Source organism: Pseudorca crassidens, chromosome 7 (assembly GCF_039906515.1).
Source record: "Pseudorca crassidens isolate mPseCra1 chromosome 7, mPseCra1.hap1, whole genome shotgun sequence".
Classification (NCBI taxonomy): domain Eukaryota; kingdom Metazoa; phylum Chordata; class Mammalia; order Artiodactyla; family Delphinidae; genus Pseudorca; species Pseudorca crassidens.
Window position 1 is genome coordinate 72,026,670 of NC_090302.1, and position 288,358 is coordinate 72,315,027.

General features: G+C 39.4%; 1 protein-coding gene across 10 annotated transcripts; it reads right to left on the bottom strand.

Annotated features, from left to right (window-relative positions):
* Positions 1–91,942: 91,942 nt before the first annotated feature.
* ELAVL2 (ELAV like RNA binding protein 2) lies at positions 91,943–227,656 on the bottom strand. 10 transcript variants are annotated; one of them, XM_067744537.1, is made up of 8 exons: positions 227,118–227,656; positions 166,399–166,489; positions 163,373–163,613; positions 131,775–131,878; positions 106,220–106,373; positions 102,713–102,938; positions 95,328–95,366; positions 91,943–94,722 (listed from the first exon to the last, which is right to left on the bottom strand). In XM_067744537.1, the coding sequence occupies exons 2-8, from the start codon at positions 166,468–166,470 to the stop codon at positions 94,395–94,397; spliced, it is 1,164 nt and encodes a 387-aa protein (XP_067600638.1). In that variant the 5' UTR covers positions 166,471–166,489; positions 227,118–227,656; the 3' UTR covers positions 91,943–94,394. The 10 variants fall into 10 exon arrangements, with proteins under 10 accessions (XP_067600638.1, XP_067600636.1, XP_067600634.1 ...); XM_067744535.1 differs by having other exon boundaries at positions 91,943–94,725; XM_067744533.1 differs by having other exon boundaries at positions 163,373–163,616.
* Between the last annotated feature and the right edge of the window lie 60,702 nt (positions 227,657–288,358).

Here is a 288,358-nt window from a genome sequence, read left to right on the forward strand (position 1 = left end):
GAGGCTCTTGTGGCTCATCTCAAAAGGAAAAGCTACAAGAAAGCACTGAATTTGCAAAGAAGTGAACCTCATAAATTGTGTACAGAAAGGTTTTGAAGATTCAGATAAAAAGCTCACTTCCAGCATGACCATCTGTTATTTCCCCCTAAAAGAAGATAGCTAGTAGTTTATAAAAGCAATAAAACAGTTCCAGAGCTCAAACGCAATAGCAGTGACTTGCAGTTACAAACCAGGGAACATACAGACTGATGGGCAGCCGAGCATGTTTCTCTTACCCCTCACCGCCTAGCCAAACAGAAACAAAGATTTTTCAAGTAACTGACGTCTGATCCACTCTTTTTTTCTTCCTCAAAAAGGTTATAATTGGCCATTAAACCTGCCTTTCCCCTGTTCTTCCATGTCCACTGCTTGTTTAATTTTTTATCTGGCAATCTTTTCTGTACACATGTATCTTCTTTGACCCCTTCTTCATCACTATGCCCCAGTCCCTTTCAATTCTTATCTAGTTCTCTTAGAAGATCCTCTCCTCTCTTAAGTGGTGAGCCAAGAATGGAATCGAACCCTGATTGGTCGGTAGGAAAAACTAATGATATACAGGCTTACCTCGCTTTATTGCACTTCGAAGATATTGTACTTTTTACAAGGAAGGTTTGTAACAACCCTGCGTCGAGCAAGGCTATCGACACCATTTTTCCAACAGCATTTGCTCACGTCCTGTCTCTGTGTCACATTCTGGTAATTCTCAAAATATTCCAAACATTTTCATTATTCTTATGGCTGTTACGGTGATTTGTGATCAGTGATCTTTGATGTTATAACTGCAAAAAAGATTACAACCTATTGAAGGCTCAGATGATGGTTAGCATTTCTTAGCAATAAAGTGTTTTTTAATTAAGGTATGTACATTGTTTTCTTAAGACACAATGTTACACTTAATAGACTATAGGATAGTGTAAACATAACTTTTAGATGGACTGGGAAACCAAAAAACTCTTGTGACTCACTTTATTACGATATTCCCTTTATTGCCACGGTCTGGAACTCAACCAGCAATATCTCCAAGGTCTGCCTATACCTGGATCACAAAGAAGAAGGTTTAAACAGAAACCAGTAACATCAACTCCTGAAGCCGAAATGCAAGTTCCCCTTAGCTTCTCTTCCACAGCCTCCTTTCAGCCCCTTCATGGAGCATTATGCCTAAGAGTTTGAGCAAAGACTCATGCTGCCTGGACTTGTAAACTTGGCTCTACACTTACTGAATGTCTAGCCTTGGATGAGTCATTAGACTTACAGATCCTCAATTTTCCCAGTGGTAAATTGTATATACTAATGTACCTTCTTCAGGGAGTTGTTAGGAGTAAATGAAATAATTCATTTAAAGTGCATAATACAATGCCTGACCCATTTTTAAGTCCCCGATTAATGTTATTCGTCATTATGAGCAGCAGCATCTACATCCTTCTCTAATTAAACTGTTCTTATTGCACCTTACCATCCTTTTGCAGTAATTACTAAGACCACAACTGTATTTTTCCTATTGTTTAATTACAAATCTACACTGCAATTGCTTAGATAACACTGGAGCCTAAGCTTGACCGATGAAAAGTCAAAGGAGATGAAGCGAGGTGAAGACCCAGGCTACCTGGTGAGCCCCCGGTTCAGGGACTGACTGTCAGAATGGACCCAGACCTGAGAGGTATATTTGATTTAACTGAACTTAGGAAACATTTATAGAACTGTCATCCTCATCTTTTACTTTACAATGATAAATATAACTGTGACAGGCCAATAATACTGGTGGCAGCATGGCCAGAGAAATCTCTCCCTGTAGGTAGACCTATTTAGGAAGCCAAATTTTAACCAGAAATTTTTGGGTGGAAATGCAAATAAGACAGTGAGCTGATGTTAACTGCATCGCCTAAAATAACCTGATGCATCTGTCTTGCAAAGAGGCCAGTCCCTTCAGAGGTCATCAGCTAAATAAAGCTCCCTCCACCACGTGTAGTGCTTCCCTGGGTCCTGCCAGTGGATCTCCCAGGAGCCCTTTTCTCAGTTCTCCCAGGGCTGACAAAGAAGTTTCTGACTTATGTCTTCCTTTTCTGGATAACATCTTAGAGGCCCAGATTCTATATTGATTTTTTAAAGATAACTTTGCATATCTCTGTTCTGATCAATTTTATACTAATTTTGCAGCTGGGGAACATTTTCTTTCCCTCACACACAAGTTCTTGGGATAAATCTCGATGGACTGACAACATTTAGTAGTTCCATTATATGAAAAACAGGCATGTGGGAAAGGGGTGCTGGTGAAAATCCAATAATGGATCACATGATTCTAAAGGAAAACTAACTTCAAGTTCCAAGTAAATGACTTTACAAATTTACTTGACACTTGCCCCCATCCCTCACCTCCAATCATAAGTAGCATCCTGCTAATTTCACCTTTAAGCAGAAGGATTTCTATTTCCAATACGCTTCTTTTCAATGATAATAAAGGTCACTGTAATTATTTTGGCATAAATGTGGCCCCAAAAGGGTAACACTTGTGCTATCCATGGTTGTACAGAGAAGTTGTAAAGAACATGAGAAAATCTTTAAAGGGTTAAGTGAAAAAAATCAAGATTAAAAATGTTATATTCAGGGCTTCCCTGGTGGCGCAGTGGTTGAGAGTCCGCCTGCCGATGCAGGGGACACGGGTGCGTGCCCCAGTCCTGGAAGATCCCACATGCCGCAGAGCGGTAGGCCTGTAAGCCATGGCCGCTGAGCCTGCGCGTCCGGAGCCTGTGCTCCGCAACGGGAGAGGCCACAACAGTGAGAGGCTCGCGAACCCAAAAGAAAAAAAAAAGTTATATTCAGAATATAGGCAGTATAGCATAGGATTAAGCTGTGCCCTGAAATTTAGTGCCTGAGACAGATGCGCTGCTCTGCAATGTCCTATACAGATATACAATGTATCATACATGTATATGTACCTTCTTGCCTCAGTTGGTTTATCTGTGTAGTGGGCAAACTGCCTATCTCACAGATTGCAATGAGGATTAACTGACTTAGTATAACAAAAATGTTTAGAACAGGGCCTGGCACATAATAGTCATTCAACAACTCTAAGCTCATTATTATCTCCACCATCATAAAAATATGAATACAAAACTAAGAGGGAATATATCCAATGATTATTAGTATCAACCTCCAGAAAGGAAGACATAGTTACTTGCTTTCTTCCTCTTTATAATGTCCTGTGTTTTCTCTAAATTTTATGTAATGACCATAGACTACTCAGATCACCAGAAAAGAAACATAACTCCGAAAAGGAAAAAACTGTCTCAGTTGGCAGCTTGCAAACTGAAATAATGTTTGTCCGAAAGCTCTTTTAATGATGCCATTCGAGGGTTATAATTAATACTTCTCTATTGCTGCCATAACGAATTATCATGAATTTAGTGGCTTAAAACAATAGAAATGTATTATCTTACAGCTCCACAGGTCTAAAGTCTGACACAGGTCTCAGTGGGCTAAAATCAAGGTGTAGGGAGGGCTGCATCCTTTCGGGACGTAGACCATCCATCTAGAGTTGGACTGTCCGATATGGTAGGCATCAGCCTGACATAGCTATTCAAATTTACACTAATTAAAAGTAATATTACAAACCCACTTCCTCCATAACTCCAGCCACATTTCAAGGGTTCAAAAGCCACATGTGGCTAGTGGCTTCTTTCCTGGACAGCACAGTTATGAGGCATTTCCACCACCGCACAACAGGACAGTGTGGATCCAGAGGCAAGACTCATCCTGGCTTCCTGACTGGTATCCTGGTTGAGTCTTGCTGCCAGCGTTATCTTTTCAAATACTGCCTCACATCAATTCCTTGTCTTAAAATTTTCTTGGGTCTCTTCTGCCTATAACAGATTTTGTTCCAATACATTAAAGCTATACAATCCTTAATCCACACCAAACCTTATATATAAATCATAACATGTAGCTACTCTAGTTACAGCTCTGGTAGGGACATCGAGATGACCTCCCCACCCCCTGATTTGCCCCATCCCAGGCCTGTAATCCTCTGAGGATGGCCAGACATAAGGATGAGACAAAATTCCTTCACACGATATCAAAAACATTCTTCATCTAGTCTCAGCCTATTTTCTATTCCCTAGGACACCCCACCATTCACTTTCACTCTCTCTTAAGTTCATCCATGAAATCCCCTTTACTGCTATGACCTCCCCTCTGTTCAAAATGACTAAAGATGACAATTTAGGTGATAGAAACAAACTCTGACACTTCATGAAGTGGGCAGTCTCCATCTCCGAGGGGCCAGAGAATTGCAAAATGGGACAGGAGGCAGGAAGCTTTCACAGGATAAAGAATAAGGAACAAGGAAGTAAGTATAGAGCCCAGAGCTGGCTTGGTGTTTGGGGGTTGGCTGGCTGGATATACTGCGTTTCTGGTCAAGGAGAGCACTTACAGGGACGTGAAAGTTATCTAAGTTTCAGTTTGCTGAAGTAGCACTCAGGCAAGAGCAGCTCCATCTTGGGCCCAGAACACCTATTTTTTAACTACAAAACTCCTCCTCAACCTTCAACCTCCAATTCCCTCAACACCACTGAGGAAGGTTCCTGAGGGGAAAGAATCATCAGTGTCCCACAGGCCTTTATAATAGCCTGGGAGCAAACACATGAATGGGCTTTACAGGATGTTTCTGTGAACCCCAAAACTGTATGCACAACTGTGTGTGTATGTGCACTGGGAGGGTAGATGCTCCCGGCTGTCCTGCAACTACCAATTGCTCTGTGACTCTAAAAGTACAAGAGCATTGCCAGAGAAGGTCAGGGTTCACAAAGAAGTCCTTTCAGCACTTTATGACCCCTCTTTTAACTTCAGCTTCCACATATACTTTATTTTAAAATTTCCTCCCACAAATATATGACAATACATTTATTCAGTCAGTCCTGCAGTCTCTTCTCCAGGTTAGAAGCACCTGTCCACTCTGCTTCATTCCTTTATTATCTAGACCACCAAGCACTCCAACATATGCTTTCAGAGACAGAAGAAAAGGTGAGGCAGTGCACACCCTCGAACTAGGAAAATGGTTCCGTCTTTGTCAATTCAAACTGTGTACACTTTGGAGGAAATTATTAATAGAATCTACAGAGCTCTTACGTGTGCCAGCTGCAATACTATGTACTTTACACATAGTATCTTAATTAAGCCTCACATCCCTTGAGAAGTAAGTATTATCCCAATTTTTACAGATGAGAAATCAGGTGTAAGTCACAGAGCTAGTAAACGGTACACTGGGATTTGAGCCCAGGCCATCAGGTAAGTGGGTACTGAGATCACCACATTCTTGTAGTGTTCCTAGTTCTACCTGAATAATCCCCGCCAAAGATCTCTCTCTTTTTTTTTTTTTCGGTACGCGGGCCTCTCACTGCCGCCGCCTCTCCCATTGCGGAGCACAGGCTCCGGACGCACAGGCCCAGCGGCCACAGCTCATGGGCCCAGCCGCTCCGCGGCCTGTGGGATCCTCCCGGACCGGGGCACGAACCCGCGTCCCCTGCATCGGCAGGCGGACTCTCAACCACTGCACCACCAGAGAAGCCCCAAAGATCTCTCTTAAAGTTAGGTCTGTGACTGTCTAAACTTGGAGGCCCAACAGAAAACCATGAAGAAGATTTTAGCCTAAATATGAGAATCATTCCCTTCAAAAATGGAGGCAAAGGCTAGCATTAGGTAGTGACTGTAGTTTGGACCAAAACATACCATGAATCCACAGATAACCCTGTCACTCACTGGCTCTGTAAGACTGGGCACGTTCCCTAACTCTCAGGGCACAGTCTCTTGATCTAAGGATCATAAAAATATCTGGTTCTTGGAGAATAAATTAAATAACTCAGGTAAAGTATTTAGTGTGCTTCTAAGCATTTAGTAATGACTAAATACATATTAGTAATTATTGTTATTAATTGCTGGAAAACAGGTCTGAGGTGGAAGAATGTTCTGATTTATTAAATTCGTCTCCCTAAGAGAGCCAAGACAGCTGAGCTGAGGCAGACAGACTACCTACTCCTTTGCTTCTGGGTAAGAAGGAAATAAGGCAGAGAGATAAGACCCCTGACTTGACAAGTAAGTGCTTTATGGGAGAGTGACCGACGAAAAGCTTCTTTTTCTCTGAACATAAGGAGTTGGTGGGCAGCAGGGAGATGGGACCATAAAACATCTGGGTCCCCACACAGATTGGGGCCACTGCAGCTGGCTTTACATCCCTCAGAATGATGTCTTAGACCCAGCCCTGCTCCTCCAGCTCTCCCCAGGAATGGACACCCCAGAACCCAAGTGACTGAACGCTGGTCCATGCGGAAGCACGAAAATTGTGTCTGACATAACCACATCCGTCCCAGGAAATACTTCTTGACTTCTAAGAATCTTCTGTCCTGGGGCTAGGAATGGGAAAGTACAATGGCTGAGTGACAAATGAATTTCTATTCTTTTCTTTGGGAACATAAAACCAATAAATGCTCTTATAGTCTGGTTTTACATGTGTAGTATTAATGAGAATTTAATGCAGATGAACCATACAGGTTAACAGGAATGAAAGTGTGTGTTCATAACTAGTAAAACTAACCCACAAAAGACATTTTATAACGACTTTTGAGTTAAAAGAAGGCTATCCTAAAACTTTAAATGAATTTTCCGTACTTATATTCATGCTTGGCATCCGAAAGCAGTACTCGGCCATGGAACACATCTTCCATGTTGCCACCCTATCTCCCCAGCTTCTCCTTACTGTTCTGAAAACATCCTGAAATCATTCCTGACGCCTAGCTTTAAGCCCGGGGTGTGTTCCATTCCCCACCTGCAATACTTTTGCTCCTCTTTACGTACTCACATCTATCCAACCTTCACATTTTATCCCAAGTCCCATCTTCTGTTTAAATGTTAAGACTTCCCCAACCCCTGTCATCTCCAGTCACCTTGCTCACGCTTGTATATATACTCCACAAACACTGAACGTATTCTCTGTGGTAGGCACAGTGCTGGGTGCTGGAGATGTAACAGTGAACAAAACAGACAAGTAGTAAAGAAGGCACAGCAAAAAGGATATGAAAATGAAAAAGGTATTTCCATAGCAAAAGGCACTACCACAAGATGACTGTCTAGGAAGGACTATATCAGAATGAAAAGTGATCTCATCAAGCTTCCTGGGATCTGTGTGGTTTTCTGAAAAGAACCCAAGTTTGAGACTAGTAGTTACCACTATCTGTACCCTATGAAGTACAGGACAGAAATAAACCAGAAATACACACACACACACACACACACACACGAACTTGTGTGGGTATGCTGAGTTTATGCAAAGCCTATCTTGTCCCCTGTACATGCAAAGCCTGCTGTGCCATTAATGATATAGATATCTGCCTTTCCTTCTTTATAAAATGAACAGGTCTTTTAAGGTTCTGGTGGCTATGGCTCTTTCAATATATCGTACCAATGCTATCTTTCTTCAAGTACCATAAAGTAAATTTTGAAGTGCTTTATTCTGATGTCCCTTGAAAGATGTCCATTTGTTAAGTATCTCTCATGCAATTTTCAATCTAAAGTCCATCATTTGTAGCCAGAAGTGAGGACAGCACAGTTGGAAAGAGGTCTAAAGCTGTTATGTTAAACAAACAGCTAGTTACAAGTGCTGGTAAGGGAGAGCTTCTCCATTTGTCTTTTCATACATACGCTAGTTTGTCACCACAGCATTCGTGTCCTTAATCTGATTAGCTACAGGGGTGTATAGAAATCCCTTAGCTACAAGAGCCACTTGCAAAATCCAAATACATCAAAACAATGATTAATAAAATATATCTATAAGCATGTTTATAGTCACAGGGGGTTAAGAGGGAAATGAAACAGCAGCTACTGCAAAAGCTCTTTTCCCCCAGAATTCATAACAGAATCCATAATTTATTTACCTTGTCTGTCTTGCTCCCGGTGCAATCAATTGTATTCAATGTCAAGTTCTAGTGCAACAGTCTACTGTTCACTTCAAGCTCTACAAGCTAAAAAGTCTACAAATGCTTTTACGGAAACACCAGCATGGACATTTCACTGATCCAAATGAAATCTAATTGTTTCTAGAAAGTGATCTGAGGGCCTAACTCTCTGCCTAAAAGTATTTTTAAGGAGAAGTATATTAGTCAGGATAGGCTGGCTGCTGAAAGAACCCCCAAACTTCCAAGACTTAAGAGAAAAAACATTTATTTCACATTTATGCCCAGTCCAATGGGGATATCCCTGGTCTGGTAGCTCTCCTGGGTGGATCTGCTTTAAGTACAAACTCAGCAATTCAGTTTCCCTTCCAGCATTTGTTGCTTGCACCTGTGACATAACCCTACACAATTTCCATGGAAGGATAAGAGAAGGTGGACACGGCCTATCAGAAACTTGATCACCTCTTCCCAAGGAACACGCATCCCTTAGGCTCACATTCCATTAGCCAGAAACAGCCACATGCCCTCAGCTAGACACAAGAACCTTGGGAAATGCAGTCCCAGCTGAACGGCACTTCACAAGTCTACATCGTGAGGGGAGCACCAGGCTGGTGATCAGCTACCCATCTCTGGCCTGAAGAACCTATGGTAGACATATATTTTAAAAAACCACAAGATCTTCTACCAAATCTCAGCTCCTACGAATCCGACAGCAGATACCAACACATAGCTCCTTAGTGCTCACAGAGGAACAGCAAGAGGTACCAGTTTAAATATATGTGCTTAGGAGGCCTACAAACCTAGATTCGAATCCTGATCCATCATTTAGTAGTCGTTTGATCTTGTGCAGATAACTTACCCCCTCTATGCCTCATCAGAACAATGGAGACAGCAGTAATAGTCTGTTCACAGGGCTGTAGTGAGGATTAAGTAATGAAATGTACATAAATAAAGACCGCCCAAATGAGAACCAACACAGGCTCGGTATAGTAAGGAGTCACACACCATCACCTGCATTAGGCAGAGACTCAGACAGGAAGGCAGTGAGAGCTTTATAATCAAAAAAGGGGGGCTTTCCTGGTGGCGCAGTGGTTAAGAATACACCTGCCAATGCAGGGGACATGGGTTCGAGCCCTGGTCCAGGAAGATCCCACATGCCGCGGAGCAACTAAGCCCATGTGCCACAACTACTGAGCCTGCGCTCTAGAGCCCGCGAGCCACTACTACTGAGCCTGTGAGCCATAACTACTGAGCCCGCATGCCACAGCTACTGAACCCCACAAGCCTGGAGCCCATGCTCCACAACAAGAGAAGCCACCGCAATGAGAAGCCCGCTCACTGCAAGGAAGAGTAGCCCCTGCTCGCTGCAACTAGAGAAAGCCTGCGTGCAGCAGCGAAGACCCAACACAGCCAAAAATAAATGAATAAAATAAATTTATTTTAAAAAAATTAAAAGAAAGGGGTATGCTTTGACTGGAGATTGTTGGCATGGGGAGGCTGGAGGTGGGCTAACCAGAAGCAGAGCATCTTCACTGATTGGTTTGAAAAGTATATTTGATTTTCTCTGGTTGATCCTGACTTGGAAATGGGTAAAAAATAGGGGAACTGGCAGTCACTGACCAAGTCCTGACGTTAATGGGCCAAGTGCTGTGGAGGATGGGGGTCAGAGTTCTCTTATATGATCTGGCCGTCGTCCCTCTGTGTGTTCAGTCTTGCATGACCCGTTATATTCCAAAGTGGGTGGTGGGTGTACTCTCACACTGACAGAGATGCCCAGGTGTACAATCCTCTGGAAAAACTTTAATCAGAATTCTTATGTTCTTAAACCCTGGGCATTAAGGGATGTGGAGTGGGAAAAATACAAGAAAACAGCTTTAAATTCTGTGCTGTTTGGCAAAGCCAGGTCTACCAGGGCACACTGTATAACGCAAACCTCTCTCCAGCCAGGTGAAGCCACTGTTACAGTGCAATAACGTGGTCCACGGTGCTGTGGATGAATGGGCTTTCCGGGATGCTGGAGAATGGAGGGCAGAGAGACACAGCCCAGAAATCTGCACACTGACTGCTTTTTTCCCCAGGTGAGGATGGAACCCTCCGACGACCTGGGTTTGGTTCAGCAACCAGCAAGCTTAAAGTGTGCAAATATCCCCTTAAATGGAAGAATTATACACAGAGATTTTTAGTGAATATGTAAATTCTTTCTAAATGGGGATGAAAGATACGATATAAAGTCTAGCCCAGCACAAAATTAAGCTTCTTGGATCCTGCAGGACCTGACTTTAAGCGGACAATGTTCCTGGTAGCTGCATGCCCCCCGCCCACCAACCCATTAGAGACTCTGGGGACCAAGTGAAGCTGCAGGAAGATATCCTGTGTTTGCTTTTGCTCTAACTTACAGCAGGAGGGTGTGTGTGTGTGTGTGTGTGTGTGTGTGTGTGCGCGCGCGCGAACACACACGCAAGCACACTGGCACTGAAGGGGTTAGGTGGTTTTTATCACTGAAACAGAAATCATCTGAAATTATGCACGTGGCCTGTTCAGACCACAGGTGGTGCCTAGTCTCAGTCTTAAGCACGACATGAAGCACATTCAAAGAAAGTGATCAGGCCGGACAAGAGAGAGGCTTAAATGGATGTCACATGGGAATGAATAGTTGAAGAATGAATGAAGGAAGGAACTGGAGACGCTAAACCTGGAAGAACCGAGTTCATGCTAACACCACATTCCAAAACTTGAAGGGGTCTTCCCTGGATTGGAAGGAGGAAAAGGAGTTGGTTACATTTTTGCCCTGAAGCAGATGTAAAGATGGTATTTTTGAAATGTTAATTGACTTCCTCAGCCCACCACCAAGAGTTTTCCTTTCCTTCTTAACCCTTCCTTCTCTGTACCCTTCTGAGCCAGGTGGCTGGTGCTCACTGCCTCACGGAAGGAAGGAACAGAGAGCGGAGAAAAACGGAGCCCTTTCTTGCATTTGTATTCCAAAAGCCTAAACAACAGCACAACTCACATTAGAAAATAAAACCATGTCCTGGGCAGAAGTTGGAGACAGAGATTCGTGAATGCTGAGTTGGTGCAGTCCAGGATGACAGCCCCTCCCCTGGAGAGACCCTACAGGTAAGAACCAAGTCCACCTTTACAGATGGCACAAGTTCCCCTGGAACCAGGTGCACACACTGCCTATGCCTCAGGGTGCTGCCTGCTGCCCACTTCGGGGACCCCCAGCACCAGCACTGCAAGCACAGAGATGCCCGGTAGAAGAGCCCACCCATGCCCAGAGTCTCTGCTTAGCCTCGAAGACACAGCCCATGAGAAAACTCACTCCCACTACAGCCTTCCAGTGTCCTAGATGCTTTCAGCTCCAGAGATGAAAGGGTAGAGGCTGGAAAGGGAAGGTCAAACCATTAGACTCCGGCAGAGCTGAATGGGACCAACCCCACTTCCCCCTGAGCCAGGAGAGTGGGAAATGCTTTCTGATTACACACAGACTGAATGATCTCTTGGCATGGAGTTATGTAGAGGAAATTGCATTAAGGGTCTTTGTTAACCAGGGTTCTCCAGAGAAACAGAATCAACAGAGTGTGAGTGTGTATAATGTAAAGAGTTATTATCAAGAATTGGCTCACACTATTATGGAGGCTGACAAATCCCAGTATCTGCAGGGTGAGTACAGTTTCACTCCAAAGGCCGGCAGTCTACCTATTGAAATATTAATGTCATCCAGGAGCACCCTCACAGATGCACCCAGAATAATGTTTGACAATGATCTGGGCACTATTCCCTATCACCAAGTCAAGCTGACACATAAAATTAACCAACACAACGGTCTCAATGACATTTAAGGGCATTTTCAAAACTAGCTTCTAAGGGTGTTTCATCAGGAGGGCATATATAGGCATCCAGAACTTGAAAAAGAAGAAAAGGAAGTGGAGCAATTTGTTAAGGCTCACGTCTGTCTCATCTCGCTTTCAGCTGACGTTTCTTTCTGGGAATATTTCAGTGGAGCCAGTCTATTGACCCTCAGTGGAGCATGCAGGTATAGTGTAAGTGCTTAGCACGTTATTTGTCGTTAAAATCTCCTCATTCAGCCAGCAGAAAACAAGCTTTTTAGAGACACGAATGGCAAAAATTTCCAAGGCTATAAAAATGGATCTTCTTCCATATTTTCTGATAAGCCAATAAGTGTTTGCCCCAGTCAAGTCAATATAACGTCGTGATTAAAATGTGTTCTAGAACACAGAGGCCCAGATTCAAACCCAGACTCTGCCAAGACATACACAATGACCTTCAGCCAATTACATTCTTTGAACCACATCCACAAATGGGAGGATAACAACACTGCTTCCCCTCACTAAAACAGAGGATGCCAGTAAATAACTTAGCACAGCATTTGCCACACACCAAATGCTTAATAAGCGTTAGAAGTGATTACTGTAACTTAGATGGAGTTCTTTAAAATGTGCTGCCAGCATAGCCCTGAAGTCTTTCTTTAAAGAAAACCCTTAGGCCACTCATTGTTTCTCTCCCTCCTTCCTTCCACGACTAAGGCAAACACAACTGAACCACCACTAATTCTGGAGGTGAGCAGAAAGACTGCTGGACAGAATACTGGTCGATGATTGCCTTGGAAACCCAGGAACCCCATTCAAAGGCAGGCCTCTGACTTGAATGCCAGAAAGTTGGAAACCCGAAAACAAAGATAAATAATCCGATTTCCTCCTTCAAATTAAAGTTTTGTGCGCGTGCATGTGCACCAGAAAATACTGACTTAATCAGAGGCATCCGATTAAGATTAGAAAAAGTAAAACACAGCGTCAGAACAGAGGCAGGCACAGTAATCAAGTGGTTATTTCTAAAAGTCCAACCTCATGACAATGCTCGATATTGCGGATGTGTGGATATGAGCAACTCCAGAAAGAAAGATAATTGCACCACTTCACAGCAATGTAAATTTCCTCTCCCTTACCATGTCCCTTTATCTCCAGCTGTGAGTCCAGAATTTTCCAGAGAGAAGAGATTCAAGAGAGATTTTGCCTTGACTATTTCTAAAGACAGACCTCCTAATAAATTTCTATATGCAAATGCTGAGTCACAGAAAGAAAAAGGAGGGCCAGCTACAGTCTGCTAAAATTTCATTATTTTAAACTACTCTGATTTCAAGCAATGGTTTCAAGAGTCAAAACTTTGAGAGGATTCTTTGCAACTAATTTCCTTAGAAAAGTTTCATGGATATAAGAAGTCAAGGGAGATGCTGTATGAGTGAAATGTCATCATTTGACACAGAAATAACACCTTTTGTGCCCAGGGAGTTCAAAAGAGCTTAGTCTATATCTACAGAAAAAATTTTACCTAATTAAAAAAAAAAAACACATCATCTCTAGGTAAGAAATAATGTCAGAATGGGATTGTGTCATTAGTCATCAGGAAAATGTAAATTAAAACCTGTGATTCCACTACATACACACATTAGAATGAATAAAGTTAAAAAAACTGACCATACAATGGGCCAAGAAGTGGAGGCACTGGAACTCCCATGCACTGCTAGTGGCAATGTAAAATGTACAACCACTTTGGAAAACAATTTGTCAATTTCTGACAAAGTTAAACAATACCTGCTATTTGACCCAGGGATTCCACTCCTAGGTATTTACTAAAGAGAAGCCAAAACATATGTTCACACACAGACATGGGCATGAATGTTCACTGCAGCTTTATCTGTAACTGCAAAAAACAAGAAAGGACCCAAACATCCATCAACAAGTGAATGGATAAACAAAGTATAGAGTATATCCATACAATTGGAATGCTACTCAGCCACACAAAAGAACACATTATTGATATATGCAACATGGGTGACTCTCAAAATCATGACACTGTGTGAAAAAACATTAAAAAAAGAGTACGTACTATATTCTCCTATTTACATAAAATTCTAGAAAATGCAAATCACTGTCTATAGTGGCAGAAAGCAGATTAGAAAGGTTGCCTGAGGAGGGACGGAAGGGAGAGCGCTGGGCACCGTTACAAATGGGCACTAGAAAACTTTTAGGGGCAATGGAAATGTTTGTTTTCTCGATGTGGTGAAGGTTTCACGGGTGTATACATATGTCAAATCTAAATTGTACACTTTAAATACGTGCAGCTTATTCTTCAATTAAGTATAAAGACCAAAAAAAAACGAGAATGTGAATGTGAACTGTCACAGTGCCTAGCAGACAGTAGGTGCTCCAAAAATGTTGAAGAAATGACCTCTTATGGGCAGTTTCTCTCCCCATACAGGAGCTATTGTTCTGTAAGTGTTATATGTGTTCTACATGTGTCTATATAGTTGTGTTCTGTATGTTCATAGTACGGTTTCTCTCTGATGTCTGTGCTTACTGTGTCATCATCTCCTCTATGACTGTCTATTCCTCTGTCCCCTATTTCTCTTCCTTACATAGGTATTATGGGCTTCAGCTAACAGCATCTTCATTTCCCTCTGAGGAATATCCTTCCCTGACTCTCATCGTGTATTGTGGGGTGAAGGAGGGCATGTGACTCACTCTTGGCCGGAAGAGGGAAGAGAATATCCTCCTGGTCGGAACGGGTGGTTCACCGATGAAGGTACAGCCTAACCAGGGCCAAGGAGAATATGGCCTAAGAGTCCTAGTTTCTTCACACTGTGAAAAAAGAGCTGCTTTCCCTTTTCTGCCTGACTTAGAGTGGTGAGAATGTAAGCATGAACTGAGGGCAGACATCTGGCCTCACCAAGGGAAAGCCTGCCTATGACGGTGCCAAACACAGAGGAGAGATGGAGCAATAATAGTACGTGAATCCCTGAGTCCAGACGTGCCTGACCTTAGACGTATCTCTGTACTTTCAGCTTTGTGGCCAGTAAGTGTCACTTTTTATTAAGTTAATTTCATCTGGGTTTTTGGTCACATGCCATCTCCCCCCACCCCCAAAAAAGACCCAGTGATATCCACGGGGAAGCATTCTTTAGTGCTTTGTCCATCAGGAAAACGTGGATGGGAATGTTTAAGTGCTAAGAGTATTTGCAACCACTAGTTGACGTCTATAATCATGAACGCTGATGTATGAACAGATGATCTGGCAAGCCAGAGGATGCTCACAGGTGTGGCTGCCTCTACTAAAGGTACCTGAAATTCATCTCAGACAAGACGAACATGAGAAGCAAAAGAACTCTTACTAGCTGTGTGACTTCAGCCAAGTTTCTTGACATAAGTCTCAGTTTCCTCATTTTAAAAGGAGGCTAACCAAGACAGCTACGTTAAACTATACACTTTTGTGTGTGGTACGATGCCTGGCACAGAGTAGGCTCTCAAGAAATATTAGCTGTTGTGTTACTAAGATGCTATCCATCTTCATCTATACTGCAAAGGCATAATGTTTCTCCCTTCTCTTCCTTAATCCAAATCCTGTGTGCTCTTCAAGTCTTACCACCTCCTCCAGGAAAATCTTCCTGATTACTTCAACACAAAATGTAGTGACTATTTTCTTATCTGAATTTCCAAGCCCTTTAGTCTGCACATTGTGTCTAATGCCCCATCATACTGTGTCATAAATTGAATTTCCAGTAGTGAGCTGAAGTCAGCTCACATCAGCTTGTGAGAGCTAACTGTTAAATTTTCAGGAATTTTGAGAGGTGGTTATTAAACAGCCATTATTATAATTTACATTACATAAAATTATACTTAAATAAATTATATTAAAAGCAAAGGCAGCAAACACTCAAAATATAACACTTCCTAGCTATTTGTCTTATATTTTACTATGACTGATGCCCTTCAGGTTTTTTTTTGTCTGTTATATGTGTATGGAGAAAATAATATAAAATGGAGGGTTACCGTCCTCTCTTTCCGACGTCACATGCTGTGACATCATGTTGGCAACTTGCGATCAGTCATGACAGGAGAGTTTACACCACAAAAATCAGCAAATGCAAATCCAGGCTCTCTCTCCACTCCCAAACCACAGAGCCGTTGTTAAATGTTCACTGGCATACCACTGCTTTTAACTTCTTCATGTTTGTAAACTGCTCTAATGAGTTCATCAGCTCTTTGACAGTAGTGGTGTTTCACATTTCTCTTTGTCCTCTGTGTTGTTCAACATAGCACTGCATACACAGTAGGTGCTAAACATTCTGCCACGTGCTAGAAGCCTAGAAAGAGGCAATCGTTCCACAAAGAAGAGTTGGCTATGGCTACATCTATGTGACCTGATGCATTTAAAAATACTGCCCACACAAACACCTTGCAGGTCTATCACTGCTTGAGTTGTAAACAATGGAGAAAATGCCAACTGTGAAAGTAGAGTAAAAATATTATAGCCTGACAGTCAGAGTGGATGCATACTGACACCAAGAGCTGAGATCACTCAAATTCATGTCATAGGGAATGGTCAAAAAAAAAAAAAAATCAGTATTTTTTCACTTAGAGAAAGGAAAAATTATAGATGCACAGAGGGCAGTAAAAAATGTCTTCAAATAGTTGAAAGCCTATCACAAAAGGAGAAGATTGGTTATGTTCTGTATTACACTACACAGTCATACCAGAATCAACGTTTAGATGCTAGGATATAACTAAGCAGGACCCTGTGGGGCTTCCCGGAACAGACCCCTTCCCCATATCCTCTGCTGTAGCTCCTCTCTGAAGTACCTAGATAGCAGTATCTGATGCACATTTCCTGAGTTGTTTCACAGGTGCTAAAACACCCACCAAATGAAAGGAATTAACTACTTGATGACCACGAACCCCCCAGACCTACCGGCATCTAATGACTGACAATGTTAACCCCTATGACACCGTCCTGTTACCTCACCATCACCCAATCAGAGAACTGTGCACTAGCAGATCGCATACCCTGGAATGCCCCTCTCTTACCTTGCCTTTAAAGATGCTTTGCTGAAACCCATCGGGAAGTTTGGGCTTTTTGAGTACTACCTGTCACGGACTCCTTGTATGGCGCCTTACAATAAACACTGCACTTTCCTTCACCACAACCCGATGTCAGGAGATTGGCTTGACTGCACGGGCAAGCAGACCCAAGTCTGGTTCTATAATAAGGAGAGGCACATTTTGATATAATGAAGAAGAGTCCTACAGAGATGACTGAAGATGGGCAGAATGAGAAGCAATGAATTCCTGCCTCAGTGTTACTTAAAACACGTACACTGGTCACAGAGCTTGGATGAATAAATAAGTTAATGGGCCAGCAATGGTTCTCAACTGGGGCCACGACTGCCCCCTAGGGGTGTTTGGAAATTCACTGAGGCACTTAGTGAAGGGGGTGGGATGCAAGGCAAGGGATGTCTCCATACAACAAATAACTCTACTACCCAACATGCAAATCATGCTCCCACTGAGAAACAGCAGGCTAGACAAATCCTGGAGGGCATGTTTCAGTTAATGTTCAATAACCAATCATTTGGTTGAGCAAGTAAGTTTCAGGCACTCTAGGGTTAACTGCACAAGATGAAGCTTTCTCTTGCAAGAGGCTTGAGACTAGCAGAGGGAGATAAGGAAATAAGTAACCAGTTTCAAGAGAGTCATACATGGCTAATCTAGAAATGTGAACAGGTGCTGAAAGAACAGAGTGCTCCTCTAACTACTGGAGTGTGGCTGGGTTATACAAAGAGGGGGAAAGGCCTCTCAGAGGTGGTAGTGCCTTCTAGTTGGGTTTTATAGAGTATGCACAGGAGTTCACAAGTTGGATGAAGGAGTTTCAGGTGCAGAAAACAGTATGTGTAAAGGAACAGAAGTGTGAGGGAACCTGGCACTAGCATTCTAGGAAGGCAATTCATTAAAAATTTTTTTTGCAATAGTTACATATTGGGCACCTGCGTATTTTTTTAAGCACCTCCAGTGTTTATAGTGCCGCTACAGAGGGTGCCGTAAGAACCTAAGTACAGCTTGAGTGAAGGCTGAGTATGAGTACTGTGGAGAAGAGAGACTGGGGCGTTTGGGAAATGTCCCTTCCAACCCTGAGAATCTTTAAACTTTCCGGATGCAAGAGGAGAGCTGTGGCCAGGATCCCATATGATAAGCAGAGACCTAGACCGTCATCTAGTGTATTCTCCTCCTTCTGCCCATCCACTCTGCTCCAGCAACATGGCCTTTCTTTCTGCGGCTTGATCTGATGGCTAAGCTGGTTCCCACCTCAGGGTAACTGCACATGCTCTTCCCTTTGCCTGAAACACTCCTTCCTAGATAGTCACACAGTTGGTTCCTTCTCCACTTGAGATCTCCTCCTCAAAGGGGCCCTCCCTGTCCATCCAATATGAAACAGCATTATCTGTCTCCATCACTAGAATGTAGTTCTATGAGCGCAGGGCCTCTTCCATCTCATTACTTGTACATTGCAGAGCTAGTAGTCAGTAGGCTATTCATACATATCTGGACATCCCATCCTATAACAGATGATAGACAAACAGAAAATAGATCAGAGGAGAGCACCTAGGATAATTAGGACACCCTGAGCCACAGGCTATGAAGGAGGAACTGGTGTGTGTGTGTCCTAGTAGCCTGGGATGAGACTAGAACTAACTCGGAAACCAGGTCTTTTGAGAGAAAATTATAGGACGTGGGATATTTAGCCCAGTGCAAAGTACTCTCAAATGGTGCATACTCTTTTCAAATATCAGGAGGGCATCACATGGAAGAAGAACTGGAATTCCTCTGAACTGATCCCCAAGGGGAAAGACCACGGGGTAGAAGCCACATGAGAGAAAGGGATATGTTAGCTCTACACAAGAAAGGGCACTAACAGGCAAAGTGGCAGGCAAAGTTCAGAAGGTTCCGACTTCCATCAGTGGAGCTGTTTAGCAGAAGCTAGCCAGCCAACCAACCCAACAGAGACAAAAAGCTCAAGCCTCAGGCAGGAGAGCAGACCAAAAAGCTAACATGTGTATGTCACTTACTGCATGCCAGCAGCACTACTGGAGGTACACCAAAAATAACTCATTTAACCCTTACAACAATCCGCAGGGACAGGTGCCGTTATCATTTTACAGTAGAACAAACTGAGATGCGGAAGTCTGATAACTTGACCAAGATCACCTTTCTCGTAAGTGGCACTTACAAAACAAACAAACAAACAAACAAAAACAGACCTTTAATGTCTCCAGTAATTCTTTTTATGCCCTCTATTAACTAGAGGTGAGGTGATATCCTATTTTTGTCATCTCCTGGGCAAAACATGACAGAAAGTCTAAGTATGACTGCCAGCCACCACGCGGTAAAGGCTGCAGGTGGTACCTAACACAGCACTTGCCCAGAACACCTGTGCTGAATGAGGGACACGCCCTATGTCACAGCCCATGTGTCTTTATTTTTTATTGTCCATCTCCTCCTATATTCCAGACACATAAGGGAAGGGATTTCTTTTGTTGACTGCTGGATCCTCAGGTGTTAAATAGATATTTGTGGAAAACAGAAAAGAAAGGCAAGAAGGGAAGGAGGAAGAAAAGTATCTTCATGGGTCCTCTACTTCGGGCTCTGCACATTACGCTCTCTGTGGCCCCGTTCACTTGAACCTACCAAGAGGAAGAAAGCCCTGGGAGCCCAGATCTCAGACAAACTCAACATGTAGCCCTTGTGGTTTTGAAAAGAATCTGTCACCAACAGTTTGGTTTCTACATTAAAAGAAAAAACAAGCATCTTTCAAGCAAGGTAACTGAAGCACGGATAAAAGTTGAGAGTACTTCTCTCAGTAACTGTCAAAATCCCACTCTGCTTAAATGTAATAAAACAGAGTCAATACTAAAATGAATAAAATGCTGTTTTTCCCCAGTCACTACCATCTAATAAAGGTGTTTTTATTCTATTTATGATATAAATTATATTACTTAGTACCCAAGGGAGCTATTTTGGCTGTAAGAGGTAATCTTTTTCTTATTTAATGACAGAGGGGGAAAAAATCATGCATGACTAAAATAACTACAACACAGGCTATCCAGAAGACTATATCTTGTGAGGGGCTACAGACGTGCCAGTGCCTGTTCAAGTATTAAAATTAACATGCTTAAATTTTTTCATTTATTGTGTATTCAGTTTACCTTCTCCCAGACCCCGTAAGCCTGCACCATCTTCCTCATGAATATTTAATGTCTTTTCCTGGGAAGTCAACTCCGCAGCCACCCCTCCAGAAAAAGAACTGTAAACAAGGCTGAAGGGAAAAGTGAGACAGGGAGGTGAGGCGAGAGCAAATGCAAAAGGACAGATGGCTAAGAAAAGCAGAGCACACCAGAGTCACCCTCCAAGGAGGAGAGAGAAACAACTGGAACCCAGAAGTGAGCAGATGCATTGTGGAGGCATTTAAAGCTCTCATACCTTACCCAAATGGAGAAATGGGTTCTGTTTTGAGGCAAAGGGGAAGCTTATGAATACTTTACAGTCTGTGCATTAGAGCCTAGTCAGAGTGAATAGACTGCATCCTTTGCGTGAGTAAGCCACTCCCTCGTCAGTGGTTAGAAATTTTAAATGTCTTCCCTGAAGCAAACCTCCCAGGGGCGGTGGAGTCACCAATAAGGTGGTTTAGAGGCAGATCGGAGGAATAATGAACAACTTCGTAAGCATCCATTAGGCCCATGAGTATACTTGGCCCCCAAATAGAGTTGAGCAGAAAACCATTAGTGCAGCCCCATTCTGAAGGTGTGTGAAGACAACTGTGGAAGGGCTTAAAGAGGAAACCCTCTTCTCGCCCAGACCATCATTATTTTCTACCTCAAGTTGGGATGGGATTCCTGGGAATTGATTTTGTCTAGAAAACAGGGGTCGGCACCATTTATTAAAATTCAAATTGTTGAATCAAAATTTCCAGAGAGAAGAACGTCCTTTTCTAATACCCAGGCCCCGTTATTAAGTCCAGGCTACTATCAGAGCACGTTTTTCTTTCTAGTGAGTAAGAGAAGTGCTGGGCCTAAGTGCCAGACTCTGTAAGAGTTCTGTAGGAAAGGCATATGCCTTCCCTTGAGATTGCTCAGGGCTAACGAAATTCCATGCCTACCTTATTTCATTAAAGTGGCATTTGGTTTCAGGTTATTTTATAGTTTAGGTTCCCCCAGAAGTAGATCTAGAGGGGGAGACCAGAATGTAACTGGGAAGTGATTCGGGGAAACATCAGTAAAAACATGAGGCAGGGAAAAGGAAGAAAGTTAATCAAGGGGTCATCATCAATTGGTTACCAGCATGGGCAACTGGAGCTCACCCCCACTGAGGAATTCTGAGAAGCAGCCTCATATTTCCCCCACCTGAGGAAGGAGGGGCTGGTGTTTTCAAACACCAACTGCCGTCACACCCGCTGCTGGGGGCGGAGGGAGGGCCTTACTTGCCAGGCACCTCCAGCCTGCACGGCTGCGGTGGGAGGGCAGAGAAAGCTCGGAGAAGAGAAGCCGGCGCTAACACTGAAAGTCAGGTGCAGTGTGCACGGAAATGGCACAGGCCGAGGGGACGTAGGAAGGGCAGCAGTTACAGCTGCTGCTACAAGAACAAGAGTCAGAAAGGAGACAAGTGCCATCACCTGGAGGTGGACCACAGGGCGAGCTATGAGTGCTCAACATTCAGATACTGATATCTGTTGGTTTCAACCGCGACCAGAATGGTCACTGGACTTCTATCCATTTCAGCAGCAGCAGTAGTACGGCTGAGTGCCCAGGATGCTTAAGTGTGGGACAAAACTGGATTGCTCTGCTTAATAAAAGGAGTGGAATTTGAAGACCCCTAAAAGAATCAGGGAAGGGAACAGAAGCCTAATTTACTGGGTATTGTGTGAAGGTTGAGGAGGAGAAAAAAATCATTCTGCTCCCCACCCCAAGCACAGCAGCTGTGTAGAAAAGACTGGAGGAAAGAAATATGTAATGGGGGATCTGTAATACAGTTTTTCTTGTGTTTTAATGTGACATGAGTGCATGGCCATACATTAAACTCCCTCTCCTCCTATTCTTCAAAATCTTCAGTAGAAACTACATTATTTACCAATGCTTTGATCTGAGCTGATTCTAGGTACGCTCAGAAAGTCACGGAGTTCTAATCTCTCTGGGGCACAGAATGACAAGGGGACAGCTGACATCAGGTTACATCACTGTTCAGAGCACTTTCTTATATACCAAAGTCCTAAAACAAGTGACCTGCAAGCTAATTTAGTCTCAGATGTAGATTTTTGCTCCCACCCTACCCCCAACTTCCAGCTATTTTTAAAAATTGGTACCAACATTTTTCATATAAGAGATTTGACATTAAATTTCCGACTTCTCATGGAACACAAAACAAAAGATGTTAGCATTCACTGGGATAATCACCAAGCAATAATTAGCCAACTAGTATGCATTATTTAGATTGTAACAATCCCTACCACTCTTGTTCCCCAAACATCACATTTGCACTGATTTTTCCTTTCCCAGCAAAAATGGGACTATCAAAAATGGAAAAAGGAAAACTACTGAAAGTACTTCATAATTCTAGGAAAAAAAGGAATGCGTGCTTCTCCATGGAAGTGAAGAACAATCCTTGTTTAAAACAAAAAGTGTGCATTAAACGTGAGGTTTCTAGAGTCCTTGAGGGTGACCTCTGTGCTCAGAAAAGATTAGTCTGATGGTGCTTTGGTTTTAAATATTAATGTTGGATTTATTCAAGTTACAAATTTAAAAGCCTAGTTTTTCCTTAAGCTTCTCATTTCAGCTTACAAATTTAATTCTATTTATAATGTAGCAAATTTTAGCAATTGCTTTTAAGAGGACCTAGAGGAACATTTAGCTTCATTTATAAACAGCTAATTAAAGCTCTTCAAACATTTAAAAATTCATTTATAAATTTAATGTATTTGATTTCCTTTAAGTATTTCAATTGTCTGACTTAAAACTTTCCTGAGTAATTAAATAAACCTCTTAAATCAAATAAACTTATAAACATAGTGAATCAAGTTCTTCTAAATATTCCAACACTGTAGATTAATTTAGTAATATTTCAACCTAAAACCACAAGTCTAAATCAATTACTCAATTATACATTTTAAATTGGAATTATGAAACTGATCTGTTACTCTACCAGATCAAATTCTCTTAAATATTATAAAAACTTTAAATAACAAACACACACAGATTCCTTTTTTTAACACAAAAGCTCCTTGTGTTAAGTTTTGATTCTCTTAAATATTTCTATATTTAATTTAAAACCTTTCTGGCTAAAAAAAGATTACAACTTTTCCAGCTAATAAACACAACTATTGATTTTGACCAGGACACTCATTGGATTCTTGTTGGTAAAACTCATAGGACATCCTGAGTCCTATTTATACTCTACATGAGGGACTTCAAACTAAAGTTGGTGGTCACATACCTGGTTCCTAAGATTTTAGTCACATCATTTCTAAATTTTATATCAGATTAGAGCCTATAACTGCCACTCAGATGGTTATACCACTTTGACTGAATTACATGTTTCTTCGGATACTGATATCTCCTCTTTTAAGTCTGAAGACCTATGTCTTAACAGCAGAATACACATTCTTTTCCTGTATTTCCTACCTTTGCCCCAATACTCTTATGGACATTAAAATGATATCCAAATGGATGTTGGACATTCCAGACCCACTTCTGTCTATTCAGTCACGATGTCGAAGACAGTTGTACTGACAGTGCTATGTGGAAAGACGACGCAAGGCCCCCTACTCATCTGTTACTGGTAGGAATTCACTTTGGCCAACTATGAGCTACACCTACAAGACAGGAAATCCAAAGACTGTAACAATGGACCTCAGGCAAAGCCGTAAAACTGCTCAAGTTAAAATGGTGGGTAAAAGAGAGATGTATGATTTAATTATTCTTAATTTTTTTAGGAGTCCCCAACCCTTTAGAGAATCTGATAAAAGTTTTAGACCCTCTGCACAGAAAAACACCCAAGCCCTTTAACTAATAATGTCCAAGACTTCACATTTCCCTTGACATTCATAAATGGACACCAAGTGAAAACAAAACAAACAAAACAAAAAACCCTTGGACTAGATGGATCTTTAAAGTCCTTTCCCAACATGGTTCTGAAAACATAATCTATCAAAGTGACATATTACAGAGGAGAGGTCAGAAATTTGTTTCAGAGGATTGATTTTCAAAATGACTAATCTAGAGAGCTCACTGAGTCACAACAGAATAGAGTTCAATGGAGACTGGATGGAGTAATTTTCTTATAAAATTTCATAGTCTGTTCTAATTTTCATTAAACATGTATGTCATAGGTAGGGTATAGTGAAAAAATTAACCTATAAGGTCAAAAAATTTTTTTATTATGCTCAGCATTCAGAAGCAGCAGTGAGGAAAATTTTTATGAGGTATCTTCCAAGTAGGTGAAGGGCTTTTATGCAATGGAAGATAGTAAGTTTGGCTGCCGTCTTTCCTAAAATTTTAAGATACAGGAAGTTTTTGGTTGGTTGTGTTTTTGGTTGGTTGGTTTTTTTGAATGAGTTACTGAAGACAAAACAGAAACAACTTCTCTGGAAGTCACAACCTCCAATATTCCTCATCTGTCTGGGATAATTAAGGGTTACTGAATAGCATGAGGAAGAACTACATGTTTTGTGAATGAATGAATGAATGAATGAATGATGCCTTAATAGTCCTTTCAAACCCGTAATTTGACATATATCTTGTAGTTTTCCATGAGCTTCAGCAGCCGTTTCATCTATACACACTATACCATAATAGTTACCAAATAGAAATAATTCTGCACCACATTATTGTACTTTTAGCATCTACATTTTATCTAATAATGTCAATGCTGTTGAGTTAAAATTCCACATTGATAGCACAAGTTTAAAGAAAGATTTACAGCTACCTTAGGCTTTCTGTGTCCCCTTTGTGCTAAAAGCTCAAGGCAAACTTCTAACCTGGTTTTTACCTTCTGCAGTATTTTTAGAGGTGTGGTGTGGTTTTGAAACTATTTTATCTACAGAGCCCCCAGAGCTAGGACTACTGTGTTGAACACATTTAAGTCTTAGGTTTAAGCTGCCTGGCTTTTAGAGTAACACAGAAAACAAAGCTCTGATGCATGAGGCCGTCAACAAAAGCAACATGCTTTCTTTAAAGTTTCAGTTCAAGAAAGGTCTGCCATACAGAAAGGTCTTTGCTTTCTGAGACTTTTTCACTCAAAAGCTCTCATTTTACATCACGTTTTAAAAAAAAATCTTTATTGTCGTTGGTTGAGAGTGGAATCACCAAGGTGCCTACAAAACAATGGGGTTGTAGTGAAATGAAAGGCAGGAGGCTTGAACTCTGCAACCTTGGGCAAGTCCTTAAACCTCTACAACAGAAATAGTGAGAGTAAAACCTAGGACAGAGAGAGAGCAAGAGGAGATGGAGTAAATGTCTTCACCATTTGGACAGCTACCATAAGACTGGCTCTGGAAGGAGGGTTCATACCTCCTCTAAAAGCATTAGAGTTTGATTTTTCTTTTTGTAATGCAATTAAAGAGATGTCCATGAGACGGGCTAAACCCAAGGATTCAGAGTCTGAGGTGCTTTTGTCCCTTCCTGCAGAGACATTCCTCATCAGGGAAGAAGGTGGAAAATCTCCTTCCATCTTCTCCCTGCAGGAAAAGGGGCCTAGAGGTAAAAACAACTTCTATCAGCCTCCTCTGCACTGTTGAAGCCAAACCTGTCAATATTTCAGTAAACGTTTCCTTTTTACCCTCGCTTCCTCTAGGGCCAAGTCCTTTTTTCAGTGCTGCACATTTTTCATAGAACATTCCGATTAACAATTTGAAAAAACAATGCTTCATGTTTATGTTAAACATGTCGTATGTTAGAACCTAAAATCAGGATACGCAAACCCATAAAATGAAAGCAAAATGACAAGTGAAGATACACTGGAAAATGTATTTTAGTCCAATCATATATAAAATCCAGAAACAATGCTAACTCAGCAAAAAATGCATTTATTCATCTATCCACTCATCCAATTAGTATTCATTCACTCATTCATTTATTCAGTCATCATATACTAAGCTCCTATTATGTGATAGGCACTGAGTGTAAAAAGATGAAAGAAAAAGACACTCTTTCGAGGAGACACTGCCTGGAATCCGGCAGAGACAAAACACTGATCATAAGATTGTATGTTAGAAGATTACAGATGATGCTCTGGGAGCAATGGAAAGGCATACCTAGCTCAGATAGGGAGGGGGTGGGAGCTCTAAAGTCTTCTTGGTTAGTTTTAAAGGATAAGCAGGAATTACTTGGGTAAAAGGAAAACAGCATTTTAAAGTTAACAGTTTTTTTCATAGATAACAACAGAACACATTTCTAGTACACAAAACTTTTCCAAGTCTAATATAACCCTGTGAGATTCAGATCTGATCTGAGCACAGCCAATCAAATTCTCTCTCTGAAGATCACGGGAAGTTGCCATGATTTTTCCTAACACAGGCCCCAGTGATTCCTCTGATGGCCCAGCTGACATACAGGGCAAACTCTATGGCATCTCAAAGAAATTTGGCTAGGAAAAGACAGCAATTAAAATCCCATCTCTCTTGTGCAGCGTGCATGCACACAACCACACAGACACTAATAAGAGTCCCAGAATCCTAAAACTCCATCCTTGCAAAGGAACATTCACATCCCCTTCAACCAGTGAAGTAAATTAAAAAACAAGGGAAACTTTCTTTTAGAAATAATTGAAATACGTAACAAGGAAGATTAATTCTTGAGACTCTTTGCATATTGCAAGTAAGCCAGAGGAGCTGTACTTTGTCTTTCCTACTTGAAGTCACTTTTGTTTTCAGCTCACTGTACTTTTATTAATATTAATTAGAACATACTTCCTGCCAGAGTTTAGCATTTCCAGATTATTTCTGTAGGTACTGATTTAATGGCACTGACATTAAGCTTTCTATCCACTGGGTCACATAAAAGTCAACTAAAATGGGCTGCATTAGGAGAAGAGTGTTGAAAATCAAAAGGAGTGGGAGGGCAGAAGAAAGACTGTCAATGTGCTTAGCCCGCTGCACACACTGGGTAGCAGGTGCTGACTCCAGTTATTAGCACAGCTTGTTCAAGGTCTACTGAGAGTTTCCACTGAGCCTCATCCTGATGGGAAAAAGCTCAGGAAGGAGGAGAAGGCTACAGTCTATCTTCTCTAATCCCACAGGCTTTGAATCGGATATTCCTATCTCAGTGGAAGAGAGAAACAAGCCAGTCTCCAAATCAGTTCTTTGAGACTTTCCCAAGGGCTTTGCCATCCTAGCGAAACTTAGGCATTTCTGCAGGAAGCACAGATGCACAGCTCTTTCAGGAGGAGAGCATAAAGGCATGAAGTGATGACCAAGAGTGTAGCCTTTCTAAGGTCACCTTGAATCAGTTAGTGCTTAAATTCTGCAGGAACCAGACAAGTAATTGAGGGAAGCAAGTATGGACGCTACTGTAAGAGGGTGGAGAGGACTGTGGCAAACTGGAGAGTTCGGGCTCTACTGAAAGGGCAGCCACTGTTCAACCTCAGCCCAACATTTTGTCATAACAGCATGGAGGGCCGGGATGGACAAATCTTCTGATATTTCAAGAGAAGTAGAAATATAAATTTTAATGTGAACTTCCCCAACTTTGAAATGTTGGCAACAAACGTAAAACACATCCAGGTCAAACAAAATACACCTGGTGCCAGATGCAGCTGAGAGACCAATGGTTCGTACCATGTGATCAAAGTTTTAAGGTAAGGGTTTGGAGATCATCTCAGCAGCAGAAAGTACGACGAAGTAGAGGGCCCGCTAGAACTTAGGCACCTGAAATGCTACTCTAACCCAGAAGGGCCTGCAGAAGATTACCAGCTAGCCTTGGATATAAATGCCTTTTATGTTTCCTCTTCTTTTCTCAAAGCAAACTTAATATTGGGTTCAATATTTCCAAGGAAGAGAAATAAAAAGGGGCCTCGTTTTGATATTTTTTAAGGATTTCTGGGGCATGTGGCACTATCAAATCGTTTGCACTGAATATCTACACTCAGTCTTCTTTATTGAAATAAATTTGCTGGTTGAGTTTTCTCTGCTTCTCAAGATGACTTACTCTCAGAGATATTAGGGCTGACGGATCTGAGTCTCCTGATTAGTTTTATAGACAGAATAAGGGTTTTTTAACCTGGCTTTCTTCAGCGTTTCAGGGACTGTATGTAAGAATAATTTCCACACACAAGGATACCACAGCTGAACTGTGTGGGGTCAAAAGTTGTTCAGGGCTAAAAATCATATTTAAGGGCTTCACAGCCACTGGGCCTGGCTCTGCGAAATGGGCAGTCAATGGGTGAGGGATGGAAAGTGCTTTATTCTGGACAGGCAGGGGTTGAGCCTTTCATTCTGAGAATCTGCAGCAATGCAGGGCACAGGCTTGAGAAGAGTGAAGTACTGTAGTCAAGTGGATTCATGTGTTCGTCCAGTAAAAATTTATTTAACGCCTACTGCAAAGCCAGGAATTGTTCTACGTGCTGGGGAACAGCAGCAAGTTAAACACAGTTTCTGCCACCACTGAAAAAACCATTCTCAACAAATAAATGTATACTGTAACGTCAGACAGTACCAAGTGCCACATGAGAGAAAGGACAGAAGAATAAATGAGTCATGACTGGATAACAGGCTGCTTCAGAAAGTTTTCTCTAAGATCACGGAGAGCATTTCCTGGTTATGGCAAGGACCAAGAAACGCTGTTGCAACCCAGGCTTCACATCCCCCCTCACCCTGGAGGGACAAAGCACAGTTTGAAATCCAGCTAAACTAGTTGAAACTCATGTTCTTAGGCAGAGTTAGACTCCCTGGGCTTCAGTTTCCTCACCTGTACAACGGGGATAATTGTACACCCATTGTACAATAATAATTGAAATAATCACCCGCCACAAAGGTTAAATGTGGTTTACACGTGACAATGACGTGACATGCTGTAAAGAGAGCTATGGACAGAGTTAGCACCGCATTAACTGAAATCATTTTCATCACTGTCCCTAGCACAGCGTCCGCCGCCTCCAAGCAATCCCTTAATTGAAATCAGCTCCTCTCCCTTTTTCATCTCCCTCAGATTCATGGCATGGAGTGGCTGGGAACATGCACGTCTGTGTTCCCAGCCGGCTCTTCTGTAGGAGGGTGTTATATTGGAGACATGCTGGAGTTGAGGGAGGCTAAAGAATTCTTTTTGAACCAAAGTAAAGAGCAAAGTTAGCTCTTTTCTCTTCTTTGTTTCCACACATAGAGTTAAAATTTACACACTAATGAAGAATTAGAAAGCAACTTTCAAAGGCACTTGTTGGACTGTACTATTTCCTACAGAGGATTTCTTTGTGGGCAAAACAAAAACTTCCTATTTCCGTTAAAGAAAAAATTAACAGAATAGAATTCTATTAAATAGAATCCTGTTAAACAGAATCCTTTGAAATGGTATTGCTCTAATGGGACTTGACTTTGATTTATATGGGTTGATGACTGCCAAAAAGTTGAATGATAAAATTTTCCAATGCAAAAATAATAACTTCAGTGAAATGGATAAAATGCTCCAAATATATGGGATGAATAAATTCTAACACTAGTTGAATACTGACTGCCAGGTTTTTACAAAGGTTGTTGAAAATGGTCCCTTTAGCAATGCAGGTGAAAGAAAAGTAGTGAAACTGATTTCAAATTAAATTTGCAAACTTAATCGAACAGCTGGCTTACTTATATTTGGCCAAATATGAATTTAATAGATTTTTCTCACTTACCATTGAAAAGAATGTGTGTTAGTCTCCTGAAAAACTGCCCCTAGGAAATCTATTTGAGAAATAATAAAAATAAACAACCATTAGTTTATGAAGACCAATTAATTTGTAGATTGCTACACACCATTATATCTAGCATATTTGTAAATTTATTCCAAATCTTTCAAAGTAATTAAATGTATTAAATCAAAAGCTCCATAAAGCACAATATATTATAAGAATTAATGTTTATTTCTATACCTTATGTATCTGTGGAGAAACCATGCCAGTTAATTTTCATGGATTGTCACAGACAGAAAGAAACCAAGACTGCTCTATCTTTGACTGGAAACAATGAATCTGCACTGCCATTATCAGCTTGCACTACTCCACACAGAAATGACAGGTCAAATAACTAGGCCTAGCGCTAAATACATTTTTGCAAACCCTTGCTGAGTTCTTTGCAAACTTTTAGCAATAGCCATTATAAGTTCATGTATATCTAATCCTTTTGCCCACTGTATTTAATGATTCAACACTCCTCAGCTTGACTCCTGATACCCCTTACTTTCTTTTTTATCCACAATTGTCTTATTTCTTCTATGTCCATGTAAATATGTGTATACATTATGCATAATATTTGTGGCCTATTTCCCCTCAAAAGACTATATGATCCACCACAATCCACAAAATTAAGTAGAAATCTTAATTTTGTTCAGTGACATGACCCAAGCACTTAAAATATATGAAGGTGGAAATTTTTTTTTGATAAGATAAATTCTTCCATTTAAAAAATGTATATTCGTTTCTTAACCATGAGCCCATATTTGTGTTTGCCAGGTGCTCTTAAAACAAGGATTAACTGCAGTTTATCTATCAAGAGGAAAAAAAAGAGGTCACAAAACCACCATGTAGGAACAAGAGAACGGAGGCCGTGGCAATGCAGCTCACAGCCTCATAACCAGCGATAGATACTCTTATTTAGCAGCTCCCTAGGCCAACAACATAAAAATGCCAATGTACCAAAATACTTGTCCCCATACAAACATGGCCTAGGGCTCAGAAATCAAAAGCATGCCTTGAGACATTCGTGTAACAAGCAGGCTTCCTGCAGAAGACCACCCTTCATGCCAGAGTAACCACTCAGCCACAATCACAATTTCATCTATATTGATGTTCACCTTGTTTTTCTCTTTCAAGGCAAAATGCGAAACACTTAAGTTGTGAATACTCTAAAGTACAAATACATTCTAAGGTATAACGTTCTCTTTCAAATGGCTAGCCGAGTGCCTTTTCTCTCTCATTTTGAGCCCATCATCAAATCGTCCATAAAGAAATGTATGAAAGTCTCATATATTAAAAATTCAACCCTCGGGCTTCCCTGGGGGCACAGTGGTTGAGAGTCCGCCTGCCGATGCAGGGGACACGGGTTCGTGCCCCGGTCTGGGAAGATCCCACGTGCCGCGGAGCGGCTGGGCCCGTGAGCCATGGCCGCTGGGCCTGCGCGTCCAGAGCCTGTGCTCCGCAACGGGAGAGGACACAACGGTGAGAGGCCCGCGTACCGCAAAAAAACAAACAAAAGAAGTATTCAACCCTCTAATCCAAGCTCTATCATTTAACAGCTGTGTGTCCTCGGGCATATCATTTAAACTCTTGGAGCCTCAGCTTCCTCATTTGTTAAACAGGGTCGATACCATGCAGAATTATCAAGGTTTAGGGGTACTGAACGCAAAGTTTTGAACATGATTTCTGACAAGCAGGACTGTGGCGTAATATCTATTGAGGTGATCGTTTGAATTTTACTCACAACTCTAAGAAGCAAAATCCTAAGTCGTATTTTCCCTGTTATAAAAACATAGCTATACGTCTTTGTGATCTGAGTTCCGGGGCTTTATGTGAGGGCTGAAAGGGGCAGCAGGTGGCAAGGAAAGAGGGACGGGTTAGCTTTCCTTCGAGTGAGACAACAAATAGGGTGCCCAAGTGCATCTTCTAAATAAGACTATGTGGTACCTGGAAAGTGTAAAACAAATCCTGCAGCTTAGTGCCCTGACAAATGATTGCTGTGCCCATCTTGCCTTTAAAATGGATCATGTTGACTTAAAAAATGAGTCAATGTCAACCGATACAGATAAGAACAAGGATACTTTCACAGAACGTCAGAACTGTGTAAGGTCTCAGGAACTCAGGGGAAACCTTAGGAAGATTCCCATCCCAATAACTTGTGTTGGGCATCTCTCCACTTTGGCAAGAAAGGGCTTAGTCTCAGATCTAATTTGAATTTTGAGCAAGGAGGAAATGTAACATTCATGCATTCAATTAGAATAGATCAAATTCATATCCAGCACTTAAATGCAGGAGCCATACTATATTACCTCTACGCAGGGATTTTCTTTTGAGTGTTAAGACAGTTAAGATCGTTTTATTAGAGTGATATCATGGCATCTGCAGCACTGCTGCATCACGCCTTCAAGCCCATAGTACATTCCAACATCCAATCTGCGTGACAAAGCACTGGGACAGGGTCACCAGCTTCCTCAACAGATGAGCGGCAACTCCCCTGCAAAGCAACTAACCATTCTAAATTCAGCTCATCGAACAAAGCTTTCTGCTTAAAATGAGCTTCAAAAGGTGAGTCACTCTTTAGCACAGTTAGCAAGTTATCTGTGGTAAAAAGATAACTTCAATACTGAAAACTTGGGCTATGAAATGCCTCCTTTGATGCCATTCAAAACAAAAGGACATGAGTAACTACAGCCACAGACGTCAAAAGGCATTCCCCAGGGTGACTACACAAGCAGCAGCAGCATGGAAATGGAAAATCCTTAATTCAGAGCTTATTCATGTGCCAGCCATTGCCCTAAACACGTTGTAAGTATTATCTCATTTAGTCCTGACCATAACTCACTGATATTATTATCCCTATTTTTTCAGGTACAGAAATTCATATTTAAAGGAATCAAATAAACTGTTGAAGAAACAACTAGTTAAAAGGCAGAGCTGAGGCTCCAGGGCCCAAGTTCTTCACCCCAATGGCACTAATCCGGCATCCTAGTCAGAGGATCTCTGAGCTGCTGCTTCTCAGTTGAGCCTCTCAAATCCTGGTTATCAACCAGTCATCCTACCTTCTGCTCTTGTACCACTTCTACTGACACTGTAATTACCGTATCTTCCATCCTGGATCCTGGGAGGAAAACAGAAACCATGCCAAGTATCTTACCAGAGAGACTTTGATATAAGGAATTAGTTAAATAGGTATTGTGGAATCGAAAAAGTAAACAGGGAACAGTGAGTTAATGCAGAAATAAAAACCAAAGGAAGTGGTTTCCCTGGTGGCGCAGTGGTTGAGAATCCGCCTGCCAGTGCAGGGCACACGGGTTTGAGCCCTGGTCCGGGAAGATCCCACATGCCAAGGAGCAACTAAGCCTGTACGCCACAACTACTGTGCCTGCGCTCTAGAGCCCACGAGCCACAAGTACTGAGCCTGCGTCCCACAACTACTGAAGCCCACGCACCTAGAGCCCGTGCTCCACAACAAAGAGGCCACCGCAATGAGAAGCCCACGCACCGCAACGAAGAGTAGCCCCCGCTCACCGCAACTAGAGGAAGCCCGCGTGCAGCAACGAAGACTCTACGCAGCCAAAAATAAATAAAAATTAAAATAATTTAAAAACCAAAGGAAGCAACCACCACCCTTAGGGAAGAAAGGGTAGAGCTCTAGAAGCTTAGAGAAGGGGCTCTGTGAGCTGGGTGTGGACTTCTGAGGAGTCGGGGCTGCCCAGCCAGTGCTGGCTGTGTCAAAACAACAAACAAACTGGAGGCTGAACCAAAGGACCACTGCCAGGATGAAAAGCATAACAACAAACATACAGGAAGGAGCAACCCCTCCTCCCCTTTTCCAGCCTCCCAGTCTCCCTCCCTGTGGGCGGGATCAAAGTGGGAGCTGGCTTCAAGGACTGACTCCCAGTCCAAACCCCAAGTCGAGTATAGAGTGCGAGTTGGGAGTCGGTGACAAAGCTTAGGTACTAACCAGCACACATCCCATCGGGGTGCACTGGTAAATGGAATAGACAGAGCAGCCCCCAGGAGCCCACCACCAACGGTCCCGTCCCCTCACCTGATGATGAAGTGTGACCCATATTAATGCTGACTGAAAAGATACTTCCTATTTGATCGAATGGCTTCCTGAATGGAGGGAAATCAGCCTACGCGGATGCCCACAACGTGTAAATATTGTACCAAGAATGTTATCATATGCATCCTAACATTTAATCTTTACAAAATAGTCAGTTCTGCTAGAACTCAACACGGGCATTCTTAAAAATCACTATGCTATGCAAAATCGCACAATAAAAACCACAGGGTTCGCGGGAAAATTGAGGCTAGGGATACAACACTCACAAAATTTTGTCAGTGACACAGAGAAACCTAATAAAAAGAGTAGCATAGCTTGATACATACTGAATGATTAAGAAATACATAAATAGTACAATAAGTATGTATGGAACTTCACCTTGAAAAAGGCCCAGAGTTTGTTTGTGGAAATGGGCAGCTCAGGAGTTACTGTGATGGAGGGAGGGTTACGTGAAACCAGAGGGACAGTTGTAATACCAGATTGGAATGGCTGTGGCTTACAACCCTTGCAGACAACTGAGGCAGCTGGTAGATTTCTGAGGTGTGGACTTGTGATCTGTGTACTCCTATGTGACCTGGTCAGCTGTGTTCACCTAATGTTTCTTGCAGACAAAATCTTGAATAAGCAAATATAAAATCCACGTTATGATCAAATTTTCCCCTTATTGAGCATATTAGAACAAATTAATGGTTTCAAAATAATTATAGCAGAACTGATTATATTCTGCAGGCCAGATAGTAGGAACTCCAATTTTACAGATGAGGAAACTGACTCAGAAAGATTAAACATTTTGCTGAAACTTATCTTAAAAAAAAAAAAAAAGCCGGTGACCCCTCTTGGGCCAACACTGTATTTTCTCATCTAAGGTTAAGCTACTTGACAGTATGAGGTAAAGCAGTAGAACCTGAGGGCAACGACCCTTTCTAGGTGGTATAAGTGCCCCAGGATGGAATGAGCTCAATCTTCTTTAGGTCAAAGTTCAAGGCAGAGCTGCTGAGCAACAGAATTCATGTCTCTCCCACACTTTCTCATAAATGGACTTCTAGACCTGTGTCACAGTGATCTTCAAAAGATGTCTGATAATAGTTAACATCCCAACTTTCAAGGTCCAATTTACTGATGAAATAAAACGTAACATGACTTTCTAAATTTGTTCTTTATAATGTGCCACAGTGATCTTTCTAAAATGCAGAAGTCAATGTCATTCCCAAGCTTGATACCCTTCAATGGTTCCCCAATACCCAAAAGATAAGGTATACAATCCTTACATGGGGTGGGGTCCTCCTGCATAGGGCACCTGCTTCATCTCTAGCTAAGTCCTCACGTAAAACCCATGCTGAACTGTGTGCTTTTCCACACACACCAGGTCATTTCAGAGCTACATAAATTGGCAACGCTGATCCCTCAGTCGAATGCCCATGTCCTCTATGCCCGACTTCCGAACACCAACCCACCGTTGCTCACAAGCTCCTCTGACAGGATCTCCTCCCCTATATCTTTAGGCAGAAAGAACCACTTCTTTTGTTGGGTCCCCATCGTGCCCTACACTAGCTCCTATCACAGTACTTTGCCAGGCATATTTGTGTAAAGGCTGACCTTATTTTTAATTGCAAGCTATCTGAGGGTACTGACCATGTCTGAAAAGTCTCTGCATCCTTAGCACCTAGCTCACTGCCTGGTACATAACTGTGTCATCAATGTTTAAGGACTAAATGAATAAATAAACGGCTACAATGTTATCACGACAAGAAAAAAGTGCCGTCAGGATGATCCATCTGTACCTTTTTCTTTCTTCCATCTGAAATGTGGAAAAGACCCTCAGCTCCACTAAACAAGTTTCTGTGTAGGGTAAAACCTACTGAATTGATAAAGGTAGGTATTGTAGGCTGAATGTCTGCATGTCTCCCAAATTCATTTGTGAAGCCCTAACCCCCAGTGTAATGGTATCTGGAGGTGAGGCCTTTGGGAGGTGACTAGGTTTAGATGAGGTCACGAGGGTGGGGCGTCATGATGGGATGAGTGCTCTTACAAGAGGAAGACAGAGCTCTTTCTCCATGCACATGTACCAAGGAAAGGCCATGTGAGCTGACATTGAGAACGTGGCCATCTACAAGCCAGGGATTGGGTCCTTACTAGGAACCAAATCAGTCAGCACCTCCATCTTGGACTTCTTGCCTCCAGAACTGAGAGGAATTCATTTCTGTTGTTTAAGCCATCCAGTCTGTGCTATTTTGTTACAGCAGTCCAAGCAGACTAAGAGTGATTACTAGATGTATCACATGATTTTGCCAAGATGAAGATGGCCTGGGTATACCATCTTACATCAAGGTGTAAGATTCTTTTTTTTTTTTTTTTTTTTGCAATATGCAGGCCTCTCACTCTTGTGGCCTCTCCAGTTGCGGAGCACAGGCTCCAGACGCACAGGCTCTGCGGCCATGGCTCACGAGCCCAGCCGCTCCACGGCATGTGGGATCTTCCCAGACCGGGGCGCGAACCCATGTCCCCTGCATCGACAGGTGGACTCCCAACCACTGCGCCACCAGGGAAGCCCAAGGTGTAAGATTCTTGAGGACAGGAAACTCACAGATGCTTAACATGAAAGGCATATTCGATTAAATACGGATAGCACCGAGGAAGGTAAACTTAAACCATAGGAAATGTTCACCCAGGTTGAATTATTAAATGAAGTATCTGCATAAGAAGCTATGGAGGAAGAATCTAATTTTGACTACTGCAGATAATAAACACTTCTTTACAGAATCTGCGGATTGTGAGAAAACTCCTCCCCTGTGGTGTGAGGTTAACAAACTGTTTAAGTGCAAGCAGCCAGTCACCCAGTCCTACACTGAGGCCAACTTAAATCAAAATACCATAAAAAGTTTGCAGACACCAGATCGATGATGGTATAATGAACATGGATCACGCAACGGCTTGCCCGGAGTTCTGCTGGATCTGTATTCCTCAAGAGATCTCCTGTACTCAAGGGTGGCTCACTCTCCCTGGGTGGCAGTGGAACAAATATAAATCATGTGATGGTAAATCCAGTCCCAAGGTACGCTAGGCATGGTCTTCTTGAAAATGCATATTCTGAAAAAGATATCCAAAAAAAGCCTAGATTTTTCCCTCTGTTTGGGTTGCACATGAAGGAAAGGTAAGTCCTGAGCTTCGTCTTCTGACAGCTCAGTATCTAAGACGGATACAGGCAAATGTGCCCTCATTTAGGAAAGATGGCCAGGCTGAAGCACTGGGCCTGTTTTTCCAAGCGCCTAAGGAAGATTTCCATGGTACAGCTCACAGTTGCCTCAAACACCCTTCCTTGGTCTTTTTCCCACAAAGGTGCTGACCTGCCCCAAACCCTACTTCCTATAATGTCACGATCACCAGCCTAGTTAGAACCACTACTTCAAACTCTCAAATCCTTCTTCCCTTCTCCTTTAATCTCCTCTGTCACCAAAATCTCATCACTTCTTCCTTTAAAATATTAGGGACAGACAAAACATCTAAACCTTCACTTGACCATGCTTTGGAACCTCAGCATAGATCACAAGTTGGCTAGCTCTTCTCCAGAATTCATGCACCCTCTCTGTGGTGTAGAGCTGGGAAGTGGCTGCCCACCCAGAGGTTCTATTTCTCAGCCCCACTACTTGCAGTACATGTGAAGCCGTGAATTAGTTCTAGAGCATGGAATGTGAGCAGAAGTGATATGCACCACTTCTAGGCCAGAACCACGGAAAACCCTCTCACAACGTCCCTTTATGCTTCTCCCTTCTCTGCTGGCACCAATCAAATTTGAGGTCTTAAGGGCTGGTGGAGCCACAGAATGGAAGAAGCTTGGGATCTCAATCACTACGTGAAGGAAAGTTACCCTCTGCCCAGCAACATCCCATTTAACAGATACATTAAGAAATGAACTTTATGGTACTAAGTCACTGAAATATTGCAGTTTCCTTTATTACAGCACAAAAACCGAGAAGACTAGAACCATGTAAGGTTCTATTTCAAGTCATCTTCCTATGATTATGAGGGCTGTGGTACTGCCCTTGATTATATGACTCAAACCCATCAAGTATGCTATTGCTTTAAGAAAATAATTGTAATTATACTATATATCATATTGAAAAAGAACCAGCATTTACTGACCTCTTTCCATGTGCTAGGCAGGGATCCTACTATGTGTTTTATGCCATTGTACTCTTACAAATATCCGATAAGGGAGATATTGCTACTCTGGCTCATTTCATAAATAAGAATGCTTAGGCCCAGGGAAAGGAACAGGGACGAGCCTAGGTCATATAGCTAGAAAGCGGCACAGCCAGAACTCAAGCCCTACGCTGTCTTTCTCCAAAGCAGTCTTAACTGCTACCCGCCTTCTTTAAGAAAAACAACAAACAAGAGAAGAATGCCATATGATGGCTCTCGCTCCAGTTACCACATGAGACTCTGCATTTTACAACGTGAATGTAAATTTATTTTCTGCCACACAGAATAAGCAAGCTGGTACTTCAGTTAGCACCACCGCAGAGTTGTTTAAGTCTAGCTTCAGGGTTCCCCAGCCCGATCTCGGCAGCTGTGTAACGAAAGGACGTTTTCCTGCTGCTCATCTCCACTTTCCCAAGAACCATGTTCCGCCCTTCACCCCATGAGCGCTTCACCTGCCTCACATGGATGCTTCTGAAGTTACACTAGGACCATCTCTGACCATCTTTTAATTCAACCGCCAGTTTGAGAATCCAGATTTCAAGCTCTCTTTCCAAAACAGGAGACCCTCCCTAGAAGCTGGTCTAAAGTGAAAGGCACTAAATTCATCGTTTAATCATACACTAATTTTCTTCCTGTCTTCAAGAAAATCCAGACGACAGGTAGCTGGCACCATGCCTTAAATTGGTTTTGAGAAATGAATCAGATCCCCAAATAAATCTACCATAACAAATTGGTTTTTTTTTTAATTAATGATCTTTACATAAACTGCCTTGTTTATGACTGACCGCTTTCCAAATTACAGGCTGATAGGACACTCATCAGTCACTGAGTCTCCCTAGACAGAGCAACTTACGTGACTGACGGTGACTGACAAAGCCTTTCCAGCAGATGACAGGGGAGCCAATTTGTCAAACAGGATAACCAGGGATGCTGAGGTCATCGCCAGAAGCACTGACCCCCTAACCCAGGAGAGATTCCGAACAGGTATTTTATGTGTCTTGGCACAAAATCTAACTTTCTGAGCTAAAATGAAGACAAAGACAAATTAGCCCCTTCCAAGAGTACTGATTATTTTTTTCCTATTGCTATGGTAACACTACTCCATTTTAGGAGAGGGAAAAGAGTGGGCCTTAAAAACTAAGCTATAAAACTTGTCAATGACGTATCAAAAAGAGTTTATCAAGAAATTTCTTCAATTATTTCACTGCTAGGAAATTATCCAAGAGAAATAGTCTGATAAATGTGCAAATATACATATAAGAGACTTATAAATAGTACTTTATTATACAGTGAAATTGGAAAAAGATCTGTGTCCAACAATTAAGTAAATTATGGTATATTTGTACAGAGGAATCCCAGAGAGTCATTATGAGTTAGCATACAGATGTGTGTTTACTTGCATGGGTGCATGGCCATTGTGTACCTTGAAGTCAGTACCTAAGTGACAGGATAGTATAGACCATTTGACTCCATTATAAAAATTTCCCAGGGAAAAATATCTGAAGATATTTATATCAAGATTCTAACAACAGCAGTTATTTCTAGTGAGAGAAACTTGGGGTGACTGGAAATGTTTGCCATGTGCTTTTCTGTGTTGTCTATGACGATTTTCATTGTTTGTGTAATTCAAAATAGGGATAAATGTAACCATAGCTGACCATTATTTATTCATATGTATTTGCTGCCCCAATGCAGCTCTTTCCTGATGACTCTTCTTGTGAGAGGAATATAATTCTTGTCCCCATAGACATCTGGCTTAACTATGTGATCTGCTTTGGCTAATACAAGAAAGATAAAACATCAAAGGGACATGTGTGACTCCAAGCAGAAACTCTGAGAGCTATCATGTACTTTAATTTAGTTTCCTTCCACCCTGAGACAGGATTGTTCCAGATAGGGCTGCTGCTTCTGCCTGATCACAAAATAGAGAAGATGTGAGGCAGACTCGAGTTGACTTGCAATAGTCGTAATAGGAGTGAGAAGAAGTAAGTCTTCAGTTGTCATAAGCCACTGAGATTTCGGAGCTATTTGTTGCCAGAGCATAATAAACTCTAAGCTGACTGATGTATGAATTTTTACTACCACTCAAACAAGACCAAACTGAGATTTAAATATAAGAGCCTCTCAGTTACCTATCTCTGATTAGTTCTAGAGTTTCATGTTTAGTACAAACCTCCCTGTTAACAGTATTTTAAAACTGTTATTTGTGGCAGAGTTGACTGCACCCAGCCTTCCATTTTTTCCTTTCTGCCTCCCCACTGCCTCTTGAGTCACGTTGATTATTTCTGTCTTTCATGACCGTTTCTTTTAGTCCCCGCTATTCTGCCTCTGGTCCAAGCCTTGCTCATTTCATGCCCACATATGGTGGCCAAGGTCAGTGACACTACCCTTCAATCCTCTTTATAATAACACTGTTGTGAGGTTCATCTTCCTTAAACACTGCTTTGTGAGTTACCACCACTAGTTCAAGGCTCCCTGAGCCTTTAGTCTTGAATTCAGGCCACCACTTAATTCTTCAAACTCATTACCCTCCTCACTACAAACCCTCATCACCAATCAAATTAGCTCATTCATTATTTCCTGTGTACACCTCACGCATTCCCAGAATCAGGGCCTCTCTGCCCAGGGTTACAGTGATGATGTTAGTAGCCTGAACCCGCTGAAGAAAAATTATCCTGGTGGGTGGAATGAAGGAGTAATTTCATGGGTGACTCTGATATACCAAAATACAGGTAGCACACCCTTGAGGAAACAGGTAACAAAGTGGACAGGGTGACAAGGCATGGTGATAACCTCCAAATATGACCACCGACAACTCCTCCTGTCTCCAAACACACGAGACCTATTTCCTTTCTCTTAGAATCTGGGCTGTTTTTGTGACTTGCTTCGACCAATAAAATGCAGCGGAAGTGAAGTTCTGAGACTTCCAAGACCATAAGAGACCTGGCAGATTCCCCCTTCGCTGAGCCTAGCCACTGAGCTGTCAGGAAGTCCAGGAGAAACTCCTGAAGGATGAGAGCCATGTGGACACAGCCCTGGAGAGTGGGTGCCCATCTCGGATTTACCAGCTCCAGCCGAGTTCCCAGCTGAAAGCAACTACCTGAGCAGACCCAGCGGACAGCACATGGAGCAGAATAACTGCCCAGTTGAGCCCAATCAACCCAAAGACTTGTGGAAAAAAATGAATTGGAATTGTTTGTTTCACAGCAATAGATAACTAAGACAACAGGAATTCTCCTTATTTCTGCCCTGAATACAGTACCACTCCAGCCTCTCAGGGGACGAGGATTTATGGAGCCCAAGTCAGTGTTCGTGGCACAGTAGCAACACTAGGGTGCCCTCAGGTGACTAACAGGGAGTGAGTTTAAACTATGGATAAGGGCTGGGGGTGCACATGAAATGGGAGACAAAAAAGTATTGCTAACAGACTGACCTATTAGACATAACTAGATGAAAACCTAGAGGTGGTAGAAGATCCCTGCTGAAGCTGTGGGCAAGAGCCAGTACAATTTGAGTTATTTTTTCTGTGGTTCTATCTGGTCCCACAGGCCAGTAGTGACTGAGTCTATTCCTACTCCTCACACCCTCCTTGCTCTGGTTATTAGGAAAGAACATAAATCCAACATGAGCAGAAGCACAAACCTACTAACATCAGAGCAATTAGAGCTCAGGTGGCAGAGACTGACAGCTGATCACCAAACTAATTTCTGCTTGTTCCCGGACACACGGTCAGACCCTATTCCCAGCCTCCCTTGTAGTTAAGCACGGCCACATGACTGAGTTCCAGACAACAGAATGGAGATGGAACTGATGACACCACTTCCCAGCCTGCCCAGTCGAAACCTCCATGTTCTCTCCCTTAACATGGCAACCTTGGAAGTCACATGTTGACAATGGTTGAGCCTCAATCTTTTCTCTTTAGGTCTTCAACTGACTGGATGAGGCCCACCCAGGTTATGGAGGGTAACCTGCTTTACTCAAAGTCTACTGATTTAAATACCTTCACAGCAACATCTAGACTGGTGTTTGGTCAAATGACTGGTACCACAGTCCAGCCAAGTTGACACTAAAATTAACCATTATGCCAGGTGATGCTGAAGTCCTGGGGTCCTCTCAGAGCCACTGCTGTACGGGACTGTGGTGAAGATAAGTGAGAAAACATAACATCATCTGGTGGCAAAGGGTATCCAATTACAATTACCTCTTCTCTTCCTTTACAGGCCTTTTAATTTTGAATTGACCAGGGAAATGAGGGTTTCGTTCTCCAAATACTTGAGGAGTGTGTTTGCGTAGAGAGGGTATGCGTAAAAGTATACATCTGTGGTTGCTTCCTAAATTCATATACACAGTTTCCAGATTAGCCACTTGCTTACATTACCTGAGCCCCTTCTTGATCCCATAAGTATAAAAATCAGAAGTTTAATTATGGTTCTGAGATCACCATTTTCATTTGACAGACATGGACACTAAAACAAAGTTAGTGTGGTTTTCCATCCACCATCCCCCCGCAGATTTCTCAAGCCTTCAAAGATCTAAATTTAGTAACCTGAATTTCAAAATTAAAGCTGGTGTTCTGACGGGGCACTTAATAATTACATGTTACATAAACACGATGAATAATTTTATATGTTGAAAAGTTGTAAAATGATGATATAAATGAAATGCTAATTATTCTCTTTTAAGAGAGTTGTTTCCTACCAGGATTAAATTCTTGCTTTTTTGACACATTTTAAAAATCTGCACTTCACAGCAGTTAGAAAATAGCAGAATTTAGTTCTGATTTAATCAGATGAGAACTAATTCAGCTTCAGGCCAAAATGACACTTGGTGGGAGAGGTTGGGAAGCTCTCACACTATATTTTTTTAAAACATACACATTTCTTTCACTCTTCCCTTGAACTTTCACTTTGCTTGGTACTATTCCTAGATTTTAGTTCCTAACTCCCCAAAGGCTAGAGAAAAGCTATCTAATGTATTATAATTTAAGATATCTTTAGTTTAAAAAAAAAAGGTTTTGTAATACTAGAATCAAATAAGCCACTTTTTAAAAACTCTGATTTTGGCAAGGATGACAGCAACACTACTTACATAGAGATACAGATACACACACACACACACACACACATTTTTTTGACCAACCAAAATCATATCACACCAAAACATTTGGCTATCCCTTATCTAAATTCATTAACACTGTGTTTCACAAATAATGCTCCACATAGTTCTTTATAACAGGCTGGAGGGAAACTCTACGTTAAACAGGTTCCTTTATTCTAGAAGGTCTTTGGCTTTTTAAAATGTTAATATGCATCATGACTATTAAAACACACAGGTGCATGCACGGTTTCCCAAACTTACTTGTTCCTGAACAACATTTGTTTCCCCCTCAGAGCATCTCTCAGGATTGGGGTTCTACTAAAACATGCTAGAAAAATGGCTTAAAGATGCATTCAGGAAGAACTTACCCCAACAACTGATGGCCTTCCATTTAAGGATATGCTTGCAAAATCCGGATATCTCTGTACCAACTCAAACTCAGGGTCAGTAAGGCCAACTCTTAAAACTGTGGGAAGAAAGCAGAGTCTAAGCTGAACAACAGCACTGTTTCTTCAGTTCTCCAGCATTACAGAAAATCCTACCAACAATAATCATGGTGTTTCAACCCAGTGTGGACAAATGGTGTAACAACTGCTAAACACTCTAGGGAAAGAACCAATGTAACACGATAAAAGAAGCCGAAATATCAAGAGTCGTCATTTCTAGTTGTTAAATTACAGAGGCTTTTTTTCATCTTCATGCTGTTCTGGGTTTTATAAATTTCCTAAAATGAGCTATCCTTTTCTAATCGCAAAATAAATGTTAGATATCATTTTAAAAGGTAGTCTAATGCAGTTGCTTCTCAGGGGAGCTTTTATAACAGAACTATTTACAATGTCATCATTTTCATCTGCACACCCAATAGACTATAGAAAACCTAGATCAGAAATTAAAACTAAAACATGAAAAATGAGCCGAAAGTGCCAAATTTGCCTTTGTTTTCTCTGGCAAAGTATAGGAGCTGCCCTTCATTAGAAAGGAAAACATTCACTTTCGCAAGAGATTCACAGCACACCACCTAAAGATACGCTCTTGCCTACCTAGAATTCAGATTGTTTTTTTCTAAAAAAAAATTCAGCATTCTAGTCGGTAAGTCAATTCCAGAACGGTCACTTCCAGAACAGCTTACATGCCTATGGTAGGCTGAATAATGTACTTTCTCCCCCAAAAGATATCCACATCCTAATCTCTAGAGCCTGTGAATGTTTCTTATATGGCAAAAAAGGATTTTTCAAATGTGAATAATTTAAGGATCTTGAGATGGAAGATTATCCTGGATTATCTGGGTGGGCCCTAAACGCAGTCTCATGTATCCTCATAAGAGGGAGACAGATATGACAAACAAAGGTGGGAAGTCCTGTGGCCACAGAGGCAGATGTGAGAGTGACGCAGCCACAAGCCAAGGAATGCCGGGAGCCACCAGAAGCTGGAAGAGGCAAGGAATGCTTCTGCCTTAGAGCTTCCAAGGAGGAGTACAGCTCTGCCAATGCCTTGATTTCAGCCCAATGGATCTGATTTAAGACTTCTGGCCTCCAGAATCGTGAGAACAAATTTCAGCTGCTTTAAGCCACCAAGTTTCTGGTCATTTGTTACAGCAGCCCTAGGAAACGAATGCAATGACCCAGTCTAAAGTACACAAGTGGTCTCGATTTATACCAGGACACAGGAGATTCACTCTCTGGCTGACCAGCTGGTGCCTGAAGGCAATCCCCACCATTGAGTGACTGTCCTTTGGCCTTGGTTCAGGAATGACCAGGACACTGGCTTGCAAGCTCTGGACATAGCACCTCTGAGTGGCACACTGTTAAAGTGAGTTAAACCTAGGAGATAGGAGTCCAGTCATGTGAAAGCTACCTGGGGTAATGTGAGTTTATCATTAAATACATTATCCCCTGACATTTTTAGCATCTGTTTAAAATCATCTCTCTGGCCAGGATATTATTAAAACATGCACCTGGCACAGTTATACATATACCTATAATCCCGACGTCAAACAAAAAGCTCCACGAATCTAGAAACCAGAGAATATTTTATACAGGAAACAAATGAGAAAGAGACATTTCACTTACTTTAGTTATTGATTAAATTTTGAAAGAATAAAACATACACTGTGAAAAACATCAGCAACTGAAGAAAGAATTGCTGTTCTTATAAATGAAATTCATTCCACTTAAGAGCTCCATTATCTCCTAGTAGTACCAAAATTGAAAAGAGGTTATTGCTTTTAAGGGTTTAATTTAAATTTAGGCCCTTCAACAGTAAGTTCAATGATTTATCACACTGATTGAATTCTAATTCTCTTACTAGGTTGAATTCCAGAACGCCATTTCCTTCAAACACATACCACACTTACAGGAACTCCTTCATCCTCCAAAAAATAATGTAATTTATATGACACTTAATTGAATGAGACAGAGTTACTGCCACATAGTGATGAAAGTAGTGGTGCTGCGTACAAGGAGTATGATGAGGCATGGTATATTTTTTTCACACAGTCTTCTAGAAAATCTGGCTTTGCAAAATAATAAAGTATCGATAGCTCAATGTATCCTAAATAAGGAAAGAATGATATATAACTACTAGAATGCAGGGATAACTATCTACACAACTCACTTTTCTACAAGAGGGACTTAACTCCCCCTTCCTACTACTCATGCCACACCACACTCTACGTAAAAGTGGCTGAGTATCTCCATGGAAAGTAATGGGAATTCAGATCTGAAGGTAGATCAATTCTAAATAAACATATGGCAAAGACTTGCTAGCTATTCACAAACCATATCCATCTTCCTCATGAAAGTCTAGCTAGACTAGATTTCCCAGCCTCTAGGTAGTTAGGGTTGAATATAGGATTGAGTTCAGGTACAGTGATGTGCATCGCTTCAAGGCCTGGCCCACAGACCCCCAAGGAGATGACTCTCCACACTCCTTATCCTTCTGCACCAGCCTTTGGAGCCATGTGTTAAAGAAGGCTTGCACAGCCACAAAATCAAATGAACCTGGAGGAATAAACTATTGCCTTTATTTCTTGAAGCAGCTAGCATTAGCTTAATACAGTTGCTTTGCTTAATTTGTTAACTTCTATGTTGACTCAGTTAAAAACAATAATACACTGGCTACTCCACACATGCCAGAAAATGAGGAAACACAGGACTTAACCCAGAAAACTTGCCAGTCAAGGAAACCACACAAGTAGACAAAGATCCAAGGATGCATGTTCCTAAGTCCTATGAATGAAAAATACATGTGGAGTTCTGGAAGTTCCTGTGGAAATTGGAGAGTGGTGCTAGGGGAATATGGGCCATGATTCCCAAGTTGATTTCTGAAGCACAGGTATGACAGAAGCTTTTCCAATCACAGGAAAAACCATGTGAAAAAGTGGTAAGGGGCCAGATTGTGGGTCCTGTGGAGAATGGAATGGAGGAAAGTAGTAAAAGATGAGGCTTCACATACTGGCAGGGGAGTGATAACCACAGGCTTGGCACTCTTTGTGATACCCTCAAACACTAGTCCCACTGACTAAATGATGGTAATATCTTTGCTAAGGAGAGTGAACTCCATCCTCAAAGCAATGCAAAGTCACTGAAGGTTTTTATGGTGGGCACAGAGAGTTAAAACCATGATTTGGGGGAAAAACACCCACATATTAGGACAGGTTTGTTTTTTTTTTCCCTTTAGGAGACGGGATAGTTCAGGAAGGAAAAGAACCAACAATAGGGAGATAATGCTTACAAGCTACTGGAATTCTTACATCACAAGTCAAAGGTTCTGCATGTATGACTTTTAATCAACCTTCTAAAACTTACCCAGGATAATATTTCCCAAAATGCATATATTCAGTTGGGTAAATGACTCTTTCCTAAATCTAAAAGTTTTATCACTTTTTACATGCTCCCATTATAAACTTATCACAGAGAATTTCCAAGAGAAGAGACAATAAATATAAAGTATCAATAACAGCTCATCTATCCAGAGCTCTGGCTGTCAAGCAACCAGGCTCATGAGAACCTTCCAAAAGTGAAAAGATCTCTGACAGGTAAAGAGAGCCATCACACTGGCTAGTGGCTAAGGACGTGGCACTATTCCCCACAGGAATGTCTTCTGGAATCTTACTTTGTTAAAAACTGTATGGAAATAACTGTGTGGAAAAGGCAAGCATCTAATTTTTTTAAATTAATAGACTTTATTTTTTAAAGCAGTTTTAGGTTTACAGAAAAATTACACAGAAAGTGCAGAGAGTTCCCATATACCTCTTCTCCTACCCCACACATATCAGTTCCCCCATTATTAACACCTTGCATTAATGTGGTACATTTGCTAAAACTGATGAACCACTATGGATACATCATTAACTAAAGGTCCATAGTTTACATTCGGTTTTCTTTTTGTGTTGTACAGTTCTCTGGGTTTGACAAATGCACCATATCAGGTATCGACAAGTAGAGTATTAAACAGAACAGTTTCATTGCCCTAAAAATCTCCCTGTCCCCACTGATTCTTCCCTCCTTTCCTCTCTCTCCCTGAACCTCTGGCAACCACTGATCTTTTTACTCCAAAACTCCATAGTTTTGCCTTTTCCAGAACATCATAGAGTTGAAATCATAATGTAGCCTTTTCAGATTGGCTTCTTTCACTTACTAATATGCATTCAAGTTTCTTCCAAGTCTTTTCGTGGCTTGATAACTCTTCTGATCACTGAACAAATTTCCACTGTATGGATGTACCAGTTTGCTTACCCACCTGCTAAAGGACATCTTGGTTGCTTTCCAAATTTGGGCAATTATGAATCAAGCTGCTATAAACATTCATGTACAGGTTTTTCTGTGGATATAAATTTTCAGCTCACCCGGTTAAATAACTAGGAGTGTGACTGCTGCACTGTATGGTATGACTACACTGAGCTTTCTGAGAAGCTGCCGAACTGTCTTCCAAAGTGGCTGTACAATTTTGCATTCCCAATGGCAGCCAATGACAGTTTCTGTGGCTCCACATTCTCACCAGCATTTGCTGTTGTGGTTGTTTAGGATTTTAGCCATTCTAACTGGTGTATACCTCATTTTAGTTTGTAATTCCCTAATGACATATGATGTGCAACATCGTTTCCATGCTTATTTTCCTTCTGTATATCTTCTTTGCTGAAGTGTCTGTTCAGATATTTCACCCATTTTTTAATAGGGTTGTTTCCTTATTGTTGAGTTTTGAGAGTTTTTTGGTATCTTTTGGATACACAACCATTGTGATATATGTGATTTTGCAAAGATTTTCTGCCCGTCCGTGGCTTGTCTTTTCATTCTCTCAGTGTCTTTTGTAGAGAAAAGTTTTTAATTTTAATGGAGTTCAACTTGTCAATTATTTCCTTTCATGGCTCATGCTTTTGGTGTTGTATCTAAAAACTCATCACTAAGCCCAAGGTCACCTAGATTTTCCACTAGGTTATCTTCTAGGACTTTTACATTTAGGTCTATGATCCATTTTCAGTGAATTTTTGTGAAAGGTGCAAGGTCTGTGTCTAGATTCATTTTTTTACACGTGGATGCCCAGCTGTTACCATTTGTGGAAAAGACCTCCTTTCTCCATTGTGTGGCCTTTGCTCCTATGGTCAAAGATCAGTTAACTGTATTTGTGTGTGGATCTTCTTCTAGGCTTTCTATTCTGAGCCAATGATCTATTTGTTCTTTCACCAGTACTACACTGTCTTGATTACTGCAGGTTTACAGTAAGTCTTGAAGTCAGGTAATGACTTTTCAACTGTTAATTAAAAAGGAGAAACAAGACCCGCCATCCAAAGGTTCATGGGCAACTCATTACACATATGTAAACTGGAGAGAATAGAGCACCCAGAAGAAGGCCAGAAAGTTCAGTTAGCTTGGACCCCAGGGTGCGGACCATCAGGCAGAGTCCTCAGCTGAGGCACAGAACTCTGAACTGGGAAAACTCTGCACAACTTTAATGAAGGAAATCACCTTTGGGGACTTCCCTGGCTGTCCAGTGGTTAGGACTCTGCACTTCCACCACAGGGGCACAGGTTCAATCCCTGGTCTGGGAACTAAGATCCCGCATGCCTCAAGGCACGGCCGAAGGAAAAAAAAAAAAGGAGGAAATCACCTTTGATTTCTGAATCCTTCATCAAATGAGCGCCAAAAATGCTCCTGTAGGAGTAGTCACGTAACATTAAACACGGCCCTTTCAAGAAGGAAGAAGTGAGCCCCTCGGCTTTGGCAGATACAGGGCTCTTAATAGTAATAATTTAGAGGTTTCAGGCTATCTGTACCCCGTAAACAGAATAGTTTCTAGTTGAACCTCAGTTAGGCAGAAATCTTACCACCCAACAGAGCAGCATGCAACTCCTCCCACTACTGCAGGGAGGCTGGAAGCAGGGGCAGGAAATGAGAGGAGGACATAGGTAGAGCCACCACACCACAACACAGAGACAGCAGTGCCTAGACTACCAGAGATTGGTTGCATGTATTTTGTGGATGAAAGTGGACTCAAACCAACTGAAAAGATTTTGTACCTGAAGGAAGTTTTGATTTCATTATGAGATTGAGACGCCCCTGCAATGAAAGCAACTGATTCCAAAACAGACTCTTGGGGAGGAACAAGTACAGGGCAGGACAATGAGCAGGGCACAAAAAGGGTAACCAGACTGGCCCAAAGGGAGACTATCCTTAGCCATGGGATATGGGTCCCCGTTACCTACGACACCTTTTAATGTGTGCATCCCACCTTGAGCTATTATTGTAAGTAAAGCTTTATTGTCGTACCTCTTTGCTTATGTATTGCCCATGGCTGTTTTAGCACTGCAACAGCACTACAAAGGGCTGAGGAGCTGCAAGAGAGATCATAGGGCTGTAAAGTCTACAAACTATTTACTATTTGGCCCTTTACAGGGAAAAAGTTTACCGACCCCTGATCTAGAGTATAGATTTAGTCAACTGATAAGTCCATTTGTTGTCTTTGGGAAATCTCAGGTTTTAGAGAACAGTTCCACTAACTTTATTTTAAAAGGCATTATCTGACCACTAATGTCGACATTCCTGTACCCTCAAGAAACTGATAATGGCCCTTGCTTTGAGGAGAAGGACTGGAGGGTTGGGAAAGAAAGCTACTCTCTACCATATTCTTCCTGTTCGTTTTGACTGTTTTAGCAAAAGCATGTGTTAAATTCAATTTCTATGTATATATGTATGCATGCACAGTTTTTAATTAGTTCTTTAAAAAACAGTTCTAACAACCTAATTTATGTGGATTAGAAGTTTAATTAGGGTTCATTTTATTTAACTCTGCAATTGTAATGATAAAGAAGTCATCTTAAATCCACTGGGTGTTGAAAGAGTGTTTATCTGATTCACTTTGCTGTACATATGAAACTAACACAACATTGTAAATCAACTATACTCCAATAAAAATTTTTTAAAAAAAGAAGTGCTTATAAGAGTGAAAAGTAGAAGCCTGTTAAATACCCAATTTTCCAAGAAATGAGGGGATGAGTTATATAAATTGTGGTATATCCATTCAGTGTAATTCCACACTGCCATTACAACAGTGATTAGATGTGCATTTCCTCATATGGACACAATGTGGTATTAAGCTAGAAAAGCCAGTCACAGTACAAGATGAATCTCGGGATCCCATTTTAGTTTAAATAATACATCTATGTGCATATGTGGGCATTGAAAAGACTGGAAGGATATACATCAGAAAGTTAAAATTTATGTATAAAAGAGTACAGTGTTTCTCTCCTTTTGCTTCTCTGTACTTTTAAAGTTTTCAACAGTGAACATGGATTCCCTCTCATTATTAAAAAGTAAGAAATATTTTAAAGATTATAGAGTGAGTAGAAGGGAGTACAAGGTGAAGCTTCTGGGATACTGAGCACGTTCTGCTCCTGATCTGGGTATCTGTAACACACAAATGTTTGATAGGTAAAAACTTATCAAACTATACACTTATGTGTACTTTTTGAGGTATATATATTATACTTCAATAAGACACTTTTAAAAATATATTATAGAGCCCAAAAGGGAGAAAAAAGGCACGAATATACCATCCCTTATAGAATTTCACTCATTCAGTTGGCATTTATCAACTACCTCTCAAAGACGGGACTCCATGCTAGGTATTAAAACAAAGATACACAGAATGTACACTTACAGAGCTTGGTGGAATACACAGGCACTATAAATAAAATCACACAAATAAGTACATACTTATGTGTATCTAAGTAGTAGGATTCAATTACACGTTCCAAAATAACTAAACTAGCTTAAGCAAAAAGGAACTTCACTGGCTCATCAGAGAATCTAAAGAAGCACTGAAAAGCAAACTAAGAGCAGAGGCGCATCTAGGCCAGTGGTTCTCATGGGAGATGATTCTGTCCCACCCCCAACCCCAGGGCATCTGACAAAGTCTGAAGACTCTTCCAGTTGTCACACTGGGAGAATGCTAATGGCACCTAGTCGGGAGAGGCCAGGGACGGTGCTAGACATTCCACAAGGCACATGACAGGCCCCCACAACAAAGAATAACTTGGTTCAAAATGTCAATACTGCTAAGGTTGAGAAACACTGACCTTCGTTACTATACATATGGTCTGTTGACCAGTAGCTCTCTCAGTGGCACCTAAAAGCAGGTCAGAAATTCAGAACTGTAATCCCAGCCCAAATTACTTAAATCAGAACCTGCACAAGATCCCAAGTGTCTCTTAAGCACACCAAGACTTGAGAAGCACTACCTACTGCTCTAATAACAACTGGAGTCAGGCAATGCCTTCACCAGGCAAGTCTTTCCTTACATCATCTCCCTCCTCCCGCTGAGGATGAGGTTCTATCTCACGCAGGAATCCTGGCCGCTGTTGGTTCCTGAGGCTCACACCTTCCACAGGAGAGGCAATGGGTCTTTTTCTCAGATGCTGGGCTTACCAAATAATAGGTGGCTCTTGTAGCTACAAAGGAATAAGGACAGCCACCTTTATTTGACAAATAATGGCATTTCTCAAATATCGACTAAGCACCTATTATGTTCGACACTGTTCTGGCCCTGAGAATTTATCAATGAAAAGAACTTTGTCCTGATTTTGCCCTTGAGGAAGGGCTTACATCCTACTGGGCAGAAGCAGATAAACCTGGAAACAGAGACAACACAATTACAGAATGTGATGAATGCTAAGAAGTAGGGGAAAGGAAGGAAAGAATCTGAAGGTAAAGGATGATGTGACAAAATGCCTGGAGCACCAGGATGAGTATCTGAAGTAGGATTCTCCAAATGAGGTAACATTCGAACTGAAACCTGAGGGATAACGAGCCCGACAAGCACCCAGGGGCAGGGCATTCCATAAAGAGAGATCTGTGGTGAAAAGGTCCCAAGGGTGCCAAGAGCTTGGCAGGTTTAAGGATGAGGGCAGGGTTGAGGGGGAGCAAGGGGGTGCGGGTGGCAGAGAAAGGGACAGAGCTGAGGGGACAGCATGAGGGAAATGTGGTCCTGGTGGTTACACTGACTGGAAGGACGGACCTCCAGGCAGGAGAGAGGGTGGTGCAGACGGGGGTGGCCCCTGGCTCTGGCTGCCTCGGTGTGCATCGGGCCTCCACCATTTATTAGAAGTGTGACGACCTCACGGGGTCGCAAAGATAACAATATGGGAAGACACCTTAACAGGCCCACTGCCTGTTTTGATAGGACTGTGACATTTTAAACGGTTATGTAAGTACCTGCATTATATCCTTGATTGTGCCCTTAGTCCTCAAAGCCTAAAATATTTCCCATGTGACCCTTTATAATGAAAATTCATTATAAAGACCTGAGCCAGGTCTGCAAGTAGCGGGCGCTCAGGAGGTGAGAACCACTGCTGCCCTCTGCCACCACATGGACTAGGTGGACACCCAGCCAGCAGTACGTGAGGCTCTTCATGCAACACCTCCCAAAATAACCATGTGTCTAATTTACAGTTAAAATGCAGACAAGTGACTTCCCAAAAACATACAATTAACTCTAATTCTTGAATTCAAATCCATATTTCTATGTCCCTAAAACCCATGGTCTTTCTATCATGTAAACTCCATAAAATTAATCTGTTCTCCGAGCCAGATATTTTGTTCCCTGCATATCTGACACATACAGACAGTTAAGATGGAACTGAATGAATCTGTATCATGTTGCTCATTGTACGGCCAAAAAAAAAAAAAAAAAAAAAGGGTGGGGGGATAAGAAAGAGGGGGTGGTTGTTAAACCAATTCATTGTCCCTCTGTTTACTTTTCTCCTTTTCCCAATTTTCTATAATAGATGTTACTTTTATAATAAGGGAAAAATACTTCTTTTTTTTATAAAGAAAGCAAGCAGATATAATCAGCCTTACCCAGAGTATCTACATTGCACTTTTTAAAGACAGCACTATTTTGACAGCCAAAAAAGACACTTAGGAATACAGCATTACAAATTCAAGATCATGTCTATGAACTTGGCTTGAAAAAAACTCTCCGCAAAAATACAACCTACCATCTGTACAACGTATTCGAAAATGATTAGCATAGTATGAAAAAATAATGCTGGAACAGCAGAATATTTTTCTACTTTTTTAAAGAATGCTTCCTGTTCAGTATTCGTTTCAGATTTCTCCAGGAGGTATAAGCAAAGGTGAGATGGAACAATAGGTCAAGAAGACAGAAACAGGAAGTAAACAAAGATGAGAAAGGAACACTAAATACTCTTTACTGAAGAGTATTTACATGGCACCGCGCTGTAAATTTCACCAAGCCTGAGCATCTTCGCCTGCACGGACCAGCGTCAAGAGCTGTTACAGGGAAGCCCACCTTCTCTGGCTTCAGTGTTAAGCCTGAGTCCTACTTAGACGATCTCAGCCATCGAAAGCTATAGTGCCATTTCTCTGACAGCAGTACTCTCCCTCTCAATGTCACTGAAAGTGAACCAGCAGAGCTTGCAGACATGGAGCCCAGAAAAGTGCCTCTCAGATGACTGTGCAGAGAGCACAAGGGCGGTGTGGATGGAGTCTGCTGATGGCCTCAGGGAGCGGCCTGTGGCCCCGGGCTGGGCTTCCTCACTGACCAGATTGCAGCCTTGCAAACTCCCTCAACCCCCTGGAGCCTTAGTAAAAAGGATTAGGGCAAGACCCCACCTCCAACCAAAGAGCCATTCTATGCTTCTGTGATGGCAAATCATGAGGTCACACTCACATTTATCGAAATACACTCCACTAATGTAAATTCTGAACAACATCAGTTTTAGGAAACTGTGTCCCAATCATAAATGTTCAGATATTATCCCCCCAAATGAAGAAAACTTTAAATGTATCAAATTCATACAAATGAAAGGATATTTACCACGCAGGTGCAGTACCTACCCCCAAAGAACTCAGGAATATGGCCTTTGTATCTGAAAAGCAGGCTGGGTGGGTTTTGCTTTTATCTTGACAGGGGGTACTGGAGGATCCCTGTTGAGAAGCTTCTATTTGTATAAAACTCAGCCCCAGCAAGAGCTGATCAAGAGAACGACCTCTGGCCCTATATGGAGGCGGAAGCTGGACGCCTAACACACAACTTCACATCTCAAGGGGCCAGAACAACTGAATGATGCCAAAAACAATCTCTGCAGAATTTAAATTTAAAAATGAAAAGGGTTAGGTCTGAGCTACTGCCAGGCACCTTTCCTCCTTTACCTCTGGCAGCTGGTCCCTCCATCCTCAAGGCAGCCAATGCCCTTTGGTCTGTTTTCCCTGGGACACTGGCCAGCTGGTCCCTTCCAGGACAGAGGAGGCTGTGTTCCTGATCCTAGATCTTTGTTCACCACCTCTATAATCTCTTCAATTTCAGAAGCTTCCTTAACTGGTTGTTGGAATAGGTCAAGGCATTAAGGCTGGTGAACAAAATGCCTCTTTAATGCTGGCTTTCTTCAGTCCACTGACAGCAAAGACAGAAAAATGCACACTTCTGACAACGCCCCTGCCAAGACGTATCTCAGGGTGAGATAAGATAGACGAATGAACACCAACATGTTTTTCCAGAGACCGCTAGCACAGGATCAGTAAACTTTCTGTAAGAGGCCAGATAATAAATAGTTTAGGTTTTGCAGGCCATGGTCTCTGTTGTAGCTACTCAACTCTGCCGTTCTAGGGCAAAGGCATCCACAGACACCATGCAAACGTTCCCATAAGACCACTTATGGGCACTGAAATTTGAATTTCATGTAATTATTAACAGGTCACAAAATACATAGTTATATGGGGATTTTTGACTGTGTGTAGGGTTAGCGCCCCTCACCTCCGCCTTGCTCAAGGGTCAACTGTATTCTTTGTTTGACCTTTATTTCAACCACATAAAAATGTAAAGAGCACTCTTAACTTGCAGGCCACACAAAAAGAAGTGGGCTGTAGTGTGCTGATACCTGACTGACAATGAGACAACTGTCATATTCAGCATCCTACCCCAGAGAATGCAAAGCACAGAGCCTTGCTTCAGAGGCTTGGTCACACCCGATTTATCCCTTTCCTTCCCCAAACTCAATCCTTCCAAATATTCCTCCAGTGGATCCACGTGTCTCCCCACCTCCCATCACCCTGCCTCATCTTGCACAACTCATGCCGTCAGAGCAGCCTCCACCCAAGCATGAAACGTGAGTGATGGGCTTGGAAAGGAGATGGGGCCGAGTCATTTCCTGTGTAATAAGCACCTTCAATAGCCCCCAAGTACTTTCAGAATAAACTCCAAACTTCTTACCAGGACCTGCATAAGCCCGTGCCATTCTCTCCAACCTCTTTTGTACTCCTCTCCTTGTCTTTGACCCTGTGTGATGTTTAAATTTTATGTGTCAACTTGACTGGGCCACAGGGTACCCAGACAGTTGGCCAAATATTATTCTGGGTATGTCCGTGAGGGTGTTTTTAGATGAGATTAACATTTCAACCAGCAGACTGAGGAAAACAGACTGCCCTCTGTATTAGGCAGGGGTCTCCAAAGAAACAGAACCAATAGGAGATTGGCTAGTGGGATTATGAAGGCTGGGGAATCACAAGATCTAAGTCCAGTCCAAGGGCAGAAGAATGATGTCCCAGCTCGTACCCTTTAATCTTCTCCCCCGCCGATCTGATTCAGCAAAATGCACCAAGTGAATGAGGAAATCAAATAGGTAAGTTGATTCATTCAGCAAACTTTTAAGTACCTGCCATGTGCTGGGAACTGAGGTACCTAGGACCTTCAGCAGTGCATACAGCCCAAGAGTAGGAGAGTCTTTGCCTTGAAAAGTAGAATTTGAGCACCCATTGGCTTAACATCATCTTCTGCTAACAAAAATTGTTTTTTCCTATGACTTACAGCTACCTTTGGCAGGTTCCACCCAGTCAGTGCTTGCTTCCTACTCCCCACACTGGCCTGTGAGGAGATAAACTTCCACAGTGCGCAGAAAGCAAAGTGAAAGTAGGACGGGTATGCACTGATTTGTTTGTGGCTGGTAGGTGATGAAGCTGATGAGCTTCTAACTGCTGTGGTCCAACTCACCCTCTGAGCCCCTCCCCTGCTTCACAAACTGCAATACAAAGAACATCTTTAAGTAGAACAATCTGATCTCAGGGCATGCTACAACTTAACTGAAGATAAAATAACCTGTCAACACTAGTTACGTGAGTTTGTCTCCCTACACCCGAGTTCCCCAATGAGGCCAGATACAGTTATCTGAAACCTGCCAGCAACTCTGGGAACTGGGCCCTGGGAAATCTTCCTTTGCTAGAACTGCTTCTTATCACAGGGAATTCAGACCCTAAAAGATCTTCGGGTCTGTGTGTGCCTGGGATAGCATCCTGCTCACCTAGTTCTTTAATGTAGAACATGGATGGGATTGGACTGTGAAATGTGTTCACTTTCTGTACAATTTTCCTTCCAAGTAAGGAGACCCCTGTACTTGCTCTACTGAAAAAGGCTTAATCCCTTCACTTTTCCAGTGTGAACTTCATGCTGCAAAGGGGTTAAGTTTTGGAAAACGAGGCAGTTATTGTTATACCGGCCCAACTTTCTGTTCATATAGGCAAACAGGAATATCAGTGGCGATGCTTCCCCAAGATCTCTTGAAAAAGATCGTTGATTTAATTGTGACTTACATCTGGGCACTTCCCCTTTGAATTAGATTTTCTTCACAAAGCAGTACCTTGAGGTGCAAACTTCAAAACAGCAACCAGAGCAAAACTGCAGGCATTATTCTTTCCTAGCTCTAGACATTACTATGCAGGCTGTTTTATTTTTCAGCTCTCTGATATAATGTTGGGGTGCTATGTCTGTCATGTGACAGTAAGAAAACCAATTATGTGGGTCACACTCTAAAGTGATTAAGTGCTGGCCGGTGAAGCCGGAGCTCCTTTTGATTCACTAGAAATACATTTTCCAGCCCTGCATTTTTACAAGGCAATGCAGTTCAGTTTGTACTGCAGTTCCCTTTATACAATACTTCTTTATTTGACTCAAAGTACGTATTTGTGAGCTATTGCTGAAAGGCACAAAGGGAAGGAGGGCATTAATTGATCGTACATCTCCTAAAGCTTTATTTCCACAATACACGGGTAACTGCTAGAAATGAGGGAATGTCTCAATTTGCCTGAAAACCTCCAACATGGCTTTCTAATAAGTAAGACTACAGGGTAAAAGCATTCCTCAGCATTTGACTCGTGAAGCCTCCCACAGCTGCTAAGATTAGGTTTCTGGGAGGACGTGTCCCTCTCTCCTCAACTGCATGAGTGAGAAATACAATGGTCTCACAGCTTGATTCCAACTATACTTTATTCCCTGAACTTACACTTTGGTTTTCTTTAGGATAGAGCTGTTTAAAGTCAATTGCAGTGGTAAAATAAGTAAATAAATAATGGCAATGTCATGAATATTCTTGCTGAAAAATTGCTGTGCTTCGCTTAGATTCCTGAACATACTACTGGTCTACTCAAGAATGCAGGGCCACAAAAGCCGATTCACGTGACAAGAAATGTCTATCTAGCCTGACAATCAGAACAGGTTGGCCTTTTCAAAAGTGTAATTTATTAAGTAGGGACTAAGAAGCCTTCTCTGATCAAACAAGTACAGGAATAAGTACAAGAAATTCAGAGTGAGATAAAAGTTAACCTGGATGCTTTTCTGCAGAATTTCTCTGAGCGTTTAATATTCAGACACGTATTCTAAATCTTCTTTAACGTTTTACCACTGAACTCCTTTTCATAAAGCGCCACGTTTTGTAGGGCTAGTGTTCCATGGGACAAACTTCTGGAATCTCTGGAACTGGTCACTTAAAAGTGTTAGGGGGCTTCCCTGGTGGCGCAGTGGTTGAGAGTCCGCCTGTCGATGCAGGGGACATGGGTTCGTGCCCCGGTCCGGGAAGATCCCACATGCTACGGAGCGGCTGGGCCCGTGAGCCATGGCTGCTGGGCCTGCGCATCCGGAGCCTGTGCTCCGCAACGGGAGAGGCCACAACAGTGAGAGGCCCGCGTACCGCAAAAAAAAAAAAAAAAAGTGTTAGGAATCTTCTACTATCTTTTCTATCACACGCACACTCTTCACTATTTCCCACTTTTCTATGACGATATTTTGCATAGTGCAATCTAATATGTAGTATATCACAATATAGAAAAGATAATAGGACGATAAATGTGCTTCAAAATGCTCCCTGGCATTATTACTCATACTTCCTACTTGGCTAAGAGTTCGGGCAATTCTGGTATGGGGTCTTTTCTCCAAAGCACACGGCGGTTTGAAGAAAGCATGAATGAACAAAATGAGGGGCTGCACAGTGTGACTGCCACATCTGTTAGCAGTGCATTTGGTAAGCTTTCTCCTGTCACTATATATATTCAGAAATAATGACAAAGAAATGTAGTTCCTCCGGGCAAATGAAATGGAGGTGCAAATTAGAATCACACCTCCAGTCTCATTTTGGTATCACTTCTTATCTGGATAAACAACACTTACTCTCACTTTCCTACTCATGGCAAGTAGCCACTGTCAACACTTGCATTAGGGATCAGTCACAACACATTACAGTTAAGTTTCACACTGCACTGCAGGAGGCAGCCCGGGCCCCAGGGGAACACCAAGTTAAGCTAGGCCATTACCAATTTTGAGGTAACTAGCATTGGTGCTGAAAAGGCCTCTGTTGTCTCAGCCACATGAAGTGGTTAAAATTCTAATACTCTAAGTGGTATCTCAATATTTCTGTGTATGGTAGTTTATTATTCTCTGTGGAGGGCAGCCGTGGGTAGCTGCTTGCAAAAAGGGTGATTTTAATCACCAATCATTTTCAAGAACACAAGAGATCAGCAGTACTCAACTGTGAAAGAAAGCTATATTATAATGGGAAACTGCCTGTGTGGATTAAAAACAGAAACAGCGTTCACGTCAAGATAACTGTGTTAGGAGCCAAACTTTCAGGATATGGAGAATATCTATAGACCGTGAGCCACCCAAAAAGGTCCACGGGGAGGGATGGGGAAGAGACAACGCGTAGACTCATAACACCCAGGAATCTGCCCTGTCTATTGGATGAATTGAGGAAAACAGGGTTTTGTAACCCGAATCCTAAAACAGCCAGTTTATTAGTTATTCAAGTACAGCAAGATCTACCTGTCCTAACGAAACACACGTGAGACCTGAAAGAAAGTCTATAGAATTCATACAATCAACTCTTCTAAGAAAACATAAAGAAAAATAAAATCTTAAAAAACCTTTAAGAATCGGCAATGCTGTGTATAAATGTGAGAAATAAGCTGCTAGACGTTCTTCAAACTAAACAAATTAGGATGAGCCCATTGATCATCAGACTTACTACATTTTTAAGCATATTACTTATCTAGGGCACCTCTAAGAAGTTCCCTGAGTGGTCTTGACATTCCAAAATGGGAGGAGGAATCAAGGCCCTTCGTGATACAGAATCAGATTTTTCCAGATCTGGGAACAAGATTCGTTCTATAATTTAGTAGACTAAAAGGTGGGGGGGTGGGGGTTGGGGTTGGGTGAGGATATTTTGGATATGCTTTAATCCCAAGCAAAACATGATGGGTTTATGCTGGTTGCAGATTTCTTTTTCACAAGACTCCTGTTAGTTAAGTTTCAGGTATCTGCTAGTTCTTCGAGAAGTACAGGAAAATGATTAGAATCCATCATTTGGACATAGCCTCATCATTACACCTTGGGACATCCATTAGTACAGGTGTCCTCTCTTAGTTACAAGAAATCATTATGCGAAGTGCCCCTCATAAACCAATACCCACATAGCTATTAGTAGCAGCACTCAATAATGCCAGCTGTCACGCACCGAACGCCACGCTACGTTACAGAATATGCGTGACCTAACTTACCCTTCACAACAAATCTGTCTTACACTGGAAGAAGTTGAGGCTCAAAGGATGAAATAAACTGCTCCAGGTAACAGAACCAATAAGTGATATGGTACAGATTCAATCCCAGACTGACCCCAGTAAGCATGCACAGACGTTCACTGAGAAACTACTAGGTACATCAGAACGAACACAGGCCTGAGTAAGTCAAGACATATGCTGTCAATGAGGTTAAAGCTTAGTGGAGCCAGATGTGAGAACCAGTCACTATGAAACCCTACAACAGATTTCAGGCCAAGGCAGGAGGATGAGGGAAGGTGGCTTTTGAAGTGAAGCCTGCGAAGAGGAAAAAGTTCCCTTTTCTTAGTGAAGTCCTACCCTTTCTTTCAGGCTCATCGGTGTTTGGTAAGTGGGACAAGGGCATTTAAGGTAAAGGAAAAATGTAGGGAGAAAAATACAAAAAACAATGAAGCTCACATGTTCATGAAATTGCAAACTATCAAGGTTGGCTAAGATGTAAGGGCAGGAAAGGAAGTATAAGGTAAGACTGGGAAAGTAGGGCTTCCCTGGTGGCGCGGTGGTTGAGAGTCCGCCTGCCGATGCAGGCGACGCGTGCCCCGGTCCGGGAAGATCCCACATGCCACATGCCGCGGAGTGGCTGGGCCCGTGAGCCATGGCCACTGAGCCTGCGCATCCAGAGCCTGTGCTCCGCAACGGGAGAGGCCACAACAGTGAGAGGCCCGCGTACCGCAAAAAAAAAAAAAAAAAAGACTGGGAAAGTAAAACTGGGCCAGCTGTGCAAATGAGATATGCTTCCGAATTATGTTGAACTCTTCTGTATCACTGCTACATTCCAACATCTACCCCTGCCTTTTCTTGCAAGCCTCTTTTTCCATTTCCGTGGACACTTTCCCTTCCCTCACTTGGCCTAAAGCGAAGGCCACTTAGTCTCCTAGTCCTTTTCCATCTCTCTTGAGTTCTCCTTCAAACAGAGCTCAAATCCTGTCACCTCTCCTCATCTGCAAATCTGGCTTGACGTGGAGCATTCATAGACCACCCCCCCACCCCCCCACACCTGGTCCCAAGCCTCATCTTTTGCTCCACCTCTCAACGTTCTTTTACACCTGTTCAGTTTAGGCCTCTTCCCAATCAGCTGTAATGGCTTTGATAATAAACCATTAACTCATCTCCTCCCTTCCCAACCCTGTTTCTCCCCCATTGCTCCCCATCTCAACAAATGAGCAACTGAATACATGGCAAAATCAAGTTAGATACCTCACCATCAACCAAAACTCCTACCTTTCCCTTGCTCTGATTTTGAATATAATTTTTCAGAAGATTCTATAGCCACTAATTCCCTGACTAGTCAGATTTTAGAAATGGATACCATCATCTCTCATTTGCTTTACAGCAATGGTCTAACCAATCTCCTTGCTTCCGGTCTTATCTTCCTCCCAACCCTTCATCCATATTTTCCATAGTGATTGAATTTAATCGAATCACTCCTCTGCTTAAAACTCCTCAAGGCATCCCACTGGCCCTGCAGGGGTTAAAAAAAAATGTTTTTTAAACTCATCTTTTTGACATGGTGTATAAGACCTATCAAGATCTGACCCCTCTTCATATCTGCAAGCCTTGCCTCTCACCCACTCTTCTCTCCCTTGTCCCTATACTCTAGTTAAAATGAACTATTGGAAAGTTCCTGAACTCACATATATTCTTTCTCATCTCTGAGCAGGCCAGGCCCTGCACATGGCATGCATCTCCCTGCTTTCTCCTTGCTCCCTGCTAACTGCCCTCATCTTTCAGTGTTTCAGTTTGCACATTACTTCTACCAGAAAGACAGATCTATCTCTTCAAGTCTCAGTTAGGAGCTATTCTTCTCCTCCACAGCACCCTCACATTCTGCATTGCAATTGCCTTTTTGTCTTTCTCACTCATTATCTTAAGAAGCTGTGGAAGATCTCATCAAATCCCTGCAATCTCACAAATGAAAAAGTGAACTATTTTCCACAGTAAGTCAATACTACTGTATTTACTGATACTTATGTATTATTCACTCATTACTCATCTTTCACAACTCTCCCTCCAATTCTGAGGAAAACACTATAGAAAAAAAACTATATGTTCACATGTACCATTTTTCATGACACTACTATATAAATTCCATTAACATCAATTAATGGTTCCTAGAAGCTTATACTTCACTGGACTAAGATGGGAGAAAATACACCAGTATTCATCCCTCTGTCTCACTACAGTTCCTTACCTTCTTCATTTCTCATTCATTCTTCTCTGTTGTTTGACAGTGAATTTTCCTGGTAAAAATAAGCTCAAGTGCACATAAGGCCTACTACATGCATTTGAGGTTTCCATGTATCTCCAAGAACAAGATATTTAATTTAAGTGAGAAACAAGTCATTGCTCAGTTGCTCAACTTATCCAATCAAAGAAAATTAGGTCTTAAAACCAATGCTTAAATATAAATATTGCTTTTCAGTCACCTAGCAAAGAGGTTAGTACCTCTCCCTACTGCATATTCCTGATCACAAATAAAAAAGTAAACATTGCACGTGTCTAACAAGGCATTGTCTCTTTAAATTGGGCAGGAAAAGCAGAATGTTCAGATGGGCGCAATTACCATCCCTCCCCTTGGAGAATGAAGAGAAAGGAAATGATACAAAATAATGTGGGAATATTTGACTGGTATTCACATTCTAGCTTGTAAACAATTTCTAATTCATTTGCCTAGATAGTTAGCTATCAGTCTGGATGTAAAGAATTTAAGCCCAACCAAGAAACAGGAAGCATCAGTTTTGTCACAAGTGCATTTATTTTGGTGGCTCACATCTGCAGCTTTTTCCCTTCAGTGTATCCTTTCAGAGCCAAAACGGGGAAGGGAACATAGTTACTGGGCCTAAATCCATCACTGTAATTGTGATAAGCTGTACCACCCACAGCATCTTTAGAAGGAAGTTATTAGTTTCCTGATGAAGAACTCCAACCCATATGTAGGCAAAATCTAGAAGTAAAGGAACAGTCTATTCGAGATGACTGACTTTATTCAGTATACACAACAACGTCAGGACTGAGCTGGTCACACTCAGTTTAGAAGCAGCATATTTAAGTGGATGTGTTCAGACTGACATTCAAAAAGCATCTGGTGTTCTTCTGGGAGTCCAACATCAGCACAGAATCTTCTTGGTGTCATCTTGTGTTGATGATGAAATTACTTCCAAATAATCAGAACTGTGACTAAACAGTGAACACCGTGGAAGTGGAGGGCAAAACTGCCTTAAGAAAACTGCAAATCCAGAAGCATAGATTTCACAACATCAGCCTGGACAGCTACACTGATGAATCCAAATCCTTCAATGGAAAAATCCCCCATATATACTGAATTCTTGCAGTCTAGAACAGGGTCATAAACTATGGCCTGCAGGCCAAATCTTGCTGGCCGTTTCTTTTTGTAAATAAAGTTTTATTGGGACACGGCCATGATCACCCTTTTACGAATTATCTATGGCTGCTTTTGTGCTACAAAGGAAAGGGTGAATAGCTGTGACAGAGACTGTATGGCCTGCAAAGCCATATTATCTGGCTCTCTGTGGAAAAAGTTTGCTGACCCCTGGTCTAGAGTGATGGGTCATCCACCAATCCCTGCTCTACAAAACTAGGTTCTGGATCAAAATTATTTTGTCTTCATTCTATAATTCCTCACTGAAGAACCACTACTTAAGGCTTTGGGTTGGCCCAAAGACAGCCCAACCCTCCACTTGGAAGCACTATAGGAACAGGTCCAGGTGGCAACCCTGCAGATCTGAACAGATGCCTATTTTTCTTCTGCCCATGAGACAGATGGTCCTTAGAGAGGGAAGAAGAATTAGTCCATGAGAGAGAATTCTCTGTGCAGCACTAATTTTGGAAATGTATCCCTGGTCCATCTGGCCAAAAAGGATTCCTTAGGAGTACCTTTGCTATTTGAATTTGTTCAGCATTCAGGAGGGAAACCCTAGGTACAAGGCTAGAAGCTCAGGTATTTGCTCTCTGACAAAATGTCAGTAATGCATTCCAACTCTGCCCTTGAGACAAGATATCTCAAAAAATTATAAGGTCAGAAGACGACTGTAAGGTTGAAGATAAGAACAGCTAACACTCATTTAGGGGCCCCATTTCAAAGGATTTGTTCACTCCTCTTACAGTAAATAATCCCCCAGAGGAGGAAGATAACACCCAGATATTTGTGCCATGTGCAGAAAGTAGGAGGAGCAGTATTTACCTTCAGACCTGCTACCAGCTGCTCTCCCCTAGACACAGCAATGCTTCTCCTCTCATTAAATGCCCTAACTCGCTTCTGATACTGACCTTCTTCTAAAGAGTTTTTCTCCCAGGGTAACAAACCATACATTTGCAAAGTTAATTAACCCAGAAAAACTGATGTTTTCCTCCATTTTGCTCCTAATTCTACTCCACGGTGTAGCGTATACGTTTCTGTTTTGTCTTTAAGTGTGGAAGAGACAAAATTAAGAACCGACAAAGAAGAAACAAGAGCATCAAGGACAGTAAGTCCAAACAAATTCTTTCCATCCAGTCTCAGTTGACAGGCTTTTGAAGCCTGATGGACTTGAGTTCAAGTCCCAGTTCTACCATTTACTATTTGGATAATGTCAGGGTCCTCTTCTATAAAACAAAATAATAACCAAGTTACCTGTGGAGTTATCTCTAGAAGAATTAAATGAAAATGCATATAAATCATTAACAGTGTCTGGGTCATAGTAAGTTCCTAATATGTACTTAAGTCCTTAATATATACTTAAGAACCATTACTGAGCAAAGTTCCTGCTAAGAACACAGTGGTTGTTATAAACAGAAACATAGATGGGCTAGGGAAGGAGTCACAAGGGGAAGATATCCTTCTCGACTTTCTTCTAAGCCATTCACTTGGAGACAAAGGCAAATTCTCAGTAGAAAAGATGGTTTTAAATTCTACCTCTGTTATTCTCATCATGAGCAATACTAAAGCAACTCCCACCTTTGAAGTGCTTTGGGGGACTTTCCTGGTGGTCCAGTGGTTAAGAATCCGCCTTCCAATGCAGGGGACGCGGGTTCGATCCCTGGTCAGGGAACTAAGATCCCACATGCTGCCGGGCAACTAAGCCCATGCGCCACAACTACTGAGCCCGCACGCCCTGGAGCGCGTGTGCCGGAACTAGAGAGAAGCCCACTCATCACAACGAAAGATCCCGAGTGCCGCAATTAAGACCCAACACAGCCATAAATAAATAAATAAATAATTTTAAAAATAAAAAAATAAAGTGCTTCTGATCCCAAAGCCCTCTGTGGGGTTACTGACGCAGGCCGTCCGACACTACCTCACCCAGGTGCAACATCAAGGGGAAAGAAGATGTCACCTCAAATAACTGGGGGTCCCTGCAAATGATGCTAGGCCACATAAATTCATCAAGAAATAGTTACCTACCCAGTATGAATTAGGCAGAGTGGGTTGTGAAAGAACGAGCTCCTTTGACAAAGAAAGTGTAAGCAGCTGTAACATTAGCAAAATACGATCACTGACCCTGATGCAGTAAATCACTTAGTCTTACAAGATTTTCTTAACAACATACTATTTATTTGTTTACAAAATTAAACTCAGTGTTTTTCTAAAATTATCACCTTCTACATGAGATCCCCAGACATATGTACAAAACGCAGGAACAGAGACAGTGAACAAATAATCAACCCAGGAGCGACGGTCCATTTTTCAAGAAAACCAGGCTGGGGATGAAAATGACAAAGGGCTTTATAAATGAAAATCAATACTTGAAATGTATCTGGAAGGAAATGGGTAGCCAGGACAGACTCCAGGACACAGCTGCAATGACTTCTGGCTGCCATTAACCCCTCAGAGCTCATCTCTGAGGGAAACTCCCTGAAAGCAAAGGGAGATGATCCTCCTCCTGTCACCACATGCTTCTCTTTTTCCAAGCTCCCCCGGGTTTGGGTTACATCTGAGCTCACTTTCACCCATGTTGGAAGCTAATTACAAAGAATCCAGAAATGTGGGAATGAACTGGGAATACTGTAGGCTGCTTTAACAAACCTCATCACCATCTGCTGAAATATTAAGACGCTTGTTTTAAAAGTTGGCTGCCAGGGAAGGAGGTCATGGCACTGACAGTGGGGGAGTTCTCTTTAATAATTACTTTTTACTTCTCTTTCCTCTATACAAGCAGTAGGGCACTGAGCCAAAGGTGAACAGGCCAGAGATGAAAGACTGTCTCTGCTTACCTTCTTCTCCTGCTCCAGGCACCAGCAAGACAGAACCCAGAGAGCCTTGGTCATTGAAGGAGGAGAGATCCAGTCAAAAGACTGCCATGTTTGTATATTTCACTGACCAACAGCTATTTGGGAAAATATATAGGGATGTTATTAAAATCCATTTCTCTTTTACAACTGGTTGGCAGAGAGACATTTAAAGTGCACATACACTTAAGAAAGACACCATATGATTTTATCCTGGTACGATAATCCTTCAGTAGTCTGCAACTCATGGGATTTGGGGCCCTCTTTGTATGCTACATGTTTCTTTCTCAAACAGAACAGGAGAAAAAAGCCTCAGGTTTGTCGACAAAGATCAGGCCAACAGAGTTCCAAGGGGCTTAGGGAAAGGAAGGGAAAGCCTTGTACAATTTATTCTCACTGTTATAACGCCCCAACACAATCAGTCACATCAGTGGTCAAGAACTGGACAATGATAATCTTGGGATTTTGTATACTCTCAGAAAAGGGAAGTATATTCCTATGATCCCCTGCTCTGAGTGATGATAATAACAGTAATAACAAACAACAATAATAGTAACGGAAGAAGCTAACATCTTTTGAGCACATACCATGTACCAGACACTGTGTTAAGGGGGGGCATCTGCTATATATTAATTCTTCCAACATTCTGAGGCAGGTACTGTTATCTCATTGTACCAGGGAAGAAAACTGATGCTTACAGGGGGTAAGCATCCAAGAACTCATCAGCTAGGAATGGGTGGAGCTGGCACTGAAGCCAAGCTGTCTGACTGCACTCATAACTACTGCACTACGGTGCCCGTGGACAGGCCTCACGTAGCCCAGCTTAAATAAGGAAGTGTCATCATAAGGATATACTGGTAATGAGGAAGACAAATCTTACAAGAATCCAGTGCCATGCTTTGGGAAGCCTAAGTAACTAGAGGGACTGCAGGCAGCACAAGTTCAAGAGTCTTCCCTCTTGAGTGCCATGATTATTGGGATTCAGGTACTCTGCCTGCCTGCTTCTCTGCTTTCAACTAACTTGTTTCCACTCTGTAACTAACCCAAGTCACTCACTGGCTAGCCTACAACCTGGCTGTCCTTGAGTCAGGTGCCAGAGGTCTTACTGGAGGCCAGTTACAGAAGCCTGGGTCGCAGGGGCTGCAGAGGACCATAACTTCAGCACGAGTTACAGGAGAGGGAGACAACCTTGGAAGGGGCCATGAGCACGAACCCCATGCTGCTTCCATCATATACAGAAAGCAATACTGCACCCTCATTTGGATCCTGCCTCATATTTTTGGCATTTACAGAGATTATTTATACCCAAAGGGGCACAAAGGATAAATTCTCAGTCCCAGTAGTCTATGTGTAGTGAATATACAGTTAAAACAGTATGAACATGAAGAGTTTTCTACTAATCAGTGCAAGAAGTACCAACGAAGACAGACTGGTAACTTATGAAAGGTTTTCCTCCCCTTCTTCCCTTTGTGTTTGTTTCAATGTCCTGTTTATCAGAATTAAAAGGTGCATGGGGGGCTTCCCTGGTGGCGCAGTGGTTAAGAATCTGCCTGCCAATGCAAGGGACACGGGTTCGAGCCCTGGCCCGGGAAGATCCCACATGCCGCGGAGCAACTAAGCCCGTGCACCACGACTACTGAGCCTGTGCTCTAGAGCCCGTGAGCTGCAACTACTGAGCCCACGCACCACAACTACTGAGTCTGTGCTCTAGAGCCCGCAAGCCACAACTACTGAGCTCACGTGCCACAACTACTGAAGCCTGCGTGCCTAGAGCCCGTGCTCCGCAACAAGAGAAGCCACCGCAGTGAGAAGCCCACGCACCGCAATGAAGAGTAACCCCTGCTCACCACAACTAGAGAAAGCTGGCGCACAGCAACGACGATCCAACACAGCCAAAAATAAAAACAAACAAATTAAAAAAAAAAAAAAAAAGGTGCATGGGTTCTGACTTCCACTTACCAGGAGGCTGGTCATTTTTCATCATTACGTAGAGGGGTGGCTCTGGGTTTAGCTCGACCATCTGTCGTCCCTCACAAGCCTGAGGGATTCACAGCATGACCAAGAGAGTCTGCCAAGCCTCGCAAGCAGGCTCTCGGGGCAGTCACGTTCTAAGCCTGGGCTGACCAGACAGAAAGAACAGACCCCCACGCATGACTAGATAGAGCCAGACATGCGGGCCTGATTGGTCAGAACAAACACAAAGTAACCCTGCAGGAATTAGAAACCCACCCCTGCCACAATCTCGACCAAAGTCCCAAGTGTTCACACTGGACACTACCTTCAAACTCCAAATGTCTCTTGAGAAGCAAAGAGGCTAAAAATGTTCTCATGGTAAGTAAAACCTCCTTTTATGCAAATAACAAGTAATGATGTCAACATTAAGCTGCAACAGAAGCCTAAAGATGAATAAACTTTTATAGCAGTGTGATCAATCCACTGGATAGAATATTTTTAAAGGGCACCAGCACATTTAAAAACTTTTTTCCTAAGAAAATTAAGCTCTGCAGACATGGGTATTAAATATGATTAGATTAGACCCCCAACTATTAACACATTTCATCCAGCTGGCCGTGGGCAGCACACAGCTTCCTGCTAGAATCAATTTATAAAGGATGCTGTGGTAGGGAAGGCATGGATAGAAAGGTGTTTTTTTAAAAGCCTTTTTTAGGCAATGTTACAATCCTGAGATACTCTTGCTTAACAACTCCTCCAGCCTCTTTGAAATACACTTTTAGCAAAGAGGGAGGGCAGGCATGAGAAAGTGCCTGAGGTTTGAAGAGTCAACATGAGGATCCGATCAGAGCCTCTGCCACTTCCTAGCTTTGTTCAATTCCGCAAGTCCTTCAACCTGAGTCTCAGATCCTTACCTACCCCCACTCCCTCCTACCTGTACATGAGCACATTAGCACCTGTCCTGTCTATTTCACAAGATTTTGAGGATCAAATTAAAATATATATTTAAAACTCTGAAATCCTGAGGTAGGCATTAGATTTTTTTTTTTCCCCATGAATGCACAGACTCAAATCTCTCTTACCCAGCTTTCAACAAAGTAAGGCACATGTTGACAACAGGCTCCAGAGTCCATGTGCAAAACTGAATTTAAATCTCAGCTCTGCATATAAATCTTGGGAATTGATTTAAGCCTCTGTTTCCTTAGCTGTAAGAACATACAACTTGCTTTACAGAATTGTGAGGGGCCTCACAGTGCTAGGCTAACAGCGGCCACTCCATGAAACACTGGTTTTCTTCTTCTAATCTCATGAGCTCTTCCAAATAAAATTTCTGGACTTATCAGCTTTGTGATACCATAATATCTCAGGACATATGATATATATCTCATATATATGACATAATATAGTAAGTACATATACATGCCATGCCCAAAATGAACACTAAACGTTTTTCTAGGACACATTTTCTAGAAAATATGCATCCAACTTTTTCAACTATTACACTGTTTCAAAAGCAAAAAAAAAAAAGCTGAAACAAAAGAAATTTACAGGGTGAGCAGCTTTTAAAATCCCGACATCTGTCATATAGTAATTTCTCCCTCTTAATAGTACTTTATATATGAATAAGTTACTTAGTATAATTAAAGGAGTTCGTTAAAAATTAATGGCAAATGAATAAAACCTCACATACCCAAAGCTTCACCTGCAAACTTAAAAGAAGCAGAGTTTGCTGAATATCCCACCCACCACCAGTAGTAAAGCAACCTTTTTCCTTTAAGACATATCAAATACTTAATGCTAACCACTGAAGATAAACAATGGTTTAAACGTTGCAGAAAAAAAGTCCTCAAGAAAAACGTACTTTTGGGGTGTGTATGAATTTTCCAGTGCCTCTACTGTTTTAAAATTTCATAATACAGGGCTTCCCTGGTGGCGCAGTTGTTGAGAGTCCGCCTGCCGATGCAGGGGACATGGGTTTGTGCCCTGGTCCGGGAAGATCCCACGTGCCACAGAGCAGCTGGGCCTGTGAGCCATGGCCGCTGAGCCTGCGTGTCCGGAGCCTGTGCTCCGCAACAGGAGAGGCCACAACAGTGAGAGGCCCGCGTACTGCAAAAAAAAAAAAAAAATTTCATAATACAAACAAGAGTACACTTGAACACCAAGAGTTTATATTCAATACCTTGTAATAATAATGGAAAAGAATCTGAAAAAGAACATATAAATATATATGTATAACAATCATTTTGCTGTACACCAGAAACTAACACAACATTGTAAACCAATTATACTTCAATTAAAAAAAAAATCCAATATCTACTTCCCTGCAGACTTAGCAGTCGTACAAGGGTGGGGGAGTTCAGTACTTCCTGACTGCTTGGATCACCAGAATTGCTTGCAGTCCTCAAAGGTACCTATGCTCTCAATGGATAAACACATAAAAATATGCCTTAAGTCAAAGTCGTAGGTAGCCTACCCTCACCTGTACAAGAGCTGCCCTAAATCAGTACAAAAGGGGAGGCAGGATGGCCATGTCAGCTACTAAGTTCTGATCTGTGTTTGCTATACTTGGCAAGGGAAGCAATCAGAATTCTTAGAAGGAAGTGGAATCTTAGAAAAGCTGAAAAGTGCAATTTTTCCTTTTTGATGGATAAAGACGGCAATGCTTCTGGTCAACCCATTAAATGGTTTACTGGAACTTGTTCACACATTATTCTCCTGTTCTATTTACCTTTATATATATAGATAGATTTTCCCTTCTCCTAGTGACCACAGAACAGTTTTCCATCGACCTTAGTCCTCTGCAAGGTAACTTTTCAATAAATAAATGTGGAACTCGTGTGGACTCCATCTTCGGCCCTTGGTAAAAGTTCCCAGAATTGGTTGCACAGGATCTAAAGGTCATTGAGTTCAACTACCCAAATTATACTTGGAACATCCCAGCACCAGGGGCCATCCAACCAATGCTGCAACATGTCCAAAGATAGGACAACTCCCAGTGCATAGCCCCCAGACCTACCAAGTTAATCTGTGGGCTCAGGAATCTGTGTTTTAACAAACTCTCCCAGGTCAATCTTAAGCATGCTCAAATTTGAGAAACCGATTTAGAGTACTTCATGTTAAACTTTAATAGTTTAATATACATATGGATGAACCCAGGAATTCTGCTAAAATGCAGATTATAGTGGAATAAGCTGGGGGTTGCAGATACACTGAGTCTGCATTTCTAACCAGTTCCCAGATGCTGTTAATGCTGCTGACCCACGGACCATACTTAGAAGAGCGAGGTCTTACAGAACAGAATCCAATACTCTTATTCTGTGTACTGTAATAATTTATTAGCCATCAAATCTGGGAACCAGGATTGCTAATAAATTGCGTGATGTTGAATGGGGAGAGGTAATAATGGTAGGTAAGAGGACAACTCCCTGAAATGTGCATTTTATTTTAGAAAAGCCCATACCTTCCACTTGTATGCATTTCCATCTAGACAGTGAGTGCTACTGCCAAATGTGTTTCCAGGTACCATTTCACATGATACTGCTCAGTTTCTAAATCAAAGCCTGGTACCTGAGGGGCTGCAGTTCTAATTACACAGAGACTGTACATTAGTCAAGTCACCTGCTTCTCCTTTATCGGACGTTCTCACCTGTCAAATGAAGGCATTTACAACTAACCCACAGACTTATATACTCCTTACAGGGACAATAACGTGCATGACCAACAGGAAACAGTAAAAACAGAAAGAGCCACAACTGCTACTGAGATAAAAAGCAGTAAGATAACTGAGTATCTTACCACCGAAAATAACACATGCTCTCTTGTCTCTGAAGTCAGAAAAATAAAGATTTAATTTCAACTAGGTTCCAATAAAGCTTGCAAGATTTCTTCTGATCTCTCGGAGGTGCATGTACCACAAGACACAAAGGGAGTAATCTGAGTTCCAGTCCCAAAATGTATCCCCCTGACCACACTTTAATTACTAAACACATCATTTATCATTAACTTACCTGGAAATGGAGAACTGCCTTTTCCATTTTACTTAGCAATGATGAAAGAAGCTAAAATGTTTTTATTCCATCAGAGGTCTCTCCAAGCCTCAGGTTTTCCTATCTGTAAAATGGAAATAGTATTACATACTTCGCAGCATCATCAGGAGAAGTAACAATAGCCCATGTGAAATGAACAGTCTTATGACTGAGTCAACAGAAGAAAGCCATTATAACGAGAACAGTTTTATATGCTGAGAGTCTCACACTGAGTCAGAAACATGTCTGCCCAAATATACCTTAGAACTCCACACTATATGTTACGGACTGAATGTCTGTGTCCCCACCAAAATTCATATACTAAAATCTAATCTCTTGGGATTAACAGATGCAAACCATTATATATTGGATGGATAAAGAACAAGATGCTACTGTATAGCACAGGGAACTATAACTATATTCAATATCCTATGACAAACCATAATAGAAAAGAATATGAAAAAGAACATATACATACAAAACTAAGTCACTTTGCTGTTCAGAAGAAATTAACACAACACTGTAAAACAACTATACTTTGGAGGACCTTCAAGATGGCAGAGGAGTAAGACGGGGAGATCACCTTCCTCCCCCAAAGTACATCAAAAATACATCTACATGTGGAACAACTCCTACAGAACACCTACTGAACATTGGCAGAAGACCTCGGACTTCCCAAAAGGCAAGAAACTCCCCACGTACCTGGGCAGGGCAAGAGAAAAAACAGAGACAAAAGAATAGGAATGGGACCTGCACCTCTGGGAGGGAGCTGTGAAGGAGGACAGGTTTCCACATACTAGGAAGCCCCTTCGCAGGCGGAGGTGGGGAGCTTCGGAGCCATGGAGTAGAGTGCAGCAACAGGGGTGCGGAGGGCAAAGTGGAGAGATTCCCGCAAAGAGGATCGGTGCCAACCAGCACTCGCCAGCCCGAGAGGCTTGTCTGCTCACCCGCCGGGACGGGCGGGGCTGGGAGCTGCAGCTCAGGCTTCAGTCAGAGCACAGGGAGAGGACTGGGGTTGGCTGCGTTAACACAGCCTGAAGGGGGTTAGTGCACCACAGCTAGCTGGGAGGGAGTCCAGGAAAAAGTATGGACCTGCCTAAGAGGCAAGAGACCATTGTTTTGGGGTGTGCGAGGCGAGGGGATTCAGAGCACTGCCTAAACGACCTCCAGAGATGGGCGCGAGCCACAGCTATCAGTGCGGCCCCCAGAGACGGGCATGAGATGCTAAGGCTGCTGCTGCCACCACCAAGAAGCCTGTGTGCGAGCACAGGTCACTATCCACACCTCCCCTCCAGGGAGCCTGTGCAGCCCGCCACTGCCAGGGTCCCGTGATCCACGGACAACTTCCCCAGGAGAACACATGGTGCGCCTCAGGCTGGTGCAACGTCACGCCAGACTATGCCACCACAGGCTCGCCCCACATACCGTAACCCTCCCTCCCCCCGCCCTGAGTGAGCCAGAGCCCCGGAATCAGCTGCTCCTTTAACCCCATCCTGTCTGAGCAGGAACAGACACCCTCAGGCGACCTACACATAGAGGTGGGGCCAAATCCAAAGCTGAGCACCGGGAGCTCTGTGAACAAAGAAGAGAAAGGGAAATCTCTCCCAGCAGCCTCAGGAGCAGCGGATTAAATCTCCACAGTCAACCTGATATACTCTGCATCTGTGGAATACATGAATAGACAACGAATCATCCCAAATTCAGGAGGTGGACTTTGAGAGCAAGATTTATGATTTTTTCCCCTTTTCCTCTTTTTGTGAGTGTGTATGTGTATGCTTCTGTGTGAGATTTTGTCTGTATAGCTTTGCTTCCACCATTTGTCCTAGCAGTTTTTAGCACTTCTTATCATTTGTTGATTTGTTTTTTTGTTTCGTTGCTCTCTTCCTTTCTCTCTCTTTTTTTATTACTTTTTAATTTTTTAATTTTTAATAATATTTTTTATTTTACTAACTTTATTTTATTATTATTTTCTTTCTTCCTTCCTTCGTTCCTCCCTCCCTCCCTCATTGCCTTCCTTATTTTTTTCTCTATTCTTTTAAACTGTGTGGCTGACAGGGTCTTGGTGCTCCAGCCAGGTGTCAGGCCTGAGCCGCTGAGGTGGGAGAGCCGAGTTCCGGACATTGGTCCACCAGAGACCTCCCAGCTCCACATAATATCAAACGGAAAAAATCTCCCAGAGATCTCCATCTCAACACCAGTATCCAGCTTCACTCAATGACCAGCAAGCTACAGTGCTGGACATCCTATGCCAAACAACTAGCAAGACAGGAACACAACCCCACCCATTAGCAGAGAAGCTGCCCCAAATCATAATAAGGTCACAGACACTCCAAAACACACCACCAAACGTGGACCTGCCCACCAGAAAGACAAGACCCAGCCTCATCCACCAGAACACAGGCACTAGTCCCCTCCACCAGGAAGCCTACACAACCCACTGAAACAACGTTACCCACTGGGGGCAGACACCAAAAACAAGAGGAACTATGAACCAGCAGACTGCGAAAAGGAGACCCCAAACACAGTAAGTCAAGCAAAATGAGAAGACAGAGAATTACACAGCAGATGAAGGAGCAAGTTAAAAACCCACGAGACCAAACAAATGAAGAGGAAATAGGCAGTCTACCTGAAAAAGAATTCAGAATAACGATAGTAAAGATGATCCAAAATCTTGGAAAGAGAATGGAGAAAATACAAGACACATTTAACAAGGACCTAAAAGAACTAAAGAGCAAACAAACAATGATGAACAACACAATAAATGAAATTAAAAATTCTCTAGAAGGAATCAATAGCAGAATAACTGAGGTAGAAGAATGGATAAGTAACCTGGAAGATAAAATAGTAGAAATAACTACCACAGAGCAGAATAAGGAAAAAAGAATGAAAAGAATTGAGAACAGTCTCAGAGACCTCTGGGCCGACATTAAATGCACCAACAGTCAAATTATACGGGTCCCAGAAGAAGAGAAAAAATAAAGAACTGAGAAAATATTTGAAGACATTATAGTTGAAAACTTCCCTAATATGGGAAAGAAAATAGTCAATCAAGTCCAGGAAGCACAGAAAGTCCCATACAGGATAAAAACCAAGAAGAAGCATGCCACGACACATATTTATCAAACTATCAAAAATTAAACACAAAGAAAAAATATTAAAAGCAGCAAGGGAAAAGCAACAAATAACATACAAGGGAATCCCCATAAGGTTAGCAGCTGATCTTTCAGCAGAAACTATAAAGGCCAGAAGGGAGTGGCACGACATATTTAAAGTGATAAAAGGGAAAAACCTACAACCAAGATTACTCTACCCAGCAAGGACCTCATTCAGATTCGATGGAGAAATTTAAACCTTTACAGACAAGCAAAAGGTAAGAGAATTCAGCACCACCAAACCAGCTTTACAACAAATGCTAAAGGAACTTCTCTAGGCAGGAAACACAAGAGAAGGAAGGAAAAGACCTACAACAACAAACCTAAAACAATTAAGAAAATGATAACAGGAACATACAAATCGGTAACTACCTTAAACGTAAATGAATTAAATGCTCCAACCAAAAGACACAGACTGGCTGAATGGATACAAAAACAAGACCCGCATATATGTTGTCTACAAAAGACCCACTTCAGACCTAGGGACACATACACACTTAAAGTGAGGGGATGGAAAAAGATATTCCATGCAAATGGAAACCAAAAGAAAGCTGGAGTAGTAATTCTCATATCAGACAAAACAGAATTTATTTTAAAATAAAAGACTATTACAACAGACAAAGAAGGACACTACATAATGATCAAGGGATCAATCCAAGAGGAAGATATAACAATTGTAACTATTTATGCACCCAACATAGGTGCACCTCAATACATAAGGCAAATGCTAACAGCCAGAAAAGGGGAAATTGACAGTAACACATTCATAGTAGGGGACTTTAAACAATGGACAGATCATCCAAAAATGAAAGTAAATAAGGACAAACAAGTTTTAAATGATATATTAAACAAGATGGACTTAATTGATATTTACAGGACATGCCATCCAAACACAACAGAATACACTTTCTTCTCAACTGCTCATGGAACATTCTCCAAGATAGATCATATCTTGGGTCACAAATCAAGCCTTGGTAAATTTAAGAAAACTGAAATCGTATCAAGTATCTTTTCCAACCACAATGCTATGAGACTAGATATCAATTACAGGAAAGAAAACTGTAAAACATACAAAAATACAAATACAAATAAAATACATGGAGGCTAAACAATACACTACTAAATAACCAAGAGATCACTGAAGAAATCAAAGAGGAAATCATAAAATACCTAGAAAGAAATGACAATGAAAACACGATGGCCCAAAACATATGGGGTGCAGCAAAAGCAGTTTAAGAGGGAAGTTTAAGGCAATACAATGCTACCTCAAGAAACAAGAAACATTTCAAATAAGCAAGGTTAGGTAACCTTACACCTAAAGCAATTTAGAGAGAGAACAAAAACAACCCAAAGTTAGCAGAAGGAAAGAAATCATAAAGATCAGATCAGAAATAAACGAAAAAGAAATGAAGGAAATGATAGCAAAGATCAATAAAACTAAAAGCTGGTTCTCTGAGAAGATAAACAAAATTGATAAACCATTAGGCAGACACATCAAGAAAAAAAGGGAGAAGACTCAAATCAACAGAATTAGAAATGAAAAAGGAGTAGTAACAACTGACACCACAGAAATACAAAGGATCATGAGAGATTACTACAAGCAACTATATGCCAATAAAATGGACAACCTGTAAGAAATGGACACATTCTTAGAAAAGCACAATCTTCTGAGACTGAACCAGGAAGAAAGAGAAAATATAAACAAACCAATAACAAGCACTGAAATTGAAACCGTGATCAAAAATATTCCAGGGCTTCCCTGGTGGTGCAGTGGTTGAGAGTCCGCCTGCTGATGCAGGGGACAGGGGTTCGTGCCCTGGACCGGGAAGATCCCACATGCCGCGGAGCAGCTAGGCCTGTGAGCCATGGCCGCTGAGCCTGCGCATCCAGAGCCTGTGTCCCGCAACAGGAGAGGCCACACAGTGAAAGGCCCACGTACCGCAGAAAATATATATATATATATATATATATATTCCAGCAAACAAAAGCCCAGGACCAGATGGTTTCACAAAATTCTATCATTTAGACAAGAGCTAACACCTATCATTCTCAAACTCTTCCAAAATATAGCAGAGGGAGGAATACTCCCAAACTCATTGTATTAGGCCACCATCAATCACCCAGATACCAAAACCAGACAAAGATGTCACACAAAAAGAAAACTACAAGCCAATAACACTGATGAACATAGATGCAAAAATCCTCAACAAAATACTAGCAAACAGAATCCAACAGCACATTAAAAAGATCATACACCATGAACAAGTGGGGTTTATCCCAGGCATGCAAGGATTCTTCAATAAACGCAAATCAATCAATGTGATAAACCATATTAACAAATTGAAGGAGAAAAACCATATGATCATCTCAAGAGATGCAGAAAAAGCTTTTGATAAAATTCAACACCCATTTATGATTAAAAACTCTCCAGAAAGTAGGCATAAAGGGAACTTACCTTAACAAAATAAAGGTCATATATGACCAACATAGAGCCAACATCGTTATCAATGGTGAAAAACTGAAACCATTTCTACTAAGATCAGGAACAAGACAAGGTTGCCCACTCTCAGCACTACTGTTCAACTTAGTTTTGGAAGTTTTAGCCACAGAAATCAGAGATGAAAAAGAAATAAAAGGAATCCAAAGTGGAAAAGAAGAAGTAAAACTGTCACTGTTTGCAGATGACATGATACTATACATAGAGAATCCTAAAGACACTACCAGAAAACTACTAGAGCTAATCAATGAATTTGGTAAAGTAGCAGGATACATAATTAATGCACAAAAATCTCTTGCATTCCTATACACTAATGATGAAAAATCTGAAAGAGAAATTAAGGAAACACTCCCATTTACCATTGCAACAAAAAGAATAAAATATCTAGGAATAAACCTACCTAAAGAGACAAAAGATGTGTATGCAGAAAACTGTAAGACACTGATGAAAGAAATTAAAGATGATAGAAACAGATGGAGAGATATACCATGTTCTTGGACTGAAGAATCAACATTGTGAAAATTACTCTACTACCCAAAGCAATCTGCAGATTCAATGGAATCCCTATCAAACTACCAATGGCATTTTTCACAGAAGTAGAACAAAAAATTTCACAATTTGTATGGAAAGACAAAAGACCCCGAATAGACAAAGCAATCGTGAGAAAGAAAAATGAAGCTGGAGGAATCAGCTGAGCTCCCTGACTTCAGACTGTACTACAAAGCTACAGTAATCAAGACAGTATGGTACTGGCACAAAATCAGAAATATAGATCAATGGAATGGGATAGAAAGCCCAGAGATAAACCCACACACATATGGTCACCTTATCTTTGATAAAGAAGGCAAGAATATACAATGGAGGGCTTCTCTGGTGGCTCAGTGGTTGAGAGTCCACCTGCCGATGCAGGGAACACAGGTCTGTGCCCCGGTCTGGGAAGATCCCACGTGCCACGGAGCAGCTGGACCCGTGAGCTATGGCGGCTAAGCCTGCACGTCCGGAGCCTGTGCTCTGCAACGGGAGAAGCCACAACAGTGAGAGGCCCGCATACCGCAAAAAAAAAAAAAGAATATACAATGGAGAAAAGACAGCCTCTTCAATAGGTGGTGCTGGGAAAACTGGACAGCTACATGTAAAAGAATAAAATTAGAACACTCCATAACACCATACGCAAAAATAAACTCAAAATGGATTAAAGATCTAAATGTAAGGCCAGACACCATCAAACTCTTAGGGGAAAACATAGGCATAACACCCTATGACATACATCACAGCAAGATCCTTTTTGACCCACCTCCTAGAGAAATGGAAATAAAAACAAAAATAAACAAATGGGACCTAATGAAACTTCAAAGCTTTTGCACAGCAAAGGAAACCATAAACAAGATGAAAAGACAACCCTCAGAATGGGAGAAAATATTTGCAAATGAAGCAACTGACAAAGGATTAATCTCCAAAATATACAAGCAGCTCATGCAGCTTAATATCCAAAACACAAACAACCCAATCCAAAAATGGGCAGAAGACCTAAACAGACATTTCTCCAAAGAAGATATACAAATTGCCAACAAACACATGAAAGGATGCTCAACATCACTGATCATTAGAGAAATGCAAATCAAAACCACAATGAGGTATTACTTCACACCAGTCAGAATGGCCATCATCAAAAAATCTACAAACAATAAATGTTGGAGCGGGTGTGGAGAAAAGGGAACCCTCTTTCACTGTTGGCAGGAATGTACCTTGATACAGCCACTATGGAGAACAGTATGGAGGTTCCTCAAAAAACTAAAAATAGAAGTACCATACGACCCAGCAATCCCACTACTGGGCATATACCCTGAGAAAACCATAATTCAAACAGAGTCAGGTACCACAATGTTCACTGCAGTTCTATTTACAACATCCAGGACATGGAAGCAACCTAAGTGTTCATCGACAGATGAATGGATAAAGAAGATGTGGCACATATATACAATGGAATATTACTCAGTCATAAAAAGAAACAAAATTGAGTTATTTGTAGTGAGATGGATGGACCTAGAGTCTGTCATACAGAGTGAAGCAAGTCAAAATACCATATCCTAACACATATATATGGAATCTAAGGAAAACAAAAAATGTTCTGAAGAACCTCGGGGCAGGACAGGAATAAAGACACAGTCGTAGAGAATGGACTTGAGGACACGGGGAGGGGGATGGGTAAGCTGGGATGAAGTGAGAGAGTGGCATGGACATATATATACTACCAAATGTAAAACAGCTAGTGGGAAGCAGCCGCATAGCACAGGGAGATCAGCTCGGTGCTTTGTGACCACCTAGAGGGGTGGGATAGGGAGGGTGGGAGGGAAACGCAAGAGGGAGGAGATGTGGGGATATATGTATACATATAGCTGATTCACTTTGTTATACAGCAGAAACTAGCACAGCATTGTAAAGCAGTTATACTCCAATAAAGATGTTTAAAAAAAAACAACTATACTTCATAAAATTAGAAAAAGAAAAAAAAATAAAAAGACAAACTGCGAAAAAAAAATGTAGTCTCCAATGTGATGTTACTTGGATGTGGAGCCTCTGGGAGGTAACTGGGTTGTGAGGGCAGACTCGTGAATGGGATGAGGGTCTTATAGAAAGAGGTCAGAGAGCTGATGCACTCTCTTTCTACCCTGTGCGGTCACAATGAGAAGTTGGCAGTTTGCAACCTGGAGGAGGATCCTCACCGGAACCCTACCATACTGGCCCCCTGATCTCAGACATACAACTATGGGAAATAAATTTCTGTTGTTTATAAGCCTCCAGTCTATGGGAATCTGTTACAGCAACCTGAACTAACACCCTGTACCTAACATCCTGATATTTTTGTATGACTTTCACTAAGTACTTCAATTTAGTCAAGAAATGGCATTAGTGGCATTAATGGCATAAACTCTAAGCAGAGGATATTCTATCACTCGGAGTAAATCTGAAAAGGATAATTACTTTCTGGCTATTAACATCATAATATCTTCATTTAAAAAAATGAAAGAGCTATGAAATCTTTTATTTAAAAATGTACACCAAATACCGGGCTCACCTGAGTCTCCTGAGCAATAGAATCAGACATTTCAACTTTTCTTTACATTTCTGTCTCATACCCTATTCAGACATAGGACCAGCTTAAACACTGTCCAAGACTAAAGAAATTAACTGTTCATATCCCTAATATTCACACTTAGAAGACTTTTTTACCCGAGGAGAACAGAAACCAGAATGTATAGAATAAATCCCTGGGTGTACAGACTTGCACTTTCTCCTGGAGCACAGTAATTCCTTTTCTATACTTTTCCTGGAGTCATCATTTTACAATTTGGTATACTGTCAACCCTGACTCATCCGCAAAACAAGCAAGCAACCTGAAATGTTCAAGAAACATGGAACAGCATCAGCACTAATTTCCCAATGGAGAAAATAAATGTAAGGATACACGAGGTCTCACACCAGCCCTAATTTTGAGTAGGTAGCGGCTCCTCAAACTTCGTTTTTCCATTTTATGTATTCTACAACCCTCTGAGCACTCACGATGTATGTGCAAGGGACCATGGTGGACATAAGGGGAAAGAAACACCAAGAGGAATCGCAGAAGGATCCTACCCTAAGGAATTTCCCAGTCTAGAAAGTGAGCTAAAACACAAACAAACCTATCTTTATATTATAAACTACACACACAACAACAACAAACATCTGGAACTCTTTTCCAAGAGTAGATGTATTTGGAGCAGTAAAACCAAACTAGCTCATGTTAGGGTAAAATCAAGTATTTCCACCACGGTCGCCCACCGTTAACCACTAGAGCAGACTGTGTCGTTAAGACCACAGCTCTGAAGTCAGTGAGCTGCAGCTCCAGCCCAACAGCCGATTAGCTAAAGTCCTTGGACAAGTTTCTCAACCTCTTTAAGTCTCATTTTATTCCTCTGTAAAGTAGGGATTATTAGAGTACCTCTCTCGTGATATTAAGATTGAGATACTGCAAACAGAGTGCTTATTAGCATGTTGTCTGACCCAAATTATCACTCAGTTTTCTAGGTGAAAATTGGGGTAGGAATAGACAACCACAGGCTTCCTGGAAACTGAAGAGAATACAACAGAGAAGGAAGAGGAAACAGGCAACAGGCAGAGTAGGAACACTTTGAACTCCTATACTCTTGATAGCTCATTTCAATATACACTAGACCAGTATGTCTTTACCTTGGCTGAAAAGCCCCCTCCATTTTGGAGCCTATCTGGGACTCGCTCTAGAGCCCCTGAATCAGAATCTGAGGTGAGCTTCAAGCATCTATATTAGTAAGCCTCAAAAGTGAGTATCATGGGGCTTCCCTGGTGGCGCAGTGGTTGCGAGTCCACCTGTTGATGCAGGGGACACGGGTTCGTGCCCCGGTCCAGGAAGAGCCCACATGCCGCGGTGCGGCTGGGCCCGTGAGCCATGGCCGCTAAGCCTGTGCTCCGCAATGGAGAGGCCACAACAGTGAGAGGCCCGTGTACCGCAAGAAAAAAAAAAAAAAAAAGGTGAGTATCATGCATACCTAAGTCTGAGAATGACTGTGGAAGACAAAATATTTTGTGTTTCAGTATTTGTTTTAGTCATAATTCAGCTAAGATCTGATGCTTTACTTTGAGGCTAACAGAGATTCCAGGCTTCAAAATTTCAGGATCGGGCTTCCCTGGTGGTTCCGTGGTTGAGAGTCCGCCTGCCGATGCAGGGGACGCGGGTTCGTTCCCCAGTCCGGGAGGATCCCATATGCCACAGAGCACCTGGGCCCGTGAGCCATGGCCGCTGAGCCTGCGCGTCCGGAGCCTGTGCTCCGCAACGGGAGAGGCCACAACAGTGAGAGGCCCACACACCGCAAAAAAAAAAAAAAAATTTCAGGATCACTGTCCAAAGTTCTATCCAGAAGTCTTCCTAACAGGGTTCTTGCTGATCCATCAGCACCTCCCCCCAGGCTTCCATTCACTGTGATGGAAAGGAGAGCATCACACAGAGATGCCCTCACTCCTCCATTCAGATGTTCTGGCCATCCCATCTATCCTTTTGTTTCCACATCCTTCTCATCTCACTTATCTGCATCACCAGTGAATCCTTAACTAATTTATCCAAGATGATGTTGCCACATTGCTTTCAAATATATTTACAGTCAACTCTGAGTATTAAAAAACTTTGTCTACATATGTCAATTCTAATGTTTGTGGTGTCCTAGTAGATACTGCCTAGGTTTCCAAAAGATTTTAAAACATTAATTATTTTTAAAAGTTTGAGGAAACAAGAAAGCCATCAATAATTCATATTATTACAATTATTTTAATCTTCAAGAAGGGAAGAGAGAAGAAAGTCTTGCATTTTGCTTGAAATTTTTGTGTGTTCAATTCAAATCATGATACTTCAGGAGACTATAGTATCATTTAAAATATGAGAGACATAAAATATTTACAGAAAAATTTCATTAAAATTACTAATTTTTAATTTACCAGTGCTCATACCTCTCCAATTATATGAAAATTTTTATTGGAAGGAGGCGTGATTAAAAAAGAACTACCCACCTGACTTAGTAATAGATCCAAGCTGGCTGATCAAGCCAACTGCCATCTGGTCAATCAACTGCCATTGGAAAGGCTGTTCTAAAAATACCTTCATATAAGTACCTAAATCTCATCAAAATGTAATGACTTCTAATTTATGTTAGCTAGCAGGAAACAAACTTTCACTGCACATTTTAGATTCCTACTTGTAATACGATTACCAAACCTCTCCAAGATTCCCAAATAATTTCCCTGAAAGAAAAACGAAGTAACGTATCCTGATTCTATACCACTTTACTGAGTTGTCACTCTAGCCTTGTACATTAGAGCAATCTCTGGCAGCCTTTAAAATAAAGCTAAGTCCATCCACCTGCTTTTGCTCAATATGCTAGCAGTGAAATATACAAAACATGTATTTTTTATTTACACAAAGTAAATGGCCGCAGTACAGAAAACCAAGCAGGTGGTTGGCTATCCACCAACTGTGAGACTATTTACTCTTCCGTAAAATAGGGACAACACAGAATTCCCTGCCTCACAGGTCACTGTGATATTCAAATTAGAAAAGCATACTGTGAACCCTAAAGCAGTATGACTATTAAATATGTACACACATAAATACTTTTCTATCAAAACTATATTCGAAGGCGAAAGTACAGACACTATAAAAATAGTGAAACAATCCTTTCATTTGAGTTGCTGTTTCTGAAGTGTCAGGCATTCAACTGGAGCCAAGATTTTCTAAGAAGCCAGTCTTTCCTAAAGATGTAAGTCACTGGGCACCAGATTGTACCCATGAATCTCCTTCTCACATTTGCACAGGCAGATTATCCCACAAAAGCCTTCGCAAGTTAAGAGCAACAAAACAAGGAGTAAACACCCAAGGACAAATCCCTGAGAAAACGCAGTGTTTTGGGCACAGTGTTTGGGGACAAGCCATACCCAGGTTTGCATGGTAAAGATACAGAGAAAAGGAATGGGACAGGTTCTTTCCACACACAGCAGCCACTGCCACCCCGGCTTCTACAAAGCTAGTGGTTTAGGTGACTCTGATCAACACAGCAGGCTCAGGATCCCATTGTACATGCGACTTGGCTCGGGATCACCCAACTGAATTTGCTAACACAGTGACTCCAGAAGAATCACCCATTAAAAACAATCCAAATACAGACTCTAAACGTGCAGAAAGCCTTTTGTGATCTCCGCTGGAGCTTAGAGTATCTAACAGCTGCAACTATGACTGTTCTAGCTAATTGCTCTCAGCAACAAAAATAAACAATCACTCCAGGAAGAAGACTGTAACCCGCCAAATATTAATGAATTTTTTAACAGTCAGAAATCGCAAATCTTGGTTTAAAGGCCTTGCTACCGGTAAAAATAAAATGTCTCAAAGAACAAACACAGGGTTGAGGAGGCCCAGAAAGAAAAGTCCTTATTTTGTATTTAATCCTCCCCTGTCCCCTTCCTCCCCCCACCCCAAAAAAAGAAAAAAAGGAAAGTGCCTTGTGTCTGGAAGAATTTAAGCAATCTGAGTTAAAATTTATTTTAACTCATAACTTTTTAACATATGGGGGAAAAGAGTCGCACTGATTGGAGCTATTTTTAAAGTGCAGCTCTACTGTAAAAATAGACATTTACTCATAAGGATGCTTGAATAGAGAACAAGCCCAATCTACGTCTCATTGTTAAGAAAGGGGTGAAAAAAGACTGTCGTATTTTCTGGAGAGCCGTTTATGGTCCGCCTGTGATGTCACAGCAGCATCCAGGTGCACTCTAACGAGCGTCTTTCAGTCTCCTCCATCCTTTTACAAGTGCTCTCCTACCATCAGCTTTTTCTCCCAGAACATGCAATAAGGAGCCAGTATTTACGCAGACCCTCGCTGGAAAGATCACGGCAATCAGAGACCCATGGAAAGAGGAAAATTTACTCACCCACACTTGTGTTCATCGTCCTCCTCTCCTCAGAGCCCCTATTCAGGAAGGGAGCATTTCCTTTTTCTAAGGAAAGAAAGGATAGAAGCAGTTGACTTATCAGTATGGTAGGGTATCTGCGTGTCCCCTGTCCAGACAGAGAAGAAGTAGCTTCACACTTCTCCCTTCCCATTCAGGCCCCTGATGCTTAGCTGAAGTCTGCAACCAAACTGCCCACCTTAGACAGTGGCAAGTAGGCATTTAGGCACATCCCCACACTGAGACTTGGAGATATTGCCGCAGTTTCTATACTTCAATTGGTCTTCAGTCTTTATTAAAACCTGGAGGAATGGAGTTGTAATGGGAAACCATGTAGAATTCCTGATTTCTATACCTCCCTGACATGTGAGCAGCAATCAATACAAACAAAACTAGATAACAGTTTTCATGTGCCTTATCTTAAACCAAAATCAAAACGCATTATTTTACGTCTGTTAAAAAATTTCTCCATACACTCATGAACAAAATCAAAAGGAAGGAAAACAGCTTTATCAAGAAAAAAACAAATTTGAATGTTTAAAATCTTTATGAAGAAGGTGAGATATATAATCACAGCTTCAAGCAAAAAAGTGTCAGAGGGGGCTTCCCTGGTGGCGCAGTGGTTGAGAGTCCGCCTGCCGATGCAGGGGACACGGGTTTGTGCCCCAGTCTGGGAAGATCCCACATGCCACGGAGCGGCTGGGCCCGTGAGCCATGGCCACTGAGCCTGCACGTCCAGAGCCTGTGCTCCGCAACGGGAGAGGCCACAGCAGTGAGAGGCCCGCGTACCGGAAAAAAAAAAAAAAAAAAAAAAAGTGTCAGAGGAAAAAAGGTATCTTTTTCAGGAAAGGATTGAGTAATTTTTGACTTGTTACTTTTTGTACTGTATAAATTTCCTACAGTGACCATATTTTTACTGCTTAAACTTATCCACAAGGATGTAAATTATACTGAGTGTACCACAATAAAATACTACATGCACTTACCTATATTCAATTTCTAGATACCCTACATATCCTGCAGGAATCAAGAAATCTCATCCCACAAAAGGACAAAGTTTATGAAAGTTAATTCAGTGTGTTTTGGTACTTGAATGATAGCAATGGGCAGAGTTCCAAGAGTTAGGAGAACTGGGTTCAAGCGCCAGGTCTCATGTTAGCAAAAGAACCTTGGAGAACCTTAACTTCTCTGGGTCTGACTCAAATCTGAAGAATTAAGGTGCTAAAAGATGCCTGAGGTGTCTTCCTGCTCAAAGCCAGAGCGAAAATAGACACAAATTAAATCTTCAGCCCTGAAACAGCAAAGCAACTGGTATAGAGTAGATGCTTAATATACATTTAATGAAAGAGTTAACAGAAGGGAAGTTTTTAAAAAATAATGTATTTAAAAGAGAGCTTCCCAACCTGTGTGCCATGGCAAGCTGCCTTATCATAGAAGGATTATGGGTGTGTAGAGATATTGATCTCTTCAGGACTGGAGCCAAGAACATGAAGAAGTTTGAGAAGCACAACTTAATACTACCATCACACCAAAAAACAAATCATCTGTATTAGGATAAGTTTCAGATAAACTTCTAAGAAGTTCTCACCACCCTTCACTTAGGAAACACAGAATGTCTGCCTTATCATTTGGTACTCAGGCCATTTAATCCTAAGACAGAAAACATAAGGAGCAATTTACTTGAAGAAGCAAAGAGGCTTTCCTTACGTGATGTACGGGTGCAAAGCAGGTACTTCTTAAAGAGTAATTCCTGAAAAGCAGAATCCTCTCAACATATACTTGAGTTCAAATGGAGAACACACAGCAGCAACCATTCTCAAGAGATGAAATTCTGCTAAACATGTAAGTAATACGGTAACAACTGCAATTTCTGCTTCCACATATACAGCAATAGCTACTTATCCTTTTGGGTAAGTATTCAGGGATTTTTTGGTGTGAGAATCTGCATTATTTCTTGTAATTATTACTACTTGCAACTTCACAAAAGCTACGTTTTGATAAAGGAAAAGACCTAGAACATGCCTGTGAACATATAAGGGTTTACTTTCAACACGGTGCTCAACCTGGTACTTCCGGGTCTGAGAACTAAAAGCTGTGCATCTTCTGGATGTCTGACCACCTGCATTTGTGCATTGTAGCCTCCCTCCCCCCATCCTCACCGCAGCTGCCACGCCTTTGTCACAATCCAGCCCAATCCAGAGAACAAAGCTACCTCGACAGCTGTGCTTCATTCCACAGGGTGGGTCACCCTGAAGATGGCTGCCAGTTTCTTCACATCTGCAAGGAGGTCCACAGTAGGGTTGGCTGCTTCCGAAACTGGACAAGGAGAATTCTCGGAAGGAGTGCACAATAAAGATCAGAGTTAGAGATAGCACTGGGCTAGAGACAATCTGTAGGTCAAAGGGCCCTTCAGGACAAACAAACAAACGCCTTCCCCTGAAGGGCTATTTAAATGGGCTGCCTTTTCTGTGGCTCTTCACTGAAATGCAAGGTATGGCTATTAACTGACCTTCCCAAACAACAACAGAAAGGTAAAAAGCTGTCAAACTAAAACCTCATCTTGGAAATATCTGAGAAATATTTCAATTTTATAATTTTCCTCTCACCTTCCATGCAGGTGATACCTGAGCGATAGGTAAGAAAAGTATGAAATGTAAATCCAACATTTAAGAGTGAACCAGGTACCATGGCACTAGAAATAGCATAACCACTAAAGAAGGATCACGTTATCATCTTAAATTATTGAGTTTGAGAAGTATACATTGTGAGAAAGAGATTGATCCACTATTCTCTTACTAGGGAGATCTAGTTTCATTTGGTCTCTTTGCATACACTGAACAACATGCTCCAAATACCAATGACTTCTTTTAAAAGAAGTCAATGTCCTTACCAGCAAGTTCTCTGCAACTCCAAAAATCACATAATCTATCATAGCAAGTATTTCTAGTGTTACAATAGAAATGGGCAAGGTAACAAGAACAAAATTTCAATGTTTAGATACTCTGTATTTCATTATGGACTCAATTTTCCAACTAATCTGAGATTTAACTAGTCATGAACACAAAAATGTTTAATGAGCTCATAGGTCTGTACTGAATGTGACTTAATAGCCCAGAAACTGTTACAAGTAGACAGAAGCTTACCTACATGTCTTTAATCAGTGTTCTCTTCGTGGATTCCCTCCCCCAATCTCTTTTAAATCCCACCTACCCTTAGTGATGCAGCTCAACTGCTACCACTTTTGTGTGGCTGCCCATTCCCACCCCACTAACTATCCTCACCCAATACACACACACACACACACACACACACACACACACACACGCAGACATGTATGAGTCACTCCCATCTTCCTTTTCTTTTTAATGTACTCTGTTCATAGCATTCTTGTCTTTCTTTGTATTGTATAGCTACTTGTGGATGCGGACAAATCTTCTGGAGAATAAGACAGGCTATGTTAAGGACAGAGAGGCATATGACTTCCAAACAGGGGTTCATGCTTGACTGCTCTAAGGTATTCCAAAATGTAACATCCATGAGTATTTCTGGGGGTTAGTATCTATTACATCTTAATCTACATCTTTAGTTTTTTAAGCTAAAAGTAGTATTAATAATGAGTGTGAGACCCTAAGATTTTGACATGTTTTCATTCAAAGAATAAAGCTAGTCAGCATACTTTTAATATTCAGGATATTTTACCATGAGTGCTTTGCAAGTTGTCACTCCATGTATTATATGTTTAGAGAGAGCAAGACCATCCAGCCAATTCCTCCATTAACCTAACTATTCACACAGGCAATGTCTTTATTGTGTATAATAACGTTTATTTTGCTTCAGAAAGGATATGGACAACTTAATGAACAGAAGAGCATCTCAAGATTGACTAAACTAAATGATACGGATGCCAGATTGAAAATTACACAAATGAGGGACTTCCCTGGCAGTCCAGAGGTTAAGACTCCACGCTTCCACTGGAGGGGGCGCGGGTTCCATCCCTGGTCAGGGGAACTAAGATCCCACATGCCCGAGGGGCACGGTCAAAAAAAAAAAAAAACAAAATTAGTAACAAATGAGCTAATAATCAATCCAAGAAAGGAAAAGCAGAATCTATAAGAAGAACAGAGCAGGTTCACTCTTATGAGTGGTAAAGGGGTTTGTAACAACTACAGCAAGTTAGCTGGACACCTGCTTCCAGGTGGCATGGCAGGGTGGCTTGTCTGTTCTCACTTCTAAGTAACAGTTTCCAAGAAGGTAAGAGCCACATCTTGCTCATTTTTACAGACCCAGGACACAGCATAGATAACCAATAAACCTGTGCTGAATAACCAAAAAATACTTCTGTTTATTTCTACGAACCAGAACACTGGAAAGGTTCATTTCAGTAACCCCATGTCAACAGGCTACTTGTATTAATGTGTAGATGTTTTAGTCCTTCCAACCTGAAGGGAATTGAGCCCACTTTTGAAAATTTTCAGAGAAAGAATACAAACAACAGTAGAGAAAAAAATGAACCACTTGCTGAAATAACTGAGGCTATAAATGCTCTTCAAATAATAATCAATTCTGTTATAATTCTAGCAATACTTTTGTTCTCTTCCACTGTTTGAGGATCCAATATGGTAACACAGGCATAAAGGATCAAAACCACTGCCTCTTTTTTTCTTTTTTTTGTATTTTCTACCAACAAGGTATACACATACTGTTCTAGAAGTATATTAAAATGTCAACATACTTCTTACTAAAGTATATGCATTTTTTTATTTCTAGGTACCCCTCTGAGTGGGAAATTACAAGTTTCCACTACATTTTTTTTGATCATCGCATAAAATAAGGCTAGGACACTTGCAATCTGTTTATTTTTTTAAAAAATTAAGGTTAAATTGCTAACACCTTTCCTCAAATCAGATTATAATAATGTAAAATGATGTTAAGATTCAAAATTTATACTGGCTAATCTAACACTGAATTGTGATAACCTGGATGATTTGCAAGCATAAGGTGAGAAGGAATTCTGAGGAAAAAAACTTATTTCCTCAAGCACACCAACAGTGTCACAAACCTTTACTGAGAATTTTCCCCTTATCTGCTCAAATATAAAAGAACTGCTGACATGCAAACCAGTCAAAATACTGATAAGCATACAAGAGGAGAGAGGTGAGGGGAGGATGTTCCAAAATCACAAAATTAGAGTATTGAATTCCTGTAATAAAAAAGGGAGCATGGAGATTTGAGATTAATTGCATGTTGGAAGAAAAAAAAATTGTCTTGTCACTCAGCTGAGCTCTTGACTACTAAACTGTGAATTCAGGACAATTACTTTTAGAATGGCTTTTTACCAAAAAAGCTGACAGACACAATCAAATTAAAAGAAGCCATTTAGTATACTTTGTTTAAAAAAAAAAGAAAAAAAGCACTTCATTATCGTATCAAGTTTTCTTAAGTTCTACAGAAGTAGAACCTTTGTATAAAAGATGAGCAAGAAATATTTTCCTTCCTCCACAGATCTGCTAAGGATGCTTACCAGGGCTGAATATATATGTGAAACACAGCGTTGGCAGAGGTCATGATTTGTACACGTGTACTACATACATCAACCCTAACCTAATGGAAACTGAGTTTCTGATTTTAGAGGAGTCTCTTGATAATCTGGCATTGGCAACAAAAGTTACACTCAACAACAGTTGATTCTATGGGTGAATTAAATCTTGCCAGTGGCAGCAGAGTAAGTTACCTTCCTTCTATTTGGTTTTTCTTTAGCTCAAGTAAATGTGTAAGGACAATTTCCATTTGTTTAAAAAAAAAAAAGTTAATGGTTATTCAATCAGAGGTATAGAATGATGTCAGCATCCAATTACCCAAACTGTACAACTAGCCAATGAAAGCACGTATCCCTATAAAAATTACCCATCGAGTTAATGTTTGAAAGCTAACTTATCAGAAGGTGTCATTCAAAAAAATTTTTTTGCACATTCTACTTCAATTAACATGCCTTTTGGAATACTTTACATAACACTGCTTTCAACTAAAGGTCTGAGGGAACCTCTTAACTCAAGAGAGCAAGTTTATTAGACTGAGCACAGGAGCCCCAAAAAATGTATAAAGACCTACTCACCACACTGTTCTTTCCCTTCAACTTTGTTTATTGATGTACTGAACATGAAAAAGTACAAAGAATCCAAACACAAAAGAAAACATGTACAGCCTCTTAAATACTCAACAGAATATATTTTCTATTCCAACAGATGTGAATTAAGTCATACTGTACAACTTCAAATAAATACCAGCCTTACATTTTATTAAGTGCTCTGATAAACACTGTAAAGTGAAGCACAATTTGCATGCCCTCTCATCAATGCCTTGGTTTGCTACAGTAGTATAGGAAAGAAGCATGTAGCTGCTGTTTTCCCGTGAGGGAAACCTTATTTTTTTTAAGTATATACATGTATTTTGTTTTTTAGTTTTTTTGTTTTTTTTTAAATGCAGGTTAACTCTGACAATCTAAATGCACCTAAGGATATGAGAAAGTGCTAAGCCAATTGATTTCTGAATAGCATTGAGTGGGTCAGCATGAAAACTCGCTTATTCACTTTAGCACGCGCCTCACAGTATATGTACTGTACTATACTGAAAATTTTTATAACTACAATTTTAAATAATAAAAATAAAACTCAACGCAACTGCAAAGATAATGTACAACTATGTTATGCATAGCACATTGCCTGTTCTAAGGGGAAGCATGTGAGCATCTCAGTTTATACAAAAAGCAGGACGTAACTATATAGTTCTCAGTGCATCCTGATGAAGGCATTTTTGCCTTCAGCTTTTTTGAAAATTTATTATAAGCTAGATGCTAATCAGAAAATATTTTGTATTTTTTAAAATTTCTTTCATACATGGTAAAGACTTATTTTATTATTTCCCCAAATAGTGGTTTAAGCATCATACAAAGTTAAATTTCAATAGCATACAGATATTTATGACTTTTGTATGAAAAATGTAAGGAAATTTGTTCAAAACCTATGGTTATACTCATTTTTTTTTACCACAAACATATTTATAAACGAAAATGTAGCATCACCATAAACAGCTGAAGCTAGACTATCTACAGACAAAATTAGCAACAAATCTGATGCACTGTAAATTCAAGTCCTCAGGACAACAAAAGTGATTAAGCAAGACCTCAAATAACAATGTTAATGCCATTTACAAAGGAAAAAACTGATACAAAAACATTCAAAACCTGAACATCACTTGGCATGTAAGGAAAAAAAAAATCAAATTAGCTGAAAGGTTCATAACACAAGGTCTTATTTACATTACACAAAGCTCAGGTGTTAGCCTTGAACATAACTTTCAAAATACCTTCAAATATATCCAACTCAGATCACTTTTGCCGATCTGCTGCAGTACAAATCATGTGCAACATCTTTTTTCCTTAAGACAAAACAATTCTTCAAACAATACTGCAAGTACATCACTAAACACCATGAGCTCTATCTGAAGGGATTTCTTTAGGAAGAACAGATTTTTTTTCCCCCATCTCGTGGTAATTTAAACTTCTTGCCTGCTCTTATATATTCTTTTGTAAATTTTTTTTGTTTCAAAATCACAAATCAATGTGAGCCACCTATCACATAATAACCAGGATGATCAGACGCTCCACTGGTGATTACAAAAACGAAACCAGCAGTGTTTCCCCCATTGATTCTACTCCTTTCATACAAAGATCTCAAAAGTATTTTCTACATCATAAATCTTTCTAAATTTTCCAACCACTGCAAATTTCCTGGTAAATTTTAAAAGCTCACTAGGTGTCATATGAAGAGATTTCTCAAAGTATTCAAGTCAAAATATTTGTTCCAGGACCAGTAAAAAGTTTCTCCAAATTTTCTTTTTTATAAAAATAGATGCTTTTTTTAAACCCACATCAAAGAGGCTCTTATCTCTTTGGCAAGGTACTGCTTTACGAAAAGTTCTCCAGTATTCTTACAATAAGCGTTTATAATGTAGCCCCCCTTCCCCAACCCAAATCATAATTACAAAATAAATACTGTTTTTAACTTCATAAATAAAAATGTAAACTTCAAAATACTTTTCTCAGACATAACAGCAATGCTTTAAATGTAAACCAAACACAAAGCTAATCAGAAAAAGAAAAAAAAGGGGGGGGGAAAGACACAACCAACTAAAGAATTACAACACAAAGCCTCAATATTTACTCACAGGTTCAAGGCAGTTATGTAAAAAGAAAAGAAATGTCTTCCCTTAGCTGAAACACTTTAAAAGGTCCACCTTCTTCAAAGAAGGCAATAGAATGCAATGTGACAGGTAAAAACCCTGTACCTCTTGTCCATATTCAAACATAAAAGATATTTAAGAAGTTTTAATTCAAATACTAGCAATAAAAAATCTCACATATTTCTTAGGATGCTAAGTAGTCGTTTTATCCCATCTCAACACTGACTTACAAAGACATTTACTAATGTATAAAGTTTCTCTTAACTTGCCTTTGTTGTATAGTTTTCATATATAAATGGACTGAGGACAAGAGCTCATTAGGCTTTGTGCGTTTTGTTTGTCTTAAAGGAGACCTGCAGTACTCTGTCTCCCAGACGGTATCCATTGAGGCTAGCTATCGCCATGGCAGCCTCATCATAGTTTGTCATAGTCACAAATCCAAAACCTTTGCATTTATTGGTGTTAAAGTCACGGATGACCTTCACGTTGGTGACAGCTCCAAAAGGCCCAAACATTTGCCACAGGATACTCTCATCTGCGTCAGGAGCCAGGTTGTACACAAAAATACACCACCCTGTTCCTGGGTGCCCAGGGATATTAATTCCAGCCAAACTGGTCATTCCATCAATGGTCATTGGAGAAAACCTACTAAACAAAATAGGAGAAACACACACACACATGCACACACACACACACACACACGCACGCACACACACGCACAAATAGAAACAGAGGTTGGTTACAGCAATGGACTTAATTCTTTCCCCTTTCCCATCCCAAGAGTTTCGGTAACTCCCCTCCCCACAACAGATACATACAACTATTTGAGGTTTCAACCAAAGTCGGTGTGTGGCTTGCAGTGGCATGCTATAATATCACGGTATTAATAAGTTATGAAATGGCCACATATGCTGTATTGAAAAATATTACTCACAATAGCAAAGAAATAAATTTGGAACTGGCTTCATGAACTTAAGCAGGACTGGGGACAAGAAGGACCAACACAGACAGAAGCATGCTATAACGTCGCAATGCAAGAGAAAACAAATAATGGGGTTTTTAAAGGCCAGGTGGCATCCAGTGGTATAATAATATTCCTTGAGTCAACCGTGCTTCAAAAACAGCTTTTCATTAGGCTGTACATGCAAAAGAAAACCCAACACAAACTTATGAAGGGTGTCACTCCCCAAATCAAAGAAACTAGTCAATTATGGGAAGGGATTATGGTTATCATGAACCTCTATCATTACCTCTTTACTCCATAAGCCATATTGAGCAGATTGTCCAACCTGCAAAACACACATTTAGCAAACTTCAGTTTTTAATTTTTCCCCTTGATGTCCAAGAAAGCTGGGCTCGTTACTGCCATCTTCCAAGGGGATTTTTATATATTAATTGTATGTGAAGTCTCAGAACAGTGGGGCTTCTTACATTTCTGAGAGGATGGTACCCACTGCCATAATACAGTAGCTCTTCCAATGGATATAGTTTATCTCTACAAAGGTCAGGGAAATCACTGGTGGTCATCTGAGGAAACCCTTTCAAGAGGAAATGTGGAGGCTCTGGAATACTTAACATTTGGGTTCTCACCTTTTGCAGGCAAGTTCTAAGCACTCCACATGCACCTACATGTCCTTATATTATTTTTAGTTTTCAGAGCTATTAGTTCCTGAGTATCATAAGGCACTCAGATTAAGGGACTTGCTCAAGGCCAAAGAGTTAGGAAATGGTGGCATCGATATTCAAATTCTGCAGTTTACACAGAATTCCATAAATTTCCCTTCAACCCCCCAAATACAAAGGACTTTCATTACTTAAAATCAAAGTGGTGTTATTATAGGTAAAAAGAACCTTATAGACAACCTCAGCTGAACCTCCCATTGCTCAATGTATTCAGCTGAGGTCCACAGAACCTAAGACGACAGACTCACTGAGCAACAAAGCAAGGACTTCAGACCCCAGTCTGACGCTTATTTTGATTGTCCTACAAGAAGTATAGTCCCACTACTCAGGGTGTAAGAAGCAGGTAGATAGAAACAAACTTAAGTGAGCTTCTCTTAACAAATTTTTTTTTTTACGAAGTAGATGGCGGTGGGTGGGTACTCTTTAAAACTCTCTACCCTTTTCCTGTTTCAAAAATTAAATTGATGTCTTTAAGCACTTGATTCTTCTTGCTTTATCAGTTTCAAAGAGACCGTTCCAATGTTCCACATTTGTGCAATGAGTACCAATCAGTGACGTGTGTTTAGAGGAGGTAGGCATAACTGAATACCTCAACTGCCACAATGTTCAACACTCTCCAAGTAAGACTCTGGGTCAGGAGAACATTTTTTTCTTTAACAGCCATGAACGGTTAAGTTTGAAAAATGTTTCAACCTTATTGTCTAACCTGTGGCCTCAAGTGAGGCTAGAGCACACATGAGAAAGCAACTCCTCCTAGTTTCATAAAAGCCTCAAGACGCCTCCTTCTGGTCTTTCAGAACTGGACAAAGAATCTTCACAGGTTCCTATTCCCAATTACCTCTGTACATTTGTGTGTTTCGTAAAATTAAAAAGAAAGAACCGAGCTGACTGTAATGCAAAGTACTATTAAAAAAAAAAAAGGAACAAATCACAGTGACAAAGGAGCCTCATCTGTGTGTGGTGTGTGCCTTGTCCCTCTACCCTCTCAGGAGCAGGGACAAGTTCATTACTCATCGTACCACTAATCGTGGAGCACAGACAGATTGGGTCACTACAGGTTTACAATTAGTATCTGTTGACCGAATCAAAGCATTGAGGTTACTAACATTACCCTTAACTGCTTAATCCAGAGTAAGAACTATCAGAAGGGCAGACTGGGGAGCCTGTTTGCACATGCAAGGGAGAGAGCACATGTATGGAAAAAGTACACAGGTGGGAGGGGGATTTTGTTTTGTGCAGAGGTAATGAGTATAGTCAAAGATGCCATACCCTTACACTCCAAAGTAGAGGCCACAAATACCAGAAATAAGGATGCAAACAAATTAGTATCATCAACAATAAAGTAATCTGATATAGATAATTTCATAGAATTGCTGAATGATCAATACAGAATGCATTTGGCATATGACACCAGTAGAACAGAATAGCATATTGAGGTCTGCTTCCAAAGAACTCAAAGGCTCAGATGCAGAGACACCAAAACAGAGTCACATCATCTCTGCCCATTAATTGTGCAGACTCTATCACCACCAGCTTAGGACACTAACCAAAGTCCAGAGACAGAATCTCCTAAGCAAGTTTTCAGTATTTTCTAAGTAGGGTAGAAACCAAAACTGCCCCAGAAGTGGATTACATGTGTTAAAAGGAGAGATATCTCATTTCTCACTCTCCACCCCAGGATTCTCCAGGCAGGAGGCCTAGGACTTTTATACTAGGATCTCTGAGGACCCTCTCAATGAGCCTCATATTTGCCCTACCTGTGAAATCCTGTGTGATACCACAATCCTGCCCACTGATATCTTCACTCAATATTCACTTTAGAAAAAATTCAATCCTATGCAATTCAAGCCAAGTTATCTGCCTCTCCCTCTCTCTCTTTGCTCTCCTTGCCCCTCCCTCCTCTCCCATCAACAAGGAGGAACATGGCACCTAAGAAACAGGACCTAGGCAACACTGAAAACCCCCGCCTGCCCACAGTTGGACCTAGCAGTTTACCCTGCTCTCAGTGCCACACACCCACAGGAGCTGGGAGAAGGCAGTGTGTGCTCCACTAGGGCACCATGTACCCCAAGCCTTGTAGAAGTTGGAAAACTGTCAATTAGGCAGTTAGCTCAGACACAAGGACCACTATTACTCTCCAGAATTATACATTTTTTCTGGGTCTGTCCAGAGTTCAGGGACAGCCATCTTTTGCATGTGATCATTTAATGACAGAAGCCAATTTTTAGTGGAGACCAAGTTAATAGCCTCCAGAATGACCTAGGAGGGGTGTGTGTGATGATATACAGCTGTATGGCAAATAAATATTAAAGTGTCCAATACAAATTTTTTCTGATTTAAAAATAAAGTATTCTTTACTCATATTGAATAAATGTACTGCATCCAAAGCCCTCACTCAGTCCCCATGCATCACATACTCTCCTGAGGGAAGACTGAGCGGTCCTCAAAGGGAAAGTGACACAGTCACCTGGTCTTTAGCATGGGTATAATCCACTTTACAAATAACACGTTAAGTGGATTTGAAGGATTAGATTTAATTAAAACAACCCTCAAAGAAGAGGTAGTTTTAAAAAGATTCCTGCAAACAACAAATCATCATCACCATCATCACCATCATCAGAGGGAGGATGACACCAGTAAGGAAAGCCCAAGTAAATAAGAAAAGAGAGAGTTGATTCTCTCTCCTACTCCTAGTACAAGCTACACTATGCGGTTAGACAAAATAATCTAACATGTCTCACATGAAGTCAGACAAGAAATTCCAAATTATCAAGATCATAATTTTATGACTCTTGCTTTAAAGGTATACTATTTACTAAGATATTATGTAAGTGAAAAATGAGCCAGTTAGCATGATTAGCAAAACACTGATATATTGTTTATTTCATCCTTATTTTTATTTTCTGTTTATGATTAGGGTTTATGAATTAATGAATATAATAGCACAAGCCCCCATGTGCATATAGTTTATGACTACATGCCTAGTTTCTGATTATAAGTGGGCAATATTTTGAATAGAATATTCCCATTTCAAAGCTAGATGTTTATAAGTAGAGAGTGAAAAGAAGGTACCTTCCCAGTTTCCAAGAAATTTAGCTGACAGACTATGGGAGGGCCTACACGCAGGTAGAAGGGGAAATGTCAGTCAAAGTGAGAAATAAAAATATACAGAGAGATTACTAATGGGTAAGAAAAGAAAACTCTGAACTCTACAAATAATGGTTCCCAAAACCTCACTAAAGATCACTGACCAAGATCTGCTTTGAATTTAACCCACAACAAGATCATCAACTCATCTCCTTATCTAATTCCTGTAAACAGAGGAAAAAAATTATTCGGGACGATTGATACCAGTTTCTTCCCAAAGTAAATTGTGATAGTGCAACCAGCACATGCCTTAAATGAAACTCAAATGCTGATTTAAAAGGCTCCTTTAAAAATGCATAAAGGCTTATTATAGAAGCAGGCACACAAGCCATTAGACTAGACCACATTTAATAAAATTAAGGCTGCTCCACAAGTAGAGAGATGAAAAAAATTTGGCTGAAAGTTTAATTCAGATACCATGTCCCAAGAACATACTTAAGGGGCTTGAATTACACTATCCATCCAAATAAACAAGGCCGGTCTTATTTTGAAAACTGTAGTCAATTAAATAAGCATATTAAATTAGCAGTGCTCATGTTAAAATAATTCTTTCTAATTATTCATATGGGTTGACTGAGCCATAAACCTCCCAAGCCCACTTTTAAACTTAACTCTTATTACATGGATTTTAATTTTTTTTAACCTTAAAAGATAAGGTACATTGCATAAATATTAAAAACATCCTTGGCTATTAATATTTATAACTTGTATTCGCTAATGTCTCTCAACTCCCGAGGCACTATGACAACATAAAAACACACAGTGCAAAATTTTCTAAGTGTTCGCAGGAAGGTGACAAACTCAAGGCTGAGAGCATGAGAACACAGATACTAGAGACAAAAGATCTAGGTAATGACCTAGGCCTGAACTACAAAAGAGCAAAATACCAACAAAGCAAGCCAGTCCTTCAATTCAAGAGTCCTTCTGAGATGAAAGAAGATTCAACCTTAATTCAATAGAATAAGAAAAAAAAATCAAGGTAATGACAGACCAGGTTCAAAGATATTAAAGAAAAGCAACCAAATACACAACAGGGTAAACTTAAAATCTAGGAATAAAGGCTCTCAATTTCTTATAACACTGAATCTAAACCAAACACCTTCACTGAGCTCAAAGACTAGTTCATAATTTATTATCTGAAGATGGATTATGAGAAATGGGGTGACGTAGACAGGAGTTAAGAATCTGAAAGTACAATAAACTTCTTCCCGATTTTCTGAAACCCAGTTTCCCTTAAAACAGACAACTCTTATTCCCTTTTTCCAAAACTTCTTTTTATAGGAGATAAGGAAAGTAAGAATCGCTAAGTTAATTACATACGGAACTAAAAGATAAAAGCACAGAATGGGCAGAAGATAATTTTTAAAATATTAAATTTGATCATCAGAACATCCTGTAAAGCTTTACCGAATTAAAAAAAAAAAAAAGCATGCAGGGAGGGGGCTAGATGATGTTGAGAGCAGATGAAATAGCTATCAACAACCTAATATTTGAGTCACCTACATGCCTTGTCATTTCAATAATCAGGCATTTTCCTGGAGATCCTATCATTTCAGCCCTCTTGCTCAATCTTTCTCAGAATTCAATCTTGATTTTAAGAGCACAGTTTTACTCAGTAACTACCATAAAACAAAAACCAGAGGTTAAATTGGGAAACACCAAAAATAACAATTTAAACTAATACAGCTTTCTACTAACATCAAACATCTTGTATTTTCACAGTATTAAAATCAACCAGTAAGTTTCAAACAACTTTCCTCTACATAATAAGCTCAAAATTCTTTTCTAGGCCCCAAAGACCTCTGAAGTTAACTGGATAGGCTGCTTAGGAAACACCTCTAAAATTCCTTCATGCATGTCTGTGCTAAATTTGCAAAAAAATATTACTCACTTAAGATGCCACACAGGAAACCTACAGGCAGAGTTAAGAAATGACTGTGAAATTTCTTTCTCCGCAAGGGCGAGGAGCAAGCAGCCCCATGCATGTCTTCCTCCAGCCCAATCACCAACCACCACAGTCAAAAGTGGCAGTGTTCCCTTTCTACCAATGTTTTTTTAAACCTTACAAAGTTAAAGCAGAGAGCGAAGTGAACACAAGGCTTAGTCAACTGGGTACCAAGTCATACAGCTCCAAATGGAGCCTCTGACAGTAAACCCTCTTCTCCCAAGGCAAAAGCCACCCTAAGTAGGAAATGAACATGGTGTTTACGGAAAATTTCTTTCTCATACCTCAGGTGACATAATTTTTTTTTAAAGGAGATATTTTACTAATTTTTATCTTTACTCTCTTCAGCACTCTAAAACACCTGAATGAAAAAAATGCATGTGATTTAAGCTAGAAAACATATAACTCTTTATTAAGCTAAATTTGTGATTATATTTTTGGTAATTAACTATTTTGCTCCAGCAAGGAAATAAAATTGATATTCACTGGTGATAAAAAACAAAACAAAAAAATACTAGCATGGAGGTTACATGGCATTATGGCTGCAGTATACCATATGGCCAAAAAGGATATTAAAAATGTTACGGAAAATAAAAAATGTTTATGTCTCTGTGTTCTGTTTAACATCTAAAAGTCACCATTCTTCTCACATGCAGATTAGGGGTTTTTTTAAGTGACTTAATTTGGTTGTTGCCCCAGTATTAGAATAAAATTTGAAAAGCAGAATATTTATACCCATCTATGAGACAGAATATCCTCTTTGGGCTAAAAATGCATGGTCATTCTATGGACTATAGAGAGGTTAGAAAACTACCACCCACGGGCCAAATCCAGACTGCCATCTGTTTCTCTACAGCCCAGGAGCTAAGAATGGTTTTTACATTTTTAAAGAGTTGTTTAAAAAAAAAAAAAAAAGACACGCATCAGAGACCATGACCCACAAAACCTGGAATATTTACTATCTGGGCCTTTACAGGGGTTTGCCAACCTCTAAACTGCAAGGAATAAAAACCTAAAAAGGGAAGAAGGAACTAAATTATAAAAACGTAATGTCATCACATAAGTTAGGTACCCTTAGTGGTGCACATATTATAAAACGAAGTAAATGAAAGAGCTTGACCTAAAAATTAAAACACAAGGGCTTCCCTGGTGGCGCAGTGGTTGAGAGTCTGCCTGCCAATGCAGGGGACATGGGTTTGTGCCCCAGTCTGGGAAGATCCCACATGCCGCGGAGCGGCTGGGCCCGTGAGCCATGGCCACTGAGCCTGCACGTCCAGAGCCTGTGCTCCGCAACGGGAGAGGCCACAACAGTGAGAGGCCCACATACCGCAAAAAAAAAAAAAAAAGAAACACAAGAATAAGATCTTATCAAGAAAAAAACTAAAAAGGGGAATTTGAAAGCACTGGAAACAGTTAAGAAGACCCCCAGCATTCTGTAGGTCAGGGTTTCTCAACCTCAGTACTACTGCTGTTTGGGGCCAGATAATCTGTTGCTGTTGGGGGCTATAACTGTACATGCAAGGTGATTAGCAGCATCCCTAGCCTCTCCCACTAGATGCTAGTGGCACCCCCCACTCAAGCTGTGCCCACATAAACGTCTCCAGACACTGCCAATGCCCCCAGAGGGGCAAAACTACTCCTGGTTGAGAACCACTGCTGTAGGTTATTGTCCTTTTGTCCCCACCCTGGATATTTGCAACAGACACTATTCCCCAAGTAGGTTTTCTCTGTGCCCATAAGAAAAAGAAAGAAAACAAAAATAATAATAGCAAACCGGAGACCCTGTCCGTAAAAGTACTGGACAATGAACCTGAGAGTTCTGAGTTGAGTAGCTGGGCATAAGAACCAGACCAGACTTACCTAAAACGCTGTGCCTGCTGAGCTAGTGGTCCTGGATACCTTCTGTTTGGAGACTGGTACAGCTGGGAAAGGATGGCCTGATTTGTTTTTTGGCTTGGATTATTAGCAAACTTTACAGTGATTGGCTCTGTGGCACCAGGAGGTTTCTGGCCATTTAGGCCTTTGATAGCTTCTTCTGCCTCAATCCGCTTGTCAAATCGAATAAACCCTACACCCCTTGATATGCCTATGGTAGATGTGGGTAAGGATTTGGGAAAGAGGGAGTGGAAGGAGACAGGAGGGAGAGAAGAAAGGATAAATTAATTTTTCCTTCTCAAGAACATGTTTTCACCCACATATAACATCTGCCACAAAATCACATGAGGAGAAAAGTTTTACCTTGACTTAGTAGCAATTCAGTATAGCGTTACAATTTTGTATTTTTTTAAATACATGAAATGCATTAAATTAAATTAACGCATTTTAAAGTCCATTACCACATGCTACCAATAAGCCAAGAAGAAGAAGAAAGCACACAAGCATATCCATGTTTCCTTTCCCCACCTTCTTCTCTCCCTCTCATGCACTCACACTCTTTAAAAAACTCAACAGTATGCCTGACTTGTACTTTTCAAATTATGCTACTGGACAAACAGTTCAGAAATGATGGGCACAGTAGCTCTTTTTCTTGTTACAAGGAGAACAGAAACAGACATTTGTTAAAAATGCTAAAAAGCTATGCTAAAAATATATGCACAGTGGTAGAAAAATATATTTCAGCTACATTTTTAAACAATATAATTCTACTTAATCATATTATATAGGAAACCGACCCTTTAAGAAAAATGTCTGAAGAGGCTTTTCTGGTTCCCTGAAGTTCCCCCACTGTTTTTAACTGGCTGTTCTTTATTAGAGAAATAATATTATATGGAGAAAAAGAGGTGAAAGAGGAGGTAGAGTTTAAAAATAAATAAGATAGAAGTAAAGCCTCAAAGCTCTCTTTCTTTGGCAGCATTTACTTCTGACTACGGAATGTCATTCCCTGGCTCCCGCTCTCCCCACCCTGAGAGACAAGAATGGGGGAAGGCAGAGGGATGGCCAAATACCTGTCCAGCTTTTGAGAAATGGTAGCAGGAAACCCAACTCATTCCATTTAATTAGCTTAACAGGCTATTTGGGGTGGCCATAGCTGGCCATCATGAGATTAGTAGTTGTAGGGAAAGACTTTCTTGGCAAGCAAATTGGTAGTAGCAGTACCAGCTTGGGACTAGCAGTGAGAAAAGCCTAGATGATTCAGAGTATGTCACTGAAGAAAAGAGTGAGAGGTTGTTAAGAAAGATAGGCTAAGAAAATGCACTAGACCATTATGATTTATAGGAACTTTAAAAAAGAATAAAGGTCTGCTTGCTTTACAATTAATACTGTGTAAGTTGAATGGCTTAGAATTTTACTCTAAGGTAGATGAGGCCTTTTTTCCATATACACGTACCTCAGACAGCCCCTATCACTTCACCCTTCCTATTTAAGCTATACCTGCTGCACATTATTACCACCTGATGGCTGAATAACAAAATTGCAGGATTTTTCATTTTAGGTAAAGTGGATAATTTCACTCTGTAAGTATTAAGTATAAAGATGAAATGGTGAAATGACAGCAAATCTATCCTTTCAGTTATCTATTAAGAATGAATAACCCCTAGGACTTGACTATTCCATAAGGAAAGCATTAGATAAGCAACGAAATGGCCTCTATATAGGATGAGTCATCTAAACCTATGGTCCTCAAACCTGAGCATGCATCAGTATAACCCAAAGGGCTTGGTAAAATGCCCATTCTGAGAGTTTCATTCATTAGGTTTTGGGTGGAGCCCAAAGGAGGGCTCCATTTCTAAGGAGGTTCCAGGAGGATGCTGATGCTCCAGGTGCAGAATCACACATGAGAACCACTGACTAAACCAGGAGGTGGTGAGATAAATCCACCTGTGAGCCTATATACTCAGGATGGACCTGCAGTTAAGAGATGGGCTTTCTGTATCACAGGTGAAAGAAATCTACTTTTGATTCACAAGTCCTCACTGAGAATGAATGAATGAAAAAGCATGAAAAATATGAACAAAATATCAGGCCATTTTTGTTGCTCTAAACAAATATATCTAGATTGCTAGGCCTGGATTTCTATATGACCCCATTAGCAGTCTGTGTTGTACAATACACTGTGATAGAATGTATGATAATTACAAAATGCAGCTAAGAAGAAAAGACCACATTTGTATATACCTCACTGGACTAAATTTTCTCCATACAGCAAAACCTACAGGCCATTCTCCCAAGTATGTGAATGATGGTAGATATCACTTTACTCAGAACTCAGAAGTATGGTATTCAGACTCTGTAAGAGGTAAACTAACAGCACAGAGGGGCATAACATAGGCTGCTTCTGATCAAATTCAGATCAACTAAATTGATCGTCACTTGAAGAATTAAAAACGTGGCCTAATTTTACTCTGTGGTCCATTGTTTCTTTAAAAATCACACATTGCAATGTACAACTATCTCCACAGGTACAATAATTATCAGAGAGAGAGAGAGAGGGGAAAGGAGAGAGAAAGAGAATAGGGAGAGTGAAGGAGGGGAGAAAGAAGAAACACACAGAAAAAAGAAAAACCTATTTTCTTAAAAAACAAAGAAACCCCACCCCCCAAAAAAAGACTACTCACAAAATCTTAATGTGACTGCTTAAGTATATGGCATTATAGGTTATTTTTCCCCCTCCTTACCATGTTTCCCTAATTTCCTTATGTTTTAAAAAGAATATTGCTTTTACAATAGAAAAATATGCCGGTGCCTTATTTTTAAGATCCATAATCAAATCTATATTGCTAGTTTTTCTTTAACTCAAAGCTTTAGCAGAAGAGCTAGCTCCTTTACATACAAAATTTTTAATAAACATATTAGTCTCCTTATTTTGGTTTGGTTAAAAGTAATATAAGGGCTAAAATAAATTTTTAACATTCAAAATTTTAAACTCTTACACATGCCTATACAACACAGCATGGACCTGAAAAATAGCCTTAACAGCAATTACCAGGGTAGATGTAGTGTAATCCGCTCCTGGAGAATTAGCTGCACTAAACTATGTTTTTCACAAAAATAAGATTGTTTATTAGTACTTTATAAGGAGGATGGGAGCTTTTTTCATGCAGCGGCTTGGAAATGAAGATTAATTTGTAATAATTATTTGTAATAACTTACATGTAATAATTATACTTATAAATTTATTACAAGCCACAAAACAGACTCCAAACCTGCACGTCTGCAGAGGAAATGACTCAAGCTTGCTCACTACACTCCACAATCTATTCTTATCCATGCATATCTATTAACAGTCCCAGCAGAAAACTGCATTTTCTTACCCACATATACCTTTGATGTGTTCCACAGGTAAGACTTCTGTATGGGAAGGCAGAATATTTCACCATCTGCCAGTCGGAAAGCAGAAAAGATTGTCCAGAGCAGCTGCCTACTTACCAGTGACCTGGTCAACCAGAATACGAGAAGTAATAATGCGTCCGTATTGTGAAAAAAGTTGTTCCAACTCCTTCTGTGTCATTGTTTTCGGAAGTCCACTGACGTACAAATTTGCATCTCTGATAGAAGCTGAACTTGGGCGAGCATAGGAAACCTGGAAGAGAGCAATGAAACGTATATGCACACTCAGTGACCTCCCTTCTCAAACGCAAAAACTGCCTCAAGTTAGTTAGCAGCTTCTGCATTAGAAGTACACAACAAACACTGAAGTGCAAGCAAGTCCAGAGTGAACTGTTTCATTTCTGGAGAAATTCTCAACAAATGAGAAACGCCATTCCCTTGCATGGAGAGAAGACAGTATTTACCCCTAGCTTTGTAAGTGTTCAAAACAGACCAATGGTGCACATAGCAGAGTACTACTCATGGTAATAAGTTATCCTTGAGGGGGGAAATCCCCCTAAACTAGGAATTTAGGCTCAATCAGAAGACCAAGCTTAAAGATTCTAAATTCACCTGACACATCTGTGTGAACTGTTTTTGCACGTCTCCCATCTCGGGGGTTGGGGGTGATGGTACAAAGTTTCTGAAGAATTTATTATAAGTACTTCCTTTTGATTTATTCGAAAATAGCTATCGTCCTTAAATTGCAAGAAGTTGAAGCATGAATGAACTGTACCTCCCGTTATCCTTTGCCTACTGTCTTCTTGTCCACAAATCTCTTTAATCTTGATTTTCAAAAGGTCTTAAGTCTGTCTATTGGTTTATTGACTTTACCTGCCATTTTAGGTACCCTTTCAAAAAGCTTCCCATCTTTGCGATATAGTGTCCAAATTTCTACCTGGATGGAAGACACAACAAGTCCATGTGTATTTATCATCAACACTCTTTACATGAACTCCAGGAGGAAAGGAGCTGTATCTGTCTCTCTTATCACTGTATCTTAGCACATCACACGTGCTAGAATATCTGCTGAGTAAAGCCAGGATAGTACCCCATTGATCCCGTAGGTCCACAACAGTTTGCAAGGCACACGGCATTCAAGGAGAGTTCATCACGTCATCTAGATCTTGCCCAAACTGTGACCAATAGCTCTGTGCCTATAACCTATCTCTGCCAATTTTAAGTTAGTGCTGAGTCTCATGTGCTATTTTGACCTCATTTCCTTTAGTTTAACTGTAAGCTCTTCTGAACTGACTACTAGGACAGGACCTTCACAGTATACCCCATCTGCCAGACCATTCATAAAAATGGCCAATGAGTCTACTCCTGGGCTTGATTTGGTGGAGTACCATGACAAGATAACTTCTGCCTGTTCATTGTAGCCATTAGTATCCACCTTTAATCTGGCTCACTGCTTACTGCAAAACAAAATTAAAAAAATACCTTTTCAAGTTAAACAGTTTTTGATATTTGGTATGAAACACCAAATATTTTCTCCATGATTTCAATTATGTCCACAGTTCTCTGTGTTATCACTATTTTTTTCTTTCCAGAAAAAAAGACAGGTTTTATAAAGGTCTTGCTCTCTTTCACCCCAATCCCCACAGTGTTAACATTTAATACTCTTACCCTTTATTCAACAAGTTTGCTCAATAACAAGTGAAACTATACCTGCTGTTCCAAAAGCTGTATTTGGAAGTCACATTAGCACTGTCTTATACTACAGACACAGGTAATTTGGAATAGTGGTGGAGAAAAGATAGATAACTATTCACATACTACTCCTTTTTTCTTTATGCCTAAATACTTAAGAACAATGAAGATTCGAGAACTTAAATATAAGTGAAAATTAAGAAATGAAAGAAATTTCCCAAGTGCTCAAAATAATTCAAATGGCGTCTAATCTTGGGACTGCTAAAAACTGATAAAAACAAAGCAAATTAACTATATGTGCATTCAGTGATGTGAATACACGAACATCCAATTTCTTTTCTAAAATACAATCCTTCATTACCTGGGTAAGCTAAAAATCCCACCACTCAGACACTCTTAGAATCTAGGACTCTAAGGCTTTATTTCAGTGGCAGGGAGCTCTCACCAAGTCAGCTGTTAGTCTGCTCCAGACTGTGTGACTGAAGTGTTCCCCTTATAAAGAGCCACTTCCCATGGGCAACAGAATAGGCACCTACACATGCTCAGAGTTAGGAGGTTTACTTCCAATGACTGATGAAGCAGGCAGCCTCAACACAAGCTCAAGCAAAGGTGACACCTCTCTAACCAATATGCCTGGGCTCAAAACCAGGTTTAATTCATTAAGGGCTCTTGAATTTGAACAAATTTTACCTTCTTTGTATGGTTAATAGGAATAATAAAATAATCTCTAATCCACCTAAACTGTTATTAGCACAGAGCCTAAAAACTTAGGTGACTACACTATATTTACCTCTACATGCATCTGAGAATGTAGGTAAAGACCTCAACCATTACAGTTGAGAGCAACCTGAGTCCCTTACTGTGTTCCAGAATAATTTACTCACGCAGTGACATTCACTGCTTTGTGCATTTCAGAGGAGTGTGGGTGGAGTGTTTTAAAAGTTATCCTAAAATATATTTAGGAAAACGGGTTTATATTTAGTGCTTATGTAAAAGCTTTGAAAACATACTTGGGTCAGTTATGTTATCTGCATTTTTTTTTTTTCTTTCAGTGTCTGGTCTTCAGTTCACATTGCTTCTTTAATTCCCAACCTGTATTGACTATATTTTCTTATTTTCTGTATTCTCGATGCTCTGGCATTTGTGGCCTTGATCCTGGAGAGACTGCCCCTCCCAGGAATAGCTAATTCTAGAGATAGTAAGTGACCCCCCCCCCCCCGTGAGGTACCTCTGATACACAAACCAGTCAATCCAGAGACCACACCCCCAACTCCTTTATCAAATCCTCACATCAAGCCAATATTCCTCCTGCTCTAAATCAGCTTAGGGCCAGGTAACTTACAATCAGGAACCACCCCTATAGACCAGAGCCCTCCAAAACTACTCAAACTACCCAACGCCAAACCTACTCAGTGTACCTGTCCTGCCTTGTCCTTAGCTTTCCACTAGGACCCAACAAAAGCTCTGGGCCATGCTCTGCCCTCTCCCCTCTGCCTCCTAGCCATCCCTGGTGCTTGCCCATGTGGCCTTGCATGGAACGTTGTGCCTGCTGTTTCTAGAGATCTGTTAAGTATAAACTTCTTCCTTCATAACAATCATTTATGTGTCTGTATGTAAGGTAAGACACCTGATTAAAACAAATCCCAGGTACATTTTTAGAACACAGCTACATTAAAAGGGCTCCAAGAACCAATAACAAACCTGCTCAAAATATTGTTTTTCAGTAACTTTGTCAAAGAACTGGTTCCTATCACCACAGGCAGGGTGATTGATTGTATAGAAGCTCATGGTGGTAACAATATTTCCATTTAACTTACAATTAGGGGCTTATGGGACTTCATCATTTGCAAAGCATTTTCAGATACAGTATTTTGTTTGTGCCTCACCACAACCCTGTGAAGGCACACATTCGTATTTTATAGCTGAGGAAACAGATATAGACAAGGTAAGTAAAATTCCTAAGGTTATACACAAGTGTTGAACTCTGGCTTAAAATTCTGATCTTCTGAACCCACGTCCTTGTCTCCTTTGTCCGGTTTTCATGCCACAATACCACATTACAGTAACTAGCTCATCAGTGCACTTGTTCTGAGAGTTTGAAAAATTAAATTAATCTTGATTGTTTCTTAAGCACACACACACAGTGAAACTGAGGAGGACAGACAGTAGAATAGGATGGCACCAAAAATTACGGTTAAGTCAAGTTATTTTATTTTCCCATTAATATTTTTTAAAGCAACTTTTCCCAAGAAACGATGAGTGGCCACTAATTGCAATTAACTGGAAAAACTACACATCATAATAAGAATTCTGAAATTAGTTTTATTACTAAGTTTTAGAATTCCATTAAATGAGCATCGTACCACCACTCCCCCTTGCCCACTTCCAGGAAATAAAGATGAAGGAAGGGCAACTTCTCTCCTCCCAGATCAATGTGCTATGTCTCCCCTCTATATGTTTATTGTTTCTTGGAATTAAAGCAGCCCCCCCCCCATCAAGGATATCACTGTCAGCAACATCCTCCCTTCCAGGAAACGGAAAGTATTTCTTCCTCTTCTTCTACCTCAAAGGATTATAAATAGAAAACATACTTAGACCAAAGTAGGCAGAAGACTTGCAATAGGATATGGACTTGTATTTTACTTTGGAGATTCAAATCAGTTTCCAGACCAAATTTTCTATCTGGCAATTATCAGCAATTCTTGACTCTGATTTTTCTGTGGGTCTGGAGCTCAAACTGGTGCCTGGCTTTAATACTTACCTAGAGAACTACTCTTGCGCTACCTGAAACCTCAAAGTGTTAAGTCTATCTTTGTGGTTCTTCAAGACTAAAATAAAACCCTATGGAGAAGACCCAAGACATGGTCTTGTTTTATGGCAACTTCTTTAGTAGAAATACTTCGATAAAATTGAGTTACTTGTAGTGAGGTGGATGGACCCAGGGTTTGTCATACAGAGTGAAGTAAGTCAGAGAGAGAAGAACAAATACTGTATGCTAACACATATATATGGAATCTAAAAAAAAATAAATGGTTCTGATGAACCTAGGGGCTGGACAGGAATAAAGACCCAGACGTAGAGAATGGACTTGAAGACATGGGGAGGGGGAAGGGTAAGCTGTGACAAAGTGAGAGAGTGGCATGGACATATATACACTACCAAATGTAAAATAGATAGCTAGTGGGAAGCAGCCGCATAGCACAGGGAGATCAGCTCAGTGCTTTGTGACCACCTAGAGGGGTGGGATAGGGAGGGTAGGAGGGAGGCACAAGAGGGAGGGGATATGGGGATATGTCTACATATAGCTGATTCACTTTGTTATACAGCAGAGACTAACAGATCATTGTAAAGCAATTATACCCCAATAAAGATGTTTAAAAAAAAAAAAAGAAACACTTTGATACAATGAACCTCCAGCATATGTTCCAGTGGGGTCAAAATAGCTTCTTCTTTCACCAAGTGAGAGCTGTTCTCCAATCTACATTCACCGGATTAATAGATAGGTTTGGAGTTTACATTTTCACTGCCATTTAAACAGGTAAATATTTAATGCCTGAGGAGCAAGGTTATGAAATATCAAAACTACTAAGTGAAGGATCTAATTTAAGAGGCAGCCAGAGAGTCTTCAATTTAAATATTTAAAGATGATACAGAAAGTACAACACTGAATACCAATCTACTCCAAAGATAGCAATTTAAAACTCAGGTTTATTCTGGAATTCCTCACAACCCTACAAGTGATATAATAAACAAAGACAAGCAGTGCTGAGATTACTTGAAGGGAAAAGGATGGGAGACAATCGGAAGTACCAGACAAATAAATGCTCTAGCCAATGGCTTCTCAAACTGTTCTGTACAAATGAGATCAGACTGGACAAAACAGAGATAAAAACAGAGTTATCAAAGTAATCAGGTCTTGAAAATGGAATAGTTTGAGACACAGTATGTTCCTTGCAATTAAAACCTCATTTCTTCATCAGCAACTAAAACTAATTATACATTAAACCTTCAAGGACAAGTAACACATATACTAAGAATGGGCTATCAAAACACAAGTTAATCAAAATACACAGAACTAAAAGAAATGAAAATATCTTATGGAAAGAATTGGTACTTCATGTACATAGTAAAGTTTAAAATCCCTGCACATCACTTTATCAGCAGTCCATCTAAATGCTTTTGTCCAAAAATACAACTGCTCTCAATTCTCTCTGCTTCATCAATGATCAGTGACAGTGAACATTAATACCAACAGATTAAAGTGATAAGGACTATAAATGAACAAAGCAATCTCTTCTTTATTAAACTAAGGACATCTGAAAAATCTCCCACTGGCAAGATCACCATTGAACAACTTCTATCACTTGTCAATTACTGACCCAGGACTACAAACATTAAACCTGAAAATTAGATACTTGCCACTTCAGACTTTTTTTTTGAAAAGCTCCATTCAATCTCTTCAGCTGAAAGAAGTGGACAAGGTCATAGTTATGCCTATTTAAACTGAGAGTTAATTGCTGCTCATATCAAAAAACGGAGTCTTGATGGGACTGAGGAAAATGATACTATCGCTAAATAAAAATTAGCTCCAGCTCTGGCAGGCAGTAGCAAAGGTCTTGTGAAAGCATCAAGGCTTTACAGGCAGGGAGCTATATTGGACCCTCCAAGAGAGCTCAGAAACACACAGAAAGATGTGCCCTCTAACCACAATTCAGGCCACAGACCTCAAAACCCACCAAAAGGAAGCAATGTCCTTTGATCTACTTCTAAACGCAAAACCCTACCAGGAACAGGTCTCAAACACACATCAAGACATACACATATCCGTCCAAGACTAGGTTTTGCAGAGGACAAGCATGTTTCACAGAGGGCTGCAAATGAGTAGACTTGAGAGAACAAAGCATACAGAAGTCAGTCCATAAGAAATTAAAGATTCCCTCTAGCAAAGGTGCTGGAGATAAAAGGAATAATCATACCTAACAGGAAGACTTAGTAAAGGTACTGTAGATTAGAGCAGTTGCCTTTAAGAGGTATTCCAAGAATACAGAATACTGCATCCATGGAAAACACACACGGAACCTCAAATTTTACTGAGACTGGGTTGGTTGAATGCTTTCAGTCTATATCAAGATTGTCTTGATTCAAATGAGAAGTTCAGAGATACCACAAAATACATTTGATAGGGTTATTCTGTGCTTAAAATCTCTCAGGGACTCCCTAATGCTTTAAGATTAATTTCAAGTTTCTTAGTCATTATACTCAGGGTACTGACTAGCTTCTCTATATAAACACATACAACCTTCAGTAGTTTCCCAAAGCTTCCTGCTCTCACTTCCCTGTGTTAGTGTAAGATGCTCTTTCCAGTCATCTAAATTTTCGTCACTTCAAGACTCTGCTTGGGCATCACCTAGTTTCTAAAGTCAACTCTCATCCATCCTCTCCACTCTAGTCTGAGCTGGGTACCCCTTACCTGTGCCCACACTGCATTGTATGCCTTGTTCTCTTAAATACTGAAGAAACGAAGATGTACTCATCTGTTACTGTGTCTTGTGAGTGGCTTAACTGCTTGAAATATGAAACCTTGTCTTTATCCTCTTTGTTCACCCTAGTACCTACCAAACATATATTGTAATGAGGATGATTTATCATCACACACTTATTGAGGAGACTTTATTTTTGAAATCTTGTCTAGAAAGTTAGGAGAGGCCACAATCTGCTAATATACCAAAAATCCTATGTGATGGTACTTTCTGAATATACTTGACTGTAGATTCCACTAAACATTAAAAAAAAAAAATGAAGTCTCATTTTGTAAACTGGGGATTCAAATCTCAAGAGGCAATAAAACCTTAAACACAGTTATATGTTGCAGGGGTGGGGGGTGTCGTAATTTTGGAGCAAAAATACAGATATCATTTAGTCCAAACTCTTTGTATTTAGAAAAAAAGGGAAACTTCATACTTGTCCAAAGACACAGAGCAAAAGAGTTGGGTGTAGAATACCAGAGTCTTGACTCTTTGTCAAGGGGTTTTCCATTACACCACTGGCTGCAACACACAGTCTGAAACGATGCAAATTTCTAGAGAAATGATCAGACATTTATAAGGAGATACTAGAAAAGATATGCGAGAAGGAAAGAACCTTAATTTTGCCAAATGTTTTCTTATACATAAGGAAATCTGAAATACATCAAATGAGTCTTTCCCTTAGGACAGTTACTGTATTTCTCCTACTAGTAGTGCCTGAGAATTATTTAGGAGATTTATGAGATATTTGAGAAAAATCTAATAGGGGTGAGGGGAGTTGAAGAGAAAAAAATAAATCAAACTAAGAATCCTGAGACTGGAACTTCCCTAGCAGTCCAGTGGTTAAGAATCCGCACTTCCACAGCAGGGGGCGTGGATTCGATCCCTGGTCAGGGAACTAAGATCTCATGCAGTGCACTTCGTGGCCAAAAAAAGAATCCTGAGGCTAACACGCTTTACCTTCTTTTTTTAAAAGAATCACGTACCATTTAAGATAAAGGGAAAACAGCAACTGGATGTTTTACACCAGAGGGACTTTCCCAGTTTCACATCATTTCCAAGTTTTAGTGCAACATCATTAAATAAAATTCAAGGCAGGTGATTCTTATATCCAACTTAAAGGTGAAGCTAAGAATAAGTGATCATATATGACACTGTTAAAAACAATACTAAAACTACTAAAGACCCATAGGAAAACAAAAGTATGCTGGTTGTGAAATCTGTATGACACAACTAATCATAAACGGAGGACTTGACAGATTAGATTTCCCTTTTCACACATCTTAAACACCCTCTGAAAAATTACCTTAAGCAGAGTTTATTAAATGTTACCCAAAACAGTTTCATCCATGTGCATCAATTAAATGAGGGTCCAAATAGGCTGTCATGACAGGCATCTTTATTTTTTATTAAACTATCATAGTTGGCAGGTATCTGTCCTTTTATTGTTGCTTCTGCTTTGGCTGTAGTACACAGTTGGTTCAGCAAGGACTCTCATGCTGGTAAAAGCAAACAGGAAGTCCATGGTAAAGATATTCTTGAAATGCAACTTGGAGAGGCCACAAATACCTTCCAAATTCCTCAAGATCTTTGCACGCAAAGAATTTACCAAAAAATAAAACACAAGTAGAGCGATGGTAGTGGATATGACATCTGAATGCAGTGTGTGGTTAAATCATATCCACTACTGCAGTGGTGGTGGATTAGTCATTCCAAGGTCTAAGCAGGAATCCGTCAATTAAAGTGTTCCGTATTCCATTTCCAATCCCATACCTTCACTTAGCTCATTAAAATTTTAGAAAGTGATTTCAGTAAAGTGGCATGGAAAAAAAAAATAGATGGGAGTTTCAGCTGTAACCACCGAAGAATCCATTCCTGCTTTGTCTATATTAAGTTGTTTTCAATAGTGGTTAAGAAAGCAGATTCCCTTACTTTTAATATCTAAAGTGAGAAATGAGCCTCTTTCTTTGGCCACATAATCTTTAGAAACGTCAAGTAACATGAATAATGAATAGGCTGGAATTGAGGCAAACACGAGTTAGTTTAGTACTAGGTCAAAAAACTTACGGCAAAAGAGAATGCACTATTACTGGTGAAATTCGGGCCACAAGAGATCATATTTTGAACTAGTGGCCTGAAACTGGTGCTTGCACTAGAACTCTCCAAAGTTACAAGGGAGTAAGATCATAGGGCACGGAGTCTCACAGAACTAAGTTCAGGTCTTGGCTTTGTCACCAGTTATATAACTTGGGAATAATTTCCTTAGGTCCTTTGAAGCGGGTATTTCTTTATTTGTAATTTGATGTTAATGATAGTCCTTACCTCACAGTGATTTTACAATGATTAAACAGAATGATAAAACTAAGAGCATAGAGCTGGAGAACAATAATAATGTTTTCATCATAATATAATGATTTCACATATATAAAATTATGTAACAATACAGATGATGATAGCTCCTAGTATTTATTAAGTGCTTACCATGTGCCAGGTACTGTCCTGGGTATGTTACATTTATTAATTCAATTGATCCTCATAACCAGGGTATTAATTGGTTATTATTATCAGAGGCACCAATTTATGGAAGAAAAAAACTCAAATATTACCAGTATCTCTGAGGTTTGGCACAAGGAAGATGTATGTACTTTAACAGAAAAACAGTTCAAAGATTAAGTAAAGCTTCTTCCAAATCTATTGCAGTTATTATCAAAACTCTCATTACAATAAAATTTGTAATTACAATATTACAAAACAAGTATTTTTTAAGAGAAGAGCAGATGAGTAGGTTGGAAAGCCTGAGCCTGGCTGAAACAAAGCATGATGGAAAGACCATCCTACTGTCATACACAGGGTCAACATCCAGTATCTTTTTTTTTTTGGCTGCACCGTGCCACTTGTGGGATCTTAGTTCCCCAACCGGAGGGATCGAACCCAGGCCCTCGGCAGTAAAAGTGTGGAGTCCTAACCACTGGACTGCCAGGGAATTCCCATCTAGCATCTTTAAATGGGCTGATAAGAAAAGCCAACAATTTCTCCAAAGAAACTGCCACATATCAAATCCTCCTACTTCTTCACTCCCTCTCAGAGGTCTCTTAGAGCTTAATGTGAAATGCAGAATGAGAAACAGAATACTTTTTTGGTAGACAGTAGTAGACACAATAAATGGACTTCATGAAATAGAGCCTAACATCAAGTTAGATTAGGGTTACATGAATGTTTCTGAATATGGGATGGTTACAAGAGTCACCAAGAAACCAGGGCCTAATGACTCAATGTGAATTCACACTATGAAAAAACACTAAGAATCCTACACTAGCAGGGAGAATTGTAAATTTTTCATTTTAGACACTTTCACTAAATATACTCTGAGGACGTTAGAGAGATTTAGAGAAGGGAAATTTCAGTACTTAGGACTCAATACCCAGATGTGCTTGGGCTTCTCCAACACTAGCAGAGCAGCAGACTGCCTCAGAGCCTCCCTGCTGCCCCCAAGTAACTGGGAGCACTGCAATTCACTTACAACGCTTTTACAGTATTAGGCTTTAAGCTCCTAAAGGGTTGAAACTTATTCTTATACATAGTCATCCCTCAGTATCCAAAGAGCCCCTGTGGGTACCAAAATCCACAGATGCTCAAGGTCCTCATATAGAACAGTGTAGTACAACAAAGAGAGTCAGCCCTCCATATCTGCAGATGTGAACCCGAGGGCTGCCTATATGTGTGTATGTATGGATAGCCCCATCTACCAAGTAAGCACTCCAATACCTGCTGAGTGAATCTATTCCACGGCCTCCTGCAGGGGCTATTTCTAAAGTACCTCTCAGACAAGATGACTAGAAGGTGTGATGCTTGTCCAAACAATCTGGCTTTTTGTGCTTCACTGGAAACAATACAAGTTAAATTGGCTTATAGAAAAATAGCCGTACTCACCCAATTCTTAGAAAGCTATTCTGCAGTAAAAGCTCTTAAGGGTTCTTTCAAGATTCTGAAACTTCATCAGACGCAATCTCCAACAAAAACCATACTATCAGGATACCTGTCACAACTTTACCCCCCAAAATAAAGTTAAAATATAATTTATGTAATATTTGAGCATCTAGCGTGTCTAAGGCACTGTCAACAGATTAAATAGCTGAGTTACAAAGTTAAACCTAAAGAAGGGACTACACGCTACATGTGATATAAGTAAACTGGAGCTGTTTAGAATAAAAGCTAATTAGTTTTTTTTTTTTTTACTGGTTGGTAACGTGTGGAAAAAGAAAAAGGTTCTCAACAGGCCAATTTTGGTAGGTTACACATTCTAGGACTTTCACATACTCCATCTAAGGTTTGAGAGAGAAAGAATATACGGAAGAGACACAGATGATAGACAACAACACAGGCTCATGTGCATTATGTAGAAAATCTCACGTAAAAAAATAACAGCTAAATCTTCATTTATTGTAGAAAAGAAAAAAAAAGCCAGTAGGTCCCTTATACACCCATCATTTGCCCGTATCTTCACTGAATCCTAACACCTAACAGGAAGCCACAGTTTCACTTTTAATTTCACTTAAATTGTGAATTTTCCCATCTTTGAGTACATAGAGCAGGTCTCCCACTCTTTCTTGTGAACAATAAATAGAAACTTCCTCATTCAGAAATTACAGACAAAAGCATAAGTTTTCTATGACGTGCTCTGAAGATGAAGATGCCTGCCCTCAGAGAGCAGACCACCGAATAGGAGAGAAAGGTAACGTGCAGCGAAAAATAAGTGCTTTGTTGGCCAAATAAAACTTGGTAAGTAATGATGGTGGTATAAGGCAGTATAGGCAGGGATGACCCAAGCAAGGCAGGAGGTAAGAGTCAGACTTGCATCTTCAAGAGTAAAGAACCCAGATGTGACAGGATAAAAATTTCTATAGGACAGTGACAACATTGGAATAGTAATGGTAGAGCCCTAAACGTCAAGGTGAAGCTTTTATAAGCAGGGGAGTAACAGGTTACAGAAATGTATATGCGTTTGTCATATACATATACAATACTGAGATAGTTTTTCCATCATAAGCTAGGTGAGGAGAATAGTCAAAAATCAGTGTGGCGGGCTTCCCTGGTGGCGCAGCAGTTGAGAGTCCGCCTGCCAATGCAGGGGACACGGGTTCGTGCCCCGGTCCGGGAAGATCCCACATGCCGTGGAGTAGCTGGGCCCATGAGCCATGGCCACTGAGCCTGCGCTCCGCAACGGGAGAGGCCACAACAGTGAGAGGCCCGCAAAAAAAAAAAAAAAAAAAAAAAAAAAAGGGCTTCCCTGGTGGCGCAGTGGTTGGGGTCCGCCTGCCGATGCAGGAGACGCGGGTTCGTGCCCCGGTCCGGGAGGATCCCGCATGCCGCGGAGCGGCTGGGCCCGTGGGCCATGGCCGCTGGGCCTGCGCGTCCGGAGCCTGTGCTCCGCAACGGGAGAGGCCACAGCAGTGGGAGGCCCGCGTACCGAAAAAACAAACAAACAAAAAAAACAAAACAACAACAACAAAAAAAAAAAAATCAGTGTGGCAATTAAAAAAAAGTTAATTTGAATACCATCTACAATAAGTTTCCTTTTGTTCTATAACTAGAAGAAAAAAACTGCTTCACTGTAATGTTACCTCAGATATCTGAGTCTTCTCTGACCTACTTATACATACTGTAATGAAATTATAATGATCCTATCTCTGTGTGTACACTAAATACTCCACAGAGAAATTTCTTCTTGGTACCATCTGTAAATATCTTAAATGAGTCTCAAAGGTCACAGTGGATCTTTTCAAAACAAGGCAGATATGTGTCTATGAACAAATGAATTAATCTGCCCCAAATTCATTCCTATAGTTCCTCTTATAAATTAGGTCTCCACTTAAAAAGGATAAATGTAAAATATGGGGCTAGGATGGATCAAATTTTTCTACCAATCATTTTTGTAGAAGGTTATTACTTGATAGAACAAGCACACTTACAGTTTTTAGATGCAAGTGTCCTCCAAAAAAGTACATGTCACATAAAGGCCTCTGTGTCTTTGGATGAGACATTCCTTCATGTGCAATATCTTTCTTCTTTCTCTCCCTGATAAATCCTATTTTGTAAAACCCTATCATCTCTGAAACCATTACAGAGGCCTCTCAACAGCTGGTGACATATCCTTTTCCATTGCACTCTGTATTCACTTACCATACATCCAAATAATGGTCACATAAAGCAAGTGCTGTCTCCCCTGCTACACAATGACATCAAGGACAAGACTACATCTTGTCACATTTTAGCACTGTTCCAACATTTAGCAAAGCTGGCTGGTACATACTAACCACTCAAAATGCCTCCAGAATTAATTACTCATAGGTGTTCCCTATCCAAGACTGTATAACCATGACTGTACAGTCTTACAATAATTTGCAATTAATTATTTTTTAATATTATGATTGATATCTTTGCCTTTAGGGTGGGGGAGAAGCAGGGGGGAAAAGCACATGTATAATGAACATAATAACTTTTAAAGCACATGACCTTCCCTACAAACTTGGAGACTGACCCACTGGTCTTGTTATAGTTCCATATAATGTAATAAGGCTGTAATAGGATGAGACTCTTTTACTAAACCTTTAATGTATGTTAAAAAATTATTCCTCAAACTTCTGAAGGAAATTTTCTAACGATCTTCCTCTTTTAAACAAAGGAGAAGATAGTTTATTTCAACAATCCCCCTTCAAACACCTGTTAGAAATATAAACAGTCTGCAATCCATACCTGTATTACAAGTATACTACAATAGCCAAGATTTATTATTGTTTTAGGGCTTGTTTTGACCCATTTGTCGGGGATCTGGTGTGTGTGTGTATGCACTTATACTCTCAAAAAAAAAAAAAATTAGGAAACCAAAATCTCTTTCAAGGGTAGACTGTCTTTGGTAAATAAGACTTGATCATCATAAGCTATACATCGATTAAAAAAAAAAAAAGAGGCAGTAACAGAAAACATTTTGGATTAGCTATGGCATTTCTTACCTCTCAAATAGGCCTAGATGGAGATTTGCGTAACAGATACGTGTGTGTGTGTGTATAAAACATACAGTAAAAGGATAATAGAAATGTTATTAAAAGCCTTCCCCAGAGCCAAAGAAAGTTTTACCTACATATATTTTGTAGACCTGACCTAAGTTATACAACTATGAAAAATGTGTTCAATAGATAATTTAAAAGGAATAACCCCTGAAATATTACTGAATGTTTTATAACTTCAAACCTACCAAGATATTTTTCTCTCAACATGATTAGACATTAGAGAATAATCATGGGGAAAGCTTTTTTAAATGAGCTGATTTGCGGGACTAATAGTCTCATTCAAAGACAATCTCTGATTCTCCAAATATCTATCAGACACCTGAGCTATATATTCCCCCAAACAGCTTTAACAGAAAGTAATTACTGTACTCCTAAAGGCTTTTGTATGACAGTTGTGAAGATTTTACGAGAGAGGGTTTTTAAGGAAAACACCAACAACCTTAACTGTACACAAAGAAGAGACTGTATATCATTCATTGCCATTCATAGAACTCCTCCAGAAATGTAAAGAGGGGAAGCAAGGAGGAGATAACCACCTTTACCTTTGTTGCAAGACAAAGTGTTCCCCTGCTTCAGATGACCTCACTTTACCTTGAGAATCCAGTTCTACGGTATTTAATTACACTGTTGGGAGCACAGAATGGTCTGGCACCATGCCCTTTCCCTGGGTCTCACTGATTGATAGCATCAATAACATTCACTGGCTGTAATTAAACCGCCAAATAGTATCCCCTTTGCCACTTGGCAGATCAATGTTCTTTAATACTCAAAGAACAAAGTACAAAGGTGAGAGAGGTGTTTTTAGCCCTCACCTTCACAGTTCATTTGACTTTGTGCTTCAGAGGAGTTTGCAGACAATGCATATTTCACAATTCCCCCAAGAACACTGGTTAATGAAGAAGAACACTAAGGAAAACCCTGCAAGTTGGTGACAAGTACTTATTAACCCATTTTTGCAAATCTGAGCAGAACAGAGACATACTAAGCCTTTGGGCAACAGTATGCACACACTACTTTCCCACAGCTTTGGGACAAAATACAGTTTATAGGTCAAAAGGTTTATACATTAAGGTAGCACACAGTAAATTTTTTTTCTTTAAATATTTTCAACATGCTATGTGTAAGAGTCCTTTATGATAAGAGCAAATTCCCATTTATTCAGACCCTGACTAGAAAGTTCAAGTATCCAGATACTAGGGAGGGTGGGTCAGGAGTGTTGCTAGAAGTTTATAAAAATGAGACAAACTTTTATTGTATTGTAAAAGCAACCTCTATAATCTAAGGATTCACAACCATCTTGGATCATAAAATTCAAGTCCTAAACTCTATACTATGAAATACCCATTGTAAATGAATGAGCCCCAGAAGAACCATGCGGCAAATTCTCCACTCTCAGAATCAAACATTAAATGATGTTTACGTACTTGTAACGCTAGAAGTATTTAATGACATTCAAATGCTCTGAAAATGAGCACACGCATCTGTGTACGAGAGACAGAGAGAATGAATGTGTGTGAGAGAAAGGGTAAGTATGACATTATATTCATTAAAATTACACCTGTTAATCACAAGCATTCCAGATAGCTTATGAGAGGACTCACAAATGAAAATCTTACTTACATATATCAATAGATTTGTTTTGAAACAAGCACCAGAGACCTATCCAAGTGTAAACTATTAAGGTCCACTAAACAATGGTTCTCAGGTCAGGCCACCACCTGCTAAGAATCACCTGTGGTGCTTGTTAAACTACAATTTCCTTGGTCTCACTCTGTAGATAATCATATTCAGTAAGTCTTGACTAGGGTCCAGAAATCTGCATTTTATCAACCAGACCACTCCAGTGATTTTGATGAACATTAAAGTTTTAGCAGTCTCTTATGTTGAGGGATTTTAAATAGGTAAAAGTCTCAAACTCTGGGGCGTGTTTGGGTTTCCTGGAGAGCTCATAAAAATTACAGATGTCAAGCCCTTCTCTTCACCATCCACCAGTGTTGGTTTCTGGATAACACAAACTCCCAGGTAGCTTGAAAGTATATGTGACTATAAATCACCAACAAATACAAAAATGCAAAAGTAAAACAAAGCCCATAAAACCCATCCAAAGGTATTTCTGAGAACCGGACCTGCTGCAAGCGGCTCAGCTGGGTTGGGGAGCCCATCAGTATAGCCAGTCTCGAAAAGGCTGCTGTGCTTGATTCTATGAGGTCAGAGCCTCTCTCAATGGCTCTGGAATCTTTCTAGGAAGGTGAACAGGGTCGTTTGGGTGGTCAGAAATGGTCAAATTTCTAAAGAGTCATTTAACAAAATTTGTGGAAACTAAAGCATTTTCTGAATTATAAGTTTCCAGGGCCAGGCAGGCACTCTGCTTGCCCTTCCTTCGGCTTACCTGTGGGTCATTTCAAGACTCATTAGCAAGCCCAGAACCTATGCAGGAAGGATTAAACTTCTCATTCCCCTGGGAGGAGGTAACCTGGTACTAATGACCCAAAAGAAAGCCTATTAGCATGATTTATTTTTTTCAAAATCTACTTCTCTATAACACAAGGTAACCAGAGCCATTTTAAAAATATCCAACAAAACTGCACCAAAGAATTAAACATTGTGACTACTTTCTTCAGAGTAAAAGTAGCTTTTTAATTCCTCCCCAACTAGACTTCTAAAATACCACTTTAATATAGAAAATGCAGACTGAAAAACAATGGAATATTCTTGATATTCTGTCTCTGAAAACAACAGGTCAACACAAGTATTTTCTACCTCTAGATGTCAAGTCAATCGTTTCACCGGAACTATGTAACCTGGGACCATCTCTACCATTTTATAAATGAGCGAATTAGGCCAACAGAGCAAGAGCAGAACACGAACCCAGGACTTGTGACTCCACGTCCTGATGCAGCATTCGAAGGAGTTCTTCAAAGGTGGGGTGGGGTGGGGTGGGAGGGACAGGGGTAAGTAATCAATTTCCTGTATTGTTTTCAAAATATAGCCGCCTCTCTTGCTTGCTCATAAACAGCATGCCAAGAAACTTCCCGAAGCAAAAGCTCCACCAAGAATTCTGATGTAGTACTTATGGCTGAGAACTGATGCTAAAGGCAATTACAGGAAAACCTGGCAGAGGTGGGAGTGAAAGAAAATCGACTACACATGCTTTTGTAAAGAGCCCACACAAATTTAAAGAGAGACAAATGCACTTTTCTGTGATTTTTAAACTAGCATCTAGGACTCAAAAGGAACCTACCAGAAAAACATTCTTGAAGAATGAGTGGTCTCCTATAAAACAGAGATTCAAAAAGTTACTACAATGCTTCTTTTACTGTCCATTACCATTGAAATACTTAAATCGATGTTAACTCACCTATCTGCTAAATAGGACCTCCAGATACCAGTTTTCTTCTCAAACCGGAGGTCTGGCTGTCTCACATGCACAGCCTGAAAGAGTTTTTCTACCACCAGGCACAGCTCCACTCCCTCGCACCTAACAGAAGCCTGGTTCAGAAAATCTCAGGACGCTAAAAGTCCCAAATCAAGGTCCTCAAGAGAATATTCAGTTTGTTTATAGTGTACGGACGCTTGAACATCAATAATGTGAAACGGAAAGAAAACCATAAAAGGTGCCGGCATCAGCCAATGTGGCCTATTTCTGGTCCTAGTAGTACTATTATTAGCTATATCGTTTTTGAACAAGTCCCTTAACCTGAGCTTCCTTTCACTGGCCAAAGGGAGTATTTGGCTACAAGACACTATTGTTTTGGCATGAATCCAGACAAGCAAAAGGATAAAAGTCCTATGAAAATACTATACAAAGCAGATAGAGCAAGGAATTAAGAGACTTTTTCAGAAGGTAGCACACCTATCTTAACCTCTCCAGCTAGCTCTGGAAGAACAGACTGAAGCCACCAAACTGACCCAGCACTACTTCTCCTGAGTTATACGTGAACAACAACAAGTCCTACCCTACCCTTAAAGAGCAGTAGAAAAGTTAAGCAGACAAGTGCTAACAGTGCCTTGCAGAAATGCCTTTGCTGATGTACGTTTATGAAACAGGCAGGAAATGTAGGGCCATGCTTGGGTAATAAAGTGATCTATAAAATCCCTCCCAAGGAAAATGGGTTAGTTCAGCTGCTAAGACTCTCCCACCACCACCCTCCATGGCTCACAAGCAGGGATGGACAGGAAGTAAGCTAGGACACTGCCCCCAGGAACCATCCTCCTCACCCTTTCCTCTGTACAGTCTCAGCCGCTGCTCCAACAACTGTGGAAAAGTATCTACAGAAAAGCTGTTCAGAGAATGCCAAGTTATTGCCCTCTAGGAACTTTCAAATGTCTAATTCCCAATATGGACAAAGCTTTTAAGGAGCAGAAGTAACACAACAGGCCTGAAGTCAGGACAAACAAAGTCTGGACCCTGCTAGGTCCCTGAGATAAGTAAAAATCTCTGGGGCTTTTTATGTTTTAAAAAATCAAAGCTGAAAATAAATCATTCCACAAAACACATGATGTGCATTATACAAATAACACATTACTCAAAAAAAATCTGTTATTCCTCATTTCATATAAGGACTATGTAAACTGGACTCAATATAGATACAAGAATTTTATCTAAATGCACTGAAGAGTTTCTGATAATCAGATATGGCAGTACACTTAAAATTTGGCACATGGCTCTAGAAAGTTCCAGACCATGGGTTAAAAATGAAGTTAGAAAAACGTGCACTCAGTCTGTATTTTTTAAAAGGCAAAGAAATCATTTACTCAAAGTTTCCATTTTTGCCTCCACATTTTCAACTTTTTTGTCTCCCCTCAGAGATCTGACCAGCTAAATAACAATTTAGGATAACGTCTCACAAGTTGCCAGTTAATCTGAGGCCTGTCCTTCAGACTATTACTTTCAAAATTTCCAAATCTGGTCAAGGTAAAAGGTAAATGATGATCTGTACTCAAGTGTTGAACTGATGGGCACTTTATAGAAGATGCTTTATAAATTTGTGAAGCCCACACTTCTACAAGCACCTACAGTTTGTACCTTCAAAGGAAATATCAACTACATAAGCCACAAGAACACTAGGGTGGCTTGAGATGCTCAGAGAGATGTGGAGTTAAATGCAAAGCAGATCTTCCCCTCCTAATAAACACTCAAGTCCAATTCCGTCACTACTCTGCTCAAAACTCTTTGGTGGTTCTCCCTCACATACACAATAAAACCACACGTACCATACCTTTTCGGATCCCTAACTGCTCTCAGGCTCATTTCTGCATCACCCCCACCCAGCTTTCTCCTCTAGCTAATCTATGTGATTTCCCTAACACCCGCTTTCAAACTTCCGACAAAAGTATGAACTCTCAGCTTTCCTACTATTATAAAACCCACACCCCAGAATGGTGCTGCAGATATTTTAAACAGAGCACCCACCAAGAGGCAAGCCTGTAGCCAAGCTTCACTGTCCCATTCCTGCTTCCATGCTCTTTCTTTCTCTACAGTGGGGAGCAGATTTATGCAGTCTATCTACAAGATATTTCCTCATGTTCAGAACATTTATAAATGAACAACTTAAATGAATAAAAACCAACCCCATCCCAGATAATCCTGAACCAAAAAGAAGGTTGAGCCAGAAAAGTGTTTCCAGTATGAATTTTACCGTGGCTGCTACACATTCAACAGTGGCAAAGGGAAACGGTTAAAATTGTTACCTCCTCAGGACAGGGTGCTTCATTTCATTCTAAATGCATTCTCAACTAAACCATTCTATATGATAACCATGAGTTCATTAAAAACAGTTACACCTTTTCTTAATATGCAATTTGGAAGACTACGGAAAGTTAAGAGTCAGGTAATAAACATACTCAGTGATAAGTTAATTCATTAATTTTAAAGATTTTACAGATATAGATAGAAACTTAAATGGTTAAAAGATAAGTCCAAGATTGCAGAGCCAGTTAAATCACTTAAGCAATGCCAGGGAGGGTAAGATTTCAGAAATGTAGTTCTATATTCCTCCTAGATTAAGGATATAGTTCATGCTAAACAGTAAAAGAGTCTGCAAACATGACATTTACTGAGAAAAGGATAAGCTAGGAAATGGTATAAATTTAACAAAAAATTAAAAGCAATACAGTAGCTTAGAATAAAGGTTTATTAAGCTTTACTTAATTGCTCTCTAATAAACTGAACACTTTAAGGAATGGATATTACTATTTGTAATTAATATTCCAACTTTTTATAACAGTTTTTCCATACAGACTGAAATGGTAGTTTAATTAGTTTTAATATGAGAAATTCCAAATTAATGTATGTCAATTAATAACTTTTAAGCCAAGGTAAGATTTAATCTGACTTACATCTGAATGATTAAGAAAAATCAATTTAATCAAAACCAAATCTAGGCAGTTTTTCTATGCTGGTAGCATTTCTAGACAGGGTTTCTTCTGTTGTGAGACAGAAGACATGGATTTCTAAGGGTAGTACCTATCAATAATGCTGAAAAATTCTCTATTCCTTGAGATAATAGCTCCTACTACTTTCAGATGAAGCAAGCCCACTTTGTGGAATAAAGCTTCCTAGGCCCGTTGTAGGAGGGGGAGGAGTTGGAAGAGATGCTGGGAGTCAAGATATCCATTTTACTGTGTATGTGATATTCTCTTATTCACAGTACTTGATGTGGGGGGAAAGTCTAAGTATTTTCAGAAATGAATGCTTTTACTCTGCTAATTATGAATTTAAGTCTGATGCCATTAACCTAGGCAAAAAAATACATTTTCCTTTAGGATTGGAAAGAATTGTGCATATACTCCCTTTTTACTACCCTCCTTAATATCAAAAGTTAAAAACATCTTGTAATATCCACTTTATTTACCAGCTGATTATTAGGGACAACGCGGGTAGGCTTAACCCATCATGACTGTCTCCTGTGCAGTTCAAGGATGGTGTGATGTCACCAGCAATGTAAGCTGCTGGGACATTAACCCAACCAGGAAAAAAAAGTGATCCTCATCTTGAACCTTTAACCTATGAATGCTGCTATTCATAATAAATAAACCTCTCTCTAACATAAGGTGAACATATTAAGTTTTTCTAATTTCTAAGCCACACCTCTTAAAAAGTGAAAACTGCATGAACTGCTTTTTACTCTGAATACTAAACTAGCATTCAGCACGCTCAAAAAAAAAGCATGGTTAATATTCCAGTTAAGTGAATTATCCAGAAGAAGATTATCAAGGTAAAAGATGAAGACAAATGGAACTTTGCATGCAAAAATACCAAGTGTTTAGAGAAACCATCTATTCAAAAAAACGTACATTTTGGTAGTTTCTAAGTGCTAGGTCTTAGACTCACTGTCACAAATTACCTAGAAAGCATATTAAAAACAGATTCCTGCATCTCACCTCTGGACACTGATTGAGTAGGTCTGAAGTGGGTCCCAGAACCTGTACTTCTAACTCACTCTCCTTGTGATTTTGATACAACCAAGTTTGGGAATAACTGCTTTAGGATTTCACAGTGCCTGAGGGACTTTGCTTTACTCATTGCAGAAATACTGAATATTCGTCATTTATTCAACATACCATCCCTCTATTGCACAAAACCCTACTGGGCTAATGCTACTAGGAAGCCCCAGGAGAAACTGCTAAATAAACCACCTTTCACAGCACTTGATTCACTGTTTTAATATTCCAATCTATAAAATGCATAAATGCTAGGTGGTCTGGAAGACATATGAGAAACCTGAACTCAAGGGTGCACAAACACTTGTACACTTGTACATAACGTATACATGAATTAATCTACTGCAGCTTTCTAACGGAAAGCATGGTGTCACGGCAAGAGTTTTAGTGTAGATATCAAAAGACAAGGATTTGAGTCACAGCTCTGTCTTCAACTGCCTGGTCTAAGCTAAACTCTATGACCACTACCTAGGTCTCAACTCTTTTACTGGGGGCAGAGGTTAGTGCTTAAGTCTAAATCATCTATGGGTCCCTTCGACCCCAAAACTTCTGTGATTCCTCATGGGTAAAGAGAACATATTTCAAAGAAGGGGGGAACCCAACACGAGTTAGAACAACCCAGGAAGGCAGCAGCTGAAGAAAGAACTTCAGACAGGCTCTAAAAGATGAGATGATTGCTGTTAAACTGAGTGAGAGGGACTTCCCTGGTGGTGCAGTGGTTAAGAATCCGCCTACCAATGCAGGGGACACGGGTTCGAGCCCTGGTCCGGGAAGATGCCACGGAGCAACTAAGCCCGTGCGCCACAACTACTGAGCCTGCACTCTAGAGCCTACAAGCCACAACCACTGAGCCCACGCACCACAACTACTGAAGCCTGCATGCCTAGAGCCCGTGCTCCGCAACGAGAAGCCACCGCAATGAGAAGCCCGCCAGCAACAAAGAGTAGCCCCCGCTCACCGCAACTAGCAAAAGCCCGTGCACAGCAACAAAGACCCAACGCAGCCAAAAATAAATAAATAAATTTATTTTAAAAACTAAATAAAAAATAAACTGAGTGAGAAAGAGTATGCCAGGAAGTGGGAGCTGTACGAGCATATATGCAGAGGCTGGGAATAAGATCCGCTTGCAAGCAAAAAGCCAGTCTGACTACCATAGAGAACAGTAATAACACTGGGTCACTCCAAAGTTAAGCCAAATGATATGGTAAAGAGTAGGGGAATATGAGAGAATTTTGAGTGAGAAGCAATATGAGGAAAGTGGTGTTTTTTGACGGCCACGACCAGGACGGACTGGAGAAAGGAAAAAGAGACTAATTTACAGAATAGGGACCGGAAAGGCTTAAATACAACTTCCAAAGGGTACTTAGAGCAGTGAACACTAGGAAAAACCTGGCTCAAATGTTGTATAAGAACACAAGACACATCTAACTGAAAATAAGGGGGGAAAAAAACACACATAGAAAGAACAAATAGACAAAAATGGTGCTATGTAGTTTTGGAAAATGGTCTGCTTTGCCTCAGAGAAATGTGGGCCAAATTGAGGACACCAGCTGTTATCTGGTATCTTTGCAGGAACTGAATGGGGGTGGGGAAAGAAGTAGCCTGCTGCTTACCCACCACCTCCACCCCCATCTCAGAAAATCCAAAGAAAAGTAGCAGATGCCACATGTGGCGTAAAAGCCACAAGGCATTACTGTCCTTTCTTCCACGTATTTTGCCTGAGCAGCTGGGCCCTGAAGAGAAGGCCGGGTGATGGACAGTGAGGAAGCAGCCGTCACCAATGGTCTCTGTGCAGGCCATGGGTATTTCTTCTATGGAGACCTGTTTCCCCTGCATTTCTACCTTCTCGTGGACCTTACTGCAAAAGAACTGATTTAGAGCAAAAGAGCTGACTCAGTAGAATGAAATGAGGGTGATACTTCTGGAATGGAGAAAAGGGTATGTCAATCCAACCATCTATTCCATTTTCTTCTTAACCACCACTCAGGACCTCAAAACTACGATAAATTAGCAGCAATCCTGAAGTCAGTTTACGTTGGGAGCCTCACAAAAATCTGCAGTAGGATACAGCATTCACAAAACAATCTGACGGTAACTGGACATTGGATGTCTTCTTTTTAAGGACACTTGATCATTACACTTAACAGTACTATTAAAAGGTTAATCTCTGTGACACAAACAGAGAGCGTGCAAAGAAGTGTGGACAATTAGAAAAAATCATCCAGATTGAAAAAACAAGGTCAAAATAAACAAGTGTTTGCAATCTTAGAATGGATTAGAAATCTAATAATCAGACGGTTTGTACGTAGGACATTTTCTTGACCAAGAAACATGCAGAATGTCGGACATCTTACATCCAAGTATATTTGGGGGCCACTGCATACAGTTTCCTTTAGATGAGACAGTGGTGGGAGGCGTTTTCCCTCTGGGCCAAAAAATATAAAGAACAAGATGTCAAAACTACCCAGGGCTAGTGAATTACCTTAACTGACAACTCTGAGAGAAGCAACTTTTTTTTTTTTTTTTTTTGCGGTACGCGGGCCTCTCACTGTTGTGGCCTCTCCCGTCGCGGAACACAGGCTCCGGACACGCAGGCTCAGCGGCCATGGCTCACAGGCCCAGCCGCTCCACGGCATGTGTGATCTTCCCAGACCGGGGCAGGAACCCATGTCCCCTGCATCAGCAGGCGGACTCCCAACCACTGCGCCACCAGGGAAGCCCTGAGAGAAGCAACTTTTAAGCACAAAGATGACACTGCATTTCCAGATACCTGAGAAAATGAGCAGAAATCTTCTAGACACGTCTCTAAGCAAGATGGATACCACAGTCAGCTGTGACTAACTTCCCCTTACCACTCCAGGCGATGGTCTGAGCTGAGTTCTTAAATCAAGGGTGGAAAATAGGTTCCAACTTGAGTCAATTGACAGAGGTTGTCTGGAACACTATTTTGAAAAAAATACTTGGGAGCCTCATCCAGACTCAGTGAGAAAGACTGATGCACTGGGCAGGAGAGGGAAAACTGATGGCAGGTGAACTAAGCTTCTGCCAGAGGCAATGTCCCTTTCATATTCTAAAGGAAAAGAAATCTACACAGCAAACTGGATTAACTTCTTATCCAGAGAGAATTTACATCAGAATTTCAAAAATTCAAAAAAGCAGGAAAAACATCCGTAAAATTATTTACCATTTGTCTTGAAAAGAAAACTGTAACAGAAAAAATAACCTGTGTGGCATGTACACTCTTCTAGTCAGTCTCCTCAAAGTAAACTGAATCTGCCAGAACAGAGTCAAGCTACAGCCCAAGGACATGTTTTCCTATGACCCAAGAACTAAGAATGATTTTTACATTTTTTAATGATTGGGACAAAATTAAAAGACTATTTTGTGACACATGAAGATTACATGAAATTCAAGTTTCAGTGCCCATAAATATAGTTTTATAGGATCACAGCCACATCTATTTGTTCATATGGAGGTTATATCTTCTTTCAAGCTATGAGGGCAAAATTGAGAAGTTGTGACACAGACTGCACGGCCGGCAAAGCCTAACATATTTACTACCTGGCCCTTCACAGAACAAGAATGCCAACCCCTGTGCTAGAAGAAATGGTATAAGGTTTCTTCAAATTATAGGCAAGTAATTCTCTATCAAAGAAGGAAATTTAATTCAGTAAGTTTCATAAAGTACTTATCTGAGAAAGTTGCTGCTCTGTCCCTTTGTTAACACGTAAGTAATTACATGTAGTACTCATGAATAAAGTTTCCCTCATCATGCAACAAACAAAAAAATTCTGCTATGCCTCCCAGAGAAGTGTCCATATGGGCACAAAATGAATAAAGGAAAGAACTGCAAGTAGACCTTAATTCTTTTAACCTCTAGTTCTGCAAGCAGATATTAAAAAAAAACAAAAAAAACCATAAACTTACTTTTATTGTTTTGGTTTGAAGTCTCAATCCATTCAAGGTGTTGATAGCTTTCTCTGCATCCTTAGGGTCAATGTAGTTCACAAAGCCATATCCCAAGCTCTGTCCTAATGAAAGGGAATGGGAAAAAGGCATACGTTAGCTCTACACCACTGATGACAGACATCCACTTTCATTCTGGCATATGGTCTTGTCATTAATGCCAGCACACTCTCTCAATAGAAAAAAAAAGTCTACATTAATTCTTCTAGAAATATACATGTGGCCTTTTTTCATCTCCTGTCTATTACAGTTGCAAGTTTAAACATCAGTTAGAATTCAGCAAGCTGTGCTGTTTAAAAAACACACATACCCAAAGTGTTCCATCATACATGTCCTGCCTGAGCCAGAGCACCCAGCAGCAAGGCAACATTCAGCTTCGGAAACTGTGGGTGCAAGTCTCCGCTGAGCTGCTGTGTGGGCTTCATGGGCACGACTTTTTCAGCTTCAGTTTCCTTACCCATAAAATTGGAAAGCGAAAAGCATCAACCAAGAATCTGTCAGTGTTCTGTACACATTACCCTGACAAATTTACAGCCTTTACCAAGTACAATTATTTCAGATTCTAAAACGGTGGAGAATCGTGAGTATGTGTGTGTGTACATGTAATATATGTGTGTATATGCATAAGTACATTAATTTTAGAGGAGCTTATTCAAATAAACTGAATCCAATTTTCTAAAAGGGGTCTGAAGACCTAGCTAAGGAATACAGGGAAATATGAACACAAAGATTTATACTTGAGGACATCCAAGCCCATGAGAACATGTGGAAAAGAAAGAAAAGCATAAACAAAGATAAAAAACAGAATAATTCTGGAGTAAGAGTTGCTTCCAAATGAGTCTATTGTTGCTTTTATCCATCATCTGAGCCCTCTCGCCTCTGGCTCACTGATGTGTCCCGACTCTATAGGAAGTAACAAGAGATCGGAATCAATGGAACGCACAGACAAGTAAAGCCAATCCTAAAGGTCTCCATTTTTCAACTAAGGGCAAGTTTCTCAGTTTGAAAAGGCGAGAAACACTATACGGGTGGTGACAAAAATGGACATTAAAAAGATTTAGTCTACTAAAAGTCAAACCAAACCAATTGAGGGTTTCCTGGAAGATTCCCAGTAAAGGTCCAAATACTTCTTATTAATTACCATTTTTGGATCAATTTCATAGCAAAAAAAAAAAAGGGATTTTTTTTTTTCTTTTAAGCAGCACCTTAGGTCCAAGTGGTTATGAATACAGATATTTAGAATAGGCTAACCAGAGTGGTCAATGTGGTTCTTTGTAAGTATACAAAAAGAGAGAGCGAGAGAGAAGGCTAAACACAATGCCTAATAACCATGAAAACTTGGGATTATATTTTGGGGACCACAATAATTTTGAGGGGATAATCATTGCTAGCTTATACCCTTTTATCAAATTATATTTTTTTCTGTTTTTAAAAAAGGGGGTTAGGAGAGAGCTAAAACTAATTCAGTTCTTTTTTTTTTTCTCACACTACTCATATAGATTGTGTTTTACTCGAGGCTCTGTTTTTTAAAAGTTGCATGTGAAACCATTGCATTTTTAAGCATTCAGTTTTTTCCTAATTTGACATTTATCATGTGTCTATTGCATGCCCAGTGCCCTCTTATGAAATGTGCTGCAGTTCTGTTGTCACTGAGCAGGATTCAAATAGGCTAAACATTAAAAAATCTGCTCAAAGAAGCTGTTTATGATGAAAAGAATACAGGCTTTGGAGATAAACACACAGAAGTTCTAATCCTGGCTCTGCTGTTTACCAGCTGTGTGACTTTGAAGAAACTACTTAACCTCTCTGAGTCATTAACTTCCTTATTTCTAGAATGAGGATAATTCCTACCCAGTGAGGTTGCTAAGGCAGTGATGAGAACATTCACTATTGACGGAGGTAGACCACTCAAAAAATAAAGTGAGGAAAAATAACATATATCTACTACATGTTAAGGAGTTTACATGTACTCATTTAAAATTAAACCAGAAAGATGCTACCAATATAACAGGGGAAGGAAAGGCAAAGTGAACACTGGGTGGTTTTGTCACACTGCTATTCTATAACAAAATTAATCAAATTATCAATTGTACTAGCATTGAGTCCATTTCTCCTACCTACCCTCTCCACCACCCTCACACCTGTATTTTGGCAGCTTCTAATCAAAGTCCTTTCTTAATCTTGGCACACACTGGAATCATCTACTTAAAAAACAAGAACAAAAACAAAAACTAATGCCTGAGTCCCTTTCCCCAAGTTTTTCTTTTTTAATTGGTCTATTATGAAGCATTGATACCAGGTTTTTTAAAGCCTGGTGACTCTAACATATGCAGTCAAGGCTGAGAATCACAGTTTTAATAGTGAGAGATACTCTGAGGCTGCAAATAAGGCTCTGGGAGCTCTTAGAGGGGCCAGATGCTGATGGTCTGGGCATGCGAAGTGACGCTGCAAGAAGACTGCCTTTTTTACAGATGCATTTTTAAAAAACCAGTAGATGTCTTTCTTCTAAAATCTTCAAGTTATCCATCACTTCAGAGAAACAGTTTACTGCCTACCGAGGTCACTCTCTAGCAGAGCAGTGCCTGCTGGAGTTGGGTCACTGGGTAAAGTAAAAAATCCTAACCTGCTTAGCTGTCTCTTGCCCTGTCCTCTGAGCTCTTACTCCTAGCACATTGTAGGCACTCAAGAAGTTTGCTAAATGCACGAATGAGAAGCGCAGTGGTGTTATTAATTTAACCAAAGGTATTATCATCAATGTCACCATCAGATGGTCTAGCCATTGAATGAATGGGTCTTTGACCTGACCCCCTCAAGCAGCCATGGCTAGTTTTAATGAGGAGTCAACCAAATTTCAACTCTTGGTAATTGAGTAAAATCAATATTTATGCCCAGATGAGCTCTCTGCCACAAAGTTTCTAATTTGCTTAGTGGTAGTATTAGGAAGAGCAACACCTGCCAATTAGTATTTAAGGTAAGCAAAATGTTATTACTACCCTAAGTAAAATAATATGAAAGGAGATATTTGCTGCTAAACGGCTGCATTCCCAAATCCACTGTAGTAGATGCATTAACATGTTGGCATTGGAACTACAAGGGAGTTAGTAACTTCACAGATTTTCATTTTAAAGTGAGTTAATCAAGTCAGCAAATATGTGTTGGATGCTTAAAATACACAGAGGCATCACAAATGATATAAAGATAGGCAAGACTCTCCCCATTCTCATCTTTAAGCTGTGTGGTGTTCTAGTGTTTAATTTTAGCCTCACACTGATCTTGTGAGATACTCATATTCTTCCCTGTAAGGAAGAAATGGTGTCTGAAGCTGGGCAAGGTCAATCAGCTTCCTTAAAGGAAAAAACAGGCAGAAAGTAGTGGTCAGGACTTGAATCCAAGACTCTGAAATGCTATGTTCTTCTCCCCTCAATTCACAACTAGTTTATATCTGAACCTGGGTCACCTTCAGTATGCCTGAAATATAATGTAACCACACATTTTCTAACAGAGCTCTACCACAAAAACTTGTTTTGAGACAGTTGCCTACTGTCTCAAATTCCAGTACTTCTTGTGCAAATATCAATTTCAGTATATATGAATTCCTACACTGTTATTCATTCCTATGACAATGTAAAGGCACCTTATTTATACAGTGCCTGTTTCAGGTTATTATGAGTAGAGTTTTAAAAAACAGAAGCAGTAGCAAGTCAAACATCAAGAAAAAATATTTAGCCTGGACCCACTTTTTCCCACTTTTGTATGCATCAGCTAGTAACAGTCATAAACTACCAAGGAAGGCTTGGAAACCAAGCATCATTTAACCATATCCTCCAAATCTATTTTTCACGTCATTCTGAATTTAGAATGTGCATATTGACAATCTCAAAACCAAGAATCACTTCTTTAAAAAAACCTATAAAGCTCTACATTTAAATTCCAAGTATAACAATTATGGAAACCAACATGATCAAAAGAAACTTCTGAACAAAATGACAAAGCTAAGGCTCACCCCAAAAAGCCTTCAAGACAAATAAATCCTGTCTTTAGAAGCCAAAAAATTCCTCTGGTAGCTGAACATCAAGAATAAGGTCAATGCCACTCGTCCCCAGCTATCCTCACAAGCTACTCGTGGTCCCATGCTCTTAGGGATTTTGGAAGCACTAATCTAAGTCTTGGTCCTAATAGTCACAGCTGGGATTCTAAAACTTCACTATGGAGGAAGGTATCTCTACAGTCATAGGACTAAAACCTTCAAAAGCAGGTACTGAAAGCTCCAGCTCAATACCGCACTTCCGCGCATGGTATTCTGTAGACAGTGTCTGTGTGGATGCCTTCTGTTTTGCACCCTTCTTTTTAATCTAAATATATGCCACAGAGAAGGATCACTTCTTCACAAGAGGCAGAACAATTACTTATAAACTGTTCCTTGGCATAAGGAGAACAGTTATAAACAGGCTGCTTAGAGCCATGGTCAAGTGATCTAAAGCACAGAGCTGAAACACTCCAAGGCCTCTGAATGGGACTGAGGCACATTGAGAGCTGCGCGGGGGTCAGAGCAGGAATAGAATCTGTTTAGTGACAAAGTGCTAGTGGGAAACACAGTAAACTCCAATTTATCCCAAACGGTGCATAATTCAAAGCAGCAGCCGTTCCCTTGCCACCTACATTGCTCTTAATAGCATACTTTAATTACAAATTTAATTGCATATTTTAATTAAAAATACACAATCTTCTGGACCCATTTAATTCAAAGGTCACTTTATTTAGTCTTTTCTATTTCACATGATTATCAATGTCCTAAGTATCAAATTACCCCCTCAGGTTTAAAGGTAAAAGCAATAGATCACCACAATTCTTGATTACAAACCTGGTACATAAATTTAATTTTATCCAACCTATATTAAGTGAGACCCTTCTCAACATGGAATTGTGAAAAATAAAATTCTGTATTTAAAAGTCATCCTAGGGCTTCCCTGGTGGCGCAGTGGTTTAGAATCTGCCTGCCAATGTAGGGGACACGGGTTCAAGCCCTGGTCCAGGAAGATCCCACATGCCGCAGAGCAACTAAGCCCGTGCACCACAACTACTGAGCCTGCGTTCTAGAGCCCGCAAGTCACAACTACTGAAGCCCACACGCCTAGAGCCTGTGCTCTGCAACAAGAGAAGCCACCGCAATGAGAAGCCCACGCACCACAGTGAAGAGTAGCCCCCGCTCGCCGCAACTCGAGAAAGCCCGCGCGCAGCAACGAAGACCCAACGCAGCCAAAAATAGATAAAATAAATTTTTAAAAAAGTCATCCTACATATTTCTCACCAACATTCAGCATTCATTTGTTCAGTGATTATAGAAAATCTGCTCTTTGCTAATCCCTGAGAATAAGCAAAGAGACAAAAAATTCCTCTTCGTAAAACTTACATTCTGGTAGAAGGAAACAAAAGAACAAGCTCTACAGTATATATTACAAGAGACTAAGGGCTAAGGAGAAAAAAAGCAGAGAGAGGAGAGTTTGGAGTGCAGGGTCAGGGCTGCTGACCTAAATACAGTGGTGAGCGCAGGCCCCACCCTGAAGATAACATTTGATCCAACACTTCAAGGAAGTAGCTCATAGTTTACTAGGGAAGCTGTGCAAGCAGATTCATTTCAGTGCAAGTTCTACCATAGGGGTATCACATCCCGTCTGTTCTACCAGCTAAATCTGCCCCCACCCCAAGCCCCAGCCCCTTGGCATTAGCACAGGTCCTCATGTATTATTCTAATTTGGATTATTGCTACAATATCCTAACCCATCATCCCTTCCCTAGACTCCTGTTAACTCCAAAACCAGTCATTCTCAACTGTAATGTTGTCTGGGTTATCTTTCTAGAAGAAAATCCCAATCACACTCTGGTTTCCAAGGTCACCATCAGCTTCTTGCTTACTTCTACTACTCCTATACATACGTATACCCTGAAACGCATAATCAGTTCCCTGTGCCTGGAATACACATCTCCAACTGGCCAGCCCTGACAAATCCTTTAGGACTTTCTCTGAGACCATTTCCTGCCACAATTTGTCCCACTCCCAATGCTCACTGTTCAGTGCCCCTCCCTAGTCCTTCCACAGCCTTTATATTATATACCTTTATCTTAATACGTATGGGTATTGAGTCAATTTGGATGTCGCCTCCCTTAGACTGTTGAGCAAGGGCAAGCTGAGCATAGTTCCTGATATAAAAGACCTTAGCATAGATTATTAACATGCTCATTGAAACAATGAATGAACGAACAAGCTAATAAAAAAAGAATGAACAAACGAAGAAACAGCCATCTGCCTTCCAGGAACTTAAGGTTTAGAAGAGAGATGCCCTTATAAACATGCTCCCCATGTCCCTACATCGTACCAGATGGTTACAGAACAAAAGGAGACAAGATGCTCAAATGTTACAGTATTCTGTCTTTATAAGGGAGTGATGTAAAGATACATTTTTTCAAACAGTTCATGTAAAATTTTTCATATGAAAATTTTCTACGAATACCATTTAAATAAAATCTCAATTTAAAAAAATAATGTCACCTAGAGTAATTTGATAGATTTACATAAATCTGTTTCACAAATCTGTAAGTATAAATTATGGGATGTCAGCATATAATTTTGTTGAAAGTGCTTTTTCACTAATATAGTTAAGTCTGCCGAGACTATTCATGTACAAGTCAAATAAAATGCAGAGTGAATTCTGTAAAAACCTAGTAGTTGAATCAACAATAAAAGGTGACTATGCGCTGATTGATGTGTATCTATTATTTTATTTAAAGCAGTAGTAATGCTTTATGAAATAAAAAGGACAAAAGCAGCATGACTATTTTCTAAATCCCCCAGTAAGCAGAAACAGGCCACTATGGTCCTCTCTGACAAGCAAGACTATTTGCAATCTGAGGTTTAATAATGTAACACTTAACAACAACAACAAAAAAGCAAATTGGGAAGACACACTGTTTCTAAACATAGTCCCTATATAAAACTGCATCCCTTAACAAAAAAAGCAAATAATTTGATTTAGGAAAACAAGTTTTCACTCCAAGGGGGTACAATTTTTGTTTTTAAAGACAGACCCACTCCTTTCCCTCATTCTAACACCATTCTTCCCTCCTCCCCCAAACACAAAATGAAGTTGCAAATGTGTTGTGTTTCTTCAGATGGACTTTCTGTTCTTGGGCACTGGTTTTGTGTGTCTGTTCAGACAGGCTGTGCACTGCAGCTCTGGCACCACAACAACATGCACCAGACTTTACAAAGGAGCTTTCTCAACATCTCAGATCTGATGTGTAACAAAGCCATGCAGGTACCACACATCAGGGGAAAGCTTTGAGAGAATCTTAGAAGAACAGAGGGATGTCATCTTCTCCAGTCTCTCCAAATTTTAATTCCTGACTTAGCCTGAGTCTCCTCAGATGCCAGATGCAGGAGGTCCTTCCATTTAAATATTCAACTAACTCAGGTCAAATTAAACAGGTCCTCCTCACCGCCCTCTAATGGGAAAGATCGAATTGTGAGGCAGAGAACTGGTGAGATCCTATTACTACAGACCAAGCCAGACTCCCTTGAAAGCTCGGAGCATTTTTACCAGCTTCCCAAAGGATATTACCAGGGATTATCACCAGGATGGAGAATTCAACCTAGACACTCACATAATACAGAAAACAGATGGCTCACCAGAAGACTCATCTTCTACCCAACTGCTAATAAAGCTGGCCTGAGACTAAAGAGCCCAATATTTTAAAATGGTTTTCAGGACTTTACAGATATATTCAGATAACATAGAAGAGTTTAAATCGTAACTTTTCTGCTGAAATCAAATTTGTAAACAGTCATCACTTGGTAAATATTACCTAATTAGCCTAATTCGAGAGGGAGCAGTTAATGACCTCAAGCACCGGAGCATTTTCCTACTGAGTTAATTTTAATGGCCATATCTGTCCTCCGATTACACAACTGGTAGAGCTCCATTTTCCTATAGTTCCAGTCCCAGTAATTATGAATCTGCTGGCAATGCAGCATGACCTTGCTTAAGTTGGCAAAACTGTGGGTTCTTAATACATCACCATTTCAGACATTAAGAACTCCCACACAATTCAGTCTTAGGCTTCTGAGAACAGCATATTAAATCCTCTAAATTCTCAAATAGTGCATATGGGTACTAAGATGTCTTGCATCGGAGACCAGGAAGAATAGGAAAAATGATCTTTATTTAAAGTGGGAAAATAAACTATTTCTTCTAGTACACCCATCTTAGGAGAAGACTTTAACTTGGACCAGGTTCTCTAGCTTGAGAAAAAGTATTCGAATATGATATTATAGCATCTCAACACCATTGTTAAAAACAAACAAACAAAAAACAACAAAAAACCAGTTCTCATTACTCTCTGATTTAGGTAGTTGCTCTAAAAGAAAACTCAGCAGGCCTACCTTCAAACACTGGAGCTATCCCCGTGGTGAAAGCAAAAGCCAGAAAACTGTTAGTTGGCCAGAAAGTCAGACCTTACCATTCAAAAAACGTTAGGATATTAACATACCCTGAGCTAGGGCAAAATCAACTCTCAGTTAAAGATCTGAGTCTGCTACAATAGTCTCACTTCTTTGTTTCTTATAATTAACTCTATACAGATTTCCCCTGCCACACACACACAAAATGGGGCTTGTGCGGAATTCCTTGGCAGTCCAGTGGTTAAGACTCTCTGCACTTTCACTGCCGAGAGCGCAGGTTCAATCTCTGGCTGGGGAACTAAGATCCCGCAAGCCGCAGGGCACGGCCAAAAATACCCAAAAAAACAAAAAGGGGCTTGTGTTACCTGCTTTATTTTGTGCTTACTTAAAAAGCAGTAGAGTTGTTCAAATAAATATCATTTGAGATGAGGGCCAGGGAACTATACTCCTCAAAATATTACTGTGGTAAAGAGGGAAACCAGTTAACAACTGCAGTAGTAAAAAGGGCATCTGCTGTTGCTTGCACTACCAGCTGGTGTCAATCTACACACACACGGAAATCCGTAAGCAGTCCATCAAAAAGCAGTACAGCTTCTTAATGTGCTTCTCTCTTTGTAAGAGATTTTTTAAATTTAGATATTGCAAGAAAAAAAATGTAAAGGCCCTAAACACTATAATTAGCCCAGTGCCCTTTCTGAGCTGTATAAGAGAGTTTTGCCAACCACTATGGTGTGGTGTTTTGTCCAGAAGAATGGGAAACATTAGTCAGACCATGCAAATCCCACCAGGTCCACATGATTTAAAAAAATTGTTACAGAGGGTAAGTTTTCTTCTTGAACACACAATGTTTTTTTTTAAAAAAAGTCTCTCACTCGCCCCAAAGTTAAAGGTTCACCAGCCAAAACCTTCCAATAGGAAAAGCTCGGTAAGTCTGGGAGAGAAGTCTGTTCCCACTGCCCCATAAATGCTTTTTTCTAGCTTTCTGGAAGCAAACAGTACCACTATCTAATTATTGACTGCTATCAAGCATCTTATGAGCCTTGTATTACATACAGCCAACATATTTAATTCTCACAACAAAGCTCTCTGTAACCCATTTTACAGTAAAAACATGGAGGTCCTGAGATACTAACTAACTTGCTCAAAAGGCACAGAGGTAGCTGTTAAGTGGTAGTGTAGTTTTGGAAACCGTAATTGACTTATCCAAACTCGGTCTTTTCAGCATACATTTCACTGCCTTTGGCCAAGCTTGGGAATTATTTTGAGGCAGAGTCCTGTGCATCCAAAGTACACAACTTTTCAACCAGGATGTTCATAATCTCCAAATACACCTGCATTGTTTTTCTTGTTCTTTGTCATGTAACTGATTGACTGGAACTTCACCATTCTTTCTCAATCCATCAAGACACTATGTATTAAAAGAAAAAACCACGAAAAGGTTTATCGCCCCACAGGTACACAAACCACTTCAACCCTCAAAAACAAATCCATCACTACAAAACGCATAGATTAGAGATCTCCGCATTATAAAAATATTCATTTAAAACAGGACTTGCTTTACATACTCCTTTTCCAGAAACTCAGAAAGCAATTCTTATGGCTAAAGCCAAACGTGTTTGCTACTGCCAAAATCGTCTCCCACACAAGACACTTCCCTCATCAGCAGATTGCATTGAAATGCTTTCATACGCATAGCATGGCTTTCTAGCTGTAGAAAAGCAGGTGGGATCAGTACCACATGGTCTCTGCCCTCTAAGATCTTAGCTCAAAAATTTAAAGCAAGACAATAACCAAGAGAGATGCAGGCACTTATTGAAGACAGAACACCTATATTTAATCACTGGCGTTTCAAGCTTAACCAGGATGAACTTGAAGAGAAAGCTTTTAGTTGGTTCAAACAGAGGAGGTGAAATTTAAGGAGATTCTTGTCAGAGAAACTGTGGAAACAGGCATATGGAGAAGAGCTAATTGGTGGAGAAGTACAGAGGAGTTTGTTAGACCAAAGGCATACTGAACAACAAGTAGTCTGTGCAGAGGTAAGAAGCAGACCCTCCATCTTGAGAACTGGGGCACCCCATGTAAAGGCTTGTATTGGTCATACTGTAGGATGAACCAAGCAGGAAGTGACGATGAAACACATGAGAGAAACCTACGGAGGTTAACTTCGGCAGATTGAACAATCACTAAGGAGATACAGATCTAGCATCAAGGAGACTCCTGGGGAAGAAGCCGTGACAACCCAGAACTGGGATCTGACCCCAAATCCCTTTCAATAAAGTCTCCAGAGATCTCTAAAAAGACAAAAATGAGAGGATGAAAACTCATCATATCTTTCACAAGTCCCTACAAATCGCCCCAATCCTAAATCACAAACTTCTCATCTGGACAAATCCCAGCCCAAACCTTCTATTCCTAATTCTCCTATTCCACAAAAACTTTGGTTCACATTACAGTTCTCTGAGTCCCTGCCAAATACACTCGTATCTGAAAATGAGCCTGATTAACTCAATCCAAGTGGCCTTTTCCCCCAAAACTGAACTTTCGGAACAAGTACTCTTTTCCTTCAGAGGGCCTTCCAGATTAAGGGCCAGGATTGGAATCGAAAGCAACCCCTCAAACCCCAGGAGGGTCTGTATTTCCTTGGCGCGATAACATCTCACCTTCATAAGAGTAATAAGACACAAGGAACCTTTAGAACCTTAGATTAATACTCTGACATGAATACAGAACCACCCACCTAATGACCTCTCAAATATTCATTCACTATGAATCTAACAGGGTGTAGATAACCCCCAGACAACAAAGAGCAGCACTCAAGATGACTGCCCCAGGGAAGGCTTACGATTTCTGAGATCTCTTTTACAAAGCTATAAAAACATACGTACCTGAATGCTCCCCAACTCCCAGTTAAGCTGCTATTATGAGTGAAAGTGTTAATAACCACCCTAAGTGGGCGCAAAGTGTTAACAAACCTCACTTTGACATTTTGTGTAGCAATCACGAAGTTATACACGACTTCTGAATTCACACACATATCTAAGTCCTTTACATATAATATGGTAATACCAAGTCAAAAAATAAAGATGGGGAGGGAGGAAGGCCAGGTCATTTAAGGAGGAGACACTGGAGAGCACTGTATCATCAAGAAAAGAAAGTTTCAAATAAAGTAAAAGCACATATTTCACCTTCTTATCTGCATCACTGATAAAGTATCCTCCATACAAGTGACAAGGCTTCCATCTGGGGACAACTCTCCACTTTAGTTCATTTTATTTTAAAAAGACAGACCAGAATGAAATTACTGATATTTTTAGCAACAACAAAGGAAGTAAAATTCCAGAGGAATCCATTGTCCCCAATCTACACAAAGATTTAGGTATAAATAACATACGATTTTCCTTCTCTCTGTACAGGACATTTTGTTTAGTCTATATTTAATAAAGAAAGGCAGTTACATTTCCAAGACGATGTGAGGAGCAGGGTTTTTTTTCCTCCCCCTCAATTTAAAATAGTCACACAAAAGCACTGATTTTTATACTTAGGAGAAATCCCCAAACAGACCAATTGTGTTTTGGCAGGTTAGGGTATAAATGCTGACTATAAAGGAAACCTATTTAAATACTGCAGATACAGCTTCAAGGACCTCAAAAAAGCCCTCTCTGAAGCAGTAAAGAGGAAAGAATCCCCATGGAACAAAATCTATAGAGGAAGCTGAGCAGGACACAGTAAAAGTGGTAAAGGCTGCAAGTCAGGTGGGAGCCATGGCTACCATTAAGTCAAAGAGGTGCCCTGACAAAAATAAATATCCCCCTTGTTTCTTGCTAAGAGACAGCTATGTTACAGCAAACCACTCTGAGACCCCAGTGCAATTTCTCCACCAATTAACAGATGGCATCTAAACAGAAATACAAAAGGGGCTAGCTCTTGCAACTGCCACATTCATATCACACAGAAGCATCTCTTCCACAATCACCTAGTTTAAAAGCTGAAAATATTAGGTCCTGTAATCCTCTAAATTAAAAATTCACAAAAACACAAGGACAAAAAAGCAAATGCTTAAAAGATTTGGCCTAGACAATCATTCAGCACACAAAGGTGATGCAGCACTGTCCACATCAGCATCACAGCAAAAGCACCATCACATGGAACTAGAGAGGTGTGTCTTTTACCACTAAAAGTATATTAAAAATGAAATATTCAAATTATATAGTCCACAACTTGGTATACCTGACCACTGCTGCTAACTCCTGGATACATTAACCCTGTGAGACAGGAAAAACCTAAACACGAAAATAATCTTTTTAACTTACTACCATTTTATTGTCTCATATACCCACAAATCTACAAGCAGGGTGCAGGTAAAAAATTTTATTCAAGAAGAGCATCTCAAGCAGAAACTAACACACCATTGTAAAGCAATTATACCCCAATAAAGATGTTAAAAAAAAAAAAAAAAAAAGAAGAGCATCTCAACTAATTCAACTTAGGAACTTTTAAAATGTTTTCTTTCATCTGCTATTACTAAAGTTACTGGACTACTTGCTTATTCTCATATCTGAGGTTCACTCTTGGGGAAAGTGCTGTGTTTTCATGGCACCAGATTAGTATTAAGGACCCTCTGGATGTGAGAAAGCAACTTCTACAGACAGAGCTTCTAGGTTTTAGGGGCCATATTACATAATTCTACAAACACATTTCAAGATTAGGGCAAAGACAGGTAACAGAAGAGCTCTCATTCATACTAATTCATCTTTCTGCCACCAAGCGTCCCTTAAAGAAAAGGGGTCAAGGAGTTTATGGCCTCCTGCTAAGTCTAAGACCTAGATCCATTAAATGATACCTCATCAGTGACAAAATCTACCTTGCTCTTGTCAAGTAAGTTTCACAAATAATTTCAGACCTGTGCATTCGAATCAGTCACATTAAAGAGCATCCTATTCAGGAGAATGCTATACAAAACACTAGGTATTTGACTACAAGTACATCACTCAAAGGTTTCACTAAACACTAGTCTTTAGTTCATTCTAGTATGCAATAACCTTTAGTGTCGAGGAGTTTTCCTATTTTGTTGCTGACAATTTCTTACTGGCTATTTTATAAAGCAACAGAACACTAAATAGTTATATATTACAAACTAACCTCCTTTCTTTGGGGAAAAACTTGAAAACCTCATGTATGCTGCCAGATCACTTACTAGTTAAGTCCTATTCCCAAATATAATATAATGCTTATTCTACTTCTCTTAATAAACACTAACATTATTAAGGTATTCCATATATACCTAAATTACCAATCTTACTTTCCCCAAGGAAGAATATTTCCTAGCAAGAAACCACACATATATATACTCTGAATTGCATTTCCTTAACCCAAAAGCCTTCTATACTTTATTTGGGTTCTTGATCCTCTGCTCTTCCCTAAAAAACATACACCTAAAACTAAAGGAAGTAAAACTTGTATTATGGTTTAAAAAGTTTTATCATCTTACAGTTGTGACTTGTGTATGTGTAAAAACCTCAGACATCTCTGAGATTTAGTTAAGATTCAGATAAAGATTGACTGGTTCTAAACAGCATTCTTTTGAAGCAAGGAAGAGGGGCAAATTATTTTTCATAAGCCTCCAGAATATGAAAGATTACATTAAACATATAATTTAAAAATTCAATTAAGTATTCTATGCTACTTGGCCATCTTAATTATAGTCCTTCCACTCTTAAAACATGGGAATTAACCCATAATTTCTTCTCTTTCCTAGCAATTCAAGACTTCTGGTTGAATATCCAGAAAAAAAAACCCTAAAGGTTAACCATAGTGATAACTATATTAGTTACCAAATTTCGTCAAATAATTGTCCTTGGTCAAATTTTAAATCTTACCATAAGATATAATTACTTCCCAATCTTGACTGCTGCCTAAGCCTTTGATTCCATCATTCCTTACAAAGCTAAGGTGTTCCTTCATTTTAATTTTCTATCACTTTCATCTAGGATAAAAAAAAAAAGTGAAGCAAAATTTCTATGGAAATTCAAATCAAGTGACCAGGAGCTGAGTGAGATTTTTACAATCTCCACAGGATTTTGTTTTCTGAATGCAGAATCTACAGCCTAATTAAGGTGTTATTCAAAGATTTTCTGTATCATTTCCTAAAACCTGGTAATATGTTGGCCAGGCCATCCTTCTTCCCACCTCCATGCTGTGTTTTTACTTAAAGCTACTTGAACAGAAATCCCAATCTAATCCTCTAAAGCTTACATAAATATCTTAACAGGTTGCATGGTAAGAACATAAAATTGATCGTATTTCAAACAAAGTTAAGATTCTGCATCAATGATTAGAAATAAAAATACTAAAAATAAAGATAAAACTAGAATTTAATCTTTTCGAAGAGAACTGAAGACTGTTCAAAAAAATGGATACTGATGATGTATACCACTGACTCCATGGAGCACAGAAAGTTAATGCCTCTAAGCATACCTATGTCCCCACATGGCTAGAAACCAAGGGGTTTTAATTAAATGATGACTAAGTAAGCAGAGGGAATAAACGAAGGTTAATCACAAGCAAACTTGTTTTTCTACAAGGTATATGCCTCTCATCAGCTGCTATAAACAGCAGGAGCCACCGAACATTACTGACCTCTGAAGATTAACCAGCTGAGTGACCACAGAGAATGCCATTACTACCGGTGATCTCACTCAAGGAGGAAAGTAGTGACCACAAAACATAATGAAATGGGGGAGAAGTCACAAGATGTTATTTAGGACAGAATATCAATTATCTTCATTGCACCTACGACTTTTGCATAATTGTATCAGAACTTCGGTTTCCTCCACCAATGACAATGTGAATCAAATATGAGTCAACTCTTTGAAAGATAGAGCCAAGTGACTTTATAAAATACACATACGTATATACCTCGCAAAACAGAGACAGACGTCTTTACCAATAGCTTTTGATTTCCTCAAAGCTAAAAGTCTCAGGGAAAGTAAGTGGTCAGCTTGGGCAGTTCATCTACTATAGCTATGACAAATTTAACAGGTTCAAGGGAGGGAAAACTGTCACCCTACAGACACTGGGAAAATGGTCAGGATGTGAACCCTGGAAGGTTACTGGCAATAAAGAGTACCATACAAAAAGGGGTAATTGTTTTGTTAGAAGTGAAAGATAGTCCTTAAACAACAACCCTCAGACTCCATCAGAGGTAAAAGCTGTTCCAAACAAACCAAAATAAAAATAAAAATCACAACACCTTTATCCCTACGAAGGAGTAATATGTCTGAGTATCTGATGACTCTAGACTGCAGCTTAACTTCTTCCACATCATAGGTGCTTTAGAGAATCTAGTTGAACACACATGGTATGTTAAAGAACTAAAAATTCAGGTTAGAATGATACAGGTGTGAAAGGTATCCAACTAACTGGAAATACGACCTGAGCCAAAAAAGGGCTCAATCTCCCATTTCGATTCAAATAACTTCCTAATGGAAAACTTTCTGGTCTAAACAAGATGTTATCTAGAAAGTGAGGCCTGGAACCTGCACCTTCTTTGACAGCCCTGTGTGGAAAGACAGTGAGTTCAAAACAGGGACTTCTAAGCAATTTCAAAAGTTACTTTCTTATGGATCAATGTGATGTCAACCAAAAAAAAAAAAAAATCAGTAAGCTTACTTTTGGGTGTGTAGAAAAGTAAACTCTGACACACAGAGACAGAAATGTGAATTAAGCAAGAATTGTTTCACTAGAGTTCTATATTATAAGTAACATAAACTGACTCTAGCTAACTAGCAAAAGGGAATTTATTGGAAGAGGCACAGAAATTTTCAGAATCAATAGGGGTTAGGAACCAGGCTCCAGTGGGCTAAGTAGTGAAAAGAACAGCCATCATCTCAGATCTAAAACACACAGTCTGATGAGATGGGTCACCATCACCATCTCATCCTTCCATCACTTCCTTGAGGTCTTGGGAGAAAATACTTAATTGATTTTGCTTGGGTCCCATACTGGCCCCTTGTCTATACTAAGGCAAGGACAGAGAGAACCTGTCTCTTGGCTTCTGGAACTATACTCCCACCAACTGTACAGCAGGAAAGAGAATACCTCAATATGGAATGGTCTTATGAAATCAGAGAGACAATCTTCTCTTGCATCCATGAAGAGTCTTACAAATTTCTCCATACAAACTGAAAAGAAATACCTCTCTTATTTCTGATCAAATAAAAGACTGCTTCAAAGATTGACCATAAAATGGAATAATCAACAAATCACTAGTGGACCAGACCATCCCCTGCATATAGAAAGCATTGCTTCTAACTCCTAGCTCAAAAACAAAAGAAAGTCACCAGTTTAGAACATTCTGCATCTCCCTCTGCAAACTATGACCAGTTCCCTCCACCTCTACCACACCTTAAAAATAAGGTGCAAAAAATGTAAGAAATTACATTATCAGAGTATGTTGTGACTCAGGATCTCTTTAACAGATAGTCACTACCCTGAATCAAGTACCCAACACTGGCTGATATTCTCCAGCATGCCAAGATTCTTAGTCCGACAAAGGCTGCTAACCTGAGTCACTTTCACCACTAATACCGGTCAAGAACTTACAGCTCCAGAGGAACATCTTCCCTATCCCAATAAGAGGTCTTTGGTAGCTCGCCACAAAGAACGCAGCGCGGAGAAGTCTGCATGAAGCCTGAATTAAGACCTTAAACTATAAAAAGTATTAATTTTTTTTATTATTTTATTAAAGCCTCCACCGGGGGAGCCTTTCTGCTAAGTCTCAACTCATGGAATTGCTCTTTAAGTTGTCAATAGCCAGCACTGAAAATAAATACAGTCACTAAGCGTGGAATGATGTTCCTGTAGCCAGCAGGCATCTGGCAGATGCCAACAGAGAAGGCAGGAGGCGAAGATATGAGACCGAAAATTTTAAAGGAAGACTGCTCTATTCAGTAGCATAGAATCTGAAATAATGTAAAGGCAGAAACAGGCCACCACCTGCCTCTAAATTCAACCTACATCAGCATCTGTCTCCCAAAGTTGCTGCAGGAAGATGCTTAAGGCTTTCTTTACTACAGTAATTGTTCCTGTGGTCTAAAAAGGAATGTCCCTGGCTGGGTTTTTGTTTGTTGTTTTTTTTTGTTTTTTTTTTTTTTTGGTTGGTTGGTTAATTGTTTTTTTTGGTGGTTTTTTTTTAGGGGAGGTGGGATTGGGTGGGGTGGGGTGGGTAGAAGGAGTGCTGGGGAAGGAAGAAAAATGGAAGGAAAAGCTAAAACTATAGAAGAGAATTTCTATTTTTCCCTCTTTGGCTCCTTCTACTGAGCAACAGCTTTCTGCCAAGATTTCCTTCAGGTTCTCAGTGGAGGAAAGGATGAAGTGAGATAAAGAGAAAGAAGTCTGGAGCCATCGCCCTGTGTCCCAGGACACCCCACAGGCGGTCATCCCTGGACGCTGTGACTCTCTGGGAGAAGAGGAAGTAGAAAAAAAGTGTGAAGGCAGAGAAAACTGCTGGAGAGCAAAGCTGCTTTAGTTCTTTTCTGAATCTACCGTGTGTGCCACTGCCTCTTCTTCCAGGTGGCCTGCCGTTATGCCATGGAGATTGCAGGCAACTTCCAAAAGAAGAAGAAAAGCCTGAACCAGGCGGGACCACTGCAAAGGGGCGAGATGAAATCCCTGCAAGTAGTGAGCAATCTGATTAAATACTGCACAAATTCACTGTTTTACCTGGATATTCCTTTTATGGGAAACTAGCAAGAACTAAGTTTGAAAACAAAGAAATTATTTCAAAGGGAGGGGTTGATTCCTAAAGGCAAGTTGAAATGAAAGGAAATAAAATACACAGAAAAAGCCCATGGTCCAAAGAAAGAAATTTAGTATCTCCTGAAACTATTACTATATATACAATATATATGTTATAAATATTATATATATTATTTTTAAAAGTATTTTAGAAGTAAATTATATATATATGTGTGTGTGTGTGTATATATATATATATTAAAAAAATTTACTTTTAAAGTACTTTGGTAGGGCTTCCCTGGTGGCACAGTGGTTAAGAATCCGCCTGCCAACGCAGGGGACACGAGTTTGAGTACCGGTCCTGGAAGATCCCACATGCCGCGGAGCAACTGAGCCCATGTGCCACAACTACTGAGCCTGTGCTCTACAGCCCACAAGCCACAACTACTGAGCTGCAACCACTGAAGCCCATGCACCCTAGAGCCCGTGCTCCGCAACAAGAGAAGCCACCGCAATGAGAAGGCCACACACTGCAATGAAGAGTAGCTCCTGCTCGCCACAACTGGAGAGAGCCCGCACGCAGCAACGAAGACCCAACAGAGCCAAAAATAAGTAAATAAAATAAATAAATTTATAAAAAATAAATAAAGTACTCTGGTATAACAAATACTGTACAATTTCACTTTTTACTTATATGAGGTACCCAGAATAGGCAAATTCACAGAGATAAAAAGTACAATGGGGGCTTCCCTGGTGGCGCAGTGGTTGAGAGTCCGCCTGCCGATGCAGGGGACACGGGTTCGTGCCCCGGTCTGGGAAGATCCCACATGCCGCGGAGCGGCTGGGCCCGTGAGCCATGGCCACTGAGCCTGCGCGTCCGGAGCCTGTGCTCCGCAACGGGAGAGGCCACAACAGTGAGAGGCCCGCATATCAAAAAAAAAAAAAAAAAGTACAATGGTGGTTGCCAATGGCTTGGGGGAAACAGGGTGGGAGTTACTGTTTAATGGGTACAGAGTTTCTGTTTGGCATGATGAACTGGTTCTACAAATAGTGGTGACAGCTGCACAACACTGTGAATATACTTAATGCCATGGACCTATACACTTAAAATGGTTAAAATGGTAAACTTTATGTTATATATATATTTTACCACAATTAATTTTTTTTTAATTTGTCATGAATCAGTGTGATGTTATTTATGTGCCAGTAGCTTTAATTCTAGGAGTGGTCATCTAACACACTATCCTGAATGCACACACAGCCCAGGAATAATTAACTAGCAAAACACAAGTAAGGACCAACCTCCAAAAGTGACTAGTTAACAAGACTATCTACTATCCATATCTAAATCAACAACCATTTCTCTGCTAATTAGTATAATGAATGTCAAAATGGGTTTTAGTTCCTTAAGCTACTTATTGTTAATTAGTGTAATGAGAGTTAGAAATGGGGTCTCATTGGTAAAATCAAAGGTATTCAAGATATGCAGATGTGCTAAAGTAGTTTACAAACACTACCCACCCCTGTATAAACAGGACACAAGAATCCAAGATGGCTTTAACTTGTACCCTTATGGATAGGACCCCTAAATATGAAATGGTCCTGGGTTTAGCCTTTGTTTAGAAGGATTTCCTTTTGCATATGCAAACAGAGGGCACAGATCCACACCTCTGGAATGCTGTCAGCCTCAAGTGAACATTTCACAGAAGGTGTGTTCGAAGCACCTATAAAAGAACAGAGAACTGGGACTTCATTAAGCTTGCAAAGTAACTATATCAGTCACTTAGGGCCAGCTTGCTAGATGTCTGTACATGTGGCAGAATTTGGTCTTGAGAAACAGCTAAGCCTCACTCCTCCCTCTTTGATGTTTACTTTCACCTACCCAAAATCACCTAAGAACTGTATACACTAAATTAAGTTCATTTGCAATATCTCACCACCACCACCCTTAAAAAAAGGCGGGAGGGACTCTAAAACTCTGCGGTCCAGCTCTAGAAACCAGAGAATATTAGATGCCCTCCTTACATGATGGCTATGTCCACATAATGTTGTTTTCCATAAACACTTAGAGAAGTAAAATTTCAAAAAAAATCAAGGAACCTAAGCTCAGAAGATTCCACATTCTGATTTTTAATAGCTCATTAGGTCTGTTTTTAATGTTCCCAAATATGGAATTGGGGAATATAATGCAGTGAACAACCTTATCATCCCTTTTTGGAAAGGCTTCCAATTTCCAGCACTTACAAAAGGAAATGTATTGATAAAAAAACACAGTAACAAATCAGTATTGACAATTCTGTATTTTAACCTGATTACAACATGAATGAAGGGAATTTACCCCTGAAATAAAGGCCCAGAAATAACAAGAATATAAGGGTCTAAAAAAAACAACCCTGGTTAAATATCTTGAGGTTAAATGTTAGATCCCAAATCATTCTGCTTGAAAAGGTAATATGCTGTCTGCACCATACATGTCAGAATCCCTAAGCACTATGCTTAAGAAGAAGTAACTTTGCAGTTATGTTCACAAGAGAAAAGTCACAGAATTCTAGGGCTAGATACGATTTCAGATCATTTAGGAAAGTGCCTTTATTTTATAGAAATCAATTGATCTGACACACCATAACCAGCCTATTTAGATACATTTTAAAGTGGACTAAAAGCAACTATAATTCATTTTAGTGGTATGAAAAAAGCTCTCAGAGACAAGTATCAGGGTTAGGAAGAAGGATTCAGAACACAGTATCTTGGAGGCCAGTGTTAATGACCCAGTGACTCCTTAAGACTGGATTTAAAGCTCAAAACGTGAAGAAATAAAGTTGCTCCCTCAGGCTCCAGTGACCTTGAATACAATGAAATGATTCTGGCTTACCTGTTTACATGCAGATATGTCTCCTTTAAACCTTACTTTAAAGGGAGAATCTGACTTTCTCAGGATAAATCCCGAAGGTCAAACAGGTTGTGAAGAGTCAAGGGCATCACCACATCTACTCTACAAGGTAACATAACCAGATCTATTGCCTCAAATGAAAAAAATGCAAATTCTAGTTGAGTTGGAGTGGGGATTGGGGATGGATACAAGACTTGTGAGCCATATACACTCCCCCTTCAAAATCAAAGCATTATGTAGAAAACAGAGTTCCAACAAAAAGTACAATGATGAGAAAAGAACTCATTAAGAGCTAAAAATAAACTCTAATTCACAATATGCATAAGGATTTAACAAAAAAAGGAAAACAAGATGTAAAATTGCATCTGCTAAGTTAACCATGCCCTCATGGAAATCGCCACCCCCCCTTACACAAACTAGAATCTGTAAAATCTGTGATGACTGAATAAAGCACTGCTTTAAATGTTTTCAATGAATATTTCAACAGAAAGAAAACAAAGGGACAGCAATTTTTTTTCTAAGTCCTCTGATCTGCTAACACTACAGGAATACTGGGCTTCTTAATATCCACACACACACATCTCTATTTCTCTACTTGAAAACCTTACTTTATGAAATTAGAATATTTAGTACTGGTATTTACAATTTATATTAAAGGGGTATTAATCTTAAGGAAGAAGCTGTCAGTAACAGTGAAAACAAGCCTCAGTTAGTTTTCATCTATCTGATACCTCATGGCTCTATTTAACAACTTGCGGACCTTCCAGATCAATAACACTCCACTGGGGAAGCTTGGCTTAGAGTACGTCCATATTTTAAGTCAAGCTAATTCATTCTGAATAACATTCACACAATACCACACAGAGCAATAACTCCATACTCCAGTGCTCTAGTTCAGAGAAGCTGGTGTAATATCATTAATCATCTTTCTGGGCTCACAAGTCCTGCCTTGTATTTCCTAGTCCCACTTTGTCCCACTCCTAGAAAATCAATTTTGTTCGTCAAATCACCTAGAAAGCAAAGAACAGGAAATTAGCTTTGCAAACTTCCCACATCATGAGAAAATCTAAGAATTCTAAAACAACAGATTTATTTGGAGATTTTTTTCAAAAATCAGTTTACCCAAAGAAAAAAACATCTACAACTGTCTTCTAACCAAATGAATATTAACTGGTAAGAAGGGACTGGGGACACAGAGAGTACCCCAACATGCTAGGCACTTTATGGAAGAAACTCAAGTTGGGAGTCAAATAGCTCATATAAAGTAAGTGGCTAGGCTGGGATTTAAACTTAAGTGTAATGCGTTCTTTCTAGGCTAAAACCTCTAAAAGTAGTGCTCATGAGCCCACCTCCCTAGCAGGGGAGTTGAAGACAGCAGGCATTTTGTTTCAATGTTAATCCCAAGAACTTGATGCCAAGCTAAGCTAATAACATAATAACAACCCTAGTGTACATAGGGGTTTGGTAAATACTATTACCACCCCTGCATTCAAAGTCCATTTCACATGGAAAGATGGGAAGAAACGCTTATCAACACAGTTTAAACTGAATATTGCTTTCTTCTTCTTCTTCTTCTTCTTCTTCTTCTTCTTAAATGGTCAGACAGTCTCCTGGGCCGCAAGAGGTACAGATGGTTGTCTCCGCTCCTCCCACTCAGCCCCACCCAGAGGCTCTAGGCTTCAGGGAACCCTGTGCAACTTTTGCTCTTTGGATTCCAAAGAAATGAACTTCTTCAGCACAGGCACAGCACGCTAGAAGTGGATGACAGTCTGATCTGAAAGACAGGAAAGCCCTCCTGGTTCTTCTGGTTGAACACACTTACCCTGTGCTCTGGCTCAGGGTAGGGCTGGGCCAGCCAAGGAAGGCTATGTCTAAGACCCTCTGGGATGGGCAGGGGTCCTCCAACAGGGAGGACAGCAGGTCTTAGACCGTGGCCTCTGCCATCACCCCTCAATTACCTATGGTGATGTATGATGTAAGAGACTACTGAGTAGTTAGATCACAAGAAATATAGTTTTAAATGAGGCTCCATTTCTTCACAATACTTGGAAGAGCTGCCAATGCTGCTTTACAGCTTGAAGTCTCTCAAAAAATGTATGACAGATACCATAACCAACAAAAGGGATATCCAATGGTGTCAAAAACTGACATTCTGATACTTTAAGAAGCAAAACCAGATACATTAAGAAGTGAAACATGCTAGGGAATTCCCTGGCAGTCCAGTGATTAGGACTTGATGCTTTCTCTGCCACAGCCCGGGTTCAATCACTGAGTCAGGGAACTAAGATCCTGCAAGCTGCGTGGCACGGCCAAAAAATAAGTAATTAATTAAATGTTAAAAAAAGAAGTAAATCATGCTAAATGAGTCACTGCATAGGCCTGACAGATCAAAAGACACTCACAAGTAAAATGACAGAAAATATTTTTTAAAGTTAGTGTTTTTAGCTGGAAAGGACACTCTGATGGTTTCCCCAGCTCTCAAAATCCAGTAGCAGCAGTGGACTTGAAAGTCAAGTAACTTAGAACAAGCTCAAAAGAAGGTGGCAAATTCTGAAGCACAGCTTTAGTTTCAACGATCAACTATTCTGTTCAAGTAATACTTAAAAGGAAATGTTCCAATAGGTGCAAAAGAAAAACACTTTGCTCTACTCATAATTTAGAAAGTTAAGAAAGCAAAGGCTGGTGCTAAGGTAGTGTAACAGATAAGGCAGTAAAATAGAGTAAAATCCACCAAAAGAAAAGCAGATTGATAAATCAATTACGTACCTGAGAAACAGAATTTTAGCATTCTATAGATTTTAAAAAGAAGAAGGATTCCTGGATCAGAATTTGTTCTTTATGTTCTTCCATTTAGTTCATCTTTTTCTCATCTACATTTTTCCATCATTATGATGACAGCCACTAAGTAATAAATTGAAAATGGTTTCTATTCTATACCACCTGATGTATAGATATATGTACGTATGTACACTTTTTCTGATGTAAAAGTAAACAAAAACTAGAAGAAACACTGTGGAAAGGTCTGGAATAGCAAAGAGCACACACGCATTCATATCTTGTTAAATTTCAAGGGGTGAATCCTTACAAAAGAACTTCAACTGTATTCTGTTTTCTACGAATTTGCATACATTAACAAAGTTTATGTTTTGTATCAAACTAATAACGCAGTAAGGTCAAGGGCACTAAAACACTATGTTCCTAATCTATTAGCAAAACGTCCCAGTGACAACAAGGGCCAAGAAAGCACAGAGTCAAAACTCCTAAACTTCATTTAACCAACAGGTTCAACCTTATTTTCACAGTAAATAGTCTTCAAAAGCTGCTGGAGAACTGTGCAACCTGCTCTTGAGAGTTACAATACTTTTCTTCATTTCCTTCTAGTGGAATAAAACAAATTAATACAAATATCACCATCAAGAAATCAGAGAAACAAAAATCCAGATGATTTACAAATTAATCAGGAACGGTTCTCTTTCAAACTTTTCCATATCCTCACAATAGATGTTTTTCTTCCCAGAAACTAGGCATTTAAGGTTTCATTACCACAGGCTATCAGAAGAAGAAACTCTTCTAAGTCTGCTGAGAGTTAAACTTATTTCATGGTGAGGAGAGTCAGAATATGCCTTGCCACCCCTCAAATATGCCAGTTGTAAGCATAAGGAATATTTTGAGTTAAAGGCAATTAAGAATCAACAGATGCAGGAAGAGTACTTTTCTCTGCCCTACTCTTTTCTGCCTAAAAGCAGGTTATAAATTTCCCTTATGAAGGTGTTCCCCTCTCCTATACCAGGAAGAGGAGAGCAACTCTTACCACTGGGGATGGAGAGTCAGCACCAAGATGAATCTGCATAGATAAACCTTGCTAAAATAGCTCTCATCTTCCATTAGTTCCCCCTATATATTTTCTTGGTCACTCCCCTACAATTTACCCACCCTCAGAACCCAAACCCCCTTTGCTTTGTTAAAATGGTATATAAGCCTCAGAGTCTCACAACTTCTTTGCTTCACTTTTTTTCTGTGAACTCCAATGCATGTGAAATATTACTAAAAACTGTGTTGCCTCTTCTCCTGTTAATCCCTTTTTCCCCCAGTTTCACTGAGATACAATGGACATATAACATTGTATAACCTATCTTTTGTTAGGTTCAATAATTGGGGGCTTGCAAATTAAACTAAGAGGGTGGAGGAAAGTTTTTCCTCCCTGACGATGATTTTTTTAAAAAAAGAAAAAAAAAAAAACGTACTTGGTTTCTTAAATCTTATAAATTTCTAATTTCATCATCCTGAAATCCTTCATCTAAATTAATCAAGACTGACACTTTGAAAATTGTTCTATAAGACACCCAAGTTAGGTCTGAGTGGAGAAAAATAAACCTGAAAGAATAAATTTTAAAGTTTTTCCCTGAAACTTTATAAAAACCAGTAACATCAAGTAGTAACATCAAATTTTTGAAATGACTGATTAGTCATGATGTTTGGAAAAAACAAGAGTACATGGAAAAATAATGTGGTTTAAAGATATATTGATAAATAGACAAATAGTTTCTTCAATACCACAAAAAAGTAAATTTCATCTCATATTATATAAATTTCATTTTATACAAATTTAGCCACTAATATCTAAAGACAGCCATATTCAAATGTATATTCCACAGTTAATACACTAGGCATCACGGCATTTACCCTGTGCTGCCAAGTTATCTTGTTTTATGAATACCTGGGCATACACCCAGCCTTTCTGCCAAATTTCTAATTAAATAGCACCCAGAGTCAGCAAAATGAGGTATTTATTAAGCTACCACCACTCACCTACCCACCCACCCAACCGCCCAGATCTTTTCAAGTACCTGTCTGCAAGAATCAGAATTCTTAATCTCTTGATACTATGGATACCTACAACTAACAGCTGACCTTAAGACTGTAATTGATGCACACAACCACATTTTCAAATTAGTGTTCATCACAGCCTTGGGCTCACTGTGATTGACTGACTTCATCACAGTAAATAAATGCTATTAAGTTTGAAGATGTGCATTAGACTTATAAAATACCACTTATCTGTTTCAATCCTGAGGAGCTAAGAGTATATTTGTTAAAAAGAGGAGGGGAAAATATCGTGTCATCAAAATAAAGTTTGAAAATCACATTATCCTCATAAAAGAAACCAGCATTAAAACTAACTTTGAAGTTCTCAGGAAGCAACAGGGACATAAGTTAAGAACCCTCACATTTTATATGAGATTTTTTACCCCATGGGCCCTCAGGAAGTTTACCCCAGCCAAGGCACTGCCTGTCCACAGATAATCTACATCTGCAAAGCCCCTCCCCTCCTCTGGGCCCCTGTAATTTGTATTTTTATATGTTTGTTTTGGCCTTTGTTTTTCCATTTTGTCTGAAAGCTTCTAATTGGCAGCTTATAGGGTCAGCATAGGGCGCACCTCAAGCAATTCCTAGGCTAAGAATGAAGCTATCACATCAAAACTAAAAAGAGCAACACTCATTACCTGAGGTCTTCAACTATAATTCTCTTATCTCCTCTTTTTGAAGGAAAACTAACAGCTACAGAACAAGCTATCCTGGAGTCGTGAAAACTAATTACACACTTACAGACACATATGTGCATACGCACATACCTACATACGCGCATACGCACATACCTACATACGCACACACTCTTTTAAGGACAGGTCAGGCATTCAGTAAAGACACAGCCCAGTGACTTTTACATTCAACGTTTCTAGTCCTGACCCCCAGGAGATCAAAAGCTAGGGAGGGAACAGCATCTGAAACTTAGTTTGCCATACAATTAGGCACTGCAGTTACACCCACCTGTCCCACCCACCTCCAGCCAGAATTCAGATAAACCTGGAAATCCCTGGTTCTATCTCCCTGCAAAATATTCAGGAAAAGAAGTCAATAACTCCCAGGTAATTGGCACATTCCAGGCCCTACCTACAGAGACTGATTCCATAGGTAGATCTGGGCAGGGCCCAGGAACTTGTATTTCTGACAGTCATCCCAAGCAATTCCAATGCAGGTACTCTACTGACCATAAAGACTATGATTCCCCAAACTGCTCACTTGCCCATCAAATCACCTAGGGAGCTTTCCTGACAACAGATTCCCAGGGCCTCTGAAATCTTTATTATTTTTTTTTTTAAGAAGATGTTGGGGGTAGGAGTTTATTAATTTATTTATGTTTTTATTTTTGCTGTGTTGGGTCTTCGTTTCTGTGCGAGGGCTTTCTCTAGTTGTGGCAAGTAGGGGCCACTCTTCATTGCGGTGTGTGGGCCTCTCAGTATCGTGGCCTTTCTTGTTGCGGAGCACAGGCTCCAGATGCGCAGGCTCAGTAGTTGTGGCTCACGGGCCCAGTTGCTCTGCGGCATGTGGGATCCTCCCAGACCAGGGCTCGAACCCGTGTCCCCTGCATTAGCAGGCAGATTCTCAACCACTGCGCCACCAGGGAAGCCCTGAAATCTTTATTATTTAAAACTCCCTCAGGTAAAGATATGCAGCCAGACTTGGGAACCACAGGGCTAGACTATCCGAATTGACAACCATAGATTTAAAGTTTCTAGAGAAGCATGGATGCTTTCATTAGTTTTATGTATCCCTCACTCCTTGACCCTCAAAAATCTTCCACTCTCCTCCTGTGGGAGACTCACCACTCACCAGAAGACGCCCCTTCGTGACCCCTGTACAAGTTATACGTCTCACTAGAAATTCATCAGCTGGTCCTGTGCTTAGCTTTTAAAGAGTGAGTTCTGGCCCTCCAACAAAGGCAAGGAGGAAACATGCTAGGGAAGAATGAGAAAACCAGAATTAGAGTCCCTGCTCTGCCATTTAATGGATGTGTAGTCTTGGACTCAACATGTCAACAAAGCTGGGCCTCTCCTCACCTGTCAGCGAGGGAGTTGGCTAAGGTCACCTCAAGGGTTTTTCTGACTCTCAACACTCTATTATTCATTCCCTGCTTCATAAAATCCATTTCACTCCTGCAGCATCAGCAGGTGTCAAGGACTCTGAAGTGCATTTGAGAACTCAAAGGGACAGACCGACATCAGCTAAGTTGTACAAACAGCATTAGCTTCTCATAATTAATGCCTATAGATAGGAAACAGGGTGAAGCATAAAACTGGCATAAGCCCAAAGCAAGCCTGATGAACAACATAATAAATAGAATTTCGACTAGAGAGAAGATAATTGTATTTGAAACTGAACACATTTCTTAATGTATTGCCCTAATCCTCATTCTATCAAAATAGTGACATTAATTTGCTAACAATGACACAATCTAAAAATGATATACTCTCTTTTAGGACTTAGGAAAGAGGTACATACTTTCCTAACTAGGTATTTTGTGCCTGAAACACAGTTTCTTAGTTTTAGCACCATGTAAGTAAGGAAAGACTTAAGAAAAGTGAAAAGGAGGGATTTAAATTTTCTTCCCACAGAGTGATCCCAGTCTTCTTACAACCCAATCAATTAATGCTCCCGCTCCTACAAAATCAGATACCAGGAACTGCCCTGGTAGCTCCCCAGGAGGTAGAATAAGTTGGATAATTAGAGAGGGACTGAGAAACTCTGCCCTGACCCTAAAAACATATACTGAAAAACTGCTCAAGATGACTAATGCTAAATGCCACAGGGCAGGGTCCAAATCCCCACAGATTCTTTCAAAACCTTTTTACAGATATGTTAATAGTAGCTTCTTCAGAAGACATGCCCACTTTGCCAGGTGCAACAATTCAAAACCCAGTTTTAGAAATCTACGTACTAGACTATTTTGTTCAATACAAGTACTTACTAAGAAACTCAGAATAACAAAAAAAAAAAAAACTAAGGTAATTTTATGTTTGAAGCTAAACAATTCAGACCCGTCTAAATACTGATTTAACACATACCAAGAATAAGACATTAGTGGGCCAAATCAAAACAGGGTTACTAGAAGAGGTCCTTAGTATTCCGATGTGCCTACTCAACTTTTTAATTTATAGTTCATTATCATGGATGTTCATTTTACGAAACATGCTCATATTTTATTGACGTGAACAAGTTTTATGGAAGAATTACAGATTTTCTGATAACCAGTTAACAAATGACTTCCAAAGCAACACGTTCGATGGAAATCTAGTGTCAAGGAGGTATTTCCACACACCCCCCGCCATGAGTTCTGTGATTAAATAAGACTGGGGAACTGTAAATCAAACTGGTTTCTTTACTGCAGGATTTTAATATAGTTTTTATTATGTTAATGATCTGCAATATGGTTCTTAAAAACTACAGAGTACAGACTTTTCTCAAACTTGTCTGCCAGTGCAACAGTTATTTTGAGGAATATTTATGACTAAATCATGGAACTACGCTTAGAAAAAACATCTTTTGACCTTGGTGCTCACTGTTCATTTTCTTGGGTACTCAGCTTATGAGAGATTTTAAACAGAAATTTCACTATGGTGGAAACCTCCATTATCCAGCTCTCCCTGAAAAGGCAATGGGGTGAGAGAGTGAAAGAAATGGACAACAAATGTTAACACACTTTGCCAGTATCTAAGTATCTAACCAGGTACTCTTTCAGATTACCCATGCGCTGTGGTTCTATTACTACCATCCTCCACGTAAAGCCAGAGAAGCAAAGGGTCTGAAGATACAGAAGTCAAATTTATCCAATTTTGCCACATAATAGTTCTAGTAAAAGGTTTACAGAAGAGTAAGGTAATTCAAGACTGACCAGAGGTAAGAGATGAAAATCTGTGCAATGTTTCCTGTGGAAAATGCCTAATACAAAGGATGTATGATTGGTTTACTGTTTTCATCTACCATAACAAAAAATGTGACCTTTATGCCTAGTTCAAGCAACATTTTTTTAAATAATAAGAATAACTACTAAGCAATCAAACCAGAAACTTCATCATTTATGTCAAAACCTTCAAACCATTTATCACATTTATGTCGAAGAGACTGCAAAATTCACATATAAAAGGATGCTGTTTTGCTAAAAACATAAAATAAAATTCAGTACCAGGACAGACACATGTAATAAAAAGCCTTTGTTCTCTACTTTTCCCAACTTTTCAAAAACTGTTTCTTTAATAAATTTCACGTATAAATTTTACATATGCTGCTCACACTGATTTTGGAAAAAGAAATGGAAAAATCTCATCCATTCAAATATCAATATTCAAAAACAAAAAAGAAACCTTCCTGATAATCATGGTGAACGTCTAAGTAACATAATTAGTTACAATATAATTATGTATGGATTGATGACAACCAGGTTTTACTTAGTTTTTACTTGGTTTACTTGAGTTTAATGAATAAATTCTCTCTGTGAACCTCAATCTGTATCTCAAGTAAATACGACTATGAGGCCAAGCCCAGGTGACAGCTCTAAGTCACCCTGGAGACAATAAGCCCTGCTGTCTTGATAAAAGAACAGCTAAAGGTACCGTCTCAGAAAAAGTCAGAATTGGCCTCAGAAATTAGCTAGGCGCCCCTTCCTCTGCCTTCTACCTCATTTTACCAAGGGAAACCTGAAGCTCAAGCCAAGGGTTGACGTGACCAACATCATACGACCAGTCAAAGTTCAGACTCCTCGTCCAACTCCTCAAACTGCCTTTAAGTATCCTTTCCTCATTTCAAATATTTAGCTTAATATTTTGGTTATAAGCCATTTAATACACACCATCACTCAAATTTAACAGTAACATGAAAAAGCTAGAGTCTGTCTACACTTCATTCGTTTTCAGTGTTTAAAAACAACTCCCGCAGGAAGCATTAACCCTTCTCTGCCAAGAACACTCTCCTTAATTAGGTTTTGCCTTACTCTAAAAATTTAGTCAAATCTTACAAAACACTAAGGAGATTTTCCACTATCCAATATTCAAAATATACCATCATTAAAGGCTAAATACTCATCTTTTCATTCTTACCTTTATAAGAGGAGCACTCATATACCACTTTTTCCAGAAGCTAAGATCTTACCAAACTCAAATTGTATCAGTACAAATATTTACGTACTGACAATGTCAATATTACCATTTACTTGGCCATACAAATGGAGGACTATAGAGACTTAAGAAAAAGGACATTTTAAGAGGTTTTTTCCTCTCCTAAAACAATTCTCCTTGTATTTCATTGTTGAAATGCTAAATCATGTAAGCTCAAAGATCTCAAAACTAAAGGTTAACATGATACTTGCTGCTCCAGACACACACACACCTTTAAAGCATTTTTCAAAGATGTTACTGTATAGTTCAGATTATAAAAAAGTCTAGTTATTATATTATTTGATGCTTTAAAAGGAAAACTTAAAACTCTCTAAAACTAAGTTTCATACTGTTGATGTAGCCAGAAACAGAGAGAAAATCTAGATGTGTAAAACTCGAGCACTGAATCATTTACAAGCAGTAAACTTATTTTCCCATACCTTAAAACACAATCCTTTACACGTGAGGAACCTTACATAAAACTGCATACCTGTTATCTTGTCCCTTACAAGCTTACAGGACTCTATCTCACCGATGCTCCCAAAAAGACTCTTTAGTTCCTCCTGTGTCATGTTCTGAGGAAGATAGTTGACTATTAAGTTGGTCTTGCTGTCCTCTGTGTTCCCGGAGTCCACTGGTGACGAGCAGTTGTTGTTTATGGTGGTCGGACCGTTGGCTGTGTTATTGCAAGTTGGCCCATTAGACAGTTGTGTTTCCATGGCAGCAATTACCTGCTAAAAACAGAAGATAAGAAATGTCAGAATTCATATTTCACAAACTATTAGAGATTCCATCGAAGAATTTAAACACTTGTCACTAAACACAAGTCGTTCAGCTGAAATTACAACAAAGCTTCAAAAAGTGCGACACCTATGCAATTCTTACTTCACATTAAGCTATTCGATTTAAGATCACAATTGTACTTTTCACATACATATTCCATACATGCACATAAGCACAATTTAAATCTTTAACATTCTCTAGAACCGCATTCTGGGTCTACTCACATACCCTTACTCACCTGCTATGTGTCCACAGACTTGAGGAAATTTAGTACCAAAGAGCATAGAATTAAACCCTGACTAAAAATACCAGAAAATAAAAGTGCTTAACATGCTGCCAAAAACAAGCCCCCAAAAATGGTCTACCTAACTTTGCAGAGATATTCAGTTAGCCTAAAAGTTCAAATATTCTAAAACTGACACATCCATTAACTTAAAATCAAGAAGCAAGAGTACTTTAAAAAAATATAAATTTGTCAACATGTACTGTTTTGGTTACATATTGAAAATGTTTTTAATTGACAATATCTTATACCTCTATCGTTGGTAAGAAATAAGAAAATAGCAAATGTTATATGTTAGGGCGTCAAAAGGGTTTGTAGGATAACTTGGGGAATAATAAACTGAGTACTTAGTGTACCTTGTAGAATCTAACAAGCCATTCTTGTCAACCTTGGCAGCTAAAGATCACCAACAAGGTAGCTGACCTACAGCGTCAAAATAAAATCCCCAAACAATTCAAAATGGTATTTTGCCTTGACTCTGACTTTAAAGGAAAAATAAAAATAAAAAAATCCCTATCCAGTCCACCAAACAACAATGTAAATATATCAACTTTTGCAAACAGACGAGCCCAAGGAATTTTCATTTGAGCATGTAAGCCTGTTGAAAATGCAAGTGATAAGGTATCTATAAACTCCAGATACAGAATAAATAGCAGAGTTGGGGGAATTGGCCTCAAACTCTTCAGGCTACTCTAAAAATCACTTAGTAAGCAAATTTGGATCTAGTTTCCTAAAAACCAATCCTATGCTCTTTGAGCAACAGAGCTACAAACCACAGCCCCAAATTCTCTAAAACCATCCTCCAATAGCTATCTACTTTGGACAGCCAAGCTTGTAGGGGAATCCAAAAAAATCAAAGCATCACTGAAAGGATTATCCTTCATACTTCATCCATCTCTCAGCTCCACAAAGAAGTACTTCTCAAAATTGACAATTTTGAATAGATAGGATGCTAGTTTTAGGGAAGTTTTAACATATAAAAGGCAAAGAATTTGAGGTAAAATAAAAAAAGCAAAGTAGAGGCAAAGACTGTTACAAGAAAAGAGAAAAAAAGTCTTTTAAAAGCATATTGCCTAAGAAAAATAAAAGGGCACAACCGTGGATAAGCAATAGGAAGAAATCTCTACTGCCAAGAGATATTTATAAAAGAAGCCAGCATAGGACAGATTGAGACTGGTCAGACTGGACAAGAATCAGTGTTATCAGGATAAAAAATAGGAGACAAAAATCCAGGCTATCTATGAAATACCAAACCACCTATAACCCTTCCATAACTTCATCTCCTTTTCAAAGAAATGGGTTGTTTACTCTGCAAACTGCAAGCTACCTCTCTTGAGCAAGTATTTTCAGAGAATACTTTGGGGTGGGGGGGGGGGAGGAAAATAAAGGAACCTTTGGAAATCTATATTTTAAAAAACCCGAAACAATTCAAGATATGCATTTTATTATAATTAACAAATTTATCTGACACTGAGAAAGGAGGTTTCAGATTTCCTAATAAACCATAACTGTTTCACTTTATAGAATATTAGCCATGGGTCACTCTTTCCACAGCAAAATGCTTGTGGGATTAACCTCTGCCCAGCAGTTAGGAAAACAATGAGCTACAAGATGAGAGTGGCCAAGGCCAATTAAAACAAATCACTATTCAAACCTTAGGGTATATGTGGAGACTATATGAGACCCAAATAAGAGATTCGGACTAAAGCTCACTGGGATGGCATTTGAAATATATAAGCGTTCATTGACAGAAATTAGCAGGATTTAGCAAGGACAACAAACACTCCTCACTTAATTGCACATTTATTTCCATGTTCAGGTGGCAAGAATGAGCTCCTAAGCCAACATTCAAGTGAACAGCTGCAGTAGGCTGTGTGCGCTGAAAATTACAGCATCTCTCAGCTATAGGACCATCTGCTCAGAATAAAATGATACTAATGTGCTATATTTTACAAATAATGCATATTCCATTGATAGGCTCAACACAACTGTTCACAGAATGCAAACTCTTTCAACAGTTACTGGGCAAATAATTTTCAGCCAGATTTACAATTTCGACATTTTTTTTAAGCATCAGGAATTATAAATAACTTCAAAATTTAGTAACCAAAAAAATACATAGTAAACAGAATGTAAAGAATTACGGTAACTTAGTATTCAGACCATACCAAAACTTTTTTTTTTTTAAAAAAAGCTTGTCACTCTTTTGAGGCTGTACTAAATCCTAAATAAGATAATAAAAAGTTACATACAAAAGCAGGTTCTGATGCTACATGTACCACTAAAATTGCAATGTGCTTTACATCCTAATGATGGCCATACCACAATAGGTTAAATGTAAGAATAATTAGTACGCCAAATGAAAAGTTCAAGTGTTTGGTATGGCCTCAGCACTCCTGCAACATGCTAAAAAAAAGTAGCCTACAGAATTTAAGAAAAATCCCACAGACCCCGGTCCAAGGCTCTGCTGCCCACGAACCACTTCTAAGCAGAGAAGCCACATCACACAGTCTGACTGCCATGTTAGTTTGGAGTTGCCGTCTGCAATATGGACACAAAAAGTACCGTATGTTAGATGAGCAAGATAATGCAACAAATCAGTTTGTACAAAATTTACAGTGATTGTATTGATATTCCCAGCACGTCCATGCAGTGTGGCTTAATTGAATTTGAGGCAATTCCAATCTAATCTTTCCAAATTCATTTTAACATGTAGTTTTCTTGCACAAATTAAGCATTTTTAATTAAGAGCCTGATTTTAAAACAGTATTAACTAGTTACCTTGGCATCTATCCTAAAGAACTACCTTAAACCACATCTTAAAAAAAATTTTTTTAAATAATAAAATGAAGCAAAACGCTGCATGCTGTCCTATCTCTTAAGGATGTGGGAGAAGGGAGGAAATGTGAATGAAATTATATTTAGAGTGAGAAAAGGCAGTCATTAGTGAATGCTTTGCATAAAAGCACTCTTTCCCCAAAATATCAAAAGGGCATTAAGAGAAGCTATATTTGCCCACACTGTCACATTATACTATAAATAAATGATCCTTAATCCTGGGACTTAAAATTAAAAGTGAATCAAAACCCTGTGAGATTTTTCTGCCACTATAGTCAAAGGATCTCTAACAGTTTTGCTGAGAATTGTTCACATATACTAAGAGGCAGTAAACCAGCATCCTTCAATTGAAATAATTGGACCAATAAATAGGATCGTTTGAAGCAATGTTTATATAGGATGTCAGCTTTGTCCCTGAACGAAATCAAGTGAACATTTTTTAATATGTAAATTGTAAACCCAGCACAATTTGAAATGAGTGTTGCTATGAGGCCTCCAATATAGTTAATGGGCCATTTACCACTTATTACAACTTGCCCAAATACTAAACAGAGCCACAATACTGGCACAAAAGCCAAGGTTTACATTTTAGCCATATACGCAGATGCTTTAAATGGTCAACATAATATTCAGAAAAACTCGGTCTATGAAAATAAATAAGTAACAAAGGAGGGCTGAAAATGTCTTTTATGTGCATATTTATGATTATAAAAATTTCATCCTTAGAGTTAAACCTGGCTGTACGTTATTTACTCTTGAGGCAAGTGCGATGAAATTTGTAACATGTGACAACAGATTCCATTTTCCGGCATCTATCTAAAGGGTTTAACATACACTTTACGGGATGCCATGAAAATGTTTTACTCTTCTTCCCTTCTCCCACTGTTACCAGGGAATTCAGTCTGATTCTATGTCCTTTATTTAAAAAAAAAAAAAAAAAAAAGAACACACAGTTGAACTGAACCTGTGAAAAAATAAAGTGCTTTCATAGCCATCAAGTATTTTGACAAGAACCTAATTGTGGTTAGACTACATGGGTAGAACAGTTAGGAGGACCACACCTAACAGGTTAAACCAAGCTTAAATTTATGTCCTCCATACCCTCAGGAGTTAATACCTAAACATTCTTCACTACATAAAACCATAGATTCGAATTTAATCGCCTCATCCCTTCCATTCCACAGGAAGCGGACGCTAATGAGCTAATCTATTGACACCCCTCTTTCTGAAAGCCCCAGGGATGCGAACAATCACTTTATTGCACCAACTAGCTAGGAAGGCTGTGTATGGAAAATGATTCTACTGCACTTTTACATTTCAAGCACCCCAGACAGTTTCTCTGCTTGAGGCAGACACATACCTTTATGGGAAGTTATAAATAAGTTGCTCACATGGCCCTTACCTTTTTGCTGGCCAACAATTCAGTTACTAAAAATGTAAAGCTACTTCCCCTTCGCTTAAGGACAGGCAATTCTGCTCTACTCAATCTACCACAGACAACCAGGCTGTGCACTATTTATAGATTCTACTGGCTCTGAAACTCTTTGGAAGGAAAATAAAAGGCCATATTCCAGCAACAAAGAACCATTAATTTTAAAGCTTAAAAAAAAAAGTCTCAATATATGTTCGCCTCTTAATTTAGACATCAATTGTGTCAACTGAGACTAACTCTTGTTATTCTCCATGAAATAATTTATGAAAAGACACTTGAGCACAGATCAGTCTAGAATATTCTAAACTTTCCCTGGGTTCCGAGAGATAATGATGAGTTGTTAGTTTGGTGGGAGCATGGATTTTGAAGGGAGTGGAGGACAGGCGAGGAAGTGGCCTTTATGTTTTCACTCATAGCTTACTTCCAAATTTCTATAAAGACTTTTAAAATGGAATTTTTTTCCTTTTTTACTTAAATGGCCCTCTATGTACTTTCATATCTTAAGTTTCTTACAATAATGGATTTTAGGAAACCAATGCTACTGCTTGACTGCTTATAGCTGGGACTAACAGTTTCCTGGTCACATGAAGAGAAAAAGAAAAGTCTCTATTTTCCAAACTTCCTAATAAAAAATTCTGAAAACTAAAGTAATCAGCTTCTTTCCTATTTTCAAACCTCCTTCAGACAGCCACCAAACAAGACAGATGGCTAATCAAAAACATACTAAATATAGTCTGAGAATTCTCATTAAGTACACTGTCTGCAAGGGGAAAAAAAGGTTTCCAAGACCTAGAATCCACCTGATTCAGGGATCAGATCTCTGGTTTAAAGTCACAGCAGGACTGCTGAAAGGGTCACTGCACATACCCTGGTGAGGCCTGCCTATCTGCACCAGCCTGTCTGTCCACTGTGACGTATACCATCCTGATCTGGGCCCTCATCTCTTACCTGGACCACCAAATTACAGCCTCCCAAAAGGTCCCTCCATCATCCTAATCCCCACTTTACACTCTTCCCAGGTAGATTTTCCTCAACTCTCAACAGCTCTCTGCTGCCTATCAAATAAAGTACAAACTACTTATATTATTAAGAGTATAAACATCTGAGATCCTCTACAACTGCTTTTACCAGCCCACTTATTCAAGCATCTGAAAATCTGAACTGCTCCTTGTCCTTCATGCAATCACAGTGCACTGAAAACCATACATTCTTCTGGCTTTGCTCATGCAGTTCCAGCTGCCTGGAAGGCCCTCAGTCATACCTATCCCACTTCCATTTCAGGGGTTTGTAGAGACTAAGCATTCAAAAACAGATGTAAGGACAAGAGTAGTTCCTTTTTTAAAAAACTGGAGCTTGAAAGGGCAATCACCTTTCTAAATAACATGCAAACTTGGTAGCTTGTTCTTCTATCTCACTTCAAGTACTTCAAACCATCGATAATCAGGAAAGCATATTTTCATTTTTTGGCACACTCCATCAGCCACCCTCACCCACTGAAATCCAAATTCTTGTTCAATGGCACGAAAAAGGAAACTACCTTTTGAGTGATCAGTTGCGGATTGTTATTTCAAGAGCCTATTATGACCATATGCCCACGACAAAAAAGTCGGAAGCCAAGACAAATCCAAAAACATGGTAACCCTCTGTCCAGCAGGGTTATGGAGCTGTGGCATCTGGAATCTGGGTCTAACTTCAAGAAAACAGCAGAAGTACAGGTAAATGTGAAAAAATTAAATTTTAACTCAAAGGTATTTAAAAACATCGTAATTAAGCTGTGGATCTCAAATGGTTTTAATTTGATAGAAACTAGAAAATGTAATAAGCAAACACAAAAGGTAACATCTCTAAAAAGAATCATAGCTAGGGGAAAGGGCAAGCATCTCTCACACTCAAAAGGTCTGGCCTGGATAAAGTGACCTTGGTCTGGATACTTATTTACAGCTAGAGGGTTCTCAATGCCTTGAGCAACACAGAACCGGGGCAGAATCAGTATAGTGCAAAGCCTTCCCTCAGATGACATCAAACCTCTCTAAAGGCCAAGTCACAAGATGAAAGGAAGCAATTTGTCTTAAAGTTTAAGAGCAGAACCCACTAAGATAAAGACAGCAGCCTTGGCCAAAAGGCATCTTCCTTTGAGGAACTCAAGGCAAGTAGCTAAAGCTCTCGAAATACTCAGTGAAGTGAGTAATGAGAGCTCACAAATGAGAGCTGGGTAAGCAGCAGGTGGGGTCATCTGTCTAGCAGACACCATTCCTACAGAATGTTTTATCTTTCCCATTCAAATCACTAAAGTGGCATTTTCAGGATAAAATTTGGCTTTACTGAATTAAAACAACAGAAGAGTCAACCAAGCACTCATGGGGCAGACATGTCAGCTCTAAGAATAAGCCATTAGTTTGTTTTCTTTAAGCCTCTTCACTTTGCTTTGTCATTCCTAAAGTAATAAACATTTGTGGCTTTAAACTTCAAGAGAGCTCCTCAATCCTGGAATCCCTGTCAACTCCCCATCCTACCCCCCCATACCATTTTAGCTGCCTCACCAGCTCCAAGGATTCCTCAGCCTTGTCAAGCTCAGATTTTTGGCCTTGGGGCTAACAAGGGTCCAAGAGCTGCCAGAGACACTGCACCAAACAGCTGCAGAAGTCACAGGGAGAATGTTCTCTGGCAGTGAATGTTAACATTTCTCTGTCTCTTAGCCCTTTATGGCTCCTACAGGCAAACTGCACAGTCTTTCTGACGCCAGTCTTTCTGAGGTTTTGTAGTTCTAGAGCTGGCAGAATTAAAAGCTTTGCAGTTAGAGAGTAAAGCAAGTGAGTTTAGGGGGTCGGTCCCAAGTCCCTTCCTTCATTCTAGGTCCGTATCTGGCTTCTATGCTGGGCAACAGGAAAACAAAGATCCAGTGAAGAAGACTGGCTTAATCTTCACACTCAGTTCACTCATCCATTCATCCACCAAACATCTGTTCACAACTCCCATGAACTAAGGACTGTCCTAGGTACTTGAGATACAGCAATGAAGAAATACCCTGGAGTGTACATCTGCAATAGGTGTACACATGTATAAAACAGTGCATTAGCTAGAAATAAGTGTGCTTTGGAATAAAAGAAAATGTAGAGCAGAGTAAGAGTGCTGAAAATGTGGAGATGGAGGATGGATACTTTCCAGTATTAAACAGCAGATCTCACTGAGAAGGTGAGCTTTCGGCCAAGATTTAAAGGACAGTTAAGCCAGCCCTTGTGGTAGGCAGAATAACGGCTCACCTTAGATGCCCACATCCTAAACTCTGAAATCTTTGAACATGTTACGTTACATGACAAGGGAATTAAGATACAGATGGAATTAAGGTTGCTCATCAGATGACCTTGAGATGGGAAGATTATCCTGGATTATCCAGGTGGGCTCAGTGTAATCAGAAGAGTCCACATGAATGGAAGAGGGAGGCTGGAGAGTCAGTGTCAGAGTGGTACAACCTGAAAAAGACTCAACCCACAGTCACCAGCTTTGAAGATGGAAGGGAGCCATCAACCAAAGAATGTGGGCAGCCTCCAGAAGCTGAAAAAGGCAAGGAAACAGATTCTCCCCTAGCATCTCCAGATGGAATGCAGCCCTGCCAATACCTTGATGACAGCCCAGGAGACCCACATCAGGGGACTCTGCCCTTCAGAACTGTAAGATAATAAATCTGTGTTTTTTTAAGCACCAAGTGTTCATGGTTATTTGTTACAGATTTAAAAGTAAATAAATACATCCCCATAGGGATATCTAGAAGAGAAGCACTCCAGGCAGAGACCAGCTAGGGTGAAGCTAGGAGGAGGCCAGAGGGAGATGAGTCTAAGAGGTATAAGGCCAGACCACATAGGATCTTGGAGGTGCAGGGGAGGAAAAAGTTTTCTTCAACACCCTTAGGGTTCTGGCTGGGTCTGCAAATTAAACTGACAAAGACAAACTAACAGGAGAAAAGCATACAAATTTTATCGAATTTGTGCATGTATATGGGAATCTTCACAAGAGAATGAAGATCCAAAGAAGCGATCTGAGCAGAAAGTTTATATACCTTTTAGATAAATAAACAATAAAGTTGTGAAGAATTGACAAGACAAAGGGGTTTGGGCTGGGGGTCGTAAGTGATAAGGATTAAACTAAAAAGATATGGGTTAGTTTAATAAGGTTTGCTCATATACAGATTTCCAGGTCCCAAATCCCTGTACGGGTGATAGGAATGTTTTCCTTCCTCCTGGTACAGGGAAGGTACCTTCCACATGGGAATTTTATTACCTGTTTCAGGGAAGAAGAGAGAGAGAGAGACGGTCAGAATAACCTTTCTGCTTCTGCAGTTTTCTCAAACTTCTTCAGCTTAAGATAGTCAATACGCCAAGGTACCGTACTTTGGGGTAGTGTGTCCTAAACCCCATCAGAGGTCACCATAAAAAGAAAGGAAACCACAGAAAGGTTTTGAGCAAAAACAGTAGCACGTGGCTATTGTGAAAATAAACTGGATATGGTTGTGTGGAAGAACTAAGCAACTGTGGAAACAAGAAGATCAATCAAGAAATAATTGCAGTAACCAAGATGTAGAATGACAGTGACCCCGATCAGGGTGAGAAGTGGACTTAGGCAGGAGGAAACATATTACTTACTATAGTACTTACTATAATTACATCAGTAAACTATTTAAATTCATTATCAAGAAACTGGTTTAGATTCTAACTGTTCACATTCAAACAAACCAACTCATTTATTACTTTCTGGGCACTAGGAATACATGACGATTAAGAAAGGGATTAAACTTCTATAGAAAGTTATGTCTTATTTTGGGGGTGGGGGGGATCTCCTTAAGAAAACCCAATATATGAAAATCTGGGTTTATAATATTAAATCAAGAGTTATCCACTTTATCTATGGATTCTTTAAAGAATTAAGCAAGTGATTCATTTAATAGAAAATGCAAAATTTTTAAAAACTCAGAATAACTTAAAAGATGAAACTACTTACTAAGAGTATAGCATGTCAGAAATTGGCTTTGTAACCTACGACAGCCCCTTAAAGCTGTCAGATTCAAAATAAAAAGAAATCTCAAAGTTCACCCCAATAGGTGAAAGACAAAGTAGATGAAGATAACGAGAATAAGTTACATTTTTGTGAAGTGTAATTAAACTTTAAAATCCATATTCTTCAACAGGGTCATTTACACACCTCCACCATAGTCAAGGTTAAGCCAGGGGTTAACTCAATCTTGGTTATAGGCTAGAATACACTACCATCTAGTGATGAATCATTCCAACCTCAGTGGGCATTATTAATTTCCATGCCATTATTTGTCTGTAGAACCTAAAATAGGTTATGAGCATAATAAGAATAAAATCAACTACTCCCACAGTTTTGTAGCAGAGTTCTTGTTTGGTATAGGCAGATAAATTTGAATTGCTAAATTAAGACAGTTAAAATAGTAATCAACATAGAAATTGGATTAACTTCACATTCTTCTACAAAAGTCACAGCTAACAGGAACCCCCTCAGGGTAGTACAAATTGTGAAAGATTGATTGGAAATCCTCAAATTAATCCCACTAGTTGAGTGTTTTCATTAGGTAGGTTAAAAACATAGCTCCTCTGTAGGATACAGACAGTAGAATACTGTCATATTTGAGCTCCAAAACAGCAAGTATGCCTAGTCTTAAAGGGAGTATAAAAGACAAGGAAGGTTTATGGTCACGAATATTGTTGTTTTTTTTTAACTCAGAAGTGTTATAAAGGGCCACAATACTCCATCTGGCCACTAAGGTTATTTTACTCTTAACTGTCATCACACAGAAAACTAAAAACTATAGTTAGTGTTTAACCCCAAGTAGCTTATACCAAAATAAAGTGAACAAAATAAAATGTCAACAGAAGAAGGCATATTTCCTTAATAACGCTGAGGGGCTACAAATATTTCTACTGAACTTCAAAGAAACTGAAATTAAGAGACGCTACCCTAGGACATATAAAATCTTGTAGTTCATTAATGCATTGTGGAGCATAGAACAAGGGGCTCTCCCCCATCCACGGAAGGACTGTGAGAGTGTAAACCTTGATCAACACAGAGGGCCAGCTCCTTTCCTCTCTGAAATGTAGAACATTTCACTGGTATTCACCTATGAAATGTATTTTTCTTTTCAGTTGATGTTTAAAGTCCTGAGACTCCCAAGAGATAACTGCGTTTGATTTAGAAACATGACTACAAATTATTTAGTACAGAAAGTTGGAGCATCTTAAAAAACATGATTCACACTAAGAAAGATACTTTATTTCCTTTGGTCCATCTCTTCCCCTCCTCCCCAAAAGATGGCTTTCTTTAAAAGCTACATGGCAGCTAGAAAAAACAAGCTACATACATCTGTGACTTCTTATGGTAATTAAGCTTATGGTTATTAACTACATTTCAAGAGGGGGCAAGGATTGGCAATCAAAGTGTTATTTTAACTTCTAGTGATTCCAATTGGGGGAGGGGGCCTAAAGGAGAGAATCACAAGGAAATTTCTGGTTAATCTGCTGCCTAGAAATGTGTGTAAGAGTTAATGTTTATATATACACTACTAGGTACAAAACAGATAACTAATGAGAACCTACTGCATAGCACAGGGAATTCTACTCAATGATCTAAATGACCTAATGATTTAGTGACCTAAATCATGGGAAGGAAATCTAAAAAGTGTATATATGTATACGTATATATGTGTATATATGGGAAGGAAATCATGGGAAGGAAATCTAAAAAGTGTATATATGTATACGTATAGCTGATTCACTTTCCTGTATAGCAGAAACTAACACAACATTGTAAAGCAACTATACTCCAATAAAAATTAATTTAAAAAAAAGAAAGGGCTTCCCTGGTGGCGCAGTGGTTGAGAGTCCACCTGCCGATGCAGGGGACATGGGTTCATGCCCCGGTCCGGGAAGATCCCACATGCCGCGGAGCGGCTAGGCCCGTGAGCCATGGCCGCTGAGCCTGCGCGTTCGAAGCCTGTGCTCCGCAACGGGAGAGGCCACAACAGTGAGAGGCCCGCGTACCGCAAAAAAAAAAAAAGAAAAAGAAAAAGATTCTCAGCGTATGGATTCACCCCTTTCCAGGGATCAGCATTCTAAAGTGTTGGGAAGTGTGCATTTTAAGACACAGAAAACAAGACTCTTTAAGTTCTTTTCACATGGCCATGGTGCATACTTGTGTTACCTTCACAAAATAAATGAATCTATCTCGAGTGATGCTTTTCATTACCAAAAAAAAAAAGAAAAACTAAGAAAAAAATAAGAGTTAATGTTTAAAAAGAAAAAGAAAATTAATGCGATACACTACAGATGAGGGTAAGGTCTTTCTTAGCCTCAGACCTTGCCTGCTTATATCCATAGTGGGCATACACACCCAATCCCAGATCTTGGATACCTCTCTAACAGGAAAAAAGGAGTTAAGGTGCTTGGGTTCCCTGTCAATGACTGTCACTTCAACTTCTGTCAGACTTCCCACTTTGCAAATTACCTTCTTATCACTAAGGTAAAGCATATTTTAAATAAACAGTTAAGGATCTTTAAAAGTGCATTGAGGCAAGTTCCCCCATTGTATAAATGAACAATGAAGCAAGGGTGTGAGCATATATATGTATACAGAACCTATTTGTGTATGTACATGCATAGTTCCAAAAGTTGAAGAGAAGCAATCTCCATCACCCATAGGTTGAAGTTGGGAAAGGGGGCACGTGTAACCACAGGCTATATTTTAACAAAGAAAAAACCCCACACATCTAGCCTTTGAATTATTTCCACTCTGGTAAGAGGGAGAGGAGGTAAAGGGGCCTGTTCTCTATAAAAGCTTCAATTATATGCATATAATTTAGACAGATATGTCAAAGCACTTTACAAATTCTGAAGTGCTATTATCATTATTGCTGGGCAAAGGAAGATGCACCTTAAAGTGTTGGCATAGAGAACTTGCTCATCTGTCTTTTAGGTTAAGGCATAGTTGTTTTGCTTTGTTTCCATGTCTCAATGGGCAACAGGGTGCAGAGCTGTGTTGGGAGCTTCTTAACTTGAAAAGGGAACACCGGACAGAAAGTGAAGTATGCAGACTGCCCAATCATGACTGTCAACTCCTGTGTAGGGCCCCTGAAGCACATGCTATGTTAAACTACATTTAGCACATGGTCACAAATGGTGACTAAGGAGGATTAGAATTTTTACTTAAAATGCTGCAATTTTCGACCCCTGACCTCCAAATACTATATTTAAGTACAAAGGATGCCAATAGCCTAAATGTTCCACATCGGAATTACAGCCTTGTCTATTTTAATTTACCTTACTTTAAAGAGTAAAACCCCGCACCCAACGCACAGAAGAGTACACATGCCTTCCATCCTCCCCAATTCAATCTTCTCATCATCAGCTGCTCAGCCTCTTGGAATTTTAGTATTTAAGATTAGAAACTGCTACCTCACTGTTCCTTTTGCTAAGAACTCCAAGGATGACATAAGCATCTTCTATTTAAATTCAGATTTATTATTTACAATACAAGGCAGAAAAAGAACGCAGAAGTCTCATCCATGATTGTATGCTAGATCGATAATCTGCACACTAAGATGTTCTGCATAGTGTCACAGTTGCTACAATTCACAAATCAGGGCAATGATCCATATACATCCACACACAACTGTATGGCCTCCTACCATCTTTCTCCTATCATGATTTTCAAAATGACCTGAATTTACACATTTTCTAAGACTGCACTAATGTTGGTTTTAAGATCATGTTTAATTAAAAGAAAAATACAAAAGGCATCCTCCTGAACTCTCCGAAGGATCTGGGTATCTTTTGCTACAGGAAAGATGATCTGACTGCCTCTTGTAGTAGAATTTAATGAATCCTATGACTGAAAGAGAGTAGGGAAAAGTGAGGAAGGAAAAGTAGCATTCCTTGATTCCTTATTCTGGGCAAGGCCTGAAGCTTCATATTTTACAGACAAAATCCCATTTAATCACCTTGTGCACTATGAGCTATATACATTAGTTTCCATTTACAAATAAGGATTTCAAAACTATACAGCTATTAAGTAGAGAAACTGGGATTTGTAACCAGCGCTGAGACTCCATCTGAAGCCTCCTACCTGATCTCTGCTTCCAGGTTTGTCCCTTCTCCAATCCATCCTCCATTCCACTGCTACAGTGATCTACCTAAAAACAGTCAGCATCCCAGGACCATTTCTCTTTTTCAGGCCTTCACTGACCCCACATTGCATACAGAGTAACGTCTCAGCCTGCAGTGAGGCATCATCGGACTTGACCTGGTTCCCACCTCCCCCTCCACGGGCATGCCCACCGCTCCATGCCCACCCCTCCACGTTGCACACATGAGGCTCGAACAATCTCCCAGCGGTTCCTCCCACACACAGGCTGCTTCCCACTGTTACTCACGGTCTTTTCTCCACCAGCAAGAGCCTCACTACCTTTCTTCTCCTGGTAATGGAAACATCCTCAGCACATGAAAAGGAGGCACAACGCCTCCAGGAAGGCTTCTGTGAACCACTCAGTTGAGCCAGACACTCCTCCTCTGTGCTCCTATTAGCCTACACTCACCTTTGTCTCTTCAGCAATAAATGTGCACAGAGATCCATAAAAGAAAGAGCATCAATGCTGTGAAGTGCAATTCAAGGTGACAAGTAAAAAAAAAAAAAAATCCCATTTATTTATGGAATTTTTCACGTGGTTTTATATTCCCTGCCATGCAGGAAACCTTCTATTGCAACTCTACATACCTGGAGGAGCCAAAGTCACCGCAGGTTGATAATGAAGGGGAAGGAAGGCAGACATATAGTATGCTGTCATTCCCCACCACTAACATATGCACACATCCCTTTCCAGACACACCTTTCCAGATACACCTACTAATTCTTATATTTTGAGCTCAAGCGTTAAGCTGAATCAGCTTTAAAAAAAAAAAAAAAAAAATCCTAGCTACAAGCCTTTGTTTAAAACAACACAAGCCTCAGGAAGGAAGAGAGGAGAATATAGGAGTGGTCCATTGTCATCACATCACAGTTTAAAAAAGCAAACTTCACCACCAATGTGAAAAACCAAGACCACTTGGGGAGTTAACACCTCTCTTCCAGCACAGCCAAGGTCTCAGGAAGCTGCGAGTACAGAAGAAACCACCCAGGAGAGAGAAGCAACATCTCTGATTCACTGGATATGACAGGCATACTGTGCAAGATGCTAAGAAAACAAGGGTATACAAAACAGACTCATATTCCACCTCTCAGGGAGCTTCTCTGGAACACACCTGCACCCAGAGAAGTCAAAGGCTCCCAAAAAAGTCTTTAAGAACACAAAGCCAGGAATAATAATCCCTCTGGACAACCTATGCTAAATATTGAGCTGTCGAAGAAAAAGATAAAAGGGCAAAGTCACTGCTGCCATGGAAACTACCACTGCTAACTTAAACATCTGAGCCTGAACATATATTTGAGCAGAAATGAAGCATCTTGCTTCCCAATGTTTAAAATGCTAGAGGGTAACAGGAGATTGTACACAGCTTTCCCATTTCAACATTAAACTGGATTTCTGCATTATGAAAATTTGAAATTACAATCACAAGCTGAAAAGTTTTCCTGATTTAGGACTGCTAGGAGTTTCTTGGTACCCACTTCCTGCTATACTTTTATCCCATATAAAGAGCAAGTTTCTTTAAAAGAATTCTCTCAGTACAGTAGATTTAACACATAAATTGCTTAGCAGGAAATGCACTGTATTTTACCACTGACAAGACTTTCAGAAAGTACCTGCTATGTAACAAGCAACATCCTAGTCCAGAGCAGTTATGACTGCAATCTCTTTCAGATCAACCTAAAAGGAAAGAAATTTTTACCATCATCTACTACTTTAATCTCAGATAGATTTAAAAAAAACAAAAAAAAAGAGAGATTCTCAAGCCATCCTTGAGCCTATGGCCCCAAACCCAAATTTTTCACTTTCTGTAAAGAGAGTGGAAATTTACTCGAGTACGCTCTAAGACATATTTTAAAGAGTTTCTTGACTTGATTTTGATTGCCAATCTCTGCTTGAGAATCATCAATATAAGGGAAGTAGAATGGTTTAAAAATGTGATTTTCTATACCCTTAGCCCTGCTCAAGCATGCTTTTTTTTTTTTTTTTTTTAGGTACGCGGGCCCCTCTCACTGTTGTGGCCTCTCCCGTTGCGGAGCACAGGCTCCGTTCGCGCAGGCTCAGCGGCCATGGCTCACAGGCCCAGCCGCTCCGCGGCATGTGGGATCCTCCCGGACCGGGGCACGAACCCGTGTCCCCTGCATCGGCAGGCAGACTCTCAACTACTGCGCCACCAGGGAAGCCCCCTCAAGCATGCTTTTTAAAGCCATCTTGTCTCAGGCTAAAACCCAAGATTCACAGCAAAGGTCAGGGGAGTGCAGCCCTTGGAAGTAAGTTGAGGAATCAGGATACTGTTCTTCGGTCTGTATTTCAAGAAGAGCAAGAACAGAGGAAGGGAATCACTGAGGTAGAAGCAGGAGTAGTAAATTAAGACTGGACAAAACTTTCACTGCATTGGAACAGTCATTAGAGTGAATTTCACTGCCATCAGATCAAGAAAGAACAATCACTATGCATCACTGGCCAAGACAAAGCAGTATTTCACCAAAGTAACTTCTTGTTCTAATTGAAAATGACCCATCTCTTGACTTGCTGAGACTAAAAACGATTGGTTTCCTACATTTAAGAACGGACCAAAACGCAAACAAATGAATCCTCTTATTTATCTGTCAAGGTTGGCTACACATTAACTAAGACCTACTCAACATGGCCAACAGAAATGACAACAGCCAGGTGGCCACTTCTGACATTCTTCGTGGTATACAGTTCATCATATACCAATGGCATGGTGAATAATACCCAACAGTGGCTCTGACCAGCAGGAAGAAAATCTGGGGTAGGAAGTCAGAAGTCTTTCTAATTAAGGTATAACGCATTCAAGTACATGGCTAAGTCAAATGATCAGAGTAAATAACACCAAGAATAAAGGCAACAATGGACTTCGCTTAATTCATGCACAAAGTCATTAAGAGGTTACAGGATCACATCTAAAAGAAGAAGTAAGGAAAGGTGCCAAAAATATAGTCATTAGTAACCACATATGATCATGCATATGCCTCTTGGAGGAAAGCCAAGAGATAGATGGAAACAAGCAGTCAGGCAATGAACGCTCAAGATCTTCAGGCCAGAGTCACAACTGGATGCCGGAGGGGGGATTTATTCTGCAAATATGTGTTATTTGGTCTATTCAATGTCCTTTTTTTTTTTTTTAACTAGTAGTGTCCAGCATATAAAACTTTACCAATTTAGCGATTTCACATTTATTAAAAAAAATTCCCAGCTTCTCTTTAAAAAAATAAACAAACAGATTGGCAACAGAGGCCATATTCCCACAGAGCTATGAGCCAGCAGGCTGCCCTTCAAATGGAGCATGTTCTCTGCTGTTCTCCCAGTACCAGCTTTTCTCTTCAGCCTGACTGTCCTAGTCCCTGCAAGGGCTGGATCTCAAGTAAAACATCACAGCCTAAAGGTCAAACATGCTGAAGGGCGCACAGCCTTTCTACTATGGTGATGGAAAGTTTCAGAAGACTACAATATTGGCAAGTGGGTGGGGGAATAGAAAAGACAATAATGCCTAGTGTAAAATGCGTGAAAATGTCACTGTAGGTACAGTACAGAGATACATTAAGGATGGCCTGGAGTGGAATGAATTAATCTTAACTACTTTTGACATATCAAGTTCATCTAAACTCAAGTTCTTTAATTTTAGAGCTAATTATCTATGAAATATTCCAAGGACTAAGCATAATAAAGAAGCAAAAATAGGCATCGGGACTTCCCTGGCGGTCCAGTGGTTAGGACTCCATACTTCCAATGCAAGGGGTGTGGGTTCGACCCCCGGTCAGACAACTAAGATCCCGCATGCCACAGGGCGTGGCCAAAAACAAACAAACAAAAAGTATCAATTCCGTGTTACTATACATCCTAATAAGTCTTCCACATACATTCAAAGCACTCTTAAAAGGAGATCGATTTTGGCATGTTATACTACTCTGGATTAGGACTAACTAAAAGCTATCTTGTCCATACAGAATTAAGTATATCCTGTCCCTTCCAGAGACTGAGGAGAAAGTTAATTCAGACCTAATTAAATATTTTGAGACCATAAAGAAGGGAAGGGACACATTAAGTGCTTTATCCCCAGGATTTGGGGCAGGCGGCAAGTGATCCATATACAAAAAGATAAAAATTACCTTGCATTATACCAGAAGCCCTTGAATTAATATAAACAAATTTCAAGGTTATCATCTCTAAACACTGTCTCATGACATACCACGAATTATATTTGGAGATAGAATAGAGGGTAAGTAGGGACAGAACAGAAGCGTAAAGAGGTCTTACTTTGCACTTTCCCTGCTGCCTTCAGTGTACCCAAATAGATTCCCATGAAAACCTGCTTCAAACCTGCAGAGTGGGCAGGCAGTGGGACAAAGGTGATCCCTGAGCCTGCGAAAGCCCTGCCTAAAGACTGGCTGCTTTCCCAGTGGGGTGAATGCCCCCGTTGGGAGGCGGTTAAAGGAATGAACCACTAGAGGGTAGGCTGAATGTATTCTTCCATGGCCCCAAAGCTGCTATTTTGTTTCCACTGTAAGTCTTTAAAGAACTGCAAAACTGTCCCTAGGACCATCTGGCAACATCACAGAAATTACAATTTGGTTAAAGTCCTAAGATAATTAACTCACCATTCTTTCCAATTCTCCAGAAATAAAGAATTCTCTAGAAATAGAGGTCTGAACAAAGCAGAAGATACCACCACCCAATGCCAAATAATGGTCTCCCCCGAGGATCTCCTGAACTGTCTCAGCATTGAAAGTTTCAGTAATTGCAGAGACTAAGAGAAAACTACAGTTTTCACCTCTTCTCGTTAACTAAAAGCCACAGCTAAAAAATAAAAAGCCAGGGGAACTAAAAGATTAAGGGTTTTATAGGGCACATTAAATTATGCTTTATCAACTGCCAATCTTTAGGCTGCAGAGTATTACTTTAATGCTATTGATTCCACCACCACCCCCAAAATCCATGGTAACTTTCCTTAAAAACAAAACTCCTCATGAACTTCGAGTCCAATCTTTATAATAAGGTCAAGGGGCATGAGTTCCTAAATGTGCAGGGTATACTGCCCACTGTGCTAAACCTCGGATGTAACCTAGGTCGATTCTCTCTTCTTCCAGGACTGTATTATAAAACATGAACTGGGAACAGACCAACACTTGGCATTAAATTTTTTTTGTTTACTAATCCAGTATGAGATTCCAAAACAAGAAAGTAGTCAAACAATAGAGAACTTACCGAACAGAATCTGAAATTCTCAGGTTTAAACACTGTCAATTATTTATGTTCTCCCCTTGATGCCTGGTTGTTATAAACTCTTAAGGTATGCTTTCAGCCTAATAAACCCGGGGAAATGGTTTTCCACATACTAAATACCTCCAACTTAATGGAAGTTTTTAAGCACTGACTCCTTATGGGTCTTTGCATAATCACTTTCTCATATTTTTGGTCAGTTTACTATAACCTTATAAAAGCTAAACTCTAGAATATGTGAATTTCAGATAAGAGGTACACCTCTTAGCTCCCATTAATTATGTTGGCCCATGTCAAGATTCTTATTATATTCTTCATTAAGGGCCAAGGTTACAGAAATGAGTGCACTGGATCAGTCTGTACTCAAATCAAAATTATCATTATAACACACAGCAATTCCCAAGTATGGCTACTATTTCCCATACCTAAAATATCAGAATATCCTAAAATGGATACAAACTGCATCCACCTGTATTAAAATGAAGGCTTCAGTTTAGTTCTTCAGAAGAGTTAAGTGATGGCCAGGTAAACCAAGGTCAAGAAAAGACAAGTCTCAATTCTACGGAGCATTTGAGGGAAATCTGGAGTTTAAGCTTTCGCCATCGAACAAAGTTAGGGCTAGGAACTGATTGGGGGCAGGGGGCAAATATTGTAGTTTGTGATCTTTGACAAATTTTTAACCTTAGTAACTCTCCTCATCTATAAAGTATAGATTTTTCCCACTTCGCCTAGCAAACAGAGTTTTTATAAGAAATAAGTTAATGGATAAAACAACAGCTTACACATTCAAATTTAAATCTCCCTCCCAAATCTTCCTCTAAAACCACCCCTCCTGCCCCACCTGACATAGAGATAACAGCTTGATATATATTATTCCATTGTTTTCATCATACTTTTAATATATACTTATATACAGGTTGTTTTTTAAATAAATTCTTTGATTAAAACGAAAAAGATAGCTTATAAAAATTGTAAAATACTATGTACAGTATTGCTCTTAAGACACTAACCTTCTATAGAACTGTTTTCTGCCCTCCTCTTCTAACAGCACATTTCTAATTTGTGCTAAGGTCAAGCTGTCACAATCACTGTAACTCGGGAAATTCAAATAAACAAAAGTCCTGCATATAGGCCAGGCTGTGCCTTCTTCACTTGGTCCAAAGAATAATAATAATAATAAGGCCAGTATCTGCCTTAAACTGACCTGCAAGCAGACCAAAAACTCTCGTATACTAAGTTCCAAATATTTAAACCACCAACAGCAGACGTAATAGACTGAGTAAAGTTTAACATAAAAATGTTTAAACACATACCAAGTCAAAACACTTTCTTGCTAAACAGTTGACAGTGATGTTCAGATGCCGACTTAAGAACCATGCACTACAGATATCCTGCCATAATCAGTAATTAAAGTACATGGTAGGCATCTGCTCGGAGCCTAGCATATAACATAGGGTCTTATTAGCATGGTCAACATACTGACAGTTACCTGTAATTAATGTTAAATGTTTAGCATTCTTTAAAACATATAAGAGATTAGGCCATTTTAGAGAGCTACAACTATGAACTACAATTAAGCCTAAGGATGATTAGTATGTACCATACCACACCAAGAAAACCACTTTACAAAGCCAAATACTTTCTGGTATCATCTGCTGATGAGGCATTCCTACCTGAACATACTGATAAAGTATCATACTGATACTGATAAAGAAACTACTTACAAGCCTACCAAACAGACTTGAGCACAAGGGTAAAGCATAACTGAAGATGGAAATCCCAGAGCACTGAAAAATGGGGGTGAGGTAGGGGGAATCGGAAGAAAAGCAGGGAGGCCAAACTTCTTTGACAGTCTTGTACTTATCTTACCAACCCTTTTTTCCCTCCTAGCTTCTCATCTCTGCTGCTCAATGAACCCTCATCCCCTCTCCCATGTGAGAGTTCAGCTGGGTCCCCAAATAATACCCCAAGACACTAACTGGTAAATACCTGGCTTGAAAGAAGAAGCCCATCTCATTTTCTATGCATCCAACAAACTCATGCCTCAAAAGGCAAGAAATACCTCTAAATGTATTCCAATACTTATGAAAGGTAGCCAAACATCTACTCTCTGGAGGATGCAGTCATCCCATTCCCAGAGGAACCACTGGGCAAAACAATCCTTACCTCATCTGTTAACCTTTACTGTTCAAAAGAAAATAGCTAAAGTGAACATGAAAGGAAATGCTCAAAGGGCTAAGGATGGAAAACGGCAAGATCTCAGCTTACAATCCAGAAGCCACTTAAATGGAGTGACTGCAAGCAAAACCAAAGTTCAACTGAAGAAACACACATCACTGCGGACAGCATGACAAACCCGCGTGATTTGGACAACTACAAAGTGGCCATCTACGAGCCTACAAACAAGGAGGGTCATTACATAAGAAAAGGCATCAGGAATCCTTTGAGATGGAGCTTTCGAATGAGGCTTGAGTCACAACTAAAAGGACACAGAAAAAAATAGATGCGCCTCAAATAAACATGTGTTAAGGACAAAGACATTCACATTCATTCTAATATGCAAATCCTGTAACATGCAGGGCTCTGTGCTGGATACTCAAGATGGCTCAGATGGCTCAGATAAGGAGTTCCCACTTAGTGTCTAGCAAAGAAGGGAACACATGCAGAACCACAACACAGGACACAACCTGTGGGGAGGAGGGATTATTTCTCGATGACAGAGGAAAAAAAATCAGAAAGGTTCAGAAAACAGAAAGGACATATGCACTAAGCTATCTGTTTTCATATGTTCACATAGGGGATGAGACACGCATGGATTCAGACATTTAATAAATGCCTACTATGAGAGTCCACAAAACAGGCACTTGGGGAACCTAGTGGTAGAGAGATTAAACAAACAAAAGGATAAAACTACTGTTTAAAACTGTAACCCATGCCATGGGGAAAAGAAAAAAAGCATCCATGTGAATAAAATGGGGAAGGTGATCAGGAAAGGCGTCTCTAGAGAAGTGACATTTAAACTGAGACCTCAAGATAAGGAACATGTTTAGCTGTATTAATACTTGTCTCTTTGGAGGGAGGGGATGGTGCCATGCCACATGGTAGATGCTGTGGGTATGGAGGACCAGGAGGTAACGGTGAATAAGATACAACCTACGCCCGGAGGAATCTCATCTTAGGGAAGCAGGCACATGCAGAATGTGGAAACCCAGTAAGCAGGGTTCTACCGGTATGGAACCTTAAGGACCCGAGGAGATCTTGAAACCCATCTAGCTTAACCATTCCTTTTTTTTTAAATGAAGGAAATGAAGCCCAGAGATTGGCTCAGGGGTCCCTGAACTAGGCAGAGGCAGAGGTGGGGCACTAGCCTATTATTAACTCTCATTACTTGGCACTGCCCATTAGTTTTTTGATCAGAAAACTCATTTGGACAATCAGAGCTCAGTAAATTAGTAATGTACAAGGAATGCTTAATATCTGTAGGGAAAATAAGCGGACTCTGATCTAAGCTCCAAGCACTTCACTAGACATTGTGGAATAATTTTCCCTGATCAGAACACAATGAGAAATGTAGCCAGTTTTTGGTGAAGTGAAATGTATTCATTTTCTCTTCTGAAGTTATGTGCATCCTACTTTGGGGTATCTAAGCATCCAGGAAATGATGATAATAGCAATTCTGTCAGATTATTTTCAATGCCTTTCCTTGGCAAAAAGAGTTGGCAAATCTATCAGTCCCCTCCCCTCCATATACTTATTTTTTATTGTACTTGCCTGAGAAATACAAACACTGAGTTACAGAGAGTAGGGAGAATGTGAGGAGCCACTAAGAGGAAAGGTCATAGCAGCACTGTTCATTAAAGCAAAAAAAGAAAACAACTCCAGTGCTTATCAAAGGAAGATAAACAGCAAGGAAGATGTGAAGATAAATAAATGGTCATACATTCACCAACTGAATATTATTCAGCAGTGAAATAAGAGGGCCCACGCACAGACAAAAGTATAGCACAAACAGAATTTTGATCAATTTAATTCTGTGTCCTTCAGGACAAAAAGGGATTTATAATCTTTTAAGTTATTACAGCTGCCCTTATAAACCAAATATAGTCAAAAAGAAATATTAGGGGCTTCCCTGGTGGCGCAGCAGTTGAGAATCTGCCTGCCAATGCAGGGGACACGGGTTCGAGCCCTGGTCTGGGAAGATCCCACATGCTGCAGAGCAACTGGGCCCGTGAGCCACAACTACTGAGCCTGCGTGTCTGGAGCCTGTGCTCCCCAAGAGAGGCCACGACAGTGAGAGGCCCGCGCACCATGATGAAAAGTGGCCCCCGCTCGCCGCAACTAGAGAAAGCCCTCGCACAGAAATGAAGACCCAACACAGCTATAAATAAATAAATTTTAAAAAAAAGAATCATTAAATTTTAATCATGTAGTTTTCAATTCTTACATTATACTTTAAGGATCATGTGGAAACAAAAATAACATGGGGGGAAATGCCTTTCAAATTGGAGCCATTACAACTCAGCCCTCACTGCCTTATGTCTGGTTAACCCAAAACTCCCACCACAAACACAATCAGCCCTAAAACAGAAACCTGGACCTATTTTGCCCATTAACTGCTGCTCAAGGTCCAGGTCAACCTGCAAACAGGCATTTCTAAAGCGTATGACCAGGTTCAGCCTGAGCAGAATAACAGGTTAAAAGTGGAGAGAGAAGAAATGGGAAAAACAGTTAATCCATTTAACAGAATTCTGCATAGAGCTGACAAGACACTGGCTCCCACGTGAAGAAGGCTTCCCTCAACCTTTTCACTTTAATTTACAGTCTCAATGGAAAAAATAGTGACCTAAGTAAGAATTCTAGACCTTTGTGCCCTGAAGGTCACCAGATAAGGTCACCCTGAAGAGGAATTCTCCCAGAATGTGGGTTGATCTAGTGGAAGAACAGCCTGGCTGGTCTTCACTGATGCCACACTCTATTTTGGACACTGTCTCAAGCTACCTGAACTTGAGAGATTTCTAAATCTTTCAAGGACATCCGAAACATTTTTGTACCAGAGCATTTATCTCTGTTATTGAAGGAAAGTCACCTTCCAGAAGAATTGCCATGAAAGCCCACATCATGTGCACTAATAAAAAAGTAACAGAACAGGAGAAGTAGTTTAAAACGCTCTTCCATTATATATAAGGAAAGTCAAGGTGAACTTTAAGAAAATTAAAACCTTGATATCTAATTTTATCAAAATAATGTAAGCAATAAAGATATAATTTATATCACGACAAACTAATACATAGCTCAGACTATTCTAAGCAAGGAAATTGGATGGATGCTTATTTCATACTGAGATTTATAAGACATGAATGATTTAGAAATGTACATGGACCCTGAGCTACTAAAATGGTGACAACCCAAAGGTGATTACTGACATATCAGAAAATCAATGGGAGTTCTGAAGAAGAAAGTTTTACTCTCAAAAAAAAAAAGGCAGTTCAACAAAAACCCACCCACCTTTAAAAAATAGCAACAGTTATCCCTTTCAACTGGTGCTGATCTGCCCTTTATCACTGGAAATAGAATATGTCACTCAGAAAGTCACCCTGAAGCTATAAAGAAGCTTGGGTGGGGGGGGGGGGGGGGAATTAAACTTCTGGTAAGGATAGGACTAGGGGCCTATTAAGACAAAAAACTAAGACCTAAGTGTTCAAAAGCATATTAGCAGGAAACTTGCAGTGGATTCAGTAACAGTCTTTAGTGGCAAGAGAAAAAAAGAAAAGAAAAGAAAGCCTTTAAAAACCTAAGCCACTGAAATTTTAAAATGACACTTACATGACCCAGTACTTTTCTATTCAAAGAATTCTGATGCTATATATCTATTTTTCTTTGGAAGCTTTTCATATCTAATATATTTTAAGAGGTAAAAGGTATGGCTTTACTTAAGCACACAATGGAATAAAATATCACTGAGGACAACCTTGGACCTGTAAACAAATTTTAATGGGAAAGAAAAATACAAACATGGGGGAAAAGGCAATATATAAATGGCAAATGTGACAAAAACTCTGGGCATTTTGAAAAGAAAGACAGCATTGTTAGATGGGGTGAGAAAGACACTAGGTAGTATTGGTTTAATTTAGGGTGTGTCAGGCAGTGTGCTAAACCCTTTTCAGGGGCACCATCTCCATGCAATCCTAACAACCTAAGGAAATGGGTCATTTTATCCCGATTTTTCAGATGAGGATATGGGCTTAGAAAAGATTAACTTGCCCTGAACTACAAAACTTGCAAATCCAGGTCTATCGGACTGTAAAGCACATGCTCTTTGCACCACTTCAGTAAAGCAGTTGAAACAACCAATGCCTGGCTTCACTCCAGACCAATTAAATAAGAATCTCTCCCAAAAGGGCCCATGGCACTGGGATTTTTAAAAGCACCTCATTTGATTCTAATGTGCAGCCAAGGTTGAGAGCCACTGCAAAGACCTTCATAAAACAAGTGGAGTATCAGCTGGGATGTGCAGAACAGACAAGATCCAAATAATCAGAGAAAGGAAAGGCATCCAACTTTTAGGGGGAAGCAGGACTGAGCATCAGTGAAGCTGTGGAGGCAGAGCCAGGCCAGAGGTCATTCAGGGAGTCTCACCAGAGCAGTGACTAAAAGGCAGAGAAAGTCAACTGGAATCTTTTTTGCTGACAACGCAAGCAAGGTACAGGCTGGGAAATTTGTATTTAGAAGACTATAGTAAGAAAGGGGCACAAAATGATTTTTATAGCTAATGTGACAAAAGAGCTTTGAATGTTAGCAAGATAAGAAATAATAATTGACTACTCTAAAGCAAATGGGCAGAGATACAAAATATAGGAAGGGACAGATAACGAGTAGGGCTTGCTGAGCAATCAGATGTAGCTCAGTAGTTATAACGACAAGCTCTGCAGTGATCCTTTCTAACATTCACCATTCTAAGCCTCGATTTCCTCATTTAGAACATGGAGAAAATAATCACGCCATCTTGCCCACTTACTGGAAGGAATAAATGAGAAGATAATCCAAATAAAAGAAAATAGACTTGGAGCGTCTGTATTCCAGAAGTATAAGAAAATAGTACCCCAATTTTTTTCCTTCTTAGCAGTACATCTTTAGATGCCCTTGATAGCTTTAAAGACTTAGTAATGTAGAATAGAAGCATGACCTGTCTATTTAGTTTCTATTTTCAATTACTCTCTACATCAGTCCAGGCCAGTACCCAAGGAGCTAAGATGCAGCCATTTAAAAATGGTAATTTTTTATAAAGCAGAAACTAACACACCATTGTAAAGCAATTATACTCCAATATAAAGATGTAAAAATAAATAAATAACTTTTAAAAAATGGTAATTTTTCCTAAATGGTAAGGTGGAATGTACCCTACCGCCCACAAGTGACTGTCATTTTACAGATGGTTAGTGAATTTATATATTAAGCAATATACTAACTTTATATAATTTATATGCAAAAGTATATATTAAGATATACTCTGTATGTCCTCAACTGAATTCTTGGAGACAAATATTATTTAGGAAACAAATCTAGTAATAGGATTGGTTAAACTGTCAATTATTCATCAAAATAACCTACACAAAATAAAGCTTGTAGTCTGCAAGATTTCCCATTTAACTTTCACTTTCATATACCTTATTTTGTCTTCAGATGATTTCCCACACAGTTAGTGGATAATCCTTTAGCTAAGTGACCTTTAAACCCACATTCTGAATGGCAAAAAATTGCTTCCTTAATAATTTGTTATATTACAATATATTGATATAAGCTACCATGTCTGGTCATTATGATGGAAACCTGATTTGGTAACTAGAAAAGAACTTGGGTTCCTTCTCTAAGAAAATAAATATTCTTTAAAAAAGGGGAGGGGAGCCAACATGGGGAAAAAATAAGATGTATAGATATAAAAAGAGTTAATTTCTTCTACCGTCCAAGTCTTTAAGTATAGCTTACAAATTAGAAAAAAGATATTTGAAGGTGTTTTTAAAAGAGCTGTGTTCTTTTAACCCTCTCTTGACTGTAGAAAGGTAGGGCAACTCAGAAGAACTCATGTTCCTACAGTGAAGTAATTACATTAATTTCCAATCCCTGAAACCAGTTCTCACAGGGAAACACTATAATGCTTTGGGTAACTCTTTAAGACACAAATAAAATGGTAGTTGCCGGAAGAAGGGGAAAAAAGCCTTTCAGCAAGTGAGAAGTTTTCTCCTAAATCATCCTTTTGCTAGAGAACCAAGTGAAGTGTCCTACCGCTGTTCTCCTGTTTTGTACAGGAAACAGAGTATATCTAACAGGAAGAGATCAGAGAGGGAATCCTGAAGTTGACAACATTTTTTTTGGTGAAAAGCGTAGAAGAGGACACAAAAATATACTGAAATGACTGCTTGGATGAAAGGGCAGTGGATATTTTCACCAAATCATTTGAATTCACATTCTCAGAGACCCACACATGTCCTTTCCCATTCTGTGCCTGCACAGGTAAAGCAAAAATATAGTTTTGGCTTTGGAATGGATTTTCTACTTAAGATTAATTACAGGCATATCGGCTGCCCTGGGAGTTTACTTTCAAATAAAATGAGGCCATGTAAAAACCTGACTGAAGGAAATGGGATAATATCCATCTCAGGCTCCATTCCGTTCTCACAACTCAATCTCACTAACACCTATAACTCAGCCCAAAGAAAGCTAGAAATCCTGCTACATTCCCACAAGAGAAGAAACTTAAAGGTTTGGATCTCTCATAGTTACCCTGAAGAGATAGATAGGAAAGCAATAGTTAAGCAAGGTCGGGGCCAATAACCACAAACTGACTAGCTAATAACTTAACTAGGTTTTGGTCATTTATCCCAGAGCTTTGATTTTAGTTTCTGTATTAGAGTTCCACTGCTCATTTTCTCTTTAAGTTTGAAAACCAGGGCCTCACTAAGAAGTTGTAACTTGCAGATGTGCACTCTGCATAAGTACACAAAGCAAAAGAAACAGAAGGCACCCCAAACCTCACATCTTTTCACATTTCCAACACAAATATCACCAGTTCCATGAACACTTGACCTCTTAATGTTCTCCAAGTAAAGGGGGCCCAGAGGATCTCGGAGCTGCACGGACACTTCAGCAGACATTCAGGGAAACCATTGCCAAGACTGTCTTGACACCTGTAGCAAAAGCATCATGTCTTTTAAATACATGTTCTGTTTAAGTGGCTTTTAAAGCTTAAGCACCGTGCCTTTAAAAGCAGTTTATAAGAGGTCAGACTATAAAATTGAAGAGACAAGAAATCAATTGTGTATCAATTGTCAAAAAGCAACTTTAAAAGGTAGAGTTGGTCAGAAACTGTTGTACAGGCTGAAAGCAAGGAGAAACTCTCCACATTGGAAATGCCCAATCCCTAGGGTAGGAGCAAGAAAAGAAGTTTTTGACAGGTTGTAAGGATCAGCAAGCAGTTCTCTTCTGCACTGAAAAAAGGAAAAGTATAGATCAGAAATGCAGGAAAAAGAGATTAATTTCTCTTCGTCCTTGGAGGAATTAAATACCTTTACCCCTGTCATGGACTGAATGTCTCTCCTAAAATTCAAACGTCGAAGTCCTAACCCCCAATGTGACTGACTGTATATGGAGAGACAGAGCCTTTAAGTAGGTAATTAAGGTTAATGCAGTCATAAGGGTGGGTTGTAAACCAACAGGACTAGTGCCCACATAAGAAGAGGAAGATTCACCAGGAGTGTGCACAAGTTAACACCATGTGAGGGTACATTCAGAAGGCGGCCCTCTACAAGCTAAGAAGCAAGGCCTTATCAGAAACCAGCCCTGCCATCACCTTCATCTTTGACTTCCTGCCTCCAGAACTATAAGAAAATACATTTCTTTAGTTTTAGCAACCAGTCTGCAGTATTCTGTTATGGCAGCCCAAGTAGACTGATATAACCCCCAAACTAATTCTTCCTCTCGATTATCTTTTTCTTCCTAATGCTGCCACCCAACCTTCACAGGCTCCTGGCATCTGAACCTTGGCATCGAAACAATACCTCCTTACTTTTGAATTCACAACCATTAATTTTCCTCTCACTACTGACATCCACACTTCCATCTTACAATTTCCAAAACACAAGGGCAAACCTTTATCACCATATACATTGCTTCCTGTTTGTCTCCCCCCATCACCTACATTTCATCCCCATCTGGCTAGCTTCAACTTCCCAAAAACATCTCACTCTATCACCTGCTCAAATACCATCAATTACATCCATACAGGCCTGCATTCAAGGGCATTTTCAACTTTATAGCAACTTACCTGCCCTCATGTTTTCTTCCAACTTCTCATGCAAAAACCCTGCACAAGGTCAAAATGACCCATAGCCATCCTTTGAATACCTCTCAAATTTGCCTATTTCTTTGCGCTTTTTTTTCTCATTGTTACAACTTAGAATGTCCTCTCTGCTCTACTTCCTCTTTCTAAATGGTGGCTGGAAGAGAAGTTACTGAAGAACATTATACAAGAGGCTGTGGCAAAATCTTCTACTCCAAAATGCTGCCTGCCGATTTATTTTTATTCAAATAGGCTTTTAGCCTCACCAAGGCATCATGCCAAGGTCTTACACAAGATCTGAAGATGGTACCATCCAGTAAAAGAGAAGTAGGCAACATGACACCACAAATTCCACATCATGTCCATGCATTTCATAATACATCCCCATCCCAACTATTTTTGGTTTGGGAGTAGAGAGGAGAAAATCCATGAGTTTTCAACTGGCCCTTGAAAACAGTCATTAAAACAGACTACATGCTCTACTTAGTCAATGATGTTTAACTTTCACAACACATAAAAATTTCAGCTCCATATAAATAGGAAATGGGGAGATCACACATAAATTCAGAAAGTTTCCGAAGACTCTTATCTCCCCCTAAATCTTACATCCTAGTAAGCATCACAGAAGGTCTAGAGACACCATGAGGCACCCAAGAACTTGATCTCCAAGTTCAACCAGTTCCCCTCTCAAACACACTACTTTATTTCCAAAGCCAGCACCTAAATCCCAGCAATGAAAGTTCTAAACAGAGTCTCTCTTGGATTCTCCCGATTTTCAATGATCCCTTCCCCTATCAATTCTCCAAAGAACTTCCCAAGCCTCATCAATCCTCTTTTCCTGAGGACATAACTGAGCTTCATAACCTACATTATATCCTTATTGATTTTTATCATGTGAGTGACAAAAAAAACAGTAACATGCCAAGATCTCCACAAAGTGAATGCCTGGCTCTTAATTCTGCATGCACTAAAATAGCCTCTGTCCCACTCACTGGGCCTTCTCTTCCATACTTTCATAACTGTTATTTTCTCCACTTGGCATCTTCCCTCCCCTAGTTCCAATTCACACACATACAAGCTCATCACTATAAAAACTTCACGTACCTTCAAATCCCTCGTTCCTTTAAAAGTTATCCTCCAAGAGATTTTTCCTGTTAACTTAGCATGTACTGTATCATACAGACACTTTTAATACCCCACCAATAACTTCACTTCTAAGTAGTAGTTTTTATGTATTGAATAGAAACCTAACCAGAGTAGAAACTTTTATCAGAAGAGGCTTAGCTCTATTGCTCCAACCCAAATCAAAGTACCCTATAGTCAGCAGCACCCAGAGATACTCCAATGTCATTGATTAGCACCCTAAGAGCACTCAAACTGCTTGATGAGCTTATCTTTCCCATTCTAACTCAGGAGTGAAAGAACAGAGAAATGATACCAAGCAGATCTACAATCTAGGTCCAGAATCAGAAGCAAATTGACAGTATAACATTCAGGGACTTCAGTGACTATTTCACATTTTCTCATTTCCTGGGACACCAAGTGCCCAAGAGGGCTGGGCCATCAGCTTCCTATCAAAAGGGGGAAAGAACCACCCACTTTCTAAGACAGATTGACTGTTAAACACATGTACAGCAGCCCTCAAAGGGGAAAAGGCAAGCTGTCCTGCCAGAGTTCTCAAAAGCTTCTGAGAACAGCAATTTTTAAGAGGTACAAAGATATATATTAACCCATATTTGACAGACAGCACCCTTTCTCAAATTCAGGACTTAATAAACTACCTTTCTGTTTTAAAAATTCCTACAATTTGAGAATTTCAAAATACCAACCCTTTTCAGATCAAGTAACTACATTTGTCAAACCAGACTAATTATTAAAATTCCACAAAGCTTGTACAATCAATCCCTAGTGTTTAGGGAAATCATTTTAAAATTCATGTGGTTAAAGGCTACCTAATCTTTTCAGTGCCAGTACACCAACCACTTGGCACTGCTTTCTAAAATCTGGGGAGATTTCCTGACCAATGAAATACAGATAAAATATGGCAAAGTAAGTATTAATATTTCTACCCTCTATTGTTACAGTGATAAACAGAGTGCCAGGAGCATATTGGTTGGTATATATAGCTCCTAGAAAAATAATATTTAATGAAAGCTAAAACGATTAACATTCCTCCTTAATCAAATTTTCCCTCTTATTTTGTTCTACACACACAGAAAACACATGTACGTGCACACACACATACATAAAACACACACACACTCTACATATCAACAGCTATCAAAATAAACTGCAGGAGTAAAATAACATTATTGCTCTTTAGACATTTAAAAACACATTTTTAAACAATATTTTCAAAGCCCACAACCTTGAAAATTAAATTAAGCCCCTACCTTCATAGACCATAAGAGTAATAGCTCATGATTAAGTGGGTAATTTATTTGTTCACATTTTATATAAAGATTCCCAAAGAGTCCAAGATCCTGCCAGTGACTATTTAAGACACTGAGAAGACAGAATTTTAAGTATGGAACAATAAGAAGTTCATAACAATTAACAGCATATAAAATTACCCCAAAGGAATGGGACTCTTATAAAATGTAGAACATCTTACACAGAGGAGAAATTTTCAATTGCCAGTATTAGAAAGGAATTTAAAATACCAGGATTCCATGCATTTAAGAAAGAACATTCCTTTGTTTCTTACAAAGCTGACACCAAAAAAGGGCATTTAATGGCAATGTGTCTCCTCCCTGAAAGCGGATTTATTGCTATTTAGCGTATCCAAGGAAGTAGTTCCAAGAGCTAAGCAATAGTTTTTAATGCTGACTCCTCTTCACAACCTGCTCTGTGGTACCCCACCCCCATACGGATCAGGGGAAATGCTTCAATGACTTACTTGATCTCAATATTTTTTCCCACCAGGTTGTGGAATATCATACATAGGAAGTATACTCATTTTGGTCCCTGGATTTTTCTGAGTCTTAATTTTACAAGAAACAAAACTACAAAGAGTAAAATACCTCAGCAATCCAAGGAAGAATGACGAACTTTTCAGGTCCTACTACAGGAGTGCCTAATACAAAACTCAAGTGTTCAAAGGGTGATGAACGGGAAAGCATAACTGTGGTTCAAACCTTGGTCTCCCGGCTTTTACTGGGTTATTAAGGTTCCGGTTATTTACAAATGTGGAAGCTTATTACATATAAAAGCTCTTAGTTCCAATAAGCTGTGGATAACTTGCTATCTCCACTTTAAAAGCCTCTTCTTCACAATTACCATCCATTTGAAGAGTGATTTGACCCCCACTCTGTCCTCTGAGACATTACATAAAAGGACTCTCACCTACTCAAAAATCAATCTTTTCAATTAGATGAAAACTTAATGAAAGCTGAGATCATCTTGATGAAAGCAAATACTGCCAAAAGGCAAAAACAGCTTCACACTCTTAACGGTAAAGCCAAAGTTGCCAGATTATAATTCTGCTACATAGTCATTACAGTCCAAAGATCTGTGATTTACCTCACTGGAGCAATGATTTTCTGTAAGTAAGGTATTCAGGGTTTACTATCCTTACAGGGAGCCTTGACACTACCATTGTCAATTCTACATACAGATTTGATTCCCTGAACAAAAAGGCATTTAGTCATAGTTCTATAATTAAGAATCTTCAAAACGAAGAGTAATATCCCCAATATGCAAAAGGTATTCTGAGAACAACTGCACTTGCTTGTGTCCTTTGTATAGATTTCCCTACTGATTCAATTTCATGATCATGAAATACAACAGAGGGACTAAATTTAAGTTTGCTTATCCTGTCACTTCAACCACATTCTCCCTATGGCCAATAATAAGGATGCATTTGATAGACAGGAACCCATAAAGGATGAGGAAGAGGGTAATGGAAAGCAAAGCTGGATGATGTAGAGTCCAACCCACAAGCATGACACAGTAGCCAATTTTGCTAAGTGGATACAGGTTGAATTAACCTGACCTTTATGCTACAATGTCCTGATTTATACAATCGATACTATCTGCCCAGCTGAGTCCTGAGCTGCTAACAATAGGATTTAAATGGCCTAAGATCTGAGACAAAAATGAACCAAAATCCAGAATGAATCCAACTTTTTGTTTAAACCCAAAAATGAACCGTCATCCTATTACTAAAAAAAAAGAAAAAAGCAGTTTTCCCACAATGCAAACCAACAAAAGCACTTTGAAAAGAGAAGTATTTTTTGAAAATCATTAATTGAATCTTAAAATATAAGCTGCCCAAAGTAAATGTGTGATCCCTGAGGAAGTTCCTCATACTGAGTAGGAGCAGTGTAAACACAAACCAGGTGAAGGAATCTGTAAGTCATCTTCCTGTTATTAGGTAAATTTCATGTAATACACATTTAAATGAGACCTGAATGCCAGGCAATGGGAATTCAAAACAGAGTTAAAGTGCTGGGGGGGATGGAGCAGTGGGGGAGGTGATGACAGAACTAGTAAAAGATGGGCTGAGAGGAGATGAAAAAAGGCAACATGTGTAGGATTTAGGGTTGCAGTAACAAGATATATGAGTGAATAAAAAGTATGGGCTAAGAATTCATTGACCATGTTCAAGGGAAAAAAGAGTATTTGGCTAGTTCACAAAGTGAACATTGCATTTGAGAAAGAATGGAGAATGTGAATGTTCAAAAGTCCTTGAAATCTGTTCTGAAAGCCACAAGGAGCCAAGGAAGGTTTCAGGCAGGAGTGACAGCCAGAGCTGCCCTTTACCTGTCTTCTACAAAGTTCTGACTCAAATGTGTCTAAATTCTACAGGGCTACTTTTATCCCAGGAGATGGTTCATAAAAATCAATGCTAAAAAGGTTACAAAAGCAGAATAGTACTCCAGCTGATCCACAATTTACGTCTAATACCTGGGCCCAGAGAACTCTAGCATGGTTAAAATCATGCACTCGGGAGCCAGACTGCCCAGGTTCTAATTCTAGCTCTGCCACTTACTTTGTGTCTTTGGGCCAGTAACTTAAACCTCTCTGTGCTGCCACTTCTCTCTGTGCTGCAAAACTGGTGAATTTTTACTACGTACACCTTAGAGTTCTGATAACTTGAGTGAAAGAATGCAGACTGCTTACAACAGGGCTTGGCACAGAGAAATAGCTTCCAAGTGACGCTGATACAACCACTTCTACTATGCCACATCCTTCTGACATCTGATCAAAGTTACATAACATTTCCTATAAAATGAAGGAATGTTGATCCAGGAGCCTTTGCAGAGGAGTCTGTGTGTGGGGATGGAGTGAGGAGTCATGTTTTTCTGTTCCTATCCTTCCAAAACCACAAGCCAAAAGCTATGTACCTAGGTGAACACTTTCCTTTTTCAATATGTCTTGCCCATTTTTCCCTTCTCAATGGCTTAAAATGGTTCCCAGGCACACATATGTAATTAAAATTCATTATCTTAAAAGACTGCTTTAGGAAGCCCAGCAATCAAATCTGCTATCATCTTTTTTTATGGGTGGATATAATTACAACCTAACAGGCATCATTTAATCAAGACTTAACAATTAGGTTCTTAAATCCAGAACTTGATCATTTTCTTCCTTGATAGGTGCACAAAATTTTCTCCCAGGTGGTGGTCATGTAAAGTGAAGGGCATAAGAACTATTAAAAACCCTTATCATAATGGCCTAAAGTGCTAATTATTACCCAATTATGACAGACATAATCTGAGAGGAGAAAGCCTAACACAACCTAATGCAATCTCATAGCAGCATTTTTAATTATTTCACCTCCATCTCGGTGAAAAACAACGGCGCACAAAAAGCCCAATATAGAAGGTAGTATTTAACTCTCACCTACTACCTTCTAAACAAGAAAACAAAGTCATTGGTAACAGCATCCAACCCTTCCCCTGGTTCTGACATCTGCAAATCAGACCTTGAAAGGAGAAAAGCAACCCTATGCTTGTTTCCCATCCCACATTTTAGACATAAGAAACAGAGACCCTGAGAAGTGGTGCCCTCCTAAGACATTCAGGGTCAAACCAGGCTAGAACCTAGGTCTCCTCCAGTAAAAAAAAAAAAAAAACAGTATTTTGTACTCTACACCTCTATTCCATCATGGGAGTACAGAAAATTGAAATAATTCTGAGAGCCTACATTTTCAAGCCTGATAGCTGTGTCTCTCACATCTAATTATACTATATCTATCCCCATTTCCAGCCAAATAAGATTAATTCTTAGTCACTGATGCTTAATAGTAACTCCTGCTACTCTCAGCAGCCAACACCCTAGTTTGAAAGGGATGCAGATCACTAATTAGTGCATCATCTATTGAGAGCCTATAATTGCCTTACCACACCCAAGTCCCTTCTGGCTAGACTAAGCTTCTTTACAGCCCTAATACACCAAACAAGAGACACACAGTTGGGCAAGAAATCTATTAAGAATTAGAAAACACTGAGAGGGCTCTATCTATCACTGAAAAGAGAAATCTCTTTAGTTTTCCTTTCTTTTTCTTTTCTCAAAAGCTATGAGAGGTCTCCCAGCAAATCTAAACCAAGGCTGTGCCTTTAAACTTAGCTGTCCAAGAACTCTAGTGCAGAGGACAGATCTGATCTTTATGCAGGATTCGAAGGATTCTACTGTAGAAACAGAGCCTTAAATTTCTCCTAAGACAATCTCATTATCTTCAGTTTTCCAAAGAATTCCAATTCAGGAATGAAAAAAGAAAACAGCTACTGTTTGGGGGAGCTTTACTATAGCATCGCACTTAACCTTTCGTCATAGGTATCATCACCATTCCCATTTTGTAGGTCAGAAGCTGGAAGGCTGGGAGAGGTTGGGTGACTTAAATAAGGTCCCTGAATTCTTAACCTCAGGTGTAACCATCAAGCTATAAGATGAGAGCATTCCTATTTCTTACTCTTAGCTTTTCTAACACTGGCAGAAGTAACCAGGTTGTCAGGTCCTACATGGGTGGGTCACCTCACACCCCAAACGGTGCAGCCAAAGAGCAACTGTGCCAAGCTGGTAGGAGCATGCTTCAATGCCAAAAGTGACTCTGAAATCTGCAGTGCAACTCTTCCCCCAACTTCATTTCCTCTCATTTAAGGGTAACTTGAAATGGACTGCAGCCCCATTCACTTTCTTAAAAAACTAAAAATGAAATTTTAAAACACTTTTCAAAGGACTGAGGTCCTCATCTTTACTAAGAGTAACTCCTTGGGATCTAAGTAGTGTGAGAAAGAAAAGCTACTTCAGATGACTTGGTGTCTGTGAGTGCAGAATCAGTCTAGAATCCTTCTTAGCAAATGAATCTGCAAAATTAGAAAAAATCAACTTATTTAAAATAAAGTTACAGTAAAAGTTTAAAACCAATTTTTAAATTTAGTTTGCAGAAGCACACCATGTTTGAAATTCTTACCCAAATACTAACTTAGATCTATCTTCCTTCGATATGGGTGCCTTCAAGGGCAATGAATATGCTTCTTAAATCTCCTCAGAGTATCTCATTCTCATTTATTAAGCAGAAACCACAGGAAAACTGGCATTAACATCCTCTTCCTGCTCTTCTGAAGCAAAAACACCTCATTTGGGCTTTTCAGATTAAGAACACATTATGTACCAGTAAACCTTACAGTTGGACCCAGTTTCAAGCCGAAATATCATGTATTGTATATCACCCCTTTATTCCTTCTAATTTCACTTTTCATTTCCATTTGGAGCTGTATAACACAGACACAGTTGCCCTCCAGGCTTTTTTCTCCAAACAGCTCTTGACCTTTAGAGTCACCCTTACCCTGAGACACCTGCAAGTATGAAATATAAAAGCCCCAAAGACATACAAAAGCAGCACTACTGGAAATAGTCTCAAATTTAATATGTGTGTGTGTGTGTAATTCTTTTTTTTTTAACTGTGGCCTTATTTCTTTAAACTAGGCAGAAATTTTCTCAGGTTGAAGATTTCATTTTTACAGCTACAGGGATTTCCAAAATAAAAAGTGATTAATGTTTCTTGTCCTGAATTTTGTGTTTGAAAGGAAATAAAAATTTCACTGTCATTCATTCAATAAATATTAAGCTCTATGTACACAGAACTATCAGAATATAAAAGTGTCTCTTTGCTCTCAAGGACTTCAAAGTTTTCAGAGAACTAAGTTTCTTGCAACCTGAAATTCCAAAACATCAATAATCTTCACCACCACCCACCAGAGGTATCCTGGAAAAGGGACTTTGGTATTAAATAGAAATCAACAACATCATTAAGAATGCTACAATGAACATCGGGGTGCATGCATCCTTTTGAATCATGGTTTTCTCTGGATACATGCCTAGGAGTAGGATTGCTGGGTCATATGGTAGCTCAATATTTAGTTTTTTAGGGAACCTCCATACTGTTTCTCCATAGTGGCTGTACCAATTTACATTCCCACCAACAGTGTAGGAGGGCTCTCTTTTCTCCACACCCTCTCCAGCATTTATTGTTTGTAGAATTTTTGATGATAGCCATTCTGACCGGTCTGAGGTGATACCTCATTATAGTTTTGATTTGCACTTCTTTAATAATTAGTGACGTTGAGCATCTTATGTGTTTGTTGGCTATCTGTAAGTCTTCTTTGGAGAAATGTCTATTTAGGTCTTCTGCCCATTTTTGGATTGGGTTTTTCTGATATTGAGCTGCATGAGCTGTTTGTATATTTTGGAGATTAATTCCTTGTCAGTTGCTTCGTTTGCAAATATTTTCTCCCATTCTGAGGGTTGTCTTTTCATTTTGTTTATGGTTTCCTTTACTGTGCAAAAGCTGTTAAGTTTAATTAGGTCCCATTTGTTTATTTTGGTTTTTATTTTCATTACTCTAGGCAGTGGACTGAAAAAGATCTTGCTGTGATTTATGTCAGAGAGTGTTCTGCCTATATTTTCCTCTAAGAGTTTTACAGTATCTATAAGTATATCTATAAATACATAGTATTTATAGTAACCATAATTCAAAAGGATACACGCACCTCGATGTTCACTGCAGCACTATTTACAACAGCCAGGACATAGAAGCAACCTAAATGTCCACTGACAGAGGAACAGACCAAGAAGATGTGGTACATATATGCAATGGAATATTACTCAGCCATAAAAAGGAACGAAATGGTGCCATTTGCAGAGATGTGGATGGACCTAGAGACTGTCATACAGAGTAAAGTCAGAAAAACAAGTATCATATAATATCACTGATATGTGGAATCTAGAAAAACAGTACACATGGACCTTTATGCAAAGCAGAAACAAGAGTCACATATATGTAGAGAACAAACTTACGGTTACCAAGGAGGGAGGGGGGGAGATGGGATGAATTGGGAGATTGGGATTGACATATACACACTTCTATGTGTAAAATAGATAACTAACGAGGACCTAGTGTATAGCACAGGGAAGTCTACTCAATGCTCTGTGGTGACCTAAATGGGAAGGAAATCTAAAAATGAGTGGATATATGTATATGTATGACTGTTTCACTTTGCTGTACAGCAAGAAACTGACAACATTGTAAAGCAACTATCCTCCAATAAAAATTAATTAAAAAAAGAATGTTAGACAATGCTGGTATGTATATTTCTTTTTTTTAACTAAACTTTTTTAAAATTGAAGTATAGTTGATACACAATATAAGTTACAGGTGTTAAATAAAGTGATTCACTTTAAAGGTTTTTAAAGGTTATACTCCATTTACAGTTATTATAAAATATTGGCTATACAATTTATATTGGTTATACAATTTTTAAAGGTTATATTCCATTTATAGTTATTATAAAATATTGGCTATAATCCCTGTGCTGTACAACATAGCCTTATAGCTTATTTTATACATAATAGTTTGTACCTCTTAATTCCCTACCCGTATTATTGCTCCTCCCCCCTTCCCTCTCCCCACTGGTAACCACTAATTAGTTCTCTCTTTCAGTCGGTTTCTTTTTTGTTATATTCACTAGTTTGTTGTAATTTTTAGATTCCACATGTAAGTGGATATTTCTTGATCCCGTCTGGACATATGAAGGCCTTAATATATAACAACATAATGTTCAGGAATTTTTTATCCAAATTAAAATCCAGGAAATGTTTCAAATTTGCTCATTTAGACTTGAAAGTAATTAATTCTATCAGAATATTAAACAAATGTGGTATCACAAAAAATTAAATGGGCACCACCTCACCACCACCAATCCCATTTTGCATTTCAAAGGAAGGGACTACTGTGCCATTTTCTTCTCTCAAGGACCTCAGCAACCTGGAATGTACAAGCGGAGCCCTGCCTGACAACAGTGGTTTGGATGATATCTCACCTGCCTCCTTCTTACCCACCTAGTCTTGACTAAATTGGGGGGGGGGGGGGGGGTGAATAAATGCAGTGGAAGGTTAAAAAAAAAAAAAGTGCAGATGTGTTCAACAGCTGACAAAAGAGGTTAAGATTCTATATACACCCACAATACAATTTAGTCAATTTCTATTTAAAAACAAACTAGGACAATGAAGCCAATGTGGGAAAAAGAAAATGCTTAGGTGAAGTACTCCAAAGTGCATTTTTAGCTCATGTGACCTTCTACAGTGCTCCAAATGTGTGTACGTAGATGTGTGGGCATGTGTGTATTTATAGAAAGAAAGTGTTGAGAGCACTATAAAAAAAAAATACATGAATAAATCATAGAATGTTTGTGCTACATGGAACTTCTGAAAGCTAGTCACAGCTTTGATTTTAAGGTAAGGAAGATAAGTACCAAGATTTGGACCAAGGTAAAACCTGCTAGTGACTGAACCTGGTCACACTATTCGAGGCTTCAACTCCCAGCACAATCTCACCTTCAGTTATTCTAATTCCATGCCTTTATTCTTAAATTTGCACTTCCACTGGAAACATGACTGTCCATTAATACCTGTAATACAGATTTCTAAATTTTAAGGCTCAAGTGAGCTTTGCCCTATTTATCCCAGGAAGACATGAGTCCAACCCAGCAGTTCTCAAAGTGTGGTCCAGGAACCACTGAAGGTCCCTGAGACCTTTTCACAGATCCAGAAGGTCAAAACAATACCTTTTCCTCTCATTCTCTCATAAATGTACAGTAGAGGGCGCAGTGGTTGAGAGTCCACCTTCCGATGCAGGGGACACAGGTTCGTGCCCCAGTCCGGGAAGATCCCACATGCCGCGGAGCAGCTGGGCCATGGCCGCTGAGCCTGCTCATCCGGAGCCTGTGCTCCGCAACAGGAGAGGCCACAACAGTGAGAGGCCCGCATACAGAAAAAAAAAAAAAAAAAAAAAAAAGTACACTAGAGCTTTCCAAAGGTTATATGATGTGTGACAGCTGCTTCTGCATTCAGCCTGGTGCAATATATAAGAATACAGCTGACTCCTATTAAGCTAGACATTAAAGAGATGAAAAACTGTAAAATCATGCCACTTACCATTATTTTTGTTTTAGCAAAATATACATATCCATCATTTTTAAAATGTTACTTTTGTTAATGCTATTGGAGTTTTTTGAGCTAAATATCTGTTTTTAACTTTCTCATCTTAATTTCTAATGCAAAAAATATTGATAAACATAACTTACATAAACATAAGGTCTTTCGAGTCCTCAATAATTTAAGTGTAAAAAGGAGTCCTAAGAACAAAAAGTTTGAGAATCGCTAGTCTCACCAGTGCTAAATAAGTTCTCTTCCGTGGTGATTTTCTGTTGTTGTCGTTGTTGGCTGCGATGGGTCTTGATTGTGGCACTCGGGGTATTCGTCAAAGCGCGCAGGCTTCTCTCTAGTTGTAGCGTGCGGGTTTTCTCTCTCTAGCTGTGGCGAGTGGGGTCCAGAGCACGAGGGCTCTGTAGTTTGCGGCATGCAGCCTCTCTAGCTGAGGCTCGCGAGCTCAGTAGTTGTGGCGCGTGAGCTTAGTTGTCCCTTAGAGGCATGTGGGATTTTAGTTCCCAGACCAGGGATCGACCCCGAGTCCTCTGCATTGGAAGGTGGATTCTTTACCACTGGACCACCAGGGAAATCCCATGGTGAATCTTTTAAGCATATACAGGTAAACCTTAGAATGGTGTCCTATTCCTCTCCTTACCTTCAAAGACATGTTTCTCCAGCCCTGGGACTGTGTGAAGTACTTCTTATGCCCAGTACTCACTTTAATCAGTTCAACTTTCTTTGATATAGAATTTCTATAAAACCATGATAGGGGAACCATGAATAAACTCTATATTCTGGTTCTCAGAAAAGACACTTTATAAAGCATAATAAGTTATGTTTCATGTTGCATACTTACTTTGGTTTAGAGAATACTAACAGTATACAATATGCCAAGTAGTAGTTTTCCATTTGCTAGATTCCACCATAGTCAGGCACCAAATCACATTTCATTTCACTCTTGAAGTCCTGCTCCTTCTTTTCTAGGGCTGCTTTTGCCATACCAACCCACATCCTTTATTTCCGTTTTCCTTGCACCAGGTCATCCTACAAAATTGTCCCCAATCTGGTTTCTCTCAAGTTTTCTTCCTACTATGCTCATATTCCAAAGGCTTTACAACACCCTACACCATACAGAAAGGGAAACGTTCCTTCCTGAGTTTCAAGGCCCTCTAGAAACCTAACCACACTCTAATAGTCAAAGCTATTTCCTCAATATGCTGGGAGTACATCATGTTTAATCCCCCTCTTTTTCTCCAAGGAAAAAAGTCTCCCTCTACCTCTATAAAACCTCCCCAAAGTGCTAGTCACATCTACCTAGTTTCTCAAACCTTTCCCAACTATGCAGCAGCCCTCACCAAACCCCCTCTCCCACAATCAACTCATCACATTTCCTGACTACAGGCTGTCAACTAGACTTAACCTAAGGATAGCATCCATATCCTACTGCTCCTGAACTCCCAAAGACCTGGCACAGTGCTAGGCTCTATCGAAGCACCAAACATTAATAAACAGTTGAGATGCAGAGAATACTGAAAATCTGCAAAAATGCTTTGAAAAATACAAGGGGGATTATCTTTTGAAGTAATTAGTAACTGCATGTTAATATTTTTGCAAACTAAAATGTATACATGACGCAAAAAGATAACTGTTGAACACTATAAAATGAAAGAAATCTAATTCTTCCAACGCACACACCAGAAGTTAACAGTTTCATTAACAATTCGAAACTTTTCAAAGCCAATACAAACATGTACAAGCACAGGTGAGGAAAGCAAATACTTTAGTAGATACACAGAGGTAGATCTTTCTGTAATGATCTTTGCAACTTGCTTTTTACAGTTAAATATCAGCACATAAGAGAATTCTTTCTTTATAGATGGCTATACAGTGGTCCCTTGGTATCCTCAGGGTAATGATTCTAGGATCCCCACAGATACCAAAATCCCGAGGATTCCCAAGTCCCAAAGTCAGCCCTCCATATCCGGTTCTGGTTCTGCATCTGCCGACTGTAAACATAGTATACAGTCCACAATTGTTTGAGTCTGTGGACGTGGAAACCCACTCCCTGCAGATACAGAGGAGCTGACTATAACTGAGATGGCCCAAATTAATATAAATGATTCCCTACTGATAAATATCCAAGGTTTTACTATTTCAAACAATGCTTGCAATAAATACCTTATACAAGAGAGCAAAAATATACATTTAAAGATAGAAACTGTTGGTTCATAGTCAATTTATATTTTTAATTATGCTAAGTTGCTGCCAAAAAGCCCTCTAAAAAATCCTATCGACTTACAATCCCACCAAGACTTCGCCTGCATTTTTAAACATGAAATGGAAATAATGCAGCAGTGCCGAGAGGGAACTGGGAGAAGGAAAGGCATGTCAGGAACCAGCTATGGGTTTAGAGTCACCAACCGCTATCGCTTTTTATAAGACATTAGGCAACACCTTTACCACAAATTCCATGTTTATAAAATGAGGGTTTTCATCAACACTGTGGATAAGGGCCCCTCCAGCTCTGACATTCTCTGATGTCCTTGAATTTGCTATATATAAGAAATGCACATTAAATCTGAAGACAAAATACTTATTCTCTTGGGCTGCCCGGAAATAAACAAACAAGTGCTGGGAAAGTCAAACTGCTGCACTGGGAAAGTAAATGCTCTGATAAAACCCCTGCTAGGAATTTAAAAATGGAAGTGAAATTGAGACTGGAGGAAATGGCCACCTTAGAGGGAAGATAAAAAACCATTTCAAAAATAACAAACAAAAAAAGGATCATTTTAATCATCTGGTGGTTTTCCTAGTTAAGACAAGCCGCATCTCAGTAGAAGAAATGCAGCTAAATGGCTATCACAAGGGAGGACCAAAGCACCCTGATGGCTACTAATTAATAAAAAGTCACAAACATCCCTTTCAAGCTTACCATTTGAAAGAGTGGATGTTAACAGGAGATATGATTTGCTAAGCTAAATAAAAGCCTTTATTAACAAGAAGTGACAAGATCACAACCCTGCTGCTGATAAACTGCCAACATACCCCGGGCCTTCAAATGAAGGGCTGCCCATTTAACATATTGCAGCTTTAAAATGAGTTGCTTTAGAACAAACAGTTCTATGTCACGGCAGGCCTGCAACATACCAGATGGAGCTGCCACTGTACCCTGGATTGTGCGTGTGTGTGTGTGTGTGTGTGTGTGTACAGGGGCCACACATATACCTCAGGAATACCCAGCCCAATAACCCTTCTTAAGATTAGCCATCCTTGATCAGAGCATCCACCTTGGACCTCAACTTCTCTATCTGCTTCCAAAAAGACTCAGTGTTGAGCAGAAAGCAGCCATTCTCCCAACAGCCAAAGGAGGTTTCACACTGCTGTTAGACCAGCCTGGCAGTCATCCCTGGAGCCTGCCTCCTTAATCCTGGCAAACACGGCCACTTCAATCCAGTCTTAAAGCAGGGATTTTTTTTTTTAATATAGCATGCTTTGAAGCTGTATAAAACAGGTCATAAATACATGTAAAAGGCATAATCTCAGTCTTGTCAAAGTGGTTACAGAAGCATCACCCCAGATCTTTTCCTGTGTGGTCCACTGTTAAATTCACCAACTAGGAGACTGCAAATAGATATGGTAAAGTCTTAATTATTCACAGGAATGGATGAAGACAAACAGCACTGTTAACTTAATATTCTAAGATGACTTTTTGTATTATCTACTATCCAGCACTTAAATAGTATTGTATAGTAATAATTAATGTCCATAAAAAACCTCAAAGTGCTCAGTTTAAATGTTAAGAATTCTGATTAACTACAATTGGTCAAATATGTATGTTACACATGGCAACTTCTCACTAACCTGAGTACGAAGGTTGAGTATGTCTTAAAGAAAAAAAAAAAACTTACATGTAGTATTTACTTTTGGCATGTGTAATTTTATAATTTTAAACTTTATTTTAAAAATATAGGGATCTACTATATCGAGGAACAAAGCTGTAAACAGGATCACTGACATCAAGGAGCTTCCAATGCATTTGAAAACAACGTTTAATAAGTGTCCAAAAAATGCAAACAGAGTCTACCTCTCCGAGGAAAACAATGAGTTAAGAATATACTCTAGTAAATGTAATGATCTAATAAGTAGGTGGGGTATCATTTTAAAATACCATGTCATAAATTCACAGTACTGTTTATAGTTCTGATGATGTTTGTGGGTTGAGGAAACAAGCCACATGGAGAATTCGCTTCCTCATTTTCTCTAACCTCTTTTTCTTCTTGTCTTTTTCTGATTACTTAGAGCAATTTCCCAGACTCTGCTACCAATCTCTTACAAACACACATAGCCCTTTAGAATTAAGGGACTGCCCAAAAGCCATTCAGGTCATTTTAAGAAAGAAGTATTTTTCAATAAATGTCTTCCAAGGTTTCTACAAAGAAAACTGCCTAAGCCTCTCCCATCCCAACGAATGTTTCAAAGACAATTCCAAAATAATATGGTATTTGATTTTAGCTCAAATTTAAATGAATACTGGGAGGAACACAGTATTGTGAAGAAATGGGGTGGGTTGCCTCGATCTGGCAGAGGGATTCTATAAAAGGTTATTCATAAATTAACCAAACAATTCAATCAATGACAAACTATAATTTGGGGCGAGTAGGTAAAGTCCTTTAGACCAAATCAAAAAGCCTAACAGACATTTCTCTTTATAGTTTTTACAACCGCAATTTATACACTAGAAAAGTACTATCAAAAAAATGTTGATAAATTATACTTCAAAATTGAGTAGAGCAGCGCATTTTCAAAGCCACGAGTGAAAGATGTAGACTATGCAGATAACACTGCTGGACTTGGCAGTGGTTGTATAGTTTTGAGTGTGAAAGCTGCTAAATTACTGGTATACTTGAGAACATTACAGTTTGTTTCTTGGCTGTTTAAAAAAAAAAAAAAAAAAAGCCAGACCTTTGGTGGGATATAAACTAGATGGCAGGGATCAGATCCAGGATTCAAAGTTCACCATGAATTTATCAGGGAAAAAGAGAGTTCAACTTCAGGACCCCTTTCTATTCTAATATTCTATTGCCTATAAAATTAAAAAACAAAACGTCTGCCTTTGATGGAGTAAGGCAGGGAGAGGGTAGATGGGAGGGAAGATGAAGTTAACAAATGAACTTCTCTGACCACCCCACACTAAGTTAGGAGCCCCAAAGACTCTTGCCCTTCGTAACACAAATCACCATTATAAATAATAACTTCTAGAGCTTTAACATGTGTCTCCCCCAATACTCTGAGTTTCATGTCCACAAAGACTAGATCACACTCACCACTATGTCTCAGTATCTAAGACAGTGTGTGGTACACAGTATGAACAAAATGTTTACTAAGTAAATGAAACTAAGGAAACTGAGATGTTTTCATGTATAAGCTGGAAAAATAATTGTTTTTAAACTACTGCAGAGTAAAAGAGGTTGATAAACAACCCAAAAAAAGTGAATGGATAAGAAATCAAGAAGACAACAAAATATCATTAAGGTCAGGAGGCCAGGCACAACACAAGCATAAAAATTTAAATCCTATAAAGCTGTAGGTCTAGAGGAAAGTTTAAAGTTTTAAGAAGCCACTTTCTAGCAAAAAGGAATAGTGAACATTTTCAAACAGTCATTTAATAAACTGTCAGCAAATTTGCTTCATTTCTTTAGACAATAACAAACAGGAAATAATCATAGGGAATGGGGAAGAGAAAGAGGTTCCAGCCACAATGAAAAATTCCTTACAGGTAAAGTTCCATAAAACTCCTTAGGGAAGCTCAATATAAAATACCCAAGACCTGACAACAAGTCCCCTGATCTCTTTATGTTTCTGAATTTCTTAGAGAACTGGGGAACTACAGAAACCTTTCACTCAAAATCTTTTGATAGTGGAGGCCAACTTTAAAAAAAAAAAGAAACTTACAGAAATTAAAAGGAAGTGCAGGCTATTTATTAAAGTCAAAGGTTAGGATTGCAGTGTCCTATACGATGAAATGATATAAAAAGCTATTCAGCTTTGAATTCTCAATACCTATCTTAACTTCTGCTTCATCTTGTGATGTCCTAAATCTGGCTAAACAGCATGGAGCACCCTTGGCAGGATTCCACCTGACTGCTATGCTATACTCCTTCGCTATGTGCATAGCCTGTTGGGCCAATTTTACACCAGAGACACTTGCTTGAAATATGTAGAGATGATTTTCTTTTTATTTTTTTTTTTTAGGTTTACAACAGCTTCACAGAGCACAAGGATAATATTTATAGGCTTGAAAGAGTAAAATATACACAAAGATAAGAAACCAAGGGACACGTTAACAAGCAGCGTCTCTATTCTACAATATCATGGATTGAAAGATGCACCACTAGCTTCCCAGCTGTAAGAAAAATAAACATCACTACATTAAGTGGACATATTTATGAGATTCAAAGACTATGTAAAAATTGCACATCTAAGACTTGAGGAAATATGGCATTAGTTAAACCAACATTTTTTGCTAAAATTTCCTTGTAGTGATTAAAATTTTAATAAGATCACCTATCATTCATGGTTTACCTACAGAAGCAAATAAAACTTTCTCAATTGACAGTAAGTTTCAAGTACTGTATTATCTCAATTCCAGACTCTGAATTCAATTGAATTAAAAAAATAACTTCCTGTATTTCTACTACAAACAAGTAACACACTAGGTGCAAGAGATAAAATAATAAACAAGACAGATGTCCCCTTTCTAGGGAAGAACAGAAAGATTATCTTGAATCTGTATTCTTCACCATCCCCCCTCCCTCCAACAGATTTTTCTGACAGTTAAGTTGGAGAAACAAGATAAATCAATAACCATCTTTACTGGGTAGATATTTTGTTGATTGAAGTTTGGACATCATACATCCTATGGAGCACCTGACCTGCAACTTTTTCTCAGAACAAAGATAGGTGCATTTCTAAAAGCCCATCAGATTTGGAACATATTAGTCCCAGAAACGTAACAACTTTAAGGAATAGTCCTTACAGATTCTCTACTACAACGAGCTAGGGTTATCAGAATGTCACCTTCGCCAGGAATAGAGCTCACAGTATCACAATCTTTTTTTCTTGATTTTAACAGAATCCTAAAATAAGTCTGAAGACAGTGCCTTCATTTCCTCACTTATAGATCTATACTTTATATAGTTCCAAAAAGTAATCCTGCAAGTGGAGACTGCCAGCTGGCAACAAGACACCAGCCTGTGATGGAATTCTTCCAGAAGTCATCTGGTCATAGACCTTAAAAAATGCAAGGTCAGGGGCTTCCCTGGTGGCGCAGTGGTAGAGAGTCCGCCTGCCGATGCAGGGGACACGGGTTCGTGCCCCGGTCCGGGAAGATCCCACATGCCACGGAGCGGCTAGGTCCGTGAGCCATGGCCGCTGAGCCTGCACGTCCAGAGCCTGTGCGCCGCAACGGGAGAGGCCACAGCAGTGAGAGGCCCGCGTACCGCAAAAAAAAAAAAAAAAATGCAAGGTCAGAATCCTGGCCCTGGGGAAATAGGTATGGGCATTCTGCTGGGAGTGGCTACAGGTTACAACAGCCCCACCACTGAGGGGCCAAACAATAAGGCCTGGAGATGACACAGTCGTCGAGCTGCCTCTCGGATCTGTCTCTGTGTCCTCAGCCACCTGAAACTACAACCAACAGAACTACCAGAGGTAGAAAGAATATCATTCTGGAGACCAAGGTAACAGGGAGTGAACTAGGAGTCACAGACCTAAGTCCTTCACACCCACCCAGCAGGATGATTTTAACAAACCACCTGACCTCTGAGCCTCATTTCCCTCATCTGTAAACTCATTATCCCAGGGAACTGTGGTGAAGTCCTGGAAGAACAGAAAACACAATGCTCGTATCTCCTGGTTCCATCATTGTGGGCAGTACACCACCTTCAATTACTAATTCCACCTGTTCCTCTGTCCTAACAGCCAGGGCTTTCAGCAACTAAAAACAGGCAGCTCCTTACTGTCCCATCAAATACAAAATTTCTTACTCTAATTGCATTCTCACGAGGCAATAATTTAGAAGTTACTTTTAGAAGTTGTACAAAAGGGGAAAAACCAACCCCTTCACTTTTCTTCTCTGGATCACAAACTATGTTGTTCACCAAGAAATCAAACTTTGCCCCCTACTGTCCACAAACAATACAGGTAGATTAGCCAAATCCTTTTTAAAAAGTCCAAGAATCAAGAGCCAGTTCCACCTGAGGGAATGAGCCTCTCCAGCAAAACAAGGAGATGAAGCAGCATACAGGCTGTCCAATCACCTTTCCGAAGTAAGAAATGTAAATGCCATTAATGGAGAAAAGCAACAGGCAGACCTAAGAACATCAAGAACTGGCATGAGAAAGCTACAATCAGCAGCCTTAAGAACCCTTGTTCCTGGCAGACGTGGTCTTAGGCATGAGCAAGAATCAAGGAGAAGGTATAGATCAGTGTTTTTAAAAGCATCCCAGATTCTAACCTGTCACTGGCTTACTACTACTGGAACTATACTAACAGGGAAGGAGTCCAAGAAACTTTATCATCCTTATGACTTTTTCCTAAATGTTTTGAAAAATAAATGTTATACACAGAAGAAGCTCCTGGCACATCATGCTATCAAGAGAGTAAAACCATGGGGGAAACACTGGAGGCTTCAAGTGGTTACACACACATGCCTGGGATCCGATCTTCTTTGGACAAGAGCAGAATTAAGACAGTCGCAGTGGTGTCTCTCTCCAGCCACAACTTAAACTTGGCAGGTTCTGCATTGCATAAACATTCTTTACCTGTGACCGGACTCCTGGCAAACTAGGAAGTAATTATTCATACAACAAAAGAGAGACCCAAAAGGAATGACAATGACATGGGAGGGAGGGAGGAGGGAAGACACAAAAACTAAGCAAATATACACACAAAACAACTGAGACCAAGAAAACCACACTCCTGTCCCCAAAACAATATGAAGAATCCTGGCCATATCCTTAATGCCCAGACTATAGAGATATGTCCCTTTTCTCAAGTCCTCAAACTACTATTAAAGTTAGAGGGGGAGGCTTGTGAGATCGTTTTCTGCCGCATCTCCTTAAGCAGGCAGACCAAGGAATGAGTACAAGGATGCTTTATAAATTTCTCTAAAGCTCTCTCAGTACCTAGCACTCAGTAATAATGTGTGATGAAACCATAAGTACTACACAAACTCCCTGGCTTCTGAACATGGTCCCAATACAAAAAACGTGAAGACATTTCTTAAGATCCTTTTAAAAAAAACTAGAAGAAAAAACTTTAGATGAATTTGGAAAAGGTCTAGTCTCCAAGGTAACTACCAGCCCACCAAAACCAAAGCCTTTCTAATAGCACAGTAGAAGCTCCATGACAATAATTCTCAACCTTTAGGAAGATAAAACACGATTCTTTTTTTAAAAAACAAATTCTCAATGCCCCACCCCACCCAACAATGAAGACACCCTGGAAGCCCCTCAACAAGACACTCCAGGGCATGTCAAAATAAGCAATATATTCATCTAAAAGAATCATATAATCATGGAAGATGCTTGGTACCAAGAGTTTTTTTAGAGTGCCTCTTAAAAATTAGTTCAGAATAGACCTACAGTATTTTTTAAACTATACACACAGTTAATTCAAAATTAGTTTTTTTCAAATTAAGCACACACTTTCACTCACTCCCAAATATTAAAAAAATGTGGCTGGGCTAGAAACTGCACCAATTTTTAAAACTGCCAGCATTAAGCTCCTACTATTCTGAAAGGTTTTGCTAAGATGTTCAATACAGGGACACATTCTAATTCCTTGTTATGACTGGCCCAGCTCAAGTGGCTGCCAGGAGAGCAGGGCTTTATAGGCATTGTTCCATCCTCAGAAGCTACATTAATGCTGGGTTGATAAAACAGGTCTTCATATCTGTGTGCTGGGCTGAACAAAAAGTTAACTGGAAATGTAAGTGCTTCAAGTCACCAAAAGGAAAGCTCTACACAGACATTTTCTACCTACTTACCATTCATCTGTATTCATCTCACTAGACATTAACGCACACCAAAGTTGCTCTCTGCTATTCAAATTGTGCTATTATGCTCAGGAGTAGATTAATAATATCCACCTTCCTTATTGTAAAATAAAATTACAACACTGGTCCAAACACGACATGTGGGGCCTCTTTCTACTTCTGCTGGCGTATCAGCTTGCTCTACTGCACACGTGGGAGAAAGCTTTGCTGGGTTGCCCTGCTGTTTCTGGAGAGGGGGTTTAGAAAAGGCTGAAAACTGAAAAAAAAAAATAAGGGGGAAAAGGAGAGAAGAACAACACACACATAAACCTCACACCTGGTAACCTCTCATATCAGCTCTTTTTTACAGCATTCTGAGGGGAGAATGTCTTTTCTAAGCTGACACCATCAGCAATGAGGTTAGCAGGTGGGCCATGGGGCTCTTTGAAACAGCTCATAACATCCTATTAGTTTTCACAGCACCAAGCAACTTCTGCTGACCTCAAAGCATCTGAACAAATATAAGCAGGCAACAGGCAGGAAGAAATCTCTGCTCCCAATGAGGGCAAGTTTAAAATCCCAGGGAGAGGGGAAAAAAGGTAAGATACCCTGATGCAAGCACATCTTGTAAAGGAACGAGAAGCTGTCTTGCAGCCAGGCATTAAGGAAGAGGAGGTCCAAGACGAGACTTCTCTATGTAAAATAAAGAAGACTTCAAGATGTAAATTTATAAGGAACAATCTAACATAATTCAAACGTTATTTGCAAACACAAAGAAAATCAAAAGAACTGAAGTCTTCAGAACTACTGCCTTTGTCTAGATATTTTAATAAACTTTTTAATTCCCATGGCTTTAGGAACTGAAGCATTAGAATCACAAACTCAAATACCCACAAAGGCCAAGCAACAATGTATTCTGAAGTGAAATAAACCATGCTCCATGTAAACAGTGCAGTGAATATGGGCTCAGCGTTGCTCCACCTTCACACGTTTTCCAGAGACACAAAATATGGCTCTAGATCCTTACATGATATTGGCCAATGCCTAAATCAACAACTCACTACTTTTTTTAAAACACAGTTTAGGCCAAATGAAACAGCCCCAGAATATGCAGCCCATGGGCCACCATCTGGGACCCGTGGCAGAATCCACTTGTCAGTTGATAACCCATTTCTCCCTTTCGTCCTCTAATAGCGGCAACTGTCTTGATGACAGAAAATAACCTTCAGTGAATAAAATGTAACAAAATGCTTAAGAGCCAATGCAAAAGTGGAAGCTGAATAAGAAAAGAAAGGGACAAGTGCGTAGGTTATGCCTGACCCAGAACTGCCAGGCTAGCAGCAGAACTGGCACAGGGCTCCGAAGCATAGACAGGTGACTAAGGGACAGAGGGCTAGCAAGAGGCGTCACAGAGAGGAGTGGAAGGCTGTGGGTGGTTCAAGTTCTTTGCAGGGACAACGGCAAGGAAGGGATGAAAACCTAAAGCACTGATGACCTGGTATTTGGGAAAAGTCCATGAGTCATTCACAGCCATAGGCCAAAAAGGACCCCAAGGGTTTAAACAAAATAAGCCAGCAACCAGTTAAGTAGCACCTAGGGGAGAGAAAGTGGTGTTGAGCAAACTCATACAGAAATAGGCCTTACCGGGGAAGAGGTCATAAAAACTTGCTCACTCTATAATAAACTTTGTATATTTAAAATGTTCTAGATAGTCCTGCAATAAAGATGGATGATCCTCGTGTCACCAAAGGTACCCCCAGTAGAGCAGCAGCAACAGTGAAATAGAAAAAGCTCACTTTTGAAAAGCAGCTCAGAGGAAATTCAAGATCAAGTACAAACAGTTCCAGGAGTGTTTTCCCTACCTTACCCAATTCGGTGAATTTATTTTCAAACACACTGTGACTTATTTGCTTTGAGACATACCTCTTATACTTCTGATATGCACAAATGATGCCTAAAGAATAAAAAAGTGTTAAACATCCTTTAAAAACTGAACAAGTGAGCCATTTCCAATAACTTACTTGATAGGGCATCCATCAATGACTTTTCACTTGGGGTGGTAAAAAGATATTGAAACCAACAGGGGAAAAATGTTATTTCAGTGTAAATTTCATTTTTTTCATGTATAGGAATAGATCCTTGATAAGAGATCAAACAAAATTCAAATCAAGAAGATATGGGCTGATTATTTTAATGTAAATGCTTCAATTTTAAAATTTGACTTCTCATTGAAAAAAGATGGAAAATTTAAATTAAGATATTTATATTCCTGGAATGTTAGCTGGCTAACTTCTCATAATTTCACATGTAATCTCTTAGCTTTATTTATATTTTCAAGAAAAAAAATGCATTTTAAACTTCCCTTCCAAATTCCATTGATATATTTATATCTATTTCCATATTGAAATGTTCAAAGTCACAATTCTCCCAAAACCTCCCTACAGTCTGGGAATTTTCTTTCTCTGTGGCAGAAATACACATTGTATGATGGTATGTTATAAAGATGGTATGTTATAAAAACAATGGTTCATAATAACACATTGAAGGCCAAATATATAAAACTCATCTATGGGGACCACCTATTACCACTTTTCCAATTCAGGAAACATTGTCATTCTGCTGCCAGAAATCTCATACTTCAATATGCTCATCTTCACCCCGTCAATGAGGTGTGAGGTTTCACACTCAAAGAAAGGTTAAAAAACCAAGGACATAGGTAATTGAGCCAAAACCAGATGACGGAAACTTCAGAATACCAGCCTAGTATTTTCCACCTGGATCTGCTAAATTAAGAATTTCAACCAAAGTGACAAAATCTATTCAGGCAAGACAACTCAGTAGTTAAACTGGCAGCACTGTGTTCACAAGAAAACCTTACATGTATAATATTTGTTTACAAAATCAGAATGGATTTTAAAACAACCTATGAGGAGACAAGGAAGCTTAGAGACTGCCTTGGACGAAAGCTAAAGGCCCACACCACTAACACGACGGCACACAAGAACCAATCTGAATTTCTCCCTGCTCTCACCAATGTAAGACAACTCCAATTTTCAAAGTCCTGTTTCCTAAATAGAACCTTATTTTAATAGTCTTTACTCCAGAGGGCAAGATGGTAGAAACTGTATGGAAATTTCTGGATATGTGACTTTCTCCTGGGAAAGAGGGCCCGCAGCTTTCTTCAGATGCTCAAAGAGACTCAAAACTCCTCAATCTTAACAAGAAATTTCAATTTTACAGTGGCTCCATAATAAGGAAATACAGGAAAGCTGAGACCTCTGAAATAACTATTGCCCATATTCTCATAAGGAGATAAAATTAGTGAAAATACTGAGCTTGAAGTGAGTCTGACCACTGCTAACTAAATGCAAAACAAAATAAGATGAAAATCCATCCTGAAAGAACAGTTAATGGGTCTGATATTTGTGAAAATAGGGATTTTTGTGGTATTCCATTAATATAGTCTTTAAAGCTGCTGAAATAATCTCCAGTAATGAATAGCCCACAACAACAAAAATTCTGGAGGAAAAGAAAAGCTAATCATATAGAATATAAATTTCCTTTTTATGAGACAGACTCCTTTTTTAAGTCAAGGAAAAAGGCCGGTATAAATCTATCACTATTAGATTAGACAAGGGAAAAATATACAGAAAACTCAACCTAGTAGTTCAAAACTTATCTGATGCTAAAACAAAACCTTCACGTTTTAAAAAAAAATCTAACATTTTACTATAACTGTCTCATGATAAATAAGTCTATTGAGAAAAATCATCCAGTTTTTTCAAATAAACAATTTCTAAAAGTGGGAAAGAGGGTCTTGCCTGTCAAACCTTCTTTGCTATTCATTTTAAGTCAGAAACTGACATAATAGAAATCAGTAATATAGACAAGTACTAGGAAAGTGCAAGTTTTTTAAAAAAAAACAAAAAAACATAAAACACAATTACTTGCAATTAATAAGGCAACCTCCAAATTGGTTTGGCTTTAACCCCACGCCACCTATTCCTATGACCTTCTCAGTTATTTTACTCCTTATTCCACTCCTTGCCAAAGCACCTATCCTCCTCCTCATAAACCCTGCTTACAAGGAAAACCCTTACCTGTCATCACACAAAACTACCAAGCAACATTCGAAAGGGAAACATACGGCTAAGAATATTAATGAAATTGATGCATTCAACACCAAACCCATAGCTCTGAGAAAATAACACCTTTACCAAAAACAGGTATTTTTATGTAGACTAATCTTGAGAAACATAGCATTGGTAATAGCGGGGATGATGGCTATGAAAATGCACCTAACCCACTGTTACAGAGGAGTAGCCTTTTGTTTTGTTTTATACGATGGACTACAAGGCTATTGATATAGAAAGTCGTCTCCCCGTTAAAAAAAAAAGTTCTCCTTTGACCTTACTAAAATTAAAGTCATGATATACATCATGAATGCTAAAAGCCAAATCTGTTCATTTCCTGTTAGTTAAAATTTTCCTAAATACACCATAAAACCTCTGTAGACTTTTACTAGACATTAATTCCTAGTTTTAATTCAGATTTCAAGTTACCAAATCTACTTAAACAGTAAAAAAAAAAAAGTGTATATTTTAACACACAAAAGGCTTAAAACAAATTATTGCCTTTCAAGCTTAAGCACCTTCTGTTTCCACTTAGCACTTGAAATCGACAAGGGCTGCAAACCAACCAGTATCTAGAATCAAATAAATAGACGATAAATGTTCTTCCCAAATTAGAAACAAAACAATGGATTTGGCATTAGAGTACACAACACGTGGGTTCTTTGAGTAACAAGAACCAGTGAAGACTGCCACATCAGTAAAATGAAATTGGCCAAAGCAAGTAAACATTCTATGCATCTAATGTCCTCCAGAGTTAATTCAAGAGTTGGGTGTGGCATCACTAGTGCACAGAGCCTTGGATTTCCAACAGTTCTATAATATAGTATTAGCATAAAGCAGCAATGCTGCCAGCTAAATATTAACAATCAAGAAAGCCTCTAACCAGGCAGGATAAGCTACATAATCTGTAGGTCACAGTACAAAATCAAAGTACTGGCTCCCTGTTCAAAAATCAAGAATTTCAATGCGGAGGCATTATGGTCATGTGCCCATTCAGTGGCCCTGCCTCCAACCAAATACCCATGCTTTAAAAAAAGAAAGAAAAAACACAACATCATCAACACTTTAATGTGGTAGCTTACTATGATTATTGGCCCATTCAGCTGATTTTCCAAAGAATCAGAAACAGCTGGGGAGGACTGCTATGGGCAGGTTTTCCACAGGGTGGCACACCACCCAGGCCCCATACCATCTCACCTATAGAGCCCCTCCCAATGCCATCAAAAAAATTAACCTGACCAGGCTAAATACCGTGGATCTCCAACCTCCCTTACTCCCAAATAAACATTATCTGTGACAAAGGTGGCAACAAGAATGTAATAATGTGGTAGATTTTAAAAGATTTCAAACGAGAAGCAAAAGAACTGACCCTACCATGCAGACCAAGCCATCAAGAAGGTGAAGGTAAAGTCAGTCTTGATAAGATGCTATTTAGGAGTACCCAGCTCTTTGGGGAGAAAGAACGCGAAGAGTAATTTGCCACTGTGGTGCTCTTGTGCCATGCTGATGCCTGAAAAGCATCATAAATTAAAAAATATATTTTTTCTTCCAATCAAATTAAGAGGAAAAGTTTGATCCCAGCCTAGAAGCTGGGGTATTCTGGATGGCTCTGTTGTGTCCTTAAAGAGAACTTGGGACTTCCTTCTAGAAGAGAAGAAGAGAAAGAGACGTTTGAGAGGGCAAAGCAGTATTTTTTTTTTAATTAAAATAACATCAACAGGAAAAGCACAGAAGGCTAGAATGGCTGAAAGTGGCAACAAGGATTCAGCCAGGAACACCTGTCCGTATACAAAGAACCAAAAGCTGGATTAAGAAATGAGGAAGTAGAAATGCCACTTAGAGCATTGTTCTTCAGTAACCAGCTGGGAGCTGAGTCTTAACTAAAAGCGCTGAACCAGACAGAGAAGGACCTCGCTTCTCTGGTGAAGAAGCATTAACCAGAACCAACCAACCAAAAAACCAAAACCAAAAAAGGAACTCTAACAACCAATACATTCTGAGCCTAGAAAAGGAAAATAAGGTTCAGTAGGAAATAACAGACAGGCCTGGCGGACACTGACCAGTTTTGGGTACCTGTTCTATTCTAGTAGCATATCCTAAAACTGAAATTCTCTTGAACCACGGGGAAAGAGTGCGTGGCAGCTTAAACAGCTGACCTGACATGATTTCTAACAGCAAACAAGACACAGTGAAGGAAACGCCTAAAGACAGGGAGAAAGGGTGTGGGGGGGGGGGGCCTTAAAGGCCTAAGGCTGGGTCTTTGAAGAAAAAACAAAAAACCTTACTCCCCCGAAAGGTGGCAGCACAAAGTTACCCGAAAGGGCATTAAGGGGCCAGTTTTGAGCACACAAACACAAGAACATTCTCTCAAGAAGGAAAAGAAAGTAGAGGAAGCATAGAAAATTGGATGGAACGTGTTTCTTCAAAATCTAATTTTCCCCACCGCACCCCAGCCATGATCTTCCAGAACTGTTTTCCTCTTCCCCCCTCTATTCTCTCCCCCATTTCCAAGAGAACTTAAAGTATGTACCCCACACACACCTGAACAGTGTTAAACCAACATTCCTACAAACGTATTATGAAGAACAGCTCAAAACCAAAGGCAGTAACTTTGCAGTTCCTCCATCAAGAGTCACCCATTTCTAGAACCAAAGGTCCAGATGAGAAAGTAGATCCAGGAAAGCTTTTCCACCCGCTCACCAAAATGGAGACTCCAGGTCAGCTTCCGCAAGAAAAAGCGGCCTTAGCACAAATGAAAAATTCAGACGACTCTGGGGGAAACGATTCTTGACAATGTTGTCTTCAAGGGCAACTGAACAGTATTTCAAACAAACCGATTTTACTTAAAAGGATGGGAAAATTACATCCCAACTGCTATTAGAGTTTTTAAATGGACTTAATTGCCATAAGTTTGGGGCTGAGCTACATTTTTATGAAGACAATTATTATGGGTAGGTCCACAAAAATATTAAGTTTTAAAAAGCTCTTTGTCCTTGCCGGACATATTTCGTGTGGCATTAAGCACCATCCTTTGGGGAAGGAATAAAGGAGACAGGATAGCCGGTAACAAACCCTCCTTTCCTCACATTTTCATAAAACATAGACGATAGGAGATGAACATTTTATCGTAAAGATGATCTTTGAAAATGCACACTATTTTAAATGACCATCTGGACAGCTACGGCTCCGTGCCTGTGGCTCACATCTAGAGGCAATGTCCTGCGCTCCAGCGCTCTAGGATAACAAGTCAGCTTTTAAGGAAACGCCGTGGGAAGACTGTGTGCTGGTCACTGTCACGACCACTGGAGGAGCACCTGCTGGTTAACAGAGGCTGGTCCACCCGAGACTCCACGAGTCTCACCAGGGCGCGCACACACGTCCGTGCACCGAGGCGCCGCTGGCCAGCCCTCCTGGCCGAGCTGGAGGCAGCCGCCGCAACCGCCGCGAGCAAGCGAAAGCCCAGAGCCTGCCTCGCCCGGCGGCCCGACCCGCCCCGTGGTTCCCGCCCAGCGCACGGCTCGCGCGCAAACCCGGGATGCGACCTCGAGCTGCGACCTCGCGCGGCTGCGCCCGATCTCACCTAACACGGCGCAAGGGGAAGAGCGGCCCGAGGATCCTCCCTGCTCTGTCCTGGGCGCCCACGGTCCCAACCCACCTCCGCACACTGCGTGGCCGCAGCAAGTCTCGAGACGCCCCGGGAGCGCAAAGGACCACGCGCGAGGAGGCGCCGTACCAAGTGGGCACGCCACCAGACACCACCCGACTGGAGAACCCAGTGCACGCAGCCTCCCACAAGGCGGAGGTGCCAGTCCACCACAGGAATCCTGCCCTTTTTCTAGAAAAGCCCCCTCCCCCACTTTCCCTCCAATACACTCACCTGCGTCTCGGCGCAGTTCTTCTCGCGCCACCCGCGGCCGTAACCCGACACGTCCACGCCTGTGCACGCTGCCTGGCGCAACTGGCCCCGCTCGGCTCCCGCCGCCCCCAACCAGCTTGTGCCCACAAGAGGGGCGGTGCCACCTCCCGAGGCGACCAATTCCCTCGACTCCCGCCGCCAGGGGTCGAGCTCTAGGAACTTCCCGTGCACAACCTCCGCCGCCTCCACCAACGTTCCCGCCCTGAGCCCGGACGAGGGCTCCCGCCGAGCCGAGGCCGGACTCCGCAACACAGCGCCGCGGCGGCGCGCACCGCCCTCAGCCTCGGCGTCCGAAACAGACTCGCGGCCCGGCGAGGCGTGCCCGCCCCCGCCCCACCCCACCCCACCCCCGCACTTGCCTGCTGTGACTCAGAGCTGCAGCTACTACGGCTCGCGCTGCCGACCGTCACACAGCCGCGGAGGATTCGCTCCGGGCGGGCTCCGCGGAGAGACGGTAGTGGCGGCGGCAGCGGCGTCCCCAGGTCTGACGGTGGCGGGAAGGCGGCCTGGAACCCAGCGGAACCCCCGCCCCACCCGCGCCGCGCCAGCAACCGGCCTCCTCACACGGCCCGCAGCTGCCTCAGTGACGCCCGGGCGCCGCGGTCCCGCCGTTTGTAGCGGGGCGGGGAGGAGGGGCTTGCTTGGAAGAGCGCCAGGAGGCGGGGCCGGCGGCGAGTTCGCGGCGCCGCGGCTACTGCTGCCGGCGCGTGCCCTGCCCGGCAGCCCCGAGGGTCGGTGCCTGGGAGCACACGCCCGACTGCGGACTCTTTGGCTCCTTCCCTCCCAGCTTTCGATTCCAGGCAGGCTCCTGGACCAGGTTCCCCTGGCAGCGCGGAGAGCGTCGCGCGCCCAGAGGCGTCAGATACCAGGTGCAAGTTTGCAAACCCCGAGGCTCCGGACTCTAACGGGCAGCCAGAGCGATTCGCGCGGGGGTACTTTGATATATGTGTATCAAATATATATACATACATATATTAACATATTGCAAGCAAAGCTCAAGGGCTTTTTCCCTACTTCACAGCTGAAGGGTCCGGTCCCTCCGCGAAAAACTAAAGGTTTGCCCCCGCTGCCCTTCTCTGCCTGTCTAGATGGAATCTGATGTTCAAATAAGCCCCGAGTACCTGTGTGGGGTGCTATACTCTGCTTCAAACACAAAGTAGGAAATCCTGCACTCGACTATATAAGCGCCTGTCGCTCGCCGCATCCTTCCAACGCCCCCCACCGAAGACCTGAAACGGCCAACTCTTCACCGAGGGGGCGTCCCATCGCTGCCTTTCCTTGGCCCACCCCCACGCCCAGTTCAATCGCTTTCCCCAGGAAAAACCTGTGCCAGTCCTCAGACCCAGACCCAAGACTGGGAGTCAAAACCGACCCCAAACCACGCGGCGGAAGCACGTTTTTACACCTGCTCATCCGCTTAATTACGAGAGCACCTGTCATATTGGGGCTTTTTTGTGTGTTTGTTTTCTTTCAATGCAAAGGCTTCCGTTTTAACCCTTCCCCCTAAAAAACTACATTTAAAAATATCACCTGTCAAACCTACCTGTAATCGCACGAGGTAAGAGAAAGAACTGAGCAGTGGGCGGCTGAGTCGCCGCAAGAACGTGACCGAGGTTACAGCTTCAAGGGCATGATGCGGGTTTGATGCAGCAAGGTCCGCTAAGGGCGGCCAGCGCTCCCCGCCCCCCACGCGACGGGCGGGGCTGGGGGAGAAGCGGGGAAGGACTCCTCTAACCCAGGGCGGGAGGTAGAGGAGACAAAATTGCCCTCCTGGGCGAAGTCAAATCAGACAGTAAAGTAGGGGGCTCAGCCATGATCGAAATGGAGACAGTCCATCCCTCAATTTGGGGGACCCAGACTGGGGACACCAGAAATAGCTAATTAATTCTATATCAGCATTTCTATTGTCACCCCAATTACGATTTGCAATTAAATGACCTTAATTGACTTTGTACGGGTTCCTGGGGAAACGGCTCAAAGCGCCTGCGCCTCTTTGACCTCCCTCTAAACAGTTAATTATAATATTCCCATCCCAGGCAGGGGGGATTGCTAAGAATGCCTGTTTCCAAACGTTAGGCAAAAATGGGCCTACCAAATTTGCCAATCCAAGCCTAAAACTCTTAGAATGCCTTATGATGCCCTACTTCCCGAAACTGACTTCTTGAAGTCATGGGAGACCTCTCTCTCAACAGAGTTCCCCAAGTCTTCCAAACCACTTCTAGTTGGCAAACACTGCGTTTTCGTGGAGAACTCCAGAACAGGTTAAGCTTTATAAAGTGGGGCTGCCAAGCACTTGGATAAAAGAGGGAAGGGGAACCCAGGAGTACCTGGTGTAAGACAGACTCAGCAAAAACTAAGAGAAATAGTTATTCTCTTAATCCCCCAAAAGGTGATTTTTAAACCCTCAACATTTTCTCTCCGTCTTTTTTTTTTTTTTTTTGACTTATTTTAGATTCTAACAAATCTTTCAGATGTCCCATTTAAGAAGCCATTTTACCAAGGAAATCTTATGGGCCCTAAACAGATTTCATACCCTTCCATCCCCCAAACACTCACACCTTTCCCCCTGACTTTTAGGAACTGATTTCCAGTTAGGAAAATAATTTCTTAGGTTACTATTGTCTGCTCTGTACCCCGCCCCCCCCCATGTTAAGCCTACATTTTATAGGTTGCACTGTAGGCCTAAGAAATAAACCACCTCCATTTCCCGTCCACTCTCAACATCCAGAGGATGGGTATAATAAATAGGGTGTAGGGAAGGGCTGAAGGTTTAGAATCTTAACCAACAGGAATGTTTGTACATGAGCGGGGGAGGGGAAAGAACCTGTTCATTTCGGGGAGAAAGTACAGAGACATCCATCCTGGCCCAGCGGTGTTAAGAGTAAATTCTAAATGGTTGACAATTTCTCTCACTCTGGCCACAGTAAAGCCAGATCTGCAGCTGGTAATTACGAGAGAAAATACCCAGTCTCGACATCAGTTTCGCTAACCCGTACTTGCAAATGGAAAACAGAGAATGTATCCAACCTCCAATTTCCCACAGTTATACAGCTCTCATATTAATTCTTTACAGACGTGAAATAGGTGGGTACGTGGCAACGTGCTGGGCATAAATTAAGCAACAATGGCCACGCGAAGTCCTGTTCGCCGCTGAGATCCCGGGGTGGGCACTGCCACCTTGCTATCCCCAGCCCCCAGGACCCCGGAGATGGCAAAGTCGAGTCCGGAGAAGACCGGCCGCGCGTTGGCTTTTCGAACTGGGAGGGTGGGTGGGATGGAGAGCAGAGAGAAATTAAGCCAGCCGGCTTTGTACCTTTTCCCAATCCTCTCCTTCTCAAGCACCACACGGGCGCTCTCATGCACACACTCGCCCACACCCCCTCGTGCCAATAATTTAAACTTCTCTTAGGCAAGGGCACTGCCACCACCATTCCCTCCACCCTCCCCGCCCCGCGAACATCCTCCCCCTTTCCCACCTCTACCCTGTGTTCTCTTTTTCGCAGTAGAAAGCCAGCTGGTTTCTCCTAAACCCTGAGAAATCACAAAAGTTAAAATGAAGCAAGTGTCTGCCCAGCGTCTCATCCCCAACCATCTTTCTCCAGGCGTCAGTTTAACAATAGCTATTCGAGAAAAGGGGTGGGTGGGGGGCCGCAAGGAAGGGGTTGAGGGATGTGTAGCCGAGTTGGCTACTGAGTGGCTGCGAAGCCTTGTCGGCTGCGAAGGGGGTTCCCCCCTCACCCAGAAGGCGAAGTCAGCCGCGTAGGACCAAGGACAGGGCTTGGAATCCACTTCCCAGCGCGCAGCACAGCGAGGCTCCCAGGCAGCCGCCCCTCCAACAGACACAGCTCCAAGGATCTTATTTACGCTTTCCTGAACAAAGGGAATCTCATATCCGGTACAGGCTTAAGAATTCGGCCCTAAATTGTCTATCTTCTTTTTAAACACAACCATGATCATTGGCGGCCGTGAATTAGAGCCCGCACACCTCGCACCGATGAGCTTTGACAGCTTCTACCCACCCCAGCCCCAGCCCAGCCCCAGCCCTCAGGCGGCATGTACTTTTTTCAGTCAACTACAACTAGCTGCCTAGTGCAGCATATAAATTCCATCTGGCAATCCCATCTCCCCAGCACATGTTATCTGGTTAATGCAATTAAGTCGGGGGTTTTCGCTGGTCTAATCTCCAAGTCCAGGCTTCTGATTCCCCTTAATGGTCCTAAAGCCTCTCCGGTCCTTCGGTTGCTTCGCGAAAGTAGAGGCATGCATCCCCCCGCCCCCGCCAAACCCAAGTTATCCCTCTCTTCCCACGAAATGAACTTCCAACCTCAATCCCGAAGCTCACTCAATATCTAGACTCCCATTGTACCCCTGTTCTTCCCTGGCCACATTTACCACTTAAGTTTCTGCCATTGACATTTGTGAATATTCAGTACGTCAAGCATGCGTCCACGGTCTTTTAGTCTAGGTCTCTAGAATTAAAAAGCAGAGCAGTATCTTTGAAATAATACAAACATGTGCAATTAACTTCGTATTCTGTATTCTGCTCACTTACAGGTTTTCTGGGTTTGCCAGCGCATCGCTGCAACTAATGATTAAAGAAACCAAACCGAAACTTACCTTTCTCCCTTAAGGTTTTTGTGTATATGTGTTTTTAAAGTAACGGTGCAGTTCTCCCAATAAGGATGAGCAAGAGGCTGCTGGATAGTTCTCTTAAGACAGCACGAAACCTAAAACTGTGCTCGGCTTAAAAGAAGCAAATAAAAAGAAATGCTTTCGACCCCAAAGTCCAACGCTAAGAGAAATGGCGAAAAAAAAATATATGAAAGGGGAGGGGAAACTTAAAAAAGAGAGTTTAAAAAGACGGAGACTACCCTCCTATTGCCGTTCAACTAAACAAAAAGGGGCAAGAAAAACAAACGAAGGAACAAAGAAAGAGACGAAAGAACGTTTTTTCAAAAAGACGATGTCTTTCTCCTTGTTGCTTTTTAGTAGGTCGCTACAGGAGTAAGCTGCTGCATCTCTAACTGAGAACAGAAATAAGGGGGGAGGACGTCTTAAAAGGGAGGTGGACTGGACCACAGATTTATAGCACCGTATCACCAACCCCTTCTCTGCCTCCGCACTGCCGTGTGTGCAGCTGCTCTGCCAGGCTCCTATCCCGGGCAGCACGCGCGGAAGTATACGCTGAGTCGTGCCACAACGCAACTTGCTCATCTACCCAGGATCCTGATTGGTCCAGACGCTTCTATTGAGGCCGCCCAGGAGAGGCCGCGCGATATGATTGGTTAGGTCCTTGTGTCACTCTCGAGAGCTCAATGGAGTCCCGTTTCAAGGTAAGTTGTGCGGGGAGGTACACGCTTAACACTGGTGGCGAAGGGAAATGCAAGAAGCAAAAAGAGATGGGGAGAGAGCAACGTGGGAGGGTTGGAACAGTACTATTAGAGTTTTTGCGATATGGCACGATCTCCTTTCCTCTTAAATCTTTCTGCTTTGGAAAGACTCATTTCCTTTGCCATCACTGCCTCATCTATGGCACTTTTCTTTATAACATTAAACTCTGTCCCCTATGTATGAGTCACTGAGAGCTCCCTCTCTTTGAACTGAGTGAAAGGGATGAATGTACATCCATTACTTGCACGCATGCCTTTTTCGATTTGTGTTCCAGTATTCTATGTTAGATATTAGGTAATTTAATGTCTTTCTCTATTTTAATATATGCATATTGCTGCTCTCTTGTTTGTTTGGGTTTTTTTAAGCGTCTTTTAGGATAAGAATGAAGTCAGAAATGCTTTCAAATAAAGCTGCACGGTTTGAATTACCTTTCACTTCATGTCAGAGTAGAAAAGTGCAGGATAAACATCCTGTCCAGGGGAAGAGGTGCTGAGTTGAGCTAAGGTCCTTCACTTTGGGGTGTATGATGACACTCAAAAAGAGCAGCTGTATATAAAATTACAACAAGCCACTCCTCTGCATTTGGTGGCAGTACAGTTCTTGGGCCACACATGTATTGCTGACAGTAAAGATAGTCAAGCCTTTATCTGGACTCTTACTCTGAGGATTTAGAAAGTTTAACCAGAAGACCAAGTGCTGTCAACCCTTCTGTTTTATAGATGAAGGCTACTTTATTAAACCCCATATTTTAATAACATTCAGGAGGATGAAATATAGCTTTATTCATGGTATTTATTTCTTCCTCCAAGTGAAACTGTAGTTCTCAGGATCGACTTGATGTATAAGTAGAGACAATATTCACTTGACCTAGGTTCTTTTCCAGCTTGGATTTCTTCTTTTAATCTTGAAAGGTAACACCAGCTTCCTACCCAGTACTTACAATTCTTGCACAGTGTAACATCTTTCTGGAAGCTCATTCCTTTCCAAAAGAAATTCCTTTACTTGTTTATTTATTACTAGCCTCTATCTTTGAGAATGCCGGAAAGAGGAGGCACAGGTAAGAGTTAGAGATTGCAGGGGGGTGGAATGGGAATGCAGGGAAAATGGACAGATAGTCACAAAGCAAAATGACTAGAAAGTCAGGGTTGAAGTAAATCATAGTTCCTTGAAAGTGTCTTTGAGTGTTGATAGATGCTTAATGGCAAAGAACAGAAGACCTGTTTATGTCCCATATAGCCCGTACAATATGTCCGAGTTCTATACTTTGGATAACAATAACTGGGACTTGGGAAAGGAGGCCTGAATCTATATAACTGACATTTATAATTATCATGCCTTAATCCCCACCCCTACTTTTTATATAACAACAGGCCTGGGGTCCTAATTTCAACATAAAACTATTCTCTAGACCTGGGTGGAACTCAGGGGCAGAAGAAAGAAAAGCTGTTTGAAGAAAGAGAGTCAAGGGGTTGAGGGAACAACAAATAAAGGGAAAAAACAGAAAACCTCCACCTCATCTACAATAAAGTAATCACTGTATGAATAAACAGTTGGAAGATTGAGTTCGCTGTCATTCTCCTTCAACCCCTCCCTTCACCCCTAGATCAGTACAAAGAGTAAGGTAATAAATACAATTTGGGTAAAAGTGTAATACTGTTTAGTCAGAATTACCAATGAAGTGAATTGTCTTTTATCCTTGTTAATATGCTCTTAATATTGAATTAGTTGCATTTGTTCACATAATATTCTCAACAATTTGAAGAAAATCTTTACCATTAACTTACAATTACATAAATTCCATCTAATTATGTGGAAACTAATACTTTGTTTTATTTTTTGATGTTTGTATCCACAAGAAAGATTTTGTGGATTACAGTAGTATATTTTTGCAAGGATTGGGGGAGGGTGGGTATGGAAAGCTGGGTGTGGTGTGGAGTGATGAAAATCCAGCCTGTGTGTTATGTAGTTAAAGAAATTACCTGAAAAATGGCAAACTTGTCCATTCAAATGCAAAATGCTAAATTTTATGGCTTCAGTATGTACGCTTTTTTCAGTTTTTTCAGAGGAGCAAATATTTTTCAGAATGTTTTCATTTTCAACAAGTTGTTTTTTCTATGTAGATAAAGTGGAGTTAAATTATTTAAGAAATTGAAAACGTCTTAAAATACTAGTTTACTTCCTCAAACAGATGTTTTTACATTTAAAAACTTTTAAATGGATAAATATAGTATAAGTAACATGTACTTTTCCAACTTTTAAAAATAAAAACTGAATACAATCACTTTAACACAAATGATACCTGGATATATATTTCACTTTGAAATTCATGCTGTTACAGCCTGAAATATTAACATACTCTATCTTGCAATTAATAAAGACTATGTGTAAACATCACACTCCACATTAAGCAATTGTAATCAATCCCTCTTCATTCATAGCTAGGTAAAGAATTATCCACAGCATCTGATCTTGTATTAGAAAAGCATTTGAATTATGATTGTCTTGTTAGCTCTGATATATCTTCAAAGTACTTGATATTAAACCACAACAGAGAAGGGAGAGATATAGGGAGTCACTGAGAGCTTGGAGAAAAAGTTCGACGTGGAGAAAGCTGCAAAAAGAATAGTTCTCAAAGCAGAAAAAGTAATGAATTCAACTGATTATTTTACTAAAATATCTTTATAAAGGAACAGTCATTCATAGGAATACTCGTAAGCTATTGCGGGCAATGTCTTTTATGGTAAATAACCCCCCTACACTAGTTCTGGGGAGGAAGAGAGGATACTTTTAGGGTTTTATGATAAAGGTGGCTGTAAAGTACAATTGTAACTTTTTTAAAGTAAAGAAAGCAGTTAAGCTATTTAAATGAGTTTACAATGTTTGGCTTAGGGTGATAGTTCCAAACATTATACCCTCTCAGATGTATAAAAATATTATTCTGTGTTAATTTGTTGGGCTGTTTGGGATGATGGAGGGGGGTGTCTGCTGTTCATAATGTTAGAAGTGTGACAGTTTACTGCCTGAGTGAGAAATAGAGCTATTATATAGCTTGATGATTACTATTTTATTTATTCTTCTTAAAGAAGTACGTCAACTTTACTTCCACAGTTTAGAAAACAGGAAAAAAAAATGTCGAGAAAATTGATACCAATGTGAGTTTAGAACATGAAACCGGGCTAAAGAAAGAGGCATGAGTTAGCACCATGGACAGAGACAAGCCGAGCCTGAATAAAGGTTTGCAAAGCTTGTTGGAGTTTTCTGTCCCTCCCAGTGAGACACAGAAACTACAGTTCTTGGGAGCATTTCATTTCTACAGACTATAGGGCTGTCCTACTCCATAGAAACACATTTATTTTGAATTAGGCTGGCTTTTGCTAGGACTCGGCCATAGTGACAAACCGCCAGGAAGGTTAGCGCCCCGAACTCGCTGCGCACCCTCCACTGTCCTCTTTCCAGACACTTCTTCCCCTAGTGAGCCTGTCAGTCATCAAAGAGGTCATACAAAATAAATGCAAATCCAGGTAGTCATCGAAAAGTCAGCTAAACCTACTCCAGATTTGTTAATCCTCGAAATTCCCAGAGGGAATCGCAACAAAAACGCCTACACGCTCGACCCTCTCTCCCCTCCCCCCGTTCTTCCCCCGGCTCCCTCCATCTCCTGGCAAAGGGGCAAAGCCTTTTATCCGAAGGTGAGTGACCTCCGAGACTATTTCGCAAAGAACCCTTTATATTGCAAACACTTTCCATTAGGAACAGTGCCAGAGACGGCAGTGAGCAGGACCACAAACATCCTTTACTTTCTCTTTACATCATGCCTTTAAACTCCTGTTCAAGGGAAAAGGCTGTAAAAGGAGCAGACTCAGCGAGAATTTACCCTAAATTCCGAGGTTACTGTTTACACTTAAAGACACGTGAATTGTACAGGTTTTTAAAAAAATTAAACGTAATGTGTCGCGGTAAATTAAGACCAGCCTATATTGTTCTTCCCCCCCGCCCCCTACCACGACCGCCTTTCCCCCTCCTCTCAGCAAAATGTGTATGAGGTGCATTCTCCTTTAGATGATTTGCCTGCGGATATTCAGGCTGAAATCTGTTGCACGTGCCCCGGAGTGTCTCGGAAAATTTATTTGCAGCTTCGGATCAACGATCATTTATGTTAAACGCTCCTGCAAATGCCCTCAGCTTTCTTCCCCTCCTCTCTTTTACTCAGGACGAACTTTTAGCAAGGTAAACTCACGTCTTTCCTGAGCATGCAAAGGGTGATCTAGGCGACGAGGGAGGGTGAGGTAAGAAAAAACTTGGAGGTGAGAAAGGGCAAGTCGGAGCTTTGTGTCCGTTTCTTCCAGGGATGATAACAGCCTTCTCTAAGCTTCCTCCTGGAGCCGATACATCTCATGCAAAATTAATACAAGTAATTAAAAATAGCAGATTCCAAAGTTAAAGGAAACCATCTGTCTCAGCTGGTGGCAATCAGTCTTTTCGCCGGCCCCTTTACCGGGACCTGGGAAGAAACGGTTTTTCTGCTTCCGATGCTCGGAGGCTCTTTCTTATATTGAAGATTTATGTTTCCACTTGTGTGCGATGCACGTCTAATTTGAAATAATAAAGCCGGGCTGAGCAACCAGTCAATCAGAGCTATCAACTGCGCTCGGCACGCAGCCCTGCCCCCAGCTTCCTCGGATCTCTAACCCTCTTTCCCTCCTCCCCTCTATCTCGCTCTCCTTGCTCTCCCCCTCCTATTTCCTCTCTCCTCTGCCCTGTCACACACTCACACTTTTCCCCCACGTGTGTTCAGATCAAACCCTTGCCCCATAGAGCAAGTGACCGTACCAGGGCCCGGGGACAAAGGCAGAGTTTGTAGCAGAAGAAGACTGAGGCCCGGGGAGACAGCGGCTAGAGAAACAGCTGTCTTATCAGCCCGCTGCAGAGATGGAGATGGCTCGAGAGGTCCTCAACAGATAATCACTTGAATACGTTTGCAATGCGCCAAACTTCACGCTTGATAAGGCCAACCCAATGTAGAGAGCAGCCCAGATCCTGCTCCATTCTGTTTTATCTGGGCTGTAAATTAAGAAATTGAAATTCAGGTGGCAGAGGCAGCAGTCGGCTGACAGACCGCTAAAGTAAACTGTCATTAAAATGCTTTCGGCAGGCAGAGAGGGGGCGCCTGGAATGGGATATATTTTTTAATGGGGGGAGGGGAGCGGTGAGAGAAAAAGTCCACCGGTTTTAAAAATTATTTGGGGAGAGGAAGCTGTGAGGAAAAGTTGCAAAGGGACACATCATCTTGGTCATGATTCCTAGTCATAACTACGATGTAGAAACAATTTGAAAAGAATAAAGTTGTGTGAAGTTTGGTGTAATAGAGATTAAGGGACAATTTAAACCAATCTGATGAAAAACTGAATTGTGTCTTTATCAGAGCATAGGGCAGAGGAAGCTCTCTGACTACAGTATTAGAAACAGATTCCAAATGGGCTCTAAAGTTTTCCTTTTGTTGGAAGAAAAGTAGATCAATCAGATGCAGAGGAGTTACCATAAACTGAGGTAAACCTGACCTTTTTGTTGAAGTGATGGGGCCACAGGAGAGATTCCAGGATGGTTTTTAGAATAGCCGAAGAAGTTGTCAACCACAGAAACGAATCTGCTTTAGCTACTTACAAGAATAAGAGTTATATTTCATCCCCTCTGCCTTTACCTAGATAATTACTATGGGGTATTTCAGGAAACTCAAGAAATTCCACATGTGTATTTTGACATCACTTGATTCTTTCAGCACACTTTATATCTACACTCTTCTGTCTGCTTTTATGGGTATGGAGCATGAAGTTCTATGCATTATTTGAATAAATGTTTCACAAAAAGTTTAAGATGTAAAATGACCAGAATATAGCCAGTGACCCTGTTGCCTTGATTCACTGATGACTCTGTGCTGTATCTGGTTCTCCATGTGGTTGAATAGATTGTAAATTCACTGGTGTGCATTTATGGGAGTGTGTAAGTATGAGAGGATGCAGTGCATTTTCCAGGCAGCATTTATATTTTAAGTTTTAGCAACGTTTCTAAAAGTGTACCTTCAGCTGATAACACATGGTTAACACAGTTTTAGAAAATCCATCAGTTTTTACTTTGTTTAACCCCAAAATTTTGATCAATGTCAGAGTGCACTTAACTGGCAATATAAAGGTTGCTTAAATCACAGTGGGGTGAAGAAGAATTAAAAATAAATCTGTTGGGAAAAAATGATGAGAAAAAATGTAAGATGCTAGTATACGTTTCAATAGTTATTAAACTATTTAGATACATTAAAAAACAATTCTTTTAATCTTTGAAATTGTCATTTGATTACTCATAGGGAAGTAATCAAATAAATATGTCATGGAATCTCAAACATGTTTCTGTTGAACATTTTTTGCAAAAATCCTTCATGCCTTGTAACACTGAGAGGTATTAAAAAATATTCAAGCACACGAATGAATGAGTGCTGTATGGGTTCTTCAATGAGAGAGAAATCTAAGTTTATGTTAGCTAGCTTTTCCCCTCCATAACATCATTTTCCATAATGTTATCATGTTGGTTTAAATAATGGCTGCTATATAGGCATTTTAAGAAATATTCTTTTAATGAATCCCAAACTTTTAGGCAATGTTATATTATCTTCTGATAATGAGACATTTTTCTGCTTGTTACAAAGCACAGTATTGTTGAGTATTTACTCAAACAAATTTGAATTGCCAACTTAAATGTCTCAAGCTATGGTTTTTATTTTTATTTTTCTTAAGTAAGTTGAAAATATGCATACAAGGGACTGCTTAACCTATTCTTTGTCATTACAAGTAGGACTTTTTAAAGATGAGAATTTGCATAAGGCTTAAAAGATTTATTCTAAGTTTGAAATGTGAGAAAAAGATACTTTAAAAATATAAATCATTATAACACTTCAAAATTAAAAGATAATTTTAAAAAGAAAAAAATTTCATTACTGAACAGAAAAATGTTTTAGCATGAAATTATTACAAAAACCACTCCTGTCTAATTTTTGTCACAAATAAATGATACAATTTCTAAAGGCATAACAACTCATTATGAAAGATGAAAAATAATTTTAAAATTTTAAATGCAAAATTTATTTTTCAAGTGATTCCCCATTATTAATTCTTCTCTGTGGGAAATGGGATCATAGATTTTTAAGGTAAACAGTCTCTCTATGATGTATAAAGGCAAAATACTGGATGCTTTGGAAATACCTAAAAGTTATAAATGTTTTTATTTAAAACTGATTATGATTTTATTACCAAAAAAAAAAAAAAACCAATCAGACAACTAATTCTGTCTTTCCAGATATAACATTTATCTTCAGGTGAGGGTCAAATGAGTAATACATAATCATTTCCTATTTCTAACTATTTATTCCTGATCTTTGACAAAAGACCCATTTCAGTTTGATTCAATCATCTTTTGAGTGCCTGTATTTATACAATATCTCTTTGTAAGTTTTTTAATAGTATGGTTTGTCCAAAAATTAATCCTTTTAATGGAAATTGATATGTTGCTTTATTAGGAGCTACAGTTTTGAAAATTTTAAGAGCTTGGGTTTTCACTTCAGACACATCTGGATTTGAACCTGACTCCACTTACTGTGGGGTCCTGGACAAGTTATTTTATCTTCTAAGCCTTGATTTCCTGATCTACAAAATGGTGATAATAATGCTTAATTTAGGATCCCTGTGAGGTTCAACGAAGTCATGAGTGTAAAATACTCAAACTTCCTGGCATAGAGGAAGTAGTCAATACACGGTAACTACGATTATGGAACAAAATGGTGACTTAGCACATTTATTTGATGAAGCCAGGATTAGAATTCCTGTGTTTATATAAAATGTCTCTTAAACATTTTCATTTGCTCTCATTAATTTCCTAACTGATATATCTTATGATAAATATCTTCTCACATTTCTAATTGTAACCAAGTTTAAAAGGCCCCAAAAGGCATAAAATCTGTCTGCCCTGTTATGTAGCTTCGATATATTTCCCAATACAATTTCATGATTCACCCATAAAAAGTTGTGGGTCTTCAAAAAGGAACTTAGTCTGAGAACCTATTTGATTGATATAATAATAAAAACACCTTAGATTTTTATAGTACCTTTTATCACAAAAAGCTCAATGCACTTTTCCATATTTATCATTGTAACTCAGGAGGTAAGGAAGGACATAAATTATTTCTCATTTTCAGGAGCATAGCAGAGGCACTGGGAATTTAGGTAACAGTTCTAAGATTAATAGGAATACAGAATAGCTTTCCTGAATGTCAGTCTTTCTGCAATGTTACTCTCTTTGGCATTAATTACAACCATTGTTCCTTTATTTAGGCTCACAATGTTAGTGTTTGCCATTAAGTATAGGTTATAATTCAGTTAATTACTCACTGAAATCAAGTTGAGTCAAATATATACTATCACAGTCTAATCAAATTAAAATATTTTGATTTTATGCCGAGAAACTTTTATTATTCAAATATATATGTGTCATATATATGCATACATTATCCATTCTTATTTACCATTCTATGTTAACTCTATGGCAAGATTTTCAAAGTTACTAGTCATTTATGGCCTTGAAAGAAATCAGTTTCAATCTCCTCATCACTCGCCTCTCCCCAGGCTCATTTCCTCTCTCCACATATATTTTTATAGGCTATTATATTTATTCCATTTACATAGGCTAACAGTAATTTCTGCTCTAGTTTTCTATTTCTTAGGTTTCTGTGCTTGAAAAATCTAACAAAATAAATATCCAAAGGAACATAGAGGTAGACTGTGTAAAGGGCACAAGAGACTATGCTTTTTATAATAGTTTGTTTTGAATGAAACAAAATGGAGACAATGTCCACTTGACATTGTAAAACAAAGAATGTCAGAAGAATAGTAAAACTTGTGTATGGTTTATAGTTTTTCAGTTCCTTCCTGGGCTTACTTTGCCATGGATTGGTATAGATTCAGCTACAGGTGTGGACTTTCAGTGAATAACTAGAACAGAAGGAAACAAAACTTGATAAAAACCAGATAAAAGAATAAACTTTAAATATTTGGATGTCTAAGTTCATAGGTTACAATGGAAAAACAAACTTACTGTTCTCTAAACTTCAATAGGTATCTATCTATAGCCTAAATGTATCCTATAATTTGATAGGACTGACCCACTCAAAGTCAAGCCCAATCATGTGAATGCCAGACTTTTATGAGGAAGTGTAATTAGCACCAAGAAGAAACAGAAGCATACACACAGAAGAGCCAGAGCTACTCTTTATTGCCATTTCACACCAACTCCTTTTAACCCTTCATGTTGATGTGACTAAATGGAAAATCTATTTCTCTGATTGAGCATATGTATATGCATTTTAAGGCTGAGAATACTGTTGTAATAGAAATATGTCTGGTCACTGTCATTTCACTGTCTTTGGTCACTGTCATTTCAGTATAAGAAATTAGAGAATACGTTGTTTGAAATGTCAGTTTTTGTAAACATGAGTTGGAAGATGTAACATAAATGAATGGTGTTACAGACTGCTTAAGCTGTCTGAGTAACAAATAAACATTTCCTTGAATTATTTTGACACAATTTACTGTGAAATTTCTTCTTTTCTCTTGCTGATATTTCTAGATTTCTTGTGGAGACAATAAAGAGAAAAGTCTTTCTTTTATGTCAGGGCTCATTTTTTAACTCATAGAGCACTGTTTTGTAGAATACTAACATTTCCTAGATGTAAAATGAATACTAAAATAGAGGTGTGTCTCCATATTAGTCATATCAAAAGGATACATGAAAATTTGAGCCTCTTTACAGGTTTTTTACACTGATAATAATGAAAATGTTTTGATGGCCCAAATATTTACAGCAGGTATTAGGACAGTGATAGGGTTCTGAACAAATAATACTTTTGAGCCAAAATGCCCAAGAAAGCTATGAGGGAAAGAAACCAGGAACCAGAGCCTATCATGCTGCACCCTGCTTAGCTATGGATGCCCCTAAAACACGTTTGTGCCTAAGAGGGAGCTGTATAAACAATGCTAGGAGAGGATGCATCATGCTAAGATTCCTAGGCTTGAAGAAAGGAGACTTGAGTCCTAGTATTCTTTCTCCCACTAACTAGCTGATTCCCTTCAGCAAGTCCCTCTGACTAAACCTCATGATTCCCAGGAGAAGACTGGATTAATAATAATAATGGGTAACAAGAACTGAGTATATAATATGTGCTGGGCAGCATTCTAATGCTTTACGTGCATTAAATCATTTAATCCTCACAATAATCCTATCATTTTAAAGATGAGGAAACTGAGGAAGTTAAGTAATTTGCCCAAGATCACACAACCAGAATTTGACAGAGCTGGGATTTGACCTTAAGTATCCATTCTTATGGCCCAAGTCCTAAACCACTATTTATTAGATGACCTGTAAGGTACTTTCCAGACGTAAAATTCAGTAATTCCAAAAAAATATAGCAGAAATTAATACTTGTAAGAGAAAAAAAGTGTCAGGAAAATAGATATTACAGTTAACATAAACAAACAAAACTCTACGTTTTATAATGGAAATAATTATACTGTCTTGCCGTGCTACCTACTGCTGACAAATGAAAAAGAGATAAAAGTGATAATTGGATGATTAGCTTCTTTTAAATGATTCAGGTCAAATACAATAAAATTTTGAGAAATATTACATAAGATGTCCTAACCACCAGCAATTTCGGGGGGTTTGAAGAAATTTTAATTATTTAGCTTTTTTAGGGAATTGTCAAAAGTATTAAACATCATATAAAGGATGGTCACTAGAACATTAAACAGTGCCTATTTTGAGGTAATAGGAGTTGGACTTTCAGTTTTTTCTTAACATTTTCTGCATTATTGAATTTGTAAAAATTCTCAGCATGCATTCTTTTATACAAATCAGAAAAACAGGTAGTTTAGTGTTTTGAGGAGGAAAAAAACTTTACAGCTCCAAAGCTCAAGCTTCAGCCTTGTACCCACCAGGTGGGAGCAGGACGTAGATACTGAGTCGTGAGGACCAGTGACCTCTTAAAAGACAATTTAGATTTAGAGAAGCACAGATTAACAGCCCTGGAGCTGTATAGTTTAAACAAAATAATATTCATTCATAAAGACAAATCTTGAGATTTAATACATATGAAAAATAAATTAATAGAGGAAAATGAAAAAAATCTCAGAAATTGCTCTATCAGTTTCTTAGAATAATACAGCATCAGATGTAACTATCTTGTCCCATTAGAATTGCCTAATGTATACATTAAAAAAAAATTTTATTTATTTTATTTATTTATTTTTGGCTGTGTTGGGTCTTCGTTGCTGCGCATGGCATTTCTCTAGTTGTGGCGAGCTGGGGCTACTCTTTGTTGCGGTGCACAGGCTCCTCATTGCGGTGGCTTCTCTGTTGTGGAGCACGGGCTGTAGGCACGCGGGCTCAGTAGTTGTGGCTCACAGGCTCAGTAGTTGTGGTGCACGGGCTCTAGAGCACAGGCTCAGTAGTTGTGGAGCAAGGGCCCAGTTGCTCTGCGGCATGTGGGATCTTCCTGGACCAGGGCTCGAACCCGTGTCCCCTGCATTGGCAGGTGGATTCTTAACCACTGCGCCACCAGGGAAGTCCCAAATTGCCTAATATTAATTACACACAGGAACAACAATTATTTCCTTCACTCACTGCCTATCTATATTATGATCAAGGGATGTTCTTCTTTTCATTTAATTAATCATTTCTTTTTCCCTGCTCTATCCTTTCTTGCAATTGCTGGAGATTCTCATAAAATGAACTTTAATTCCCAACTAGCAAAGTCCTTATATTTCTATGGCAAATAAATAAATGAAAACCATAATACAGTAAAGAATTATGATGAGATTGAGCAAAAACTGGCTTCCTGACAGGTACCATTTAGTGAATTGCTATTTCAATGCCCTAAACAGTCACCTGAGTTAATTCAATTTTCATACTGTTTAATTTTTGTCTTTAAAATCACTCTTCACTGTCTCAAGTCTATAGGATGGTACAGTCCAAACATCCTCATTTATTTAATTTTGCCATTTAAAAATATTCTAATATTATGACCAAGAATCTAACAAGAGTTAAATGCAGGTATTATTTATTTTTAAAGGAATGCTATGAATACATTTGTATTGACAGAAGTGAAAAAGAAGGTACTAAGAAACAATATCAAAATAAGAGAATTTTATATTTTAACATGATGTGTTTTAATGTGACCCTGGTACTATCTTTTAAGCTTTATAAAATGTAAATGTATATTAACTTTTATATATGAATTGTGGCCATTTTGGAAAAAAAGTTATTCGTCATAAACAGAGGACACAAAATGCTGCTGCTCTCACTCATGGACTCATTTGACTCATGGTGCAGTCTTGAATAATTTTAAACCAAACATGACTGCGGCAATCAATTTTCGTCCAATTTATTGGGCATGAGTTAAAGCCAATTAAAAAACCATTTTTGGTGCAATTCAAGGGGAAAAATGTATAAACCCATGAAAAACAGATTTCAGTCCTAGACATGAGTCATCACTATTCTAAATAATGGCGTTAAGCCCCAAATCAGAAGGAACATGTCCTAAAATTGCATATTCCACACTGGAAACTGCATTTCTCAGCAATGATTTTATACAATTTAAAGTTTTTTAGTAAGAAACTGACCTGGAAGGAAAATCATGCTCTTCTAACATTGTCTCATTTCTAAATATTTTTTAGCCACAAAATTAAAAGGTAGTTTACAGCAGCTCCTGAGTTTATGAATTAAGAACTAAGGTAGAAAGCCATCTGTGACCTTTATACAAAAGAAAGCAAAACATTTTACCTATAATTTTAAAGTATCTTTTACCTATTAGACCACGTCTCCTTTCACATGAATATAGTGGCTCTCTTTTAAGGCCGTAAAATGAAACAATCCCTGTGCGCTCCGGATAATCTTAGGGTAATCAAAGCAGCAAAATGGAAGCTTCTAGGTTGGAAATTACAGCTATAAAATGCAGCCATACATTTTCAATCTGTATATTAAAAAGGCCTTTTCAGGGTTATAGCTGTTCAAAGTATTCAAGCAGACTTGGATTCTGGTTCTGCCTCTCCCCTGTCCTTGGTATATGACTCTAGGCATGTTGCCTGATCTCTCCAAGCCTCAGCTTTCTCATTGGTAAAATGAGTATAAAAATAATAGCTACCTTTTAGGGATGTTGTGAGCATTAAGTGAAAAAACATTTGTCAAGTGTTTAGGAGAGTGCTTGGCACAGAGTGGATCTTCCATGAATGACAGAACTGGTGAGATGAGGTGAAAGCCCAGTGGTTCTCACACACAGCTGTGCATCTATACCTCAACCCACCTGTGGAGGCTTTCTTTGAAAGTACAGATACCTGGGCTTGACCCCAGGAGTAATTCTACTCAGTGACTCCGAGGTAAGGTCTAAGCATACATGTTTATAAAAACTTCTATGCATGATTCTGATGAGCCACTGATTTAAAGCAAAAACTGATACAGATTTTTCAGTTGCTCAGTTAACATGGAGTTAAAGTAAACTCTGGCTTGAACTATTTTGGTTTGGCTTTCACCACTGAGCAGATGAACTGGAGTTATTGCCAAATATGTATTCTGGATAATGCTGAAAGAGATTTACCTGGGAGACTCTTTAAATATATTATTTACATTCAGATGTCTGTGAGGTCACAGAGTAACCATGATTTTCCAAAAGTTCCTGTTATTATAGGAATAGACACGTGAGATAACCCTGGGAGATTACAGTCATTCCACTGGCATGGATATATTTCAGTGTTTACTACATCTCGTAGCTTTTGCTTCTGTTTAATAACATAGGCAGATAAGCCAATACTACCAAATCAATTTTTTTCAGCGTTATATCTTCCTGTTGAGTTCATTTCTAACTGTCTTATTTCGAGATAAGTAAGCAGTCTCCTCTCCTCGGTGATAGAGATCAGGAGTGCCACACAGTTAAGAAAAGCAGTTACTAGAAAAAGATGTATTTTGGCCTGACATGACCACCCCATGAGTTACTCATCATGATCGTTTAACAAAAATGAGGGCATTTTACCTGGGAGCAACCTTTAAATATTAACTGAAACCTGGACTCTCCTTAATATCTTCCCATTAGTGGAGATTAGTTTATTAGATTAACAACCTGTCTGTCACCTTGGAAGGGAAAGAGAGACTGTCCTAGTAGACCTTGGGTTTTACCAATGTCTGTAAAGGGGGCAGCACGAGCCTAGGGACATATGGGATAGCAGGTCCTAGAGGTATCAAGAGAAGGTGATGGGGAGGTGAGATAACCAATCATTCACCATTTTGTCACCATTTTTGCCTAGGGTAGCTCTAGGTGCAGCTGGTATGGTCTCAGACTTAAGGCCTTCCTTGCTTGCAGGCAACCAGAGTTATTTATACCCCGGCACAGCTCTGTGCAGGAATCCAAGAATATTCCGATACTGCCATACCGCCAAACAGAATTTTGAATTTAGAGAGTTTTTAGAGAGTGGGCCATTGATATACTCTCTCCTTGGATCTAAACATGCAAATTCACATAAGATCTAGTTGGGAAAATATTACCTGGGAACATTCTACCTCCCACCCCACCTCAGGGTTCAGAAATGACTCAGAATAGTCTAGGTACAATTCAACATCATGTATTGCCAAGCTCTTTGTAGATCAAATCTTAATGTTGATTAAGATGTTGATCAAGAAGTTGGTTTACCCAAATTCTAGTTTTAAAACTATTTGTAAATCTCTACGTTTCTATATGTAAAATGAAATTATAGTATTTGATTTTCTTACTTTATGAGGTTATTGTGAAGCCAAAATAAGATGACATATATGAAAATTGGAGAAAACGTTTATTGTTGTCGCATAAGAATGGAGAGGAAAAGAATTATTATTATTATTATTATTTTTTTTTTTTGCGGTACGCGGGCCTCTCACTGTTGTGGCCTCTCCCGTTGCAGAGCACAGGCTCCGGACGCGCCGGCCCAGCGGCCATGGCTCACGGGCCCAGCCGCTCCGCGGCACGTGGGATCTTCCCGGACCGGGGCACGAACCTGTGTCCCCTGCATCGGCAGGCGGACTCTCAACCACCGCGCCACCAGGGAAGCCCAAGAATTATTTTTTAATGTACACAACTTACTAGCAAATTATCCAAAGCCTTTCAGGAACATATTTCCTTTTTCTTAAGTAAACTTTCTTTTTTCTTTCCTTTTTCAATACGATTCCCCCAAAGTTTCAAAATCAAGTTGTAAGATAATAAACCTATGTTAAAACTTCAAAAATTGAAATTGCCTCAAACTTGCTGAACTATCTTGGAACGTGAAAATCTGTAGAAAAAGTGAAACTTTCCTTTTTTTTTTTTTTGGTTTATGAATGTAATGTTTTATCTAAGTCTAGCCTTAGACAATTGGTGTCTAAAACGTGGCTCTCTGAAATTTTAGAGGAGAGAGCCCTTTCAGAATTTTTCATTTAACCGGCAGAGAATTGCTTTCTCACAGCTGGAAGCTTGAACAGCTGTTGACTCTGGCACTTTTCTATTCCTGTGGGTGAGAGTTCATGGACCCTCACTGTGCCATTAGGAGGACAGCCAGCGATGTATGTGGTCAGAAATATTTTCCAATGCAACCTATTTCCAAGGCTACCCCTCCACCCTCTCACTAGGACTGGGGCACAGATAACTCAGAGCCCTTGTGTCACCTGTGGGAAATATTCTCTCAGTTGAGGAAAACCAACCTCCATAAAAGTCTTCTTTCCGACCCATGGTTAGATCACAAGGGTCATGTGACCATAAAGATTCCATGAAGGACTTTTGATGTCAGTCAGTCTCAGGATTTAGCATCCTTTTAGACTTTATAAATATCCACTCCCCTTTTTTTTTTTACATTTTATAGGAAATTTCCCTTTCATTTAGCGTGCATTTCTGAGTGTTTCTTAATGGATACTAAATAACTAACTCCGTTTTGAACTTACAGAAAGAAGAACAAGCAAAAAGACTGTTTCAGAATAGCTGCCACTGCAGTACTATTTACTGTATCCACTAGAGGACACCTCTCAGAATGGCTTTAAATATCTCCCCTCTCATTCCCTGTGGCCTCTGGCATTTGATGCTCAACTAACTCTTGAGCTGGGCCACTGGCTACATATCAGTGTTAGAACGAAAACATTCCCCCTGCTTTAACACCTCCTGCTAGTTCAATAAAGCGATGTTTAAATAACTGAACTGGCTTCAATGAACTGTACTTGCCATTTTTTCCTGCTTCTTAGCTAGATAAAATGGAGATAATTATGAAGTGTTTGAGCAGGTTTAATGAAAGCCAGTTTCTTTTGGTATACTCCTGAAGCAGCAATCATCATCTGTTTGGCTTTTGAAGAGCAACAATTATAATCACTTAAACCCCCAAGGGGAACAAAAATAGAATTTACATTAGCATATAAAATATACAGCTGGATTGGGCAAGCCTATAAAATTCTGGGAAAATCATTCTAATCTGAATGCTATTCAAACTCACAAGTAAAATGAGTTCAAGAGTATTTTACATGCTTCCTTCCTATAAAATAATACATATAACAGTGTTGAGAGGATTTTCCTAAAAATGAACACAAGGAAATAAAAAATTGTTGCCAGCAGAGAATCCCAGCAGGAATGGGCTAAACTGTATTGTCAAGATATCAGAGAGCAAAATGCAAAATGATATTCACAGGAAGGACTAATCACTCTCAAGAGAAGATTTTTCATGCACTTGGGAGTTTAAAAAAGGAAATAGGGTGGCTTTAGTCTGATTAATGATGAAACTTAATCATAAATAAGGAAAATTAGAGATTAATAGTACTTTCCTCCTCCACTGTAAATGTGAAAGCAATACAAAGGAAAGTGAAATCGCTTAAGTTGATGCCCTATTGTTATGAAGCAGAACTCTTTTTCCTATTTTAAAACATTTTCATATCATTTCCTCTCAAATAACCTCTTTCTTACACCTCTCTTTCTAATTCTAGCCCAGATCACAGGCAATCTCCCTCACCATTTATGTTATTTAATTACTTTTGCTTTTGTGTGCCTTTCATGGTTTACAAGATACTTTTTTTTTTTTTTTGGTAGAGCACAGAAGAATAATAATGGAGCCTTTGCTTTCTCCATTATGCTACTAGCAACAAAACACTAACATAATCAATATATTAAAGGCTTTCCCGGCTGTGCACATTTGTCAAAGGCAGTGTGTCTAAGAAATTACACTAATGAATCTTGAAAAATTCAGCATCCTACACAGACAACTTGTTCTCCCTCATAATAAGTACATATCAAAATGTAAAGACTAGGAAAATGAATACTTTCATTTTTCTTTATATTATTTGAAGTTCCATTATTACACTTTTCTTTTTAATGGAAAAACAAGTCGGGATGCAAAACTTCACCTCCACTGGGAAGCGTTTCCTGAATACCCACACAAAAGCCAACTGCAGGCATACTGGTGATGGCTTCTTCTATCTTTCTAAAAGCACTTTGTACACACCTCTGATAGCAATTATGTCACTGCAGTATAACCATTTGTTGACATGCCCGTCTCCTATACAGACTGCATTGCTTGACAGCAAAGCCATCTTTTTCAGCAGGGTATTCCTGGGCTCTAGCACTGTACCTTAAACCTAATAAGCATGCAATAATGTTTGTTGAGTGAAGTTTATCATTTTTGTATTCCAAGACACATCAAAATGTTATGGTGACTTAAGGCTCAACCATATATTAAATACCATCTCTGCCATAACATCAAATTTAATGGTGATATATTAAGCAATGAGAAATTAGAAATTCCAAAGTCTAGATTTCCGTAGCAATCTTTATTCCCCTTATCTTTAGCAAAGGATAAGGGTAATGTTTTAGATTTTATTAAATATTTATAATGTGTCCAACGGTTATTTTTACTGGAAACACTAAAAAAACGGAATTCTCATTTCTGAATGGTAATGACGTCTTCAGGTTTTACTAGCTTTACATATCTTTCTTTCTTTTTTAAATTTAGAACCATTAACACTGCTTTCTCAGCCTTTGTCAATGTCTGTCAGGTTTGGTGGTACCTAGCTAGTAGTATTCTGCCCTTTCCTATAAACTTTTCATGCTCTGAGAGGCTTTGAAAGTCCATAACATGTAACTTTACATTGAACACAAATGTAAAGATTTCATGTTTGAAAGAATTTAAAGGGATAATTGAAATGCATAACATGAAGGATTCCAGGACCTATGCAGGAACTATCTTAAGGTCCTTTCATTCTTTTCCTAATTTAAACATACTCCACATTTTCCTCCTAATTTTTCAAGTGAAATTATTATTTTGTATGAGGTTATGGGACAGCGATGGGTGGTGAAGTACAAGAAGAGACTCCACAGACCTATCCTAAAATACTCTTATATTTTTAGTTAATAACGAATGTTAATATTATCATTAGGTAAAATTCAGTTTCGTGGCATTATCCCACAAACTGAAACTGAAAAACTGCTTTAATAACTTTTTTTGCTTCATACTAATATAACTATAACTTTTTGTACATTTATTATTCATATATACAGACTTGTGTACTTTGATGAATTTGAAGGGAAAGAAAATTGTACATACAACTCTATGATTTTAGTACATAATAATGTAATGTAAATTTCCAAATCAAGGATAAAATAGATTATACAAATATTTTATTAACTATGATGAAGACCCAGCCTGAATTTTAATTAAAATGAGACAATAACTAGAATTAGGTTGGAGAGGTAAAAGTTCAAGTTATGGTCTCCAAGGTCAAAGTGAAGTAGAATTGAGTTATATGTGACTGACTGCTAGACTATTTGGGAGTTTGAAATGTTTAAGCCTCACAATTCAGCCCTTTATAACATGGTTCTTAAAAGTCCAAAATTATCAGACTCTTAAAAAAGCTATTGGAATTCTCATAGTAATAGGGTTTAAACATGATAGAGCTGGACAATTTCACTTGTTAAAAATCAAACTTACAAAATAGATAAATCAGTTTTTAAAAAGTCCTTCACTTATCAGGAGCATTAATTCAAAATTTTTAATTATGTATGCCTTTTTAAATATGTGTGCCTTTTAAAATATGTATGTATGCCTTTTTAAATATGTGTGTTCTCTGCATTTTAAAAAAGTAACTCCATTTTTTTAAAAAAAAGGTCCACACAAAACAACTCAGGAGCCCATCTACTGCAAAAATTGCAGATAGAGTGCTTTCATTTCCTCTCAGGTGAAAGTGAAAAATTGAACAGTTTTCTGTTGAATGTACATGATGGCCTTAAATATTTTTAAATTTAATATCTATGTCCCAATCTCTTAGGTTCAAAGATTTTATAAATAAAAAAGAGCAAAATTAGAGCTTTTTAAAAGGAAAGGTTTTTTCCCCCAGTATTTCAGAGTCTATCATCTTTCATATTTAAAAAGGAATCATAAAATGAGACCCCATATTTTCTATATCACTTTCTATCTTTAAGTCTCTTTAGTTCACTAAATGAAGGTAGTTTTTAAAATGGAGGCCCCTATTCACTGAATAATTAGTGTAAAACTTAACTGATTAAACTCTAACTTAGAAAACAAATATATGGCAAAAAAAATCATGAAGTGATTTACTACCTATAAAAGCATACAATATTTCATTGCTCTATCAAATGTTATTGTAACTGAATTTTTAAAGTCTTTAAAATGGAAAATTAAATCTGAATTTAAGTTGGTAAAATGAAAAAAAATCACTCTGCTTATTTTATTTATGTCCCTTATATTTAAGGAAAACTGGGTTTTCAGTTAGGCTTTCCTTTTATTAAGTTGTTGGTACATATCTGTGTATGTTGTGTATGTTTCAAATATATTGGTACATATTTGAAAATACTTCTGTCATTAAATTGATTTAATCTTCCTCTCCTTTTGTTTATTTTTGGGGTGGGACAGAGGAGGCAATAAATCCTCCATTAGTGCCCCCAAAAAGAAACAACCGGCCAAACCAGCATAAAGTATCCAATCCCAATCTGGGAATATAATTAGGAATGTTTCAGTAGGATTTTTTTTTCTTCAAAATGTTTTATTGAGGAAAGTGCCCAGATTAACAGGTAATCTTTCCTATGTTTGGAATTGGGGAGATTATATGGGTTTTATGTGGAAGGTCTCTTTAAATTGAGTAAATCAGCTCATATTTTCTATTATTTGATTCTCATTTTGCTTGATTTTAGACCCAAGTTTAGAGTCAGATAGATTCAAATCCTCACTTTATGGTTTATGAGCTGTCTGATTTTAACTGCTCAGTTTCTAGGCATGCTAAAACCTACCACCTAGAGAGTTCTAAAGATTAACTGAGATAATATATCTAAAGCACTTACATATGTGATTGGATCATGGTAGAGAAACAACAAATGTTAATTATTAAAGTTAGCTTCTTAGCTGTTTTACATTTTATATTTGATATAAGATACACATTAAAGTTTAATACTAATTAGACATAATAAATGAAAGTTATTTTGAATTTTTAAAATCATAGTATCACTTCAGCCATTTCTTTTTTACTTTTTTTGCTTGCAAGCACATTTTATGTCCAAGAATGGTATAAGAGGCAAAACCTACAATGTAACATTAGATGACCCTGGCTACCCTCCCCCTGCCCCCATATCTCACCCATTTTTTTCTCCTTTATGGGAAACAATGCATATTTCTATGAGAGTATAGAAATACTGCTTAGTTGAAAACACTTAGAATTTTGTTCTTATGAACATTATAAGGTTTCTGTTATTTGTAAAATTTATTCTAATGGACAGAGGTTTAGGGAAAATATCAAAACATGGCCACTGTATTTCCAATGTGCCAATAATATATAATTAGAACACTGAAGAAAGAAATGATTATAGTATCATATTCTGATATACAGAAATTTCCATATTGAGAATATTTAACAAACCTACAATAGCCACAGAATTAGGGTATTAGTAAGTGAAAGTGCCAGGAAAATACAGCTCTAGTCTAAGTACTTATATAGGAAACTAAACATATGCACTAATATTATCATTTAGAAGACAACTCTCAATTATCCAACTTATTTTAAATAATAATTGTTATGATTATCTTCAACTGAAATAGTATTTTTAATGTGCAAATGAAAAACTACAGTAAAGTTGAGGGTTTGTTTGAGATTATAAGTATGATAAAAATAAATCTGATTAAAGATGTTTTTCTCAATTCAAATATCAAAGCAATCTAATTTTACGTATGTACAGGCCATACATTTAAATTAAATAGGTATGAGAGTTGAGTAGTATGGTCCAAAACAAATTATATAGTTAAAAACATTGTTAGTTGACTATCTGTACTCTAAGAATATCAGTACATAAGAAAAACAAACTTCCTAATTTCAATGGGATTTAAATATATATCCTAAAAATATATAAAATACTATATTCTAATCTAAACTCTTTTGAGAGCCAAAACTTTACTGAATTGATTCTTCCTGTACCAACAGATCAGTAGTTTAGTTAGTCATTTTGTGTTTAAGCTCTCAAACTGAAAACTGTTTTAAGGATGGTGATTGAAATAGTGATGATTTTGAAAGCTAGCTATAAGGTAACACTTTCTTGTGATAGTTACTGGTAAATTACAGTAGCTTCATGTAGAATAGACAAAAAATAAGTCAGTTGTTAAAATAAGTTATTAAAGTATATGCCCAATAAAATACATTAATCATTATTGCAATATAATCAGTTTAAAAGTTATCTGTGTTTCTTATGATCAGAAGATATTTATAACTTAAAAAATCTTTATTTCAGAATAGATCTTGAGAAATGTAAGCACATACAATTATACATCTACACACATATAAAGTTAAGTATGGTTTCAACAAAACATGAGAAAAATTCCTTTCAAGGGGGCATTTTTGCCTCCATTTCATCCTTCAAATGAGAAAACTTGGATGGCCTTGCCTCAGCAGAGAATGTGCAGGTCCATTGCAATATAGGGCATCCCAGTCATCTCCATGGCAACAGCCCTTGACAAGTCAAAAGGCAACTACATTCACAAACAGAAAAAGTTAAGACTACTGAGAGCTGGCCAAACAATTTAGAATTTTCCAGAGGAAAGGTTGAGCCTTTTACCAAACTTGAAATTATTAAATTTTACCACAAATATTAAGTTGGATAGTTATTCTCAGAAAGTGAATGAGATAAAGGGGCAAGACTCAGAAATCTTTCCCTGGAATACACCTCCCATTTAAAACAAATAAAAGGGATTAGGAGAGGAGATTGAGGAAGGACCCGTATATGCACCTGTTCATTTTAGTTTAAAAAGAGGATGGGGTGGGGAGGAAAGCAGGGAGAAGTGGGAAGGAGGGTAGCAAGCAATCCCTTTCTCCAGCCTCATACCTTTTAAGATCACAACTTTCCAAATGCATTATGTGATCATCAGTTAGCATTTAAAATTTGTCTAAGAATGATGGTTTCTAAGGTTGCTACCTGAGGAAGTGCAAGGAAGAAAGGGGGAGGTCTAACGGTGCAGGTGAGGACACAGAGATAGTTGTAGTAAGTTAGCGTGACCCCATTGTTCCTTTTCTCCTTAGGATTTTGGTCAGGAATGACCCGGCTACTGTGCTGAGTTCAGGAAGTGAGAACGGCACGGCTCTTTTGAAACCAGACAATAACCTAGTTCCCTTCTCCTCCATCCTCTGCACCTCGACCCTGCTGACTGCCAACTCTCACCCACTTGAAATACATCAAGCCCATTGCCTTCCCAAGAGTATCAAACAGATAAACACGGAACACCTCTACTGCCCATAGTAAAGAGAAAAAATTAAAACTACTATTTTCTGTTTCACCACCCCCTGCTCACAGCTCCCAGTCGCCAGCCCTTTGTGTGTGATGAGTCCCCTTCAAACCACCCACAGACCGAGCACCCAAGAAGAAATGGTAATTTTTTGTTTAAAAGTTCACTTACCACGGCAACCTCATATTGCTTTGTCATGCTTTTTGCACTTAATTTTTCAAAACTGCTTGTGCAGGGCGCAGAACTGGGAAGGCAGGACTAAAGTATCTCTAGTAATCACAACAAAAAGGAGAGAACATTCACCAATCAGAATTACATTAAAATGCACAACCCCCAGAGCTAGACGCACGGTTCAGACTACACCGGGGAGGGGAGGGGATGGGGGCGGAAAAAGCCAAGCTAACGAGACAAAAGGTAAAGGGGAGAGTTGAGTGGTTGGAAGGGAAATCGATCCAAGCCGCCCTTAGACTGAGGAAGGGCTTAAAACCAGCACGACTATCACCCCTCCCCCGCCTCCAGCACCCCCGCGATCACCCGAGCGACTGCACTTGCCTCCAGCCAGCTCAACCTTAGGAGAGGAATGCCCCATCTAAGTTCGCTAGCCCTGCCACAGTCTTCCACTGTCTGCTGGGTTCGTTCAGGAAAACACTTCCAGAGGCATCCATCCACTTGAGGTCTGGGCTTGGCTGCTGCTGCGGGGCGGCTGCGATCAGCTGCTAGGATCGTTGCCGTCTCGTTCTTGCCTCATTCGCGCTGCACAATAGCCCCGGCTGGGTGCACCTCATTAAGCCAGCCCGAGAGCCCCAGAGCAGGGCAGGCAGTGTGACAGCGCTGCCCCTTTGTAATGACTGTGTGATGGATGCAACCGAAGGGTGGGGTCTGGGTGGGTCAAAACTGTTAATGACAGTATGTATCATTCTGTCTGTCCTCCAGGAGAGGGAAGCCCCCTGCCACCCCTAGGTCGGACGGTCTCTCTCTCTCTCTCTCTGTCTCTCTCTGTCTCTCTCTGTCTCACACACACACACACACACACACACACACTTCCCTCTTTCCCCACCTCCCTATGGGATTTTCTGCTGTCAGCGTTCAAAAAAGTATGAAAACCATCGTGTCATTTTCATCTGAACAGATAGCGAATTTATCCTTAAGGAAAGAGAAGATCCTAAAATCGAAAAATACAGGCGGAAGGGGGAGTGGGGATAAGAGTGGGGTGGGGCGGGGTCCGGGGCAGGCGTCCGGGACCTTCACTGGCCGATAGTTTACAGCTGTCAGCCAACTCGCGCCAGCACCTCCGCGCGGCTCCCAGAGGCACGGGACGGGCTTCTCCGCGCCCCGCGTTCTCCCCAGAACCAACCTGGGGGCCGGGCTCAGGGGAGGAGAGGGGATAAAACCCACCCGAGAGGACCCCGACCGGGAGGAGATTGCAGGAGGGGTCCCGGCACCCGGACCGCGTGCAGCCTGTGGGAGAGGAAGCCTGCACCCCGACGCAAAGCCGGACCGGCCGGGCAGGGGCTGCCGGGGTGCTGGAGTGAGTGCCGGGTCCCAGACGGGAGGGGCGGGCCAGGGGTTCTGTCCCCGGCCGTTGGGTACCGCTCGGCCCGACGCCCCGTCCCGTTCGCTAGTTCTGCGCGGCTCCCGGGTCCGGCAGCGCCGGCGCCGCAGATGCGCCACTAAGTCTCAGCTTGCGGGACGCGACCCCGCCTCTTCCTCTCCCGTCCTGACAGCCTTGCCATCCCTCCCAGTCTCACTCCTTCCTCAGTCTCGCCCCTGCAGCCCCCAGAAGGCAGAAAGCACGTGAAAACGCCTCTCCTTTCGCCCCCTTTGTGGAGAGTCTTGAATCGTTGCTTCGCTGCCGTCCTATTGCCCCGTTGGAAACATCCGCGGATACTTTTTTTCCCAGTCACAGGCACTGATTTTTCAAGTATAGGAAAGCCTTACAGTCTATTTCTCTACGTGGACAAATAGACTTATTTTACACTCAGCTTACCATTTCCAACTTACTGTGATGCTATCCACTCGATGTGTCTACAAAGCACCTGTTCCGAACATCCTGAGCGATTTCTCCAGAACCGCGTGGATGATATTTATTTATTTTTATTAGAGTTTATGGCTCCACTTCTCTGACACTGTAATCGACTTATGTATTTTCTTCGCTGATGCCTGATAGCAGTTAAGAGAAAGCAAGAAGCAGAGAGAAAACAGGACCTTTATGTCTAATGAAGCATCTCTCCCTTTTTATGTCTGCTATTTATCACTTAAAATTTGTGTATATAGGTTGTGCAGGCTGTTCTAGGCCGTGGGAGAGCACTGAAGACGATTTTTATGCCACTCTTCAAAGAGCTTCTGATCCATAGGGAAAGCAAAAGAACAGGCAGGTTTTAATTGCTTCTGATAAGAAACCACTTTTAGTGACAGGAAGGAGAGATCTTGTCAGAGACTTTCAACATAGGAGAAAAAAGGGTGTGGTGTTGACTTTACGTGGTTCCTTCAGTTCTTATAAACCTTCAAGGGCACAAAAACCTTCCCCCTTTATAACCAATTACTTTTTACAACTCTTTACAATTCTATGATTTGAAGGTAGTACCGGACTTATGTTCACTTACTTCTTATAATTAAATAAAGGGGGGAGGTTGGGGAGAAGACCAGTTGGAATTAGTGAGAATCTAAGTTAATTGACTAATTATTGACTAGCAGTAACACCGACTTAAAACATGCTTAGAACTCCTTAAAGATAGACTTCAATGAGTAAGAATAAGAATTATATATACTTAACAAAATAATTGTTTCCATGTAAACAGCTCTTTTAAGAACATAGAAAACTTTTTAAAAAGACATTTCCTCTTACATTGTTTTACTAATAATTTGCATAATGTACAAGTGTTAGTTCATAAAGACAGTTTTGAGTGGAAACAGAGCTTGAATGGCTTTTGTATTATATTATTAATTATAAGTGTAATAATAAAGAATAAAAGTTTATGTTGTTCTTAAAACTAGCCATTTCTTCAAGACCTAGATGGGCAAGACACTAAGGACTTTTAGCATATTCCCCTGGTTGAAGGCAACCAGGACATTTTTAAAAGAATAGCTCATTAAAAAAAAAAGAAAAAAAAGAATAGCTCATTAGGTGGCTGGGTAAATTCCCCCCACACTCCCATGAGCTTTTCAACAGTTCTGAAGACATTCTGGAAAATATGTACTTTACTAAGTTCACTTTTCTCTGATCTCCCTGTCTGCTCCTCCAAACTAGAACAACTTTTAGGAGAGGAAAAATGGAAGGAATGAGAATGCTAACTAATGGAATAAAGTTGTTTTCCTCGACACTCTAAACAGACTAAAGAAATGAACAATAAATTTAGAAACTGGGTCTTTTAACAAATGAAAATTTTAAGATGTGATAAAAATATCTCCAGTAAATGTATGCATTAAATGTATTAACCTTGCAAAACATAAGACTGCACCTGGGAGAAGTTAACACAGTTGGAGATTATTAAGATGTATCAACTCACTCAGCATTAATGAGAACTTGAGCCTAGTGTGGAAAACAGTTGTACCAAACTGGCAAGAACCGTATACCTAAATGTAAATTGAAATTTTTCTAGGAGAGAAGGTTATATCAAGCCCAAAGAAAAACTGTAGATATGTTAAAACAAAACAAACAAAAAAATTACCATTCTGCAAAAGTGTTTGTCCTACCAAAATTTTCTAGTCCGTTTCATAATGACCTATATGATAGCATTAGTACACTCTGAAAAGAGGATGTTTAATACCCGAAGAAGATAATATTTTCTATTTTTATTAAATCTATTTAATTATGATTAGGGGCCTGATTTATTTTCCCTGTTGTACGTGGCAGGGAAAAATAGAGGACAAAATAGTTTCTTTGGCATACATCAAGAACTAGATTATAATCAATAAAAGCAAAACAAGTCTAGAAAATATATAGGCTAGGTATTATATAAGTAATTTACCAACTGTAAATCTCCCACCAGTGGGTAAATATTGAGAGTCATGCTAAGGCTTCAGTGACTGATGGAATACAGTGGTTAATCCCAAGAGACCTTGACTCTCCCCTTTTTGGGAACTCCTCCATGAGTTTTCTTACAAGTAAGAACAAGGTGATTGTGTAAGACTCCAATAAGGAATCTAAAGATTCTCCTGCATGCTGCCTTTTTAAGAGCAAGTTCAATACTCAGTCTGTGGGAAAGCATTATTTTCGTGCTATTATGATTTCTTGACCCATGTTGGGTAGCAGCATTTCTGGAGTCATATAGAAATTGGTTCCAATTCTTATCAACTGGATGACTTGGACAATTCTCTTAACCACTCTAGACTACACTTCTCTTTTTAGTAAAATTAAAAGAACAAGGATAAACTACTGTTGTGATGATTCAACGATACGAAGAGTGAAAAAACACTGCCTGGTAAAGTGTAAGCACTATTGAGACAAACATTGTAATTGGGCGCACTCAACACAAATTCTCAACCTCCTTTCTCCTTGTCTTAAACTAATTTAGAGACTAGAAAGTTGAATATTTGATTTTCCAATTTTCCTTGCAGCTAGTCATGGCTGTTTGACACATTTCTGGAAAAGCAAATGTTAATACGTAATTGCTGAGGGGTCTTCTGGAAAAACTTGCTTTTTTGATGAAAGAGGAATAGACACAGCTACCACCACTTTTTCCCCCCTTTCTACCCCCTTCTTCCTACTTGGATATTGTGTGATGGGGAGGTGGTGCAGCCATCTGCATTTATGAAGCAATAAATCGAAGGGCAATCCTTGAAAGATGGTGGAGAAGAAAGATGGGAAGAACCTAGATTCCTGATGGCGTATTTGAGCTGCTCAATTAGTCGTGGACTGCCTAACTTTGGACTTTTTGTTTTATATGAAAAAACATACTGTTCTTTATTTAATCTGTATTTAGCTGAATACTCTGTAACTTGAAGCTTTCCTAACTGACATATCTGCTACTGTTGTTGTGGTTTCCTGCCTGTAAATAAAATCTGCTTAATTATTCAAATGACTCTGGATATCAACCATTTTGAAGAATTCCAGGTAAAGTCTTCTCTGAGACTTCACACATAACCAGGTCACTAGTACTGGTGGGATAATCTGCTCGCTCAAATTATAGAGCCAGGAGTAGGTTTTTAAGGACCATTTATTTGAGGAAATCCTGCAATTGACAATTCTTTTTGAGGAAATCCCATAATTGTCCTATAATAGATTGAACTTAAAGTTTATTTAATCCAAATGTCTTTCTCCCTTCCTTTCATAATAAAATATCTCTTTGCTTTTGTTTCCAAACAAACATATAGGTATAGTCACCTTGGAATGTATTCATATTGCAATATTCAGAATACTCATGTTGGAAGACTATAAACACCTACTTAATTGATGACTCCAGTTTACTGTCATAGCCAAAACAATTTTAAATGCCCCTTTTTAGGAATTATGTTCAGAATCTGAATCCCAATTTTGGGGAATGCCAGCAATATCAACGAATTTGTACTCTGAAGATTGAATTCGATTTTGGAGAATATCCAAAAAGTTGTTCAGAGTCAACTCTAGTAAATTAAGTAAGCAATCACAAACTGGATAATACACATTTTTTGTTATTGTTAAAAACAATTAGGTATGTACACAAAATAATCAAATTTAAAATGTGTTGCAGCAATGATGGCATGATTTAAATAAACATACGTCTTCCCAAGGTGGCGGCTTTGGAGGTCCACACACTTGGTCACATGTGTTAGCTAAACTCATCAGTTTCATAGCTATGCTCAGTTGCAATTTCTTTGAATAAACCAGATGTTTCCTTTTCATCTTTCCCCTTCCATTCTGTCATAAATTTCTTATTCTGAAACAGGTTCAGTGTTCATTTGATTCAAAGTTCATATAGTTCATTTTTGTACTATAATTTTACTATAGTTCTTTAAAAAAAAAAAGTACAAATAGCAAGACAAAATAATATCACCAGTAAGATTTTGAATAAAACAGAATTTCATTTGAGCTCCAACCTTACTACTCACTAGCTGTGTAATTTAAGTGATTATTCAATCATTTAAGCCTATTTTTTATCTATAAAATGAAGATAAAAGTAGTACCTATCTTAGAGAGTTGTTGTGAATATTAAATAATATATATGGGCTTTGTGTGTGATGATTGGGATGTAGTGGGTGATCAACAAGCATCACTTAGGATAATACCATGTTAGGCAAATAGTGAAGTCTTTGGAATACTTAAAAGGTAAATAATATTAGGCCATTTATAGGAGTTGCTACCAAGAACTGCATGAAATTCTACAATTCTAACTTTCAACAGTTTTGAAGGCATTCTGAAAAACATATTTTACTGAGTTCATTTTTCCCTGATCTCCCTTTCAGGTCCTCCAACCTAGAACCACATCTATTAGGAAAGAAAAAATGGAAGGGGGCTTCCCTGGTGGCGCAGTGGTTGAGAGTCCGCCTGCCGATGCAGGGGACGCGGATTCATGCCCCGGTCCGGGAAGTTCCCGCATGCCGCGGGCCCGTGAGCGATGGCCGCTGAGCCTGCGCGTCTGGAGCCTGTGCTCCGCAACGGGAGAGGCCGCAACAGTGAGAGGCCCGCAAGGAAGGAATCGGTATGCTAACTAAATGTAATAAAGCTGTTTTCTTTGGCACTTTGAAAAAAAGACTAAAGAAATGCACAATATGTTTATTGTGAGTTAATTATGAGTTAATCATGGATAGTTAACATGGACTAATCTGGATATTTTATTATTTTGTTTGATGCAGTTCTGGTTTCAGTGTATGAATCTAGATAAAACACTTAACCTACCTAAATCTCATTTCTTCAGTGTAGTGTAACTAATGTCTGTCTTCCAGGGAAGTGTTCTCAAAACATAGGTAAGAATCCAGTAAGTACTTCTTTACCCCTTGTAAGTAAAGAATGGAAAACTGGATGCATTTGCTAAGAACCAGGAAGTCACAATTAACTTGGAGTTTACAAAAGATCTCCAGAAGCATTTCATTACTTGGAGACCTAAGATAAAAAGACCTATTAGATAAGAAAGTGAAATATGAATATGCTTTTAAGTTATTCAATTGTTTGCTTCTAGTTAATTTTAACAAAATATAAAATAAAATTTTCTCATTTGACTCAACAAGACCTTCCCCCCACTGACCTAATTATAGTTGTATGGAGGAGGATAGGATGTAGAAAGGTAGAGAGAGACAAGGGGAGAGATGAAAGAAAATCTTTCAATAGTTTTTGATTGACTAGAGTTTATTATGTTTTTAGGGTACCATCTCCAAAAGGAAATTAAATTTTTCAGAAAAAAGGGAAAAGCAAAATCCTCTAAAAATTACTTAGATTTTAGATTTTTCTTATTTTACTAGAAGAGAAATATAGCATGAATAATATATGCTATGCTATGCAGGAAATAGTTTATTCAGAAATAAAATTACATGTATGTTAAATTAAAATTTTTTTTGATAGAAAGGACTCAACTGCAGACCAATGGTTCTCAAAGTATCTGCAGACATCATCATCATCATCTGAAAAACTGTTAGAAAAGCAAAATTATTGGGCCTCATCCCAGACTTACTGAATCAGAAACCGAAGTAGACCTAGTAATCTAAGTTTTAAGAAGCCTTCCAGGAGATCCTGATGCATATGAAAATTTGAGAACGACTGCTGCAGGCTTGAGCAAAGGAATATATTCTTTATAATGTGACTTTGCAGTTTCTCCCATCAAGAGAAGTTATCTCTATCAACACCCTTGGAATCTGGGCTAGTTTTGTGAAATGATTTGACCAACAGAATGTGGCAGTACTGACAGTGTACCAGTTGTGTACCCTGGCCTCAAGAAGTCTTTCATTTTTCCTCTCCTTTGGTACCCTGGCACTGCCATGTATACAATCCCAGAATAGCCTATTCAAATATGAGAGCACACGGAGAAGAGCCCAGGTATCCCAGCTGAGGGCATCAGGACCAGGCTATAGCAAGTCAACTCCCAGACACATGTGAGAACCCAGCCAAAATCAGGAGAGCTGCCTATAGGACCCACAGCCAATGCATGAGTAAGGCCAGCCAAGAGTGAAACTGCCCAGCTGACCCAGAGACCCATGAACAATAATAAGTGCTTACTGCTTTAAGACACTGAGTTTTGGGGTGGTTCATTATGCAGCAGTATGTTGATTGATACACCCTACCCAAAGTGTAGAATACATTCTATTCCAGTCCCTCGTTAAGAAGCTTTCCGTTGATAACACTTTAATGAGGTTAAGATATCACATTATTTGTGAGGTGTTAACACTTGCTTTATAAAGATCATTTTAAGAATAATCAAGCAAGTTATACACACCATTGCTAATTCTTACAGCAACCCTGCAGAGAAGTGGATATTACTATTAATAATATTCCATTTTACAGATGAGAGTAATATAGGTTGAATAATTTACTCAGTGTCACACAGTAAGTGGTGGAGTTGATATTGGAACCCATGTCTTTTAATCACCTGTATTTCCCACTCTGCTACAGTGTAGGAACTGGAAGGACTGTAAATACCTCCCAGCCCAAGCCTCTTATTTTTCAGATAAAGAAACCAATGAAGTGCAATAACTTGGCTAAAGTGATTCACAACATAAAGTTTTCAATCTCTAGAGTGCCAAATACTCACCTGTGATTGCAAAATTAGACACTGAGCAATGAGTCGTTTCAACATGGGCCTCTAGAGAAAGCTTCATTTTTTTTTTGTTTTGAGAAAGCTTCATTTTTAAGTGAGCATAATAGGTGATTCTGCTGCAGGTGGGCTAGGAATTATCCGAGAAAGCCTGGGTCAAACTAATCCTGGAGCCAGGACTCAAGTGAGGTCAACTTTAAACTACACCAGTGATTTTCAAAAGATAGGGAGGATTCCCTCTGGTGGTGTAGTGTGGGCAGAAGGCAGTTTGTGACAGAATCATCCTAAGGGGACTTTTCAGATCACCTGACAAACCCTCTCCCCACTCTCCCCAAATGAGAACCTTTGCTACAGTACTCTACTGTCATTGATAGATTTATGTTATCATCTCCAGCCCCCAGGTGTGTAGGGGTTAACAACGACAAAGGTTGAGAAGTACTACTGCACTGCGTTGTGTTGCCTCAATTATTTTATCTGGCTAAATGTACTCACACAGTAAAATCTAATGAATAAAAGCTTCAGTGAGAATAGGACTCAGAAGTATTATGATTTGAACACGGTAAGTATAAAATGACGAGCTTGGGTCCTGCTCATACAGCTTTAAACCGTTACCTGTTGGTAGCATGTAACTCCAACTCCACATTTAGATAACACCTGTCTCAGGGTAGGGTAATATAAGGATCCCTATGTTTGAAGTTTTTAGCTTAGCATTGATTCAGTCTATAGGTTTTTCTACTTTGACCATAATTTTCTCCTGATTTGTTCTCCGTTTTCTTTGCTAATGGTTATTATTAAATCCTCATGTGCAATTAACTGACTGGTATGCCCGTGCACAGATCTTATAACCTGTCATAGTGCTCAATACCTGCCTTTCGACTTCCCCAATATTAAACAAACACCTACCTGCCTAGGTATCTGATCATTTTTTGCTACAGGATTTACTTGCCAGCTGTCCTTGTGTCCTGTCTGCTCTGCTTCCTTATCCCCCTTACATTTTCCCCAAGAAGACAAAAGATGGAAATCTTTCATTGGAATGCCTATCTTTTGAATAATGAATCTCTTGCCTTGTTTCTATGTTCAGACACCCATTCTTTTTGTGCACTGCAGTCTCTCTCATTGCAGCTGTTTCACCCACCACCCAGGTCTTAGAAATGAATGGTAGGGGGAGGAAAGTGAAACATGAGTTACTTGCCTGGTCCTGGAAAGGCAGTGTAGTATAGGTATATAGCAGACAGTGCCCTTTTCGTTTTTTAAATTCTGTGGTTTTTATGAGGCAAAGTTACCCAAAAGGAGCAGTAAGGTGCTGACAGGGAGCAAGTTGCCCTAGACAGCCACTTTATGTTTTGCCTAAGGATCCATGGAAATTCTGCCCTGGATCCATGGAAATTCAGAAGCATGGTCCAGGGAGAAAGTTTGTGCTATGTCTTCACCTTTTATTTACTGAATTAGTTGTCTATTGTTGCTACAACAAATTACCACAAGCACTGGCTTAAAACAACACAATAGAACAACACAAAACTTTGTAGGTCAAAAGCCCAGGTCTTACCGGGCTAAGATCAAGTTGTTAGGAGGGCTGCGTTCCTTCTGGAGGCTCTGGGGAAGAATCTGGTTCATTGTACTTGTCTAGCTTCTTCAGGCTGCCTACATTCCTTGGCTGCTGACCCCTTGCCGTCTTCAAAGCCAGTGATGGTGGTGGAGTCTTTCTCCCGTTGTACCCCTCTGGTACTGACTCTCCTGTTTCCCTCTTCCACTTATAAGGACTGTTATGATTACATTGGGTCCACCTGGATAATCCAGATACTCTCCTCATCTGAGGGTCATCTGATTAGCAAACTTAATTCCATTTGCAACCTTAATTCCCCTTTGCCATACATTTACAAATTTTGGGGGTTACGACATAGACATCTTAGGGAGGGCCATTATTCTGCCTATCACATCTGTGTAGTGAAGAAACAAATTTCTCATGGTAAACAAGTATCTGTAACGATACCTATTCACTAGGATTTACAAAGACAATATACAAGTAAAACTATCACAGGCTCTTTGACTTTAGGGAATTCATGTAGTGCACTGAAAATTCTAAGGAGATTGAGAAGGAAATTGTAATGCAGTTAGTAGCTTGTAGGAATGTATGTTTTTAAAAGCCTGTGTTGTTCTAGAGTTCATGTTCTGTGAGTATTGTTTTTAACCTGAAAGCATCACACCTATGTATATGAGGAGAGCATCTGTAAAAACGAGCTTCCCCCAAAGAAATGGGGACCAATTCAAATGGGTGCAGGAATAAGGAGAAGGAACAGAAGATAGCTTTGTAAAAGTAGAAGCAGTTTTTTTGAATTCTTATTATAATGTAATAATTCCACTCTCAAACTTCATCATTTTCTCTGGCTCCAGCCCTGGATCCCATCTATGCTGTTGATTTAGAAGCCAAGTCAGTAATTTAAGTGTTAGGACTTATGCTGCATGCGAAAGTCTGTTTACAGAATCAAAGGATTTACAAATGGAAGCGCTTATCTGGAATTTGGAGATGAGATCTATCCAAGTGCACAGAAAATCTTAAGTCTGAGAAATAATTAAATTACAACATTGTTTCTATTGAGCTCAACATCAGTTTATTAAAAAAAATTAAATGTCTCCCCGTTCTTATCTTTCCTGTTCATTTTTAAAAGAAGAATTACTTTATTGATTTTGTAAATGTAACACTTGCTTATTTTAATGAGTTCAAGTCATGCAGAAAAGTAAAAAGAGCTTTTTAAAAAAATCACCCTAAATCCCTTTTTACCATTATTAGCACACAATGCTTGCTATTTTTATAAATAAGTAATGAATTAGAAAGAAGCCAAGTGAAGCTGAAATGAATTGGAATGGATTGCTAAACTTCAAATAAATGTTGTATCCAGTACAGAGAACATTATCTCTTGAGAGATTCCTCTAAAGTTAAGAAGAGATAACTGAAAACATTAAAATGTTGAAATCATAGCTTTAAAACCTACACGTTTCAGTTGTAGATGGCATCCATTGTTTCCCTGCTCTGAAAGATGAAGACATTAGCTTCTCTCTTTGCCCCTCTTCCCACCTCTCAATCTTTGTATTTATATTATTATTTATATATTGACAAGGTTTTTACATTTACATTCTGTTCTATAATTAGATATATTTTAAATTGATTCAATGTTCACCCAAGACTTTTCATGTGTTTCCTCTTTATTTTTCCCTCATCTCTTAAGTAGTTGGATTTCATTAGCAAGTAGTGTGTGTTCCTGTTTTTTGGTTTATGTTTTGTGTTGGTTTTGGTGAAGAAGTGTGCATGGGTGTTGTATTCTGCAGACTTCTTTCATGTTTGAAAACATCTACCTGTTCTACATATTGCTGTTGTATACTTTGTATGCATGTATACTTTGTGTATTTTGGATGTTTATATTACTGTTATATTTCTTTACTCTAAAATTTCTTTTTAAAAAAAAAATTATTTATTTATTTTTGGCTGCATTGGGTCCTCGCTCGTTGCGGTGCGCGGGCCTCTTTTTGCAGTGGTCTCCCTTGTTGCGGAGCATGGGCTGTAGGCACGTGGGCTTCAGCAGTTGTAGCACGCGGGACTCAGCAGCCACAGCTCACGGGCTCTACAGCACGGGCTCAATAGTTGTGGTGCATAGGCGGCATGTGGGATCTTCCCTGACCAGGGCTCAAACCCATGTCTCCTGCATTGGCAGGCGGATTCTTAACCACTGTGCCACCAGGGAAGTCCCCAAAATTTCTTAGATATTTTCCAATGGCTTCTGTTACTGAATGTTACTGTGGAATAACATGAGACTAGCATAGATATTTCCCTTTGATGGAGATTTGCTCTGCTTTTTTGGGTGCCTGAAGAATTCTTTATCCTTGAGGACTGGTAATTTAACTATGGATTTATCTCAGAGATGAGTTTTCCTAATCAAAACATATGCTTCTTTTCAATCTACAGATTAAACTTCTGCTTCAATTCAAAGAAAATTTCTTCTTAATTTAAAAAAAAAATTACATCTTTGTGGGTACATTGCTGTGTTCCTGAGTTTTCTACCTAAGAGACACTGCTCTGTTGCATGGAATTTTTCAGTCCTCCGTGTCTATTACCTTCTTTCCAATTTCTTAATTTCTTTATTTTTCATTTGCATTTCTATGATTATCTCAGGTCTTTCTTGCTTTTAATATTTATTATTAGTTCTTTAATAATATTGTTTCAGTTCTCTACTTCCTTAGGTTTGCAATCCCTCTTTTCTTCATTCTGCTATTTTAAAATTCATTTTTGAATTTGTGTTTTTGTTTTTCTTAAGTTATTCTAAATGGCAAAGCCGTTGCAGAGAACGTAATTCATTTTCTTGCATTATGTTTTTTCTAGGCTTGGTTCAATGTCAGTCTTTAATATATTTTTCCTCCCTTCCTAATGTGTTTGTATTATTGCCTGCTATTTATTTTCATTGTGCATGTGCATTGGGATCTGTCCAGACCTGCCTTTGTTTTCCTGTAATTAAAGGAATGCTTTGACAACTTGCTGCCTTAACTAAGACAAGCTTGCTTTCTCCTCTTATAAATAGTTGATGGCTAGGGATCTAGTGTTCTAGATTTTTTTTTCCCTAGACCAAGAAGGCAAAGTGAGGAAGAAGGAGAACTCAAGATTATGTGAACATCTGGGTTCTGCTATCACTTCACACATTTTATTAAAGGTCTTCTACCAGGGTTCATTGCTCCTGCTTGGGCAGGGGTGGTGTATTTCACTCTTACTGGGGAATTTACTTGCAATTAGGGTGGTCTCTTAATTCTGAGTGTAGACCTCACCTCTTTCAAAGAGAGAGCCCACATCATTCACTTTGTTTGTATTATCTCCTTTTCCTTAGCAATCATTTCCACTACTCTCCAGTCAGGATAAGGAAAAGAGAAAGTTGCTCACTTCTGATGGTAATTTTCCTATTGAATGAGATCCATTAGCCTATATTCTGGCCTTTCTTAACTCTCTTTGTGCCAAAGGTGATAGAGTTACTTCTCTGATGGGTAATGATGCTTCTGATTTGGTAGATAAATATGATTATTTCTGGATTTTAGTTGGTAGCTCATTTTGCTCCTACTCTAAGCTATGTCATCAACTTAAATTCTTTCAGCTATAAATGTAATATTTATGTTTCTTGTCTGCCTACACCTTGTGTTATTTTTCATTTTTCCCCTTCAGAAAACAGGTAGGCCAGAAAGACCCCCTCAGAGACCTCAACAGTATAGTTCAGGTGGGGATAGGGCAGATTGGAGGTTGATGTTGGGAGATACATCATGCTGTCTTCCAAAATCCTCTACTTATTTTGTTGGCTATCTTTTTTTTTAATGCCCTTAGGCTATGCCCTTTTTCTTGTATATATGACATTTTTGGTCTGGCTTTTACTATTTTTGTAGTCAATTCTGTAATTTAATTTCATTTGACTATCCTTACATGTGAGTCTGAAATCATTTTTTTCTTTTTAATTAACATTAATTTTTTAAATAGGCAATACACAATACAAAATGCAAAATATACAAGTGTGTGTATAGTGAGAAGTAAGTCTTCTACCTACTCTTGTCTTCCATGTATATGGATACTTTCCCTAGAGGCAATTACAGTTACCAATTCTAGTGTAAATCTCCAGAAATGAATGGTTTCTGTGTATACAGAATACATATATATCTGTGTATATATATATATATGTATACATGTATGCATAAATATTATTTTTAGTATTTTAAATAAAAATAATAACATACAGCATATACAGTTTTATACTTTTTAAAAACTTATTTTATCTTGAAGGTAGTTCCATATACAAACATATACAACTGCTGCATTCTTTTTTTTTTTTTTTTTTGGTGAATGATTTATTCAAAATACAAAAGAATCTATGGAATGTACAGCTTGGTTTTATTTATTTATTTAACATCTTTATTGGAGTATAATTGCTTTACAATGGTGTGTTAGTTTCTGCTTTATAACAAAGTGAATCAGCTATACATATATCCCCATATCTCCTCCCTTTTGATGTATTCTTTTTAACTGTGCACAATATTTTATTTTATATCCATGCATAATTGTGTCACTGAGACTCATAAGATATAATTAATGGGCATAATCTTCCCCTGCTCCTAAGGTGGAAGCTTGGGCAGATCCCCAAGACTTTTTTGCTCCCTTTTAGGAAATTATATAGTTCTATACTCACTTTGTCACAGAGACTGAATTCAGAAATCAGAATGCACTGTCTTAGAGATTAGTCAAAATTCAGAGGTAATCAATTTGAAATTGATTTAACACGCCAAGCTTAAGGGAAACAGGGTTGTTTTGATGTGAAACTCTTTTTCTGTATGGAGCCCCTTCAACCCCCTTCCCCTAACCACTTGAAATTTGCTAGTTTCTGAGCCCTCCGGGGTCAGAGCTGGGAGGATGGGAAAGGCAAGACATATGGACTGATCCCTTTCAAGCTGCATTTCCTCATGCCCTCTAGGCCAGACATATTTTTAAAGTGGACTTTCTAGTGGGTTTTTCAGAGGTTCGCTGCGGGGTCCCACCAAACATGACCCTCTTGACATGGGCCATGTACCTTTTCTTTCATCAGGCCCCTTCCTATCCTGCCTCAACTTACATTTCCCTGGCAGGCAGTTCACCCTAAATAATTATTCAATGATGGGTCCCCTCACCCTCTGCCAGTTTCTAGATGCCCTCTTAGGCCAAACTAAAAATGGCCCCAGTGTGGTTCTTTATTTAATGTCCATAGCTGGTCCATAGAGAATCATATCTTTTCCCCTGACAATTTTGGGACTGTGGTCTACCCTAAACACAACAGAACTCTCTTGGCTTTATCATCAAGTGGTTAGTTAGCCCCCTTTATTTACCCTCTGAACTTCTCAGCTCCCATGGGGTTCTCTACAGGGAACACATCTCAAGCTCTCCCACCAGCCTCAATGAAAGCTCCTTTCTAGTACTTTGCTGAACTACAATGGTGTCTGAGGCAAAAAGAAGATGTACACCCCTATATATAGTTAACTAAATATCCTATGTTTTGAACCAAGTGAAAGAAAGTTAAAAGCTTCCCCTTATGACTATATATAAAGCCTCACTTTTGTCCATTGTGGTTGCACACTTTTGCCAACCCACATAAACATGCCCAGAGGGAAGAACACAATGACTGTGCTGTCCTGGAATGAGGGCTGTTTAGAAATGACTCTTCCCTTGCACAATAATGCAAGGTCCTAAAACAAACAACTTATCTTTATTTAAAAATTTGATTTTTTTGTTTGTTTTTTTAGATGCCACCAGAATATGTAGTTTTCAGTCTGTTTTTTATTTTATTTTATTTTTTGACTGTGCCGCACAGCTTGCAGGATCTTAGTTTCCTGACAAACCAGGGATCGAACCTGTGCCCTCGTCAGAGAAAGCACGGAGTCTTAAACACTGGACCGCCAGGGAATTCCCAGAAATTTTGTTCAATGTGGATTGGTTTTGCATTAATTTTGATTTTTTAAAAATCTTGCATTAACTATTATTTATCTTGATTACTGTGTTTTTGGCATCCTCTTAAATTTTTAAAATAATAGCTTTATTGAGATATAATTCACATCATAGAATTTATGTATTTAAAGTGTACAACTGAATGGATTTTAGTATATTCTCAGAGTTTTTAACCATCACAATTTTAGAATACTTTAATCACCTCCCAAAAAACACATTAGCAGTTACCCCCACTTTCTCCACAGCCCTAGGCAACCACTAGTGTACTTACTGTCTCTATTGATATACCCAAGAGAAATGAAAACATATGTCCACACAAAAATATTCATTGCAGCATTATTTATAATAGCCAAAAGATAGCTCCCTTAAGTTTTGCATTTGGCCCTGCTCCTTCCTTGAGCTGAAAGAGGGAAAATCCCTCATTCTTTCCCCTTCACATCAGTGCAAAACTTCTCTCCAAAAAATTTTCTTCACAAAATCCTCTCTGTTTCCATACTCTGAGTTTTTTTCTTTTTGAAGTACAGTTGATTTACAATATTGTGTTAGTTTCAGGTGTACAGGACAGTGATTCATTTTTTGGCAGATTATATTCCATTATAGGTTATTACAAGATAATGGGTATAATTCCTTGTGCTATGCAGTAAATCCTTGTGCTTATCTATTTTATGTACAGTAATTTTTATCTGTTAATCTCATACTCCTAACTTGTTCCTCCCCAATTCCTCTCCCCTTTGGTAACCATAAGTTTGTTTTCTAGATCTGTGAGTCTGTTTCTATTTTGTATATAGATTCATTTATATTATTTTTTGGTTCCACATATAAGTGATATCATATAGTATTTATCTTTCTCTGATTTATTTCACTAAGCAATTATTCTCTAGGTTCATCCACATTTCTGTAAAAAATATTTCATTATTTTTTATGGCTGAGTAATAGTCCGTTATATATATATACATATATGTTTATATATATATATATACACACACACATATGTATATATCACATCTTCTTAAGCCAGTCATCTTTTTTTTTTTTTTAATTTTATTTATTTATTTATTTTTGGCTGTGTTGGGTCTTTGTTTCTGTGTGTGGGCTTTCTCTACTTGTGGCAAGTGGGGGCCACTCTTCATCATGGTGCGCAGGCCTCTCACTGTCGCGGCCTCTCTTGTTGTGGAGCACAAGCTCCAAACGTGCAGGCTCAGTAGTTGTGGCTCATGGGCCCAGTTGCTCTGCGACATGTGGGATCCTCCCAGACCAGGGCTCGAACCCGTGTCCCCTGCACTGGCAGGCAGATTCTCAACCACTGCGCCACCAGGGAAGCCCCGCCAGTCATCTTTTGACGGGCCCTTTGGTTGCTTCCACATCTTGGCTATTGTAAATAGTGCTGCTATGAACATTGGGGTGCATGTATCTTTTGAAATAAGGGTTTTCATTTTTTCTAGACATATACCCAAGAGTGGAATTGCTGGGTCATATGGTAGTCCTATTTTTAGTTTTCTAAGGAATCTCTGTACTGTTTTCCATAGTGGCTGCACCAATTTATATTCCCACCAACAGTGTAGGAGGGTTCCCTTTTCTCCACATCCTCTGCAGCATTCATTATTGGTAGACTTTTTTTTTTCATATTGGCATTTTTTTCTCATTTATTCCATTAATTTTTTAAAAAATAATGACTGTTATTATTGAGTAAATCAAATGGCTAATCTTGAGAAATGCTTGATAAATTTTTTTAAATGGGTCAAAAATCCCTTTTGGTAGACATTTTGATGATAGCCATTCTGACAGGTATAAGGTGATTCCTCATCATGGTTTTGATTTGCATTCCACTAATAATTAGTGCTGTTGGACATCTTTTCATGTACCAGTTAGCCATCTGTATTTCTTTGGGAAAATGTCTATTCAGGTCTTCTGCCCAGTTTTTTATTGCGTTGTTTGTTTTTTTGATATTGAGTTGTACGAGCTGTTTGTATATCTTGGATATAAACCTCTTATAAGTTGCATCATTGGCAAATATTTTCTTCCATTCTGTAAGTCATCTTTTTGTTTTATTGATGGTTTCCTTTCCTGTGCAAAAGCTTATAAGTTTGATTAGGCTCCATTTGCTTATTTTTGCTTTTATTTCTTTTGCCTTGGGAGACTGGTCTAAGAAAGTATTGCTACAATTTATGTCAAAGAGTGTTCTGCCTATGTTCTCTTCTAGGAGTTTTATGGTGTCATGTCTTATATTTAGGTTTTTAAACCATTTTTGAGTTTATTTTTGTATATGCTGTGAGGGAATATTCTAATTTTATTGGTTTACGTGTAGCTGTCCAGCTTTCCCAGCACCACTTGTTAAAGAGGCTATCTTTCCTCCATTGTATATTCTTGCCTCATTTGTTGTAGATTAATTGATCATAGTGTGGGTTTAATTCTGGGCTCTCTAAGTTATTTTCATACCTTGATCTGGCTGAGGCATCCACCAGTCTTGAAATTGGCTCTAAGTAGGTAGTGAAGAAGTAGTATGGTTAGGTCTTTGAGAAATATGCTCTAGAAATCAACTGGCTTGATTCACATCTTGGTCTTGCCAGTTACAAGTGAAATTACTTAAATTCTCTGAACTTCAATTTCCTCATCTGTACAATTGAGATAATAGCATTATGTTCCTCACGAAGTTCCTGTAAGGTTTAAAAGAATTAACTCATATAAAGTGCTTGTTAGTAATGCCAGTTTAAATATTAGTGGTTATTTTTAATTTTTTTATTGTGGTAAAAAACACATAAAATTTAGCATCTCAACCATTTTCAAGTGTACAGTTCAGTGGTGTTTATTTACATTGTTATGAAACAGAGCTCCAGAACTTGTTCATCCTGTAGGACTGAAAGTCTATACCTACTAAACAACAACTCCCCTTTGCTTCCTGTCTGTATTCCCTGGTAACTACCGTTCTACTTTCTATATATATCAATTTGACTGCTTTAGATACCTCGTATAAATGAAATCATACAGAATTCGTCATTTTTGGACTTATTTCACATAGCATAATATCCTCAGGGTTCATCTCTGTGGTAGTATGTGAAAGAAATTCCTTCTTTTTTAAGGATGCATAGTATTCCATTGTATAGATTGGAATGGGTTCCATTTGGGTTGCTTCTATTACTTGGCTGTTGTGAATAGTGCTGCTGTGAACACAGGTGTGCAAATATCTCTTCAATACCCTGCTTTCAATTCTTTTGACTATATACCCAGAAGTGGGATTGCTGAGTCATATAGTGGTTCTATTTTTACTTTTTGAGGAACTCCCATGTTGTTTTCCATAGTGGTTGCAATCATTTTACAATCCTACCAACAGGGTACAAGGGTTCCAACTTCTCCAAATACCACTCAGTATTTGTTATTTTCTGTTTTTCCTAATGGGGGTGAGGTGATATCTCACTGTGGTTTTGATTTGCATTTCTCTGATGTTTATTACGCTGAGCATCTTTTCATACAGTTGTTGGCAATCTATATATCATCTTTGGAAAAATGTCCATTCAAGTCCTTTGCCCATTAAAAAAATTTATTTATTTATTTATTTATTTGGCTGTGCTGGCTCTTAGTTGTGGCATGCGGGATCTAGTTTTCCCACCAGGGATCAAACCTGGGCCCCCTGCATTGGGAGCGTAGAGTCTTACCCACTGGACCAAGAGGGAAGTCCCCTTTGCCCATTTTTTAATTGTGGTATTTGATTTTTTGTTGTTGAATTTTAGGAGTTCTTCATATATTCTGAATATTAACACCTTTTCCAATATATAGTTTGCAGATATTTTCTACCATTTCTGTAAGGTGCCTTTTCACCATGTTGACTGTGTTCTCTGATGAACAAAAATTTTTAGGTTTGATGAAGTAATTGTTTTTTAATGTGCTTTGTAAATTCAACATGTAACAACTTGGTTTTTTGGGGGGTTTTTTTTGTTTTTTTTTTTAAATATAAATTTTATTTATTTTTGGCTGCGTTGGGTCTTTATCATGGTGTGCGGGCTTCTCATTGCTATGGCTTCTCTTGCTGCAGAGCACGGGCTCTAGGCACGCGGGCTTCAGTAGTTGCGGCATATGGGCTTAGTTGCTCCGCGGCATGCGGGATCTTCCCGGACCAGGGCTCGAACCCGTGTCCCCTGCATTGGCAGGCGGATTCTTAACCACTGTGCCACCAGGGAAGCCCTAACAACTTTTTTTTTGAACTTCATATATACCTTGGTGGAAACTTCAGTTTTAAAATCCTGTAATATTTATCTGTCTGGTTCCTTATTGATGGACATTTAAGTTTTTTCCAATAGTTTGCTATTACCAACATTTTTGTACTTCTTTTTACATGTGTCATTTTTCATCTGTGCAAGCACATCTGTAGAAAAAATGCCTAGAAGTGGAATTGCTAAGTAAAATGATTTATACTTTAAAAATTTTGGTAACGTATATCAATTTACACCCCAACCAGCATTTTATGAAAGTACCTATTTTCTGATACACAGGAGAATACAATACAGTGTGTATTCAGCTTTCCTGATTTGTCATTCTGATAAATTTTTAAAATTATATCTTATTATTTTAATTTGCATTTCTTTTACTATAAGGGAAAGTAAAATCATTTCATAAGGACTATTCATTTTTCTATTCTGTGAAGTTATCCATGGGCAAATCTTTATTTATTTGTTTGCTTATTTATTGATTTTCCCCTAATACTGTAAGCTTTATGGAGGCAAGATATTTAGCTGCTCTGGACAAAGTTTGTCCCAGCTGCCTAGAATAATGCCTAGCACCAATTGACTCTGAATAAATGTTTGTTGAATGAATGAATTAGTGTTCAACAATAATGATGGTAAAGAATGTATTTTACTTGTCCCTGATTTAATGAGAATGCTTTTATTGTTTCCCCATTAAGACCAATGCTGTGTAGTTGGCATTTAAAATTTACTTAAAACCTATTTTGTTTAATTCAATGAAAGGATTTTAAAAAATTGACATTTAAAAACTATTTTAGCTTACTGGTTTAATTATTTTTTAATTAAAAAATTTGTTTTCTTGGCAGTTATGCCCATGCAGATGAAATAGTATTAGTATTTGAGCCTTAATAATTGTATAACTGAAGTTGAGCGGTTAGCTTTGCATCCTGTCATCATCTCATTGCTTTTTTTCCCTCAATACTTCTTTGTATAGCTCTACTTTGAATTTAACACCTACACAGAGAAATGCACAAAATGCAAATGTATAGCTCAGTGACTTGACACAAAGTGAAACCCATAAAAGCACTTTCCAGGTCAAAAAATAGAACAGCACCAAAGCATCAGAAATGTCGATTGTGCCCTTTCCCAGTCGCTATTGCCTCTGCCTACTATCCTGACTTCTAACATTATCATTTAGTTGTATTTGCTTTATATTTTATACAAATGAAATCATACAATATGTATTCTTTTGTTCAATATTATAAAATCCATCCATGTTGTTACTTATAGATGTAGTTTGTCCATTTTTATTGTCGTATTATGGTATTTCACTCTGGGATTATACTACTTCCAGAGTTCCCAATCCCCTCTCCCTGCCCCCAAAACAGGGATAATTGTAATGTTCCATTTGCTCCTTTTTCCCTTCCCTATGGAGAGTTTTCTGGCTCCTTTTCTATTGCTAAACATGATAATTGCCTCTTACTTTACTTTTATTCTTGACTTTTCAAGGCCTCTATTTTTCCTTAGCCTTTCTGTTCTTAATCACCCTGTCCTTGTTCCATTCTTCTTTTCTTTTCTTCATGAACCTGCTTTCTCCTCCACCATCTAGTGCAAAATATTATGACGGAAAACAAAACACAGCATTCATGAGTTAAAGAACTATACAAATGAACTGTGAATTTTTAATTTGTTGAAAATACATTGATTACAGAAATATAAATTTGGAATGATGTTTCTTTTTCTATGACTTTATATTTAAGAAACATGGGTTAGCTATTTTTAGCTTAATTCTTTCAAGTTTGAAGTGTGTCCATCAAAATATTTAATAAAAATTATTTTTGACAATGTAGGAGAATTGAAGCAATATAGAAAACAAATGTATCTTGTTTATATAAATATAATTAGATGCTTAAAGATATGGTTCACAAAAAGTGAACTATTCCTTTAGGGGGATGTCTTATATTATCTTTTTGCTGAAACTTAAACTGAAAATAAATAATTCAAAATACTTGTTTTACCATTTGGCAGTAGTCTAACTTACACACTGACGGACTGACTGACTGAAATTTAAAGGGAGAAAATAATTCCTTTTGATAAATCATTAGTAATGGAATTGTTTACGTTAGGTATCATAAAGTAATAATTCACCTCATAAATAAAATGGACTGTGGAGAGTACTTTAATGAATATTGACTTACACGACTTTTTTTTAAAGCTATCTTTATTTATTTATTTTTGGCTGTGCTGGGTCTTCATTGTGGCACACAGGCTTCTCTACTTGCAGTGCACAGGCTTCTCTAGTTGCGGCACGCAGGCTGTAGAGCTGGTGGGCTCAGTAGTTGCAGTATGTTGGCTTAGTTGCAGTATGTGGGATCTTAGTTCCCCAACCAGGGATAGAACCCGGGCTGCCTGCATTGGGAGCGTGGAGTCTTAACCACTGCACCACCAGGGAAGTCCAAAAGACTTTTTCTAAGTGTAGTGAATGTTGTATCAATATGATTCCCAACAAATGTTTAGAATAATTGATGAGTAACAAATATAATTATATATATTATAATTATATAAAATATATAAATATTTATGACATTGTATAATTACACAAATACATTTATATATTATAAAAACATAATTATTATACAGTAACATTAATTAAAATCAATTCTATTAATATATTAATAAATTAATATATAATTACTATAGTTAAAATAGTTAATACTTAATAATGAAAACATTCACGGGGATATCTTAACAAACAGATCCTTCATTTGATTTCATTACTATATGAACATAATGTCAATTGAAAGAGGTAATCTTTTTTATTTGAGATATATGATAATGGACAGTGATTCAAAATGCCTTTGCTTATATACCTTTGGTTCATGTTCTCAGATTGGACCCTTCCTGTTTTATAGAAAATAGATTTCTTTTTTAACTCTGATTTTCCTTATTTTATCACTGTAAAGACTGAAACTTATTTCAGAAGACCTTGCCCCAAGTTCTGATTTTTCAATGCACTACCTGTGTGATCCTGATCCAGCAGTGACTTCTCCAAGGACCAGTCATATAGTGATAATTCCCACCTCTTTTAATATTTATTTAAAAATAATTATAATATTTATCATGAAAGGTTTTCCTAGAAACTCACTAAATATAAGAATTTTTATTATCAATAATGATATTTCAATAGTTACAAGTTCTAAAATCAAATGATTGGCATAAACACATTAAAAACTAATGTTTCTGCTTTTGTTTTGAATCTTTTTTTCTTTGACTTTTGGTCACTCAAAACAACAAAAAGAACAATGATGACAGCTAGGCCTCTGGGCCCAGTCACCCAAGTTGTGAATATAAAGGAAAATTTCTTGAAGGAAATTAAATGTGCTACTCCAGTGAACATATGAATAAGAAAGCAAAACAGTCTTGTTACTGATATAGAAAAAGGTCTGGATGGAAGATCAAACCAGCCACAACATTCTGGTTAGAAGATCAAACCAACCACAACATTCCCTTATGCCAAAGCCTAATCCAGAGCAAGGCCCTAACTCTTTTCAGTTCTCTGAAGGCTGAGAGAGGTGAGGAAGCTGCAGAGCAAAAGTTTGAAATGAGCAGAGGATGATTGATGAGGTTTAAGGAAAGAAGCCATCTCCATAACATAAAAGTTCAAGGTGAAGCAGGAAGTGCTGATGTAGAAGCTACAGTACATTATCCAGATGATCTGGCTAAGATAATTAACAATGGAGGCTACACTATACAATAGATTTTCAATGTAGGCAAAACAGCCTACTATTGGAAGAAGATGCCATCTAGTACTTACATAGCTAGAGAGGAAAAGTCAATGCCTAGGTTCAAAGCTTCAAAGGACAATCTGACTCTCTTGTTAGGGGCTAATGCAGCTGGTGACTTTAAACTGAAGCCAGTGCACATTTACCATTCTGAAAATCCTAGGGCCTTTAAAAGAATTATGTTAAATCTACTCTGCCTGTGCTCTACAAATGGAACAACAAAGCCTGGTTGACAGCACATCTTGTTACAACATGGTTTACTTAATATTTTCAGACCACTGTTGAGATCTGATGCTAGGGAAAAAAGACTCCTTTCAAAATATTACTGCTCATTGACAGTGCACCTGGTCACCCAAGAGCTCTGATAGAGGTGTACAAAAAGATTAATGCTGTTTTTATGCCTGCTAACAACGCATCCATTCTGTAGCCCATGAAATAAGAAGTAATTCAGACTTTCAAGTCATTATTTCAGAAATACATTTCATAAGGCTATAGCTGCCATAGATAGTGATTCCTCTGATGGATCTGGGCAAAGTCAACTGAAAACCTTCTGCAAACGATTCACCATTCCAGATACCATTAAGAACATTCGTGATTCATGAGAAGATGTCAAAATAACAACATTAACAGGAGTTTGGAAGAAGTTGATTCTCAACTTCATAGATGACTTTGAAGGGTTTGAGACGTCAGTGGAGGAAATAACTGCAGACGTGAAAATAGCAAGATAACTTGAATGAGAAGTGAAGTCTGAAGATGTAACTGATTTGCTGCAATCTCCTGATAAAAATTTGAACCTACGAGGAGTTGCTTCTTACGGATGAGCAAAGAAAGTGGTTTCTTGAGATGGAATCTACCCCTGGTGAAGACACTGTGGAGACTGTTGAAATGACAATAAAGGATATAGAATATTACATAAAATTAGTTGATAAAGCAACAGCAGGATTTGAGAGAATTGACTCCAATTTTGAGAGAAATTCTATTGTGGGTAAAATGCTATCAAATTGCATTGCAAGCTACAGAGAAATTGTTTGTGAAAGGAAAAGTCAATTGGTGTAGCAAATTTCACTGTTGTCTTATGTTAAGAAATGGCCACGGCCACCCAGCCTTCAGCTACCACCACCTGATCAGTCAGCAACCGTCAACATCGAGGCAAGATCCTCCACCAGCAAAAAGATTGGGGCTTGCTGAAAGGCTCCGATGATGGTTAGTATTTTTCCAGCAATAAATTATTTTTTAATTAAGGTATGCACATTATCTCTTTAGACGTACTGCTATAGCACACATAATAGATTACAGTATAGTGCAAACATAACTTTCGTGCACTGAGATACCAAAAAAATCATGTGACTTGCTTTATTTCGATATTTGCTTTGTTGTAGTGGTCTGGGACCAAACCTGCAATATATACAAGATATGCCTGTATCAAGCCCACTTACAAATTAAAAGTTCTAGAAATCCATGATTCTAAAAGATAGGAAACTGGTTAGAGGTCCGTGGATGGCAATTATGAATTAGATCGAGTTCAAACGGGGAGAAGTTTTTATTTTTCTGCTTGCATGGCTACAACAATGGTTTCAAACACGTGATAATAATAATGCTTTGCCATAAGATGAAAGTTTGATTCTACTTTCCATTCTCTATAACCAACGATAATTCAGTTACAATTTTATTTCAAGCTCATCTTCTATTAGAAGCTTTGTCTTTGGTATGCTTGCAGTCTAATATACCCTATGTAAGTCATTCAAACTGGTGAGTATCTCATTTGGCAAGAAGAATGAAGTTTTTTTTTTCATAAACAGCAGTTTTGAAAACTGGGTACAGAGAACAAACTGTTCAGTTAGCATTGCAGTTACTTTGTTCTATTTCTCTGTGTTATGCTCTAATTTTATTACCACAAACAAATGAAAGGCGTAGGGATAGGAAGTAGGGTACAGGCCATATCCTTAATTGGCTTTCAATTGTGACTTGTTCTGATTCCATTTGCACATTCAAAAATGGCTCTTCTGAAATTAAATTCATTTGGCATATCTAGGCCATCGCTTCCTTTTGTTTTATAGAGCTTATCTTCCTTCAGCGGGCTGATAAGATTCGGGTCTAGCTGGTCATTCTATCATTTTGGTGGGTGAAGCTTGTCCTCGCTGAGACTGTATTATGTTTAGGAATTAACTTTCTCTTTTAGTCATGGGATGAATGTCATTATTAACTTCAGTTGTTCCTCAAGTGTCATTTTTGTGTGAACTGCATCAGCATCACCTGAGATGATTGTTAAAATACAGATTCCAGCACACATTTACAGAATAAAAACGCAGGGATTAACAAATTTCCCGGGTGATTCCCATTTAACCTAACATTTAGAACCATGATCCTCTAAGTTATTCTGTACTGCCTCCCATTTCACTAGCTTCTCAGAGAAAGGTCCAGCTCAAAGAACCAGCACCAGTCTAGTTCCCTCCTCTCAGTCCTGAGTCTTTCTTGACTGAGGCAAATCGCCTGTGTTGCTCCACATTTTTTTCCCCTAGTAGCTAGATGTAAAATCTAATGTCTCCAAAGAATACTGAGACGGTTTATTTTATATCTACTTGGCTAAGATACAGGGCCCAGTTTTTGGTTAAACAACAGCCTAGCTGTTGCTCTGAAGATATTCTGTAGCTGTAATTAACATCTACAATCAGCTGACTTTAACTTAAGGAGATTGCCCTAGATAACATGAATCAGTTGCTTTAAGAGCATAAAACTAATGTTTCCCTGGACAAAGGTATTCGGTTTGAAGACTGTGATGTAGAAATTCTGCCTGAGTTTCCAGCCTGCTGATCTGCCCTACAGATTTCAAAATCCAGACTTGCCAGCTCCCCCAATTGCATAAGGCAATTCCATATATATATACACATGTATATGTGTCTGTCTCTCTATATAATATCCCTACCTATCTATATAAGAATAATATAAGATCTATAAATAACATCTCTATCTATCAATGTCAACTATCTATCTATATCTATCTATCTATCTATATCTATCTAATCTCCTATTATTTCTGATTCTTTGAAGAACCCTGACAGGTACAAAAACCTCCAGATGCCCACATAACTCTCATGTTCAGGGGCTAATGTTCTTAGGAACTCCTTTGTAGCTTCCCCTACTCTGTGTTTGTCCAGTCAATAAAGCTAACTTCTGCCTTAGATCTTATATTACTGGTTTCCTCCCCTCAGGTGAACTTATACTGAACAATGAATTCCTGCATTTCTACCATCTAGCTCATTAATGCCTAATTATTGTTTGATTCCTATATTTCCTGACTCTGATCTCCAATTAATGGACTGAGAATACTAAAGCTATATATGTAGGATACAACATTGTTTACATGGCTTTACTTTTGCAACCAGGACAGTTTCCCTAGGACCTAACTCAGTTTAGGATACAAGTTCCATTTCAGATCCTCTCTGCTCCCAGTCCTTTCCCCATCCTTCCCTCTTGTCTTCTATTCCCCAAGGAGATCATCATGCTTTGAGTCTAAGTATTGCTCTGTCAATATAAATATCCTTAGTGTGATCAAATAATAATTTTTGTTGTTTGTTTCATGCCAGATTTTCGTCTCAAGCTTTAAAAATATAAGTTTAATGAGATGAGAAAATATTTTATCATCCTAGCAATTGGCCTCAGAATTCCTCTCTTGGTGAGAAGGGTTTCAGGTAAAAAGCTCATGTGGAATAAATTGTATTTTGTTGCAAGTTGTGGCAGTTGCCAAGTTCACAATATATAGTTGGAGGCAGCATAGTCTAGTGGTTCAAAGGATAGGCTCTAGAATCAAACTGCATTTGTTCAAATTCCATCTCTACTACTAGCTGTGTAAACTTGGAAAAACTACTAGGCCTTTTGGTTTCCTCATCTGTAAAAAGGATAACAATATTAATAGTTACTTCCTAGGATTGTTGTGAAGAATAAGTGTGGTAATACGTATAAAACACTTAGCACTGTGTTTGAAATATATGACATATTCAATAGATGTTAACTAGTATTTTCATCATCAGAAGAGGGAAAGTTCCTCTGCATGAAGAATGGAGAAAGAGAGAAGAGGCAGGAGTAGCAGGAAGCTGGGGGAAAACCCGGGACTATATTGCAATAGTAGGATGGCCAAAGGGTATTTAAAGGTAGTTCAGACTTAATATTCCATGGGAAATTGTTTGAATTGCTGAGATATAAGCCTGTTTCTCATCCTCCCCTACCAAATCAGTAATTAACCATTAAACTCATGAATACTTCATGCCATTAGTGTGTGTGTGTACAGTGGAGTGAGGGTTAAGTTTCATTCCAGGTTCAGGCTCTGCAACATGGCAGCAAGAACCAAGGTGGCTAAAGAAGCTTTGAGAACATAAGCCCCTCAGTAATTTGTTGTAATTTTGGGTAGAGTTTTGTATTTTGTAAATCAGATCAGCCAAGTTTGCTCATGTCACAAACATGGGGATCCCCCAGCTGATATCTGGTTAATTTTTTCTTTTAATATTGTGAAAAATGGAACATGCTCACTGTAGTGCTCCACATTGCTTATTCTTTGAAGTGTGTCATAAATAAACAAAGACTAATACTGTAACAATACTTACTCCTACAATGGTCACTAAGAAGTAATTTCAATCTTTACCTGCATCTGTAGAAGAAAAAAGGGGATCAAATTTATATTACCAAACTATACTCTCTAAAATACACCTTACTCATCTTGTAAAGATTTCTCCGAAGGATCATACTTAGGTACCTCCCAGAACTCTCCCAGATACCCAGGTCTTCTAATCTCCCTGTCCCCTCTCTCCTAGTTCTTTGTTATGTAAATAGATGTGAACGTTGTGGCTAAGGATTCCCTCCTTCTTCCCTCTCTCACTCTCTCATTCTTATATTTTGCATCACAAAAGAACAGGTCCAGCAAAGAAGGAGTTCTAAGCAGGAAGGGAAAGAATCTAAATGGGCAATGACAAAATTATCTTCAGCAGCTATAGGGAGAAAGAGAAGAAAACAGAACACACATTAAAAACCTTTTTTCCTTTCCTCGTTACAATTGTCCCTTGGTATCTATGGGGATTGGTTCCAGGACCAGCCCTTCCGCCCTAGGATAACAAAATCTGAGGATGCTCAAGTCCCTTATATAAAGTGAAGTATTTGCATGTAACTTATGCACATCCTCCCGTATACTTTAAATCACCTCTAGATTACTTATAATACCTAATATAATGTAAATGCTATGTAAATAGCTGTAAATACAATGTAAATTCTATGTAAATAGTTGATGGCATGCAGCAAATTTCAAGTTTTGCTCTTTGGAACTTTCTGAAATATTTTTCCCGAATATTTTCCACTTGCGTTTGGCTGAACCCGAGTTTGTGGAACCTGAAGATGTGGAAGGCTGACTGTATATCCAGCAAATCTAAAGGAAAAAGACTGCCTATAATCCAATCATCTATGTCCCTTAATTTTACTGAGAGGAACTGATCATCATACATTAACACATGTTAATGTTTAATTAGTTTTTAATGTAAGTAATATATTTTTTCTTCCAGTTTCAATGAGATATAATTGACATACAGCACTGTATAAGTTTAAGGTGTACAGCATAATGATTTGACTCACATACATCATGAAGTGATTATCACAGTAAGTTTAATGAACATTCATTATCTCATGTAGATACAAAATTAAAGAAATAGAAAAAAATTAACATACGGCAGTGTTAATTATATTTATCATGTTGTATATCCTTATATATCCTTAGAATTATCTTATAACTGGAAGTTTGTACATTTTGGCTGCTTTCCTCCAATTCTCTCTTCCCCTACCACCTCCCCTGCCTCTGGTAACCACAAATCTGATCTTTTTCTATGAGTTTGTTTTTGAATTATAATTGACCTACAACACTATGTTAGTTCCTGTTACATGACATAGTAATCTGATATTTCTATACATTTCCAAATGATCACCACAATGAGTCTAGTTACAATTTGTCTCCTACTAAGATATTACATAGTTATTGACTATACTCCCCACACTATACATTTCATACTTGTGACTCATTTATTTATTTATTTATTTATTTTTTGCGGTACGCGGGCCTCGGATGCGATGGCTCAACAGCCACGGCTCACGGGCGCAGCCGCTCCTCCGCGGCATGTGGGATCTTCCCGAACCGGGGCATGAACCCGTGTCCCCTGCATCGGCAGGCGGACTCTCAACCACTGCACCACCAGGGAAGCCCGACTCATTTATTTTGTAACTGAAGTTTGTACCTCTTAATCTACCTCAGAAATGTGAGTTAATATTGAATGTATATGCTATATTTTACATGTTTACATAATGAAAAACTGGAATCATTGACATGCTGAGAAGGACAGCACAGGAGAAGGCAATTACAGGCTGAGCTCTCTAATAAATATATCATACATGAGCTTATGATAGCCTCATAAAATGATTTAGGGATTATAACCTCTATTCCTAATCTTTGGAAGACTTGAATATGACTGGAATGGTTTATTCCTTGAATGTTTGGAAATCTTCCTTAGTGATATCATTTGGGCCTGGAGTGTTCCATGTGGCAAGATTTTTGATTTGGATTCAATTTCTTCAATAGAATAGGACTACTCAGATAATTTTATTTCTGCATGAATTAGTTTTATAAGTTATACTTTCTAGGAAGTCTTCATTTTCATCTAAATTTTCAAATGTTTTAGCATGAAGTTGTTCACTGTTTTAGGCACTAAGTTTTGGGGTACTTTGTTTCATACTACTGGATAACAAAACAACAAAAGACATTTTGCCTTATGTGTTGTAATTCTGCTTTCACTTTTATTCTGCATGCTCTCTAATATGTGCTACACCTATGGGAGAAATATTATGAACTGTCTTAGATCTTTAGTGGGATTCTGGTTTTAAGGGAAAAAGTGAAATGTATCCACTTTCATGGTAAAATAATTGGGAAGTATAAATTAATCAGTTAAGGAGAAACTATATTGATAAATATAATTGTCCTAAATAAAATCATAGAGGTAGAAAACAAATATGATGTGTTTATGTGGTAATACACCAGTTTTCTGTAACAGCAAAGTTTTAAAATTAAATTCTAGGAGATAAAATTAAAAATCTAGGTAAGGGCCATACTTTTAATGCAATATTTTAAAAGTGTGTTACAAAGAACACTAGGTTATGGAATATGAAAGTGTTAAAAGAAAATAAAAGAGAGTTCCAAATGAGATATGCCTGGAAAAAAACACTAAAATGTGAGTTAATAAATATTTATTAAATCAATGAAACACTGAATATTAAAGTTTAATAGTTTTATTTACTTAAGGACTTAGAATATCCTTTAATATACTTATGCAATTGTAAATATCTGACAGGCGTAGTGGATGAAAGACCAGGCAGGGTTGTTTGACCACATAACAACCTCCTCTTGATTGTTTTAAGGAACTACTTGGGTTCTAGAGAACATACTTTGTGAAATGCTGCTGTAAATCTGTTAGATTATCATGTAGACTAAAAAACTATTAAATTCTGGTTCCAGTAGTAGCCATGGATCTTGTATTGGAATAACCACAATATATGTAACATTTGTATGTTATATGTAACAAATGTAACAAATATATGTAACAATTGTAAACCGAGGATTAAGTTAAAAAAAAAAAAGGAAGGCATGGAGTTTAACCAAAAGCAGGAAAAGATACTAAAAGTGACTTGATCCTTGAAAGAAGACTGCACTGAGTAATACCCACATTTATTATAGACTTTTCCCTGAGGACCTTTCCTAGTCCTAGCAATGCAGGACAGCTTAAGTAAAGAAACACAGAATTATTGGCTTGTGGTATAAAGTATGGCATTTAGGGCCCTCAGAGTAGCTTAAAATTGAAGGGGTAAATGACATAAAAGAGGGCTCCACGGTGTGGGGAGCCCCTAAATCTGTAAAATCTTTGGCTAACCCCTGAACTGGGCATGCGTGAGGAAGACTCTGAGGAGTCTAGGAGATATCACGTTGGAAAGCTAAGGGGAGACAGTTTAGAGTTTGAGTACTACCAAGTCAACTTTTATGCTAGAACAAAATCTCAAAACTCTTCAAAGGAAGATAACAAGATTCAGTCTCTACAGTGTGTCAGCCGCAATGTCCAATACATAAAGCAATTTTTTTTCTAGTCATGCAAAAAAACAGGAAAATGTGACCTATAGTTCAGAAAAAAAAAAACTGAAAATAGAAACCAATCCTGAGATAGCACAAATACTTTAAAGTCTAATCTGTTGATTAGATATTATTGTGTCAATGTTAATTTACTGATATTGATAATTGTACTGTACACATGTAAAATAAGTATAGGTAAAGGAGTGTCATTTATGCAACTTACTGTTATACATTTCAGAAAAGAATTATATCTATATTTACAGAGAGAGAGAAGGAGAAAAAAAAAGATAAAGCAATTGTAATAAAATGCTAACATTTAGGGAATCTGGTAAAGGATATTGGAGAATTCTTTGTATTACTTTTCTGTCTTTTCTGGTACTCTTAAATTATGTCAATAAGTTCACTCTTCAAAATAAAAAAGTTGATATGGTATTAGAGACGGATATAGCTAAGAACATGATTGAAGTAGATGAATGTACACCAAGGAAAAAAAATAGAGATTATTAAATATTAGTGAGGGTGCCATGAAAGGGCCAATCTTATACACTGCTTGTGGGAGTAGAAGTTGAATAACCCTCTGCAAAATATTTGGTGATGTATATTAAAAGCCTTTGACAATGAACATCCATTTTATTCAGTAATTCTGTTCTGGAATTTTCCTCTAAGGAAATAAGAAAAAATATGGAAACAGCTTTATGTACAAAATATGCCAAATACAGCATTATCTTTAAAGCTAAAAATAATATAAGGAAACTAAGTATCTTTTAATAATTAGATGGTTATGTATATTATGGTAGAGCCTTATGGTTGCATATTATATAATAAATATAATGTGAAGATGGTAGCTGACATGTGCTGACATGCAGTTACTGTGTATCATGAGCTATACTAAGTCCTTTCCATGCCTTACTTCATGTAATTCTCATAACATCCTTTAAATTGACATTCATGCATAGTTTATATTAATATAAGAAACATTTTATGATGTGAAATGTTAAATTCAGGATTCACAGTTTTACACATTGTAATTGGAACCAATTTTAAAAGAATCTATGGAATAATGACCAGAAGGAAGATTACCAAAAGGGTAATAAGGACTGTCGCTAGATGTTGGGATACTGGATGTACGTTTTTCCTTTTATTTTTCTCTACTTTACAAAATTTAGGTAATAGTTATATGTTAATTTTATAATAAAATATGGTAAAATTTAAAACAAAAAGTTATAGTAAAAATTATTTTACAAAAAAAATTATTTTACTAGAACTCCATATATAGCTATCATTTAAAAACCATAAAGTTGAAAATATTATTGAAAGTATCAGCAGGTTAATTAAGAAATGTGTACATGGTGTTTTTTTCTTTTTTTTAAAAAGATCTTTACTGGAGAATAATTGCTTCACAATATTGTGTTAGTTTCTGTTGTACATACATCCCCATATCCCCTCCCTCTTGAGCCTCCCTCCCACGTTCCCTATCCCACCCCTCTATGTCGTCGCAAAGCACCGAGCTGATCTCCCTGTGCTATGTGCCTGCTTCCCACTAACTATCTATTTTACATTTGGTAATATATATATGTTGATGCTACTCTCACTTCGCCCCAGCTTCACGCTCCCACTCCTGCATCCTCAAGTCCATTCTCTATGTCTTTATTCCTGCCCTGCCACTAGCTTCATCAATTTTACATTTGGTAGTGTATATATGTCAATGTTACTCTCTTACTTCGTCCCAGCTTACCTGTCCCCCTCCCCATGTCCTCAAGTCCATTCTCTACGTCTGTGTCTTTATTCCTGTCCTGCCCTTAGGTTCATCAGAACCATTTTTTTTAGATTCCATATGTATGTGTTACCATACGGTATTTACTTTTCTCTTTCTGACTTACTTCACTCTGTATGACGGACTCTAGGTCCATCCACCTCACTACAAATAATTCAATTTTGTTTCTTTTTATGGCTGAGTAATATTCCATTGTATATATGTGCCACATCTTCTTTATCCATTCATCTGTTGATGGACACTTAGGTTGCTTCCATGTTCTGGCTATTGTAAATAGGGCTATAATGGACATTGTGGTACATGTCTTTTTTTGAATTATGGTTTTCTCAGGGTATATGCCCAGCAGTGGGATTGCTAGGTCATATGGTAGTTCTATTTGTAGCTTTTTAAGGAACCTCCATACTGTTCTCCATAGTGGTTGTAACAACTTACATTCCCACCAGCAGTGCAGGAGGGTTCCCTTTTCACCACACCCTTTCCAGCACTTATTGTTTCTAGATTATTTGATAATGGCCATTCTGACCAGTGTGAGCTGATACCTCATTGTAGATCTGATTTGCATTTCTCTAATAATTAGTGATGTTGAGCAACTTTTCATGTGCCTCACGGCCATCTGTATGTCTTCTTTGCTGAAATGTCTACTTTGGTCTTCTGCCCATTTTCCAATTGGATTTTTTTTTTTTTTTTTGGTATTGAGCTCCATGAGCTGTTTGTATATTTTGCAGATTAACCCTTTGTCTGATGTTTCATTTGCAAACATTTTCTCCCATTCCGAGAGTTGTCTTTTCATCTTGTTTATGGTTTCCTTTGTTGTGCAAAAACTTTTAAGTTTCATTAGGTCCCATTTATTTTTATTTTAATTTCTCTAGGAGGTGGGTCAAAAAAGATCTTGCTGTGGTTTATGTCATAGAGTGTTTTTCCTATGTTTTCCTCTAAGAGTTTTATGGTGTCTGGTCTTACATTTAGATCTTTAATCTATTTGAAGTTTATTTTTGTGTATGGTGTTATGTATTGTTCTAATTTCATTCTTTTACACGTAGCTGTCCAGTTTTCCCAGCACCACTTATTAAAGAGGCTGTCTTTTCTCCATTGGATGTTCTTGCTTCTTTTGCTGTAAATGAGGTGACCATATGTGCGTAGTTCTACCTCTGGGCTTTCTATCCTGTACCATTGATCTGTATTTCTGTTTTTGTGCCAGTACCATACTGTCTTGATTACTGTAGCTTTGTAGTATAGCTTGAAGTCAGGGAGCCTGATTCCTCCAGCTCCATTATTCTTTCTTAACATTGCTTTGGCTATTAGGGGTCTTTTGTGTTTCCATACGAATTGTAAAATTTTTTGTTCTAATTCTGTGAAGAATGCCATTGGTAGTTTGATAAGGACTGCACTGAATCTGTAGATTGCTTTGGGTAGTATAGTCATTTTCACAACATTGATTCTTCCAATCCAAGAACGTGGTATATTTCTCCATCTGTTTATGTCATCTTTGATTTCTTTCAGCAGTGTTTTATAGTTTTCTGAGTAAAAGTCTTTCACCTCATTAGGTAGGTTTATTCCTAGGTATTTTGTTCTTTTTGTTGGAATGGTAAATGGGATTGTTTCCTTAATTTCTCTTTCTGATTTTTTGTTGTTAGTGTATAGGAATGCAAGAGATTTCTGTGCATTAATTTTGTATCCTGCAACCTTACCAAATTCATTGATTAGCTCTAGTAGTTTTCTGGTGGCATCTTTAGGATTTTCTATGTATAGTATCATGTCATCTGCAAACAGTGACAGTTTTACTTCTTCTTTTCCAATTTGTATTCCTTTTATTTCTTTTTCTTCTCTGATTGCTGTGGCTAGGATTTCCAAACTACGTTGAGTAAGAGTGGTGAGAGTAGACATCCTTGTCTTCTTCCTGAAGACATCCTTCCTTCTTCCTGCTTTCAGTTTTTAACCATTGAGTATGATGTTTGCTGTGGGTTTGTCATATATGGCCTTTATTATGTTGAGGTAGTTTCCCTCTCTGCCCATTTTCTGGAGAGTTTTTATCAAAAATGGGTGTTGAGGGCTTCCCTGGTGGCACAGTGGTTGAGAGTCCACCTGCTGATGCAGGGGACACGGGTTCGTGCCCCGGTCCAGGAAGATCCCACATGCCGTGGAGCGGCTGGGCCCGTGAGCCATGGCCATTGAGCCTGTGTGTCCGGAGCCTGTGCTCCGTGACAGGAGAGGCCACAACAGTGAGAGGCCCACGTACCGCAATAAATAAATAAATAAATAAAAGTTGGACAAAGTACATAATCAACTGCTGCCAATAAATGGAAAACTTACCATGAATATTCATGAGATTGTACTGGATGCATTTTAATGATTTAATTTTTAAATCATCCATATCTGCTTCAAGTAATTGTCTTCAAATAAAGCTTTAATATAACTGATCTTGCTTGTAAGGAACCTATGAGACTTAAGAAAAATTCCTGTCTTGTGTGAAACAAATGAGTAGTCAATATTTCAAAGATTAAGTAATTTGTTTCAGAAATGGGAGAGAGAAAATCTCTACTGAAGGTGTAGAAGTCTATATACAAGGATATAAACTCAGAAGAGGATGGATGTTGGCATAATTTGAAGAGATTTATTTATCAGTATTTGTCTTATAAAATAGTTAAAACGTTATAAATTTATGACAATATTTGCATCACCTTCAATTTATTATTTTTGATTTTGCTCTATACTTAGATTTTAGTAAAAAAAATGTTTTTTCCCTTGAAGATGTTAGAACGCAAGCTTATGTATCATCTCTAAAAACAGGCCGTCAAGGATTTCACATTTAAGAGAAAAAAAAGTGATATTTTCCTATGTTTAGTGTATGACTAACATTTTTTAAAACAAGGAGCAAAACATTCACTGTGTTTTCCTCTTCCTAACAACACAGAACTTCAAGTTCATGTGGGAAATCCAAGCATATTATAACAGAAAAGAGATCTTAAAACTATCCATTCCAATATCTTCATTTTACGGAAGAAAAATTGAGATACTAAAAGATTAAAACTTTTCAGTTTATACCCCTTTGACTACAGAAGGATGTCTCCAGGAGTAGTTAAGCCTTCATCATCTGAGATACGTTAACAGCATCATATATATTCCCCACTACCTCTGTTCTAAGAGAAAAGAGTGAGTGTATCCCGCCCTGGAAAAGGGGAGATTAGGCTGATGGATATAGTACACATACTTCCTAGTATTCACAAGACACTTCTGTTTATGCTTGTTGTCTTGGTACAATTATTAATAGCTCCCTCTTTTACATCAGAATTGTCCATCTAAGTTTGGGTACCCGAGGATATTGAGTGTTTAATTTGGTTAAACCATGCTGATGGGATAAGGTGGAGTGGATATTCCTTTTTGCTTACATTTTTCCAGCTAATCCAAGAGATTTTTGGAAAGAAAATGAATGAATGGCTTTGCCAGAATTGCATAAAGTTAGAGTCCCTAAATTTTATCACATTAATTTTGCTTCAATTGGACAATTGTGTACTATGTGCTTGACAGACTTGGGTTAATCTTACTATAAGACAGCATTTACCTCATTCTTGCTCAAGGACACTAACAGTTAGACATTCACTTGTGAGA

Coding starts and splice junctions, on each gene's coding strand:
- ELAVL2 (XM_067744530.1), bottom strand. CDS start 166,470: ATGGCAGTCAGACTGTGTGATGTGGCTTCTCTGCTTAGAAGTGGTTCG. Junction 106,374..131,774: donor TTCAAACCAAAACAATAAAA/GTAAGTTTATGG, acceptor GCTCTCTTCCAG/GTTTCCTATGCTCGCCCAAG. Junction 94,726..95,327: donor ATGGCTTATGGAGTAAAGAG/GTAATGATAGAG, acceptor TATTTTGTTTAG/TAGGTTTTCTCCAATGACCA.